This window comes from Acomys russatus, chromosome 27, assembly GCF_903995435.1.
Source record: "Acomys russatus chromosome 27, mAcoRus1.1, whole genome shotgun sequence".
Classification (NCBI taxonomy): Eukaryota; Metazoa; Chordata; class Mammalia; order Rodentia; family Muridae; genus Acomys; species Acomys russatus.
Window position 1 is genome coordinate 56,334,026 of NC_067163.1, and position 246,318 is coordinate 56,580,343.

The following is a 246,318-nucleotide window of genomic DNA, read 5'->3' on the forward strand; positions in this document are numbered from 1 at the left end:
CTGCTCAGCCTGGGCCTGTGCGGAATGGTGCAGAGACTCCAGGCTGAGGGTGGATGGGAGTCCTACACAGCGACTTTCCTTGTAAGCGAGGCAGAAGTGACTGAGACAGGGACTTGGTGGAAGAGCAGAGGGAGGGCAGGTAGGCTCACAGGTTCAGCAGGATCCAGTGGAAGTATGTGAGGGCACTGGGAAAGAGGCCTTCCACGTGGTGGTTCCAATTCTTTTATTTCCTTATTGGACACGGTCTCATTCAGTAGCCTAGCTGCTTTCGCCTCAGCCTCCTTCACCCTAAGATTCCTTTAGCTTACCCCACCCACCCACCCACCCAGCTTACCCTCACCCCCACCCCAAGGTTGGAGATTGAAGAACAACTTTCTGCATGCTAGGCAAGCACTCTACCCCTGTCTCACAGCTTTTACTTATTTATATATTTCTTTTGTTTGAGCCAGGGTTTTACTGAGTTCTGAGGCTGGCCTTAGAATCACCATCCTCCTGTCATCACCTGCCTCAGCCTCTTGAGTACCTGGGATTACAGACGTGAGCCACCAGGCCCAGTTTCAAAATTGCTCAGGATACCCTTGAGCTGTCTGTGAATCTCAGACTGGCCAGAAACTTAGCACATTGCAGCCAGCTGGAGTAGCAGGGAGGACAGGCGGTGTCACCAAATCAGCTGGTAACTGCACTTCACCCCTGTTAAGATGTAAGGTCCAAAGTAAGGTCAGAGTCACAGTGAGGTTCAGGGGCACTGACTCCTCAGAAAAATCTGGCTGTTGGCATGCGGCCTTGCCCTGTACTTTTTTTTTTTAATAGATGGTTGTGAGCCACCATGTGGTTGCTGGGAACTGAACTCAGGACCTTTGGAAGAGCAGTCAGTGCTCTTAACCTCTGAGCCAACTCTCCAGCCCTGTTTTTTTTTTTTTTTAAATTTTAAAATTCATATTTATTTGTGTGTGTAGGTGGGAGCAGCACCTGTGCCCCTGTTGCACAACTTGTTGGCTCAGATTCTCCTTCCACTATTTGCACACCAGGATTGAACTCTGGTCAGCATGCTTAGCCCCTTTATCCACTGAACCATTTTGCTGCTCGACCCTGCTTTTTGTTTGTTTGTTTGTTTGCTTGCTTGCTTGTTGCCTCGAACGCAGAGATCTGCCTGCCTCTGCCTCCCTGAGTGCCTGAGTGCTGGGATCACAGGCATGTACCACCAAGCCCAGCTTCCCCCTACCCTTTTGATTTTTGGTAGTGGTAGTGATGGTTTGTTTGGTTGGTTGTCTTTTGGTTGTCTTTTTCCAGACACAATTTCTCTATGTAGCCCTGTATATCCTGGATCTTGCTTTGTAGACCGGGCTGGCTTCAGCAATCAACCAGCCTGTGGGATTAAAGGTGTGTGTCACCACACCTAGCTCTGCTTTGTTTGTTTTGTGAGTAGGGGTCTCAGCCAGTCCTCCTGCCTCAGCCTCCCAAGTGTGCCCCCTCCAAGCTCTGCTTCTCCTATTTTTGGATCCCAGCATCATCTGTCTTTGGACCAAATGCAGAGAGAGCCTGGGAGCCAGGACACCCCCCAAGTATACGCCCCTATGCAAATGAGCTTCACTTCCACCCAATCAGATCTCGGGGGCGGGGCTGCGCGGGCAGGCACCTGCGGCTAGGCCTGAGCCGAGCTCAGTGCAGTCGCAGCTTGAAGGAGCCTGGACACGCAGTGCACAGCAGGTGCGGCCGGCAGGACTCCGGAGGAGGTGAGGGGGTGGGTGGGGTGCAGAGGGCGGTGTGTCTGCAGTGTCTGAGGGGTACGGGACCTGCGTTTCAGGAGTACTTGTTGAGTCTCGGTCCAACTCAAGCTAGTCTGGAAGTTACTATACAGCTCAGTCCAGCCACAGTCTCCAGAATGCTAGGATCACAAGCCTATGGCCACACTCAACTAACTGTTGGAGGTTTCTTCTTCCTCTTGAGAGGAGGGCGTCTGAGACAGGCTTCACTATGTAGTTCAAGCCAGCCTCAAACTCCGAGAAACCCTCCTCCCTCAGCCTTCCATGTGCTGGGATCTCAAGTGTGTGACCACATTCCACTGTTTGACATTTCTTTTGGGAATTTGAGAGAAGGTCTTACTCTATAGCCCAGGTTAGCCTAGCAGTCTATATAGCCATGCTTGGTGCTGCATGCATTTAATCCCAGTCAGGCAGATCTTAACAGGCCAACCTGGTCTACATAGTGAGCCCTAAACCAGCCAGGGCTATATCCTGAGACCTTGTCAAAACAAAAAGCTCTACAGCTCAGGCTAGCCTAGAACTCATGGTAGTCCATCTTTGGTCTCCCAAGTGCCAAGATCACAGATGTATATCCACTGGTAGCTCTGTTTGTGGTTTCCTTGGGGGGGGGGGTGTTAGTGGGGGACCAAGAGGTTGAGATAGGGTCTCTGTGTGTAATTCAAACTGGCATTGAGCTTTCATCAATCCTGCCTCAGTTTCCAAAATGTGGGATCACAGATATGTCCCTACTTGAGGCCTGTGTTTGGAGTTTTGGTGAGGGTTGGGTCTGAGATGTATGTCTCTGAATTGAGCACCCCCCCCCCTTTAGGGTGCACACTACTTGACATACACTGCCCATGTTTTTCTTCATGGGCACAGAACACAGGATGGAGGGACCACCCTTTGCCCCAGAACAACTCACAGACCCCTGAGGCAGTACCCCTTTCATAGTCTTGACCTGCCCTCCCGCCTCAGTCTCCAGAGTGGTGGATGTAGTGACACCCCGCGCCCCCATCCCTGCCTGGCTCCAGCCCTAGATGTAGACAGAGGTCACACACAGCTCAGGCCTCCACCTACTTGCCTGGAGCTCCTTACTGGGCAAAGTTAAGGACAGTGGTCCTGTGGGACCCAGGACAGGAATTTTGATTGTGTGAACAAACCTGAGTTCAGAGGTGCCGTCAGTGGTGGGGGCTTTGACTAGAATCCACCAGAAAGAATCTGGGGAGAGCACTCAGGAACGTTTGCAAGTTCCCACATCCCATCCCAAGCACTGGAGCTAAGGGCGGGGGCACCTACTTCAATTTAGAAGGATCAGTGTTTGGTTGCTAAGGTTGCAGGGGCCTCTGAAGAGGTGGGCTGCTCCCTCCAGATGGACCTGTCCCTCCCTGCCTGAAGAACAGAGAAAAACTTGTCCTGAAGGGGACAGAATATTGGGCCACTTAAGGCCTGAGGGCCATCTGAAAGCTGATTTGGAATTTTCTCTACTTAGTTATTTATCTCTATTTATTTATATATTTGTTGAGACAGGTTGCCTTGCCTGTTTTGGACTTGCTATGTAGACCAGGCTAGCCTCGAACTTACAGATCTGCCTGCCTCTGTCTCCCCCAGTCCTGGGATTACAGGCATGTGCCACCGCACCTGACTTTATTTTTGGTTTTTCAAGACAGGGCTTCTCTGTGTAGCCCTGGCTGTCCTAGAACTTGTTCTGTAGACCAGGCTGGCCCCAAACTCATGAAGATCTATCTGCCTCTGCCTCCAGAGTGGCGGCTCTTTTTATTTTTTATTATTTTTAATTATGTATGGGTCAGGGAAAGATACCTATGAACAGTTGGATTGGATTCCCTGGAGCTGAAGTTTTGAGCTGCTCGCTGTGAGTCCTAGGAACTAAACTCTGCAAGAGTAGCGAGCACACTTGACCACTAAGCCATCTCTCCAGCCCAAGAATTTTGTCTTTTTGAGCCAGGGCGTCAAGTTGGCCAGGCTGGCCATGAACTCCTGGTCCTCACCTAGGACGATAGATGTGAACCAGCAGGCCCAGCTTACAATGCTGGATTTTAGAGGAGACTATACTAAGGATGGGTGGGGACACCCAGCCCCGCCCCCTTGTAGAAGGGGCTGAAGGCCATTTCCAGGCCCCCGAGAGAACAGACACTATGCTATGGCTGAAGGACAGAGCCTCTGCCACCTGCCTTCTCTTTCTCTGAGTGAGCTGTCTGCCTTTGTGACCATAGCCAGATAGCCAGGCAGTGAGCCTAACCTTGGCTTCCTTGGTTTTTTGTTGTTGGTTTGAGACGGTCTTGTGTATCTCAGGCTGTCCTCAGGGTTGCTATGCAGCTGACGATGACCTTGAACTATTGGACCCTCTGCTTCTCAGAGCAGGGATGACAGACATGTGTCACCATACCCGTATGTTTGCCAGTGATGTGTGTGTGTGTGTGTGTGTGTGTGTGTCTGTCTGTCTGTCTGTCTGTCTGTCTGTCTTCACATATCTGGATTGCAATCCCACGATGACACTATCAGGCCCAGCTGGCCACCAGCAATACGTTTGGAGTGTGTAGCTGGGCCTGGTGATGCACACCTTTAATCCCAGCACTCGGGAGACAGAGGCAGGCGGATTGCTGCGAGTTCGAGGCCAGCTTGGTCTATATAGTGAGTCCAGGACAGCCAAGGCTACACAGAGAAACCTTGTCTAAAAAAAAAAAAAGTTTGGAGTGTGGCAGGCTGATGCTGGGTCCCATGCCTGCTCCTAACTGGGAACCTAGGAGACTTGCCACCTGGCCCTAGGGCAAAGCCCACTCCCTCTGGATACGAGGACCCCTGTCTCTTGGTAGCAGGGCTGTTTCTGTGAGGCAGGTCGTGTGTTGATGGTGTGGGTAAACAGTAGGTGCTCAGTTGAAGCAGATACAGTGAGCAGTTTCCAGGCAGAGGGGCTGGGGAGGCCCCTCTTGTCCCTGACTCACTCTTTCCTTCCTTAGGTATTAGTTTCCCCCAGGTCAAGACGAGGCCTAAGAAGGGAGCAGTAATGGTGGCTAAGACACGGCGTCCCCACAGCCGTGGACTCAAGCTTCTCTCACTTTCTTTCCCAACCTGCAACCCTGGTAGTCCAGGCCACAGCTCCTCCTAATGTGTGCTATCCTGGCTTCCCTGTCCCCAGAGCCTCTCTGCCCACCACAACCACTAAATCCAAGAAACCTGAATCAACACAACCCTTCCCATAGTGCCTTGCTCCTGCTCTCCACTATCTGCTGCCCTCACTCACCCTGTCCAACCTCGCTGAGGGAGTGTGCGTTCCCCCAGGGCAGATGGTAAGACAGCTGCGCTTCAGCGTCAGGGTCAGCATCGGCCTCGCTCCTCAGGACCTTTGCATTCGCTCTACTGTCCACCAGGCAGGCTTGCCCTTCGTCCCTACCTGGACGCCGTCCTCCTCTCCACAAGACCCTTCCTCAGGCAGATTTGCCTGGACCATGGGCTCTCTGCCAAAGCCACTCACACTTTCTTGCCTTAATCCTCCCATGTTTTTCTTTTCTCTGTTTCTCAGCCCCCCTCAAACCCGTTATGCAGCCGAGGCTGGCCTTCTGCGGCTCCACCGTCCAGCTGGCTGGATGGCAGGCATGAGCCACCAGACCAAGCTGCCATTTCTGTTGCTTCCACAGACCTTCCCCAGACACAGTGACATGTCTGCCATTGACCAGAGGGGTGACCGTTGTCCACCCCCTTGTCTGAGCATCCCTGACATTTCTGGGCATACGTAGAGGACACAGGATGTCCCATACTTCACCTCTGGTTTCCATCTTGTATGTCTTGGGGCTTTTGAGGCCATGGGTAGAGTCCCTTCCGCCCAGTGCTGACAGATGTGTTAATTTCCCGAGCAGGGAGGCCTGAGCCTCTAAGGACCAGCTCCCCACGGGTAGATCTTTCTGTGGAACAAAGAGGGAAATCTTGGGCTGTCCCTGCAGCCACTGCGGATGCTCACGGGGCATGGCTTAAGGGCCTTGAGTGCCTGTCCCCCATATGAGGCAGCAGGATCAGGCTCAGAGCATGAGTCTGTCCCTGCTCCTGGGGCAGTGGTCTTGACCAGACGGGCTCACACACACTCCTCCTTATCTTTTGAGACAGTCTCTCACTGAACCTGGAGTTGGCCATTTTTGCAAGAGTGGCTGACCATCAAGTCCTCGTGATCAGCCTGGCTTGTATGTGGGTTCTAGGGATCAAAGTGAGGTCCACACCCAATGACCCTTCTCCTCAGCTACCCCCCATCTCATCTTTCTCTCTCTCTCTCTCTCTCTCTCTCTCTCTCTCTCTCTCTCTCTCTCTGTGTTAAAATTGAATTTTATTTTAGGTGTAGGGGTTTTTGTTTTGTTTTTTCATTTTTGTTGTTGCTGTTGTTTTGAGTCAGGGTCTTACTATGTGTCCTTCGCTGGCCTGGAACTCACTATGCAGACCAAGTGCTAGGATTAAGGGCGTGCACCATGCCTGTTTTCATGGGGCAGTGTGGATGGAACCCGTCTTCATGTGTGCCAGGCAAACATTGCTAACTGGGTGAAAGCATCTTACAGAGCAGGGTCCCACGCTGTTGCCCACAGGCCATCTGTGGCCTTAGGTTTGTGTTATATGTCATGAGGTCCTTTAAAGGAGACCTGGAACTCTGCAGCCCAGGGCTCGCCTAACACACACGAGGCCTTGCCTGTCAACATATCTTCAGCCCAGAAAGAAAAAAAGCAAATAGGAACAGCGCTATGGGCCCTCGACCCAGCTCTGGACAGTCAGCCAATGGCCACCATAGCTCCTGACACAGTGTCTGTCCCACTGAATTCAACATCTGTCCCCATCTTCAGCAGACCAGGGGGAATATCAGAGGGTTCTCAACTGAGCCTGTTTCCTCAGCGATACCAAAGGAACCTATGTACACAGGGGCCCTGGGGGCCTCCCTAAAATTCTGGAAATGAGCTTTGCCTCACCCCCTCAGATCTCTCAGCACCTCATGCTAAATGCTGCATACTCACCTCCATAGAGAAAGTGGAGCCCCACAGGGACAAGACCCCCGGTATCTGGGAGTGTATGCGTGTCAGGGGACCAGCCCAGATCTGGAGGTCTGCATGTGTCTCGGGAGGCGAGAGCTGCCAAGGGAGACCCATGTACCTTTGAAGAATACAAAAGAGTTTGGGGTCACCTTATCTGTGTTAGGGGACTGACTCGGTGTTTGACAGTCTGTGTGATGGACGAGTGATTGTCACTCATTGGAGATTCTGTAGTGGGCCTCATGTTGGGGCTAGTGTTTGGAGAACAGTGTGGATTACGGACATGTCTGTGTTTTTGTTTTGTGAGATGGGATTTCACTGTAGCCCAGGCTATCCTGGAACTCACTACTTAGCCAAGTTGGCTTCAAACTAAAAGCAATCCTCCTGCACTCCAGGATGACAGGTGTCACGTGAGGCCAAATCCTTTGAAGACTTTTGTAGGCAGGGATCCAGAATGTTTGATGATCCGTAATGTTATATGCCAGTGGACGGAGGTATCCCCCAAGTATGGGTGCAGTCTTCCCCGATTCTGTCCACATTCTCTCTGTTTCCCCAGCTCCCCAAGCAGCCCAGCGAGCACTCAGCATGGGACTGTCCAGGCTGAGGAGAGGTGACACCCCCCCCCCCCCCAAGCCATGGCTGAAAGCACTAGGCACCCAGGCAAGCTTGGATGCCCCAGATTGACCGGGTTTTAATGATGTAGCTAGCTTCATCACTAAGGGGAGTGGGCAGGGGGAGGTGTGGGGAGAGCTGGGCACCAGCACCTGCTCAGCCGGCCCCGCCCACTGCCACCAGGTCCCGCCTAGCACGGAGGGGCGTGTCGCCGGCTGTGGGGAGACCGGCAGCTGGGGTCGCTCTTGGTGGCTCAGGGCCCCCAGGAGAGGGCGGGGAGGGGTCCCGGCTTTCCAGGGGGCGCTTCCTGTCGTCGTAATGAGGAGTCCTGGGAACAGGTGATGAAACCGCAGCCCGGGTTGCGTGAGGCCGCGTGTCCCGCGGGCCTGGCTCCCCACCTGCCTCTCACTTCTGCTTTCTCCGCTTGGGCTGGGCTGTGGGTCCCTGTGCAGCCCGATGGCCCATTGCGGGGGAACGAGTCAAAAGCTGGACATGGCCTGGCAGTCAGCGCCCTGATGTCCAAAGTTGGCTTCTGGGAAGGAAAGACAAATTCAGAGCCCTCGGCGTCGCAGGCAGGTGGATGAGGGAGACAGCATTTGTAACCAGCTTCCATTTGCAGGTGGGGTGACCTGGGCCTCATTGGGGTAAGAGGTCAAAGGTCACCCTCATTACTATCACCTGGGGTGTAGGGGGCCTCACCAAGGAAAGGAGGTGATTTGTAAGACCTTCAGGGAAGTTTGTTGGTTGACTTACTAACCATAAATCCCACCTGACAGAAGAGTGTGTGTGTGTGTGTGTGTGTGTGTGTGTGAGAGAGAGAGAGAGAGAGAGAGAGAGAGAGAGAGAGAGAGAGAGAGAGAGAGAGAGAGAGAGAGAGAGAGAGAAACAGACAGACAGACAGACAAAGAGGGAGAGGCCTTTTTTTGGTTTGTTTGTTTTCTTTTTCGAGACAGGGTTTTTCTGTGTAGCCTTGCCTGTCCTGGACTCACTTTGTAGACCAGGCTGGCCTGGAACTCACAGACAGGCCACGTTTTATTTTATTTTAATTAAAAAAAAAAATTACATTCACAGCCTAGTGTGGTGGTGTATGCCTTTAGTCCCAGCACTTGGGGGACAGAGGCAGACCGATTGCTGTGAGTTTGAGGCCAGCCTGGCTTACAAAGCGAGTCCAGGACAGCCAAGGCTACACAGAGAAACCCTGTCTAGAAAAAACAACAACAAATCATTTACATTCACATTCAGGGTGGTGGCATACCCCTTTAATCCCAGGAAGCAGAGGCAGGTAGATCTCTGGGTTTAGGCCAGCCTGGTCTACATAATGAGACCCAAGAGCTACACAGGGAGACCCTGCCTTTAAAATGAAAATTTAATAGTCAGTGATTTAACCTGTGCCCTTCCCTTGCGTGGGTCATCAGGTCTGCAGTGAGCTCTTATCTGATGAACTATGTTGTGGGCAACAAAGTCCTCTAACCTGCAAGTGGGGTCCTCCTGGCTCCTCTGGGACAGCAGATGGACTTACTGCTCCTTGCCCTATCTTTCCTAGACAATCTGTGGTTTCCCCAGCACCTCACCCTGCGAATGCTCGGGTCTGCGACTCTCGGCCCCCTGTTGACCCCATGTTTTCCTCTGTACCACCGTGGACCCTCCTCTTACCTCCAGGACCCGGCCCCACCTCTCCGTCACATCTCTGACCTGGATGGACACAGTCACTGTGGCAGCCATGAGCCAGTAGAGACATATTAGACTTTTTTGTTTGTTTGTTTCTCGTGACAGGGTTTCTCTTTCTCTGTGTTAGTCTTGGCTGTCCTGGACTCACTTTATAGACCAAGCTGGCCTCGAACTCACAGCGATCTGCCTGCCTCTGCCCTCCAAGTGCTGGGATTAAAGGCATGCACCACCATGCCCAGTTTAAATTTCACTTCTTTTTTAAAAGAATTTTTTTTTTTAATTTCATTTCTTTTTTTAATTAATTATTTTCAAGACAGAGTTTCTTTGTGTAGCCTTGGCTATCATGGACTTTTTTTTTTTTTTTTTTAATTTAAGTGCATTTGGTGTGAGGGTGTCAGATCTTGGAGTTACAGACAGTTGTGAGCTGCCATGTGGGTGGTGGGAATTGAACCCCGGGACCTTTGGAAGAGCAGACAGTGCTCTTAACCACTGAGCCAACTCTCCAGCCCATGGACTTGTTTTGTAGACCAGACTGGCCTTGAACTCACAGAGCTCTGCCTGCCTCTGCTTCCCCTAGTGCTGGGATTATGGGTGTGCATCACCAAGTCTGGCTTATTTATTTATTTATTTGTTTATTTTTTTTTTTTTTGAGCCAGGGTTTCTCTGTGTAGACTTGGTTGTCCTGGTCCCGCTTTGTGGACCAGGCTGGCCTGAAACTCAAAACAATCTGCCTGCCTCTGCCTCCCAAGTGCTTGGCTTTATTTTTGAGGCAGGGTCTCCTGTAGCCCAGGCTAGCTCCCAACTGCCTACATAGCCTTGGCTGCCCTTGACCTCCTGATAATCCACCCTGCACCTCACCAATATTGGATGACTGGCGCCTGTCACTGTGCTCAGCTGGGCACTCCCTTCCTGCCTGGACAGCACTGGGGGGCACGTGGGTGTGGAAGGCTTCCTCCTTATGTCTGACCCAGTCATAACACGCTGCCCCCTCCTCCCCACATTCCGATCACGACATCTGGAGCCGAGGCACTGGGGTCCAGTCTGCGGCCGGGTGATTTGCATCCAAGTACAAATAGGTCGAGGCAGGCCCGGCGGCCGCCTCCGCAACCCTCTCAACCCTTCGCACCTGGGCCACACAGGTCTCCAGCCCGTGCTTAGTGAGCGGAGATTTGCATTCTCTCGTGTATTTCTGGGCAGGGTGTCTGCTGGGGAAGCCTAAGAGGAAGTGTGCAGGGAAGTTGGGGGGATGATGGGGGGGCGGGTGTCAGAGCCTCGGCTTTCTTTCATGTGTGTTGTGTGGAGGTCAGAGGTCACCATGGGGTGTCTCTACATACTTAGTTTTTTTTAGGCAGGCTCTCACTAGGCAGCCCTGTCCAGTCTGGGACTCACAGAGATCCTTCTGCCTCTGCCTCCCAAGGGCTAGAATTAAAGGTCTAACTCTACTGAATCTGCAGTGCCGCGATTCAGCCACGATTCAGCCTGCGTGGCTGGCTGGTAAGCTCCACCACCGCCTCCCCAGGGAAGATGGGGTGCACGCTCAGCCCTTTACGTGGGTCCTCATGCTTGGTCAGCCACTCAGAAGGACTGAGCCCTGCCCTCCTGCCCACCTCCCTAGTCACTTACCCCCGACCCCAACCTCCTGCTCCACATGAAAGTTTGAGTGGGGCCGGGCGTGGTGGCGCACGCCTTTAATCCCAGCACTCGGGAGGCAGAGGCAGGTGGATCACTGTGAGTTCGAGGCCAGCCTGGTCTACAAAGTGAGTCCAGGATGGCCAAGGCTACACAGAGAAACCCTGTCTCAAAAAACAAAAAAAAAAAAAAAAAAAGAAAGTTTGAGTGTCACCCAGCACTATGGAGCCTGAGGCAGGAGGATCCGGAGTTCAAGCCAACCTAGACTATATTAAACCCTTTATAAATAAATAAATAAATAAATAAATGTCAGGAGCGGTGATCATGCCCTTAGTCCCAGCACTGGGGAGACAGAGGCAGGCTGATCTCTTGGAGTTGGAGGCCAGCCAAGGCTACCTAATGAGATCCTGACCCAAAACTAAATGAATTAATTAATGTTGGGGCTGGTGAGATAATTCAGTGGGTAAAAATGTTCATCATCATCCTGAAGACCTGAGTTCAAACCCTGGGACCCACATGGTAGAAAGAGAGCCGACTCCTGCGGGTTGACCTCTGACCTCAACATCGCTCCACAAAATAAGTAAGATTCTAAACGTTAGGGGCTGGAGAGAGAGAACACGGAGATTAAGAACCCTGGCTGGTTTGTTTGTTTGTTTGTTTGTTTTTGGTTTTTTGAGACAGGGTTTCTCTGTGTTGTAGATTAGGCTGGCCTCGAACTCACAGTGTTCTGCCTGCCTCTGCCTCCTGAGTGCTGGGATTAAAGGCATGCCCCACCACACCCGGCAGAACCCTGGCTGTTCTAATGGAGGCTCTAGACTTCGTTCGTGGCACCCACTTGGCAGCCCACAACCATCTGTAACAGCTGTTCAAAGGAATCTGACTTCCATTTCTAGCCCTGAGAGCACCGCCACACATGTGCTTCTAGTACAGCCACGAAGGCAAACGCACTCTTGCACACCCTAGGCTTGGTGGCGCACAGCTCTTCTTTTTTATTACAATTTACTCACATTACATCAGGATTGTAATCCCCCCCCCTCTTACCTTCCTGTTCCATCCTCCCTCCCTCTCCCACCCTGTTCGCCTCCCCTAGACCTCTGATAGGTGGAGTCCTCCTCCCCCACCATCTGACCTGGATAGCTTGCATCCCTTCCTCTGTGTTCCCACAGGGCTTCTCCACCAAGGAAGAGGCAGTGATCAAGTCGCAGGCACCAGAGTTTGTGTCAGAGGCAGTCCCCTGATCTCCCCTGCTCCCCCACTTCCACAGGTGGAGAATGAGCTGTCCATCGGTTACATCTGAACAGGGGGCCTCGGGGGCTTAGGTTCTCTGCTTGTGATGTCTTTGGTTTTTGTTTTGTTTTGTTTGTTTGTTTTTGATGGGGTTTCTCTGTGTAGCCTTGACTGTCCTGGACTCTGTAGACCAGGCTAAGCCTCAAACTCCCAGAGATCCCTCTGCCTCAGCCTCCTTGAGTGCTGAGATTAAAGGCATGAGCCACCACCCCTAGCTGGCGGCACACATTTTTAATTCCAGCACTGGGGAGACAGAGGCAGGCAGATGTCTTTGAGTTCAAAGACAGCCTGGTCTACATAGTGTTACCCTGTTAACCATAAAACAAAACAAACCCCCAAACCACTCATACACACGAATTTTTTTTTTTTTTTTTTTTGTTTTTCGAGACAGGGTTTCTCTATGTAGCCTTGGCTGTCCTGGACTCGCTTTGTAGTCCAGGCTGGCCTCGAACTCACAGCGATCCGCCTGCCTCTGCCTCCCGAGTGCTGGGATTAAAGACGTGTGCCACCACACCCACCTACGAAAATTTTAAATATGAAGTTGAAGAGATTTCTCAGGGTTAAGAGCACTGGCTGCTTTTCCAAAGGACTTGGGTTCAATTCCCAGCACCCATGTGGCCGCACGTAACTGTGTATAACATCTGGCCTCCTTGGACACCAGGCAGGCAGGCACATGTTGCACAGACATTCATGCAGATGAAACACACGCCGTAAACTAATACGTTAATTTTTAAAAGTATTTAGTTGTCTGGGTGTTCTATTTGCATGTATAACAGAAGAGGGAATCATCCCATTTACAGATGGTTGTGAGGCACCATGTGGTTGCTGGGGATTGAACTCAGGACCTCTGGAAGAGCAGCCAGTGCTCTTAACCGCTGAGCCATTTCTCCAGGCCCTAATAAGTTAATTTTTATCAAAGAGAAAACAAGTAAATAAATCCAGCCAGGTGTAGTTGGGTTGGGGCTAACGCTCCATTGGTAGCGCACCTGCTGGCCCACATGAAGATCTGGGCTCCATGCGTGGTACCCCACAAAACACTCGGGAAGTAGAGACAGGAAGATGAGTCCAAGGGTACCCTCAGCTGTGTAAGACCAGCGTGGGCCGCATGAGACACTGTCTCAAACTAAAATAAGAAACAAAACTAATTCCTAAAAAAAAGTCTATGTTTCTGGGTGCGGTGACGTATGTCTTCATTTCCAGCGCTCAGGAGGCAGAGGTAGGAGCAGTCTGTGAGTTTGGGGCCCGCCTGTCTATATAGCGAGCTCCAGGACAGCTAGGGCTGTGACAGACCTTTTCTCAGAAAACAAAAATAAGAAGCCACTCTTTTTCCACAACTTTCTCTCTGCCCTCAATGGCAGACCCAAGTTACCTCATCTGCTTGAAGCAGGGCCGGCCTCCTGCCGGACTCCAGCCGCCCTCCCGTGTCAGGGCCCTGGCGGCTGATGATATTCCTTGTCCTAGGAATGTACTACCTGTCTCTGCCTCTCAGCTCTGGGTTTAGAGAGCCCCACATCCTTTCTCTCTGCACCCCACCCTTCAAGATCTTCTAGGACCCAGTGACTCAGGTCCAAGCCTGGCCTGGCTCTCACGGGATCCGAAGTGGGAGGCATTGCCAGAGTCATCTTGGCTGGGGAACCTCCGGTCCAGTGCCCCTGTTCAGCCTCCAGGGACCTGCCTGGGTTCTGACAACTCACCCCAGCCCTGGGAAAGGCCTGCTTCCTGCTAAGGGTTAAAATTAGCGAGCAGGTTAAATTTAGTAAGAGAAGTTGGAGCTGGGGCCCTGATAGCCCTGACTCAGAGACCCCCATTTCAGAGAGGGTGGAGGCTAGCCCACAGCATCTCACCGATGCCAGCTGAAATATCCCACACTGCTGGGTTCCTAGTTGCGGGGAGCCACAGCCAGGCCACTTGGGTTTGGGACTAGGAAGCAACTATGGCCCAGCTCAGTGGATCTGGTTTCCTGCTTTTATGTATGCGGAGGGCAACAGGGTCTCATGTAGTCCAAGCTAGCTTCACTGTTTAGCTGAGGCTGGCCCTGAATTCCTATTCCTCTGCCTCTATTTCCCTAGTGCTGCGTGTGTTACAATATCTGCCTTTTTTTTTTTTTTGTGAGACAGAGCCCCACTTGTACATCTGGCTGGCCAGGAGCTGCAGAGCTCAAGGAAGCCCCCTGTCGTAGCCTCCAGAGTGCTAGTGTCACTGGTGTGAGCCACTGCCTGAGGCCTCCAGTTCTCACATTCTTAGGGGCTTATTACTGGCCAAGGGTGGCACTGGGGCACTTCCCTGTATACCTGGGCATGTTACCCACCCAGTGCTCCAGACAGCGGGCGATGGCTGAGGAAGAGGCATCTCCTACAGAGATGGCTGCAGACAGGCCCATGTGGCCCTGAGGGGGCCACTGACTGGAAGCCTCGGCCAGTTGTGAGGCAAGAGAGGTTGTGTGGCTCCAGAGACTGGGGGAACTGTCCCCAAGAAGGCTAGGGCTTCAGTATCCAGCTCTTACTCTTTGTGTTATGAAAGGCCCCTGGAGCTATTCTATCCCCAACACAGGGGCTAGCTTCTGCTACACAGTGAGTTTGAGGCGAGCCTGGGCTACAGGAGAGCCTGTCTCTTATAAAGTTTAAAGAGAGAAAAGAGTGCCAGGCATGGTGGCGCATGCCTTTAATCCCAGCACTAGGGAGGCAGAGGCAGGTGGATCACTGTGAGTTTAAGGTCAGCCTGGTCTACAAAGTGAGTTCAGGACAGCCAAGGCTACACAGAGAAACCCTGTCTCAAAAAAACAAAAACAAACAAAAAACGAGAGACAGACAGACAGAAAGATCATCTAAAAATGGCCAGTTAATTCTCTATCTCTAAACTGTGTCCTAGGCCCAGCCGTAGCCTCTCTGGCCTGGGTCCCCATGAGCCCAGGCAGCGCCCTTGGCGGTTGGGTGCCCCTACCGTCTCTTTTTCTGTGTGTGGGCGTCTGGACACCAGAGGTTGGTATAGGCTGTCATTGTCCATTGCTGTCTGTGCTATTTGTGTATCTGCATGTGTGAGTGTGTGTGTGTGTGTGAGAGAGAGAGACCATGCATGTTTGTATGTGTGTGAGTGTGTCTGTGTGAGTGAATGTTTGTATGTGTGTATGTGTGTTATTGTGAGTGGGTGTGTATGTGTATTATTGTGTGAGTGTATCTGTGTAAGTGAGTGTATGTTTGTATGTATGTGTGTTATTGTTATGTGTATGAGTGTGTCTGCGTGAGTATATGTTTGTGTGTGTGTATGTGTGTTATTGTGTGAGTGTGTATGTTGGTATTGTTGTGTGTGTGTCAGTGAGTATGACTGTGAGTGTGTGCCTGTGCGCATGTGCAGAGGACACTGGGTAGCCTGCTCTATCATGCTCCACCTTACTCCTTGTCAGACAGGATCTCTCACTGAACCTGGATCTAGGCTGATGGCCACCAAGCCCCAGAGCTCCTCCTGTGTGCCCTACTCTTACTCAGGCGTTAGACAGAAGCACCCAGATTTTCACATGGGTCATGGGATTCAAACTCAGGTGCTCATTCTTGTGAAGGCAGCCCTCTTACCCCTGGAACCGTGTCCCTAGACCCCACTTTGTGGTTGTGAGGCTTTCACTCAGCCTGGAGCTTGGTCCTCTGGCCACGCTGGCTGGCCTGGAGCTCAGGCATCTGCCTGACTCTGCCCCCCAGTGCAGAGACCGCAGCAGGCCTGTTCTCTCGGCGGTCCTCACAGTTGCTTAACAACTGAGCCATCTCCCTAGCCTCCCTGTTCCTGAGACAATCCTACAATGTAGCCCAGGCTAGCCTAGAGCTCCTAGACTCCAGTCTCAGGCCCCCAAGTACTGACACTATGGTGTGTCACCCATGTGCACCTCAGAAACTTTATCTTGTTTTGTTTGTTTGACATGAGTTCTCACGATAGCCCAGGCTAACCTAAAAGTTCTTAAAACCCCACCAGGGAGACCCGAGACCAGGGAGGCCACGTGGACCCTTTGGTGGAGACCCTCAGTCCCCCAGCCTGAACCAAGCAGGGGTGAGTTTTCTGTTATCCACACACCAGCCCTTTCCCTCAAGCCCACACAGAACTACAGCAGAGCGTTTTCCTGAGGGGATGTGGAGTCCACACCTGATATGCTGGCACTCTCGAGGCTGAGACGGGGCAATTTTGAGTTCTGGGTCAGCCTAGACTACTTAGCAAAACCATGTCTCAGAACACTGTCCATCCAGGTCCCATAAGGAACATGTGGGGGAGTCCCCAGGCCCACATGGTGTGTGACCCCATGTGTGGAAATGTCTAGAACAGGGAACCCCACAGAACCAGGAAACAGAAGGAAAGGGGAAGGGGGGAGGGGGAGGGGGAGAGGGGGAGGGAGCAGGAGCAACAGCTGCCTTGAAGACCAGGGAGTGTCTTGGAGTTAGACTCAGGTAATGAGGACACCGGAAAGAAAACCACACCAAATGCCATATAACTGTGCACTTTAACATAGTGATGTTTATGCAAAATTCACTAAATTAGAAAAAGAAAAGATCCAGGCGTGGTGGTGCATGACTCCAGTGTTCTGCAGGCGGAGGTGGGGGGGAACCACTGTGAGTCTGGGGCCAGCCTGGACTATATAGCAAGTTCTAGGACAGCCACGGCTACATAGAGAGATCCTATCTTATGTTGTTTTTCAAGACAGGGTTTCTCTGTGTACCCTTTGCTGTCCTGGACTCACTCTGTAGACCAGGCTAGCCTCGAACTCACAGCGATCCACCTGCCTCTGCCTCCCGAGTGCTGGGATTAAAGGCGTGAGCCACCACACCCGGATGAGAGATCCTATCTTAACAAAACAAACAAACAAACAAAAGAGGATGAATGAGCCGGGCGCGGTGGCGCACGCCTTTAATCCCAGCACTCGGGAGGCAGAGGCAGGCGGATCGCTGTGAGTTCGAGGCCAGCCTGGTCTACAAAGTGAGTCCAGGATGGCCAAGGCTACACAGAGAAACCCTATCTCGAAAAACCAAAAAAAAAAAAAAAAAAAAAAAAAAAAAAAGAGGATGAATGAGATGGCTAGCCTGAGTGTGTAAGTTCCCTCTGCACAGTCAGTGTGGGGACAGAGGGCACCTGAGGGCTGTCCTGTGCCTCCACTCACGCTCTCGGCCGTGCCCGTGCACACATGCACGCACACTGTAGTGAGCGAAAAGCCTCCATATCTGTCCACTGCCCAGAGCACACCCCGATGGTCCTTTCCATTTGACTTAAGTGCTGTACATCTGTCCTCCACCTTCCCTGTGGAGCTGAGGCTGGCCTGGGTCCCAGCCTCCTCCTGCCCTGGCCTCCTGAGTGCAGGGATGTGCAGGTGCGTGGACCTCCACGTTGCACTGCATTTATTGAGCATGTAGTACACCCGGCTGGTCCCCAGTGTGGGCTGCCTCCCTTCTCCCTGTCATCTGAGTGGGCAGGACAGAAGCTGGGTACTGTCCGCCTTGTTCCTTTTACTCCCTCCCTCGGCCCTCTCTTACAGAACAGCCACTCTGCCCAGCCGTGCACAATGGGGAGGAAAAAAATCCAGATCTCGCGAATTCTAGACCAAAGGAATAGGCAGGTGAGTTCCCAGGTGGCCTCATCGCCATTAGGGGGAGTGGTACTCTGGCTAGGGGCACACAGGTCAAAGTCAATCGATCTTACAGAGAAGTCTGAGTTCTGAGGCACCTTGGGGAGTCTGAGTGTGACAGAGAGCGTGGGTTCTGTTTCTGGGGCCCAGTCTTCTCCTTAGAAGGGAACTGGGCACGCAGAGAAGTTTCCGAGGTTCAGATGAAAACTGAGGCAGAGAAACTCATTTGCGGTCCCTCCTTTAACATCCCGCCTCACCCTAACTCCGGGGCTGTGGCGCAGGTGACCTTCACCAAGCGCAAGTTCGGGCTGATGAAGAAGGCTTACGAGCTGAGCGTGCTTTGCGACTGCGACATCGCGCTCATCATCTTCAACAGCGCGCAGCGGCTCTTCCAGTACGCGAGCAGCGACATGGACCGGGTCCTGCTCAAATACACTGAGTACAGCGAGCCGCACGAGAGTCGCACGAACGCGGATATTCTGCAGGTACTTGAGGTCGCCCGCAGACCCCGGGAGCTGCTCTAAGGCGGTGGGAAACTCGCTGTGGTGTTAGTCCCCGGGGTCCAGCTGGAGCAGGCCACGCCCATCCGCATCCCTCAGGGCAGACTGGCTAGGGAAGGTCTCCTCTCCAGGGACCCAGAGAACCAAGTTCCAGAAGTTGGGTTCCAGGAGTCGGGTAAGACGGGAGCCCCCGCCCTGTCATCTGCTGTTCCCGCAGACACTGAAGAGGAGGGGCGTGGGCCTCGATGGGCCTGAGCTGGAAGTGGAGGAAGGGCCTGAGGGTCCGGGAGAGAAGCTGCTGAGGACGCTGGGAGGCGACAGGAGCTCGGCCTCGCCCCTGCCTCGGATCTATGTAAGAGGACTTGCCGGTTCCTTCTTCGAATTCCCCCACCCCCAGACAGACTTCCAATCCAGAGTTTGAGGCTGAGTTTCTGGGAGGAGTGATAAAGGGCCAGACAGGGAAGCCACCTGTGTGCAAGCTAGTCTTGTCCCGGGTAGGTGAGGCACCAGTCCCTGAGGAATGCCCTTTATGACCTGGGCTTCGAAGGGGGTGACAGCTCAACAGCCACAACCAATGATCTGCAGAGAGACGCTATTTTGCAGAGGCCGGACCCACCCGGCAACTCCAGCCCAAGTCTAGGCCTGAGTGGAGAGGGACCCTCAGAGACTGACTGCCCCGTCTCTCTGCCCACAGCCAGTGGCCCCTGCGATGTCGGTCTCAGAGCTGTCATACCGGGTCCCACCCGCCACTCCAGGCTGTGACCCTGGCGGGCTAGGGGAGTCGTCTGCACACAGCCGCCAGCCTCACTTTCGACCCCCGGGTGAGCTTTAGGGGCAGCCAGGATTGGGTGGGCAGAAGGGCACAAGGAGCCCGGACTCTGGTCTCGCTGGGTGACACGACCACCTCTCTCTCCCTGGGTCTCTCCCCCCAGGTCTGGGACACCCCATCTTCTCTCCGAGCCACCTCGCGGGCAAGACGCCCCCACCCCTGTACCTAGCGACTGACGGGCGGAGGCCAGACCTGCCCCCGGGCCTGGTTGGGGCCCGAGGGGGACTGGGCACCTCGGTGAGGGGGAGGGGAGGGAGTTGAGGGAGGATGGAGGAGGAAGAGGAGAAGGAGGGAGGAAAGAATAGGGAGGAAGGGAGGAGGCAGGTGGTCACACCCAGGCCTCAGTTTCCTTCCTTGCTGTCCCCGCAGAGGAGCCTGTACAGCGGTCTGCAGAGCCCCGGCACTACTCCGGGCCCCGCTCTGGGTAGCTTTGCCTTCCTGCCAACAGGCTCCGCAGGTGCGCGCACCCCGTCTGCCTTGTCTGCCCTTGGGGTCCAGGCGTGGGAGGGCTAGGGTACTGACAGGAGACCCGCCGGCTCAGCAAACCTCTGCCGGCAGATTGCAGCCCCGGAGACGCCGCTCAGCTTCCGTTGCAGCCTTCTCCCTGGCCACCAACGAGGGACGCGGTGGATCCTGTCCGGCCAGCGTGAGTTGGGCGCCCCCTGGCGGCCAGGAGTGAGCCTCGCCTGGACCGGGCTGTGGGTGGGGCCATGAGATTTAGGGGTGGGGGTGGGGTGTCCCAGAACCCCAAGACCCGCAAGCTTACTTACCTATCTTGTGGATCTCTTCCCTCCCTGCCTTCCTTACCCCGTCTCTCCAGCAGTGCCCGCAGTCTATGTGAGGAGGGTCCGCCCAGCAGAGTGGCGTCCCCTCCGACGCCTCCGATGAGCATCAAGTCGGAGCGTCTGTCTCCAGCCACTGGGGCCTCGGGCGACTTCTCCAGGTCGTTTCCCTACCCACTGCTCCTTGCCAGGCCCCTGGCAGAGCCACTGCGGCCCGCGGCCTCCCTGCGCCGCTTGACCCCTGACGGCTGGTCGCGGTAGCGCTCCAGGAGGCTCCTCCACAGAGACACCCCCCCCCCCCCGTTTCGGGTTCTTTGCACAGCCAGGAGGGCGAGGACAGACGATGTGCACCACCTGTGAGGCCCTGTCCCTTCCTGGGGGGGCCGCTGCATCAATAAAGCCCAAGGGATCTGGAAGGGCGCTGGGCAGCCCACCCCGAGAGCCCGGGATAGTCACACCTAGTCTCCCCAAAGGCCTCCTTTATGCCTACACTGGATTGGGGGTACACGCCGAAGAAACGGATTCCGAGAGGAAGGGTAGTTCTAGGCCAGTCTGACACAGAAATGACACAGCTTCATAAAAGTAAACATGACTCCGCCCAAGATGGCCCAGGGGGTAAAGGCACTCGCTGCCATCCTTGTCCATCCGAGTTCTATTGGTGGAAGGAAAGAACCAGCCGCCTGTCTGCAAGTCGTCTGTCTGCAAGTCGTCCATTGACTTCCGCGTGGAGGCACCCCCCCCACACACACACACACAGACACACTCTCAAAATGAATGAATAAACATATAAATGGGGAGCGGGCGGGAGAAGGGTCAACGGCAGGCAAGCTTGCTGCACAAGCAGTAAGATCTGGGTTCAAATCTCCAACACCCCCATATAAGAAGCTGGATGTGGTCTGGGTGCTGTAACCTAGTGCCACGGAGTGAGGTGGAGACAGGATCACTGGGGCTTAGTGGCCCAGCTCTGGGTTTTTAGTAACAGCCCCTGTCTGAAGAGAGTAAGATACCTGCCCCCCACCCCCCCACCCCCGGCTGTGTTGGCACTGTCCCACAAGTAGACAGACATAAAGCATGTAAAAACAAAGAGGAAAGCGGGGCTCTTTCAAGGACACCCTCCTTCAAGCGTGTCTTGGGCTGAAGAGGGCAAGATGATGATTACACGATCATGTGACTAGAGTTCATCCCCCACCCCTCCCCCCAACACCCTGGTAGAGCTGGGGGCGTCCTGTATGCACATGCTGATAACCCGAGCTCAAGTGGAGGTTTGCTGGCTGTTAGGCTGGCCTAGAAAACTCAACCTCGGGTTCAGGCAGAGTCCCTGGCTCAAAGGGGACACTCTTATGGCTTCTGGGAGGGGACAGGCAAGTATCCCTGGGACCTTACACACACTTACCTAAATTATTATACCCAAACACTTTTTAGTTTTTAAAGGGCCAAAGTCCCCTAGGGCAGGCGAGAGGACTCCGCTAGTGGGAAAAGGCTCTTGCCACTCTGCGTTCAGTCCGAGGAGGAAACTCACACTGAAGAAGGAGAACATTGACCCCACGAGTTGTCCTCCATGTTGTCTCCTTCCCCAAGCACATAAGTCAGTGGTTCTCAACCTAGGGGTTGCCTGAGGTCATTGAAAAACACAGATATTTACATTACTCTTTTTTTTTTTTTTTTTTTTTTTTTTTTTTTTTTTTTTTTTGGTTTTTTCGAGGCAGGGTTTCTCTGTGTAGCCTTGGCTGTCCTGGACTCACTTTGTAGACCAGGCTGGCCTCGAACTCACAGCGATCCGCCTGCCTCTGCCTCCCGAGTGCTGGGATTAAAGGCGTGCGCCACCACGCCCGGCTTTACATTACTCTTTATAACAGTAAAATTACAGTTACGAGGTGGCAAGGGAAATAATTTTATGGTTAGGGGGGGGTCACCACAACATGAGGAACTGTATTCAAGGGTCGCAGAATAAAAAACATTGAGAACAGCCGGGCATGGCGGCACACGCCTTTAATCCCAGCACTCGGGAGGCAGAGGCAGGGAGATCACTGTGAGTTCGAGGCCAGCCTGGTCTACAAAGTGAGTCCAGGACAGCCAGGGCTACACAGAGAAACCCTGTCTTGGGAGGGGGCGGGAAAGCAGACAACCATGTAATCCACTACACCTGCCTGGCTAGTGGCTACTTTTCAGAAAAGTCAGCCACACACAGATGTCCGGGCTAAGTTCTGGATGGGGTGCTGGTGGTGGTCGGGGGGTACAGTGAGCTGGGGAGGATGCTCACACAGTACAGGACTTGTGTGTGCACATCTGGGTTCCACCGCCAGCAACGAGAACGCCCACCAGACATAGTGACAGCTGTCGCTTGAGCATTTTAGAGGTGGAGGCTGGGGGGATCAGAACTTCAAGGCCACTAAAAGCAAACAGAGCCAGAAAGCCTGTTCAGCGGGTTGAGGCCTTTCCTGTGGGACCTGAATTTGATCCCCTGGGGACACATGATAGAAGGAAGAACTGACAAAACATCCTCTGTCCTCCACACACTCACAAATAAATAAATGTAGCAAGAAGCCCCCAGCCCCAAGCAAAAACAAAACAGGGCAGAAAGTTAGGTGGTTGGTTAGGAGTAAATACTGCTGTCGCAGAGGCCCAGGTTCAGTCCCAGCACTCTCCTCAGTTTGAGAGCAACCACATGTACCTTCAGGTTCAAAGGATCAGGCTCTCCACTGGACCGCCGCCCCCCCCCCCCCCCAGCACACACCCACACAAATACAGGCCCATACTAGCTGTGGTGCTCCTAGCACTAGGGAGGCAGAGGCAGTCAGATCTCTGAGTTCAAGGCCAGCTTGGTCTACAGAGTAAGTTCCAGGACACTCAGGAATGCACAAAACCAAGGCTGGGTGTGGTACCATATGCCTTTAATCTCAGCACTCAGGAGGCAGAGGCAGGTGCATCTTTGTGAGTTCGAGGCCAGCCCGGTCTACAGAGAGTCTAGGACAGCACAGCCAAGGCTACACAGAGAGACCCTATCTCAAAAAAAAAAAAAAAAAAAAAAGAAAAGAAAAAGAAAAAAAGAAAAGAAAAACAAAGGCAAATAAACAAACAAAACAACAAAAGAACCCCTCTGCCACCCCCTCCTCTTTCTCACTTTTCTTTGTGTAGCATTCACTGTCTCTGAACTCCTTTTGTAGACAAGGCTGGCCTCGAACTCACAGAGGTCCACCTCCTGTCCCAGCTATGGAAAGAAGCTTGTTTGTTTGTTTGTTTGTTTTTCGAGACAGGATTTCTCTGTGTAGCCTTGGCTGTCCTGGACTCACTTTGTAGACCATGCTGGCCTTGAACTCACAGCAATCTGCTGGAAGTAAGTGTCTGTCTGTTTGTTTGTTTGTTTGTTTATAGGTCCCATGTGGTAGCGTGCGCCTTAAATTTCTGCACTAGGGGAGCAGAGGATGTAGACTCCCATGAGTTTAGGCCAGCCTAGTCTTCATAGGGAGTTCCAGGACAGCCCAGATGAGATTACATAGGGACTCAGCCACACACCGACACCCACACACCACACCCACACCCGCAAGGCGGAGGGAGCGGGGGTGGGGGGTGGGGGGGGGAGGAAGGAAGAAGAGAAGAGAGGCAGCGGTCAGAAAAGCTCCCGCTCCCGCGAAGAACTACAGTTCCCGGCACGCATTGCGCACACCCACCGCTCTTATCCCGACGACTGGCTTCTCAGGATGCTCGTCAATAGGATCCGGACTCTAACTGGCCGAGATCTCCCGGTCTTTCCCGCCTCCAGCCTGGTGCGTGGGTGAGCCCCAAGCGCGGACATGGTGAGCAGGCCCTGTGGGGCCCCTCGTGGGAGACGTGCGGGGTCGGGCCGGGCAGAGGGAGGCACAGGGACTGCGGGGGTCGAGGAGGGCCTGGCAGAGCTGAAAGGGACCCCCGAAGGCTTGGAGGGCGACTGCAAGTGGGGTGCAGTCGGTGGTGCGGGACGCGGTGGCGGGTGAAGCCCGGGCTCTCTGGTCAGGAATGAGGGAGCCCGGCTTGCAGCAGGTTTTGCTTTCTGACAGGGTATCATATAGCGCAGGTTGTCCCAAAACGTCTCCGTAGCCTGGGGTGACCTCGAGCTTCTGAATCTTCTGCCTCTGGAGCGCTGGGGTGACAAGTGTGTACCACTATACACGGCTTTCTATTTTCTTTTTTCTTGGTTTTTTGAGACAGGGTCTCTCTGTGTAGCCCTGGCTGTCCTGGACTCACTCTGTAGACCAGGCTGGCCTCGAACTCACAGCGATCCGTCTGCCTCTGCCTCCCAAGTGCTGGGATTAAAGGCGTGCGCCACCACGCCCGGCTCTATTTTCTTTTTAAGTATTTTATTTATTCCTTTACTATATTTATTAAGTGTGAATGTTTTGTAAGTCCGTCTGGGCACCACGTATGTGTCGGCTGTTCTTAGAAGCCAGAGAAGACATGTAGCCTCTCAGGGACTGGAGTTAGGGTTATGAGCTGCCAAATCGGTGCCGGGAATGGAACGTGTGGCCTGCACTCTTAACCACTGAGCCGTCTCCCCAATATCCCTCTCCTTTTATTTTTGTTTTTGCCAGTTAAAAAATATAAATTGTTATTTACAAAGGGCCTTACGGGTGGAGCTGGGCATGATGTCCCCACATTAATCTCAGCACTCAGGAGGTAGAGGCAGGTACGTCTCTTGAGTTCCAGGACATCCCAGGGCTACACACTGAAACACTGTCTCTAAAAATCAAAACTAAAGTGTACTCCAGCACACCTGGCTTACAGAATATTTTTAATGACCAGTTGGTTTTAATATTAATCTGCATTTCATGTTAATTGGTTATAACGCCAGAACACTAGCAGACAGCTCTCATGGCACATAGTTTGTGTAATTAGATAATTACAGAAATTAGTGCTGTGTCAAGCAGGGAGCCTGGCTCAGCTGCCGACTGAAAAACCTTGTGAAGCTGTCCTCGGAATTCTTACTTAGGGTAGAATGGAGAGCTGGGCAGCAGTTCAAGGTGCATACTGAGTTCCTGACCACCCTGGGCTTTAGGACCCCCCCCCCCCCCGTCTTGTTGTTTATTTGTTTGTTGACACAGGGTTTCTCTGTGTAGCCTGGGTGTCCTGAAACTCGCTCTAGTCCAGACTGGCCTCCGACTCAGAGGTCTGCCTGCCTCTGCCTCCTGAGTGCTGGGGTTAAAGGTACCGTCATGCCTGGCAGGAAACATCCTTTAAACAAATAGTTAGCACCGAGAGATGGCTCAGAGTTTAAGAGCACTGGCTGCTCTTCCAGAGGTCCTGAGTTCAATTCCCAGCAACCACATGGTGGCTCACAACCATCTATAATGTGATTTGATGCTCTCTTGTGGCCTGCAGGCGTACAAGCAGGCAGAGCACTGTATACATAATAAATAAATAAATAAATAAATAAATAAATAAATAAATCTTTTAAAAAATTAGTTTGATGTGGTGGGTCTGGCCTTTAATCCCAACACTGGGGAGCCAGAGGCAGGCAGATTTCTGCAGGTTCAAGGTCAGCTTGGTTTACATAGGGCAACCAGTGCCACACACATACACACACAAAAAAAAGTGCGCAGGGAAAGGGTTTGGAAACTCTAATAAAGGTCAGTACTGGAGTTACTTCAGGGAGCTTGAGAGTTTCTGACTAGAGCTGCTCCCTCAGGCGGTCCTCGGAGTGCAACTGGTGGTGACGCTGTTCGCAGCCACCCTCATGCACAGGCTGGCCCCACACTGCTCCTTCGCCCGCTGGCTGCTCTGCAACGGAAGGTACGGCGCTGTCCCCCGCTGAGGTCCTGATTCTGTGTGGGTGTGTGTCTCCACATGTGGGTTTGTGCATGTGAGTGGTGAGTGCAGGCCCCTGGGGAGGCCAGAGGCATCAGGGTTGGACTTACAGGCAGTTGTGAGCTGCCTGATGTGGGGCTGAGAATGCAGCCCGGGTCCTCTGGTGGAGCCCCAAGTGCACTTACCTGCTAGTTTTGTTGTTTTTAGACAACAGTCTCACACTACCTCAGGCTACCTGTGAAAGGGTGGCAGTCCCTCTACCTCAGCCTCCCATCCGCATTTTATTTTATTTTATTATCTGGTTTTTCTTTCTTTCTTTCTTTCTTTTTTTTTGGTTTTTCGAGACAAGGTTTCTCTGTGTAGCCTTGGCTGTCCTAGACTTGCTTTGTAGACCAGGCCGGCCTCGAACTCACAGAGATCTGCCTGCTTCTGCCTCCCGAGCGCTGGGATTAAAGGCGTGCGCCACCGTGCCCGGCTATTATCTGGTTTTTCAAGACAGGGTTTCTCTGTGCTAGCCCTGGCTATCCTAGACTCACTTTGTGTCCTCAAACTCACAGCAGGATTACCTGCCTCTGCCTCCCAAGTGCTGGGATTACAGACGTGCACCACCATGCCTGGCTTTTATTTTTTAAAGATTTATTTATTTATTATTTATACAGTATTCTGTCCAGCCTGGAAGCCAGAAGAGGGTACCAGATCTTATTGTAGATGGCTGTGAGCTACCATGTGGTTGCTGGGAATTGAACTCAGGACCTCTGGAAGGGCAGTCAGTGTTCCTAACTTCTGAGCCATCTCTCCAGAACCTCCCACTCACATTTTAAAGACAGATTTCTTTTCAATTGTGTGTGTCCCTGTATGTCTGCGTGTGGTTTGTGCCTTTCTTTTTTTTTTAATTATTTATTGTGTATACAGTGCTCTGCCTGCATGTACACCTGCAGGACAGAAGAGGGCATCAGATTGGGTTGTAGATGGTTGTGAGCCACCATGTGGTTGCTGGGAATTGAACTCAGGACCTCTGGAAGAGGAGTCAGTGCTCTTAACCTCTGAGCCATCTCTCCAGCCTGATTTGTGCCTTTCCTAAGTGAGAACTGTCAGTTATAGATGGGTGTGGGCCACACAGCTTTGTGCTGGGAGCAATCATGGGTCGTCTGGGAGGAGCAAGAGCTTTTTTTTTTTAAAAAACAAAGTCTTGTTTTTATTGGTTATAACAAATTACCATAATCAGGAACTCAAGCTTTTTAAAAAATATTTTATTTAATTTTAATTTATGTGCATTGGTGTGAGGGTATCAGATCTTGGAGTTACCATGTGAGCTGCCATATGGGTGCTGGGAATTGAACCTGGGTCCTTTGAAAGAGCAGGCAGTGCTCTTAGCCACTGAGCCATCTCTCCAGCCCTGAGTAAGAGCTTTTTAACTAAGCACTGGGCCACCTTCCAGCCACCAACTTTATTCTTCTTATTTTGTGTAATGTTTAGTGCTGCCCTGGCCCTCATGTGAGCCAGGCTGTAAAGTTGGTTGTTTCCACTTTAAGTTGGCTTCGGTGGAAAGTGCCTTTACCTGCTGTGTGCTGTGCCGTCTCCTTGCTCCTTTGAAGTCTTTGTTTGTTTATTATTCGTTAGGGCATGGTATCTCTACATAGTCGTGGCTGCCTTGGAACTCACTCTCTATACCAGGCTGACCTTGAACTCACAGAGATCCACCTGCCTCCACACTCCTGCACATGCCGCTGCCACCACCACCACCGCTGCCGCCGGCCTTTGGTGTCTTTAAAGTACACTTCAGATCTGTCTTGACAAAAGAGCCTCCCCCACCCCCACTCCTCTTCTCCTGGCCTTTTATAATCTGGGTTATTACTGTTCTTCCTGTTTTGGTGTCTGGCCTGGTCTGAGAATACCTCGGGAGTGATTTCTCCCCCACCACCCGCCCCCAAATAATACATGGGCCCCAGATAGTCAGCTTACAGATTTAAGGGTGTCCTAGATTCCTGGGCTCCTTGTGGCTGGATCAGTGCCCCCATCCCATCTTCCCAGAATTTCCCTAGCTATGGCCACACCCAGGCACCATGGTTCACCTTCCCACAGGGCTGTCCCTGCCCCAGCTCAGACAATGCCCAGTGTTCGGGTCTCAAGACCAGAATCAAGTTCTTTGCCTGGGGACCCCAGGCCAAGCTTTCCTGACTTTCTTTTACCCTCAGTCTGTTCCGGTACATACACCCCTCAGAGGAGGAACTGCGTGCGCTTGCAGGGAAACCGAGGCCCAGGGGCAGGAAGGATCGGTGAGTGGCCCCATGGAGCCCAGGCAGGGCTATGCCCTCTCGTCCGGTGACAGGCCTCACCTCTGCCGGAAGACATGGCAGCTCTGGGGGGGGCATGGCCTGCCCTCCAACTTATGGTGCTGCTGGGCACAGTGGCTGCAGTTAGCATCTTGTATTCCTTGCTGTTTGCTGTGGGCTGGCCCTGAGTCTCATACCTAAAGTGGCTGAGGTGTTTCCAGGCCAGCACCATCCAAGCTTTCTAGGAGGCCCGGGGGAGATCGCTGTCCCTCACCTCTCACTGTCCCCATGTGCTCAGGTGGACAAATGGCCCTCTCGATGAGAAGCCACTGTCAGTGCCTCGAGACGCCCATTTCCAGCTGGAGACCAGACCTCTCACGGCTGTGGATGCCCTAGGTAACACCCAGCTCGGTCCCCACTCCCCTTCCCTATGCTGGGGTTAGCCTGCCCAGGAGGGCTGTGGGGTCCCCCAAGCCTGGAGCAGGCTGCTGAGCTCCTGTCCCCGCAGTCCTGCGCTTCTTTCTGGAATACCAGTGGTTCGTGGACTTCGCTGTGTACTCCGTTGGTGTGTACCTCTTCACGGAGGCCTACTATTTTGTGCTGGGCCCGGTCCAGGAGACCAACATCGCTGTGTTCTGGTGCCTGCTCACGCTGGCCTTCTCTTTGTATCCTTCCCTGGGGCTCAGCCCATGGGTCTCAGGCCCCCAGTGTCCCTGACTCTCCAGCTTGCTGTCTGTGAGTCAGCCACTGTGCCATAAACCTGCCTCAGAGTCAGGGGTATGCAGGGCATCCTGGTCTCACCCTCCATCACCAGGCGACAGGTGCATCACTGCACTGGTCACACAGTCTGGTTCTCTTGGATTGGCCCCAATTGGGTGAGTTCCTTCCCCTCCATGCCCCTGGGTTCACACATAGAGGCTGGGGTTCTATCCCACGCATTGTTTTTGGGTTTCTTGTTGTTTGATTTTGTTCTTGTTTTGAGACAGGGCTTCTCTCTTTAGCCTTAGCTGTCCTAGACTCACTTTGTAGCCCAGGCTGGCCTCGAACTCACAGCGATCTGCCTGGCCTCTGCCTCCCAAGTGCTAGATTAAAAGCGCCACCACGCCCATCTCATCCCAAGCATTGTCCCTCTAAAAAAAAAATGGCTTCTGACTTTTCAAATGCTACCTCTGCATGCCCATCCCTCCCTAGGTGCAGCCACCATGGTTTCTGATTGGCCACAGGCCCTTAGGCCACCTCCAACCACACACCAGCACAGCCAACTCCCCTGATCCCACACCCCAAGTTTAAACTCCAGGTCAATTCCTCTAGTGTTGTCTGTGCCCTTGAGATGGGGGTCAAGGAAGGGCCCGAGATTGTCCCTGGCTTTCTTAACCCCATCCCCAGCAAGGTGTTCCTCATGATGACCCGGCTGTACTTCAGCGCCAAGGAGGATGGCGAGCGCTCGGTGTGTCTAGCCTTCGGCTTCCTCTTTCTCCTCCTGGCCATGCTGGTTCAGGTGGTGCGGGAGGAGACGCTGGAGCTGGGCCTGGAGCCAGGTATGGGTGCCCCTGGCTGGCCTCGAACTCACAGAGATCCTCCTGCCTCTGTCACAGAGTGCTGGCTTTAAGATGTAGCTGTTATTACTATAAAGATTTATTTTTATTCAATGCGTGTGGATGTTTTGCCATGATGTGTCTGTGTGCCAGGTTGTGCAGTACCAGCAACGGCCAGAAGAGGGCACTGGAGTTCCAGAGGCTTGCAGGCCGTAGTGTGGGTGCTGGGATATGAATGTGGGCTTTGTGAAAGAGCGGCAAGAGCTCTTAATTGCTGAGCCATCTCTCTAGCCTCTGTTTTGTTTGTCTGGTTTTGTTTATTATTTAATTATTTATTTTATGTATGCGAGCGCTATGTTTCCATGCACACTAGAAGAGGGCATCAGATCCCACGACAGATGGCTGTGAGCCACCATGTGGATGCTGGGGATTGAACTCGGGACCTCAGTGTTTTTAGTTGTTGAGCCATCTCTCCAGCCCTTCATGGTATTTTTGGTTTTGTTTTGTTTTTAAGATTTATTTAAAATTGCCGTTCTGTGTATGTGTGTGTTTGTGTGTGTGCTCGAGCGTGCAGGTGCTATTCCAGCCTAAAAGAGGGTAAACTAAACGACTTAAAAGTTGGATACCCCAGAGCAACAGTTACAGACGGTTGTGAACCACCCTACATGGGTCTTGGGAACCAAACTGGCGTCCTCTTGGCCAGTGCCTTCTCTGAGCACTCTCCCCAGCCCTGGGTTCTGTTTTGGAAGAGTCTGATCCCAGCAGGGCTCCATGCAGCTCAGGGGCAGGGCACTTGCACCATGGGATGCAAATAGAGGGTACAAATAAAAGTTGCTGTCTGTCCTGGGGTCGGGCCTGCGGAGCTCTGCGAGCAGGGCAGCCTGAGTTTGCACCCACGTAAAGGGTAGAAATTGGCTGCCCACACCTGTAAAGTCCAGCACTGGGTGGCAGCACTGGGAGGCAGAGGCAGGCGGATCTGCAAGCAGGAAGGCAAGACAGCCTACCTTTTCAGAAACCAAAGCAGTCGATACCACTTGATTCTCTCCTTCCCTCAGGCCTGGCCAGCATGACCCAGAACCTGGAGCCTGTTCTGAAGAAGCAGGATTGGGACTGGGCGTGAGTCCTGGGGTGGGCGCAGGTAGGGGAGCATCCATAGCCCGCTCTGCCTGCGGGCTGAATTCTGACCAGCAGTGAGTTTTTCTGACACCATCTCTTCTTCCCAGACTCCCTGTGGTCAAGCTGACCATCCGCCTTGGCCTGGCAGTGCTAGGCTCTTTGCTGGGCGCCTTCCTCATTTTCCCGGGCCTGAGGCTGGCCCAGACCCACCAGGACGCGCTGACCCTGTCTGAGGACCGGCCGCTGCTGCAGTTAGGCGGGTCTCCCCCCCGGGGTGGGATAGAGGTTGTGGTAGAAGCTGGTGTCAGGAGCCTGGTCCCACCGCGCTGCTCGCCCTCAGGCTGCTCCTGCACACCAGCTTCCTGTCGCCCCTGTGCACCTTGTGGCTCTGGACAAAGCCAGTCGCCCGGGACTTCTTGTATCAGGCTCCCATGAAGAACGTGACCTTCTCTCTGTGCGTGTTGGGGGACCCTGAGAGACCTGGGGTGCCTGAGGCCATGAGCTGGGAAGATGGTGGCCTGGGGAAAGAGGGCTCACCCAGCTTCCCCATCTGGTTGGCTCTTGTTGCAGGCCGTCAGAAGGGGCCTTCGACTCCCTGCGCCTCTGGGTGCTGGTGGTGCTGTGTCTGCTGCGGCTGGCGGTGACCCGGCCCCACCTGCAGGCCTACCTGTGCCTGGTCAAGACTCGGGTGGAGCAGCTGCGCAAGGAGGCGGGCCGCATCGAGGCCCGCGAAATCCAGCAGCGGGTTTGCACCCCTGGTGGCCTGGTCGTGGGGGGTCCCTTCCCTGGGAAGACCACCCCTCTGCAGCCTCCATTGTCTCCCCCGTCAGGTGATCCGGGTCTACTGCTACGTCACGGTGGTGAGCCTGCAGTACCTGACGCCGCTCATCCTCACTCTGCACTGCACACTGCTGCTCAAGACCCTGGGTGCGGGGCTGGGGGGAGGGGAGGGGAGAGGGGCGAGGCGGGGGTGGGGCCAGCAAATAGAGGGTGGGGACAGGTCTGGTAAGGGTGGGACCTTCCAATAAAAGGTGAGGGTGGGGTCTCTGAGCGAGGGCAAGGCAGGCTGTTAGAGGTGGGGGCGTGGCCTGTTGAGGGTGGGGCCGGCAGATGGAAGTGTGGGCAGGGTTTGGGCAAGGCTACAGGCAAGACCTCTAGACGGAAGGTTGGAGGTGGGGTCAGCAGGTAGTGTGGGCGGGGCCAGCAGACTAACCTCGGATGTGAAAGCCTCCTGACTCCCACCGGTCTGTCTCCACTCACACTTCCCTTCTTCACTCTTGCAGGTGGCTATTCTTGGACACTGGGCCCAGCTCCTCCCCCATTGGCCTCATCCCAGCCGTCAGACACTTTGATCTCTGTAGACACGGCAGGAGACGAGGCCCAGCAGACTGCGGCCCAGGTCGCAAAGGTCCTGGGTGGCCTGCTCACACCCCCTTTCCTCCGTGGCGTGCTGGCCTATCTCATCTGGTGGACTGCTGCCTGCCAGCTGCTCTCCAGCCTCTTCGGCCTCTATTTCCACCGGCACCTGGCAGCCTCGTAGCATGACACTTTCTGGGGTGCTGGCATCTGATCCGTGCCCACTAGGACTGGGACTGCCCCCTGTGTGATGACCCTGGGTAGGGGTTGGAACTCCCCACCGTCTCTCTCACCTCAGTGCCTAGATCATGGACTCCTGGAATCAGTCTCCCCTGGGCCTGGAGGCCATGGGCCCAATGTGTGTGCATGCATGCGCGCAGGTGCAGGATTTCAGCCGGGGGCGGGGGGACTGCTCTCAATAAAAGGGAGGGGACACTTTTTACAGAAATATCCCAGAGGCCGGAGAAATAAGCAGGGGACACCTGGATGGTAAGAGTGGCCGGGGAGAGCGGTACTAGGGAGCAGTAGGAAGCTGGAGGTCAGAGGAGGAGGAGAGAGCTAGAGGTGGGGCTCCGTCCCAGTATCCACACAGCCCTCACCAGGAGGGGGGCTGAGGCAGGAGGATTAGCCTAGCCTAGTAACAAGACCATGACTCTTGAGTGTGACTGCCTATGTGCCTGCAAAGCTGTGAGGATGGTTGCTGTCATGTATTTCAACGCTTTGGTACCTGAGGGTCACCAACTCCAGGATTGTCCTGTTGCTGTGACTCAGTGTGTGTGTGCATGCGTGTGTTTAGGAGACATGCATGAGCTGTGTGACCCTCCCACATATGCAAAATGTGTACTGAGAATAAATGAAAAAATGTAGGGCTCCAGTAATGCCTCGCCACGCTGTCTGTGGGGACCTGTGTGACCTGCCCCAGCTGTCTGGAGAACAGCCAATAGCCTTGAGCCTTCAGGTTTCATCCTGGGGAGAAGGCACCTGGTCTCCATCCACGGAGTGTGACTGCCTATGTGCATGTGAGCACGGGTGCACAGGGCAGCATCAGAAGACACTCAGGTCCTAGCCTTCTGCCTTGAGACAGGGCCTCTTGTTCACCCCAAGTTGCTCAGGTTAGCTGTCCAACAGCTTCAGGGAGTCTGTGGCCCCAACCTGCCATAGGAGTGCTGGGATTAGACTTTATGTGGGCTCTGGAGACTTGAACTCAGGTCTTTGTTACTACAAGTATGGCTGATGTGTGTGTGGCATGAATCCACACGATTTCCTTGAAGGTCTTTCTGTAGTTTCTCTGCATCCCAAACTGACTCTGACAGGGGGCTGTAGGAGCTTATGGACGGTCCACGGCAATCAGGGATGGGCAAGAAAAGCGTGATGCCCCACAGGGGCACAGAAGAGCAGACAGTGCCAGGAAACAAAGGCCTGCTCTGTAGGGCACACACCTCAGAGGGCCCACCCCAGACACCCCACTGAGGGCCGCCTCGGGCCTGGGCTGTTTCTAAGCAGAGGTTCCTAGGTTTGCAGCCGATGCTTCTGGTTGCTGAGCATGGTGGGGCACAGTTAATGACTCCAGAGGCAGGCCAGCGTGTGGCAAGAATTAGAAGCCAACCTGGATCATATGTCTCAGATATGTAAAAAGAAAATCTACAAGACATGTTGTTATTGGCAGATTTAGCTGCATGGTTACTCTATTCCTGGGTCTTTGTCTTTTGGGGCCTTTTGTGTGATACGTAAGTGCTCTGCCCCTGGGCCATGCCCCAGCCCTCATGGGGGGGAGTGTTTCTACATGCTCTACTGTCCAGGCTGACTCTCCATCTTTGGCTATCAGTTTCATTCCTGGTAGCCTGGGTCACACTGACATCTATGAATAGAAAGATGCACACAGTGCTTGGACAAGGATAACCAAAGGGCTGGAGACATGGCTCCGCGGTGAAGAGTACTGGCTGGTCTGGCAGAGAACTCAGGCTCAGTTCTGAGCACCCACATGGTGCCTCATGAGCACCTGTGCCTCCAGCCTCAGAGGATCTGTTGTCATCTTCTGGCCTCCTCAGGGGACAGGCATTCACAGGCACGCATTCATGCAGGCAGGCAAAGCCCCACACACAAAATCCTCCCCCCCCCCTTCTTTGAGACATGGCTTCTCCATGTAGCCTTGGCTGTCCTGGACTCACTTTGTAGACCAGGCTGGCCTCAAACTCAAGAGATCCTCCCGCCTCTGCCTCCCAAGTGCTAGGATTAAAGGAGTGTGCCACTATGCTGGGCTCCCACCAATATTTTTTAAAGTGCCAAACAGTGACCAGGCAGTGGTGGTGCACACTTGTAATCCCAGCACTCAAGAGAAACCCTGCCTCAAAAAACAAACAACAAAAGTACTTAATAGTTTCAAGCCAGTAGTTACAGCTTGCGGGGAGGAGCCAATGTTGAAGAAGTGAGAAGCAGACCTTATTTAAATTTTTATTAAATATACTCTCTTGGCACAAATCTTTAAAATATATAAACATTATATATAAACAAAGTGTCTTCATGGCATGAAAATAGAACTCCAGACTGGACAGTGACCATGGAAGAGAGCAACCACAGGCCGAGAGGCTCCCAGGCCAAAGCTGCCGGGGAGCACGTGGGAAAGCAAGGTCAGGGACCCACGACACCCTCACCACTGCTGCCTGGCCAGTTGCCTGAAGCAGAGCTCGGCCCAGCCATCTACATGGCACATCCTGCTGGGGTGGCCCAGGAGCCTCTGTCCCCTCCAGCCTCCTGGTGTGGGGTGGACAGCCTCTCCATCCCAGGAGGGGGTCCAGGCAAGGAACTGAGTGGGCAGTACCTCCCCTCTCAGCCACCACAGGACGCAGGGATGTCTGGGGACATGGTGGGGATGGCTCGTCACCATCTGCAAAGGAGGCAGGGAGATGGCCAAGCATCACAGGCACAAGGAGCAAGGACTGCAGTGAGGGCTGAGAACAGCTGGCGGGTCAAGCCACCCTGCTTAGGTCCTTCGTGTGAGATGGCTGCCATCCAGCTGTGCAAACCGACACTTAGCTCACCTGAGCAAGAACCGAATTGCACAGGGTAGGGGTTTTGTGTGTGCAGACCTTGGGCAGGATAAGTTGAAAACTAGAAACTAGAGGCAGGAGGACTGCTGCAAGTTAGAGGCTAGCCCAGATAACACCGAGGAGCAGGCTAGCCAGGGATTCTGACTAGGACTGTCTCAAAGACCCTATATCAAGAACTCCATACATCAGGAAAGGCATTAGGTCCCTGGGACACCTAGGGCGGCACAGGGGCTTCTCCTTGAGGTCAGTTGGCTGCTGGTTGCGCCCAGTGCCCTGGCCTTTCCTTACTTCCCAGGCCACAGACACCTCTGCACTCACTCACACAGGAAAAGCTGCCCATCTTAGGCCTATGGCAGCCTCGGTGCAGACCAGGGCTCACAGCAGGCCCAAAACCTGGCTGGGCAGTTTCAGGAGCTTGAGCTCTGTCTCCATGGGTGTCGTGCACACGAGAACCTTTGGGAAGCACCCCAGGTAAGTGACACCTACATGGGCATTTCCAGTGGGGTCTGTACCTGACGCCCCTGCCTGGTGGCCACAGGGCCTCCTGGAAAGGTTACAGGCCAGGTGGTTGGCAAAGGGCAGGTGCAGCCCTCAGGAATGAGATGGTCACAGTGCTCTGGGAGACAGCTGTGTGGGCAAGAGAGGCCATCTGTCACCTAGGGGGGATGGGCAGGCATGGTGGAGGGCTGAGGGGCACAGGCATAGCCACCACTGAGCAAGCTGTGACCCTCCAGAGTGTGGCTTTAAAGGAAAGGCCACCACATCTGCAGGCCAGGCATGGCCATAGCAAGAAGGGATGGGCTCTGAGCCCCGTGTGCCGATGGGCACTAGAATCAGCAGCAGGTCAGAGGACACAGGGCAGGAAGTGCAGTCAGACCCCTTAGGGGCCTTTGGGTAACGACCTAGGAGACTCACCAGCCACTAGCAAGGAGCTGAAGGGAGGAGCACAGCCAAGATCCACCTTCACAAGGTCACACCCTGAGTGCCAGCACTTTGCTATGGGCCCTGCAGCCCCAAGCCAGGTCCCGCCCTCCTGCCTATCCTCAAGGCACCACCAGGGCTGCCAGCCTGCGGCTGCATGTCCTTGATCCACCAGCTCACCGTCCACTGTTGAGGGGGCCTAGCTCTGCAGCCGGCGCAGCAGGATCTGCATGAGGTCAAAAGTGGTGAAGCTGATTCCCACGGCGATCGGGCCCTTCAGCCAGTTCATACTCAGGCCCTTGTAGAGGCCGCGTATCGCGCCCTCCTCACGCACGATGGAGCGCAGTGTGCTCAGGATGGAACCGTGCTGGTGGCCTGTGACACCTGCTGTCTGCATACGCCTCCGCACCACGTCCAGAGGGTAGGAGGCGGACTGCCCGATAAGGCCAGCACAGGCCCCGAAGACCATGCGCTCAAAGGGGTAGGGCTGCGGGCGGCCACTGTACTCTGCAGGGCAGAGGGCACATGAGTGCCACACTTGTATGACCTAGGGCCCCACTTCCTGGCCACCCTTTCTTAGTTTTGCTTCTTGGATTGGGACCCAGGGGCTCATGCATGCCAGGTCAGTGCTCTGAGCACTGAGCCACACCCCAGTCTAACGTAAGACACATTTTGCAAGTGAGACTTGCAAGGTCACCCAAGCCACATGTGTAGTAGTTCCCCCTCATCTATGGGGGTGCAGGTCCCACTCCTGCAGCTTCAGTGCCCCATCATATGGATGGTGAGTGCCAAGATTCTGCATGGATGGCTGGACCTGTAGAGTACAGGGCTCTACAGTTTCCTCCTCGTGCCCTGCCTGACTTCAGGGAGCTAATGAGGACTGAGGTGGTGGATGTGTAGGGACAGCTGTGTGAATGTAGTCTCTAGCCTAGTGCCCTGCAGGGAGGGGGCTGTGGGGCATTGACCACGCCATCAAAATCCAGTGCCTAGCACAGCCTGCAGCACAGGAAAAGGACAAAAGGACAGACAAGCATGCTGCTGTGGGTTCTCAGATCATGGCGGCCAGGGGTCACAACCACAGTAACCGCTGGTGGACAGGTTCTATTGTCAGTTGGTGCTCTGTGACAGAGTCTCACTGGATAGCTCAGGCTGGCCTCCACCTCGTGCCCATCCTGCCTCGGCCTCTGGCATGCGGCCCCACCCCCAGCTAGACTGAAAGGGTTCAACGTGGAGCATTTGTGCTGGTTGCCAGCCGAACAGTGTGGCAGCTGTGTGCACAGCATCTCGGCACCAGGCGGGCTGCTCTGCTGCCAAGGGTGAGCTATGGGAGGGTGCAGACTACTGTACTGCTGCCCAGGAGGGACGCAGGCACAAGGACTCGGGTCCTGGAGGGTCCGAGGACCATCCCCACAGATAGGCCAACAGACTGAGGTTTTGACACAGGGTCTTGTGATACAGCACAAGGCGGGCCTTGAGCCTGCAGCAATGCTCCTGCCTTACTCTCCTGAACAGTCAGATCGCAGGTGCACCCACCACTCCTGGATTCTGAAGCCATTTCTAGAGGGGAGACCACAGTCCCAGTGAGAGGCCTCAACTTCCCCAGATGTTTACTATTTAACAAAACAGTGGCGGGGGCGGTCCTGGGCAGCTGCCTGTTTGCAAGGTGCTTCCCTCTGGTGCCCTGGGCATTATCCCCACCGCCTCAGAGTGTGAGGAGGCAGGCCGGAGACACCAGTGCCGAGGAGTGGAGGAAGGAGGAGGAGGCAAACCTGAGGCCAGCCTGTGTTACCTAGTGAGAGCCTTTCTGAATAACTGAATAAAAACGAATGGACACGTTATCAGCCCCACTCCTGGCTCCGGGTCCCTGCCTGATGCCCTGTGTGCTCTGGATGTTATGGGGTCCACAGGGACAGCTCCCTGATCCGTCTCCTCCCCATCTCTCCTTACCTCGGTGCAGGCTCTTCAGGGTCTCGTAAGTAAAGAAGCTGAGCCCCGCGTAGGGAATGACGCCCAGCACAGTGGGTGTGAAGCCGAAGTAGAGGGTCTTCAGCCCTTCCTCTCTTGAGATGCGGATGAAGACGTGAAAGATGTTGCTGTACCTGCCGGGACCCGTAACAGGGCTCAGGGCCTGCACCCATCACTGCTTCTGTCTAGCACAGAGGCGGGCTCCATGGAGACTGCACTGCCTGCACTGCCTCCCACACTGCAGTCACTGGCTGGACCAGGGCCTTATGCACGTGCCAGGCAGGTGTCCTATCCTGAGCTGCCAAGTGCACCAGGCTGGCCTTTAACTCATAGAGACCCATCCTTTGCCTTTGATTAAAGGTGTGGGCCACCACACCTGGCTACACATAGGTATTTTTTAGAACAAATGGTGCTTTCTGGAATCTTGCAGAATCGCACCCGGTGAGCACCGCCACCCACAGTAGCACTAACATGGACCCTGGGCAGGACTCACATCTCCTTGGGTGTCACAGCCATCCTTGCTCTCACCAGGTCCAGGGGGTATGTGAGGGAAGCTGCGGTGGTTCCTGCCAGGGCGCCAGCCAGAAGGCGGGGCCACGGGGGCAGAGCTCTGTGGACAGGCAGAATAAGCTGAGACCTGGGTAGGGGCAGCTGAAGCCCACCCCTCAGCCTGGGGACGTGGAGGAATGCAAGACCCAGGAAGGCTCCAAGTGGCTGAGCTTGTGGGCTGCTCAGGCCAGCATCAATGCAACATCTTGTCTCCTCCCATCTGCATGAGTGACATGAGTTCCCCAGGGCCGGGGCCACATGGTGCCCTGTACCCTTGGGCCTCGGATCTGGGCCTCGGGATAAGCGAATGAGAGTTGAGAAGATGGCACAGGGCAGTGACAGAGGGGGAGGAATGGAGCTGAGGGATGGCGGGGCTCCTGCAGTCCCTCCAGAAGGAGGGGGTAGAGCCTAGGTGAAGAAGTTAATGCAACAGGAGCCTTAAAGGGGGTGGAGGGTGGGCGGGGCAGAGCGCGGAGGGGCGGGGCAGGGGTGGCAGGGGACCAGCGGGCCTCACTCTCCACGGAAGCCATAGTAGTGGCCCAGGATGCGCTTGTATTCCTCATGCGCGCTGAACTGGATGGCAGCGTAAGGAATCACTCGCACCATGGTGGCTGAGTTCCCACGCCATAGGCTGAGGAAGCCCTCATTGAGGTAGGTGAAGTAGAGGAGCCGGAAAGCCTCCTGAGGGAGACAAGGGAGTCAGCAGCACCTTTTTGCCACCACCGGCCCTGAGCACACTATGAAGGCAGTGCCTTCAAACGCAGAGGGCGGGTGGTGGCACCCCGCACTGGGCCTGCTGCTCTGTAGCAACCTAAGCTGCACCCTTTCTTCAGTCCCCTTCAAATGGCGGTGACTGACAGAAATAAGGGTTGCAAACACCCCCCAACCCCCACCCCGCATATCCTGCATGGCTTTTGGTCTGACGATGTCCCTTTCAAAAGCATTCTAGTGGCATGGGCTGTTCAAAGGTAAAGCACGCAGAAAGACAGGCTTTGACGCCCCACCCCAGAGGTGTGTTAAGGTGGCACGACAGTGGCTGAGACTGTCCTTTGGGGACCTGTGCACGACAGTCGGTCTCCTTGGAAACCTGTTCTCCCAGACTACCCCACCTACTGAGTCCCCACAGCAGCTCACCTTGGCAGAAAACCTTTTTGAAGACACTGGAAGAGACAAAAGCACAAGAGGCCATGAGATGTGGCTGTCAGGCTCCTGGGCCTGCACCCCCACACCCGGGGCCGGGGCTGGACCGTCCCTTGGGGATGCCGTGGGCGGTGGACAGAAATGTACTGGCTGGGGCTCCTGCCTAGGTGCTCACTGGCCCTCATGCCAGCCCTGACCCTGGGCCACCTCAGAACACATCCCACGGCTGCCTGGCTCCCCACTCTACTCTGCATGCCCCGTGCCAGCAGAGGGACAGGAGCTTCATGGCCATGGCACACAGATCTGCCTCGCTCCACACTGCCTGCGGTCTTCAGTCACATGTGGGGCAGGGGGCTGAGCTATGTGGGCCAGAAGGACTTGGGATGAGGAGAGGCTCTGGTGTGGCCAGTGGACACCCCCACCCCAGTGCCTGTGTGAAATCTGAGCACATCTCCATCCCTCAGCAGGAAACAACCACCTAGGGCCTGGTGCCACACCTGTGCAGAGGGCAGGTGACAGGGAAACAGAGGGCTTGCCCCATTCTCTGCCCATCCCAGCCATCTACTGACCAGGCAGGGGACAGAGTATCAGCACCCCCATTTTAAAGCACACCGAAGTGCAACAGTGGTGGACAGCCCCCTCTCCCAACAGCTGAAGGATGCTGCCACCATTTGACCATCAGCAGGAGGCTCAGCCTTGCGCAGGCCTGGCTGGCCCTGACACAATTTAGCACCAGGGAGGGACATGGGCTCTGGGTCGTGTCCCCCAAAATTACATCCCTACCCTCAGCCAGGTCTCTGGAAGGTGACTAGGTTTAAAAACCAAGTCTCTGAGTGCCATACAGGCAGGTGACCCTAGAACAGTGACTGGTGCCTCTAAGAACACAGGGCTGGGTGTGCTAGCCCATGCAAGTGACCCCAGCACCTAGAAGGCTGAGGCAGGAGGATTGTTGCAGTTCAAGGCCAACCTGGACTACAAACTGAATCTGAAGCCAGCCTGAGCTATAGTATGAGACTGTCTGGGGCTGTGGGAGGAAGGGGAGGCAGTGCTCCGCAGCCTCCACACTGTGCAAGGGCAGGCCCACGGCTTGTTACCTTGGAAGATGATCTTGGTCCTGTCCAGGGGGGCTACTGCTGTCTTGGCGAGCGCACCAGCCAGGGCTCCGGACAGCAGGGAGCTAAGCACTTGCCTGTGGTCTCTCTGCAAAAGAACACCAGGTCAAGGCCACAAGAGGCTGGGGGGTGGGGGGTGGGGCGCTCACCAGAGGACCAAGTCCCAGAGGAGCACTGAGAGCCTTTAACGTCTGTGTTCCCACATGTAGCCGTGTGCACCAGGCGTTCCCCTCTATCAGGATTGTCCGTTTCTCGGTGAACCTGGAGCATGCTGCTTCAGAGGGACCGCAGGGCCCACAGGCTCCGGGATCCTGACTCCATGCCTCCCTGCCCTGGCAGGGGCTCACAGCCATGTGCCCTCACGGTTCCTTGTGGGTCCTGGGGTCTGAACCCAGGTCCTCATGCTTGACAAACACTCTTTTTACTGACTGAACATTTCCCTGGCCCTTCTTCTTCCTCCTCCTCCTCTTTCTTCTTTTTTGTTTATTTTTGAGGCAGGGTCCCTCTGTGTAATCATGGCTGGCCTGGAGCCTACTTATGCAGACCAGCTGGCTGGATCTGGCCATGTAACCACCATTTCCCCCCTTGAGAGACATAGTTCAGACTATCCTCAATCTTGCAATCCTCCTGCCTCAACCACCCAAGTGCTAAGACATGTGTGCTCTTACCAGCCTCAGTGTTGTTGGTAACCTGCTTGGCTTTGTGCACTTAGCCTCTTGCAGGGAGGGTGACAATTATCCCTGCAACTTGTCCTGAGCCTTTCTTCCAATTTCCTGGTTTTCATGATCTCTGAGTGCAATTCTTAGTTCCCCATCCCCACCCTTTTTTTTTTATATAACTGCAGTGTAGCACTTTGGAGCCAAATTTCTTTTTCTTTTTCTTTTCTTTTTTTGGGGGGTGGGTGGGTGGGCGGGGAGTTCTCTGTGTAACCCTGGCTGTCTTAGAACTCACTATGAGACCAGATTGGTCTTGAACTCATAAAGATGCACCTGCTTCTGCCTCCCAAGTGCTGGGATTAAAGGTGTGCGCAACCACTGCCAGCTGAGATTTTGGAGCTGAGATCACAGGTGTGCACAGTGTCCCCTCCATGGGGCCACCATAGGGCAGAGCATCAGACCAGCAATGGTCAGCAGACAGTGCTGGGGATCCAGTGGCCAGCAGGGGTGTGTGTGTGTGTGTGTGGGTAAGGATAAAGGTACGGGGCTGGGGGACCCAGTGGCAGGGGGTAGTGGTGACTGAGGGGGAGTTCACTGGTAGTGGTGCCTTCAGTGGGTCCCTGGGGGCAGGCTCTGTCCCGGGGACCTCTGGAATGCAGATGGCTGTGTACAAATCCTTTAAACTCTGTCAGGCCCCTAAAGGACTATGCCTAAGAACACCATTAATGACCTCCAGCTGGCCCCAGTGAGGGCATCCTCTTGCCCCCCTGGCCATCCCAGGTGCCTCCCGTAACGCAGGGAAAGGTCAAGAGGACCACAGGGTGCTGCCAGCTCAGCCACCGACACCATGGACTTTGAGACTGTGGTGAGGCACCTGGGGAGGCCTGTGGCTGCACCAGCCTATTTTGGGTCCAGCAGGACATCCATTGGTGGCAGATGTCCACGGGGAACAAGGGTGGGCCTAGCCTAGTTGATTGTCCTGCTGTTGTTAAAGTTTGGAGATAGGTCTTGTTTACAGTGCAGCAGGCTGGCTTGGAACTTGCAACCTCTGACCTCAGACTCCTGAGTGCTGGGGGCCAGATGTACTCCTCTCACTTTTTGAGGGATTATCTCCTTCAAAGGCAGCAAGGGCCTGAGGGATGGGCCTGCCACCCCGCTTTGTATTTATGAGCTCTCTAAGTGCCTTCCCCAACTACAGGTGAGGACTTGGCCTTTTGCCAAATTCTGGGCCTGGGTAGGCTTTGGATGACACCTTAGGCAGCAATGCTGCCTCATGGTCCTTGCTCGCAGTGACAGGAGTGGGTGGCTGCCATGAGCAGGGACTTGGTCTATATTATGCTGACCCAGTGGGGACCCAGCAATCATCTACAGCCGCGGCTCTCAACATGGAGGTTGTGAACCCCGGGGCGGGGGTGTCAAATGATACTTTCATGGGATCACATATCAGACATCCTGAAAATTAGATATTTACGGGGTTGGAGAGATGGCTCAGAGGTTAAGAGCACGGACTGCTCTTCCAGAGGTCCTGAGTTCAATTCCCAGCATCCACACGGTGGCTCACAGCCATCTATGATGTGATCTCATGCCTTCTTCTGACCTGCAGAGCTATAAGAAGGCAGATCGCTGCATACATAAATAAATAAATATTTTTTAAAAATTAGATATTTACATTGCAATTCACAACAGTAGTAAAAGTACAGCTATGAAGTAGCAATGAAGCAATGTTATGGTGGGGTCACCACAAAGAGAAGCTGTGTTAAAGGGTCACAGCGATAGGAAGGCTGAGAACCACTGTCCCCGGAAAGTGCACTACTTGCCTGTGAGGAGACTGCCCCGGACAGAACTGCTTCGGCATCCTCGCGCAGGCGCACCGAGCCTTCCTGCACACCATTACCCATCCCAGGCGTGCTGGACAGCGGGAGGCTCAGTCCTGAGGAACAAGAAGGGCTGGTGAGACGAGCTGGACAGTGAGACGGTGACCGTCCAGCTCGGAGGCTCATCTCGGCCTCCTCTGATGACCTTTACCTTACTTGACTCTCGGCTCATGTCATCATGAGCTTAGTCAGATGCTGAGGTGACTGTGCCCTGGCTTGATGGCTCTATCATAACAAACATCTTTCTTTCTGTCACTTGCACATGACCATCACAAACAGATCAGAGAGGGCAAGAGGCTGGCTGAGGCCACACAGCAGGGAGAAGAAAGACAGGACACGCTTCTATCACAGCAATGGCAGCATGGCAGGGAATGCAGGTCAGGGGACCCAGAGCTCAGAGCCACCGAGTGCCAGCCCCACCACCAGTCCCATGGTGACATTGAGAATGTGATTATTTTTCTCCTATGCCAGCCGCCTGTTCTCTGTAGAAAGAAGTCACGTTAAGCCTTGCTCCCTCCCTTCTCCCTGATGATGGAGCCCAGGGCAGCCATCTGTGCTCAGGCCCCACCTTCTCGGGCCATAGGACCTCAGGGGAGCATGGACAAAGGGATAGGAAATGCCACTGTGCACCACTGTTCTCTGAGGCCTCCGTTTTCATGGTTTTGCATGATCCCATCAGCGGACTTGGTGGTGCAGGCCTGTCACCTGCCAATGTGGGAGGCTGAGGCTGAGGACCTGAGTCCCAGGCCAGTGAGCTTAAGGTCAGCCTGGGTGACCATGAAAAGTAAAAGAAGGCTGTGGCTGGCTCAGGTGGAGGGCACTGGCCTAGGACCCATCAGTGAGGGGCTGCAGTTCTGCCTAGATCGCTCAGTGGGCCATCACTGGCCTAGCATCCTAGAGCTCAATGTTTAATCTCCATTGTGGAAAAAAACAAAACATCCAGTGAAACAGGATGGGGGTGTGGCTCAGTGACAGAGCTTGTGAGTGCCTGGCAAACAGGAGGTCTGGGGTGCCATCTCAAGACCAACAAATAAAGTACAAATGAATGAAATAATGTGACAAATCAATACACAGTACAGTGTGATGAGCAGTAGCTGCTGAGCAGACCTCAGCAGTAAGGACAGCAGCACTGCCTGTTAAGCGGCACGCTCCCTACTCAGCCCTCCGTATGGGACTTAGCCTGAGTCCAGCACAAACAGAGAGCTCAGCCCACTGCCGGAAGCCATCCCTGGGCAGAAAGCATGTAGGCTCAATTTTCTTTCTTTCTTTCTTTTTTTTTTTTTTTTAAGATTTATTAATTTATTTATACAGTGTTCAGCCTGCATGTGAGCAGAGGGCACCAGATCTCATTACCGATGATTATGATCCACCATGTGGTTGCTGGGAATCGAACTCAGGACCTTTGGAAGAGCAGCCAGTATTCTTAACCTCTGAGCCATCTCTCTAGCCCAGGCTCAATTTTCTTAACGAATATATTTCATTATGAACTTATTAACCAAGAGTACCTCACTTATAACCTGACTAACTTAAACAATAGGAAAAGAAGATTAAAGAATACAATAATGAAACTGTAAGGATATCAGTTCCATGGAACGATTCTCCTGGCGTATTCAGCAGGATTTCTTCTGCTGGAACCTGGAGCAACCAAACCCAGAACCTCAGCAGAGCCTGAAGCCCCGAAGCCTTCCCTCAAGCAATTCTCTCTAGGAGCGTCTCGAAGTGGAGCAATGAACAGCCAGAACTATCCCAAGTCTCCAAAGGCCCCACCTCCTGTTTTTGGCTCACATTTATACCTCCTCTCAGAATTTGTTCAAGGATGTTTTTCAGCTGGTTAACAACCAATCTCCCCCACATGGTGGTTCGAGTTCTCAGGGGATAAACATCACCTGCTCTCTCACAAGTCTTTTTCTTATCCCCCACTTGTGATCTAAACAAAAAACATGTTTATCTCTCCTTCAAAAGCAGGCTGAACCGAGCATAGTGGTGCACACCCTGAGTTCTAGCATTCAGGAGGTAGAGGAAAGTGTCTCTGTGAATTTGAGAGCAGTGTGGTCTACAAAGTGAGTTCCAGGACAGCCTGAGCTTCATAGTGACATCCTGTCTTGAGCAAACCAAAAAAAGACAAGACAGACAGACAGACAGACAGATAAGTATGTAAATAAATAAATAGATAAAAGAAAGAAAAAAGAAAGCAGACTGGGCTGCAGAGATGGCTCAGCTGTTAAGAGCACTGGCTGCTCATGCAAAGGCCCTGAGTTCAATTCCCAGCAGCCACATGGTGGCTCATGACCATCTATAATGTGATATGATGCCCTCTTCTGTCTGATGCTCTCTTCTGTCATGCAGGCATGCATTCAATATTAGAAAGAAAGAAAGAAAGAGGCCTGAGGATGGGACAGGAAACATGAACGTGAGTTCTCAAGCAGTACCCTGAGGTGTTCAAGGAGGGACCACAGGACCAGAAACAGGGCGACAGCTGGAAAGTGGCATAAGGATGTCCTGAGTGATGACCTAGCGTGTGTGTCTCCAGGACCCACACCGATGTGAGCAGATGGTGAGCAGGACGGTGGGGAGGAGAGAGGCCTCTCCTGGCAGAGCCCTGAGAATGCATGCAGCTCCTTGGATCACCAGTTGTCCTCTGACCTTCACGTGCGCATTGTGATAACTCTGCGGCAGAGCCTTTCGTGTGTAAGGCCCCATCCCCAGGAATGATAGATTGATGGACAATACATTACATAGATGATAGATGACTGATTTATAGGTAATAGATAGATGATAACAGTAGATGGGTGATAGATGGATAGGAAATAGGGTCAGGCGGCAGGCATAGATCAGACGCTGTCTTTGCAACCCCGAGGAGAGCTCTGCTCAGAGCCAGGCCCCTGAGTCCAGATGAGCCCACTACAGGGTGTTACTTGGCACAGCTGATAGGTTAGAAAGTTATGCCACTTATAAAGCCAGAAGGGTCCTGAGAACCCACCTGGGTCTCACCGACACTACCAGCCCAATGTGGCGGTGACATCACCCACCCTGCAGCCTGGGCACTTATCTGTCTGCACATCCTGGGGCCCAAACCCCTCAGGACGCCAGCATTCCCTGTCAGGGCCCAGTATCTGGCCTCAGCCCATGGGCGTCCCAGGAGGAGTGACAGCGGCCCAAGAGTTACTTCTGATGCACTCTAGAGGATGAGGCAGGGGGATAACACGTTCCAGGCAAGCCTGCGCTGCATGGTGAGACTGTCTCAAAAGCAGAAAAAAACAAGCGAAAGGCTGTTTCTGTAAATATTTACCCCGGGAATGGCCAGGCCCAAGCCCAGCACAGCGCAGTGACCTGGGCTCATTCCAGAACAGTTGCCCTCTAAGCTCAACTGTTTGTTCCTGGAGTCACTACAGAGCTGAGCTACCTCCTAGGGAGCCCCGCTTTGTACAGGAAGCCATGCTTGTGAACCACCATGCGAAGAGGGCTGTGTGCGGAGCCGTGGTGGGGCTGAGATGGGGTCCCACGAGGATGGGGAGCTGTACCAAGGGGCTGGAGAGATAGCTCAGAGGCGAGAGTACTGCCTGCTCCTGCAGAAGACCCAGGTTTGATTTCCAGGCAGTCACATGTTGGCTCACAAACATTTCTAACTGCAATTCTAGGGGACTGGACACTGATTTCTGTCCTCAGCAGACACTACACACATGTGATGCATAGACACCAATGCAGGCAAAACACCCACATGCGTAAAAATAAAAACAACATTACTGTAAGTAAGCAGCATAGAGTGATGTAAAGAGACTAAAATGAAAATGAATGGGTGAAATCAAGGCTAAAAAAGCCATGCTAAAAGATGAAACACCATGGCCGAGTCAGGTCTGTGGTACTGAGCGCCTGGCCTAGTGACCTGGCTCCTCTTGTAGCATACTGCCAGGCCTGCCTTTGGGACAGTATGAGCAGACCAGGTATATACAGAGGGAGGCACCCTTCTGCAGGGCTTCGTGCTGGCTGGTTTCCTAGGAGACCTTCTTGGCAAGGCGCACACTTACTTTTACCATCCCCTCTCGTCAACCTGGGGTTGTGAGGCCTTTGGTGAAAGGTTGCCCATGGCCTCCATGTTGAGGGTGAGGACAGGGGTCAAGACATATATCAGAGACAGGACGTAAGAGCTGTCTGCCAAATGCCAGGCCCGCCCTCACCTCATCTGCCTTAGCTGAAGGCATCCAGGTCTATTTTACAGATGGGGAGTTGGGGATAAAACTCTGATAGAGCATGCGCCTATCAGGGCTGGGGTCGTGGCTCACGGGTGGAGCCTCTGCCTAGAATTCTCCAGTGAAGGGCAGGGGTATGGGGTGGGGTGGGGTAACATCCAAGGCGCCCCCACCCTACTGCCAGCACCCTAAAATCTACAAAAAAAGGTCTGAACATGGGGAGGCTTTGGCCTGTTAGGGGGAGGACGACAGGTTCAGTGACTCCAGGTGGTTACTGGGGTACATGGTTGCTCACTTGCCTGCTACTGAGGCACCCCCCCTTACTTTTCAGAGCTCAGCCAAGCCTAGTACAGGACTTCAAAGCTGCAGGAGATCTCTTGCCTAGGGAGCCCAGCCCTGCCCTAGAAAATCGTGTGTTCCTTAATTAAGCCTTCGCTTATGCCAGACGAACAGCCATGGAGTGGAGGGGGGCGTGGGTAGACTTCAATTCTCACACAGTCAGACAGAACACAACCTGTCCCAGGCAGTGCCTTACGCAGCTCAGCGCCCTGATGCTGGCTCCAGCACTTGGACAAGAGCCCAGCTCATGTCCAGGGATGAGGACAGAAGTTAATGTCTGGACCACCAGGCGGAGGACCAGTTAACGCGCCCTTGCTGTGGGCTGATGCCACAGGCTGTAGAGGAAAAGGGGAACCAACACTTGAGGGACTGCAGCCAGGGTCTCTACCCCTGGTATGAGGCTACCCCAGCCTGTTGGCTTTCACAAGCCTGGCAAAAGCCAGAGGAAACCATGTCTGAGGGAGGATGAGAAACTAAGCTTGTGTGATTTTGAAAATCTTGGGGCAGGCAGTGGCACTTAGTGGAGAGGCAATTCCTGGCCTATGCCACGTGCTGGCCTCTATGTCCTGCGCTGCCAAACAGCCTGATGCCCTGAACTGGGTCAAGTTCAAGGCTTGGGCTTTACATAGTAATAATGACCACTCTGGCTGCAATGAGGCACAGACCCTGCATGCAAGGAGGAGGAGTAGATGAGCCATGGGGCGCTCTGGAGCTCCTGTCCTCAGAAAAAGCTGGGTGGAGTTTGGCTGGAGATGCCAGGTCCCTGCACCCACAGTAGGCTCTGAGGGGTCTGTAGAATGAGCCTTGTCGTCTGTGAGGCTCTGCTCCCCCGCAGCAGTTAGGTCATGTGGACAGTGACCCGTGGTGACTTGAAAAGCAAATACGGCAACTGTCTGCAAGAGCAAAGGGTGCAGGCAGCTTGCTGAGCAGGCACAGGCCAAATGCAAAGACATCGGCGTGGAGCATGCTCACGGCTTCCTAAACAATATAGTGGGCCAGCTCTTTGCTTAGTATTTGCACCTTATCCTGTATTGTGTCAGCTAGGTAGGACACACTCTGGAGCTCGGTAAACAAGGCACCACTGCACAGAAGTGACCCGGGTTGAGGGCTGGATGACTCGGGGTGGGAAGAAGAGCCGATGACAATGCTAGAGCCAAGCGTCACATGCAACAGCAGATGGCAGTGCAGTCAGCTGTCACTATAGCCGTAGATGGCAGGCTCTGTGGGCATCTACTGGTTATTCCTTCCTATCCTGCCCCAGCGCTAAGCAGTTAGCAGTTGCACACTGGCCCTAACTGCTGCCATCCTGTTTTCTGGAGCTGTGTTGCCTCCAGCCTCTTCTCCTTGGCCTCTGTTGCTTAAGACCTGATGGCATGGGGGACACTGGCTGTGTCCTGTAGCCCTGCCCTTCTCCCAGTGCTAGACAGGTCAGCTGTGCTGTCACAGTGAAGCTGGGAGGACACAGTACAGGGTTTCTCTTGGTGCTCCCGGCTAAGGTAAGGTCAGCTAAGCATCTTCTGGTCAAGCAGCCATTTTGCGGCCACCTCTGGGATCTGCTGTTTAGGGTGAGGGACAGGGTGAGCACAGATGAAGTGCCAGCTATGGAGTGGAGAAAACACTGACTTACACATGACGAGATGTGTTTATAGGGATAGACAGATCTGTCTATCCTGGCTTTTTGCTTTATTTGGTTTGTTTTTTGAGACAAGGTTTCACTCTGTAGACCAGGCTGGCCTCAGACTCAAGAGATCTACCTACCTCTGCCTCGTGAGTGCTAGGATTAAAGGCGTGCGACATCACTGGCTGGTGTTTTGTTTTTGAGACAGAGTTTCAAGTAGCTTGGGATGTCCTCCTGCCTCAGCCTCCTAAATGCTGGATTTATAGATGTGCTGCACCATGCCTGGCTCAAAGCCAATTCTGTTCGTCAGTCCTGAGAGGTGAACCCAGCTTCCTGGGTACAGGGAATCTGCTGAATCACTGACGTGTACACACAGCCCTCCTCTGCTCATTTTTTTCTCTCTCTCTCTTTCAAACAGGGTCTTGTGCAATTCCTTGAGGTTGGCCAGAAACATGCTGGGTAACCTCCTGAGTGCAGGGGTCACAGGGATGCACCACCATACCTGGCTCAAACTAACTTCTCTTCAGTACTAGGGATGGAACCCAGGCCCCCACGGATGCAGCAAGCTCTCCAGCTCTTAGCTGCCTCACTCTTTGCCACCCTTTTACTCTGGCCATCCAGCCATTGCTTAAATAAGCAAGGCGGTGAGGAGTGCTGCAGCACCAACTCACAAGACCAGGGCTGGGGCTGCACCAGTAAGGAGCACACACTTAGCCCATGGCAGGCCCTGGGTTCCATCCTCAGCACCCTGAGACCCTGGCTACCCAGAGAGGCCAGCATCCTGCGTCACTGCTTGAGAGCTGCAGCCACTCCCACCCTGTCCATGGAGGGGCACCTTCTCAGTGACAGGGCTTCCAAGTGTAAAGTGGGTCCTATAGTGACGGCCATCAGAAGCCAATTACCACCTGTCTGCCAATGATAATGATAAGGGCCGTTTTCTTTTCTAGAACATAGAGTTTGGTACATCTGGTATGGTGGCTGTTGCCTGCTAACCCTGACAGCCTGTCTACCTCAAAGACATACAGAGCTCCTCACTCTCTGCTCTGGGGGCTGTGACTGTCACCCTGGCTGGGAACTCTACACATACCTCACAGTCACTCAGGTCTCGAAATGCTCAGACAGCACTGGCCACAGCATACCGCCAACACAGCGCTTGGGATCTAAGGTACAAACTTCAGGCCAGCCTGGACACACAGCAAGTTCCAGGCCAGCCTGGGAGGGACACACAGCAAGTTCCAGGCCAGCCTGGGAGGGACACACAACAAGGTCCAGGCCAGCCTGGACAACCTAGCAAGACTCTGCTCAAAGATGAGAAAGCACATAGACAAGTGGGGATACATGTCGCTTGGTGCGCCGCTGCCTGTCTCACATTGCTTGTCTCTGGGCCCATCTCTAGCACTGAGAAGAAAAAAAGAAAAAGTCAAAGAAAGGCCAGCGTGAGCCTTGCTGGATAATCAGGTCGCTCTCTGGAATGCTCTTGGTAAGCTGAGAGAACGGACTCCTGTCAGTTGGCCTCTGACCTCCACACACACGCTGTAGCACACACATCCTCCCCCACAATAAATAAACACTTGCACAAAAGCTCACTGTCCTCTGCTCTTGCCCACTCCAGCACCAGTGGCCTTTGGGTCAGCTATGGTACCGCCCGATACTGGGCCCCTTCGCTGTTGCTCCTCACCTCCAAGAGCCCAGGCCTTACCACGTTGGGAGCAGTACAGTGCTATGCACCTGCTCACTCAACAGCTATCTACCACGAGGTAGGCAAATTCCTAGACATTTTGAATTCCACATTTTTTTCCCAAGACTGGGTTTCTCTGTTCAGACTCACTTTGTAGACCAGGCTGGCCTCGAACTCACAGCGATCCGCCTGCCTCTGCCTCCCGAGTGCTGGGATTAAAGGCGTGCGCCACCACACCCAGCTGAACTCCACATTTTTATGCTCTGAAACTTATCCTGAAAATCCCATTCCCAGTGTTCCTGGCATTACCTGTGCCCTGAGTATTTACGAAGTGGCTCCCCTACCCCTTCCACTTGATTCCACTTAGGTTTCTTGGAAGGCCAGGGCTCAGCAAGGACCCAGATGTGCAACACCTGCATGTGTGTTAGCCTTTCCATCCCTGTTCCTGCCCTTGTGCAGGTCTCCATTGCTGCCGATGCAGCACTTTGTCACGCTGAGCCTTCCCAGATGGGGCAGATGACACTGTATCTATACCTGTGTCCCATCTGTCACTATATATCTGGATGAGTGATGTGTGCTGGTAAGTGTGCTTCCTGAGGAAGCAGCAGCACTGACAGACCCTTTACAGCCAGTAGACCACGTGGGCCATTGGTCCTATCAACTTCCTGTTTGTGAGATGGGTCATATGTGTAGCCCTGGCTTGCCTTGAACTCGGGGATTCTCCCGCCTCTGCCTCCCCATCAGTGGGACTAAGGGAGTGCGCCACTAAGCCTGACCTCTGTATTTGAGAAAGAGCCTTGAACTTGACTATGTAACAGAGGATGGCCTTGAACTCCTCATCCTCCTGCCTCCACATCCTGAGTCCTGGGAGGTAGCAGATAGTCTTCCCACCATGCTAGGAGCTGGGCACCAGGACTGTTCCCCCCAGGATGGTACTAGGGGACCCTACACCGCAGAAGATGATACAGTGGCTGAGGGCCGGGGCCTCTGTGGTCCACCCCTGCGCTGTGCTGCTGAGGGGCTGCAGTGGCTGAGGGCCGGGGCCTCTGTGGTCCACTCCTCCACTGTGCTGCTGAGAGGCTGCAGTGGCTGAGGGTTGGGGCCTCTGTGGTCCACCCCTGCACTGCACTACTGAGCATTTCCCAGGCCAGGGGCCACAGGATCTAGGGACCCTCTGTGCAGGTTTCCTAATACAAGTCTAGACTTGCTACTGAGAACTGCACCCACCCACTCTGCAGAAAAGAGAGCCACACCTGAGCAAACATGAGTGGCAGTCTATGCTGTTTTTCTTGTCCTAGGTCCCTAAACAATACTGTGTTAAGACTGTGTGCACAGCACTTACACTGGTTTGGCTTCTAAATGACCTAAGATGACCTGTGCTCTGGTCCTAGTGAGACGGGGCCTGATATAGCAGCTACTCAGATGACTTCGGCAGGAGGGCTGAATACAAGGCCAGGGGCTGGAGAGACAGCGCTGATGTTGAGAGCACTGATTGTCTTTGCAGTCAGGGGTTTGGCTTGCAGCACCCACGTGGCACCTAACAGCCACCTGTACCTGCGGTTCCAGGAGATCTAATGCCATGTTCTGACCTCTGCTGGCAGCAGGCATGGGGGCTGGGGGTCACACAAACATGCATGTAAGCAGAACATCCATATTAAAAAAATGGAGTTCCAGGGCTGCCTGGGCTACAGCGTGAGACCCTGTATCAAAAGAAAAGATAAAAAAAATGGCTTGGGGTCTAGTTCATAGCTCAGTGGGGGAACACTTGCCTAACATGCTCTGGGTCCCTCCCCCAGAACCACGGAAACAAACGGAAGATGTCTGTGGAGAAGAGAGGCATGGCAGCACACACCCGTGATCCCAGTACTGGGAAGGCTGAGGCAGGAGGATAACAAATTCAAGGCTAACCTGGTCTATCTACATGGCGGAATCCTTGTCAGAAAGGAACAAAGGGAGAGAAGGGGAAGGAGGGAGAGAGACAGAGAGCTGCGGGCGTAGGGACGGCGTGGGATTCTGGAACCCTCCACCATGACACCACTAGCTCACTCTCTCTGTGCGTTTGTTTGTTCTGAGACAGGATCTCAAGTAGCCCAGGCTGGCCTCCAGCCAAGTCCATAGGATGACGACAGTAAACCCTAGCGTGGAGAAGCTGAGTGCCGGAGCCTTGTGCCCAGCTGTTTTTGATAGTTTTTAGATGGGGTCTCGCCACGTGGGACAAGCTGACCTGGAATCTCTGGCCTCCTCCTGCCTTCCCCTCCGCAGTGCTGGAGTCATGGGTGTTTGTCCCCCCTTGTGTGTCCCCCCAGTGCTTCGGACGGCTTGTGAGAAGAGCTGCTACCACACCTCTGCAACAAGCACCAGGCGGCCCTGTCCACACAACTCCTGTATTCGCTCCCTGTAGCTGCCATCAGGAACCACCATGACGCTGGTGGCTGCCAACAGCCCGGGAGGGTTTTGGCGTGCAGCCCCAGCACTCCCAGAGCTTCCCTCACAGGCCGTCTCTCCTCCTGAGGATGCCAGGTGTGAGGCTCTGGCCATGCCCGGATATAGACTGCGACCCTGCCGGTGATGCGGATCCACAGCACTTGCAACAGTAGACTTTTCCTTTGTGTCTTTAGACACAAGGTCTCCATATATAGCCCAGGCTGGACTTGAACTCAGGGATCCGCTAGCTCAGCCTCCTGAGTGCTGGCTTGTGGCACAGCACTGGCTCATAGAAAGCTTAACGAAAGCCGATAATGAAAGAACAAAACAGTGGACTAGAGTAAAAGCTGTGTGTCCTTTCCAGCTCCTTCCACAGAACAAAAGCCCCTGGGACGTGGGTGCACTACAAGATGGTCACAGCAAAAGGTGCCTCAGCGAGAAAACAGATGTCCAACAGACACGTTTAAACATAGCATAATGACCAGGAGATCAACAGGGGATAACGTTCTACTTCTCCACCCTGTTGCTTGCTTTTTGTTGTTATTTTGTTTGTTTGTTTTGTTTTTTCGAGACAGGGTTTCTCTGTGTAGCCTTGGCCATCCTGGACTCACTTTGTAGACCAGGCGGGCCTCGAACTCACAGTGATCCGCCTGCCGCTGCCTCCCAAGTGCTGGGATTAAAGGCGCGTGCCACCACGCCTGGCTCTGTTCTTCCTTTTTATTTTATCTATCTATCTTCTATCTATTTTTGAGAAAAGACCTATTTATTTATTTATTTATTTATTTATTTGAGACAAGATTTCTCTGTGTAGCCCTGACTGTCCTGAAACTTACTCAGTATACCAGGCTGGCCTCAAACTATAGAGAACCTCCTGCCTCCGCCTCCAGAGTGCTGGGATTAAAGGTGTGAGTCACTACACCCGGTCTTTGTTTTTGTGAGACAGGATCTTCCTGTGTCTCTCAGGCTGGCCTGGAATGCGCTAGCCTCCTGCCACAGCATTCTGGAATTGCAGGCAAGCACCACCACCACCAGAGACTCTTACCTCACAGGCATTTAACACTTGAAGTTAAATATGCATTTGGGGGGTCTGGAGAGCTGACTCAGCAGTTAAGAGCACTGGCTGCTCTTTTAGAGGGCACAGGTTCCATTCCCAGCACTCACACGGCAATTCTAAACCATCTGTAACTCCAGTTACAAGGAAGCTGAGACCTTCTTCTGGTCTCTTCTAGCACCGGGCACACATGTGGTGTATAGACACGTGCAGGCAAAAAAATTATTGACATAAAATAAAAATAATAAAAAACTGTTGACTGCATTTCTGAGTCCGGGGAGATGGTTCAGTGGGTACCGTGCTTGTTGGAAAAGCAAAATGACCGGAGTTCTAGGTAAATAGAGAGCTCAGATGGTAAGGGGGAGGGGTTGCTGCCAATTCTGATTCCCTGAGTTCCACCTCCAGGGCCCACATGGTGGAAAGAACCAATCCCCACAAGTCCTCTGATCTTCATCAACACCTGCTCCATGCTGCATGCACCCACTCCCACATCCACCCCATCCTCCCATAAATAAATAAATGAATGTAATTTAAGACTTTTCAAAGAAGACCTGAGTTCAAATCCCAAGCACCCACAAGAAAATCTAGGCATGACCCTGTATGTATGTAACTCCAATGTCAGGTCGCAAAGACGGGAATAGCCCAGGAGCCTGCTGGCCACCTAGCTAGCCTAGTCAAAATGCACACTTCAGGTTCAGTGAGAGACCCTGTCTCAAGGGAACAGGGTGGAACATGACGGGAGAAGAGGCCTAGCATCCTGCACCATGGACCACGCGCAGGTGCATGCACGCCCATGTGTACATCCACCACCACCACCCCACTCTACAAACATAAATGCATTTCTGGGGTGGGAGAGCTGGCTCAGTGGAGGAAGTGTTAGCCATGCAAGCCTGACAACCTGAGCTTCCGCACTGAGGACCCACAGGAAGCCAGGTAGAACGATAGGTGCGCATCTGTGACCCCAGACGTGAGATGGGAGGTTCTGGAAGTCAAGCGACAGTTACCCTGGCCTGCCCAGCTGAGAGTGAGGGACCCTGTCTCAAAGTAGGTGGGAGCCGAGGAGGAACAGCCAGGCTGTCCTCTGACCTCCAGACATACACCGTGACCTGCGCATACACACTCACATACAGAAACAATAAAGAAAAATAAGTAAATAAAATGCATGTTTTCATGTGACACTAAGAATGAACTATGGCTTCATAGGGGTAGGCAGTCACCCTACACCTGTGCCATGCCCCAAGCCAAAAGAATATGGTTATTTTTCATCAGGTGGTGGTAGTGCAAGCCTTTAATCCCAGCACTTGGGAGGCAGAGGCAGGCAGATCTCTGAGTTGGAGGCCAGGAACTCACAGAGAGCTGCCTGCCTCTGGCTCTGCCTCCCAAGTGCTGGGATTACAAGTGTGTGCTACCTCACCCAGCTGCTGCCAGGTCTCTTAACTACTGAGCCGGCTCTCTAGCCCTCTGCAAATGGATTGTTTTAAAATGCCATTTATATAATAATTGAGATGTAATATGAATGATTTTATTTTTCAATAAAAATATTTTTAAAAATAAATAAATAAAATGCCATTTATTTAGGGAGGAAACATGTGAAGGTCAGAGGGCACTTGTGGCACCATGTGGGTCCTGAGGATGGAACCGAGGTTATCAGGATGGCTGCAGGTGCCTCCACCACTAAGTCACTTCACCAGCTTTCAAATAAATACATATTTTAGCCGGGCGTGGTGGCGCATGCCTTTAATCCCAGCACTCGGGAGGCAGAGGCAGGCGGATCGCTGTGAGTTCGAGGCTAGCCTGGTCTACAAAGTGAGTCCAAGATGGCCAAGGCTACACAGAGAAACCCTGTCTCGAAAAACCAAAAAAAAAAAAAAAAAAAAAAAAAATTTTATAGCCAGGCAGTGGTGGCACACACCTTTCATCCCAGCACTTGGGAGGCAGAAGCAGGCGGGTCTCCCTGAATTCTAGGGTAGACTGGTGAGTGAGTTCCAGCCAAGGCTATGTAGAAAGGCCCTCTCTCTCTCTCTCTTTTTTTTTTCTTTTTTGGTTTTTCGAGACAGGGTTTCTCTGTGTTGCCTTGGCCATCCTGGACTCACTCTGTAGACCAGGCTGGCCTCGAACTCACAGCGATCCGCCTGCCTCTGCCTCCCGAGTGCTGGGATTAAAGACGTGCACCACCACGCCCAGCTTGAAAGGCCCTGTCTCACAAACACATAACAAATGGGTATGGGAGCATAGCTCCCTGATAAAACATCAGTCCCTGGCCTTCATCCCAACACCAAAACAACAGACAAACTGTGTGTGTGTGTGTGTGTGTGTGTGTGTGTGTGTGTGTGTGTACATGCTTGTGTGGTGTGTCTGGGTGCATACATGCATTCATTTACATATGTGTGTCCGTACAGGTGCCTCCGTCCGTCACTCTCCATCTTACTTACTGTGTGTGTGTGCATGCCACACAGTGTGCGTAGGATCGGAGGACAGCTTGCAGTTTCCTACCACGTGGGAATTTGCAGGATTGAACTCAGGTCTCCAGGCTTGCCAGCCAGCACCCGTACCTGCTAAGACATCTTGCTGACCCCCATCACTCTTTCTGTATGTAGTTTTAAAAATGATTTTGTTGTTTTATGTGTATGGGTGCACTGCATGCACGTATGTTTGTGTAATCACCTGTATGTGGTACCTGAGGCGGCCAGAAGACAGCTCCAGATAGCCACAGAACTGGAGTTACAGAGAGTTGTGAGCCACCATTTGGGTGCTAGGGATTGAATCTGAGTCCTCCGGGAGAGCAACGGGCACTCTTAACAGCTCAGCTATCTATCTAATCCAGCGGTTCCCTACCAGTGGGAGGTGACCACTCTGTGTGTGGGGGTCACGTATCAGACATCCTGCATATCAGGTATTTTTTGCATATCAGAAATTTACATTATGATTCATAACAGTAGCAATTTTATAGTTATAAAATAACAATGATACAATTTTATGGTTGGGGATCACCACAACATGAGGAACTGTGTTAAAGGGTCACAGTGCTAAGACTGAAAACCACTGCTCTAGCGTTATTTCTTGAGCCTTATTTCTCTCACTGGCGTGGGGCTCCGCATGTCAAGCTAGGCTGGCACGCCAACAAGCCCCAGGGATTCCCTGGTCCTCACCTCCCCACCCTGGAGTTCCAGACTTTTCTCTTAGATAGGTACAATGGGTTATCCTCCCAGCCACGCTACGGTTTTTCTTGGGGTACTCTATCCTTAAGTATCAAGAGCCCAGTTGGGGTGCTGCTCAGGATCAGAGCACTTAGCAAACACATCCTCTGTGTTAAAGGGGAACTCAACCCCAGCAGGCCTTCCCCAGGACCACAGGTCACACCTTGTCTCCATTCCAACATTGTTCTTGGCACACTGCGGAGAGGGACTATGAGGTACCCTGACCTTTCACCTCACTGTGTTGTGGCGCCTGCTTCCTGAGCCAGAGCGTTGAAGGGGACAGATCAAAGGCTCTCTAGCACGGCTGTTAACCTGCACAGGGGCAGGCCTGAGCCCTTGATCCTGTCCCAGATGGCCACTGGCCACTGGAGGAAGCAAGCCTTCCACCGCCAGCTAGTGCCCTGAGTCTGGTGCTGGCGTTGCACCTTAACATGAAGACAGGGGTCGCTCTGAGAGTCTGCCCAGGGCCTCACCCACCTGTGCTCCTTCCCACTGGCCCCCTCCACCAGTGAGGGAGAGACCTGCTACTCGCCTGGACCCTGTAAAGCAAGGGTAGATCCTGCAGTCAGCTATATTCTTGCTATTTTGATATCTGGTTTTTTGCTTTGCTTGACACAGGGTCTCAAGTAATCCAAATAAACCTTGAATTTGGCAGCTAAAGATGACCTGAACTGATACTACCTTATAAATGCTGGGATGAGCTGGGCGTGGTGGCAGGCTCCTTCAGCCCCAGCACTCGGGAGACAGAGGCAGGTGGATCTCCATGAGTTCAAGGCCAGCCTGGAGTCCAGGACAGTCAAGGCTACACAGAGCAAGCCTGTCTTGAAAACCCAAAATAAATAAATAAATAAATGCTGAGATGGTGGTTATGGTTATACTTTTTTTGTTTTGTTGAAAGAAGCTCACCTCAGTATTTTCTCAACTTCCCTCATGCTGGAACTACAAACCTTCACCATTATACTCAGGTGGTTATAATTAATTTTTTTCTTTTTCTTTTTTTTTATAATTAATTTTTATGTTGCTGGCCTTGAACTCATTACTCTCCAGCCTCAGTCTCCCTGGTACTAGGATACAGGCATGCACAGCATGCCTGACAATCCTGGTTTATTGAAAATGGCCTCACTATGTTGCCTTGGCTATTCTAAAACTCACCAAGGAAACCAGGCTGGCCTGAAACTCACAAAAATCCGTCTGCCTCTGCCTTCCAGAAGCTAGCACGTACTGAATTTTTTTAAACTACATATATCACCAAAATTTGATTTTATTTACATATGCTATATATGTATGTACAAAAGAACGTGTACAAGGGACTGAGCAGCTGGTTCCACAGGTAAGAACTACTAAAGACAAGCGTGAAGACCCAAGTTCAAATCCCCAGCCCCCATATAGTAAGCTAGGCATGGTGCAATGCTAGCTATCCTCCCCCGATCTCTGTGTGTTTTTGTGCAAACATCTCATATATACCACACTCATATACAAAAAGAACATTTGAACACAGACACGCACACAACTCATATAAACATAACCACATATACAAGCACATACACCACACACACTTTATATATACATATTTTTTTTCAAGGCTGGGGTGAAACCCAAGGCCTTGAAAATACTAAGGAAGTATTCTACTACTGAGCTGTACCCCATGACCTTGCCTGAAGTCAAATGGAAAGTCCCAAAGGCTACAGTTTCCACAGGAGAAGCTGAAGGTGATACGACCAGGAGGAACATTCTGGCACTGTCCTCAGTGAAGGGAGAGGCCACTGAGAGGGACAGCCTCACAGGAAATAAGACCTTTATCGATTTTCCACAACAAAACACCGTCCTCCTTCTAGGCTGCAGACGTGTAAATTGGACTCAGAGGAACTAAAAAAATTCCAGAAAAACCTTTCTTCCCCAATCCAGGCCCCCACCTTCTCGCATTGAAGCTTTAAGCGGTTGAAACATTAGCCCTCCCAACTCCGAAAACTATTTCCTTACTGTTGAACAGCGGCGGGGCGCTTGGGCAGGTCACGGAGAGGACCCTGTCTGACCGCAACCAACAGAGCCCCAGATGTTCAACAGCCCCACCCGACTCCCGCCCCCGCACGCACGCTTCCACACCGGCCGGAGAGCTCTGGCAGGCACCTAGGGGCTGTCCCTTCCAGCTAAGCATTTCCGGATCCAATCAGTCACGACTTGGGAGAAATGCCTGGGAACTGGGTGGAGTATGGTGGGGTTCCCCCACCCCCTCCTCCAGCTCCAGAGAGATAAACACAATCACCCAGCCACTGACTGGAGGGGGCTCCCAGACAGGGCTCCAAGGGACGGGCAGAGCCACAGCAGCAGCTGAGGCTTCAGACTCGCGGCTGGTAAAGCGGAGACCACTCTGAGCATCAGACTGATGGGATTATTCTAATGCCAGAAATGACTCGAAAGCTGTCAAGTCCTGCATTTTGTTTGTTTGTTTGTTGTTGGTCTTTTGCGACAAGGTCTCCGTGTAGACCAGGCTGGACATGAACTCCCGACTTCACTGCCAAGTGCTGAGATGACAAATGTGTACCCCTATACCTGGTTTCTGTGGTGCTAGGGATGGAACCCTGGGCTTCAATCACCCCACCAACTCAGCTCGAGACTATGCACTGTTTGCTCATTTCTCTCCATCTTTCTTTCTTTCTTTTTTGAAACAAGGTCTCAAAGAGTCTAAGCTGGCTTAGATTCACTGTGTGTATAGTCACGGTAGCTCTGAACTGATCCTCCTACCTTTACCTGTCCAATGCTGGGATGAAATAAATACCATCATGCTGTGCCAAACAGTCTTTTTTTTAAAAAGTGTATTATATTAATTGTGTGTGTGTGTGCGCGCGCGCGCGCACACACACACCACAGAGCTCATGTACAGGTCTGAGGGCAGCTTTTGCGAGGTAGTTCCCCAAAACAGTTTGCCGAGCCCTCTCACCTGTCCTCAAGCACGCTTCATAAGACTTCAAGGACAGCCTGGGCTATCAATGGAGACCTTGACTCCAAATGTAACCAACACATAAATACAATAGAAGGAAAAAGTGGAAATAAATAAAAAAGCACCATTAGAGCAATAACGGAGCCAGGTGCGGTAGTGTGCACCTTTAATCCTAGCGCTGGCTAGGCAGAGGCAGGGCGCTCTCCAGGCCAGCTGGCTCTACACAGTGAAACCCTGTCATCAAAAATAAAACCCCCACACAACTACACAGGGGTAGAAAAGAAAAAAAAAATTTTTTTTTAACCCATAAGGGAAAAGTTGGACGGGCTTGGGGAGGGAAGCGAAGGCTGCGAGATGGGGACGGGAAGCGGCACGCAGGTGCACGTGTGCAGCAGAGGGCAGCCGCAGCCGGGTGGCACCCGAAGCTTGCACCCAAAGCTTCCACCCGGGTTCCGAAGGAGGGACACGCAGCGGGGCTGAGGAAGATCGGCGAGGGGATGGGTCACCGAGACACGGGTGTGGGGTGCGTAAGTCCGCCTCAGAGGGGTTGTCACCCTCAAGGCAGCTCGGTGTGGGATCAGGGTTCGGCCTGGCCGTGGGGACCCCCAGGACGCGCGACGCAGTGAGTGAGGGGATCTGTCACCTCTCCCAGCTCGCGGCACTGCTGTCACAACGCAACGGCCCCGTGCCGCGCTTCCTCCCGGATCGGGCCGCGAGAACCCCGCCACCCCGCGTCGCCCCGTGGTGCCTGCGCTCCTCGGGTCGCGCTCACCTGCCCGGACACGCCGCCACCGCCGCCACAGCCGCCTGAGCCGCCGCAGCCCCGCCTCGCGCTGCCCGAAGCTCAAGGCCCGGGGCGGGGCCCAGGCCGGGCCGCCATTGGTCACGCCCTGACCAATCAGCGCCCGAGACGGCGAGAGTCGGCGTGCATGCCGCGGACGGACGTTGTTGCTGACCAATCGCTGATGGAGGGGGCGTGGCTACGCGGAGGGGCGGCTCTGGTTCTCGGGAGCGTTCCACACCGGGTGCGAGGCGGGAAGCCCGGCGGGGAAGCGTGCGAGAATTGGAACCCGCAGGAAACGGGCAGAGCTCTTGACCAATTGCCAAGGGGCATAGGCGGAGCTACGTGGAGAGGCGGCTCTTGTTCTCCGAAGAGTTTGCCGCACAGGGAGACGGAAGCGAGGATTGGAGTCTGCAGAAAACGGGCAACGCTTTTGACCAATAGTTGGAGGAAGAGGCGGGGCCTGGAGGCGCGCGAGGACTGAAGCCTGGCATCAAACGGGCAGTGTTCTCGGCCAATCTATGAAGAGCGAGGTCGGGACTCTGAATAAGCTGGCGCGCCGGGCGAGGGCGAGGCTCGAGGAACGGTGGGTGTAGCCCGGAGGGCGACGATGATTGGCTGCAACACTAAAGATGTGCACGTGCGGTAACCAATCGCAGCCGCCGCGGGGATGGGGAGCGCCAGGTGCAGATATTAGCCATCTGCTCTGCCGGGGTTGGTCTGGAAGGCTCAGCACAGGCTTCTCAGGTTCCCGCAGAGAGCAGAAGCCTTACTTCTTCCTGAACTTGGACCTTGACAGTTGAAGGACTTCTGGTTAATTCTCAGTCCCTCCCACCCTTACTGCTCCCATGCATCTGCACAAAGGGCAGAAACTCCAGATCACTCACCCTCCTCCCTCCGCAACTGGAGCTCGTTTGCAAACGTGGAAATCAAAAGTGGAATCCTGCTGACGCGACCTATCTGGCTTTTCTGAAAACGACTTCTCGGGAGCCCAAGCTTTATTCTTCACAAGCTCTTATGACATCCCTGTGGGACCTGTTCTGCTAACCGTTTGGTGAATTAACTGGACGGTAAATACAATCACAGGTCAAAGGGAACACAGAAACTACCACAGAGAGGTCAGGCTGTTCAATCTGCATGTGAAGTTCTGAGTTCCTCGGGAAGGATAGTAAGGCAGCGGAAAACGGGGTGACCTGAGTTACTCAGCCTGCTCAAGCCTTGAGCAGAGCAGTCCCAAGGCCCTGTTCCCCCGCTCCCTCCCCCCGCCCCCCGCCCAACCCCCTTATGGAAACAGAACAAAGGAACCAGCAAGATGTCTGGGTGGTTAATAAATGTTAATGTTAATCCCACGGAGTTGAGGAGAAAGACCACCGACCCAAATCATAGCCAAATTAATTAAAGCAAGCAATTTAGTTAAATCAAGGTGTATGTATGTGTGTGTGTGTGTACACATGGGCCGTCTCTCTCTTTAAAGGCGGGGTTTAAGAGATCAGTATTGGACATGGGGAAGATAAGGTTTTTTATTTTGTTATTTTGCTTTGGGGAGGTTGTTTTGTTTTTTCAAGACAGGGTCTCACTGGCTGTCCTGGAACTCAATATGTGGACCAGGATGGCCTCGAACACACAGAGATCTACCTGCCTCTGCCTCGGCCTCACACCCAGCTAAAAGACAAGGTTTTTATAGCTCAGTGATAGAGGGTTTCCAGATGGGGAATTTGACAGGCAAATAGTCAGGGTTATGGAAGGTGAACATAAAGTAACAAGTTGGTCATAACACCCTCCTGGAACAAAGTCAAAGTTGCAAGGTGGTCACAACAACCTTTTCAAATAAAGACATGGGTGTCTTTTCCTGAAACAGGCGGTACAAAACAAAGCATTTGTAGTTAAAGTTACAGGTGGGACAGAGCCCAATCCTTGAGAAATAGAGATTTAATCATAAACAGGAATGAGCCTAGTTGGTCCAGGCCTAAGATGGCTTTCAAGTCCAAGATGGAGCAGACTGGTTCTTCATAAAGGCTCTGGCCTGGCCACCAGGTCCAACACTTCAATTTAGTTTCCTGACCCACATGGTGGAAAGAACAGATTCCCAAAAGCTGTCTTTTGATCTCCACACCTGTGCCACGGCACATACATGCTCAGGGTCCTGCCTCTCTGTGAAGCGGAGGACCACAAGCAGGTGCCCACAGCTGAGGGACATATGCCATCCTATGCTCCCTGTCCCCAGAAGCATCTGCAAGCCTGCTCTGTCCTCTGACTTCCCAATAGCATTTCTTTTTAAAAAATATTTATTTTCAGTTTGTGTGCATTGGTGTTTTTGCCTATATGCATGCGTGTAAATGAGGATGTCAGATCTTGGAGTTTCAGACAGTTGTGAGCTGCCAAGTGGGTGTTGGGAATTGAACATGGGTCCCCTGGAAGAGCAGTCGGTGCTCTTAACCACTGAGCCATCTCTTCAGCACCCCCACTGCACCCCAATAGCATTTCTTTAATGGTCCAGACATGGAGAAGACAGAAATAAACTCTTATTTCTCACATGTTCGGGCAGGGCTGGTAGAGATAGAGTTCAGCACCAGAGGATTTTGGGAGGAAGCCAGTCTAAGCTTAGTATTAAGGACTCAGGTTTCAGGGCTGTGTAAAGCCCCAAATTCTTCATCCCCAAAGTTCAAATGGGCAGGATCACGGTGTGGAAGCCACTGTCTGCAGGCCGCTGTGGGACTCCCCAGCCATGGGACTCCCCAGAGTCACTCACCGTTCCCTTCCTGGCAGGAATGAAGATATTTTAAAGAGCCCCTCGTGGGGCTGGAGGGATGACTCAGAGGTTAAGAGCACTACACTCCTGCAGAGGACCTGGGTTCAGTTACCAGCACCCAGGTAACGCCAATTCCAGGGGATCTGGTGCCCTCTTCTGGACTTCACAGGCACCTGCACACACAAGGTGCACATAAATTCATGTGGGCATGCATGCTCACATAAGGGAGGCACTTGTGCCCCTCCCTCGCCTATCAGAATATTTAAACAAGGGACCCCAAGATGTTAGAATCTCCCCAGGAGCCCCATGCTGCAAGAAGGCTGAAGCCTGGTGCAGCCAAAGCGGGAACTTAATTACCTCTGGCAAAGACTCCACACAGTTCTGCATCCCATCAGACTACCTTGCAAGAGAGACTAGAGCTGAAACAGCTACAGGTCAATGACAGGCAAAGGACTATTGCCTGACCCGGGCCACTCAGCTATGCACACCTCCTGCCTTCTATTTAATCATGAGCCTTGATCTTGTGAGAAGATAGCTCAGCCACTAAAGGGGCTTGCCTCAAAGACAGGCAACGTGAGTTCAATTTGGGGCCCCACACGGTGGGAGGAGAGAACTGATTCCCGGAAGTTGTCCTCTCATCTCCACATATGAACTATGACATTTGAGGTGTATACTCATAATAAATTGTAATAAAAATTAATCCTAAACCTTGTATTAGGACTCTAACACTAGACTTGGGGACCCCCCGGACCTCTTCTCTTGCTTCTTCATAGTGTGGCCATTCACTACTGCCTGTCTGTGAACCAGTGCACCCCTGTGTAGAGGCCAGAGATGACTGGTGTCCTGCTGTTCAGCTCCCCACCTCCCTCCGAGTCTGCATATCATGGCTGGGCTGACAGCCTGCGAGCCCCAGACATCCTCCTATTTCTACTCACCCAGACCAAGCCTTGTGGTGCCAACCATGTGCAGCCATGCCCAGCTTTTTCATGTTTTGTTTTTTTCAAGACAGGGTTTCTTTCTGTAGCCCTGGTTGTCTTAGAACTAGCTCTGTTGACTAGGCTGACCTTGAACTCACATCCACCCACCTTTGCCTCCCAAGCACTGGGATTAAAAGCCCTATGATTTTGCCAGGCATGGTGGTACACGCCTTTAATCTCAGTACTCAGAGAGGCAAAGGCAGAAGGATCTCTGTGAGTTCAAGGCCAGCCTGGTTTATAAAGGGAGTCCACAACAGCCAGGACTACACAGAGAAACCCTGCCTTGAAAAACCAAAACAAACAAACAAACCAAACAAAAAAACTAAGCCTTAAGATTTCACAGCAGACAGGTGGTAGTGACACATGCCTTTAATCCTAGCACTCAGGATGCAGAGGCAGGTGGATCTTTGTGAGTTCGAGGCCAGCCTGGTCTACAAAGAGAGACCAGGACAGTCAAGGCTACACAGAGAAACCCTCTCTTGAAAAACAAAAACAAACAAACAAACAAAAAGATTGCACAGCAAAGTAAACTGTCCTTAGCTGACAAACCATCTTTCTCAGCTCACACAGTCTTTGATGGGTCAGGGTGTCACTAAGTAGCCCTGGCTGGCCTAGAGCTCACCATGGAAACCAGGTTTGTCAGAAATTCACAGAGATTCACCTGCCTCTGCCTCCCCAGTGCTGAGCTATAAAGGCCTGTGCCGCCATGCTATGCTTTCTATGTTTAATCTTTGATGCAGGGTCTCATGTAGCCTATACTAGATTCAAACTTGCTTTGTAGCTAAGGATGACCTTGAATTCCTGATTCTCCTGCCTCTGCCTCCTGGGTGCTGGGATGACAAGTCTATGCCACCATGCCTGGTTTATATGGTGCTGGGGATGCATCCAGGACCTCATGCACACTAGGTGGGCACTGTTCCAACAGAGCCCCAGCCCGAGACTGCTTGTACTTTAATTGGACCACCGGGGTGAGTGGCTCAGCCTGGCTTGTTAGGGCTCCCAGAGCCCAGGCTCCAACTAACAGCTCCAGCAACAGTAAGGTCAGATGGCCAAGCAAAGAGGACAGTGTCCCTATCCAGAGAAGGAGAGCCTCACTGTGGTCCTGCCAGGCTTTGGGACGGGAGGGAGGAGGGAAGGAAAGAAAGAAAGCCAGCTCCCGGAAGGCCTCATGGCTCCCCACCAACAGTGCCAACTGAGGCAAGGGTCAGGCAGTGGTCCAGCACTAAGCTGTCTCTGCCTGTGCCTGGGCTTGGCAGCAGCAGTAGCTGACACTCCATTGTAGCCCCACGTTGGAGAGCACTTGGCAGGGATCACAGCCTCTCTGCACGCCTGGCCCCAGGCAAGACAGTGTCTCTCCTTTGCCTGTTTCCTCACCCTCTGAGAATCCCAGGGGGCATGTCTTCAGTCCACTCTTGGCCTGGGCCCAAGAGCAACTAAAGCCAAAGTGTCACCTGTCCAAGATTAGGGAAGGCAAGCTTGGCAAAAGAAGAGGGTGGGCCAGGTGGGGGTCCCAGAGCCTCGGCGCAGTGTGGTCTTCGGAATGAGTGCGAGTCTGTCTCCTCTAGAAAACGGGGTTCACGGTTCTGGTGTAAATAGCAGAGTGTGGTGGGGAGGCAGAGGCAGGAGATCAGCAGCTCAGGGCCATTCTCTGATATATGGCAGACCTTGTCTCAAAATAAATAAATAAATAAATAAATAAATAAATAAATAAATAAAGTGTGGCGCGCACCTTTAATCCCAGCACTTAGGAGGCAGAGGCAGGTGGATCTGTGGATTTGGGCTATCTTGGTCTACATAGTAAGTTCCAGGCTAGCCAGGGCTACATGGTGTAGACAGAAGGTTATTGTGCAGTTTAAATTCTGATTTGTTTCAATGTTATGTAAACACTGTTCCCCAATTGTTCCCTGGTTTGCCAATCGCTGAGCAGGGGAGAGGATAGGGCTGGACTTTCTGCAAGGGAGGGGGAGGTGGGGGGGGCAGAGGAAGGAGGGGAGGTGGGGGGGGCTAGAGGAAGGAGGGGATTCAGCCATGGGGAGAGGTGCAGGGAAGATCCGGAGGAAAAGCCAGGCAGTTGTGGGAACACTTGGGAGGCAGAGGCAGGCGGATCTCTGTGAATTTGAGACCAGCTTGGTCTACAGAGAGAAAGTTCCAGGGCAGCCAAGGCTACACAGAGAAACCCCGTCGAGGAAAGCTACAAAGTGCAAGTGCTGCTGGGATGTTTGCTGGGAGTCAGACAAATAACATAGAAGGTTAAGATGAGAGGGAAACCACTCAAGATTGTGTTGTAAAGCTTTTTTCAAAATATATATGTATACACACACACACACACACGCACACGCGCACACACACGCACACACACACGCACACACATACGCTCACACATCCACTCACACACATGCACGCACACACGCACGCTCACACGCACGCACACACGCACGCACGCACACACGCACGCACGCACACGTGCACACACACACGCACACACGCGCACGCACGCACACACACGCGCGCACACATACGCTCACACACACGCATACACACGCGCACACGCACACACGCACACACACACGCACACACATACGCTCACACACACACACACGCACACACGATTCTCAATTATTTGTGTGATAGCCAAGTTAAGAAATAAGCTAAGAGAAACAAATACAATTTTATAAATATAACTTCAACAACATGGTTAGACTCTGACTCAATATACAAAGAAATATAAAATAAAACTACACACACTTGTCAGTGCTATTCTATTCCTAGGACTCTAGGTGGATCTCTGGCTGCAGGTACCCTGAACACAGCCAGGGTGTCTCTGAATCCAGACTATGAGAGGTGATGCCATTCATCCTTTGAGACTCAGAGAAGTCAGTCCAATTCTCCAAGAACACACAGTGGAACCAGGCCAGACACTTGGGCACATAGGCTCTTGTGGTAGATTCCCCGTCAGCTCATCTCTCCAAGTTATTAAGAAGGACGCCAAAGAGTTAAGGAGCAGAAGGGACCTTCCTCAGAGGAGGAGACACCTTGTGAAGGACATCCTCAGTTAGGAGTCATTGGGGGCTGAGGCTGTGACACATCTAACAGAGACTGCGGAGGTGACAGGCCTGAGGTGGCCTGGTGCAGATGGCCCAGCCTGTTCCCCGCTCTACAGAGCAGCAGGCAGGGTGCCCTGTGGAGCTGGCCCAGCGGAGGCTGCTGGAGTTAAGCATGGACTCCTGGCCTCTGCTCTGCTGTGTGAGGCCTGGTTTATTCAGGTGACATTCAGTGGAGGCGGAGGCTGGGGCTCCTTGGGGGACAATATTGTGGGAGAGACCAATGTGTAAGGTTGCAGGCAGGGTGACCTCTGCTTCTTAGAGCTAACTTATTGTCTGTTTCTCCAGCTCAGGAGATTAAATGCCCTCTTCTGGCCTCTATGCCCCCCAACACACATCCTCATAAACAAATAGAGAACACAAAACAGCAACAACTGAACACCACGGTGGCTGGAGAAGCAGCAAGACGCTGTGAGGGTAATGGTGTGGTCTGTGGAGTGTAAAGTACAATTTGGTTAGGAATGGAGGGTGAGGGGAAGGCAGGTGCAGACTGGGAGAGTGGTGGGGTGAGAACCTCAGGGCCAGACCCTTGGGTGCCTGCAAGTGTCCCAGGAGCACTCCCCCCGTGACTGTGACTGAGAAGTAGGGTTGAAGCCTGCCCATGGTCACACATGGCACTGACCCAGACACCAGGTCATCCAGTCTGGGTAGTATGGGACCAGGAGACCCTTCACCTATATCCTGGGGCGCCCATCCCCTGAGTGTGGAGAAGGGTGGGGTGATCCAGTCCAAGGTCCATGTCTGTCCTTGAGCTGGCAGGGCCTCTCCCTGTCCAGTGGGAGAGGCTCAGACATCTGAGTGTGTGTGTGTGTGTGTGTGTGTGTGTGTGTGTGTGTGTGTGGTCACAGCAGCAATGGCTGGTTTCCCTGGCAACCAAGAGCCTTCTGGGAAAGGCACAGCAGGTCGGAGCTATGAGAGGGGGAAGGGAATATGAGATATTGGCAGGAGGCTCTGAGGCCACCCCAATGGGCCACACAGGACCAGGGGCAGCTTGGTGACCCTGCTGTGGCCTCCACTTGTGACTTCAGCTACTTAGGGACCTGCAGAATGTTGTGGAGGTGGTGTGGGCACTTGAGGTGGTGACAATGATGTGCATTCATATATGGGGAAACTGAGGCTCAGAGAGAAGTGGGATGCCTGAGCCACTCAGTGAGGGATGACAGGGCGAGACTGGTGGGAAGCAGCCTTCCTGACCTCAGGTGCTGGAGCCAGTGCTGCCTGATCCTCTACCTGCCCCCCTACACCCCAATGTTTCGGGAACAGATCTCTGCTGCAGCTGTGCTCCCTCTGTTCCCTCAGCACAGAGTGACCTTGACCCCGGCCTCAGTGGCCTATATAGCCCAGGCCATGCCCTAAACAGCACTGGTGCCTGCAGCAACCTTGGGTTCCCGGTGCCCTGCTCGGAGGCTGTGCTCACAGTCCCCACAGAACTATGAAGAGACCCCTTTAGCTGGCATCAGCAGGCTGCAGTATCAGTAGCAGGGGACCTGGGGGAGACTCCGACACATGAGTCTGAAATCCCTGCCTCTGCCATCAGTGCCAAGGATTCTGGAACCATTTTACAGGTAAGAAAAACGAGGAATGGAGCTTTGAAATGATTTATTATGTAGTATGCATGTGTGTGTGCACCGCAGCATGCACATGGAGTTCACAGGACACTTGCAGGACTCACTTCCCTCCTCCCCGCAGTGCGTCTTAGGGAGTCAGTTTGGCCAAAGCACCTCTACCTGCGGTGCCTGCCCAAGCAGCAGGTTATGAACAGCTTGGTTGGTGCCCACACTAGCTCACAGAGGCCCCAAATTCCAGACAGAAGTTCCATGTGCCCTTTGCCCCCAAACTGCTGAGAAAGGCTGTGGGCGGGAAGGGCACTAGAAAGGGTGGGCCAGAGGTCACCACTGCTGCCTCTTGGGACACCGGCCCCAAGGGCTGCTTATGCCCTGCCCCCACCACCGACCTGCTGAACACCCCTGTTCTGGGTGGCATGGGTGGAGACAGTGGCAGGGCCCATAGCCACCCACATTTTGGAGTCAAGAGCTCACGGAGGTAGGGTCACAGCGCCAGGTCACCTTTTTTTCCTGTCCACAGTTCACGAAGCTCCACACGGCAGCCCAGGTCCCGCAATGCGGCCTTGGCCACATCCTCACAGTCCGGGTGGGCAGCTCGGGCTTGTGAAATAAGCTCCTCTGCCCCCAGGTCCAGGATGGGCTTGGAGAAGACCTGGCTGCGGGACACCAGGTTTCGGATCAGCATGCAAGCCTGTTTCTAAAAGAGAGACAAGCTGTGAACAGGGCAAGGGCCTAGGCTGGGGGCTGCTCTGAGCCGTGTACTCCTTAGACCATGACGAGACACACATTCAGGAGGCAGCTACACTAGACCCATGTTCCCATGTGCCCTTCTCAGCCCTCTGTCTCACAGTATCTGGGACCCGGACTATGATTTTGGGACTGAGAGCTACCCACAGTCCCCCGAGGCAGGCCTTGGAGATGGTACAGTGAAGCCAAAGTTCATTTCCCAACGAGTCACCCATCTGGGTTGGTTCCAGGACCCGTCATCAATTTTTTTGTTTGCTTGTTTTTTTGAGACAGGGTTTCTCTGTGTAGTCCTGGCTTTCCTGAAAACTCACTCTGTAGACCAAGCTGGCCTGGAAGGCACAGAGATCCACCTGCCTCTGGCTCCCACATGTTGGGATTAAAGACGTGCACCCCCACGCCCAGGCCACTCTTCGTGGCCTTTAAAATCCCTGATGCACAGGTACCATGTGCCACAGCTGGGTCTGCCTAGAACCAGTTTACATGGCCCAGACTGTCCTCGTGGCTCGGTGGCTCAGTGATGCCCTGTGCATGGTGACCATGTTTAGTAGTGACAGCTGGATGTGGTGGCATAGACTGATGATCCAGTGCTCAGGAGACTGGGGACATAGGACCCTGACCTCCAGGCCTGTGGGAGCAACAGAGCTAAAGCCTGTTTCAAAGGAAAAGCAGGTGGGAGTCAGGGTCAGAGGTTAACTGGTAGGGTGCTTGCCTAGCATGTAGAAGGCCCTCGGGTCTGTCCCCATCATGTCACAGGCCTGTCACAGACCTCCGGAATTTGTGGTAACTTTCCTGCATCTTGAAGACTGGGCTTAGAGCCACCACACGTAGCTCAATGCTTAGCTAATGAGAAGGAGAGATGCCCTGTAGGCTCAGGCTGGGGTGGGCACACCCACTTACTCACCTGGACACCTGCCTCCTGTGGGTGCGCCTTCATAGCCTGCAGGGCGGCCAATGCCCCGCCGCCCTCAACGATGACCCGGCTGTTCTCTGGTTTTGCGGAGAGCCAGAACGCAGAGTGCTGCGCAGCTTTGCTCACAAACCTGTGAGTGTGGAACAGGCAACTGAGACTGCTGAGCAGACAGGCTCCCCCTCCCTGTGTCAGTATGATAAGGCACCCCACCCTGGACATTCTCCATCTCCCTTCAGTGGGCCTCTGTTAGCTTGTATGTCATAGCAGTGGCGGTCTGGTTACTCAGGGGTGGTGAGGGCCCTGACCCCGTGACAACCTGAGGGAGTGTAGCCTAACAGGGGGTACCGCAGCCATTGTCCTTTACCTAGCCTTGCTGACACTAAGGAGGCAGATATGGCCACTGTCCCGCCCACGTGTCTGAGGTGGGTACCTGGGGGCTGGCCAGGTGCCGGGTCATGGCAGCCACAATGGAGTCAGTACCGCCTGCCCGAACAATGGCATCCTTCACGTCATCGTTGCCTGCGATAGCTCTCAGAGCACTGAGCACTTGCTTCACGAGGTCCTGTGTGGAGGGCAAAGTGAGGTCAGCCTGGCTTGTCTGCCAGCTGCAAGGCTTCTGCTTGCTTGGGGTTGGGAGGGGGTGCTGATAAAAGCTCCATAGCTGTTTCTCAGTTTGAGCACAGGTAGTCATCCCAGGGTCGAAGGCCAGCCTGGGACAACAGGATCATGACCCAGCCTACAGAGGAAGGGCAGATTGGGTCTTTGGGGATCGGCCTAGCCCACTTCACATGGGTTGGGCATGAGGTGAGGCCCAGGGAAAGCACCGAGCAGCCCGAGCTGAGATGTCATTTCCATTTCCTCACGTCTGCTCCCCATAGAGAGTGTACAAGTGGGAAGCGGGCAGTGGCTCAGCTGGTAGTGTGGTCGCCTTGCATGCATAAGGCCCCAAGTTCTAGTACCCACAGCAACCCACAGTGAGGCCGGACAAGGCAACATACATGGGTCAAACTGTAGGCCAGCTGGGAGTATGTGAGACGTGGGACTCTATAACCCTGTCTGTCTGTCTGTCTGCCTCGCACATGCACACACACAGCGTGGTAACTCATGCCTGTTATCCCACTACTTGGAATGCTGAAGCAGGAGGATTCCAATATTGAGAGCAGCCTGGGCTGCACAGACTAAAACAGGCCACAGTGTGACTTGGCGGCAGAGGGCTTGCATGCAGGAGGCTCTAAGTTTCACCAATATAGGGAAACAAGAAGAAAAAAAAGAGGCAGAATGGAAGCAGAGGCCTGAAAGCGTGGGCGGGCCTTCTGCCCAGCCCTTCTTCACCCTTGTCCTCCCTCCATGGGGTCAGTCCAGCCAGCTGAGGCCTCAGGGGCCAGGAGGCCTGGGGAAAGACGATGACTTTGGGCTCCACCTGGTGGTCACTGCAGTCAGCCAGCAGGGTCACAAGGATGCCAAGGCCTCCTAGGTCGATAACCTCCTGGCAGAACTCATTCCGCACAGCCAAGCGGGACAGGGTGCTGCACAGTTCGCTCAGGACTCCCGGGTTGTCAGGGAACGCTGTGCAGAGGCAGGAAGCGAGAGTTGGGGTTGGGAGGGTCCAGGGACAAACGTGTGGAGAGGAATCTGTTACTATTGGGAGAACTCCTCACTTCCCAGGCTGGCTGGGGTCACCCCACAGGCCCAGGGAAGAATTAGCCCCTGGCTAGGCCTGCCATGCCCCATGCCAGCAGCTGCAGAAACAGCTCCAGCACAGCAGGCTAATAACTGCCAGACCTGCTCCTGGCATCCACAGAGCTGGGTATGGTGCACACCTTAATCCCCTGCACTCTGGAGGCAGAGGCAGGGGGATTGTCTTATGTTCCAGGATAGCCTGGTCTACATAGCAAGTTCCAGCGCGTCACAGAGATCTCAGAGGAAGGAAGGAAGGGAGGGAAGGAAGAAGGAAGGGAGGGAGGGAGGGAGGGAAGGAGGGAGGGAGAGAGGGAAACAGCCAGCCAGAGCAAGGCTTCTGACATGACTGTGAGGATGCTAGCTGGTTAGGAACATGTGCAGATGTGCCTGAAGGTGATGACCCACAGTTGCCATCTGTAGGCATCTCTGAGGCACTTGCTGCCGCTGCCCACCTGACACCCTGCTGCCCACACAGGCTGATCTGAATGGGCTATGGATGAGTTTTAGTGGTGCTGTGGGTGGGCTATCCAATCAGGTAAAGGCTTTGGTAAGTAGGAAACTGAGGTTTCTCAGTAGAGAAAGACTGCCTGGGGGCTGCCAGGGTCTCCAGTCTGCCCTGGGGCCTTCGGACCACCAGAACGTGAGCAGTTCTCTAACTAGTGCAGCTTCAGGTGGGGCCTGGGCTTGCACCGAGTAGTTTGTGCCTGACAGGAAGCATGGCAATTGCTTCACAGTTCTACCACAGCATTGCAGAGCGAAAGCAACACTGCCAGGGCCCTGCACCGCCACACCTTGCTCTGGCTCCCGGGACCCTAATCCCAGTGGCCACAAACAAGCACGGAAGGTGCAAACAAGACTTCAAGAAGCTGACTAGCTTTGTAGCCACTCAGGCCCCATTTCTCAGCCTCCCTGGAGAGAGAACAGGACTGAGATGGACCTATCTCTCAGATGGAGTGGAAATCCCATGCACAGGCCTGGCCATGGTGCTAGAGCCATGGGACAGGCAGGGAACTCGTCCTTCTAGTACTTTCTGTGCTCCAGATCTCAGTAAGGTAGCTCTTGCTGTTTTGAGATGAGATCTTGCTATGTAGCTTTGGCTGACCTGGAACTTGCTGTGTAGACCAGGATGGCCTCAGACTCACCTGTCTCTGTCTCCCAAGTGCTGGGATTAAAGATGTGTGTGACCATGGGACCAGTACAGCCAGTTTCTTCAAATATTTCAAATGGGTCAAAGGGGCAGATTGGAAGATGGTAGATTTAGGGTATGAATAACAGTATCTCGACCACCCCAGCTGGCTCATAGCAGCCACCTTGAGCTAGATACATATATGTGCCAAAAAACTCGTACCCGAGGAGAGACAAAAGTGTAGAGCTGCTTTGTTAGTTTTACAATGCTGAGGATGAACCCAGGACAACCTGCATCAAGGCAGCTCTCTGAGCCACACCCCCAGCCCCTCACTGGGGGATTCTAGGCAAGGGCTCCACCCCTGAGCCATGCCCCACCTCCTCACTGGGGGATTCTAGGCAGGAGCTCCACCCCTTGGCCACGCTCTCACCTCCTGGTTGGGGGGGGGGGTAGGGAATTCAAGGCAGGGGCTTTCAGGCTGGGCCAGTCTCTCAGCATGCCCACCCAACTCTTACCAGTGCTGCTCCTACCTCTGGCAGCCTCAATGAGCACCTTCAGGCCTCTGTTCTCCTGAACAATCATCTTGGCATGTTCATGGGCATGGCCAAAGGGCACACGGATGTCATCGTCGAAGGTCATGACCCGCAAGGCCCAGCAGGCCTCTTTGACCACATCTGCGTGCTGGCCGTGCTGTGTAATAGCAGCGGTGAGCAGGGGCAGCACCCCGGCTTTCACCAGGCCCTGCCGATTGTGCTCGTGTTTCAGGCAGGCATGGCGCACACAGCGGAGCCCACAGCAGGTGAGTTCAGTGTTGGCGGCATTCTGTGCTAGCGTGGTCACAAGAAGCTGCAGGCCCTGGGCATCCAGGAGGTCAGGCTGGCCGTCAGTCAGCACTGCCAGGGCACTGAGAGCCTGGAGCAGAAGGTCCTGGTCACTCGTGGCAGCCAGCTGCCAAGCAGCCAGGAGGACTGGGTAGGCTCCCTTCTGGGCTGCCAGGTAGCGGCTGGCCTTCTGCTGCCTGCACTGGTCACAGAAGCGGGCCAGGTGGGCCGATACCTCCTGGAGCCGAGAGCCAGTCAAGGACTCCTGCAGATCACTGAGAGCCTGAGAAGAATGTCACAGTGTTAGCTACTGCTGACAGACTCCACACGACATGGAGTCTCACCCCAGAACCTGGGCCCAGGCAGGAAGACAGGGCCACATCCATCTGGAAATGTCTATACCTAACTGTTGTTTTCAGGATCTTTGCTGGGTGTGGTGGCGCATGCCTGTAATCCTAGCACTCAGGGAGGCAGAGGCTAGCAGATCACTGGGAGTTCAGGGTCAGCTTGGTTTATACAGGGAGTACAGGACAGCCAGGGCTACACAGAGAAACCCTGTCTTGAAAAACTGAAGGGGGAAAAAAAAAAGACTGAGATTTTATAAAAGTGTGCGTACACATATGACTGCAATACTGCCTGAGGCCGGAGGAGGAGGTAGGGTATGCCTTGGCGCTGGGTTACAGGCTGCTGTGAGGCACCATGTAGGTGCTGGGAATTGAACCTGGGTCCTCTGTAAGAGCGACCTATGCTCTTAGCTGCTGAGCCGGCTCTGCAGCCTCCTCTGCCCACTTTTGTAAGTGCTGTGGATTGAACCTGGGCTCCTTGCACCACAGGAAGTGCTCTCCACTGAGTTACGTGCATCCCAGCCCTTGTTTTTATTTTCATTTAAATATCTTTATTTATATCACATGCACACACACACACCACGCACGCACAAAGAGAGCAAAGGACACTCATGGGAATCAGGTGTCTCCTTCCAGCCATGGAAGTGCTCGTGGTCGAACTCAGATCAGCGGACTTGGTAGCAAATTCCCTTTCCCGCTGAGCCCTCTCAACAGCTCAGCCCTCTTTCAATAGAAGTAAGGATAGAACGCAGGGCCCGCACACGGGATATGTGTTCTACCGCTGCCCCACGCACGTCTGTAGTTTTAGAAGCCCTGCTCACCAGAGGCCACTAGCTACAGTGCTGGGTTTACACTGACATGAGCTTTTTTTCTTTCAACGTTCAGTATCTGCTCAATCAAAAATCAGAAAGTGAGCTCTTCACATAGAGAAGCGCCAGCCAGCCGTCTCGGTGGCCCTGCTAAGCACCTGTGAGTAAGGACGTAACTCTAATTGCACCAAGAAGGCCCAGGCAAGAGCAGCAGGTGAGTGGCCTGGCTGAACCCTGCTATCAGAGCCATTGCAAACACTGCAGTGGCTGCAGTGGGTGTTACACAGGGTAAGTGGTCCACAGAGAGCTTCTGGAAGGAGAAGGCCTCTTCCTCAAGCCTGCCCATTTGGACAGCTCCCTCTGAGCCAGTCTCCAGACATTCCCTCTACCCAGTGAGGCCGCTTTAGGCTCTGACTTCCCAGGGCAACTCCAAGCTGTTGGAGGAATTAGGAGAAAAATACCAAAAGCAGAGCCAGCCAATCTAGGTGGCAACTGGCATGACTTTAGGATGTCCCCCCAGTGTGAACCAAAGTTCAAGTCAATGTGCCCAATGCTCCTGAGGTTGCTGACAACCTGCCCATGAAAGGGACAGTCAGGAGAGACCAGCAGCTCAAAGGGGGTTGGTTTGAATTTAGCTATCAAGATAGGCAGACACCTGCTGGCCAGCCCTGCCCACGCCACCTTAGGAACCTTGCAGAGCATATTACAATGGAACTGAACTTTAAGAAAGTAGGGGGGAGGGTGTGGTGGCGCACACCTTTAATCCCAGCACTTGGGAGGAAGAAGTAGGCGGATCGCTATGAGTTCGAGGCCAGCCTGGTCTACAAAGCGAGTCTAGGACAGCCAAGGCTACACAGAGAAACCCTGTCTCAGAAAACCAAAAACAAACAAACAAAACAAAACAAAAAAGCAAGAAAGCAGGGAGTCGGGTGGGCATAGAGCTAGCTCAGCGGTGAAGTGCTTCCTAAGCAAGCCTAACGCCCTGGTTCAAGCCCCAGAGCCCACAAAGCGGAAGGACACAACACACTGCTGAAAGCTGTTCTCTGACCTCTGTGTATGCACCTCAGCATTTGTGTTCCCCAATAAAAATGTTGCTGTTGTTGAAACAGGGTGATATTATGTTTTCCGGCTAGCCCAGGCTCACTATGCCCCCTGAAGGGGAGGGAGATACTAAAGGCCTGTGTCACCACACCTGCCCAAAACACCGTCTATAAAAGTCAAGGACTGCCAGGCAGCTGGGGTGGGGAGCTGAGCTCCTGCTGAGCAAGCACAAGGACCTGGGTTCAAGATCCCCAGAACCCTGATATCCACGCGCCCTTGACCCCAGCACTCAGGCAGTGAGACCACGCATGCACTGTGTGTCTCCAACATGTGCTCCAAGTGGCTCAGCTGTCCCCCAGAGGCTGGGCTGCCCGCACATGGACTTGGGACTCATGGCTGTAGACCTCCACTGGTCACAAGATGGACAGCCCACTGACATTCAGACCCTGACTTCTGCCCTATGGGCACGGCGACCCTGCAGGCCGCACGACAGTGACGAGGGAGGCAGCGGCTCCTACCTGCAGGATATCATGGGTGGGCTCCTGGAGGCCATCTGAGGATGCTTTTGGTGCTGTCTTCACGATGTTGCTCAGATCAACTCCTGCAGAGGGGAAGACATGGGGGCAGTGGGGGAGTGGGGAAGACACATGACAACTGTCCCTCTGCAAGCCCCTCAGGTCAGCCTCCTTTCCACAGCAGGCCAGCCACAGAATGTGAGCAAGGCCATGGCACACATGCTGTCTCTGGGCAGTGAGGTGGCAGCTCCTACCTGGCAAGACAGATGGGGAGGGAACCCCACAGTGCTCCCCACTGGTGTTCTTTGCATCCAGCCTCCTGAGGCTCAAAGGCACCCCCTCTGTGGCAGACACTTCTTGCTTATGTGTGTGTAGGGGCAGGGTTAGAAGTTTTTTGTTTTTGTTCGTTTTTGAGACAGAGTCTATGTAGACCAGGCTGGCCTTGAACCCACTATGTGGCCCAGGCTAGCTTCAAACTCAGAGACCCGCCTCCTTACACCTCCCAAATGCTGGGATTAAGGCTGTGTCACCACATCACCTAGGGGACAATGTGGGGCCATAATGGCCCAGGACCAATGGGGGAAGGGTTGAAGAGAGTTTCAACTCTGGGGAACCTCATCTGAGGATGGCAGACGGTGGATTCCCCCTAACCTCTCTCCCAACCTGGCACCAGAAAGCCAGCTGGCCCACCATCAACCATGGAAAGAACTTACTGCCCTGACAGCTATCAGGCCTCACTCCTTGTCTGACCTTATTCGGTTCTTTCGCCTCAGACCCGCCAGCCCCTGAGTACGCAGATGAAGTGTCTTCCAACCCCCCTGTTCTGGCCAGTTGTACATGGCCACAAAAACCTTGCCGCAGAGACCCTGCCTACCTCCCCAGGGGCATAAACAGCCCCCCACTCCCCTGCCAAATAAATTGACCCAGTTCTCTGAAGCTGTTCCTGGGTGTGTGTCTTCTATGCATGCCCATGCACTCACTGCCCACCAAGGCCCCACACTGCAGCCACTGGCCCCGCTAAGCTTTCCACCCTGGTGCAGCCTGGTACACAGCAGGGAGTGGCAGGGTAAAGCTAACTCCCTGCCAAAACAGGGTTTCTCTGTGTAACAGCCCTGGCCGTCCTGGACTCACTCTTTAGACCAGGCTGGCCTCGAACTCAGACATCCACCTGCCTCTGCCTCCCAAGTGCTGGGATTAAAGGCGTGTGCCACCAAACTCATCAGGGTAAGGCTTTTTTGAGGTAGTATCTTTTTATGTTATCCAGGCCGACACTAAATTCACAATAATCCTCCTGCCTCAGCTTCCCAAGTTCTGGGATCAGCAGGCAGTGCTGATGAATACTTATTATCCCAACACTGGGAAATGGAGGCAAGAGGACCATTGTTCAAGCTAGCCTTAGCTACATAATGAGTAAGAGGCTAGCCTAGGCTATATGAACCAGTTTGAAAAACGAACAGACAGCACCAGAAATAAAACTTGCGTGCACGCGTGTATGCATGCGTTGGTGTGTGGGGATGGCCATGTGGGCAGGTGTTCATGTGTAGGGTGATGGAGGCCTAGGGTCAAACCCAGGCATGGTTCCTCAGGAGCTGTAGTCTTTTCTGAGACAGGGTCTCAGTGGGACCTGAAGCTCACCAATTACGCTAGACCAGCTGGCCAGCCAGCCCTAGTGCTGGGATCACAAACACACCCCACTGCTGCTGTACTGGCCGGTGTGTGTCACTCTGACACAAGCCAGAAGCATCTGAGAGGAAGGAGCATCAGGTAAGGAGTCTCTCTGAGATCCAGCTATGGGCGGGGCCATGCCTAGGCTGGTGGTCCTCGGGGAGGGCCCAGCTCACCGTGGGCAGGCCATGCCTGGGCTGGTGGTCCTGGGGGAGGGCCCAGCTCACCGTGGGCAGGCCATACATGGGCTGGTGGTCCTGGGGGAGGGCCCAGCTCACCATGTGTGGGGCCGTGCCTGGGCTGGTGGTCCTGGGGGAGGGCTCAGCTCACCATGGGCGGTGCCATGCCTGGGCTGGTGGTCCTGGGTTCCATAAGAAAGCCAAGGAAAAAGCCAGCTCCTGCCTCCAGGCTCCTGCCCTGCCTGACTCCCTTCAGGGATGAGCACCTTGGGGAAGCATAAGCCAGATAAACCCTTTCCTCCCCGTGTTGCTTTTTGGTCACAGCAATAGAAACCCTAACTAAGACACTGGGCGGTAGTGGCGCATGCCTTCGATCCTAGCACTCAGGAGGCAGAGGCAGGAGGATCTCTAGGAGTTCCAGGACAACCTGGTCTCCGGAGCAAGTTCCAAGACAGCCAAGTCCAAGACAGGGCTGTCTTGAACGCCACCCCCCAAAGGCCCAAACACACCCAATCATGGTCAGCTTTCCACATGGGTCTGGGGCAAACTCAGCAAGTGCTGTAGTGAGTGAGCTGCCTCTCCAGTCCTGCCCCCAGTGTTTCCTTGACCGCCCACTAGGGCACCCTAGATCTGCACCATGACCACCAAGGCTGGACCCACTTCTCTCTTCCCTTCTCGCTGACTTCACTACTTCAATGAGAACGAGACTTGAGACTAGAGCTAGGAGGGGATGGGGTGCATTCATACCTAGCACCCTGCCTCTCCCATGGCCTGTCACACATGTGGTCACCCTCATTTTGAGCCTCTGCTCCCTGCTCTGTGTATGGATTAGGGTCTCCAAACCTACCAGCACCACCACCAGCACACAGTAACCTTACCCCTCTGTCCTCCATGACTCATGACTGACTCTCTGACATGGTATCTGCCATGTAGCTCTGCGGCTGGTGACTGCCACCCAGTGTGTATTTTGAGGTGAAGTGGGGTGCTGGTGACGCATGGAGATGGGATGGGGTCAGCAGCACCTCACTGCTATGTCAGGTGGAGGACTGACATACTCTTGCCTCTAAGAGCCAGTCCTGAACCCACCGCCCTACCTTGTGATTCAAACTGCTCCACGGCCTCTCGAATGGCCTCCTCAGCACCCATCTCAAACTCCTCAATGTTCTCCCGCACTGCGGCATCAAAGGTTTCCTGGGTGATGCGCTTGGAAGCCATCGCTGCCTACAGAGTGCAAAGAAACATCTGGTCAGGGGATAGCAGGCAACTGGGGGTCTGGCTACTCGAATAATGCCAGCACTAGAAAGGCAGAGACAGGCTAGGCCTGGTGGCACACGCCTTTAATCCCAGCCCTTGAGAGGCAGAGGCAGGTGGATCTCTGTGAGTTCGAGACCAGCCTGGTCTACAGAGTGAGTCTCAGACAGCCAAGGCTATATAGAGAAACCCTGTCTGAAAAAAGAAAAAAAAAAAAAGAAAGAAAGAAAGAAAGGCAGAGACAGAAGGGTTCTGGCCAGTAGGAAGCCAGTCTGGACTACATAATGAGTCATTATCTCAAAAAGCCAAAAAGAAAAAAGCGAACTAGCTCCACGGGGAAAGGGCCCTGCTACCAAGTCTCATCCTGAGGACGGACATGGGAGAGGATGGACTCCCAGAAGTTGACCTCTGACTTTTGTATGAGGCATGGCATTTGTGTGTCATAAAATAAACATGAAGGAAAAAAGAAAGGAAGAAGAAAAGGCCACTTAGTGGACTGTCTACAAGGGCCACAGTGACAACTCTGAGAATGCTTGTCTCACCTAGATCCCATTGATCTAGCCTTGACCCTCCTAAAAGTGTAGAAGAGCTCAGCCCTGTCATCCCCGAACTTGGCATCCACATACAGAGTTCCAGGCCAGCCAGGACTACACAGTGAAACCTTAACTCAAAAAAACAAAAAAACAAACAAAAAACAAACAAACAAACAAGACAAAAGCAAACGAACACAAAGGAAAATGTTGCTTGTGTGTGTGTGTGTATGTCTTTTTAAAATATTTATTTATTATGTATACAGTGCACATTAGATCACACTATAAATGGTTGTGAGCCACCATGTGGTTGCTGGGAATTGAACTCAGGCCCTCTGGAATAACAGTCGGTGCTCTTAACCTCTGAGCCATCTCTCCAGCCCCGTGTGTATGTCTTTTTTTTTTAATAACATCATGCATAACACATGGCACAGGCATGGGAGTTGGAGGACAGCATTCAGGTGTCAATTCTGTCCCTCCACCGTGTGTCCTGGGGCTTGAACTCAGATATTCAGCCTTGGGAGGAAGCACCTTTACCTCCCACGCCATCTCACTGGCCCCTCGTAGTTAAATATAATGGTCTATGTAACTGTGTACAAAGACATCATTATATACAACAGTTCAATGCTGGGGACCACCAGTATTCCAGGGAAGGAGGTGGCAAACACCGGAGATCCTAGCATTTAGGAGGCTGAAGCAGGAGGATCTAGAGTTCAAGACCAGCCTGGGCTACACAGTGAGCGCCAGGCTAACCTAGGCTTCATGAAGCCCAGTCTCAACAAACAATCTACCCAAGATGAATGAAATAAGCATTGGATTACATAGCAAGGCATAAACAGAACACAACAGATGACAATGCTACTTTGCAGTGCAGGAGGTGGTACCTGGGGTCTTGTGTGTGCTAACACGTTCCCCCACCAAGCCTGACTCTGTTCTACAATGATGGTTTATTTTAACTTTTAAAATAAACTTTGGTTTTATTTTTATATTATAAAATTTATTTTAAATTTAAAATAAAAGTTTCATTTTAGCCCTGTGCAAGTGTTGGCTAACGTCTGTTCTGTGTACATGTGGAGGTCGGAGAACAGTGTGTAGTTCTCTTCAACATGGAGGTCTTGGGGATTGAACCCACGGCATCAGTTTTGGCACTAAGCACCTTTACCCAATGAGCCACCTCACTGGCCTGAATACTATTTCAAATACTCGGTCCATAATCAGCTTTATCAAGCTTTCCTGATACAGTCCTTTAGGACAATTCATATTTGCCACCTGTCCTCGAATCATGAATAACTCCAGGGTGGTGGCACACAGCTGTCATCTCAGCACTAGAAAAGCTGTGGCACGAGGGTCAGGAATTCAAGGTCAGCCTAGATATAAGAGACTGTCTCAGAAAACAAAAACAGAAAGTCCATCCCTGAAACCCACATAGCAAAAGAAGAGAACTCTGACTCCCAGTCCTCTGATCGCTCTTCGTGTGGGCCATGTGTGTAACTAACACACACACACACACACACACACACTCTGGTTAGCTAAGATTCGTGGTACAAGCCTACCATCTCCAGTCCCAGCACAGTGGGACCCTGTGTAGAAGAAGAATGTGGCTTTTACTGTGCTGGGGAGAAGGCCCCACGGGTAAGAGAGTGTGCTGTTCTGTCATTAGGTCTGAGCTCAGCTTCCAGCACACACCCTGCAGTTCACAAACACCTGTGACACCTGCTCAAGAGACCTGACACCCTCTTCTGGCCTCCCTGGGCACTTGTGCACACAAGAGAACCTTCTTCTTCTTCTTCTTCTTCTTCTTCTTCTTCTTCTTCTTCTTCTTCTTCTTCTTCTTCTTCTTCTTCTTCTTCTCCTCTTCTTCTTCTTCTTCTTCTTCTTCTTCTTCTTCTTCTTCTTCTTCCTCATCATCATCATCATGACCACAATGGCCCTCCTGGACACTTGCACACATGTGTGAACACACACAACAACAATAACAATAGTAATTATTATCAAAGGATGAATGAAGCAGAAGCACGCTAATTTCTGAGTTCAAGACCAGCCTGGTCTACAGAGGAAGTTCCAGGACAACCAGGGCTACAAAGAGAAACCCTGTCTAGAAAAACAACAGGCCAGGTGTAGGGGCGCATGCCTTTAACCCCAGCCCTTGGGAGGCAGAGGCAGGTGGATCACTGTGAGTTCCTGGCCACCCTGATCTACACAGTGAGACTCTGCTCCCCCCCCCAAAGTAAACAAAACCACCTTGGTTCAAGTAGCCCTACTCTCCCATCATCCCCGTTTTTGTTTTTTATAAGAGGGAAGGCCTCGTGTAGAGCCGACTGTCCATGAACTCCTAGTCCTGCAGTTCTGGTTTATCAGTTGTTTTTGAGGCAGAGTCTGGCTATGCAGCCCAGTCTGGAATGGAACTCGCAGCAATCTTCCTGCCTCCGTTTCTCGAGTGCACCACAACGCCTGTTCTTGTCGCTTTGTTTGGTTGTTTTCATTCTGAAAAATGGTCTGGCTAGGTAGCCGAGGCCGGTCTCGAACTCACAGCAGTCCTCCTGCCTTTGCCTCCCTAGGGCAGGAATGACAGGTGCAGCCACCACGCCCGATCCACCACCATTATAGTCACAGCAAGACCTGAACCCAGAGCCACGGACTCGAACCTCCTGTTCTCCTTCCTCCATTGCCTAGAAAGCGGCCGAACACGCAGCAGGTGCCCAGCACACAGCTGCAGCACTAACGAAGAAAATGAATGGAAAGAACGTGCACCCCACAGGGTCGAAGCATTTGTTCCCCCAAGTATCCTACGTACGATTCTCTCCCCCCCCCCACCGAGTCCCCGAGGGTCGCGCACAAACCACCAGCCGGACTCCGCGACGACCACTCCCCCACTGCCACCAACGCAGAAAAAGCGGCCGGCGATCCTCACCAGGTCTAGGCAGCCACGTGGGGAAAAAGGGTGGGGCACACAGCTGTCACCCGAGGCTTCGCCTTTGGCTCCTTCCGGCCACCGTACGCGCGCAAGCGCAGAAGCGCTGACTCGGTTCGGCGTCCCTCCCAAAGCCGAGAAGCTCCCTCCCGGGGCAACAAGGACGACCGCGAGCACAGGTAAAGCGAAGGGGAGCACAGGGCACGCGTCGGCCCGGAGCCCTCGCCGTCTTTCCCGCGCTGCTGCTAACTGTCGCTTTCCCCTCGAAAGAGAGAGTTTTCACTTAAGTAAAATCCGCCCTGGGAAGCGAGTAGCGCGCCTGCGCGAGAGAGCCAAGATGGCTGCGGTCGACGCCTGCGCACGAGGGCCTAGGCGGTGGCAGCCGGCGCCTGCGCACTAGGGCGAGGCAGCGGCTTGCGCCTGCGCGACTCGGCGCTGCGGAAACCGTTGGCTTATTTGCATCTCCCCGCCTCGCAAGGCGGTGGATAAGGAGCCTGAGGAGGCGGCGGCGGGGGCGGCACCGCGCGTGGCGGGCTCGGGGTGAGGCCAGGGCCCTGGCGACCTGGGAGGGCGCGCCCGGGGGCGGGGAGGAGGTTGGGTGGTGGCCCTGGGGCGAGCGTGCTCCTCGGGCCGGGCTCGCGGGTCCATTGATGCTGCTCGAGCCCGCAGCCGGCCGGGCGAGCTGGGCGTAACGGCGAGCGGGCTTCGCTTCGGGCCTCCAGCTGTTGGGAACCGCTGCAGCCTCCGTAGCTGCCCGTCCCACAGATCGGGAAATGGAGCTGCTGACAGATTAGGTACCTTGATTAGATCTCAGGACCAGCTGGCGCGGAGGAGACTCTGCTCATAAACTGACGGGGAACAAGCGCCTCCCCCCCCCCCCCCCCGTCGCCTCACCTGGGCGTGGGGAATGAGATGAATGAGGTGATGGCTATAGAGATGGCAGGTTTGCCTCTTGAAGTTGGAAGTGTCGTGAGGCGGCTGTCACTGATAAATGCGGCTTAGTTTTTTCCCATTTACAGAAAGTGCCCTCACAGTGAATCCCCTGTTCAAGACCAGGGTGACTGCTCTTGGTTGGTTCACTTGTCCAAGTCTGCTTTTCCTCCTCTGTGTCAAGAGTCTTTTCTTTTCGTTCTTTTTTTTTTTTTTTTTTTTTTTAAAGGCAGGGTTTCAAACTGAATATGATGGCTCACACCTGTAATGTCAGAGCTCAGGAGGCATAGGTGGGAGGAGCCTTGCACTCTTGGTGCCAGCCTGGTTTATGTACTAAGTTTGAGGCCAGCCAGAGATATGTAGGTAGATCATATCTGGAATACCTCCTTATCTACCCTCACCCCCTCAAAAAAAAAAAAGAAAGAAAGACAAAAGAAAGTAAAAATAAGCCAGGCGGTGGCGTATGCCTTTAATAGCAGAGGCAGGCAGATCGCTGTGAGTTCGAGGCCAGTCTCGTCTAAAAAGCAAGTCCAGCGTAGTCAAGGCTACACAGAGAAACCCTGTCTCGGAGAGAAAAAAAAAATTGAAAAATAAATTAAAAATTGACAGGGTCGGGGCTGGAGAGATGGCTCAAAGGTTGAGAGCCCTGGCTGCCCTTCCAGAGGTCCTGAGTTCAATTCCCAGCAACCACAGGGTGGCTCACAACCATCTATAATGAGATCTGATGCCCTCTTCTGGCCTGCAGGCATACATGCAGGTAGAAGACTGTATACATAATAAATAAAATTAAAAAAAAATTTTTTTTGACAGGGTCTCCAGAGCCTGACAGTGCACACTGGTAATCCAGTACTTGGAAGGCAGGAGTAGGAGGCTCAGAAGATTAGTGCCAGTACCAGCATATGGATTTTATTACGTACCCTACGCTGGCCTAGAACTCGCTAGGTAGTCCACACAGGCTTTAAACTTAGAGTCCCGTTGCTCAGCCCCTAAATAGCTGGAATTACATGTGTATATCAGTAGGTCCTGGGTTGGGGAGGGGTGAGTGTGTGTGTAGGGCAGAAATTGATGTCTGGTCACTGACTGGCTAGTCTGGCTGGCCACCAAACTCCAGGGATCCTCCATGCTGCTCCTCCTCCTCCTCAGCACTGAGATTACAGCCACATGTGTCCTTGTGCCCAGCTTTCTTTTTAACATCATGTATTTGTGGGTACATGTGTGCCACAGCATGTGGGTGGAAGTCAGAAGACAACTTGCTGTGCTTGAACTCAGGCCCTCTGACTTGGCCCCATTACTGAGCCACCTCAACCTGACCTCCTTTTAAGATTTTGTTTATGGGACTCGGTAGGGGCAGGTGGGTACAGGTACCAGGTCCCCTAGAACTGGAGCTGTAGGTAGTGGTTAGCTCTCCATTGTGGGTACTGGGGACGGCACTGGAACCTCGTGAGTGCTGGGATCACTGCCTTGCAGCACCGCACTGCTCCTGCTGCACTGTACTGACCAGGTCTGTGCTGGGAGCACTCAGCTCTGGGATGGCTTGTTGAAAGAAACAAAAGAGATCTTGCAACAAGACTAGCCCAGAGCGTCCAGTTGCTAGCTTCTTGTCCTCTTGTGAGACTGCCACTCAATCACCCAGAGAGTCGACAGAGTTGAAGTGAGCTTTAGGAAGCCTTTCCCCAAACTGTGAAGTCAGGGTGTGACACCTTCCCCAAATATTTTTTCCTAGGATTGTCTTCCAGTTCTATTACCCCGCTTTTGGTGGTGATTTTGGCCCCGGGAAAGCTATCCTGATTAGTGTGGCTTCTCACTGTAGGAGAGAGAAATATGGCGGCAAGGCGGATGGCACAGGAATCTTTGGACACTGTATTACAGGAAAAATCTAAACGGTATGGGGAGTCTGAGGCTGTTGGTGAAGCTATCCAGCTTAAAGCACAAGGTAAGTTAAGATGATTGGCTCTGTAGACTCTGGGTGCAAGCCCAGCTACTGTGATCCTTGCTGGATTTGTCTAAAAGAAATCACATTTGCTTGTGGCCTGCCTGCAAGCTAAATCAGTGTGCAAAAGGTGCTATTGTCAGTAAGTAGAGCATGTCCGCTGCACACCCTCCCCAATAAAGAGGAACTTGATCATGTTTTGGTGGGTACTCAGGCCTTACTCATGCGAAAGCACATACTCCGCCACCCACCACACCCCGTTCTGCAGGAGGGTCCCTCTGTGTGCATGCACACTAGAACAAAGAGCTCAGGCAGCTTGCAGAAATTGATTCTCTCCTTCCACCATGTGGCCCCCAGGGACTAACTCAGCTGTTTGCAAGCTTGTGGCAAGTACCTTTATTCACCGAGCCATCGTAACAGCTGTCCCCCTTTAAGACACACTGCCTTAGCCTGCAGCAAACTGGCTGTACCGAAGTCTTAGGTCTAGCAGGCACATCTGAACCACAACTTGATTAGTTCTCCAGTGTACACTTTTAGATTATAACCTAACGTCGCAATGTCAGAAAGTTGAGCATGCCACAGCACTCAAGCACTACACGTCACATCTGTGTGTGTGTGTGTGTGTGTGTGTGTGTAGAGGGTGTGGAGGCTGGGGGACATCGGGGACTTCTCCTTAGTCACTCTCCACTATTATGCTTTGCTTGTTGTTGCTATTTTGTGGGGTTGTTTGGGTTTTGTTTGGTTAGTTTTTGGAGGCAGGGTCTCGCTTTTTGTTCTTGTTTTGTTTGTTTTTTGTTTTTTGTATCCTTGGCTGTCCTAGACTCCCTTTGTAGACCAGGTTGGCCTCAAACTCACAGAGATCAAGAGATCCACCTGCCTCCACCTCCCCAGTGCTGGGATTAAAGGCGTGTGTCAGCAGCACGCCTGGCTGTAGTCTTTCTATGTCAGTGTTCCTCAACTTTCTTAATGCTGCAATCCTTTAATACAGTTCCTCATGTTGTGGTCCTTAACCATAAAATTATTTTCATTGCTACTTCATAACTAACTCTCTCTCTCTCTCTCTCTCTCTCTCTCTCTCTCTCTCTCTCTCGCACTCTCGCACTCTCTCACTCTCTCTCTCTCTTTTGGGGGGGTTTCGAGACAGGGTTTTTCTGCCTCCGCCTTGCAGTGCTGGGGTTGCAGCCATGTCTGGCTTTTTTGTGGGTGGTAGGAATTTGAACTTAGGTCCTCTTACTTGCACAGCAAGCGTTCTTACCCTCTGAGCTGTATCCACACATCACATCTTAATGTCCTCAAGAAGACTAATGGAGCATTGTGTTGTGGCAATAGTGAGGAGCCTGAGGCAGGAGGATCCGTGTGAGTTTGAAGCCATCTCGGGCTATCTAGTGAGACCCTGCCTTAAAAAGAAACAGAAAAAAGATTGATTGTCAGAAAACCTGTAAGCCTTATAGAGGCTGCGTGACTCTGTATAGTCAGAGCTGTATCACCTGTATCTCTGTCAATCAGAGCTGTATCACCTGTCAGTCAGAGCTGTATCACCTGTATCTCTGTCAGTCAGAGCTGTATCACCTGTATCTCTGTCAGTCAGAGCTGTATCACCTGTCAGTCAGAGCTGTATCACCTGTATCTCTGTCAGTCAGAGCTGTATCACCTGTCAGTCAGAGCTGTATCACCTGTATCTCTGTCAGTCAGAGCTGTATCACCTGTATCTCTGTCAGTCAGAGCTGTATCACCTGTCAGTCAGAGCTGTATCACCTGTATCTCTGTCAGTCAGAGCTGTATCACCTGTCAGTCAGAGCTGTATCACCTGTATCTCTGTCAGTCAGAGCTGTATCACCTGTATCTCTGTCAGTCAGAGCTGTATCACCTGTATCTCTGTCAGTCAGAGCTGTATCACCTGTATCTCTGTCAATCAGAGCTGTATCACCTGTATCTCTGTCAATCAGAGCTGTATCACCTGTCAGTCAGAGCTGTATCACCTGTATCTCTGTCAGTCAGAGCTGTATCACCTGTATCTCTGTCAGTCAGAGCTGTATCACCTGTCAGTCAGAGCTGTATCACCTGTATCTCTGTCAGTCAGAGCTGTATCACCTGTATCTCTGTCAGTCAGAGCTGTATCACCTGTCAGTCAGAGCTGTATCACCTGTATCTCTGTCAGTCAGAGCTGTATCACCTGTCAGTCAGAGCTGTATCACCTGTATCTCTGTCAGTCAGAGCTGTATCACCTGTATCTCTGTCAGTCAGAGCTGTATCACCTGTATCTCTGTCAGTCAGAGCTGTATCACCTGTATCTCTGTCAGTCAGAGCTGTATCACCTGTATCTCTGTCAGTCAGAGCTGTATCACCTGTCAGTCAGAGCTGTATCACCTGTATCTCTGTCAGTCAGAGCTGTATCACCTGTATCTCTGTCAGTCAGAGCTGTATCACCTGTCAGTCAGAGCTGTATCACCTGTATCTCTGTCAGTCAGAGCTGTATCACCTGTATCTCGGTCAGTCAGAGCTGTATCACTTGTTTCTCTGTCAGTCATCCTTTCTTAGGCTTCTGCTCTATCCTGGACATTTCTCTTTTTCTGTAAAGCAGGCACAAGAAATGTATTGTGCAGCCACTGTTCCTGCCCTTTTTTCTTTAAGACAAGGTTTCTCTGTGTAGTCCTGGCTGTCTTGAACTCACTCTGTAGACCTAGAACTCTGAGATCCACCTGCCTCTGCCTCCTGAGTGCTGGGATTAAGTCTCTGCTCCTGCCTTTTAGCTCTGCCACCTTAACTGCACCAAGACCACAGTCAGGGCCCAGATGGTTTCAGTTTTGTTTCTTGCTGGTGGAACTTCATGTCTGCCTCACCCCCTTAACAGCAGCCACTTCACACGTGATGGGAGTGTCTGAGGAGAGCATTTTCGCTGTATTCCTGCCCACTGGGTTGCCTTTCTCAGCACCCACCTTCCCCCAGTGTGGTTATGTGCATGTGAGGGAATTGGAGGTGCACAGGCATGCATGTGTGTGGTGACCAAAGGTTGACATCTTGTGTTTTCCTCAATCACTCTCCACTATTTTACTTTTCTTTTTTCTTTCTTTCTTTCTTTTTTTTTTTTTTTCTGAGACAGGGTTTCTCTGTAGCCTTCGCTGTCCTGGACTCACTTGGTACACCAGGCTGGCCTCAAACTCACAGCGATCCTCCTCCTCTGCCACCCAAGTGCTGGGATTAAAGGTGTGCGCCACCACTCCCGGTTACTTTTAAAAGATTTATTTTATTTTTAGATTAGGTGTTTGTGCCTGTATGGAGGTGCCTGTGGTTGCCAGAATAGGTGAAGGAGAGATAAACATGTTTTTTGTTTAGATCACAGGTGGGGCATGAGAAAAAGACTAGTGAGAGAGCAGGTAATGCTTATCCCCTTAGAAGTTGAACCCCCATGTGGGGGAGATTGGTTATTAACTAGCTGAAAAACATGCTTGAACAAATTCTGGGAGGAGATATAAATATGAGCCAAAAACAGGAGGCGGGGCCTTTGGAGACTTGGGATAGTTTTGGCTGTTCATTGCTCCTAGAGAGAACCGCTCGAGGGAAGGCTTCGGGGCTCTGGGCTCCGGCTGAGGTTCCGGGTTCGGTTGCTCCAGGTTCCAGCAGAAGAAATCCTGCTGATTACGCCAGGAGAATCGTTCCTCAGAACTGATATCCTCACAGTTTCATTATTGTATTCTTTAATCTTCTTTTCCTATTGTTTAGGTTAGTCAGGTTAGAAGTGAAGTACTCTCGGTTAATAAGTGTATAATAAAATACATTTGTTAAGAAAATTGAGCCTACAATTAGGGTATCCTCTCTCATGAGCTGGAGTTGCAGGTAGTTGTGAGCTATGTGATTTGGGTCCTGGAAGCTGAACCCAGGTCCTCTGGAAAGGCAGCAAGTACTCTTAGAGCACTGAGCCATGTCTCCAGCCCCACCTTGCTTTTCAGGACACTGGGCGCTTGCTGGTGTGGTGGATTGGCTGGCCAGTGCGCCTGAGGCTGTCCTGCTTACGGGCCTGTGCTGATGATATGTCAGTGTGGCCAGGTGCAGCACAGGTCTTGTTTGTACAAGCATTCTCCTCACATCTCCCCAGCTCCTCCCGCCAGAGTCTCATTCTGTGACCCAGATGAGCCTCAGACTCACTGTGCAGCCCAGGCTGGCCTTGAACGTTCAGTCCTCTTTCCCCTCACCTCCTGAATGTTGGCATTCTGGGTCTTGCTACCAACCCCTTGTCTTTTTTTTTTAACTTCATTATAGATTTTGTTTAAAGATGCCACTGTGAGAAAGCTGCCCAAGGCCTGTGACTGCCATGGATGACCTCTGTGGGCTGCTCTTGAAGTGTTTCTGTGCAGTGACATCTGTGCATCCGCTCCCGTCCCAGATGACACTTCACTCTCCACCACAGCCTCGCTTAGTGTGGCTTCTTCTGCTTCTGCTACCTCTGTCTGTTTCAGCCCCAGAGGGAGGAGGCGAGGCCAGGGGCTGGGCCTTTCTACCACTTAGGGGTCAGGTGTTAGGCTATCACCTGCTGAACTATGGTAGGTGTGACATGGGCCACAGCTGCTGCCTCTCAGTGGCAGTGTGGGACAGGAAGTCCTCCAGGAGGCAGTGAAATTGGCAACCTCTATAAGACTTCCAGGGACAGAAGTGAAGGCCCTGCGGTGAGATCCAGCTGCATAGAAAGCAGGCCCATGTCTAAAGGGTGGGTGGAGTGACGATGGGGTGGCAGCTGATGGAGAGCCCGTGGGTGACCCGCTGCCTGGCCTTGGCTGATGGCCACAAGGGAGAGCACAGCCTAGTTGTTACAGCGTGTCTTCCTACATGGATCGTTCCTCAGTGCCCACAGGACATGGCTCTCCAGCCCCAAATAGTAAACGCTTAGAAGATGCTTCCCCTTGGTATGGAGTGGCGTGGTGTGTCTGCCCAGCATGGAGGTGTGCTCATCTTCCCTGTGTTTTGAATCCTTCCAAACACAGTGACAACTGTGGGCAGCAGTGTTCCATGCTGTTGTATAGGGAGAATGCGGGAAAGGCCACACAGGGAGTGCAGGAGCAGGTTTCTCAGATACTTTTACTCTGGCTTGGTGGAGTGGGTGACTGCAGTTCTCAGTGGGTCAGTGCAGATTGGCCAACATAGACATTTTCTTTGTTGTTACTGTGTGTGTGCAATGCCTGCATATATCGGTGTGTTCACCTGTGTGCTCAGTGTGTGCATTAGTGTTCCCAGGTCACTCTCTGGTTATTGAAGCTGGAGCTCTTGCTGAATGAGCAGTCACCAATTTCAGCCGCCGTAGCCAGTGAGCTTGTCTTGGGGCTCCGTGTCTCCACCTCCTGAGCATGGGGTTGCAGGCAGCCACAGCTGCTGGTTTTGCTGTGGGTTCTGGGCATCTGATGCCGCCCTTCACGTGCACACGGCAAGCACTGTTCACTAAGCCATCCCGGCCCCGCTCTCGCCTCACCATTGGCTAGTGTGCGCCATTCCCCTGCAGCCCATGCTTTAAAGTGCTGTCTGTCTGTCCGTCTGTTGCAGATCTCCTAAGGACAGGCTCACGGACCAGAGCAGATGTCTATGAGGACATTCGCGGTGACAGCAGGTACTCTGCCAGTGGGTCTGGAGTGTACTCACTCGACTTGGGGAGAGAAGGCCTGAGAGGAGACATGTTTGTGGGGCCCTCCTTCAGATCTGGCAGCCAGTCTGTCGGTGAGGACAGCTATCTTCGCAAAGAATGTGGCCGGGATCTGGAACCGGCCCATACTGACTCCCGGGACCAGAGTTTTGGCCACCGGAAACTGGGACATTTTCCTTCTCAGGATTGGAAGCTTGCACTCCGTGGCTCTTGGGAACAAGACTTGGGCCACCCAGTTTCTCAAGAAGCCTCCTGGTCACAAGAATATGGTTTTGGGCCCTCAGTGTTGGGGGACTTGACCACCTCCAGGCGGATGGAGAAGGAGAGCCGGGATTATGACCTGGACCGTCCTGGGGAGGTGGACTCTATGCCCAGAGGCAGTGGGCAAGTCCTGGCCAGAGGCCGTTCTCTAAACATGACTGACCAGGAAGGCAGTCTCCTAGGAAAAGGGGACACTCAGGGCCTGCTTGGAGCAAAGGGTGTCGGGAAGCTTATCACACTGAAAAGCATGGCCACGAAGAAAATACCTGTTGTCAGTCGTGTTACTCCCAAACCTCAGGGCACTAACCAAATCCAGAAGGCCACCCCAAGTCCTGATGTGCCCCTTGGGGCAAACCCAGGGCTGGATGAAATCCAGTTGGCTGCTCTGAAGATTCCCCTGGGGCTGGACCTGAGGACCCTTGGCTTCCCCAGAAGGAAGCTGGGCTTTGATGCCATGGACAAAGCAGATGTGTTCTCCAGGTTTGGCATGGAGATCATCAGGTGGGCAGGGTTCCACACCATCAAGGATGACCTCAAGTTCTCCCAGCTCTTCCAGACGCTCTTCGAACTGGAAACTGAGACCTGCGCCAAGATGCTGGCCTCCTTCAAATGCTCCTTGAAACCGGAGCACAGAGATTTCTGCTTTTTTACTATCAAGTTTTTAAAGCACTCCGCTCTGAAAACACCCCGAGTTGATAATGAGTTTTTAAACATGCTTTTAGACAAAGGTGCTGTGAAGACCAAAAACTGCTTTTTTGAGATCATTAAGCCCTTCGACAAGTACATCATGCGGCTCCAGGACCGCCTGCTGAAGGGTGTCACCCCCCTGCTTATGGCCTGTAATGCCTACGAGCTGAGTGTGAAGATGAAGACCCTCACTAGCCCACTGGACCTGGCTGTGGCCCTGGAGACCACCAACTCCCTGTGCAGGAAGTCCCTGGCCCTCTTAGGCCAGACCTTCTCCTTGGCCTCTTCCTTCCGGCAGGAGAAGATCCTAGAGGCTGTGGGCCTCCAGGATATCGCCCCATCGCCAGCTTTCTTCCCAAATTTTGAGGACTCCACTTTGTTTGGAAGGGAGTACATAGACCACTTGAAGGCCTGGCTCTTGGCCAGCGGCTATCCCCTCCAGGTCAAGAGAGCTGGGCCTCCAGACCCCCGAGAGCAGAAAACCACAACTCAGACCTGGGCTGCCAGCACTCTGAGCCAGGGTAAGGGTTTCTTTCTTTCTTTCTTTTCTTTTCTTTTTTTTTTTTTTTAACAATACCATTGCTACCCATATAAAGGTATTTTTATTTGGTGCATGTGTGTGTATGTATGTGGGTGGATGGGTATACAAGTGCCAAAGCACATGGTTAGAGGTCCTCAGAGGACAACTTGAGGGAATCAGTTCTTTCCTTCTACCACAGGGGCCCAGAGATCGCACTCCAGTCACCAGGCTGTAAACACTTTGACCCACTGAGCCGTCTCGCTGTCCTGAGGTTTTGAAATCCGTGTGCAGGTGCATGTGTATGTATGAAGGCTAGAAGACAGCCTCAAGTGTTGCTCTCCAGGAAGGCTGTCCACCACCTTTGAAACATGTCCTCTCACTGAACCCGAAGCTCACTAATTAGGCTAGACAGGCTGGCCAACAAGGCCCAGAGGGCCTCCTCTCTCCTCCTCCCTGGCATGTGCATGCATCACCACACCTGGCATCTTATGTAAGACCCGAGATCAAACACAGGTCCTCATGGTTGCAAGGTAAGTGCTTTGCTAACAGACATTGCCCTAGAGCCTCTCTTTGAGGTTTAAAAAATATTTAAATTTGTTTATATGTGTGCATAATAAATGTTTTGGTATTTGTTTATCTACATATATGTGCCTGAGTATGTACACTACATACATGTAGGAACTGATAGAGCTCAGAAGAAGGTGCCAGATTCCTTGGAGCTGGAGTTACAGGCACGTGTGTGCTGCACAACATGGGTGCTGGGAACAGAACTTGGGTTCTTTGCCAGAGCAGCATTTGCTCTTACCTGTTGAGCCTTCTGAGATTTGTATACACTTTCATAAATGCTGAGACTAGAGCTCAAGGACCCAATTCTTTTTCCGTTTGTTTTGAGGCAGGGACTCATGTAGGCCAGGCTGGCGCTGCCCTTCTGATCCTTCTGTCTCCGCTTTTGGGTGCTGAGATGACAGGTGTGTGTCGCCTCCCCTTCCCTGCTTTCTGAGGCCCTGGGGATGGAGCCCAGGGCTTTGTGCATGCTGCGTAAGAGCTGTGCCTACTGAGCCCAGTTCCCCAGCTTCAAGAGTCTTTGGGAAGGGACCCATCTAGGAATCAGATGGAAAACGAGCTGGCCCTCACTAGGGACAACGCACAACCACCCCCCCCCCCTTTAGCCAGGATTGAGGTTAGGATGCTGTGATCTAGCACCTTGTTCCTGGGTCTCTCTGAAGGCAGAGGAAACAGGACACCAAAACTTAGTAGATCTTGTGCCGGGAGTGGGAGAGGGGGATACTGGGGAGGCTGTGGTTGGGGTGCTGAGGGGTGTCAAGGACCAGCTGAGTCATTCCAGGTGGCGCTGGTACCTTTCACCTCATTCCTTCTAGGCTGCAGTCAATGGCAGCTCTGCTGTGGCCAGGAAGTAGGGATGAAACAGCTGCTTGGTTCCCTCTCCCCTCCTCCGGTGGCCCCAGCATGCTGTCAGAACCCGCCTTCCCAGACATCAGAGGACACGGTACCCATCTTTTCTCTCCTCTGACATGACCTCCATCCCAGCAGATGACACTTTTGCCCCTGCCCTCCCCTTCATGGATCCCTGATTGCACCAGACGTCGAAGTACAGATGAGTGCCACACCTACTTTTAAAGTAGGATTCTTCCAGAAGCATTTCCCTTCCCATCCTCCTGTGCTGAAGAGGAAGTGAGTGCAGCAAGCAGCAGGTGCTGTGGGTAGAGGAGCAGAGCCATGAACTCCCCTGTCCAGGCAGGGAGCCAGGCAGTGCAGCTGCCTGATCTCTCTTTACAGCCTGATTTCTGATGATGATGATGATGATGATGATGATGATTCTTCTTCTTCTTCTTCTTCTTCTTCTTCTTCTTCTTCTTCTTCTTCTTCTTCTTCTTCTTCTTCTTCTTCTTCCTCTTCTTCCTCTTCTTTCCTTTTATATAGTAGCCCAACTGACCCGGAACTCCCTGTGTGACCAGGCTGGTCTCAAATTAGAAAGATCCACTGGCCTCTACCCCTGTGCTGTGTTTAAAGGTGTGTGCCACCTCATCTGGAAAGATCAGTTTTTTTGTGTGTGTGTATGTGTCCATCTGTCTGTAAGTATATGAGAACAGAAGCCCAAAGAACTGATGGTACAGTGAGGAGATCAGCTTGTTGCTTGAGGGCTGGGATCTGAACTCTAGGCCTCATGAGTACCAGCCAGCACTGCTAACTACTGTAGTCACTCATGTGTGGTTTTGTTTTGTTTTGTTTTTAAGATGGGGTCTTGATATGTAGCCTAGGCTGGCTAGCCTCCAGCTTTTAATCCCCTGCCTCAGTTTCCTCATTTGCTGGGAGGAGTGAGGTCTCAGCTTATCTGAGATTTTGCAGCTACATGATGACACTAACCATGTGTAAATAGTTTTCCTGCAAGGGCTTTCACTGCCTTGTAGTTGAGGCTTCTGAAGCAGAGCTGGTCATGCCCTTGGCAGCCCTAGACCATGGCCCATCGGCTGCTTTAGCTAGTATCGCCTGTCACCTGTCATTGAACTTGGTATAGTGGTGCAGGCTTGTTATCCTAGCCTGGGCGACCAAGAGAGATAAAACTGTTACAAGCTTGAGACTAGCCTGTCTGTGCACTGCATAGCAAGACCTTGACTCAGAAGCAAGGGATGCTGAAGAGATGGTTCAGCAGTTAAAACACTGGCTGCTCTTATTTTATGGTTGGTAGGTTGGTTGGTTTTTCAAGACAGGGTTTCTCTGTGTAGCCTTGGCTGTCTTGAACTCACTTGTAGACCAGGCTGGCCTCAGACTCACAGAGATCCGTCTGCCGCTGCCTCCCAGGTGCTGGGATCACAGGTGTGTGCACCACGCTGAGCTGCACTGGCTGCTCTTCCAAAGGACCCAGGTAGCTCAGAACTGCCTGCAACTCCAGTTCAGGGTGTCCAATGCCTTGACTTCTGTGGGTATCAGGCATGTAAGTAATACACAGACATGTAAACAAAGCACCCATACACTTTTATAAAATAAAATTTTAAAAAAGGATCCAGCAAGATGCGTCTTCGAGTACAGGCACTTGCCACCTGAATAACAACCTAAATTCAATCCCCATGACCCGCACGGTACAGGGAGACAGCTGACTCCCACAAGCTGTCTCCTGCTGCCACCTGCAGGCCATGATCGTGATATGCACACGTGCTTTCACACATTAATCAGCTATTAGAGAGAGAGACAGAGAGAGAGAGAGAGAGGGAGGGAGAGGGAGAGAGAGAGAGAGAGGGAGGGAGAGGGAGAGCGCGCGCGCGGGGCTGGAGAAATGTCTCAGTGGTAAGCAATCCCAGCGGCCATGTAAAACTATGGACATGCCCATAACTCCAGTTCTGTGGGGCCAGAGACAGGCTTGTCATCCACTGGGCCTTGCTGGCTGCCAGCCCACCTCCAGGCTCAATGAGAGATCCCACTTCAAGAAATAAGGAAAAGAGTGACAGGACACCCAGCCTCCTCTGACGGCCACATTTGGACACATAGCGCATATACCACATATCCTCGCGTGTGCATAGATGGCGCTGTGCTGCTGTTAAATTACCAGTAAGAGCTAATAATGTTTGTTTATTAGGCCTATAATCATTATCACGGTAGTATTTTCTTTCTTTCTTCTTTCTTTCTTTCTTTCTTCTTTCTTTCTTTCTTTCTTTCTTTCTTTCTTTCTTTCTTTCTTTCTTTCTTTCTTTCGTATTTAGTACTCTGCCTGCATGTATGCCTGCAGGCCAGAAGAGGATATGAGATCATATTATAGATGGTCATGAGCCACTATGTGGTTGCTGGGAATTGAACTCGGGACCTGTGGAAGAGCAGTCAGTGCTCTTAACTTCTGAGCCATCTCTCCAGCCCATGGTAGTATTTTCTAACCCGCCAGCAATCAGTCAAGACACAGACACCTGTTACATTTTAAACTAGCCTTAGTGAACCTGGGGCAGGGCAGACATTAATCCCCTAAACTACTTCCCATAGTGGGGCAGGTATGGGATGCCTCCTTCTTGCCTCTCCTCCCATCTTCCCAAGATTCTCTCTGTCCCTACAAGCTTGGGAACCTAGCCATGCCTGTCCCCTTTGCCCTGCTCAGGTGTGATGGCCTTTTATTGGTCAAACAGGTTAGGCTCTTAGGCAAGGTGGGTGGAGGAGACAGCAAGCAGTTATTATCATCAAAATACATCAGACCAACCTCTAACAGTGCTGGGTGACAGGCTTACCTGTGGGTGCTGGGATCTGAACTTGGCTTGTGCAGTAAGTGCTCTCAACTACTAAGCCATCTCTTCAGCCCCGTCAATGGTGGTTTGTTTTTTCTTTTTTAATTCTTTGTTTTTTGGGTATTTTGTTGATTTTGTTTGGGTTTGGGTTTTTGTGTGTGTGAATGTAAAAGCTCTATCACTCTCCATTTTATTCCCTTGAAACGGGGTCTCTCATTGAATCTAGAATTAGGCTGGTGGCTAGCAAACTGTAGTTGCCACCTCTGCAGCAGAGGGATTACAGGCACTCACTGTCACACCCAGCTTTTTTTTTTTTTTTTGGTGCAGTGAATTTCATTGATGGTACTCAGAAGAGTAGGGCTTCCTGGGCCCCTCCCATTATTGTGGGGTCTAGGATGGGAACTGTGCGGGGAGATGCTCAGTGTCAGGGGCTGAGTTGGAACAGGGACTCCTCAGCAGCCGAGGGCCTCTCTCTTGCTCTTGTGCCCTTGTTGGGGTGCGTGGTCCAGGACTTCTTAACTCCTTGAAGGCCATGTAGGCCATGAGGTCCTCAACCTTGTTGCTGTAGCCATGTTCATTGTCATACCAGGAAATGAGCTTTACAAAGGTGTCATTGAGGGCAATGCCAGCCCCAGCATCAAAGATGGAAGAGTGGGAATCACTGTTAAAGTCGCAGGAGACAACCTGGTCCTCAGTGTAGCCCTGGATGCCCTCAGTGGCCCTCAGATGCCTACTTTACCACCTTTTTGATGTCACCATACTTGGTAGGTTTCTCCAGTCTGCATGTCAGATCTATGACGGACATGTTGGGGGTAGGAACACAGACGGGCATATCAATCAGCTTCCCGTTCAGCTCTGGGGCGACGGCCTTGCCTACAGCCTTGGCAGCACCAGTGGATGCAGGGATGATGTTCTGGGCAGCCCCACGGCCATCATGGCACAGCTTTCCAGAGGGGCCATCCACAGTCATGAGTCCTTCCACAGTGCTAAAGTTGTCATGGATGATGGCCAGGGGCGCTAAGCAGTTGGTGGTGCAGGAAGCATTGCTGAGCTGACAATTTTGAGTGAGTTGTCACACTTCTCATGGTTCACACCCATCACACACATGGAGGCATTGGCAGAAGGGGCGGAGATGGTGACCCTTTTGGCCCCACCCTTCAAGTGGGCCCCGGCCTTCTCCATGGTGGTGAAGACACCAGCACCAGCCCATTGGATGTTAGCGGGATCTCGCTCCTGGAAGAGGGTGATGGACTTCCCGTTCTCAGCCTTGACTGTACCCTTGAACCTGCGTTGGGTAGAGTCATAGTGGAACATGTAGACCATGTAGTGAAGGTCAGTGAAGGGGTCATTGATGGCAACTGTCTCCACTTCACCAGATAAGAAGCAAGCCCTGGTAACCAGTGGCCCAATGCTGCCAAATCCGTTTACTCCGACCTTCACTATCCTGTCGAGGGAGGAGGCTGGCACTGCCTGAGAAGATGTGGCTGTCTCTGGAACAGAGAGGAGCAGAGGCCACAGCCAACTTTTTAATTTGAGTTTAGGCCCTTATGCATACTCAACCATTGAGCCAGTTCATCATCTTGTTGTAGTCCTGGCTGTCCTGGAACTCACCCTAGACCAGGCTGGCCTGGAACTCTCTGCCTGCCTCTGCCTCCCAAGCGCTGGGATTAAAGCTGTGTGCCTTCACATCCCTGCTGTTTTTTGAAACAGAATGTTACTATGTTGCCCAGGCTGTTTGGAAAGTCTTGGGGTCAGAAGGTCCTGCTTGACCTCCTGAGAAGCTGTGCCACAGGCCAACAGGGCACCTCTGCCTGCAGCCGCAGCTCACAGGCACCTGTTTTCTGGGTTAATACTGAAGCAGTCAGGCTTTAGGCAGGCTGTGTGCAGCAGTTGTGGGCCTTTGCTTACCAGCTGCTCTCTGTGCAGCTGAGTGCCTCTCTCGGCTCATGGCTGAGGTGGGACATCTTTCTATCTCAACCAGACTTCTTCTTTTCCACCGCAGTATCCCATGATTGAAGGATCCGGTTGCTGATGGCCTTAGCGTTTTATGCTGCACTGTCTGGCATTCATGGCCCACTGTTTTTCACAACATCCATTCTGTGTGTTGCAGCAGTCCCCCAACGGGCGGATCACAGGGTGGTGGACACCATTGACCAGCTTGTCATGCGTGTCATCCAAGGAAGGCTGACTCCCAGAGAGAGAACACTTCTCCTGCAGGACCCTGCTTATTGGTAAGCATGTTTATTTTGTCTTTTTAAAAATTACTTAATTTTAAGGATATGTTCTTATTTAAAAGATAAGTATATTAGGCCAGGTGTGGTGGCACCCGCCTTTAATCCCAGCACTCAGGAGGCAGAGGCAGGTGGATCTCTGAGGCTTGCCTGGTCTACAAGGGGAGTCCATAACAGCCAAGGTTACACAGAGAAACCCTGTCTCAAAAATAAAAAAATAAGTATAATATGTGTATGAGTGTTTTGCTGCATATGTGTCTGTGTACCGTGTTCATGCAGTGTCTGAGGAGGCCAGAGGGGGCGTCAGATCACCTGGAACTGGAGTTAGAGATAGTTCTGTGCTGCCGTTAGGTGCCAATTAGGAATTGAACTTGGGTCCTCTGGACGAGCAGCAAGTATTCTTAAGTAGATAAGCTATTTCTCCAGCCCCTTTTTATTTTTTTCAAGAGCAGTTGAACACCACTCACCTTCCCTGCTGGACTATGCTGGGGTGAAAAGAGACAGGTGCCCAAAGGGCACATGGTAACGAAGGGAGTCTCACAGCCTTGGGGCCAGGAAGGTCGAAACTAGCAGCTAGGCTAGATTACAGATGAGGACTCTGTAAAAACGAAATCAGAGGCTAAAGAGTATTTTGCATATGTGTGTGTGTGTGTGTGTGTGACATGTGTGTCTATGTGCCACATATCTGGTGCCTAGAAAGGTCAGAAGGAAGCATTGGATCCCCTGGAATTGGAGTCATAAATGGCTCTAGTATAAGAACAAGACGTGCTCTTCACCACTGAGCCGTCTCTCCAGCCCCTTTGATTTTGTTTAGTTTTTAATTATAGGAGATGGAGTTGGTTGTTTTTGTTTTGTGTGTGTGTGTGTGTGTGTGTGTGTGTGTGTGTGTGTGTGTGTGTGTTTAATTTACCTTCATTTTATGTGCATTGGTATTTTGTCTGCATGTTTCTGAGAGTGTCAGATCTTGGAGGTATAGACAGTTGTGAGCTGTCATATGGGTGCTGGGATTTGAACCCAGGACCTCTGGAAGAGCAGTCTATGCCCTTACCGCTGAGCCATCTCTCCAGCCTCAGAGATGGGGTCTTATGTTGTGGCCCAAGCTGTACCCAGACATCTGGGCTGAAGGAATCCTCCTGCCCTGGCCCCAGTTGCTGTCTGCATGCTCAGTGGTATTCTGAGCATACTGTTGGCCCCACACTGCTGCTGTGAGTTGGTCTGTGGAAGCATTGTGCTTGCAGGATGCACAGCTGACATGAGCTGCAACAGAGAAAAATGCAAAGCCTCCAGCTTCAGCCAGTACCAATCAGGGGAAGGGGCCGGATAGCCTTAAGAGTGGTAAGGGGAGCTGAGACCACGTGGTCACAGGCATCCAGGGATGGGGATACTGAGCATAGCCTAGCAGCTGATGGTCACCACTCAAGTTGGCAGATAGAAGCCATAGTTGGTGGTGTGTGTGATGGAGGGCTGGGTCAGATGGAAGATCAAACATAGGCACTGAGTGAGGAAGCTAAGATTTGAGGGGAGCCACTGTGAAGGAGTGGTGCCCATCTTGACAAGCAGGATAATGAGAGAGGAGATTTAATGTAGAAATGTGCGCTCACGATTGCTGTTCTCAAGTGCAGAATGCACCAGAACCATGAGACTGAAGCAAAGTAGAATGACAACCAGCTGGGCAGACTCCAAACCCTGCGTCTCCATGTCTGATTTCAAAATGCTCTTCAGACTTCCAACTCTTTTCAGCGTTGTTGACTGCAGCATACTTGTCTCCCTTGAGCTGCTTCCACACGCACTCTGCTGTTTTCCTTGGCAGTTATCCTGTGACTCTGGGATGTCTAACATCTTGGTGTCTCCAACACAATCCAGGCTTCATCTTCCTGGCTTCAGGCAGTGGTCTCTGGGCCTCCATGCAAGGCCACCCTGACTCACACACGTAGCCTCAGCAGCTCTCCCTAGCCACGGAGGGATATGACACAACCCCTTTCTTACGGCCTTTTCTCTACAGCCAGAACCATGTTGCTGAAGCTGCCATGTTCTTCTGCTTGCCGGGGCTGGGACATGGCCGTCTCCCTCAGATACACGTGTGTCAGCTTTCTGGTTTGGTGGTTTCCTCCCTGCTTAAGCTCCTCTTTAACTCCCTTTCACAGGGTGCTTTCCCGCGTTGCCTAAGGTTGGCTGTCCTGGAACTTGATCTGTAGACCAGGCTGACCTCAGACTCAGCAGTCCACCTGCCTCTGCCTCCCCAGTGCTGGGATTACAGGTGTACAGTATCACACCAGGCCCTAAGCTTTTCCCTAATTCCTTTTCACAAGTTGGAAACTTAGCTGTGTGGGGTCTTTCCCTGAGGTCCCCACTCCCTTTAAACATTTTATCCTCTTGAGCAGAGGACTTAGCTCCATTATACTTCCTGCCGCTCCCTTTCTCCTCAGACTGTACAGTGTGTGTGTTGCCCTGCTCAGCCTGCTCCTTTTCATTACAGACCTGCCAAAGAGTGACCTCTGACAACCACACGACACAGTCAGCATGAGGCTGGCTTGAAATATCCTCTCCCAAAGCCATTAAACTCTTTATTTTAGCCTCAAGCAGATATTTTAAACAAGGACAGAAAGCACCATGTTTTTCACCACAATATCACAGGAACAGTCTCTAGGCCACACACTAACTGTCTTCTTCCCTGAGACCTCCTGAGCCAGGCCACCATGATCTAAGTGTTCTCAGACACTGTCTGTGCTTCTGCTAGTGCGGCCCACTAATTCCACTTAAAGTGTCAACTGCTTCCCTAATCCAGAGTCTGTATTCAGCCAATAAGCAGCCCACTCATGGTGCCAGCTCTGTCTTAGTCACTGTTCTGTTGCTGTGGAGAGAGACACATAACCGGGCCAACTCTTACAAAAGAAAGTGTTTTATTGGGGCTGCCTTACTTTCAGGGGTTTAATCCACTATTATCATGGCAGGAACCATGGTGGCTTGAATGTAAATACAGTGCTGAAAAAGGAACCGAGAGTTCTGCATGCTGATCTGCAGCACAAGGAGAGACACTGAGCCTGTCTTAGACTTTGGACTTCAGAGCCCAGCCCTAGGGACTCTTCCTCCACACCGACACCTTCTTAAGCAGTGCCTCCCCTCTTCACTAAGCTTTCAAATATATATATATATATATATATATATATATATATATATATATATATATATATATATATATATATAAAAATAAAAGTCCAGGGGCTTTTTTTGGTGTTTTTGTTTTGTTTTTTGCTTGGTTTGGTTTGGTTTTCTGAGACAGGGTTTCTCTGTGTAGCCTTGGCTGTCCTGGACTCCCTTTGTAGACCAGGCTGGCCTCGAACTCACAGCGATCCACCTGCCTCTGCCTCCCGAGTGCTGAGATTAAAGGCATGCGCCACCACTGCCCGTCCCAGGGCCCATTTCTATTCAAGCCACCACAACTGCATATGACAGTGGCCCTATCTTCTTTCTGTAGTGCAATGCTGGGGTAGAACCCATGGTGGCCTCACATACTGATCTGCCCCTGAGCCACACTCAATTGTGTGTGTAGATAAATATGACATATTTTTTCTGGAGTCTTACTGTACCTCAGGTTAGATCAGACCTAACAGTGTAGATAGAGCTGGCCTTGAACCCTAGCAGACCTGCTTTATTTAGCCTCTCTAGTGCTCGGTGGCAGGTGAGAGAAGTGCACACAGCTGTGTGGCTGTGCTTCTCTTTCTTGCTGGCTTTCTCATCATTTGTCATTTGTAAGGGAAGTAGGCTTTGCCAACTTTTCCCTTGGCCTTTGGGGTACTCTCAATCACTGTTCCAGGGGCTCTTTGATTGTTACCTCCACTATCAGCACAGGGCTGGGTCCAAGACCCCTGGGTATTAAAGCCTGGTGTTCAGTCCCCATGTAGAACAGTGAAACACTGCCTCCAGCTTTGAAGTTTGAGAGTCTCTGTATAGTCTGGGCTGAGCTGGAACTTGAGATCTCCTGCCTCAGCCTTCCCAGTGCTGAGGGTTTTTGGTTTTTGGAGACGGGTTTCTCTGTGTAGCCTTGGCTGTCCTAGAACTCTTCTTTGTAAACCTGGCTGGCCTCAAACTCACAAAGATCTGCCTGCCTCTGCCTCCTGGCTGCTAGGATTAAAGGTGTGCATCACCATACCTGGCTGCTTGCACACTTTTAAAACCACTCTTTTTAAGCACACTGGAAGCAGAGGCTCGTGGATCTCTGTGAGTTTGAGGACAGCCTGATCTACATTGTGAGTTCTAGGCTAGCCAGGGCTACATAATAAGGCCCTGTCTCAGAACAAAAAACAAATAAGATGATGGCTCACCAGGCAGTGGTGGTGCACACCTTTAATTCCAGCATTCAGGATGCAGGGGCAGGAGGATCTCTGAGTTCAAGGCCAGTCTGGTGTACAGATTGAGTTCCAGGACAGCCAGGGCTACATAGAGAAACAGACACACACACATTTTGTACCGCTGGCCTTGAGTTCTCTGCCGTCCTCCTCCTTCAGTGTCCCCAGTGTTGGACTTAAGGATAAGCCTCCGTGCCCGACTAGATCAAAGCTTCTGACTTTGTTTGGCTTGGTTTTTTTGAGACAGGGTTTCTCTGTGTAGCCCTGACTGTCCTGGAACTCACTTTGTACACCAAACTGGCCTCGAACTCACAGAGATCCACCTGCCTCTGCCTCCCTGAGTGCTGGGATCATAGGTGTCGTCACCATGCCCTGCTGCTTCTGACGTCGTTAGGGCAGCTGAGCCTTGCTGAGCACGGTGCTGCTCTCACAGTGCCCTGCCTGTGTCTGCTCGCCAGGTTTCTGTCTGACGAGCGCAGCCTGGAGTATAAGTACTACAAGCTCAAGTTGGCAGAGTCCCAGCGGCTGAGCCACAGCTGGCCCATCGCAGAGCGGAGGCCAACCCCAGCACAGTGCGCGGTGCGTGCCATGCTCTACGCACAAGCCGTGCGAAGCCTTAAGCGCAGACTTCTCCCGTGGCAGCGCAGGCGGCTGCTTCGCTCCCAGGGTCCTCGAGGCCTAAAGGCTAAGAAAGCCACCCCTGCCCAGCAGACACCCCTGTCCTCGGGCACACGGCAGGGACACCATGGCCGCCAGGGCTCAGGATTCTTGTGTGTAAAGCCACCACCACAGGACTCAAGTGATGCTGCCCAGGACTGCCTGCCAGAGCCTGCCAAAGCCTGTCCTCAGCCCTCCAGTGCTGGCGCCTTGGGCCAGGCTCCTCAGCCAACAGCAGAGGACGACTCAGAAGCCCTGCCGGCCTCTCTTCCCTGTGCCCCTGCTAATGGTAGGTGCTCACCCCCCTCCTGTCCCATGCTCATTTGGGTCCCTTCGGGTGATAAGAGACGAGGTGGCAGAGGCTAAGCAGTCTGGGCCGGATGGTAGGCTAAAGCAGCTAAAAGAACCAGGACAGGGTAGACCATGGCCACACTGTCCTCTATGTTCCTCCTGAGCCCCAACTCCTGATAATCTGGCCGACAAAGTGCTACCCAAGTCCTTGCCGGGTGCTCAGGCCTGAGCCTCTATCAAAGCACTGTCACCCTCACATGTACCAGAGTCCACCGAGGTAAGTCTTGTCGAAGAAGACACAGTTTTCAGAGAGCCTGCACACACACACGCCCTCTTACTGCTTGCTCATTTCTGGTTGTGTTTGTAGAGCTGTGAGACAAGACCTCCCCATGCAGTTCTGGAACTCACTAGGTAAAGCAGACTGGCTCTGCTTTGAATCTTGAGATTAAAGGTGTGCACCACCATGGCCTGCAAGAGCTTACTTTGTTTGAGGTAGTGCCTCACTCTGTGGCCCTGGTTGGCTGGCATGCACTGGAACTGGAACTGACCAGCCACTGGCCTGCTACATCCTTGTCCTCATGCCTGGCCTCCATTACATTTTCATCTTGTCTGGGTTTCTTACAGCATCTTTCTTTTTTTTTTTTTTTTGGCTTTTCAAGACAGGGTTTCTCTGTGTATCCTTGGCTGTCTTGGACTCACTTTATAGACCAGGCTGGCCTCGAACTCACAGAGATCCATCCACCTGCCTCTGCCTCCCGAGTGCTGGGATTACAGGCGTGCGCCACCACGCCCGGCTACCTGCTTACAGCATCTTAACAGCATCCATGCTACACAAAGCTGGCTGTTGTGGGACATACCTGTCATCCCAGCTCTTGGAAGGTAGAGTCAGGAAGGCCCAGACTTCATAGTCAGCCTCACCTATGTGAGGCCTTGTCTCTCATGATGGTGATGGTCATCATCATCATCCCTGAGCTGCTGCAGGGGCTCCTGACCTGAGCGTTGAGAGTCTGAGCAGCAGGCTGGCGGCTGTAAGCTGAGGTGAGGAGGGTGACAGCCATGTGCCTGTTCCCGTACAGCTAGTCCAGGTGTCCATGGGGCGGCTTCTGCTTCTGCCACAGTCTGCCTATTTGCTAATTGCAACAGAGAGGACTCCAGAGTCACATGGAGCGGGGAGGGGCCAAGGGCATGCAGCTGCATCAGTCTGAAGAGCCACAACCACTGCTTTTTGTTTTGTAGTGGATGCAAAGACCATGGAGACTGCTGAGAAGCTGGCCAGATTTGTGGCTCAGGTGGGCCCCGAGATTGAGCAGTTCAGCATAGAGAACAGCATGGACAACCCTGACCTGTGGTACGTGCCTTGGACTTTACCACACACCACAGCCACGCACTGTGAGCGGGCAGAATGGGTTCCACCGTCAGCTGAGCCTGGCCCAGAGCTGCCATCTGTTGGAGTGAGCCATCACCGAGATTGTAGGGAAAGCCTCACCCTCTTTTCCACCCTCCCTCATACAAAGACAGGGCTGGGCACTCCAGCAGCATTTGTGCATGTGTCTCACAAGTTGTATGAGAAAAATCTAGAAACGGGCCCTGAACAGCCCCAGCTGCTGAAGGAACTCTAGCCTGTGGTGGAAGGCCTCTATGATGGAGATGCTCCTGGGCTCCCCTAGAGGCCATGTGAGACCTCCCAGCCTCCACCCTACCCACGTGTTCCAGGACTAAGCCTGGCACTGTTGTATTTCTTCCCACTTGAAGGAGAGCTGTGTGACTGAAAATGCAATTGAATGTTTGCTAGGTGCAGGAGGCCTGTCCCTGGTGCAGCAATGGAGTGTGGTTGGAAACTTAGAGGTTTGAGCCAGGGCTAGAACCCCATTGGTAGACTTCTGGCCTGGCGTGCACAGAGCCCTGGTGTCTGTCCCCAGGACTGCATAAGCCACATGGTATAGCACACCCGTCTTGTTAGCACTTGGAGAGTGAAGGCAGGAAAGCCAGTAGTTCGAGGCCATCCTTTGCATCCTTGCTACGGAAGGGGAGGTCCTCCTTCCCAAAGCACAGAGGGGAGGATGGGAGGCAGGCAGGGCGGGCAGAAGGCAGACAGGCTGGCTTACATGTCTCAAAGAACTTACAGGTCCGATGCAGAGCATGCTGTTGTGGCTGCCTGAGCCATGTGTGTGTACGCTGTGTCCTGCACTTCTCAGCCCTGGCCCTTGACTGTCCTGCCTAGGCCTCCCAGGAGAGCCAGTGTGCCATTCTGAGCCCACATGTCAGGGCTGCTGTCGGGTACATCTCCTGGGCCTGAGCTAGCAGATGCTTCATATCAGGCATTACTTGGGCCTTTTTTCTAATTCAGCGAAGATGACGGTTTGAAAAGAAACCTTGCTGTTCTGGCACTTGGGCTCCTGCATAGCAAACCCTCATACCCACTGAGTCATGGCCCCCAGCCCCAGTTAAATTTGTTTATTTTTACAAAATGTGTTTACTTTGTGGTGGTTATGTGCATGCCACAGTGCAGCTGTGAAGGTCAGAGGATGGCTTGCAGGGGTTGTTCTCTCTTCCACTGTGGGGGTCAGGGGTCAAAGTCAGGTTGTCAGGCTTGGAGACAGGCAATGCCTTTGTCTACTGAGCCCCTTGCTGGCCTCTATATTTGAATTTTTCCTGGGGTAGGGTGTTAGAGAGGAGAAGTTGGAGTTTTGTTTTGAGATAAGGTTGTACAGTATAGCCCTGGAACTCATTATTAGACCAGGCTGGCCTCTGCTTCCTGAATGTTGGGATTAAAGGCAAGCACCACCACTCCTAGCTGGCATTTTTTTTTTTAATTAAAAAAATTATTATTTATTATATATGAGTGCTTTCTCTGCAGGAGAGGGCATCAGATCACATTATAGATGGTTGTGAGCCACCGTGTGGTTGCTGGGTATTGAACTCAGGACCTCTGGAAGAGCAGGCAATGTCCTTAACCATTGAACCATCTCTCCAGCCCCCAGCTGGCATTTTTAATCCATGTTGTCTTTAAGTAAAAATCACCTGAAGATTTTTCAGGTAAGAGGCTTTCCCACTTATCTTCCCAGCAGCAGGGAGCCATCTTGTATGTGCATCTTTCATTTTTCCTTTGCACAGCCCAGTGCCAAGCACTTGTCCAGTTGCTCTGGCTTCGCAGTGCGCAGATGTTTCCAGGCCCCTTTCCTTTCCCTGCCTGTGCATCTACCTCCTGACCGGTTCCTCATCCCCTGCCAGATTCTCCTCCAACAGTGCTCCACAGTGGCCTGTGCTCACGAAGGGAGCCTCAGGACCCTGAACAACGTAACGGAGGGATGGTTGATTTGGACTTGTGGCTTCTGAGGTCTCAATTTGTGGTCAGTCTGGCAAGACAGAGAGGCACAGCAGGCCTCTGGAGCCAGGAAGTAAACAGAGGCGTGTGTGTGCTACCAGAGGGCTGGCGGCCTTCGCCTCTCCGCTCCGCCTGAGTCCTCTATTGGATGGTGCTGCACACACTTGCAAGATGCTTTCCATTGCCAGCTGCTGCCCCATAGCCATTCAGCTCGGCCCCCCAAACTCCCGTGTACCAGCCAAGCTGACCACCACCCTGTGTGTCTTTCCCACCTTCTCTTTGCCAGCGCTCACCTCCCAGGTAGTGCTCATCGCTGTCACTGGCAGTTTGCACTTGCCAGAACTTCTGTGTCTGTGCTGTGCCTGGTGTGGCAGTATACGTGTATGCCTATGACTGTCGGTACACTTGTCTGTGTGGACACACAAGGAAGCCAGAAGTTGGTGCTGGGATGTCCTTCCCCAGTTGCCTTCATTCATTTGACATTTGAAGATTTATCTTTTTTTTTTTTTTTTTTAATGTAGCTAGGCAAGGTGGCACATAGCTGTAATCCCAGCACTAGGGAGGCAGAGGCAGGTGGATCTCTGTGAGTTTGAGGCCAGCCTGGTCTACAAAGCGAGTCCAGGACAGCCAGGGCTACACAGAGAAACCATGTTTCGCAAAACAATAACAAAAAGTGTGTGCATGTGTGCATCTGTGTGAACTACATGTGTACAGGTGCCCATGGAGGCCAGCAGAGACCACTGGGTCTGCTGACATTGGAGTTGCAGGCTGGTGTGAGGTGCCTGATGGAGATGCCGAGCCTGGCCTCAAGGCCCCTGCAAGAGGAATACATGGTCTTAATTACTGAGCCAGCTCTGCCGTTTTTAAGACAGGACTCTCAGTGAACCTGAAGCTTACTAATCTGGCTGGGCTATTTGGCCAGTGATCCCCAAGCGTCCTCCTGTCTCCAGCCTCCAGGACTGTAGTTGTGGGCACAGGCACTATGCCTGGCTTACATGCAGGTTCTGGGGATTTGAACCTGGGTCCTTATACTTGTGCAGCAATTTGGGCATCCCCAGCCCAACTTCCTGCATGTTCGTGTCAGGGCACTTGTGTAGGTGCACGCTTCTGTGTGGCTTCTCCCTCTGTGTGTTGCTCACACCCAGCCATGCGTTGCCTGTGCTGTCCCGGCAGCAGCTGCACCTCCTCCTCCTTATTGATGTGGAACATTTGCAGAGTGGCTGCTGTGAGCATCTTCACAGGGGCTGGGGGATGAGGAGGTGCCAGCCCTGTGCTCCAGCATCATTAAAGGAGGACAGGCCTCGTGTGGATACTTCTTGGCGTCTTGGGGGACAGATCCTGAGGTCAGGACAAGCTGGTTCTTAGCATGCTTGCAGGTCCCGTGGTTACACCCCTGTGCTTCTGAGCCCTCTAGTCTATGTGTAAGCTGCTGCTGCTCCTCAGTTCTCTGCTCACAGCCTTCATCCATTTATTTACTCTGTGTGTTACACGTGTGCATGTGTGTGTGGTTGCAGTCTGTTGGCATTTTTGGAGGTCAGAGGAAACAGTGAGTAGGCTGTTGGTTCTGGGGACTGAGCTCAGTTCTCAGTTCTCAGCTGTGTGTGTATAGCAAGTGTTTTTACTGGCTGAGCAGACTTTTTCTTTTTCTTTTTTTCTTTTTTCTTTTCTTTCCTTTTTAAATTTTTTTATTTTTGTTGTTGTTGTTGGTAGGCATAGAATGGGGCATGTCCTGCATGTTGCACAAGCATCCTGTCTTGATGAACTTCAGGGTCATCTTGTCCCATCAGGGAAGATTATTAGATTCAGCCAGTTGTGAACATTCTGTCTCACATTAGCTGCTCTGTGAAACCATAGCAGGGTCATGGGAGGTGTGGCCACTGTCCTGGGCCAGGCCAGAGCTTTGTATCCTGCCGTTCAGCAGTGCATTTCACCCTCAGGTTCCTGCACGACCAGAACAGCTCAGCTTTCAAGTTCTACCGCGAGAAGGTGCTGGAACTGTGCCCGTCCATCTCCTTCCAGTCCACCGGTGAGGCAGGGGACTCAGTGCAGAGCCCCACAGCCTGCAAGGAGGGTAAGAGTGAGCCAGAAGAGGGACACCCTGAGCACGAGGCTGCCCTCGCGGGCCCTGAGGTGCTGCCTGGAGAAGAAGAGGAAGATGAGGAGGAGAGCGAGGAGGACGAGGGCGAGGAGACCCGCACCCTCAGGCCACAGGCAGGAGCTGCCAAGTGTCCAGGCTCTGAGGGCAGTTCCCCCACTGATAGCGTTGCTGGAGAGGGGTCCAGGGAAGAGCAGGCCAGCACGCCTGGCCTGTCACAGGCCTCCTCTGGCAGCTGCTTCCCCCGGAAGAGAATCAGCAGCAAGTCCCTGAAGGTTGGCGTGATCCCTGCCCCGAAGAGGGCGTGTCTCATCCAGGAGTCAAAGGGTGAGCATCCATAGCTGTGTGGTAGAAATGTCCAGTGACCATTCCGGGTGTGTTAGCCACAGCCAGTCACCCTGCCTCCTGCTAGCACCTGCTGGCCTTCCATGTGTGCAGATGGCCCCAAGTGCCTGGCACAGTCCTCTTCTCTCAGGACTTAGGATTTGAATGGCTTTTTGGGTTTTGTGGTGGTTTTCTTTGAGACAGAATATATGTGTTTAGCCCATGCTGCCTCATACAGTAATTGTCCTGCCAGCTCCCACAGGGGGAAATTGGAGGTGTGCCACCACAACCAGATTCTCCTTGGTGTACAATGTTGGCAGGGGCGTCCAGCCAGGCCAGTTCCACATGTCCAGAAAGTGTAGCTGCCCTCCATAAAAGGAGCCTCTTCTCACCTGCTGGGCTCTGTCACTAATAGCCTGTGATAGAAGCTCATCCCACCACTTCCCACCTTGACTTTGAGGCACACCCAGGTTCTGAGTCCTCAGAGGATATACCTATAGATATGCCTACAGCAGAGGTGGGAAGGCAGCAAGCACTGGGCCCTGCAGGCTCTGTGTGACATGTCTGTCACCTCAGAGGCAGAGATGTCCGCTTGGCACAGTCCTTGGGTATGTGTCCTTAGCACTGTAGTGGACGGTCAGTGACCTCACTTTGACCCTTGTGTCCTGTATCTTGGTAGCTGAGCCATACTTCTGTCTTACCTCAGATGCCTTGGTGCCTTGGGCATCAGTGAGACAAGACAGCCCTGCCACTGTCTTCAGCGACTTCCATGATGAGAGCTTGGTGCTCTCTTGACCTCTGGGTTCTCAATTGGACAGTTAGGGTGCTCAGAACTGTCCTTCTGGTGTCCTCTTGGGAGAAACGGGGCCCAATGCTGCTGTGGCTTGTCTGCAACCAGGAGAGTGTTCTGTCGCCATGGGAAACCGTGAGGGCCAGTGCTCTTAGGTTGGGTGACGCCCTGGACCCTGGCAGTGCTGATGGCTCCGTCACAGCCATTCACAGCCCAGCTCAGCAGACATAGAATATTTGAGAGTGGGAGAGACAGGAGGGGAGCCAGTAGCTGCCCTGGACGGCAGACACAGGTGGGGACTGTCTCTAAGAATACGGGGCAAACGTTCGATGTGGCCACATCTCTCCCTTTTGTCTTCCAGTCCATGAACCAGTTCGAATCGCCTATGACAGGCCTCGGGGGCGTCCCATAGCCAAAAAGAAGGTGTGTGTGACTGCATTGCGACACCTCCCCGGCCCTGCAGGTGCAGCATGGGAATGGCTGACCTGCTGCTTGTCATGAAGCTTCGGGCACTTGGCAGGGCTGGGTGTGGGTCGTGCACCTGTGTTCCAGGTCTTCAGAGCCTGAGGCAGGAGAGTTCCTTACAGGCAGGAGTCTAGGCTGACCCTGGCATCACTGCAAGCCCCATCCCCAAGACAGCAGACAGGCACAGCCATTCCTCTCATCCCTGCTGCAGGAGGCTGGGCAGCAAGATCTCAGGGTTGAGGCCAGCCTGGGCAGGAGAGTGAGATTCCATTCAGCCCCGACAATATAAACTAAGCAGCGCACAGGAGAGCAATCATTGGTTCACTCACAGAAGAGGCCAGCCGTCAGGGAGCCACTCGTCCTTACAGGTCTCCTGTCCAGTCGTTCCTGCTCTGGCTTGGGCCCCACCTTCCTCACAGGGTTTCCCTCACAGGCTCAGGACAGGCCAGCAGCATGCCACCCCACAGCCGTTGCCAGTTCTGACCCTGGGGTAAGGGACCTGGCCTCAAGAAGTCCTACCTCCAGCGTTGTTAGAGGGAAGTTGAGAGTGAGCAGAACTCACCATTCCAGGCGTCTGGGGTCAGGACAGCATTGGGGATGCAGTCCACCCACCACCTCTCTCTCCTCAGAGACCCAAGGACCTGGAGTTTACCCAGCAGAAACTGACAGACAAGAACGTGGGCTTCCAGATGCTGCAGAAGATGGGCTGGAAGGAAGGCCACGGCTTGGGCTCCCTTGGGAAAGGCATCCGAGAGCCTGTCAGCGTGTACGGCATGGCTGGGGAACCTCGGGTGCCTTGAGTTGGGGCTAGACCAGAGTATACGTCCAGGTCCTGTTTTTTATTAGCTGCTCACTCAGGTGTGGCACACTCCTTCCTGTGTAGACCTCTGAACAACTTCTTTGCCCTGAAACTAAGCAGCAGTCCTAGGTAGTTACGCATAGGTGTCTCTGGAAGCCATTACAGATGCTCCGCCCCTCAGTCCCAGCACACCCTGCATGCGGTGCCCTGATGTGCTCAGCTCCAGACCCACAGGTGGCTGCAGTCAGCCTGGAGCTCACCTGTGATCCTGGGAGAAGGAGGCAGGGAAGCTAGGAGTTCCAGCCCAGCTTGGGCTACATAAAAGAATGTCTCAAGCACAGGGCTGTGCTCCTGTGAGCTAGTCGCCTTAGCTCTCTGTTGTGCTAGGGAGAGCCCTAGGCCTCACCATGCCCCAGCCCTGGGCTCTTGTTTCCTCTCTGGATAGCTGCCCCATGTGTCCGTGCACCCTGGTTGACCTTTGATCCTGGTTCTGACTGTCACCTCTGTTCTGCAGGGGGACTCTCTCAGAAGGGGAGGGCCTTGGAGCTGACGGGCCTGAGCAGAAAGAAGACACGTTTGACGTCTTCCGCCAGCGCATGATGCAGATGTACAGACACAAGCGGGCCAGCAAATAGGTGCGTGCCAGGACCCAGACCAGCACCTGGTGCCACCAGAGAGAAAACATGAGCGGGGCAGAAGGGCCCTTCCTGCCGTGTGCCCCTCTTCCTGTCCAGGCATGCAGAGGAGGACGCTGCCTCACAAAGGGGCAGCCTGGTGGCCCCAGCCTCCCTCCATGTCCCCTCCATGCTATCATAGGAGCAGGCCACCTTCCAGGTTTCTCTCAGAGATGGCAGTCCCTATTGGGGTTAGACAGCCAGGACTCACTTGATGTTTGGTGGCCTTGCTCAGCCCACGTAGTCCTTTCTGAGTACCTCCAGTGCTGTTCTTAGGTTTACAGGCCTCATCTCCCAACTCTTGTTTTTTTGTTGTTTTTAACTCTCACCGTGTGATGTGTAAGCAGGTGTGTTGAGGTGCCTGTGTGAGAGGCAGAGGACAGCTTGTGAGTCAGTTCTCCATCCACCGTGTGGGACTCTGAGGTTGAACCCAGGTCCTCAGGCTTAGCAAGGACCTTTACTCACCGAGCCCTCTCCAGCCCTCAGTCCTGGTTCTTGGCCCTCTCTCCCACCATGCTCCATGCTCAGTTCTGAACAGCCATTCTCTTCCTGACTAGATCAGAGCACTGGCGACAGAGATAAGCCTCGAAGCAGCCTTGCCCTTCCCGTCACCCTGCCCCGGACGCCTGCAGCCTGAGCCTCGGTGTGTACTCGGCCAGCTCCGCATCCCTGGGTCAGGTTCCACCAGGCCTTGGCACTCTGTGCAGTGCAGCGGCCACTCTCAGGCACCCTTGCCTCTCCTGCCTCTGACCCTGTCCTTCATCTTGCTCCTCTTGGCAGCGTGGCTCCTCAGCCTGAGTGCCGGGGCCTGGCTCACCTGCAAGCTCTCCGCACAGCCCTGCCTCCCCAATCCCTGGCCCCTTGTGTCTCCCGAGCTTATCTGGGGACACAGACGGGCTCCAGTGGAGAGGGAGCACTGTGGGTTCCTGCATCTCAGCTCCTACAGAGTCTCTGAGCTCTGCAGGCTGAGGCAGGGGTACCTAGGGCAAGCCTGGCTGTGTAGCAGGGCCCTGTCTTGAGAGACTTTTCAAAATCTTAGCACAATTTAATACAACCGAGGCTTATGTGCCTGTCTCTGTCTCTGGGGAGTGTATTCTGAGGAAACCCCAGTCTGTGCACCTCCAACGTCCACGGTGTGTGGCTCCCACGGGCCAGCACTGTGATACTGCAGCGCTTTTTCCATGTACCGTGTCTTTCTGAACCTCTGGAAGGACGGGGCACTGCTTGGCTGCAGTGGATGGCTGTCTTAAAGCCACTCGTGCCCAGCTCTGATTATGCCTGCCATCCCTAGTCTGTACAGATTCTCTGCTGGGGTCCCAGCCTCCCCATCACAGAGGCTAGCATTGGAAATGCCTGCAGGTGTCTGGAGTGGCTGACGTCAGGGCTGGGGACATGGTGGTCAGGGGTCGGCCATAAGCACAGCTGGAGGATCTTGCTGTTGTAATGCTCAGCTCTCACGGGCGTGTGCTTGGCACTGCCTTCTGTTCCCCACTGTGCCCGTCTTCACAGCTGCTGCAGCCCAGGCCTACCCTATTCTCTTCTGTTGTCTTGGCAACCCACAGGTCTTTGTAGCCATGGAGATGTTACACTGCCAGTGAGTCACAATCCACCCGTTGAACATGCAGTCTACAGGGTGGGAGATGGCAGGTCAGGGACCTCAGGCTGCATCTTCCTCTTCAGATCTTTTCTTTCATTTTCTAGCAGCTTCCGTGTTGGCTGTGGGTTGGAACGGGACCCCAGTCCATGGTGGGCTTGTGAGTTCCCATCTGTTAGTGGAGCACACATCCAGGCATGCTTCTAGCACCATCTCCAGCCTCTCTCCAGGCATTTGCATTTGTGCTGGTCCATTGGGTCTTCAAGATGACTGAAGAATTGTGCGCAGATGGCCCTGGTGTCAAGCCTCCTGTCACTCCGGGAGCCGAGACTCTTAGGGGATGCCTCCCAAGCTGGGAAGGACATTCTTGGGTGCTCTTCTGGGGACAGGATGGGTGGTGGGGAGAGGGAACACATACCTCATACCAGTCAGTGTGAGCTGCTGTGACCCTCCTCACACACACACCCTGACATCCTCGTCCTCCTGAGGCCACCTTGCTCTCTAGCCAAGCTGTTCTGTGGGCAGGGCTGTGGAGGATACCTGATGCATTTTCATGTATGGCCTTGTCCCCGTCACAGTGTTTGTCCTGTCATTCTAGTTCCAGGGTCACACCCACACGGGCCATGGATTCCAAAAGTTTGTGCTGGCCTGCCCTGGCTCCGGCACGCTCCTGTTCCTGGATGTACGTCGTGAAAGTTGATTCTGGTACCTGGTAAAACCTAGAAGATACTTGTGATGTCACCACTTGGACATTGTGTTTGTGAGGATCTAAGAAGTCATGGTGTTGTCGGTGTTGAGTGCTTGCAATAAATGCAGAGCAGACCCTCGGCCTGGCTCCCATGCTGCAGTCACTGAGGCATCCATGGGGGCGGAGGGTTAGGAGTTGGAGGCCAGCCTGAGTTAATGTCATACTCTGTATTGAGGAACAGAAAATAAATGGCATATAGTGGCTCATGCCTGTAATTTGAGCACTAGGGAGATTGAGGCAGGCGGATTACTATCACTTCCAGGGTGTATTGAGCCACAGAGTGAAACTGAGTCAGTCCAGTGAGGAGGGCGTGAAAAGTGGCAGTACAGACCTAGGGCTGACAGGTGTCTAAAGATTCAGAAGTGGGTACCTGAGCCCTGATGACCCGTATCCCCAGGTCTAACAGTGTGTCCCCAGGCCTGACAAGACAACAGAATATCAACCCAATGGCAAGGGTCCCTAGACATCTCCAGCTCTCAAGAGTGTCCCCAGACCTGATGATGGTGTCACCAGTCCCCAAAATAGGTGTCTTTCAGGACCAGTGACACTGTCCCCTGGACTTTGACAGATCTCTCAGGCCTAACAACAGGCTGTTTGCTGTCCATGATGTGAGGTCCCCCAGGCTCTCCAAGCTCCATAGGTGCGTTCTGTGACCCAGGCTGGCCTTGAACTGAAAAGCTCCTGCCTCCTTTTCTGGAGTCCTGTCAGCACACAGCTTCTGAGAGAATGCCGGGCCATGTCCCACCTGCTGGGTCAGCAGCTGCCTTGGCCTCCCCATGGCACAGTGACCTGGACATCACTGTGCTCCCTGTGGAACCTTGCCTCTGGGTCTTCCACCAGCTTCTCCCTGTCCCTAAGCAGCAGGGTCGTGAAGGAGGGACAGGAAGAGCCCTGGGAGCAGCCTAGAGACCAGCAGGCAGAACAGGGCCCTTCAGGAGTGTCACCTTCCCTGTTGCGTCCTAGAGGACCTCTGACCATGACAGTGGCCAGCCAAGCCCCACATTCTGGCACCCCATCTCCTGTTTGCATCTGCCTGATTGTCCTCACCACAGCCATTGTGGGGGGGTGTGGGTGGACACAGGGCTGGGCTCCCCATTCAGAGGCTTTTACCTCAGTCCTCAGTTTCCCTTGACAGATTGGAAAGAGCCCTCAGAAGGTACAATATCCCATGTCTTAGTCAGGGTTTCTATTGCTGCTAGAAGCACCATGAGCAAAAAGCAAGGCAGGGAGGAAAGGGTTACTTGGCTTACAGCTGTTGATCCCAGTTCATCATGGGGCAGTCAGGGCAGGAGCCTGGGGGCGCTGCTCACTGCCTTGCTCCCCATGGCTTATGCAGCCTGCTTTCTTACAGAGCCCTGGACCGCCAGCCCAGGCATGGCCCCACCCAGCACTGGTTGGGCATTTCCTCATCAATCATGAATTTTAAAAATGCACTACAGGCATGCTTACAGCCCGATCTCACCGAGTCATTCCCTCCTCTCAGGAGGACCCTAGCTTGTGTCAAGTCCATAAAACTATCCAGCACACCCTGTGACTTTGACTTTAGGGCCATTTGGTAGCATTGTGTCTCCTACAGGAGAGTGCTCCTCTCGCTCAGCTTCCATGGTCCAGGGAGGCAACCGAATGAGCCAGGCCCAGCACTGGAGCCAGAGTCAGATGGGTCTCTGAGTTTGAGGCCAGCCTAGCCTGCAAATCGAGTCCAGGACAGCCAGGGAAACACAGAAAGACCCTGTCTTGAAAAACCAAAAATAGGCAGGGCGGAGGTGGCGCATGCCTTTAATTCCAGCACTTGGGAGGCAGAGGCAGACGGATCGCTGTGAGTTTGAGGCTAGCCTGGTCTACAGAGTGAGTCCAGGATAGCCAGGGTTACACAGAAAGACCTGTCTCAAGAAACCAAAAAAGAAAAAAGAAAAACCAAAAACAATAAGCAACAGACTGAAACCTGGTAAACAAAACCCAGATAGCAAGCTGTGTCAGCCACACATATGGTCATGTCTGCTTGGGACACTAAAGCAGGAGGGTCACCACATGGGAGTTCTAGACCGTACATAGAGACCCTAACTCAGCACACACCAGGTGCACACAGAATAGAGCGTAAGGGCCCCCTCTTCCCACAGAGGAAGGGTAAAATGACAGGCACAGGTGAGCCCCAGCTCATGAAACAGCCGTGCTTGGCCAGTGAGGAGCGGAACAGACCTGTCCCCTTCCAGGATGCTCTGCATTCACCGCTGTGTGGGAAACAGGTTTCAGACAGTTGGATTTGAAAGTACAATTCAGACTTTCACTCCCATCTTGTCTATTTTTAAAAATTACATTGCTTAGGGCTAAAAAGAGATGGCTCGGTGGCTAAGAGCACTGGGTCTTCCAGGGCCCAGGCGCCGCAAGGCAACCCTGTAACTCCAGTTCCAGGGGTCCTGCTGCCCTCTTCTGGACTCAGTAGGCACTGCTGGGTCACACATGCAGACAAGACACCCACACATATAATTTGGGGAGAGTTGGTTTTCTTGTCAAGATAGGGTTGGCTGTTCTGTTCTCACTCTGTAGACCAGGCTGACCTCAAACTCAGAGATCCACCTGCCTTTGCCTCCCAGAGTGCTGGGATTACAGGTGTATGCACCGTGCCTGGCTTTTTAAAAAAAAAAAAAAAAAGTTAAAATGGGTATGGGTGTGTGTGGTGAGTGAATGTGGCTGCATTTGCCAGCACACCTGTGTGGAGGATGAATAGTCCTTTTCTTTACCTTGTGGGGCCAGGGGTTAAACCCAGGTCACTCAAGCTTAGCAACACAGCAACACGCACCTTTCCCCACTGAGCCTACTGGCTGGCTAGTGCTACAGAGTAGCCCAGCATTGGGCTCCTGGTCACTGCTGCTGCGCTCTTCCACCCTGGAGGCCCAGACTCAGAAGCTACAGTCACTGCCCTGCAAGCTGCCCACCACATCTCACAGGCAGGGAAACCGAGGCCTGGGAAGAAGACCTGGGTTGTCAATCCTTTAGAGCACCTTTTTCCTGCCTGGTCATGACAGCAGGTAGCCATGCCTCCAGCTCAGTGTGGGTTTATATCCTGCTCCAGATGTGAAGTGTGGACAGGGAAGGTCCCTGCACCCCAGCCACCTTGCCTTGGTTTACTCTCCAGCCAGCCTCCCTGCAAACCCAGCTCCTGTCTGCCCTCTGGAAACCAGCCTGGCCTGGAATCTGATCTTTCTGCCTCAGTTTCCCAATGCTGGGATGACATGAGTGTACCCCCCCATGTTAGCATTGTTTTTTATAAAAGTGGGGGTTTCAGCACCAGATTTATAAACCGAGGATATAACCACCCTAAGATGTGGCTGAGGGGAAGGAAGCTTTTTATTTTAGACATGAGGCCAAGTACAGCCAGCGGCATCTGGAGAAAGTAAGTGGAACATAGCCAGCAGACTGAACTAGGCAGGAGGAGACCCGGGGGCGGGGGGAGCAGGGTGGGAGGCAGTTGCCAAGAGAGCACATGGCTGAAATGACAGGGTTATGTAGGAACGAGAAGCTGGGGTTACAGGTTGGGGAGAGAAGAGCTGAGGGGAGCCGGAGTGAGCCTAGAGGCCAGCAGACACTTCAGTATGCTACTGGGCACCACAGTTAGGCACTTGTGCGAGTTCCTTTCCGACCTGACAGCACTACACTGTAGAAACAAGCAGGCTGAGTCAAGACCATCGCGAGTCCAGAAATTCAGGCCTAACTCTGGTGACAACCCAGCTCTGGAAGTGGGGGTGCACACCTTCACTCAGTGTCTGAGTCCAACCTGGGCTGCATCCTGAGATCCTATCCAAGGTGTGGGGGCAGGTAGCAGAGGAGAGAGTCCCACACAAATTCCTCTCAGGTGCTTGGTGCTCACAGGCTACTGAGCCCGCCTCCGATGATCTGTGGGATTTGCTGCTTTGCTCCTTGCCTAGTATGGCTTGATCCTGGTGAAAGCTAAGCAGGGTTTTAGGCAAACAAGGATGAAATATTTGGTCTTGGGATAGTTTTGACAAAGGACCTCTCACCACGTGAATCCCAGGAGCAATTAATGCCCCCATGCCCTGGGACTGACCCTCTGACGTGGTCCAGGATGCTGAGAGTAGTGCCACACTAGGCAAGCGCTATTGACATCTGCTTTAGAGGTTTCTGCACGTACAACCTTGAGCCCCAACCCTGCCTCCTCTGGGATGGCGGGCATGCACCACCACACCCAGCTTCCCGGAGAGGCTTTTAATAACTGCGAGCTGCTGAACAAGATCCTCGTGTGGAAGAAAGGGTGCCGTCCACGCCCCAGCCTGGACCACATCGTTGGATGGAGAGTGCCTGCGCAGCTCCAAGAGGAGCCAAGGAAGAAGACAAACAGGAAGTGAAGATGACAGGCTAGCATACACTGAGGGAGCTGCAACCACTAGCTTTTGTTTGGGAAACAGCTGTGGTCTACTGAGAGAAAAGCCTCAGATTTAAATCAAAACGCTGTCTTCCTGTACCAATGAATGAAAGACCCACTTCCGCTGGGCCATTGTGCAGGCAGTCTGCTCACGACGTGTTTTATGAAGCACACTGGTTCCCACCCTGGTTATGAGACCACAATGAAGTTAGAAGCTTCAGGGTTTGTTTAAATGAAGCCTCCGATGTACAAGAAGAAAGGAAAAGAAAAACAAGATACTGCGGCTTGGAAGGAGGGCCCGAGCATGGCAGGTGAAGGATCAGCTCATGCCAAGGTCCTGTGGTGGAAATAGTTGTGGCTGTCAGGCGGTCCCACTGCTGTGACAACAGCCTGAGAGAGCTTTAAATATATTTGTGTCGGCGGGGGGGGGGGGGGGGGGCACAGAATTGAGCACAGTGCCCAAGGAAGCCAGAAGAGGGCGTGAAATGCGTGGAGCTGGAGTTGCAGGTGCACCATGTGGTCCTCTGCCACAGCAGGCTGAAACTAAAAAGGTTTGACTGTGTGTTGTCCCCCACGGTCTTGTAGGTTGACACTTGTTCCTGAGTGGATGGTGGTCTCAGAAAGGTCTTGAAACACAAGTGGGGCTATCTGAATGGGAGCATGCTGGGCCTCCGGGGATAAAAGTAGAGGAATAGCTTTGGGTTTTGCTTTTTTTTTTTTGGGGGGGGGGGGCGGCCACAGAAGGACACACACCTGTGAATAATATAGAAACCCAACCGGAGTCAGGCCTTTCCAAGTGTCTGTTGGGGGTGGGGGGGCCCATAGAGGCTGCCCCATAAGAAGGGGTCACATCCCCTAGAGTTGAGTTATAAGTGGCTTCAGGAACTGGAAACCTAGCTCTGGTCCTCTGCAAGAGCAGCAAGTACTCTGAACCTTTGGACATTTCCAGCCCCCGAGTCGTACTTTTTGTATATGTAGTAAGATTCAGAAGATTCAGCCGGGCGGTGGTGGTGCACGCCTTTAATCCCAGCACTCAGGAGGCAGAAGCGGGTGGATCGCTGTGAGTTCGAGGCCAGCCTGGTCTACAACAGCCAGGGCTACACAGAAAAAAACTTGTCTTAAGAAGAAAAAAAAAATTCAAAAGATGTGAAATCTTTCTCCCTTTTTCAGTCCTGGCCTCCTCCACCTCAGCTTCTTGTCTGTCGGTCAGGCCCACTGTCCATGGCTACCCACCTACAAGAGCGGGACCAGACAAGCCAGGCAGGTTGTGAGGAGTTGGAGCCTGGACAGCTGCTCTTGTGTTTGGGTCTGAACAGCCCCTGAGGAGTTGGCCACCTTTTCTCCCAAGCCAGAGGAGACTGTTCACATAGTCTTCGCCATGGACTAAACATCTTCAGGCAAAAATTGACCTCATGAGCCCCATGCCACTCAGACTGGCCCCACGTATCCAAACGGAAGCAGCCTGTTCATTTTGAAAAGTACTTGAGGGGCTCAGAGGTTAAGAGCACCGCCTACTCTCTCAAAGCTCCTAAATTCAATTCCCAACAATCACATGGTGGCTCACAGCCATCTATAGTGAGATCTGGCGCCCTCTTCTGGCCTGCGGGCGTACATGCACCTGCAAAGCACCTTACACTTAATACAAACAAGTGAACAGGTGGTTGAATCAGCGGCGGACAGACTGAGCAGTGACTGGAAGAGTGAACTAGTGAGTGAATGAGGAGATGAATAAAGGAAATGGTGAATGAAGCATGCACGAGTAAGTGAATGGGTGTGCAAACTAGAGAGCTAGTGAGTGAGAGATTTTGTAAGTGAACAAATGACAGAGTGAATGAATGTGTCTCACAGTGTCATTGCTGTGGAGAGACACCATGACCAGGGCAACTCTCATAGAGGAAACCATTACCTGGGGCGGCATGCAGGCAGACACGGTGCTGGAGAGGAAACTGAGACGTCTACATCCTCTTCTGCAGGCAGCGGGAAGAAAGCCTGAGCCACTAGCCACACTTCCTCCCACAGGACCACACCCACTCCGAAACCGCACCTCCTCTAGCGCCGCTCCCCGTGGGCCTGTGGGGGCCATCTTTATTCAAACCACTGCAATGAGCAAATGGGGTAGATGAGTGAAGGAGTCTCTTACTCAGGGTTTCTATTGAATGCAATGAAATCCCACTTCCAAAAAGCAGGTTGGGGAGGAGAGGGTTTGGTTTGGTTTGGCTTTTGCTTTGTTTTTTTCCAAGACAGGGTTTTTCTGTATAGCCCTGGCTATCCTGGACCTTGCTTTGTAGACCAGGCTGGCCTCAAACTCACAGAATTCTGCCTGTTTCTGTCCCCCAAGTGCTGGGATTAAAGGCGTGCATCACAAGCCCAGCTAAGGAAAGGGTTTATTTGGCTTACACTTCCACACAAAACCAGCCACTACAGTGAGTGACGGATGAGTGAGTTTTCTAGAAAACTCCAGCTCCTTTGAGAACCCACAGCTCCGGAGGCCTGCCTTGCTGGAACCAGAGCCAAACACAGGCAGCCCAGGCCTGTGGATGCAGAAGCCATAGGGGTTAATTACACTGGGTGTTGGAGGGTGAACAGGAGTTGGTTGGGTGCTGAGAGCAGAAACTGAAGCCAGATGGGCAATGAAGCAGTCAGGGCAACACAGAGACCCCCTCGGGGTCAGATCCACCTCAGCCCCAGGCCAGTGCCACAGGTGGAGCACACACTGGGGACCGGTGTTCAGAGTGGGGCTGCGGCTTCAGCTGGTAGGAGGCAGCTGCCATCTTCACCCAGGGCTTACAGGCCAGAGTCCAGCTGGCTTCGTTCGGTTTTCCAGAGTGGACGGAGCCAAAGCAGGCCTTCCCAGAACAGGATCCTGGGAGGTGGCTCATGCATGGTGGAATAGACTTGCCACCCAGCACTAGGAAGCCATGGTCATTCTTAGTGTCTTAGTGTTTCACTACTGTGAAGAGGCACCATGCCACTGCACCTCACGACAGACAGCATTTAACTGGGAGCTTGATTACAGTTTCAGAGGTTTAGTCTATTATTATCATGGCGGGAGCATGGTGTGCACGACACTGGAGCATGCAGAGAGAGAAAGAGAGCGATACAGGGACAGAGACAGAGACAGGGACAGAGAGAGAGAGAGACAGACAGACAGACACAGGGACAGAGAGAGAGAGAGCGGGACAGAGATAGGGGGCAGAGAGAGACAGGGACAGACAGAGAGAGAGAGAGAGAGGGACAGAGAGAGAGAGAGAGAGAGAGAGAGAGAGAGAGAGAGAGAGAGAGAGAGAGACTGACTGACCTACCATTGGGCTTGGCATGGGCTTTTGAAACTCCAAACCCACCTCCAATGACACACCTGCTCCAACAAGGCCACACCTCCTAATCCTTCTAATCCTTTCCAATAGTGTGTGAACCCATGCTGGCCTATTTTGGTCAAAGTGCCGTACTTGGGTACCATAGTGAGTTGGATGCCAGCCCGAGCTACATGAAATCCTGACCAAAGAAGGAAAGGGTGGAACACCGACACTCCAGCTGTGTCAGGGATGGACCCGGGTAGACCACCATCCTTTCTGCGACTTGGCACACCTCCATACCCATTTTCTTTTCAGTGTTTGATATGAAACACAAGAATAGAAGTAGAGGGCCTGGGGCCCAGTTGGCAGAACGCTGCGCTAGCACACTAGGATCTGGGTTCATCTCCCCATAAAACAAGCCTCCTGGGGGTTGGAGAGATGGCTCGGCGGTTAAGGGCACTGGCTGCTCTTCCAGAGGAACCGGGTTCAATTCCCAGCACCCACATGGCAGTTCACAACTGTCTGTAATTCCAAGATCTGTCACCCTCACACAGATACATGCAGGGAAAGCATCAATGCACATTAAAAAATAAAAAATAAAGCCTCCTACCATCCCCCTTTTTTTTCCTTTTCTTTTTTGGTTTTTCAAGACAGGGTTTCTCTGTGTAGCCCTGGCTGTCCTGGAACTCACTCTGTAGACCAGGCTGGCCTCGAACTCACAGCAATCCTCCTGCCTCTGCTCCTCCTCCCCTTCTTCTGCCTCCGCCCTGTGACTTGGGGACCACTTCCTAGAGACAGACATCTCAGTGGGTTTGTGCACGTGTACAGGGGAAGGTGAGGGCCCAGTCGAGGGTTGATGGGTCAGGTGATACCCAGTTGATCCAGAGCATGGTCCTTGCACCGCCGGCACTGCCCCCCCCCCATCCCAAATGAGTCAGAAACAGGCAGGATTTGCTAACACAAAAGTTCAACTGTCACCTCAAAGAGGATAAGAGGTAGTTTGTTCTGGAGCCAAATGTGTGACCAAGGTCCAGGAACACAGATTCAGGTTACCCCAAACAGCATGCTCCCACGTGGCAACAGCATCCAAGTATTTATAGTAACAGGACAAAGAAAATCATTAATCAAGACACTTTTTGGATGCATGGGTGTGTCACAGTCATGTGGGTCACACAGGGTGGGAACCTTGGCTCAGGCCTGATGCTTTCTAATCGTAGCAGCCTTTGTGGGTGGCCCTTGGTGGCCTGCTAGCTTAATTCATTCTGAAGGCCTCACCTGATAGCTAATGAAGACATTAGGCCAGACACAGAGGTGGCCAAGGAATGGTTCCTAAGGGGCTAAACATAGCCAAGGTAAACCTCGGTTAGGCTCTGGGGCTGCAGGCCTGGGGGTCTCCACAGCTGCTGCCAGTTCCTGTCAGCCTCGCAGCAGGCTCACTGTAAGTAAGGTGCATCCTCTTTCCAGAACCTTCCTTTACAGATTCCAGCCCACTGTCCTCCAGACTTGGCCCATGTCACCATGACTCTGCAGGTCCCCACCCCTCCTGAGTCTCATCCTCACCGCTGACTGAGGGAGCTTTGCTTAGTCAGCAAAACTGAGCAAGGCTGAGAGGAAGTGGGTGTGGTGGCCAGCCCTCCCTCTGGCAGCTCTGACCCAGCCTTCCAGGGACAAGGCCATGCTGGTGTTGTGGGCACAGGATGCAAGCACCTTGCCCAGCTGGAACGTTCTTGAGAGCAGGAGTCAGCTGGACTGTGGAGTGCAGCCAAGTTCCCAGGCCCCAAACCTCCCAGATCAGCTATCAGAAAATCCTGTTCTCCCTAAACTCTTCCCTCAGCCTCTAGAAACCTTCTTCCACTTGACCAACTTTCCATGCATGCCCCGGAGCGAGCCATCTCTCTTCCCATACACTGCCCCAGCTCGTTCTTGACATCCCTGATGACACCGACTACCAGTACCCTTCTTCCTGTGGCATCTTTGGAGGAACATTCTAGAACTTCTAAACCCATTGCGAGGGGTTGGGGATTTTCTTTTTTTCTTTCTTTCTTTTTTTTTTTTTAAGATTTATTTAATTATTATTTATACATATTTATACACATTCTGCCCGCATGTGTGCCTGCATGCCAGAGGAGGACACCAGATCTCACTGTAGATGGTTGTGAGCCACCATGTTGTTGCTGGGAACTGAACTCAGGACCTTTGGAAGAACAGACAGTGCTCTTAATCTCTGAGCCATCTCTCCAGCCCCTCATCCAATTTTCCTGTGGGCAGGTTGGAGGCAGGGGTTTGGGAGACTGGGCCTGGCCTGGGCTTTTGAAACTGCAAAGCCCACCACAGTGACTCATCTCCTCCAACATGACCACGCCTCCTAACCCTTTCCAAACAGTTCCACCAACTGGAGAGCAAGCACCCAAATATAAGTGCTGGTTGGGGCCCACACCTCACTCCAAGCCTCAGTTTCCCCAACTGTAAGAGACTGGGCAGAAGGGCCACCCGATGGCAGGTTTCTGAGCTCATTCTTAGTTTTTAGTATTTGGATGGTGATGTGCTCAATATGTGTACGTTTTTTTCTCTGTTGGGACAGAAGAGGCTCACACACCCTCAGCAAGCGCTTCCTTGAGCCACACCTCAGGTCAGTGCTTACTCATTCCCTTATTGAGACAGAGTCTGACTGTGTGGCCCCGGATGGCCAGAAGCTCCCTAGAACCTTGGACTAGCACAGGTCCGCCCTCCCCAGTTTCCCAAGGGCTGCGATTGAAGGTCTCATTTATTCAATTTTATTTAGAGACAAGGCTTCACATACTCCAAGCTGATCTCAAACTTGCTAAGTACCCAAGGTTGGTCCTTGAACTCCAGACCCTCTTGCCCCAAGTCTCCTGGGTGCTGGGATGGTAGCTGTGTGCCACTGCACCCAGCGCCCTGTCTCTACCTGCCACCAAACCCAAGGCCCGGTGTGGAGCCCCCAGCTGGGAAGCTCTCAGGCTGGGAGAACATACCTTAGCAATCCCTAAGCACATCCCAGACAAAGACTCAAACCCAGGCCTCTTTTGCGAACAGGGGGAACCTAACACGAGGCTCAGTAACCCCTTTCCTCAGTGACCCCTTGCTACAGGGCAAGGACCGACACCCTTGGGCTGGGGTGTCCCTTCTACTCCCGGAAACAGGTGTTTTTCCTGCTACTGTGGCTGGGACTCAGTGATAAGACCCATGGGCAGCTTAGAGAGAGGAAGGGAGCAGGCAGGAAGAGGGCTCCGCTCCAGGGATGGGCTTCCTGCCAGGATGGGAGGGAAACCCCAGAGCGCATCCCTGAAGAACAAAGCACAGAGGTTTAGTCCTCAAGTCCTCCGCCACAGGCCCTGGGTTGCTCTGTCCCCAGCTGGGTGCAGTGGCCCTGTCACTCCAGGAAGGGATGGCAGAGATGGTGATCAGTTCAGAGCTGAGCTACCTGAGTTCAAGGCCAGCCCGGTCTACATAGTGAGTTATGGCCAGCTTGGGCTGCACACAACCACCAAAGGCGTGTGAAGCCACATCATCCTCAGGTGTGCACCGCCAGGCAGCTGCCCAAGGATGCTATGTGAGCAGGGGAAGAGAAGATGGTGGCCTCTTCAGCTCAGGCACCTTCAATGGCTCCTCCGGGGCTGCCCAATCCTCACAGTCCCTAGTATTCACTCTGCTAAGGACACAGTGTGCTCTCACTCCTGCGCTAGAGCACTTCGCACCTCAGGACACACACACATGCAGGAACACACACTCTTCCTCTCACACACAGACACACACATGCACGAACACACATTCTCCCTCTCTCACACACAGACACACACATGCATGAACACATACATTCCCTCTCTCTCTCACACACACACACATACACGAACACACACTCACTCTCTCACACACACACACATGCACGAACACACTCTCTCTCACACACACACCGCCACACACATGCACACTCTCTCCCTCAACACACACATGCACAAAAACACACACTTCCTCCCCCCGCAAAGACACACACATGTATGAACACACACTCTCTTCCTTCATACACACATGCATAAACACACACTCCCTCTCACACACACAAACCACACTCACACACACACACACACTCTCTCTCTCTCTCTTTTTCCTCCCCCACTTCCTTCTTCCTTTTTCTCCTCTCCCTTTTCCCTCCTCCTTCTGCTTTCGAAGGCCACTTCCTCCATGCCTGGTAGCACAGGCTGTCATCCCGACACTTTGGAGGCTGAGTGAAGAGGATCCTTGTCCCAGGCAGCCTGAGACTGTTTCACAAACACCCTCCGTGGGGCGGGGGAGGGGGCGGTGTCCAGCAGGTAAAGAGGCTTGAGTTTGAATTCTCCGCCAGGAGGACGCCAGGAGGTTGGAAGCAAAGCACGGACTCTGGCCGGCTGCTGTCTTCTGCACACCCCACCCTCGTGTTAAATAAATGTTTTAAATCTTTTTAAAAAAGCAAACAACAAAAAACGAACCACAACAGCAAAGGTCACGAGAGGTGGTGGAGTGGGGCTCTGGGGGACACTTCAAGGAGAGGCGGGGCTTAGGGCCTTCTGGACCTACTTGGACCACAGTCAAATAGCTTGGTCACTCTCTGAGGCCCCGGGCAGCCGCAGAACTAGGACAGGGGTCCCCGTGGAGGGACTGGTCTGGGGAAGCCCCCGCAGGCCCAGGGTCACCGCCCAGTTTGGGGGCAGTATGAGCCCGGGCTGGCCTCCCTCTGCAGACTGCGGCAGGAGGCTGCCAGGCTGAGTCATCAGGCTGCCAGGAGAACATTCGGCGCCCAGAGGCCCCGCGTGGGCTGTCGTGCAGCGGGAACGCGGCCCCCGGAGCCCCTCCAAGCCGCCTTCCCCGCTCGCTGTTCCCACAGCTGCTCCGCAGAAGGATCGTGGGAGGTGGGGGGGGGGGGCAGGCGAGAACCGAGGCAAGGCCAGGAGCACCAGGCTTCCAGCAAGGTGCAGCCTCTGCGTATCTGTGGGACTCTGGCCAGAATGGGTAAACTGAGGCTCTGGTAAAGGAGGGGTCTGCCCTTATTTTCTGCATGCAGAGTTGAAACCCTGCCTCACTTGGAGCATATATCTGGTCATGTCCCCTCCCTCTCGCCTCTAATGTCTCCCGTGGCTCCGCGTGGTACCCTCAGAACAACACACACACCTCCCCGTGGCTGGTCCCACAAGGCCCTGCTCAGCCCCTGCATCAGGACTCACCCCCACCTCATGGGTCTCCGGCTTATTCCCCTCTGACCATGTTGTTCTCCCAGTCTGTCCCTACCTTTTGCACGCGCTGTGTTCCCCTCTCTTCCTACTCTATGTCTCAATAAAGTGACGATTTTAGAAAACAAGGGTGGTCAGGAAGAAAGCCACCTGGGAGTCAAGATATGATCCCGTGCCTATCTGACACTCTGTCCTTTCCAAAGTGCTCTGCACGACAGTGTCAAGGTATGAGCTTAATAGTTGTTTGGTTGTTTATTTAGAGACAGGGTCTCTATGTAGGTAATTGTTATTTGTTTATTTATTTAGGGACAGGGTCTATGTAGCTAATTTCATTTATTTATCTATTTATTTAGACACAGGGTCTCTATGTAGCTCAGGCTAGCCCTGAGCTCACAGTAATCCCCCTCGTCCTCCTGAGTGCCAGGATCAGGGGCACGAACAAAGTCACCTTTGAAGCGCTCTTTTAGGTCCACTGTTCAATGAAGCTGGCTGACCCCCTGTCTGTGAGGTCCCCCTGCCTGGGTGCCAAAGACCCTTGGTGCCCCCTCCTCCAATTCCTGCTCCGATAGCTTCCCAGAGTCCCTCCCAATGTGGCCGCAATTCCTCCGGCCCACTTTCTGCCCTTCATAGGCCTGTTTGTCGGAGCCTACAAGGACAAGGACGTATTAGCCAAAAATAATCCTGCGACCTAGTCCTGAAAATGGGCCGGCCCCACCCGGCCACCTGGCTCCCAGGAGGCAATTAGCGCACGTGGCAAATGAGGGTAATTAGATCTGTGGGAATGAAGTGCCACCCAGCACCTAGTGCTGCCTCCCCTGCTCCTGCACAGCATGTGGCCCCCTCTGCGCCCTCACGCCAATTCCTGCGTGAGCCTGAGAGAGTTGGGTCTTCTCACTGAACCACACTTTTTCCGGGAGAGAAGTCCAAGTTTGCAAAATCACCAATATGCTCCACTTCCCCCAAGTGCTGGGGAGAAAGGCCTGTGCTACCACTGCCTAGCTGAGAAATAATTTTTATTTAGAAATTTAATTATGGCTGGGTAGAGGCTGCTGGATCTCTGAATTCAAAGCCAGCCTGGTCTACATAGCCATGCCAAGTCAGGAAACCTGTTTTCTGGAAAGGGATTTGTGCCAGGCTGGCTTCTTGTAGATGCTGGGACAAAGTCTCATAAGAGGGGAACAGTGACCAAGCCACATATTAAATGGTCACCTGGGCCTGTGCTGAATGCTGGACAGGAGCTCAGGGACAGGAGAGTGACCAGAAAGAGAAAGTTTTGTTCTGATCCAAGAGAGACCCTCCTGGGGCTGGAGAGATGGCTCAGTGGTTAAGGGTGCAACCTGCTCTTCCAGAGGTCCTGAGTTCAATTCCCAGCAACCACATGGTGGCTCACAATCATCTGTAATATGATCTGATGCCCTCTTCTGTACATAAAGCACTCATATACAATAAATAATAATAATTTGAGAGAGAGAGAGAGAGAGGCCCTGACTTTTGCTCACACGTAGCCTCTTTGGTGTTAAGTGTGTTGACCTGGCTCCCGCTTGATTCCTCCTGTGCACAAGAGGCCCTGTTCTTCACGAGTCCCCGGGAGCCACACCAGTCAAGTAAGGACATCTTTCCTTGGGACCCAGGGGTAGCTCCCCACAGCCACCTGCCTGTCACTCAGGGGATGGAAGGGCTGTGGGTGCTGCCTGGGTCCTCCAGCCCCTCACCTTGTCTCAGTCCATGGCCCAGGTGAAGGAAATGCCTGCCACATGGAGGAAGTCACGCCCACCCTTGGCTTGCTCCAGGCTGAGCCACCAATGTAAGGATAGGGTGAGGACCCCCCCCCTTTTGTTTTTGAGACAGGGGCTCTTTGCAGCCCTGGAACTTGCTATGTAGGCCAGGGTGGCCTGGAACAGACAGAGATCTTCTTCTACCTCCCGAGGGCCCCAGCTCTGCTGTTTGTTTCTCAGTAGTATCTCTTGTAGACCAGGCTGGCCTTGAAGCCATTTTGTAACTGAGGATGCCCTTGAACTCCATCTCCACCTCCCTAGCCCTGGGAAGACAGGCGCCTGCCAAGTCTTGTTTCCAGAGAACTCTCAACTCTCACATTCTTTCTTGTGCCCACACATAGCACTAAGCCTGCCTGGGCCCTTAGCCACTCCCCACCCCCACACCCCCTGCCCAAAAACCACATGTCTGGGCTCTGCAGGCTGCCCAGTGCCTGACAGATCAGGAACGACTTCCGTGAGCTCAGATACTTTAAAAAAAAAATTGTTAATAAGGAGAAAGTCACTCTGAACACAGCAGACGGTATTTTCTTTGTTCCCAGTGTTCGTGCGTTCTGTGGCTCCAGGCCTGAAAACCAAAGCCAAATACTTTGCGGGTACATATGCCTCTCAAGGTTAAGAGGTTAGAGAGGACCTTCTTTCCCCAGGCGTGAGTACATGTTCTGTCGAGGAGTTTGGGGGTTCAGGGGCCCCTACACCTGCCTGTGACTGAGAAATAAGCAGAAATATACCCACATATAATAATATGGCCAGAGCATCAGTGGAAGGCCAGAGAGAGACTAGAAGGCCCAGGAGGTCCTGGTTTGGGCAGTCAGAGGCAGGAAACAGCACCGCACAGCCTGGAAGGGTGAGAGAGTTAGTCACCCGCTCAGACACCCAGCTCCCACTGGAGGGAGCAGTGTAGAAGGGGTTTGAGCCCACATAGGAAAATCAAAGCCGGGTGCTGCAGAGAATCACAGGCTGTGCATTTGTTCCCACAACACTGAAGCCCTTGCAGAGCCTTCTAGAAAGGGGCAGTAAGGGGACTTGCAAGGGGTACCCACAGAGGTTGGGGATCCTCAGGCAGATAGGGAATTCCCTAAAGCATCCTTGGCTGACCATTGTGGCCAGCCAAACCCGCCCCCCCCCCCCCCCCCCCCCGCCACCGCCCAACCCAGTGGCTGCAGAAGCTTGCCCATTCAGTGGGAAAAGGATACTGTCTCCAACACTTGGATCCTGAGACTCTGTAACAATTAATAACCTAGTTACTCCCAACATTTTGTTTTTCAAGACAGGGTTTCTCTGTGTAGCCTTGGCTGTCCTAGAGCTCACCCTGTAGAACAGGCAGCGATCTTCCTGCCTCTGCCTCCCGATGGCTGGGATTACAGGCATGTGCCACCACAGCCTGGCATTCCCAGCATTCATTTTTAAAGTCAGTGTCTCACTATGTAGCCCTGGATGGCTCAGTACTCGTTATATAGAGCAGGCTGGCCTAGAATTCACAGAGATCTGCCTGCCTCTTCCTTCCAATTGGGGGTTAAAGGTGTGCACCACTAGGACCAAACCGTCTGGTGCCCAGATGGAGGCATGGGCTCCGTGGGTGCTTGGCGAGGGCGTCACTCACTGAGTTACGGCCTTACCCTGACCCGCTCAAGCTGTGTTTATGCCTCAGTTGCTGAGGGTCCAAGGACTTTTTATTTCTTTCCGAAGAAGCCACTGAAGGCTCAAGGCCACCCCTGGCAGGAGGCAGGAAGGTGAGGGGGTCATTGTCCATCCATTTCCTGTGTCTCTCGTTATCTCAGGGTCACTGGATCATACAGGATGTCCGCTTCTGTCCCTAAACCCAGGCCTGCTACCACCCACCCAACACCGCCCTTCTCAGCCTTCAGCCCAGAGCTCTGCCCCACTGCCAGTCCCGACAGCACTCCTGTACTCCGCCTCCTCCACCCCTTTCTTCATCCCGCAGCCACCTTCTGCTTCTTCCCCTGCCCTCCTGGGTCCCTCCGGTCGGTCCCAGACGCTCGGCCCCTACCCCTAAACCCTCTGCTTGCACGCTCTGACTTCATGGGCCCCTCCCTCTCCTTCAAAGGCCCCGCCCTTTCATCTTTCTGTTCCCTTCCACTGGGTCCCCACTCCCGGAGTCCCTCCTCTTGACCTCCTGGTGCCCTCCCCTTCCTCGGCCCCTTCACTCCGCCCCATTCCCCATCTTTCCACTCAGTTCCATTCCCAAGTGGGTTGCCCCCCTTCCCCAACCCCCTCCGCTGACTCCCTTTGGAGCCCCTCCCCCTCCCCGTCCGCCCTCCTCTTCTTCCCTCTTTGGGCACCCTCCCTCCTCCCCGCCTGCAGTCTCTGGCCAGCAGGGGGCGCTGGGCAGAGGCGGGGCGGCGCGGGGACTGGCCGCGATGGGACCGGAGGCGGCGCAGACAAAGGCGCGGGCGGCGCGGGGCGCGCGGAGGGCGCGGGCCGGAGGCAGCGGCAGCGGCGACTCGGGGTGAGCCCGGTGGAGGGGGGCCCCAGCTTCCGAGGCGCGATCGAAGAGCGGGGGGCACAGGGAGCTCAGACGTTTCCAAAGTTGCGGGTTGTGAGGCGGGGCCGGGGTGCTGCGGGGTGCAGGCTGAGGGGTTGGGGGTCCTGGAGCACGGGGTAGAGTGCTGGCTGGAGCTCTGGGGCGCAGAACGCGGCTGCAACGGGTCCCCCAGGCCAGGTCCGGATTTGGGGGCGCCGCGTCGCGAGGGTCCGCTGCTGGGAAAGTTGCGTGTCAGCGGCTCCCGGAGTTGGGGCTCATGGGTGCCACGAGTGGGGACCGGTCCCAAGTGGGTGTCTGGTGCCGGGCTTCTGGCAAGGGGTCCCGCCTCGCGCGATCGCTGTCCCCCGCCCCGCGCCGCTGCTCCGAGGCGCGTGACTACTCAGTGAGTAACTTTTCCCGGTCGCGACAAGTCCAGGCACGAGCAGTCCGACCGGAAGGGCCTGGGTTCGGGGACCCCTGTCCCAATCGCGTCCACGACTCGAGCCGAGCCGCCCCTCCCCCTCGTGGGGGCTCCAGTTTCAGACCCCGTGACCGCGACAGCAGCTGCCCAGGACAGCATTGGGGGGGGGTGCCCTGGCCGCAGGTGCCGGGCCATGACCTCCCGCACCCGCAGGCCCCTCTTATAATCCCCTCTGGTGCAGATCTGGGGGTTCAGGAGGGTATCCGAAACCGTCGGGTGATAGGTTCAGGCACTCATCGGAGGCTGGGGAGCCCTTTTCCCAGTCTTGTTCTCTGCTCACATGGTGGGAACTGGGATGAAGATCTTACCTACAGTCTGTCTGTCTGGTCGGTCGGTCGGTCGGTCGGTCGGTCGGTCTGTCTGTCTGTCTGTCTGTCTGTCTGTCTGTCTGTCTGTCTGTCTGTCTGTCTCTCTCTCTCTCTCTCTCTCTCTCTCGGTCGGTCTGTCTGTCTGTCTGTCTGTCTCTCTCTCTCTCTCTCTCTTTCTCTCTCTCTCTCTCTCTGTGTGTGTGTGTGTGTGTGTGTGTGTTGAGATAAGGTCCCACTCCCAGCCCCGCTTGGCTTCAAAGTCTCCACAATCCTCTTGCCTCGTCCTCCCCGGTGGTAGGATGACGTGCCACCACGCCAGGCTTTCGTTTTGTCATTTTAAATAGGCTCCCTGGAACCTCTGAGTCTGAGGTCCTGCCTTGCCCTTGGGGTGTGTACTAAATGGTCCTTTTGTGGGAGCAGAGAGGCCCTGATTTCCCTGTTAGGTCCTTGGAAACACTCTGCCTTTATCCTTGGAGATGGGGAATCTGTCGGTGATGGCCAGGGTGGCCTTGAACGCGCGATGCATGGTCCAACCACCTCAGCCTCCTGAGGAGATAGGACCACAGGCTCTCATCACCATTCCAGCTTTGTCCTACTTTTTGATGCAGGGCGCTGAGGGAACCAGTTGCATGAAAGGGGGTGAAAAAGATGTCCTATTCACTTATCTTGACCTCATGCCCAGTTCTTTTGGGAGAACACTTTCCCGGGGGGCTGGTGACCTGGACAGTGAGTGGAGCATTGGCATGAAGGACCACTTGGCTGTTGTGGGAGCAGCCTCATATCCTGGCAGTTTGATGCTGCGACACCAGAGAGACCCCCCTCAGCCCACTTGTGGGGGCTTCGCCTCAAACGGAGCCTTTGGGCTGCACCTACTGCTTAAGTGGTAGGGGGCTCGCCCAGCACACAGGAAGCCCTGGGCTCCATCCTCGGCGCCACACAAACGGGGTGTGGTGGCACAAGCCGGCCATCCCCACACTTGGGGAGGTGGAGGCCAGAGGATCAGGAATTCAAGGTCATTCTTGGCTGCATAGCAGTTTCGAGGCCAGTCTGGGCTGAGACGGAGAAGGCGGGTGTCAGGCGTGCCACTGCTCTGTTTGCTGGTTTTGTAAAGTCACCTGGAGGACCAGCTTGGCCTGAGCATCTCTGGGGCCTTGCTCACAAGTTCCTTTTCTTCCCAGGGGACAAACAAGTGACTCCTGTCACCCCTCTGGGTGCCCCTTAGAGGCCATCCAGCCCAGCCTGACCAATGTCCACAGCCAGGTGAGTGCCCACTAACTCTGGTCCAGCCAGGGCCCCTGGGTGGAGTCAGAGCCCTAGAGCTTCTGTCGCACCCCCTGCAGGGAACAGCCGATCTTCAGCACCCGGGCGCACGTGTTCCAGATCGACCCCACTACCAAGCGGAACTGGATCCCGGCCGGCAAGCACGCACTTACCGTGTCCTATTTCTATGACGCAACTCGAAATGTGTACCGTATCATCAGCATCGGGGGCGCCAAGGTCTGAGCAGGACCTGGGGGCAGGCGTGCAGCTGTCTGCCAGGCTGGATTACTTGGGCATCAAGGAGCCTTGCCAGGACCTAGCTTCTTCTGGAAATACCTCGGTGTTGGCTTCTCAGACAGGGGCATTCAGACTTTCAGTTAGGCAAAGATGGAGGTACTAGACCTCAGTGGGCCAAGAATTCTACTGCAGCCCCTTACCGTGGGTCCTAAGCAGGGGCTCCACCCATAAGCCTGCCTCTAGCCCTCACTGGGGGATTCTGGGTAGGAATCTACTACTGAGGCCGACACCTAGAACTATTTGTTTTTTGGTTCTAAGCCTAGCCTTTAACGGCTAAGCTATCTCTCCAGCTCGAAGTATTATTATTATTATTATTATTATTATTATTATTATTATTATTATTATTATCATCATTATTATTATTATTACTATAAATATGTATTGGCTGAGCGGTGGTGGTCCATGCCTTTAATCCCAGCGCTCGGGAGGCAGAGGCTGGTGGATTGCTGTGAATTCGAGGCCAGCCTGGTCTACAAAGTGAGTCCAGGACAGCCAAGACTACACAGAGAAACCCTGTCTCAGAAAAAAAAATTATTGACTATTTATACAGTATTCTGTCCTCCTGTGTGCCTGCAGGCCAGAAGAGGGCACCAGGTCTCATTGCAAATGGCTGTGAGCCACCATGTGGTTGCTGGGAATTGAACTCTGGACCCTTAGAAGAGCAGCCAGTGCTCTTAACCACTGAGCCATCTCTCTCTAGCCCCCAATTATTATTTTTTTTAAAAAATTTAACTTTTTAAACCAGTGTGTCATCCAAGGCTGTCCTTAAACTCGAGTACTCCTCGCCCTGAGTCGTTGTCACTCACGCTGATCTTGATCCTGTTTCTCCACCCCCAGGCCATCATCAACAGCACAGTCACCCCCAACATGACCTTCACCAAAACCTCTCAGAAGTTCGGGCAGTGGGCAGACAGTCGAGCCAACACTGTCTATGGCCTAGGCTTTGCCTCTGAACAGCAGCTGACCCAGGTGGGCAGGGATGCGGGTGGTGGTGATGGCATCTGTGCTCCTCGGGGTGGGGTCACATAGAACAAGACCGCTTGAGTGCCCTGGGTACTGTGGTCGTTGGCCACCTGGCTCCGAGTTTGCACACTGGAAGCCCAGACTGGGCACATCTCTCCAGCTTCTTTTTTTGTTTTTTAATTTAATTTTATTTTTTTGTTTTGTTTTGTTTTGTTTTTCGAGACAGGGTTTCTCTGTGTAGCCTTGGCCATCCTGGACTCACTTTGTAGACCAGGCTGGCCTCGAACTCACAGCAATCCGCCTGCCTCTGCCTCCCGAGTGCTGGGATTAAAGGCATGCGCCACCACGCCCGGCTCATCTCTCCAGCTTCTACCATCACCACTTAGTATTGAGTCCATTTTTTTTTTCAGATACGTTTTATGTGTTTGTGTGCATTTGTGTGTGCGTGTGCCATGTGTGCGCTGTGCCCGCAGAGGCCAGAAGTTGGCATTAGGTGCCCTGGAGCTGGAGGTACAGGCCATTGTTAAGGGGAACTGAACTCTGAATTCGTGTCTTTGGGAATCACTTTTTTTTCCCCCTTCGAGACAGGGTTTCTCTGTATAGCCTTGGCTATCACAGACTCACTTTGTAGACCAGGATGGCCTCAAACTCAGAGAGATCTGCCTGCCTCTGCCTCCTGAGTGCTGGAATTAAAGGCTTGCGCCACCATGCTCAACTGGCTTTTTTTGTTTTTGTTTTTTCGAGACTGGGTTTCTCTGTGTAACCTTGGCTATCCTGGACTCGTTTTGTAGACCAGGCTAGTCTCACCTTCCAAATGTTGGGACTAAGATTGTGTGACACCATGCTCTTTTTTTTTTTTTTTTTTGGTTGTTGTTTAATAATTTGATTTTATATGTATTAACTGTTTTGCTTGCATGTATCTATGTGTACTTGCGTGTGTCCTCTCCGTGCTTACAGAGGCCAATAGAGGGCGCCAGATCCCCTGGAACTGGAGTTACAGATAGTTATGAGCTGCCATGTGAATTCTGGGATCAGAACCCTGGGCCTGGGTCCACTGCAAGAGCAGCCAGTGCTCTTAACCACTAAGACATCTCTCCAGCCTCACAACCTTGTTTGTTTATTTGCTTATTTGGTGTTTCCAAACAGGGGTTCTCTGTGTTTCTCTGGCTGTCCTGGAATTTTCTTTGTAGACCAGGCTGGCCTCAAACTCAGAGATCCACCTGCTTCTGCCTCCTGAGTGCTGAGATTGAAGGTATATGCCACCACTGGCTGCCCCCCAACTCCCCCCAAGTTTTAAGGCAACTCTCTAAACTCTCAGACTCTGTCTGCCACTAGAGTGCTGTGACCACAGCTGTGTGTCACCACACCAGGCTTATTTGTTTATTTAGAATCTCCTGGCCTCAAGGAATCCTACCTCAGCCTTCTTTCTTTCTTGGATTAGTCCTTGCCTGCTTAAAAGAAGTTCTGGGCTTGTAGAGCTGGCTCTGTGGTTAAAAACTCTGGTTGCTCTTGCAGAGGGCCAGGTTCAATTCCCAGCACCCACATGGTGACTCATGGTCACCAGTTCTAAGAGATCAGATACCTCTGGCATCCAGGGCCACCAGACAGGCATGTGGTGCCCAGATATTCATACAGGAAAACACCAATATATGGAAAATAAAATACGTTTTTAAACTTTTTTTTTCTTTTTTGTGGGAAGTGTGTGTGTGTGTGTGTGGAGGGGGGGGTCTCACCATGTAGCCCTGGCTGGTCTGGAACTTGCTGTGTAGACAATGCTGGCCTCAAACTCATGTTTTCACTGATGAATTCCTTGAATTCCTACTCTGCCTGCCTGAGCTGCTCAAATGCCCAGCCAGTGGGGCGTGGCTGAAACGCTGCGGGTGGGAGGAGCCTCAGTGGTTAAGAGCAGGTGCTGCCCACATGGTGGTCACAGCTACCTGTAGCTCTAAGGAGAGGAGCCTTTGATGGCCCTGGTCTCTGGTGGCGGGGCACTTACACATGTGTATACACACACAATTAAAAGTAATAAAAATAAATTCAAAAGCAAGTTTCCTTTTAAAAGTTTTTATTACACTTCTTTATTCCTTCTGTGTTGTGTGTCTATGTGGGTGCTTGTGTGCTGTGACAATCAAGACAGCCTGTGGGAGTCACCCTCCCCCTCCATACAGATCCCAGGGACCAAACTCAGGCCATCAGTCTCAAGTGAAAGCTTGCCAAGCCAGGTCACCAGCCTTATTTATTTATTTATTTATTTATTTATTTATGGCTTGTTTGTTTTGTTTTCCAGACAGGGTTTCTCTGTGTAGCCCTGGGTATCCAGGAACTCGCTGTAGACCAGGCTGGCCTTGAACTCAGATATCTGCCTGCCTCTGCCTCCTGAGTGCTGGAATTAAAGATGTGTGCCACTACCCAGCTTTTTTCTTTTTAATTTTATGTATATGTGTGTTCATGCCTCTGCGTGCACGTGTGTGTGCGTGCACGCGTGTGTGTGTGTGTGTGCGTGTGCACGTGTGTGTGTGTGGTGTACAGCCCAAGAGGCCAGCAGAGGGCACTGGATCCCGGGAGCTGGAGTTACGGGCAGCTGTGAGTTAGTTGCACCAGGTGGGGTGTGACCTGATAGAGCTTTTCGTCAATGGCCGCCCGCTGCCCCACCCGCCACCAATGAGCCACTGCTCTACTCTCCACATATTATTTTTAATAAACAAAAGCTGTTTTGAAATGAAAAGAAAATGCACCATCGCAATCATTCTAACGAGCACAAGTTGTCACTTAGAAGGGACCCCATAGGCTGGCACTCTCTCTGGCTGTGGATGCCTTCCCTGCGTTATGACTGGCAGGTGTGAAGGACAGATGGCCAACCAGCCTCAGGCTGTCCACTCTAAGCCAGGCTGACAGGAACAGGGAGTCCCTGTCCATGTGGCTCAGAACCTTTAATGTCACCTCTGTGATGTGCTAAACCCCTCGAGTGTCACCCTGATGCCTGAGATGCTCACGGGGCTGACCTTTTCCATCGTCCCCCAAAGGCTCTGGGGTGACAGGGCAGGCAAGGGGATGGGGGCGCTGTGATGAGAGGTGGGGGCAATGCTTTCTGACCATCCCCCTGCCTCACTCCCAGTTTGCAGAGAAGTTTCAGGAAGTGAGAGAAGCTGCCAGGCTCGCTCGGGAGAAATCTCAAGATGGTGGAGAATTCACTAGCCCTGCCCTGGCCCTTGCGTCCCACCAGGTAGGTGTTCCTGCCCCCCCCCCCCCCCCGTCTGCCACACTCCCTGCCTGCCACACCCCTGAGACCCCTCTGACATCAGGGACCATGGCACTGTGCTAGTGTCTAAGGCTGGCTGGTGGTCTTACTACATTTATTTCTGTGCACACACATGTATATGTGCCTGGGTGCACACGTAGAGGTCCAAGGACAACTTGTGGGAGTCGGTTCTCTCCTTTCAGCAGGGCATCAGGCTTGGTACCTGCCCATGCCTTTTTTATTGTCTTTGTTTTTTGTTTTTCCTGAGACAGGGTTTCTCTGTGTAGCCGAGGCCTAGGCTGGCCTCGAACTCACAGAGATCAGCCTGCCTCTGCCTCCTGAGTGCTGGGATTAAAGGCGTGCGCCACCATGTCCGGCTTCCTTGCCTCAATTTTAAATGAGATGTTTGAAGTTTCTGTGCCCAAGGAGAGCAGTTCCAAGTGTTCAGACCCCTGTTTCTGTAGGTTGTTCCGATTTGGTCGTGCGGGGTTAGTGAAGACCCAGGCAGGTGGAGCACGGGGTTTCCCATTCAGGGGCCCGGAGGAGCTATGGAGGGTGAGGAGGGAAGAGACACACTGGGCTTCACTGGTCAGTTCGGAAGCCCTGATCTCAATACCCCCGTGACCCCAGTCCTCACCTCAATCAACCTTACCTCCTACCGAGTCCTTGCCTGAAGCAAGCGCTCACCGTGATGCGATCGTGGCTCCCATGCACAGGTTCCCCCGAGTCCCTTGGTCAGCACCAACGGTCCGGGAGAGGAGAAGCTGTTCCGCAGCCAGAGCGCAGATGCCCCTGGCCCCACCGAGCGGGAGCGGTTGAAGAAGATGCTGTCGGAAGGGTGAGGGGTGTGGCTTGCAGAGCAGGTGTGGTAGGAGGAGCCTGCTTGAAGCCAGGATGGTGCCTAAGGGGTGTATTGTGACCATGACTGTTCTTTAGGGTTGCGGGTGTGTTGTTTCTGCAGTCAGGGTCTTGGCTGGTACTAAGGGGGCATGGCTGGCACCAGGGGTGTGCTAGGGTGAGACATCTCCAGGACTGACCTTTAGAATGCATGGGATGCGGTGTTGCTGGGATTAGGGGCGTGGCGGGGATTAAGGGGCGTGGGTAGTGGGATGGGGCCTTGGTCATCTCGAGATTGTGTGTGTGTGTGTGTGTGTGTTGGGGGTGCAGACTGCTGTAGGTGCAGTTGGGTGGGGGTGTGGGGAGTAGAAATCTGGGCTGCAGATCTGGGAAAGGAGGCAGTCGCTTCCTGCCTCATCTGCTGGGCATGCTGTCCCTGCCACCCCCAATTCCATTGCTGTAATGGACTGTCATGTGGCAATGGATGAGTGTGGCACAGGGATAGGTTTCCAAAAATTTTGCTCATAGTAGTGTGTGGCCTAGAACTCATTGTATATAGCATTGAAATCACTAAGGGGCTATCCCTGTTTCAGCCTCTCATGAACCACAGTTCCCTGCTCCACATGCCTTGGTTTCGTGGTCCCCCGCGCCTTAGCTTAGTGTTGTTTTGGCTCTGCTCTTAGCCCAGGATGCCCTCTGCCACCTGCCCTGACTACGCACACCCCAGCCCGCTTTCTTCCCCACAGCTCCGTGGGCGAGGTCCAGTGGGAGGCTGAGTTTTTCGCGCTGCAGGACAGCAACCAGAGGCTGGCGGGGGCCCTTCGTGAGGCCAATGCGGCCGCAACGCAGTGGAGACAGCAGCTGGAGGCCCAGCGTGCAGAGGCCGAGCGCCTGAGGCAGCGGGTGAGGACCCCCCACCCCTTCTGTCCCAGGACAGTCCCCAGAGCTCTTGTAAAATGACTTGAAACAGAGCTTTACAGGGGTCATTAGGCCCTCTGTGTCCCCGAGGGCAGCGGCACCACTAAGCTGTTGTGTGTGCAGGTGGCGGAGTTGGAGGCCCAGGCAGCTGCAGAGCCAGTCTCTGCGGGAGAGAAGGAGGCAACCAGCCAGTCGGTGGAGCAATTGGAGGCCCAGGTGCAGACCAAGGACCAGGTGAGCCAGGGGCGAGCTCTGGGCTCCTACCCTCGCCTACCTCTCCTCGGGAATCCAGGGGCCTCTGAGCAGACCCGGACCCCTTCTGCTCTAGGAAATCCAGACTTTGAAGAATCAGAGCACAGGGACACGGGACGTTCCTGACACCACCGAGCGGGAGGAAACGCGGCAGAAGGTTCAGGTTGGCTGCAGGCCCTGTTTGTGGGAGTGGCCCCTGGGGTAGGACAGGCCCCATCTGGCACTGACTGGGATAGGGCCATCTACCCAAAGTTGCAAGGGAGCCTCACACTAGTCTCCCCACACTTGAGCAGTCTGAGGTCTTCCAGAGACCTCATCCAAGAGTTTCGTCCCCAAGAAATTCCTGGGGACAAAGTTGGGGAAATGACACGTGTATGTGTGTGCACACACACAAACTGTGCAGAGGCCCAGAAGCTAGGATGGCTGAATCGGTGGCCCTCCTGGGGGACAGTGAACCTATAGGAAGGTTTTGTGTGTACATGGAAGAGCTCCATGTGGGGGCAGGTGCACACGTGCAGCATGTGGAGGCCGGAGCTCCTGGTGTCTTAACTTGTACCTTCATCCTTTGAGATAATCTATGTCACTGAGCTCAGATTGGCTGGGCTGGGTGCTGAGCCAGTGACTAGCGGGGACCTGCTCCCCGACCCTTGGGGTTACAGCAGCTGCACCTGGGTAAGGACTGGGATTCAGGCTATGGCCAGCACTTTACCCTCTCTTTAGTTCCACCACTCCTTTCTACGTCTTGGTATTTACCCCGGGCTCATGCGGTTTTAGGGGAGTCAGCCCTTTCCTTCCACAGTGTGGCTCCTGGGATCACACCTTCGTCTCGGTTTTTTTCTTTTCTTTCTTTTTTCTTTTTGATACTCTCTTGCTAGAGCCGGTCTGGAACTCACAGATCCCCCTGCCTCAGCCTCCCAGGTGCTGGATTAAAGGTCTGCGCTACCACATCCGGTGCATCTTGTTTTAAGATTTAATTACGTGTGTGGCGGTTATACAGTAGTGCAGATTCCCTCAGGGGTCACAGGGATTTGACCCCTCGAGCTGGAGTCACATGGATGTGAGTCTCTCCACCTGGGCGCTTGGAAGTGGATCCACAAGCTTTAGCCACTGAACCATCTCTCCAGTCCTTCCTCTTGTTTTTAGAAACGGGGTTTCTTAATGGTCTGGGGACAGCTTAGGCCGGTCAGTGTACCCTAGGAATCCTGCCTATCACCGCAGCCCTGGGATCATAAACGTGCTCAGCTTTTTATGTGGGGCTGGGATTCGTACCTCACGCTTCATGGCACTTTTCCAACACCTTCGTCATGGCCCAGCCCACCACACCCAGCGGGTCTGGTGCTTCACAGGTTGCCCCACTCCACCCACTTCCTCCCACTGTAGGACCTGGAGACGCGCAACACGGAGCTGGAACAGCAGCTGAGGGCGATGGAGTGCAGCCTGGAGGAGGCGCGCGCTGAGCGGGAGCGCGCCCGGGCGGAGGTGGGCCGGGCCGCGCAGCTCCTGGACGTGCGGCTGTTCGAGCTGAGCGAACTGCGAGAGGGCCTGGCACGCCTGGCGGAGGCCGCACCTTAGTCAGCCTGGGAGGGCCTGCGGCCCCAAGGCGCCCTGGCAGGGACCGGGGACCCCGCCTGTCTCTGAGCTTTGCACTGTGTAGTTTTCTAGAATCCTTGGGCAGCTCTGATGCCCAGATTACATTTCTAAGTGGCTGTACAAGTGCGTGGCATTGCTGGCACCTGCTGTCGCTGGCTGCTGCTGCCCTGCATCCCAGGGATACTGTGAGGGAAGGCCACAGTGGTCATTCCAATGGGCAACAGGCTTTGGGGACCTGAGACCCGCAGGCCCGGTACCCACCCTTCCCATTCTCAAGTCGGACTGACAGGTTCAAAGAGTTTACTGAGGTCCTCTGTGGCCCATCAGGGGACCTGCGGTAGCAGGTTCTCCGCTCAGGCCTGGGCTTCACCCTGGGCCGGGGCTGGGGGCCGAGGTCTGGGAGGACGCGCCCCTCGGCCAGCGCTCCCTGCTTTCTTCCGTTGAAGCGTCTGCCCCACCTTCTCCTTGAAGCGCCGGTTCTGTTGCTTGATCTTAGCCAGCTCAGCCTTGCGCTTGGCCTCCAGGTCTGGGTCCTGAGGATGGGAGCACAGCCTAGAGGTGTGCGGCTTCCCAGGCACAGGCTCCGCCCACCACCACTGGCCACGCCCCGATCCCGGCCCTGCCAACCAATCCCTGCCCACCTTCCCCTCCAGGATCAGCTGCTTCCGCTTGTTGATCTCCTTCTTTTCATCGAAATGAGTCGCCTCAAGTTTCTAGGGGGAGGGGGAAGGAGGTCAGGCCAGGCTCGGAGCGCGGAGCCCCCCCCCCCCCCCCCCCCCCCGGCAGGCCGGCCACACTCACTATCTCACACTCCCTGCGCACCACGTTGACCTGCGTGAGGATCTGCAGGACCTCGGCCTCCTCCACTGCCAGCTCCTCTAGCCGCTTCTCTGCGGGCAGAAGGGCGGGACAGGCAATACTGAGTCAGTCGGGCTGTGAGTGCGCCGGGCCCTCTGCGCCCCCAGTTTGGATGTCCAGACATCCAGTCCAACCAAATGTGGACTGACAATATTCAAAACAGCAAAACTGTGCCAAAGCCTGCGATGCCCGTCATCACGGCACCGGGAGGCGGAGGCAGGGCTATCACTGTGCGTTCCTGAGCAAGAATCTGTCTCAAATAAACGAATGGATAAATAAATGAATGAGTGAGCAAGGTAAGAGCTATGCGCCTGTGATTCCAACTCCCTGGGAAGCTGAGGCAAGAAGATCCAGGCCACTGTGGCTTAACAGAGAAAGCTTAGGAAAGGAAAGTGGCTTGCTGCCCGGAGCTCCAAAATGGCTGTTTAAAGTGGGGCCTGGCTAGAAGCCACGCCTGAGAACTCAAGTCCGTCTCCTTACCACAGATGCCCCTCAGGGTTGATGGCCCGCGTGTGGCTCATCCACACGGGGTTGGATCAGCACCAGGGACAGAACTGCAGAGTGGCCGGGAAGGGAGGCTGTGTCCCGGGTCAGACAGGTCCCACCCATGGCTCCGCCCAGGAGCCTAGCTACTTACTGATCTGCTCCTCGATGGCATGCAACAGGTGGATGTCATACTGCGTCACCAGTGTGATGGCCTGTCCCTGCCTCCCTGTGGGGACACATGTGTTACAGGGCCTGGGCCCCATCAGAGGCTCACCCCTGCTGGACAGCTCCGGATCCTTCTCACAGGCCCAGCACTCAGTGGGGAGGAAGCAGCTCAGGACTGGGGCCTGTGTGTAGAAGCTGGGGGGAAAGGGGGGACAGTGGGGAGTAGCGCTGCCAAGCTGGCCTTCTCTGAGGGCTGGCAGCCGGGAGCTAGGGCGAGTCAAAGAAGAGCTTAGCCCTACTCTGCAGCCCTTCCTACAGTGCTGACCGAGCTGGGGGCGGCTGCAGGCCTGTGACCCACGGAGGCCTCAAATCAACTTCCCAAAGAGCACAGGGTCAGGAGGCAGGGCCAGTCCAGGGCTCTCTCCTGGCTGCAGGCATGAGGGATCATCAAAGCAGCTGGCCCCTGGCCCCTGGCCAGCAGCCCAGTGAGGTGCCAGGCTGGGGATGTCACTGGCAAGGTGTCCTTCATGAGCCTTTGCTTCCTTCTGAAGGGCTCTCTGGTCTCTCACTGCAGCTGGAAGCTCCTGTACCTGGCTCTGCTTACCTGCACGGGCTGTGCGACCAACTCGATGGATGTAGATCTTGGGGAGCCCAGGGGTGTTGTGATTGATAACCACCTGCACAGTAGGGATGTCCAGGCCCCTGGAGGTACACAAAGAGCACTCAGCTGGGGAGTCCATGTGGGGAAACCAAGGCTGACACTCAGCCTTCCCCCTGCCCAAGCCCAGCTTCCTGGTGTCTCTCTCTCTGTCTCTCTCTCTCTCTGTGTCTCTGTCTCCGTCTCTCTCTCTCTCACACACACAGACACACACACACTCAGGCTAGGGGAGGAGAAAGGCCAGCTGCACAGGCTTGCTCACCTTGAGGCCACATCAGTGGCGATAAGAATCCGATAGATGCTGGACTTGAACTTGGCCAGGGCTGCGAACCGCTCTTTCTGTGCCACAGGTGGGGAGAGGTTTGTGAGCAGACGGAGGGGCCTGAAGTCAGGGCAGAGGGCAAACTAGGGAAGAAGGTGGCCCCAAAGCCAAATGGGACAACAGGATGACACTGGGAGAGGGTGGGACATAGTGATGCCCTTTGCGCAGGTGCACGCGCGTGTTTAAGGCAGGGTAGTGCTGGGCATTTGGGAAGCAGAATCAGGAAGATCTCTGTGAGTTTGAGGAGACAGCCTAGTCTACATAGAGAGCGCCAAGACCCTGTCTCAAAGTACCAAAAAAAACTTCAAAAAACCAAAACAGAAAAAGGGTCTCCATTAGCCTAAGCTGCCTTTGAACTCCTGATCTTCCTGCCTCACGTCCTGAGTGCTGTGGTTCCAGGAGTGCGTGCACATGCGCACATGCATGTGTGTGTGTGTGTGTGTGTGTGTGTGTGTGTGTGTGTGGGAGGATGGGACCCAGGCTCTCCTCCGTGCTGGGCAAGCACTCTAGCCACTGACGTGAGCCCCACCTGCTTCATCATGGAGTGCAGCGCCACTGTGGGGAAGTTGAACTTTCGAAGCATCATACAAAGGATTTGGCAGGTCCTGGGGGGGAAGAGACAGGGGTGGGTGTGCTGCCCAAACTGACCAAGACATCACCAGAGCGACCCTGGGGGCTGCAGAGATGCCAGGTCAGCTGCCTATGAGCTTCTCAGAGCCAGAGCCAATGAGCAGCAGCCCTGGCTGTGGTGCTGGCTTCCAGGACAGCACTATCACGCTGCTGGGCGCTACTGGGCACAATGGCTGCTCTCAGCCCACACTGCCCCTCCTGTGGACAGGAGACCCCCTCTCTCTGCCCGTCTACACTGATCAAACTGAGACAGCCATCAGTGATTTTGCTATTTCTATTTTGAGGCAGGGTCTCACTGAGTAGACCAGGCTGGCCTCTGAGATCTGCCTGCCTCCCAGGCGCTGGAGTCACACATCAGTACCAGCAGGGCGGGCCTAGCCTAGCCTGGTGTCCACTTGGGTGCGACGGCAGCTGCCGACCACTCACTCACTTGCAGGTGTTGGTGAAGATGATGATGGAGCACTCCTCCAGCTCGTCCTGGAAGCTCTGGACCAGGTGGACCAGATAGGCGTCCTTCACCTTTTCCGGCACCAGCAGGTAGCGCTGGTCAAGCTGCTCCACCGTGCGGACCCTGGAGGTGAAGGGCAGAGCCGCTTACCCTCCGTGTCCTCGTGTGCCTGAGCTCTGGTGTGACCCTCACCCACAGCTCGGGAACTCACGGGGCCTGCGCCTCCCAGAAGAAGGGCTGATTGGTCGCCAGGCCCTGCAGCTCCTTGAGTGTGTCAGTCAGCGTGGCGCTGAACAGCAGTGTCTGCCTACGTGCTGGAACAGCCGCCAGGATGGTCTCTAGGTCTGCAGTGAAGTCAGTGCAACCCTGCTCCAGCAGCCGATCGGCCTCGTCCATCACCTGCATCGGAGGGGCGGGGAGGGAAGAAGCTGGGGCACGGCAGGAGCTGTGAGAGCCCCAAGTCCAGCCCGCCTGCCTTTCAGGGCCTTGTGAACACTGTCCCCAGCCTCAAGTCCAGGAGCCAGCTAACCAGGAATCTGATTTTCTTCATGTTGAAAGTGTTGGAGCTGCGCAGGTGGTCTGCCAGGCGCCCAGGGGTGGCGATAACCACGTGTGGCTTCCGAGAGAGATCCAGCGCCTGTGCCACCATGTCTGGAGCGGAGGGAGAAGTGAGGCTCAGTGGGTGGGACCAGCAGGGACCCACGGCTCACCCCAGCCTCTCAGCCCCCATACCCATGCCGCCGACAATAATGCAGTCCTTCAGGCCCAGGGGCTTCCCCAGCACCCGGAACTGCTCAGCGATCTGGTAGGCCAGCTCCCTGCAGGGAAGAAGAACCAACTGTGTCAGTGAGTACCTGTGTCCACCTCCCATGCCTTCGCCTCCCCTCAGGCTCCTCGTGGCCTCCTCAAAATCAATCCTAGGGTGACTGGCAATGCCTCAGCAGGTAAGGTATAAGCAATCCATCCCCAGGAACCACATGGTCCTTCAGGTGGTCCTCTGCCCTCTGCCCTCCACATGAGCACAATGGCACACACACACACACACACACACACGCACGCGCACACACGCACACAAGCAGTAGGTAAGCGTGAGGCCAGCTGCACACTGTTCAAACAAGAGGGCCAACTTCAGATGCTCAGCACCTCTGTAAAAGCTCAGTGTGCAGCCACACCTCTCTCCTCAGCGGGGTGAAGCAGGAGGATGGCTGGGGCTCACTGGCCAGCCAGGCCAGCCAATTAGTGAACCCTAATTTTGGTAAGAGGCAATGTCTCTAAAAATAAGACAGGGGTTGCCAGGATCGGTGGCGCACGCCTTTAATCCCAGCACTTGAGAGGCAGAGGTAGGCAGATCGCTGTGAGTTTGAGGCCACCCTGGTCTACAGAGTGAGTCCAGGACAGCCAAGGCTACACAGAGAAAACCTGTCTCGAAAATAAATAAATAGATAAATAGGTAAATAAATTAATGAGGTGAAGAGATGGCTCAGCAGTTAAGGAAGACCTCTTTCAGAGGTCCTGAGTTAAAAATTTCCAGCACTCATATGGTGGCTCACAATCGCCTGTAATAGGATTTAATACTCTCTTCTGACCCAAGACAGTTTTTCTCTGTAGCTTGCCTGTCCTGGGCTCATTTTGTAGACCAGGATGGCCTCATCACAAAGTAATCTGTGTGCCTCTGCCTCCCAAGTGCTGGGATTAAAGGCATACGCCGCCACGCCTGGTTAATAAATCTTTGAGTAGTGGTGCAACCTTTAATCCCAACACTTGGGAGTCAGAGGCAGCCGGGTCTATATGGTGAGTTCTAGGACAGCCAGGGATACACACTGAGACCCTGGGGGTTGGGGTGGAAGAGAGTTCAAAAGTATTCACAATAGGCAGCATGCAGTTCCAGGGGAGCTGACACCCTCTCCTGGCCCTTGTGGGCACTGCACTCATATGCATATACCCACAAAGAGACAAACACATTCAAATCATTAAAAATAATTCTTTTTTTTTTTTTTTTTTGAAAGAAAATAAAATTGCTGGGTGTGGTGGTGCACACCTTTAATCCCAGCAGTTGGGAGGCAGAGTCAGGCGGATCACTGTGAGTTCAAGGCCAGCCTGGTCTACAAAGTGAGTCTAGGATAGCCAGGGCTACACAGAGAAACCCTCTTTAGAAAAACCAAAAACACCAAAAACCAAAAAATAAAAATAAAATAAAATAAAATACAGTATAGGGCAATCGAGGACCATTTACACAACTTTTATCTGCATGTAAACACATGTACAATCTAACCTATATGATACTTGAGACCCACATTCAAGGCGCTCTAATAGTGTCCTTCCTGTTCCCTGGCCCGCTCAACCTGTGCACACAGGAAACTATGCACCTACATATATTTTCAAAATATTTATTTATTTATTTACTTAATTTATTCATTTTTTGGTTTTTCGAGACAGGGTTTGTCTGTGTAGCCTTGGCTGCCCTACACTCACTTTGTAGACCAGGCTGGCCTCGAACTTAGTGGTCTGCCTGCCTCTGCCTCTCAAGTGCTGGGAATAAAGGCGTGCATCACCAGGCCCAGCTTTAAAATATTTGTTACATTTATTTATTTGTGTGGGCATCCGTCATCCGTGTGCACACTGTGATGCTCTGTTGGAGGCCAGAGAGGCCAATCTACAGGAGTCAGTATTTTCCTTCCACCATGTGGGTGGGATCCCCCAGGGATTGAACTCAGGTCGCTGGGCTTGTAGATAAACACCTCTGCCTGCTAAGCAATCTTGCTGGCCCAAGAGCATCGTTTTGTTTCTCTAGCTGTTAAGACTGCCGTAGCTGTCTCCTGGCCAGCTCATCCCTGAGCCCGAAGAATGTTTGACATGCACTGTGCTTGATTCTGCATCCCTACACGGAAAGGGTGGTACTTATCCCATTCACCTCAGAAGAAAGTGCACTTGTGGGGGCTGGAGAGATGGCTCGGAGGTTAAGAGCAATGACTGATCTTCCAGAGGTCATGAGTTCAATTCCCAGCAACCACACGTTGGCTCACAGCCATCTATAACAAGATCTGTATCCATAATAAATAAATAAATCTTAAAAAAAAAGAGAGAAAGAAAAGAAAAGAAAGCGCACTTGCTTCAAGAAAGCCCAATCAGCTAGGCACAGTGGAACATGCCTTTAATCCCAGCACTCGGGAGGCAGAGGCAGGTGGATCTCTGTGAGTTCCAGGCCAGCCTGGTCTACAAAGCGAGTCTGGGACAGATAAAGCTACACAGAGAAACCCTGTTTGAAAAACCAAAACAACAAACAAGAAAACACTCGGGGCTGGAGAGATGGCTCAGTGGTTAAGAGCACTGGGTGTTGTTCCTCTAAAGGACTTGGGTTTAATTCCCAGCACCCACACGGCAGCTCACAATTGTCTGCAGCTCCAGTTCCAGGGGACCTGACACCTTCACACACACAAGCAGCCAGGAAAAAAAAAAAAATTAAAATACACGAAAGTACATAAAATTTAAAAATATACAGATCATTAAAAAAGAAAAGAAAATATGAATAAATTAATAAAATTTTTAAAAAGAAAAGAAAAGAAAATCCAACCAGATTAGGCACATGTGGGCGGTGTGCTGGAGGCTCACCTGGTGGGCGTCAGGACCAAGCAGAAGATGCCGTAAGGATCCTCAGAAAGCTTCTGCAGGATGGGCAGCACAAAGGCCGCTGTCTTGCCGCTTCCTGTTTTCGCACAGCCCAAGCAGTCCCGACCTGCGCAGATGTTAAAGCAGTATCAACATGAAAGGACCACCGTGATTGGTCCGTTTAGGAGGCGCTGGGCCCTCTTCTCCCCTAATTGGTGCTGGCGTCGGAATGTCTTAGAATTCTAATTGTTGGAGAGTGACAGGCGGTCTGCTATGTGACTGAGCCCACAATTAGAAACGGGGGTGGGGGCAGCGTCAAGCCCCAAACTATTCATTAAGTAAGACATGGGGCCCCAAAGCAATGGAAGGAACAAGCCCTGCAGGTCGATGGGAGAAAAGGTCAGGAATTCCCCATATATGGGGAAAAGTTTCAAAAACTTGGTTGAAATCAGCACGCCAGTCAGCTTTGCCTCCTCTAGTGCGGCACCCCTCTCTGCAGAACGGAGTACTAAAAACTTGCATTAGCGCTAGTTCCTCGAAAGTGTTACTGCCTCGTTTCCAACAATTACTGTAATATTGCTTGTTTGAAACAAGTTTTCAAGTAGCGCGGGCCGCTCTGGAACTTGCTACCTTGAACTCTTGATCCCCGCCTGTTTCCCCCTGTGCAGTATTGGAATGACTGAGAGTCCCCGTGCCCGCCCCCAGGGACCGAAGAGCACTGACGCAAACACGGAGCCCCGATAGTTACCTGGACTTTGACGGCTTCTGTTGCTGTTTGCCAAGTCAAAGCCAAAATCTACCCTATTTTTTCAGTGCCACGGATTAGCCATTCACCAAACTCTCCCTAACTCGGGTACCACACAAACTTTAGGGGTGCCATCGCCTGTGTGACAACGTAGACGAGTCAGTGCAGCCTAAATGCCAACGCTGCGCGTCCGGGTCCCCGAAAACATCCAACGTCGCCCCCGATTCGTGGGACCCAAGTGGGGCAGCACGAAAGGAACGGAGAGGACTCACCCTCCAGGATGGCCGGGATGCACCCGAGCTGCACCGGCGTGGGCTGCTTCAACCCCAGCTGCCGACACTGTTCCACAAGCCACGAAGACAGTCCTAGCTCAGCGAACCCCGCCATGCTCGGACCCACACTCTGAACTTAATGGTGAGCACTTCCGGCGCGTGAATTGTACGTCACGTTCATCGTGGAGCGGTCCCGCCTGGGAAAGCTGAGAAAGTACCTTGGCCTATGAATGTGACGTCACGGAGAACCAACCGCAGCCACCACATCCATATCCCTCAGCCAATCCCAACTTTTGGTCGCTTTTCTGATGTTTTTGGGCCTGAAGGTCTCGTGCTTGCTGACTGGATCCGAACTACAATTCCCAGGAGGCTTTGCATCACAAGGCTTCTGTTTCACCCTCTGATTGGGCTAGTGGAACTACGTTTCCCATAGTTCCCGGCGGCGGGCTCCTGCTTCCGGCCTACGTGTCTCCTAGGAAAAAGTCCGGTTAGAGGCGTGGTGACATGGCTCCTCCGGCTCCCGGCGCGGCCTCTGGAGGCTCCGGAGATGTAGACGAGCTGTTTGACGTGAAGAACGCTTTCTACATCGGCAGCTACCAGCAGTGCATCAACGAGGCGCAGCGAGTGAAGGTGAGCGGCGGGCGGAGCTGCTTCCGGCACGCTCTGCGGCTGGGGTTTGGCGGAGGCGGTTTCTTTTACAGCCAAGGCTGGTTTTGAACTAACTGTAGGCGAGACTGACCTTGAAGCCCTGCGCCTTCAGTCTCCACCTCTCCAGTGCTGGATGACAGCCTCGCACCCCTGTGCCTACCCCCGAAATCCTATTGGTTGATTGACAGGGCCTCACTTCGTAGTCCAGGTGACAGCTGTGAGCCACTGGTTCTACCTTAAAAACCTCTTATTATTTCTTTTTCTTTCCTTTCTTTTTTCTTTCTTTGCTTTTTTAAGTCTCTAAAGCCAGGCGTCGTGATGCACGCCTTCTATTCCAGCACTTGGGATGCAGAGGCAGGCTGATCTCTGTGAGTTCAGGACCAGCCTGGTCTACAAAGTGAGTCTGGGACAGCCAGGACTACACAGAGAAACCCTGTCTCAAAAAACAAAAAACCAAAACAAAAGAAAGAATAGGCCTAGGCCATAGGTGGTGGTTCATGCCTTTAATCACAGCACCCAGAGACAGAGGCAGGTGGATCTCTGAAGTTCCAGGCCAGCCAGGGCTACACAGAAAAACTCTATCTTGAATTCTACCCTCATTAAAAAGTACAGTTATAGCCAGGCAGTGATGGCGCAAGCCTTTAATCCCAGCACTTGGGATGCAGAGGCAGGCCGATCTCTGTGAGTTCAGGACCAGCCTGGTCTACAAAGTGAGTCCAGGACAGCCAGGGCTACACAGAGAAACCCTGTCTCGAAAAACCAAAAAAAGAAAGAAAGAAAGAAAGAATAGGCCTAGGCCATCGGTGGTGGTTCGTGCCTTTAATTGCAGCACTCAGAGACAGAGGCAGGTGGATTTCTGAAGTTCCAGGCCAGCCAGGGCTACACAGAAAAACCCTATCTTGAATTCTACCCTCATTAAAAAGTACAGTTATAGCCAGGCTGTGCTGGCACACGCCTTTAATCCCAGCACTCGGGAGGCAGAGGCAGGCGGATCTCTGTGAGTTCGAGGCCAGCCTGGTCTACAAAGCGACTCCAGGACAGTCAAGGCTACACAGAGAAACCCTGTCTTGGATAAAAAGACAAACACAAAAATCCCAATAAAAAGTACAGTTATAAAAGGAAGACAGGGAGGCCCCAAACTCCCCATATTGCTGAAGAACCTGAGTTCCCGCGTCCACTCTGGAGCGGTAGGGTCACAGGTGTGCAGAGCCACGCCCAATTTATGCTAGGCATGGAAAACAGCTTCTAGGCAAGTGCTGTCCCAACTAAATCCCAGCCCTGGTTTTGTTTGTTTGTTTTTTTAAGACTTATTTATCATGTATACAGTGTTCTGCCTACATGAACCCTTGCACGCAAGAAGAGGACACCAGATCTCATTATAGATGGTCATAAGCCACCATGCGGTTGCTGAGATTTCAACTCAGGACCTTTGGAAGAGCAGCCAGTGCTCTTAACCTCTGAGCCATCTCTCCAGCCTGATTTTGTTTTATTTTAAACAATCTCACATAGCCCAGGCTGGCCTTCTATTCAGTAGTCTTGCCTCTGCCTCCCTGATGCAGCATGGCAGGCGTGTACCGCAATGCCGCCCTTGCCTTTAGTTCATAAAGGATGGGAACGGTGTTTGCTTTTGGTTTTTGTTGTTGTTGCTTTCGATTTTGGTTTTTCAAGACAGGGTTCTCTGTGTAGCTTGGCTGGCTGTCCTGGACTCACTTTGTAGACCAGACTGGCCTCGAACTCACAGTGATCCACCTGCCTCTGCCTCCCAAGTGCTGGGATTAAAGGTGTGCGCCGCCACCACCTGGCTGAGAACATCAGCCTGCTCTTGACAAGGTCAGGCAGTCACTCACTCCTCAGCTCGAATGCATGTGGAAAATACAACAGCACTCCTGCTGGGCACAGTGAGAGAAGGCTTGATGGAACACCAAGCTCCCCAGGTGCGTCAGCCTTGGCAACAGAGACAGAGCAGGCAGTCCAAAAATGGTGGCAGAATGGGTTGTGGACAGTGGTGGTCCTAGGCAGGGCGCTGATGGGCTCAGGTAGAATGCTTCAGCATTGTCACCAGGCTAACACGTAGGAGCTGGAGGGCCCTGGTTTGTTTGGGTTCTGTTTAGTTCCACCGCCTAGCATTTCCAGTGGGTGTGTATTGGCTGCTGACTTCCTGAGCTCCTAGAAGGCTCTCTCTAGTCCCAGGCTCTCCTGTCTCGGAACAGGCAGGTGTGGGGTCCCATCATACTCAGAACCCCTTATGTCTCCCTCTGGTTGCTTTCTTCTGTATCTCGATTTTAAGGCCTTGTGTGGTTAGGTATAAATTGCTGATTCTGGACTCTGAATGCTAGAAATTCCGGACAATGAATGATTAGTATGTTTAGTCGCCAGGCATTGGCCCAGCAAGCCACCTTGGTGACCCAGGCACCTTCCTTCGTTTCCTTATAGTTTTTTGTTGTTGGTGGTGGTGGTTTTGTTTTGTTTTGGTTTGGTTTTTTGAGACAGAGTTTCTCTGTGTAACAGCTCTGGCTGTCCGTAGTCCGGGCTGGCCTTGAACTCATGGAGATCCACCTGCCTCTGCCTCCCAAGTGCAGGGATTAAAGGCTCCTTATAGTTTTTGTTTGTTTCTTTCTTTTGTTCTGTTTTGTTTGGATGACACCGGGGCGCTCATGTACCTGTCGGATGCTCTCTAGCTCTAGCCCTGCCCTGTGTCCTTGCCTAGTGTTGACGTAAGCTTGTGTTAGCTCTCTCGTCTGTCCCTTTTGCACCCACCACAGGCCCCCTCCACATCCATGCCTCAGACACCATCCGCGCCAGCCCATGTGTGGGGATCTCAGGCAAGCTTCAGCTGACTTCCAAGGACACCTTTAGCCGCCCTTCTGGAACCTTCAGACCGCATGGGACCTGGTCATGTATCTGATTTTTCCTAGCAGGGAGGGCATTAGGATTGTGGGTGGCTTGAGACAGGGCCTCTTCCTGCCTCAACATCCTGCCCCATGAAAGATGCTAGTTGCTAGACTGTGGTGATCAGGAACCCCTTAGGGTGTGTAGTCCTGAGTGCTGGGGACTGAACACACCTGACAAGGGCTCTGCCACCTCAGGGCTCCTCAGCCCACACCTCTGCGCTTCAGTGGAACATACAGGCCTTTAGCTGCAGAAAAGCTAGCAGCTCTCAATTGCCTCACTCCTTCCAAAGTGGTCGGTTGAGGGATGTGCTCGGTGTCCTTCACACTCAGCTGTACCGGCTTTGAGGGATGCTGGGAAGGCCTATGCTCAGTGTCCTTCATGCTCAGCTGTACTGGCTTTGAGGGATGCTGGGAAGGCCTACGCTCTTTATCCCCAGCATAGACCCAGGCTGTCCTGGGTCTCAGCCTCCTGGGTGGTGCTGGGGTCACAGTCTGGCACCTGCAGCTCCCACCAACCAGGTCTGCAGGTCAATCCTGTTCTCATTTCCTGCTGCACAGTCTTAGGGGCCTTGGCCCTGCAGGGTGTGAAACTACCTCTTCTGTACACTGGGCAGCCGAGGCTGGAGGGCGGCCATGTTTGATGGTGCCCCTCTCTGAGTGTCCTGAGAGTCACTTACTCCCAGCATGAAGGCGGCAGAGGCAGGAAGACCCAACTTGTTCTCAGCTAAGTAGTGAGTTTTGAGGCCAGCCTTGTCTACAATGAAACCCTATTGGAGAGTGTTGTGTGCACTATGTAGTCAGATGCTGATTTCTGTGCCCTTTCTTCCTCTCTCTCTCTCTCTCTCTCTTTTCCTTTGGAGAGGGGATGGGTTTCAAGACAGGGTTTCTCTGTGTGACCTTGACTGTCCTGGACTTGCTTTGTAGACCTTGAGCTCACAGTGATCCACCTGCCTCTGCCTGCCTGAGTGCTGGGATTACAGGTGCGCATCCCATGCGTTGTCATTTCTATGAAGCAGCTCCTGTCTCAGTGTTGTGTGAAACGTCTGCTTCATCGCTTCTTTCTTTTACTTCTTTATTAAGTATACAGTGCCTGCACATACACCTGCAGGCCAGAAGAGGGCACCAGATCTCACTATAGATGGTTATGAGCCACCATGTGGTCACTGGGAATTGAGCTCAGGACCTTTGGAAGAGCAGCCAGTGCTCTCAACCTCTGAGCCATCGCTCCAGCCCCCTTCATCACTTCTGATTGGTTAATAAAGAGCTGAACAGCCAATGGCTCAGCAGGAGAATTAAGGTGGGACTTCTGCTCTCAAGGAGAGGAGGGTCCTAGGTGGAGAGCTGAGAGAGGGAGAGAGAAAGTTGAGAAGGAGGAGTCACCATGAGGAGAGTCACCATGGAGAGAGACAAAATCGGAGCAGGAGCAGCCAGAGTGAGACTAAGATGGCAGGTAACAGGCCGCACATGTGGCAGGAAGTGGCCAGTGTCAGGATAGGTCAGGTTAATTTAGATTGAGTTAACTGAGAATCTGCCCAGCTATCGTCCTAAAGCTATTATTGATAAATGTAATGGTCTTTGTGTCATCATTTAGGGCTAAAGCTGACATAGACAGCCCTGACTTACATTTGGTGGCCAATATGGGGCACCAATTATTGTAAGGTGGTGGCGCACACCATTAATCCCAGCACTCGGGAGGCAGAGGCAGGCGGATCGCTCACTACAAAGTCAGTCCAGGACAATCAAAGCTACACAGAGAGACCCCATCTTGAAAAAAAAATACGCTGAGACCTCTTAATATTTTAAAGCTTAGGCCTTAGCTGGGCAGACACTCAGCTAGTTCATTTACGTTAACCTGACCACCTGGCCCCGTCCTGCCCCCTGGCTAGCTATACCTTCCAGCCCTGTAGTCACTTGGGTGTCCTCTTCTGTCTCCTGATGAAAAGTTCCTCCTAATAAGACCCTCCTCTTTCTTCTTCCCAGAGTCCCCTTCTCCCTACCAGGAAGTCCTGTCTTCTACTTCCTGCCCCGCTAGTGGCCATCAGCTTTTTATTAAGGCCAGTCAGAGAATGCCTTAGGTGGGTGAGGGAGGACAGAGACACACCCACTACAGTGTGAGTGAATATCATCTCTACAAAACCCCAAAACTCCCTCAATAGGAAAATTAGCTTGTCAGCACCCAGCAGGGCTCGCATGCAGGCGGCTGGTGTGCCCAGAATGGCACTATACTTTGGGACACCTGGGATGCTGGTGGAGCCTCAGGCTCACATTGGTTGAGATACGCTTAGGGTTTTCCACACCGTGCGCCTTCTGTGGAGGCTCCCCTGTGGCGTTTGGGTCTCCTGGGTTCCAGCTGAAGCCCAGAGCTATCAGCCTGGGTACCACAGGAAGCTGATGAGCAGGCGCCTCTGCCTCACTCTGCCCATCTCCCAACAGCTTTCCAGTCCTGAGAGAGAAGTGGAGAGGGACGTCTTCCTGTACAGAGCGTACCTCGCACAGGTGAGTGTGGGCAACCTAGGGTGGGGCACAGGGTACTCTACAGGAAAGCTGTGGATAGCCAGGCCAAGGCCACGTCAGGATTCCTCACGTGTGCTCAGAGGACAGCTTGTTGGACTCTGTTCTCCTGAGAATTTAACTTGGCAGCCATCTCACGTAGCCCAGGCTGGCCTTGATTCACTGTGGAGCCCAAGATGACCTTGTTCCCCCTGCTTCCCCTCCCCCTTACCACAGTGCCTGGCCTCTTCATCACCACATAAGACACTGAGGTGTTTCCACCTGTTCTAAAAACAACCCCACCAGGCATAGTGGTGCACACCTTAATCCCAGCACTCGGGAGGCAGAGGCAGGTGGATCACTGAGTTCAAGGTCTACAAAGCGAGTCCAGGACAGCCAAGGCTAACACGGAGAGACTCTGTCTGGAAAAAAACTAAAAACAACCCCAAGCTGTGTAGGATGGAACAGGCCTGTCACCACAGTGCTTGGACGGCTGAGGCAGGAGGAGCTCAGGCTTGAGGGTAGCCTGGGCTACACAGCAAGATTCTGCTGAAAAAATACATTTTTCTGCCAGGTGGTGGTGGCGCACGCCTTTAATCCCAGCACTCGGGAGGCAGAGGCAGATGGATCTCTGAGTTCAAGGCCAGCCTGGTAGTCCTGTAGCCTGAGACAGCCAAGGCTACACGGAGAAACCCTGTCTTGAAAAACAAAAAACAAAACAAAATATATTTCTAGTAACCTCTTAAAAGGCTTCCTGACTCTGGCCCAGGGCAGGCTGAGGTGCTGCAGGAGCCTGGTAAGCGGCCCCAGAGTGGAGTGTGTGTCACCAGTCACATCCTAGGTCCTACGCTCCTCCACGTGGGTCAGGGGAAAGCTGGCTGTGGCTTCCCAAGACGGTGTGGTGATACATACATAGTCCCCAGCACCTGGAAGGCTGAGGCAGGGGGATTACTGCAGATCTGAGAGCAGCCTAGGAAAGAGAGAGTAGAGCAAGAGATGGGGTGGCTCCAGAAGTATCCATGAGTGTCAGGAAGGGGCCTGCCAGGTGGGGCACAGCAGTCACTCTGTCCCCACACCGCTGACACCGTGTACCCAGCCACGGCAGCAGGACATTGTTGGGTGACTGGTGAAGGCAAAGCTGGCCATCTTGCTGCCTGCTGCTGGCCCATATGACACTGTGCTGGCTTGGGCAGTGTGGGTGATGGTAGCTGCCAGTTGGGAGCACAGATCCTTCAGGGAGGAAGGACTGATGTGCACCTGTGACCGACCACAGAGGAAGTACGGTGTGGCCCTGGACGAGATCAAGCCCTCCTCGGCCCCAGAGCTCCAGGCTGTGCGCATGTTTGCAGAGTACCTGGCCAGTGAAAGCCGGAGGTAAGGCTTGGCTGGGGGAAGCAGCCCAGCGTCTGCTCCAACCTGCAGAGGGAGGGCAAGGTTTCCTGCTTCCCACCTTCCCTTGCTGGTGTCTCCACTTCCCTCACCTGCTTGGCAGAGCTGGTGATAGACCCCCTCGGGTAGCGCTGTGCCGGGTGGGGCATGGCTGTATGTTGAGTGTGCGCAGCAGGCATGCAGTCTTGGCTTCCATTCCTAGCACAGAAAAGGGCATGGGGTCTCTGGGGACAGTTCACCAAGCCCAGTTCCAGAGCCTCAGACCCAACATGAGGGGACCTGAGAGCACTGTCCCTCCTAGCAGCCGACTGGCCACACCCAGGGTAAGAGTGTCCCGCCTGCTTCTGCAGAACCCAGGCCTGCACACAAGGCCTGGCACAGAGGCCTGTAGGAGTTCCCCCCCAACCCCCAACCCCCAGGTTGGCATGTTCAGGTGCAGTTTCTCAGCCGCCATGTGCAGCCCTCACAGCTGGCCTGGCACACCTGCGCCCACCTCTCTAGCCTGCTTTGCTGTCTGCCTGAGAATGAACGGCTCGAGGCCTCATGGGCCGGGCACTGCCGTGGCCTGCTGGGTGGCCTGCTGCTCATTGTTGTGCACCCCTGGGCTGACACACCTCCTCGGGCTCTGCCTTAGCATTGCTCTGAGCAGCCCCGTCTCGCAGGGATGCCATTGTGGTGGAGCTGGACCGCGAGATGAGCAGGAGTGTGGATGTAACCAATACCACCTTCCTGCTCATGGCCGCCTCCATCTACTTCCATGACCAGAACCCGGACGCAGCCCTGCGCACCCTGCATCAGGGCGACAGCCTGGAGTGGTGAGTAGCCTAGAGCCTGTGTCCTTGTACCTTTCCTGAGACAGGGTCTCACTGGGGCCCATTCTGTCCCTACCTGACACAAGTTGTCCTCTGAGCTCGACATGTGTGCTTGGGCACATGCGTGTGTAAACACACACACACACATATGCATGCACGCTCGCAAGTCATATACAAAGAAAAAAAAACTAAGCTAGGCGTGGTGGCGCACGCCTTTAATCCCAGCACTCAGGAGGCAGAGGCAGGCGGATCGCTGTGAGTTCAAGAACCTGGTCTACAAAACAAGTTGAGGACAGCCAGAGCTACACAGAGAAATCCTGTCTTAAAAAACAAAAGAAAACTAGGAAGGTCCGAGCTGAAGGATCCTGGGGGGAAGGATGACGGTAAAAGACAAGAAATGGGGTGAGCAGCCCAGGCATAGCCAAATCCCGGCTCTTAGAAAGTTGAGCTTTATCTATGTAGGTTTTCTTTGGGGACAGGTGACATGTAGCACAGTGCGTGTGTGTGCTGCAGACTAGAGCACCATTTGTGGGAGTCGGTTCTGCCCGCCATGTGGACCCTGGAGACCACGACAGCAGGCTTCGCAGCAAGACCCTGACCCTGACCCGTCTCTCGGGTGCCTTGGGGTTTGAAGCTAGCCTGGGCAACATAGTGAGAGAACTTGTTTCAAGCTGAAGGTGGGGACAGGCAAGGGCATTTTCCTGTCATCCCAAAAAGTTGGAGGTAGGCAGAGGAGGGTCTGGAATTCAAGGTCACCCCAGCTAATGTAAACTTGAGTCTAGATCAGGCGACATGGAGCTCAGTCTGAAAGAGAGCAAGGCCCCAGGCTCCAGGCTGAAACTGGAGGGACGTGAGTGGAGAGCACAGGTGGCATCGGCGCTGCCGGCCCAGCCTGCTTCGTGTCTTCCTGGGAGCTGAGGTGGAGGCTGCTGAGGTGCTGCAGGCCAGGGCCTCAGCAGTGCTGTGTTCACCCCACACAGAGGCAGGGGCGGGCCTGGGCCCTCTGCTCAGCCTGGGGGTGCACACAGCAGGGTCCACCTGCACATCTGACCCCACAGAGCCCAGGGGAGATTCCAGATCCCTGTAAGCTCATTGGCAAATTGGGGGTGTTTCTCTTGAGTACTGACCACTGCTCTGCCCTGTCCACAGCACGGCCATGACGGTTCAGATCCTTCTCAAGCTGGACAGGCTGGACCTAGCCCGGTGAGCCACAGCCGAGACCACAGTGCCTAGATGGCAGCCTCACGCCCCTGAGGCTTCTCCTTGTTCCTTCTGCTCCATACAAGTGACATGCCACCTTTTACCTACCCCCCCCCCCCGCCCCGCCACGTCCCATGCGCAGACAAGAATGTGGGTGCTCTGCCTGTGGCCCTTTGTAGCGCTGTGGGTGGAGACTGTCCTGCAGGATGACGTGTGGCTCTGCACACGACATTTGGGAGGCCAGGTCTTATCACAGTCCTTGGTGGTGTTTGTGGGTGAGGGAGAAGGGATTTGTTGCTGGGGCCTGAGTAGCAGCTCCCGGGCCTGTGAGAAGCCTGGAGCTTACCCTGGGACCCCACAGTGCACACCTGAGCTCTGTCCCTAAGGAGCATCTCTCTGGGTCCCCACCGTGCAGGGCAGCAGGTGGGCCAGCATGTCTTCTCCACGTCAGCTGGACACAGTGTGCCAGGGTTGGTTCCCACGTGTGAGTCCCCCAGCTCACTCAGCGCCTGGTTTCCTGTGTCCTAGGAAGGAGCTGAAAAAGATGCAGGACCAAGATGAGGACGCCACCCTCACCCAGCTGGCCACTGCCTGGGTCAACCTGGCTGTGGTAAGGCCCTCAGGCATCGGGGGCTGGGGACTGAGAGGTGTCAGTCCTGTGACTGCACCCCCCTGCTCAGCCATGCCTCACCCGCAGCCCTGCAGACACTGGAGGGAGCGCCTGGCCAGCGGCCCAGGCCTCCGAGGTTTGAGGTCTTTGCTCTGCTCTTGGGGCTCCTCTAAGTGACTTGGTGACGGCTCGCTGTCCTTAGCTCCCACTGCCCGCCTCCTGGCGGCTACCATGTTCTGGTCCTGGGCTTGGCCTCCTTTCCCGAGCTCTTTTGTCCTTAAGCCTGTACAAGAGAGCCCAGGTCTCTGGCCTCACACGTGGCCCTCCTCACATGTGGCCCTCCTCACACGTGGCCCTCCTCACATGTGGCCATCCTCACATGTGGTCTCCTCACAAGTGGTCCTCCTCACATGTGGCCCTCACACGTGGCCCTCCTCACATGTGGCCCTCCTTACACGTGGCCCTTCTCACACGTGGTCCTCCTCTTGGGTGGGAATTACCCCAAGCTTCCTGGAGGTTTACTCTTTATTTTCAGTTTAGGGTCTTTTTCTTTTTTTATGGGGCTGGCATGGAACCCAGAGTCTGACTCATGCCTGGCAAGTGCTGTACACTGGGCTACCCCTCAGCCATATTTTAGTTATTTTCATATAAATTTAGCTTTGAGGGATTTTGTTTTGTTTTGTCTAAGGACAAATCTCACACAACCCAGGCTATCATCAGGTTGCCCGTGTAGTAGAGGCTAGTTTAGGATTTCCCATCTTCTTACACCCCACACCCCCACCTGCTGCTGAGATACAGGCTCACACCCCACACCCCCACCTGGTCCATCCCCCACCCTTTTAAGAGCCAATTTGTCCTTAGTTATGTGTGTGTGCACGCGTATGTGTGCGGTGCCCAAGAGGCCAGAAGGTGTGAGAGGCTCACAGGTGGAATTACAGGTGGCTGTTTGCTGTTTGGAATGTGTTCTTTTAAAGAGTAGCAAGTGCTGGCGGCTACTCACCCACCTTCAGCCCTGTGACCTATTCAAAATTAATTTTTAATTTTTGAGCCATGTGGTGGTGGCACACTTCTTTAATCCCAGCACTCAGAAGGCAGAGGTAGGCAGATCTCTGTGAGATCGAGGCCAGCCTGGGCTACACAGAGAAACCCTGTCTTGGAAAGCCAAAAAGAAAATTAATTTTTGTTTTGAGACAGAGCTTCATAAGGTTGCTTATGGTTTGAAGTCACTGTGGGCAGGCCAGCCTTGGGCTGTGTGTGCGTGTTTCCTGGGGGAGGCGGGATGCATGTGCAGAGGGAGATGGAGCTCTGCTCTACAGGCCTGGCAAGCAGCAAGCACCTTCACTTGCCCAAGGCTGGAACTTCTGTCCCCCTGCCTCAGCTGGAGGACAGACCAGCTCTGACAGGCCTCAGTGCTTTTTACTGTTGAGACTCAGTGTCTCAGTGTCCCAGGTTGCCTTTGAGCCCTCGGGTTCAGGTGACCTCACTTCAGTGTTCTGTGGTCCCAGCACATAACACACCACACCCCTGGAATCTGTTTCCACACACAGCATCCAGCAGTGGCTGGAGCTCGGCAGTATGGCGGGGACGGACTCCTGGCCCATGCATGTCTCACACCCCTCAACACAGGGTTCTCTGCAGGAAGGGAGGGACCTGGGTTGTGTTGTCTGGCCAGCAGGTGACTTAGGTGTCCCCACAGGGTGGTGAGAAGCTGCAAGAAGCCTACTACATATTCCAGGAGCTGGCCGACAAGTGCTCACCCACGTTGCTGCTGCTCAATGGCCAGGCAGCCTGCCACTCAGCACAGGGCCGCTGGGAGACCGCAGAAGGTGTGCTGCAGGAGGCGCTGGACAAGGTGGGTCATGCCAGGGCTAGCACGGGCATCTTGGCACCCCGTTACCCACTATACCTCAAGCAAGTGAAAATCCCAGTCCTAGATGGAGCCCTTGGGTAGCCTAATGAGTGGACACACGTGATCTCCAGACCCACTACCCCCTCAACTGCCTGCTGTGTGGTTCTCCAAGGAGACCCCTCACCCTTCAGTCCTTGTTCTCGGTGTCCAGAGGGCCGGAGTGATGGGCCTGAATTGACGTTAAGAGGCATAGCTGGGCATGGTGGCTCACTCTAATCCTTACACTTGGGGGACAGAGGCAGGTTGATCTCTGAATTTGAGGCCATTTTGTTTTTGTTTTTTTTTTAATATGGAACGCTTCATGAATTTGCGTGTCATCCTTGTGCAGGGGCCATGCTAATCTTCTCTGTATTGTTCCAATTTTAGTATATGTGCTGCCGAAGCGAGCACTACAGAGCTTTTTTTTTTTTTTTTTTTTTTTTTTTTTGGTTTTTCAAGATAAGGTCTCTCTGTGTAGCCTTGGCCATCCTGGACTCACTTTGTAGACCAGGCTGGCCTCGAACTCACAGCGATCCGCCTGCCTCTGCCTCCCAAGTGCTGGGATTAAAGGCGTGCGCCACCACGCCCGGCCTCAGAGCTGTTTTTTAAAAATGGAAAGGTCGGGGCTGGAGAGATGGCTCAGTGGTTAAGAGTGCCGCCTGCTCTTCCAGAGGTCCTGAGTTCAATTCCCAGCAACCACATGGTGGCTCACAACCATCTATAATGTGATCTGATACCCTCTTCTGCAGATAAAGCACTCATATACAATAAATAAAATAAATAAATCTTTAAAAATGGAAATGTTGCAGGGCGTTGGTGGTGCACAGTTTAATCCCAGCACTCGGGAGGCAGAGAGAGGTGGATCACTGTGAGTTTGAGGCCAGCCTGGTCTACAAAGCAAGTCCAGGACAGCCAGGGCTACACAGAGAAACCATCTCAAAAAACAAACCAAAAAAAAAAAAAAGGGTGTGTGTGCTAGGGCTCTACCATGCCAAACATGAAACAGATTTTTGCAGTTCACAATGGGATCAATTTTCCTGCAACACAGAACGAGTTCCAGGACAGCCAGAGCTGCACAGAGATACCCTGTCCAGGAAAACAAAAACAGTTGAAGAGATGCCCCGTCCCACCCCGAATGACGCTGGGGCCCAGGCTTTGGGCTGTTGTTGCTTAGAGATAGAGCCCTTACCTCATATGCACAAGGCTCTGAAATGGCTTCAGGAAGGACTGAGGTTAGGGCCTGTCACCTCAGCATTCAGGAATCTACAACAGGAGGATAATGAATTTGAAGCCACAAATCAAGAAAGTCATGTATGGAGTGAGCACCCCACAGGGGAAGTCTGCCCAGTCACTGCTGGGGTACCACCAGGCTTGTGTACCAAGTACCTGCTACCGACTGTGCCAGACCCAGGTCAAGGTGGTGGGTTCCTGCATTACCTGGGAGAAGCAGGAGCCTTTGTGGGCACAGGCTTTGGGGAGTTTTAGACATGGGTGCAGTGTGTGGCTAGTTGGTTCCTATCTGCTCCCCAACCCTCACATAGAGCTGGCCTGCCCTGATGGAGAAGGGCTGCTGCTGTAACTGTTGAGGGTGGGGTGGTGCCAGCAAAGCTGGGAGGCTGGACCCAGGCCAGGCTGAGCAGGAGGACCCCCCTGCCTTGCAGAGTGCATGGGGAAGGGCTCTGGGACTGCCTGGGCCCACCCGCCTTCCCTGTGGTGGCTTAGGCTGCCTGCTTTCTGGCCCCAGACAGATACTGGTCTGTGTGTTCATGACTTGGGTTTGCTGATGCCTGTTCCCCGTCTGTTTCCAGGACAGCGGCCACCCCGAGACCCTCATCAACCTCATTGTACTGTCTCAGCACCTGGGCAAGCCCCCTGAGGTAGGCTAAGCCTCTTCATGGAGGTGGGGACCAGGGAGGCAGAGTCCAGTGGGAGCTGGGGGGAGAGGAAGCTGGCACAGGTTTCTGCACAGGTAAGCAGGATGCAGCCCTGAGCCAACTGTCCCAACAACACTGCTGTCCCAGTCAGGGACAGACAGGCATCCTGGGTGCAGTGTGGAGTGTCGGCACAACCACCCTGGTTCTAGGTCCTAGAGCAGTGGTTCTCAACCTGGGCTCACACATCAGATCTCCTGCTCGTCAGATCTATCTACACTATACCCACAGCAGCAGCAAAATTACAACTATGAAGTAGTAACAATGATTTTTGGTTGGGGTCAGCACGTGAGGAAGTGTATTCAAGGGCTGCAGCATTAGGAGGATGGGGAGACACTGTCCTGGAGTTTAGGACATGTCAGCTCACAAAGCCTCATCAGCCTGTCTCCCCATGTGTCCCACCCCATCCTGGCCACTCTCTAGGGACCTCCGCTCCACACTGAAGGCTAGCCTGGTGCCCAGCCTAGCTGCCTGGGATCCTACAGGAGAGCCTGGTGCCCAGCCTAGCTGCCTGGGATCCCACAGGAGAGCCTGGTGCCCAGCCTAGATGCCTGGGATCCCACAGGAGAGCCTGGTGCCCAGCCTAGCTGCCTGGGATCCCACAGGAGAGCCTGGTGCCCAGCCTAGATGCCTGGGATCCCACAGGAGAGCCTGGTGCCCAGCCTAGCTGCCTGGGATCCTACAGGAGAGCCTGGTGCCCAGCCTAGCTGCCTGGGATCCTACAGGAGAGCCTGGTGCCCAGCCTAGCTGCCTGGGATCCCACAGGAGGGCCTGGTGCCCAGCCTAGCTGCCAGGGATCCTACAGGAGAGCCTGGTGCCCAGCCTAGCTGCCTGGGATCCTACAGGAGAGCCTGGTGCCCAGCCTAGCTGCCTGGGATCCCACAGGAGGGCCTGGTGCCCAGCCTAGCTGCCTGGGATCCTACAGGAGAGCCTGGTGCCCAGCCTAGCTGCCTGGGATCCCACAGGAGAGCCTGGTGCCCAGCCTAGCTGCCTGGGATCCTACAGGAGGGCCTGGTGCCCAGCCTAGCTGCCTGGGATCCCACAGGAGAGCCTGGTGCCCAGCCTAGCTGCCTGGGATCCCACAGGAGAGCCTGGTGCCCAGCCTAGCTGCCTGGGATCCTACAGGAGAGCCTGGTGCCCAGCCTAGCTGCCTGGGATCCCACAGGAGAGCCTGGTGCCCAGCCTAGCTGCCTGGGATCCTACAGGAGGGCCTGGTGCCCAGCCTAGCTGCCTGGGATCCCACAGGAGAGCCTGGTGCCCAGCCTAGCTGCCTGGGATCCCACAGGAGAGCCTGGTGCCCAGCCTAGCTGCCTGGGATCCCACAGGAGGGCCTGGTGCCCAGCCTAGGTGCCTGGGATCCTACAGGAGGGCCTGGTGCCCAGCCTAGGTGCCTGGGATCCCACAGGAGAGCCTGGTGCCCAGCCTAGGTGCCTGGGATCCTACAGGAGGGCCTGGTGCCCAGCCTAGGTGCCTGGGATCCTACAGGAGGGCCTGGTGCCCAGCCTAGCTGCCTGGGATCCTACAGGAGAGCCTGGTGCCCAGCCTAGCTGCCTGGGATCCTACAGGAGGGCCTGGTGCCCAGCCTAGCTGCCTGGGATCCTACAGGAGGGCCTGGTGCCCAGCCTAGGTGCCTGGGATCCTACAGGAGAGCCTGGTGCCCAGCCTAGCTGCCTGGGATCCCACAGGAGGGCCTGGTGCCCAGCCTAGCTGCCTGGGATCCTACAGGAGAGCCTGGTGCCCAGCCTAGGTGCCTGGGACCCTACAGGAGGGCCTGGTGCCCAGCCTAGGTGCCTGGGATCCTACAGGAGGGCCTGGTGCCCAGCCTAGCTGCCTGGGATCCTACAGGAGAGCCTGGTGCCCAGCCTAGCTGCCTGGGATCCTACAGGAGAGCCTGGTGCCCAGCCTAGCTGCCTGGGATCCTACAGGAGGGCCTGGTGCCCAGCCTAGATGCCTGGGATCCCACAGGAGGGCCTGGTGCCCAGCCTAGATGCCTGGGATCCCACAGGAGAGCCTGGTGCCCAGCCTAGCTGCCTGGGATCCTACAGGAGAGCCTGGTGCCCAGCCTAGCTGCCTGGGATCCTACAGGAGAGCCTGGTGCCCAGCCTAGCTGCCTGGGATCCTACAGGAGAGCCTGGTGCCCAGCCTAGCTGCCTGGGATCCTACAGGAGGGCCTGGTGCCCAGCCTAGCTGCCTGGGATCCTACAGGAGGGCCTGGTGCCCAGCCTAGCTGCCTGGGATCCTACAGGAGAGCCTGGTGCCCAGCCTAGATGCCTGGGATCCCACAGGAGAGCCTGGTGCCCAGCCTAGATGCCTGGGATCCCACAGGAGAGCCTGGTGCCCAGCCTAGCTGCCTGGGATCCCACAGGAGAGCCTGGTGCCCAGCCTAGCTGCCTGGGATCCCACAGGAGAGCCTGGTGCCCAGCCTAGCTGCCTGGGATCCTACAGGAGAGCCTGGTGCCCAGCCTAGCTGCCTGGGATCCTACAGGAGGGCCTGGTGCCCAGCCTAGCTGCCTGGGATCCTACAGGAGGGCCTAGCTCTGGGCTGGGGTGGCGAGGACCAGAGTCTTCTCCCTCAATGCCACCTTTCTCTGCAGGGCAGAGTGGCTTTTGGGGGTTCTGTGTTCTGCTTCCTCTGTGCCTGTTTTTCCCAGTCAACCAGCCTATGTGCCCCACAGCTTTTGAAATCCCCATATCTGACTCACCCCCCAACAGGTGACAAACCGATACCTGTCACAGCTGAAGGATGCGCACAGGGCCCACCCCTTCATCAAGGAGTACCAGGCCAAGGTGAGCAGGGCAACTGCTGCTGGGGATGGGGATGTGGTCCTGGTGGGGCAGCCTGTGCCGTCTCATGCACGTGTCCTCCCACTGCAGGAGAACGATTTTGATCGCCTGGCACTGCAGTATGCACCTAGCGCCTGAGGGGGAGATGCCCTGCTGACCACACTGTGTGCTGGGTGTTGTCCTCACTTCCTGGTCTGCCAATAAAGTATCTATTGTCTGTCTGCCTGATCGCCATCTGGGGCTTACTCTCACTCTGACAGAAGTGTGTGGGGCAGGACTTGGAGAAAAGAGTCCCACGGTCCCACCTAACGGTACACCACCACTCCCACACTCCAGGCTGCAGAGTACCCACCATAGTCCCATAGCCTTCCCTGTCCTTCAATCCCCAGTCTGTCCCTACAAACACCCCTAGGTAGCTTCAGCTTGCAGGGAAACTGAGGCACAGGCCCACCAGGCATCCATCACAGGACATTGTGACTCAGACCTAGGACCCTAGGCCTTATTGTCAGGGCTGCCACTCTGCATAGCACGATGGCCATAAAGGGTGACTGCCAGGGCAGGGCCAACCGTGCTGCGCCCTGCATACTAGACTGGCCTGTAGTGAGGAGCCCTGAACACAGACGGGATGAAGGCTAATCAGTGCTGTGCTGGAGCCAGGCCTCTTCTGGGCTCTAGAGGACAAGCATTCTGGTTACAGACCACAGGGCAAAGGCCCCTGAGCTGGCCTGTGACCTCCCGTTAACTGCTGGGGTGGCCACCTGACACCACCTCAAGTGCCACTACAGAGTGTCCACTCACACCTGGCCCTGTGGCAGGAGGGGACAGGGCATCAGTGTTGGCCCAGCATGGGCTCTGTTAGGGTCCAGCAGCATTAGCACTGAGCCTTGGTGGCTGCTCAAGCCACGGTGCCCAGGACTCTTGTCCCAGGCCTGCACCAGAAGTCACACACCTCACGGGCAGGCGTTCCAGATCCACTGCCAGGAAGCAGGTCAGGCTGAGCAGGCTTCTTCCCTTACAGGTGGGCACCAGGTTGCCAACAGACCGGAAGGGCTCTTGTCCCTACCTTGCCATCCGACAGCTCAGGAGCCAGTGCAGGAACCCCACACCGGTGAGGGTCTGTAGTCAAGAACATTCGTGGTGAGCCACATCTCTCATTGGGCATTCTTAAGTGAGAGGATCAGGAGTTCAAGGCCAGCCTTAGCTACATCATGAGACCCTGCTGAAGAGGAGATAACCTGTTAGGATCCCACATAACACTTGTTATGATCCCAAGTGTGGAATGGGGGACAGACTTGTGAGAGAACAGGTGATGTTTATCCACTTAGAAGTGGAACCACTGCTGGGTGTGGTAGCAGGTGGATCGCTGTGAGTTTGAGGCCAGCCTGGTCTACAAAGCAAGTCTAGAACAGCCAAGGCTACACAGAGAAACCCTGTCTCGAAAAACCAAAAAGAAAAAACAAAACAAAAAGGAAAGGCAAGCCAGTTGGTGGGGGAGCTTGATTGTTGCCAGCCAAAAACATCCTAGTGGAGGCTGGAGAGATGGCTCAGAGGTTAAGAGCACTGGCTGCTCTTCCAGAGGTTCTGAGTTCAATTTCCAGCAACCACATGGTGCCTCACAACTGTAACTCCTGTTCCAGATGATCTGACACCCTCTCACAGACATATATGCAAGCAAAACACCAGTGCAAATAAATTATTTTTAAAAAGAAAAAACATCCTAGTATAGACTCAGGGAGGATATGCATATGTGTGTGTGTGTGTGTGTGTGTGTGTGTGTGTGTGTGTGTGTGTACACACACATACATACATACATACATACATACATACATGAGCCCAAAACAGGAGGCGGGTTTTTTGGGTCTTGGTATTGTTTGGCTGTTCATCGCTCCACTTCGAGACACTCCTAGAGAGAACTGCTCGGGGAAGGCTTCGAGGCTCTGGGTTCCAGCTGCTGTTCCAGGTTCCAGCAGCAGCTTTCCATTGACTTGCTGGCCTGCTGAAATCCTGCTGACTGCCAGGAGAATCGTTCCTAGGAACTGCTACACAGAAGGTTTCATTCCTGTTTTCCTTAATCTCCTTTTCCTCTTGTTTAGGTTAGTCAGGTTTACTGAGTTCATAAAGTGTAATTGTTAAGGAAATTGAGCCTACACCCTGCCTCAACACAAAGGGCCTGTGAGATGGCTCAGTAGTGTGCCTTTCTAAAAAGCATGGGAGTTTGAGTTTGGATCCCTAGTACCCAAGGGTATAGGTGGCTTGTGTCTGTGCTGGGGGTGGGGGGGGGGGTGGGAGGCTCCCAAGGGCTCTATGCCCTGAGTGAGAGACCCTACCTCAAAAAACAAACAAACAAAAAAAACAGAGCAGGGCTGGAGAGGTGGGTCAGTGGTTAAGGAGGACTGGAGTTGTGATCCCAGCAGCAGTGTCCACCCAGCCAGCTGCAGCCTTTTGCTCCATCTCCAGGGGGCCACCTTCCAGCCCCTGTGGGCTCTTAGACATGTGGCATATTCACACATAGGCGCGTACACGTCATAGTTCTTAAATACTGATGGAGAAAGACAGTGGACCTCCATTCTCAAGCACTTGGCATGTGTGAGTGCACACACTGCATGAGTGCACATGCATGAAACTGGGGGTGCGGCTACATGGGGCAAACCAGGCCTGACGGTACATAACTGCCTTCCAAGCACTCAGAAAGCAGAAACAGGAGAACCAGGAGTTCAAGGCCAACTTCAGCTACAGCGAGGCCGTGCCTCAAAAAAAAAACAAAAAACAAAAACGGCCTGAGGCAGTACTCCGAAGGTCAGCACAAGAGGCCAAGCACGGGAGGAGTCAGCAGAGGAAACAGACCAGGCTAATCTTGGTGGCTTTGGCTAGAAGAGACTGGCCTTTGGACTGTTCCCAGCCGCGCTCCAGGTAACTCCTCCTACCATCTGTCAGCTCCACCCTCGCTGTCTACCAGTGAGCGGCTGGGACACTCAGGCTCCAGAGCTGGCTGCAACCGTAGACCCAGGCACCTGCTCTACATTCAGGAGCCCGATGGGCAGAGGGTGGGTGCGGACCCAAGCATGGGCCGAGTCCCTTTTTAATTGTCTCATTGGGTTGGTTTATTTGTGCGAGTGGAGGTCAGTGAAAATCATCTGTCCTCGCCTTCAGGACGTTAATTTGGTGGCAAGGAGCCTCTCTCGCCGAGCCATCTTGATCGCAGAAGCGCCCCGGGATGGTCGCAGACTGAGCAGTGGACCACCCAGGGCTCGAGAACTACTCCATCTCACAGCAGCGCCGCGGGAGGGCAGGAGGAGGGGCGCCCCGCACCCCGAGGGGCGGGGCCTGAGCCGACCCCGCCCCCTCTTGCTCTGGTGGGGGCCCGCGCGCCCCCGGCCTGGCTGCGGCGCGTGACGCGGAGGCGCGCCGCAGTCGGGACGCGTGCAGGCAGTGGCGGGGACGGTGGGCGAGCGGTGGCATGGCGGCTGCGGTGACGACCACCGGGCTGGAGGCGCCCGAGCCCATGCCAAGCTACGCACAGATGCTGCAGCGAAGCTGGGCCTCGGCGCTGGCGGCGGCGCGGGGCTGCGGGGACTGCGGCTGGGGACTGGCGCGCCGCGGCCTGGCGGAGCACGCGCACCTGGCTGCCCCCGAGCTGCTGCTGGCCGCGCTCTGCGCTCTGGGCTGGACAGCGCTGCGTTCGGCGGCCACCGCACGCCTCTTTCGGGTCAGTGCGACCTGGGGGGAGGGGGCCCTGAGAACTGCATGCGGGAGAGTGAGTGGGGCCGCTGCTCACGTAAGCCTGTGCCCGTGGATGTCACTGGAAAGTGGGGGGCTCGGGACTGGGGATGCCCAGGATGTTGGGGCCTCAGAGGCTATCGCGAGACCCTCTGCAGCAGGGCGGGGTGGGTGCGGGGGTGTGTCTGAACCCCGTGACGCTGTGACAGATTGGGGGTCCTATATAGCGTGGGGTATTCTGGGTTCAGGAAAGCCAGATCCACACCCTGTCCTGGGCAGTTAAAATAAAAATCTAGGGCGATCCGCTTGGAGACAGCCTCAGGGCTGTTGCAGACTTAGGACCGACCTGGGGACCCATCTAGGGATCGACTTGGGGAACAAGGACCCTAGATCCTAGCCGGGCGTGGTGGCACACATGCTGTTAATCCCAGCACTCGGGAGGCAGAGGCAGGTGGATCGCAGTGAGTTCGAGGCCAGCCTGGTCTACAAAGTGAGTCCAGGACAACCAAGGCTACATAGAGAAACCCTGTCTCGGGAAAAAAGCAAAAAACCTAGATCCTGGACCTGGAGGCTTTGAGGTGCACAGAGGTCACCTGTGTCCTGCGTCACGGGGAGCTGCTTCTGTGTCTACACTCTGTGCAGTCGAGGCCCCGCCCTTGTCTTTGGTTTCCATCACTCCCGAACCAGGGATGGCACAGACCTGCTTGTCATGGGCCATGCAGAGGGGCTCAACCTTGGAAATGACCCTGTCAGTGCCTTCAGGGTCGCATTCTGCCACTCTCATGGGGGCAGTGATCTGTTTTTGGCTACTGAGGAGGCCACCGCCCAGGTCTGGTAGTGATGACATTGGCACCTGACCCTTCACATCTCCTGGGGAGGAGGGGGTTCTCTGTGGCATTTGTGCCAGTACCATGTTGGATACTCCCCAGGGGCCTAGCTGGGACATCCCGCCCCCATCTTACTGGAAGTGGCCCGGGGCGGAGGCGTGGTGGTGGTGGTGGTGGGGGACAACGACAGAGGTTATTGTGCCAACAAAGGAGCCTTTCTCTGCTAGCGGGAAGAAGCTGTTCCTTGTGAGATCAAGACAGGGTGTGGACCTGCTCCATGGCCCACACTGCCTGGTGTCACCCCTGGAATGAGCAACCTCAGGCCCCAGCTGCTGAGTGAGGAGGGCCCACTCCAGGGCGGCTCTGGTCCCCATCTCCCTTGGCACCCAGCTGGGATGCTGAAGGCCTTGAGGCAGCCTGGTGCCACCTCAGTACCACCCTCCTCACCCTTCCCAAGAAATGGGCGGAAGGAGGGGCTGCCCCATTCTCCAAGCTCAACTTGGCAGCAGCCTGGTTGCTAGGGGTTACGGGAGCTGGGCTCTGGCTGTCTCCATGACAACCGCTGGGTGCTCTGGGCTCCTCTGGCCCCCTCAGCCTTGAAAGAAAAGGGGCTGGGTTTGGCTCGCCGCTCCGGCACTCCGCCCCCAGTCTGGAGCCTCTCCCCCCCCCACCCTCCCCCGCTGCTCCCCAGACAGGGTTTCTCTGTGTAGCCTTGGTTGTCCTGGACTCGCTTAGTAGACCAGGCTGGCCTTGAACTCACAGAAATCCACCTGCCTCTGCCTCTCGGAGCACTGGGGATACAGGCGTGCCTGGCTCTTTCCTTGACTCTAGTCAGCCCATCCCAACCGTTTCTCTGTAGCTTTTGAGACTCACTCTGAAGTCCAGGCTGGTCAGACTCATGGCAATCCTCCTGCCTCAGCTTCCCAAGTTTTGGGATGATAGGCATGAACCTTCTAATTGAGGGCACACTATCCTGTCCCCAAAGTCAGCTTGACTCTCCCATCACATGCCTCCCTTTTACTTTTGTCGTAACCCCCTTTCTCCCACTAACACCATCCCCCTTCTCTTAGTAGTCCCCAACCTCACAGTCCTCTGTCCCCCAGCTTCGCCTCCCAGGCACCCTCTTATCCTGGATTTTTCCCTTCCATCTTCCTTCCGATGGTGGGCGGGTAGGTGGTTACAAGTTTCCCTGTCCCCCAAGGGATTTTCCTTTAATGGTCATTTCCGTTTTTGTCCCTCCCTGTACACCCTCATTCCCTGCCAGGACCTGAGCCCCCCAGGCGCCATGGACACCACTGCATTAGGCCTCAGTGTGTGGTGCACCCCCACCCCCACTCCCCTCTCTTTCCTCCCAGGCCACACAGGACAGCTGGGTTCTAAGTTTAGCCCTTCACGGCCACACACACACACACACACACACACACACACACACACACAGGGGCTCTGGTTACCCCAGATGATAAGGGCACAGAGGCCCAGCCTTCTCAATGCCACTGAGCCTGGCAGGGCCCTGGGCCTTGCTTTTCCCCACTGGAGGAGCAGCAAGCTCCCCAGTGGTAACCATCACCATGTCCCCACAGCCCCTGGCCAAGCGGTGTCGTCTGCAGCCTAGAGATGCCGCCAGGTTGCCTGAGAGCGCCTGGAAGTTTCTGTTCTACCTGGGCTGCTGGAGCTACTGCGCCTACCTGCTCTTGGGCACCAGCTACCCTTTCTTCCATGACCCGCCCTCTGTATTCTACGGTAGGAATCCTGTGGGACCAGTGCGAAGGTTTCTGTGAGGGTTGGCGAGATGGCACGTGGGGTAAAGGTGCTTGCAGCCAAGCCGGACAATTCAAGTTCTAGCCTTGGGCCCCACATGGCGGTGACCTCCATAGGTACAATATGGTGCATGTGCGTGCATACACACACACACACACACACACACACACACACAGACACGCAAGCCCGCGTGCACACACACCACACACACATCTGGGATGGGCCTAATGAGATACCAGAATGAAAATCCTGATGTCAAGCCAGCCCCTGGGAAAGCCCCCAGGAAGTGGGATGGTCAACAGAGGGCGCTACTGAGGCGGTGCTGCAGCATCACAGGTGGGGATTTGTGAGTGTAAAAATGTGCAGCGCGAGGCTGGAGAGAGATGGTTGAGCACTGGCTCCTCTTCCAGAGATCCTGAGTTCAATCCCCAGTAACCACATAGTGGCTCACAGCCATCTACAATGGAATCTGATGCCCTCTTCTGGCCTGCAGGTGTACATGGCATATTCATATACATAAAATAAATAAATAAATCTTAAAAAAAAAAAAAAAAAGGTGCAGTGCAGTGTGGGAGGGGCTCAATGCTGCGGACCACCAGTGATCTAGGAGGTATGGAGATGAGCTTCTTGAGTGGGGCAGGGAGGGGTAGGCTAGGGGATGCTGTGTAACCCCGCCTGTCCTGGAACTCACTATGTAGACCAGGCTAGACATAAAGTCACAGAGATCTGCCTCTCTGTACAGGGATTAAAGGTGCGCCTCGTCCTGCCCAGCTAACAAACTCATGGATAGATCTGTGGTGGGGACTGGAGCTGTGTGTTTCATGAGCACACACAGGCTTTTGTGTGTGACCCAGAGACTACTGCACACTGGACAGCGTGAAACAAGTGATCATGCACTCACCCCTCACTGGGGGGAGTCTAGGCTGTCCCCACACTCTTTACTCCAGAGCCACGCCACAGCCACGCCCACAACCACTGATTGGGCAATTCCAGGCAGGGGGTTCTATCTCTGAGCCACTGGCCCAGGCTGGAGCATGGTGTACCAGGTTGGCTTGTACCAGACACCGCCAGGAGGAGGAGGAGGCCCCCAAACCCTCCAGGGGACAGTCAGTCTGTTCACAGCAAGAAGTAGGAAGAGAAAACATGGAGAGGGGGGCCCAGTTGGGGTGTGTTAACAGGGACAGGGATCCGACTGAAGGTGACTGGCTGAAACGTGCCAACCTGTGAGAGTGCAGGTAGAGACGCTGTTAGGGGCTTGCTGAAGGATGAGGAGAGATGTGAGTGCGAGGGCGTTCATTTCTCTTTTTAAACGTATTCATTATATCAGCGTGGGAGGGGACAGGTGTGTGGCACCATTTGCACATGTTCCTGAAAGTTAGAGAACAACTTTTGGGAGTTGGCCTTCTCCTTCCCTCATGTGGGGGCCTGGAATCGAACTCGGGCCGTCCAGATTGGTGGCAAGCCCCTTTGCCCTCAGCCTTCCTAAGCCCAACTTTTTGGAGTTTTGTACAGGGTCTCATGTAGCCTAGGGTGGTCTCAAACTTACCATCCTCCTGCCTCAGCCTCTGAAGTGCCGGGTGGGGGTCAGAGGACAGCTCTGGAAAGTGACTTCTCTCCTCTTACCCCTATGTGGGTCCTAGGGTTGGTACGCGAGGTGTGCATCTTTGCCCACAGAGCCATCTGGCCCCATGCGTCCATTGGTGCCTCTATTGCTTGGCTGCCTGAGCTGGAGCTGTGAATACAGCTGGGGACACAGGTGTCACAAAGGTCCAGATAGATTCAGAGGACCATGGCAGAGGAGTGGAGGAGGCACAAGTGGGGAGCACTGTGTAGTGGGGGACTCACCTGGGAGGAGAGATAGTTGCCTGAGTGTGGACAGATGCCTGGAGGCATGGGGAGGATGGAGGCCACGGGCACAGTCCTCTGTGGGGCACAGTCCTCTGTGTGAGGTGTCCCGGGCGAGGCGTTGCTATAGGAACCCTCTCTATCTCCTGGCTGGGCCTGGAAAACTTTAGCCAGGCTTGAGGGTACATACTTCTCATTTCAGCACTGAGGAGGCTGAGGCAGGAGCATTGCTATGATTTCTCAGGCCATGCTGGGTTACATAAGACACTCTCCTGTAGGCTCAATTTTCTTAACAAATATATTTTATTACGAACTTATTAACCGAGAGTACCTCACTTATAACCCAACTAACCTAAACAATAGGAAAAGAAGATTAAAGAATCTTCCCTTTGTAATCAACTCAGAAATTTTTTCAATATTCGTCTTCAACTTCTTACTTTGTTTATTGGCTAGAAAACCCCATTCCATGATCCTGTCTTCCCTTTGCATAAGGAGCCCAGTAGGCGAATGTTTTGAAGGCAAAATAACCAGAATGCAACCAAGTTTCAGATCAATTCTATTCACATATACCTTTTGCAGTTTTTGCTCTACCAAAATTAACTCCTTTTCTGCTCCAGCAGTTAGACACCTTGGACTGTTTAAATCTGAATCCCCTTGTAATGTTGGAAATAAGTTACTTAACTCATAGGTAGCTAGTTCAATTGTAGGCCTTAACCAGTTAATGTCTCCCATTAAGTTTTGAAAATCATTTAGTGTTTGCAATTGATCTCTACGGATCTGTACCTTTTGGGGTCTTTTTTTTTTTTTTTTTTTTTTCAGTTATCTTATAGCCTAAGTAGGTAATTGAATCTCCTCTTTGTATTTTTTCTACAGCAATTTGTAATCCCCAGCATGGCAGAATGCTTTGTACTTCTTTAAACATTTTTTCTAAAGTCTCTGAATCAGAATCAGCCAACAGAATATCATCCATGTAATGGTAAATGATAGATTGAGGAAACTGTTTATGAAGTATTTCTAATGGTCTTTGAAGGGAATTTTGGCATAAAGTGGGGCTATTCAATCTTCCCTGTGGGAGCACCTTCCAATGGTGTCTCTTCATTGGACCACTGCTCTTCAGTGTAAGTCATGAGAAAGCAAACCTTTCCCTATCCTCATGCAAAGGTATCATAAAAACAATCTTTTAAACTGATTACTATTATAGGCCAAGACTTGGGTATCAGGGAAGGTAAAGGAATTCCAGGCTGTAAATGACCCACTGGTTGGATTACCTTATTCACTGCTCTCAAATCTGTTACCATCCGCTATTTTCCTGACTCCCTTCTCACCACACACAGGGGAATTCCAGGGGCTGGTAGACTCTTCTGTATCCTGAGCCTCCAGCTGCTCTTGTACTAAATGGTGAAGCGCCTGCAATCTTTCCTTTGTTAAGGGCCCCTGCTCTTGCCACACAGGGCTGTTTGAAATCCATTTTAGGGGCAAGGCTGTTGGTACATCAGCAGTGGCCCCTCTTAAAAATTTGGACACTCAGTACCTGTCTGAGTTCGGACAATGGGCACAGCTTGCGGTTGCTCCTGATTATTCATTTTAATACATTCCCCAGAAGCATGTGCCGTTTCACCCCTAGCTTCATTGTTGCTTACCTCTGTAATTGCAGGAATATTAATCTGAGTACACCAATTGTTATAAGAGATCCCTTCCCCATACTCTCCAAAACAAACAAAACAGGCCTGGGGCTGAGGTGGTAGGCAGCTTGCCTGGCATGGGAGAAGCCCCTGGTCCCATCTATTTCAACCATGTGTGCCACCCCCAAAGACCCAGCATCCCAGCACTCAGGAAGTGGAGGCAGGAGGATTTAAGTTCAAAGTCACCCTTGGCTACATAGATTTTTGAGGTGCGCCTGGCCTACATGAGACCCTGACACAAAAAACAAGAAAAGTCTGGCGAGATGACTCACCAGGTAACGGTGCATGCTGCCAAGCGTTGATGACCTGAGTTGATCCTTGAGACCCCTAGATGTCCCGAGTTGATCCTTGAGACCCCTAGAATGGAAGGAGAGAGGACTGGCTGCCTAAAATGGTCCTCTCACCTCCACAGGGACCCATGTCCTGCAGGTGCCCACACACTCACAATAGATAATCTTATAGAAGAAATGGGGACTTCCGGCCGGCAGGCATTTGAAGGACGTGCGCTATGTGAGGTTGGGTTGGGGGGCGGGGCTCTGGGGGGCCACAAGGAGGCCCCCCAAACATGACCGCAAACCTGGCTCTTCCCAGACTGGAGGTCGGGCATGGCGGTCCCCTGGGACATAGCCGCCGCCTACCTGCTTCAGGGGAGCTTCTACGGCCATGCCATCTACGCCACCGTGTACATGGACACCTGGCGCAAGGACTCTGTAGTCATGCTGGCGCACCACGTGATCACCCTGCTCCTCATTGCCTCGTCCTACGCCTTCCGGTGAGTCCGTCCAGAGAGGGGGCCCCAGAGGCCCTGTCCTCACCCCCTCCTCGATCCCAGGGGCCTGAGCCTGTGTGTCAGTCCTCTCAAAACTCCCTTTCATGTGAATTTATTTGGGAGGGTGGTGTGGGTGCTGCCGCTCCCGTGGGGGTGTGAGTCCTGGGAATCGAACTCGGGTTATCAGATTTGGTGGCAAGTGCAGTTACCCGCCGAGCCATCTCACCAACCCCTGGGTAACACCCTTGACCCAAACACACAGCATGGGTTTACTCGAAGAGGGTCCGGGAGCAGGAGAGATGGCTCAGAGGTTAAGAGGTTAAGGCTGTTCTTCCAAAGGTCCTGAGTTCAATTCCCAGAAACCACATGGTGGCTCATAGGCATCTATAATGTGATCTGGTGCCCTCTTCTGGGCATGTAGGCATGTACAAATAATAAATAAATCTTTATTTATTTATTTTTTGTTTTTCGAGACAAGGTCTCTCTGTGTAGCCCTGGCTGTCCGGACTCGCTTTGTAGACCAGGCTGGCCTCGAACTCACAGCGATCCGCCTGCCTCTGCCTCCTGAGTGCTGGGATTAAAGGCGTGCGCCACCATGCCCGGCTCTTTTTTTTTTTTTTTTTTTTTTTTTAAATACATCTTTAAAAAAAATAAAAAAGATCCAGAAACAGAGTAGATCCTTCCTGAAGCTCCAGAGCCGGTGAGCTTACCCACCTTCTCGGGGCTGGCACAGGAGGAGCGCTGGAGCCTGAGTTCCAGGCCTGAGCTAGGGCAGGGCCCTGACTCTAACTACAGAGTAAGCTGGGCGTGGGCCGAGACAGGGGAGCAGCGAAGTGGCTCACCAGCTAGGAGCACTGGTGGCTCGCCTGTGACTCCCCTTCAGGGCACCGATGTCACCGTCCTCCACAGGCACTGGAGCCACGGCTCGGGGCTAGCAGCGTGTAAACTGCTCTTTCGCTTTTCACTTTTCTCTGTGGATGGGTGTTTTGTCTGCATGGAGTGGGGTCCCCTCTAACTGGAGTTACAGGTGGCTGTGAGCCGCCATGTGGGTCTTCTGCAAGAGCAGCTAGTGCCCTTAACTGTGGAGCCATCTTTCCAGGCTCCGTTCCTAGAGCCCAGTCAGATTGCTCACTCCGGGGGATCCGACACCCTTTGCTGGGCTCTGCAGGCACTGCACACGGATACACACACACACGCACACGCACACACACACACACACACACACACACACACACGGAGAGAGTTAGTTAAGTAGTAACAACCCACCCTGAGGCCCTGGCTCTGCAGTCTTGGCGTGATTGCCCCTACCCCCATCCCCCGCCCCAGGTACCACAACGTAGGCCTCCTCGTGTTCTTCCTGCATGACGTTAGCGACGTGCAGCTGGAGTTCACCAAGCTCAACATCTACTTCAAGGCCAGGGGCGGCGCCTACCACCGCTTGCATGGCCTGGTGGCCAACCTGGGCTGCCTCAGCTTCTGCTTCTGCTGGTGAGATGGGTGTGTCTCGGCGGGTGGGTGGAGCCAGATGTGGAGGGGTGTGTCTCAGTGGGTGGGTGGAGCCAGATGGGGAGGGGGTGTGGCTCAGTGCATGGGTGGGGCCAGACAGGGAAAGGTGTGGCTCAGTGGGTGGAGCTAGATGATGAGAGGTGTGTCTCAGTGGGTGGGTGGGGCCAGATGGGGAGGGGTGTGGCTCGGTAAGTGGGTGGGGCGAGACTGGGGAGGAGTGTGGCTCAGTGCATGGGTGGTGCCAGACAGGGGAGGTGTGGCTCAGTGAGTGGGTGGGGCCAGATGGGGTGTGTGTCTCAGTGGGTGGTTGGGGCCAGATGGGGAGGGGGTGTGGCTCGGTAAGTGGGTGGGGCCAGATAGGGCAGGGTGTGGTTCAGTGGGTGGGTGGGGCCAGCTGGGGAGGGTGTGGTTCAGTGGGTGGGTGGGGCCAGCTGGGGAGGGTATGGTTCAGTGGGTGGGGCCAGACAGGGCAAGGGTGTGGTTCAGTGGGTGGGTGGGACCAGCTGGGGAGAGGTGTGGCTCGGTGGGTGGGTGGGGCCAGATGGGGAGAGGTGTGGCTCGGTGGGTGGGGCCAGACAGTGGAGGGTGTGGCTCGGTGGGTGGAGCCAGTGGGGAGGGGTGTGTCTCAGTGGGTGGGTGGTGCCAGATAGAGGTATGGCTCAGTGCGTGGGTGGGGCCAGACAGGGGATGGTGTGGCTCAGTGTGTGGGTGGGGCCAGACAGGGGTGTGACTCAGTGAGTGGGTGGGGCCAGACAGGGAGGGGTGTGGCTTACTGGGGTAGAGATATTCATGGATGGGGCTGCGTTAGAAGGGCAAGAGATAGAGCCATAGAAAAATCCACCTAAACAGGCGTGGTGGTGCACGCCTTTAACCCCAACCTCCTAAAGGCTGGAAGATCTCTATGAGTTCGAGGCCAACCTGGTCTGCAAAGCGAGTCCAGGACAGCCAAGGCTACGCAGGGAAACACTGTCTCAAAAAACAAACAAAAGAATAGTCCCCCTAGCCCAGGGCGAAGCCAGATGGCATGATGCTTGGTGAGGTGGGCAGGGACAAGCAGAGGAAGGTTGTGGCCAGGCCTGGGAAGGGAGAACAGAAGGGTGCTAGGCAGGGAGGGGGCAGGGGCTGGCAACACGGCTGTTGGTAATGGATGGGGCTTCTGACCAAGAGTCAGGAAGGGAGGAAGGGGTGGGCAGAGTCAGGGGAGGGGAGTTGAAGACGGAAGGGGGTGAGGGGGGCGGGGGGGGGGCGGGCTACTCTTCCTTACCCTGGTCTCCCTGGCGGCCCCTGCCTCCAGGTTCTGGTTCCGCCTTTACTGGTTCCCGCTCAAGGTTCTGTACGCCACCTGCCACTCCAGCCTGCAGTCCGTGCCTGACATTCCTTACTATTTCTTCTTCAACACGCTGCTGTTGCTCCTCACCATCATGAACATCTATTGGTCCCTGGTGAGGCGGCCCTACGGGGTCCCCCTCTGGCCTGCGAGGGGGCTGGGTGCGGGTGTAAAGGGCCCGTGGGAACCACACGGCCTCAGTGGTGCCGTTCTCTCCCCCCGCCCCTCCCCCACAGTACATCCTGGCTTTCGCAGCCAAGGTGCTGACTGGTCAGATGCGTGAACTGGAAGACTTGAGGGAATTCGACACTCTGGAAGCGCAGACCGCCAAGCCCTGCAAAGCCGAGTGAGTGAGGCTGGGCCTCGGCCCCCCAGCTCCTTCCTTTCAGAACAGATGTTGGTGTGGACCCCTGGGAATGCTGGGAGCCCACAGTGAAACCCCCTGAGGCACACAGGCTTAGATGTACAGCCAGAAACGCAACATCTGGAGCCGGGCTTGGTGGCACATGCCTCTAATCCGCACTCGGGAGGCAGAGGCAGGGGGATCTCTGGGAGTTCGAGGCCACCCTGGTCCACAGAGTGAGTCCAGGACAGCCAAGCACAGAGACACAGAGAAACCTTGTCTCGAAAACAAAGAAGGAAAAAAAGGAAAGAAAGAAAGAAAGAAATGCAACGTGTGGGGATGAGACAGTGGGAGGGCTGTCAGGGCTGGGAGCTGCTTACTAGGCAGGAAGGCAATGAGAGGGTCATTGAGCAGAAGCCAAGGTGGGGGCTGTTGAAGGTTCCAGAAGGTGCACACCAGCCAGGCCCTGGCATATGCCGGATGCATCAGGCAGACCCCAGGAGGCAGGAGGTGAGGAAGGAGAAAGAATGATTTAATGATTTTTGTTTCTAACAGAATGGAAGAAGAGGACATTAAAAAATATATATATATATTATGGTGGGCTTGGGATATGTGCCACAGAGGGTGTGGGGGGGGTGTCAAAGGTTAGCCTTCTGAAGTCAAGTCTCTTTCCACATGTGGGTCCCAGGGACGGACCTCAGGTCAGGTCATCAGATTTGGCTACGAGCACTCTTTCCTGCTGAGCCATCTTGGTCCTATGTTCTTCTGTTTTAATTTTTTTAATTCTTATTTTTTATTTTATTGTTTGTGTTTTGCCCGCATGTGTGTGTGGGCATCATGTATGTGTGCAGTGCCCAGGAAGGCCAGAGAGGGCATTGGAGCCCCTGACAAGAGCCAAAGGTGGACAGAGGCCTCCATGTGGGTGTGGGGAACGGAACCCAGGCCCTTCGAAAGAGCAGTCAGCCGGGCATGGCGGCACAGCAATTAGGAGGTGTTTCTCTGTGAGTTCAAGGCTGGCCTGGTCTACAGAGCTAATTCCAGGGCAGCCAGGGCTACACAGAGAAACCCTGTGAGGAGGAAGAGGTGGAGGAGGGGGAGGAGGAGGAAGCAGTGAGAGCAATTGGTGCTCTTAACCACTGAGTCATCCTCCTGCAGTGGTTCTCAGCCTTCCTAACGCTGCTGAGACCCTTTAATACAGTTCCTCGAGTTGTGGTGACCCCAGCCATAAGTTATGTAATTGCTACCTCATAACCGTGATTCTGCCACTGTTATGAATTGTGATGTAAGCGTCTGACATGCAGGATGTCTGGGATCTGCCCTAGACCCTGCCTGTAAGTTCTTCATATAAAAATTATTTGTGCATTTTTTAAAGAAGACTTATTTATTATTTATATAGTACTCATGCCAGAAGAGGGCCCAGATTACATTATAGATGGTGGTTGTGAGCCACCATGTGGCTGCTGGGAATTGAACTCAGGACGTCTGGAAGAACAGACAGTGCTCTTAACCGCTGAGCCGTCTCTCCAGCCCCTATTTGTGCGTTTATTTTGTGTGTGTGGATGCTTCTCTGCCTGTGTGTCTCCGCACCACCCGCGTGCCTGACTCACATGGAGGTCTGAAGAAGCATCTAATCCCCTGGAACTGGAGTTACAGACAGTTGTGAGCCACTGTGCGGTGCTGGGCCATGAGCCTGGGTCCTCTGCAGGGGCAGCCAGTGCTCTTAGCCAGTGCATGCCTCTTAATTCCCGAGAAGGGAAGGGAGTTGGGCCTGATGGTCCTGGCACTCAGGAGGCAGAGGCAGCAGGAACCCCTGCAGTTCCCCGTGGTCGGCTTCAGCTACAGAGAGACTGGTTTTCAAGAAAAGACCTTCACAAATAAATAGCCGCATCTTAGTCCCTGCTAAGTCTGGGGCTGCCGAGGAAGCGTATGAGGCCGGAGCTAGCAGCAGGGCAGAGTGAGTGTCCTAGTTTGCTGTGAAGAAACACACTGACCAAAAGCTGCGGGGGAGGGGGGAGGGTTTGGCTTTCACACCCCAATGGGCTGCACAGAGAGGAGTCAGAGCAGGAAATTGAAGTAGAGACCTGCTGGCTTGCTCCCCATTGCACGCTCACTCTTTCTTTCCCTTCAGTTTTTCCAGACAGGGTTTCTCTGTGTTGCCTTGGCTGTCCTGGAATTAGCTTTGTAGAGCAGGCTGGCCTGGAATTCACAGAGATCCATTTTCCTTTGCCTTCTGAGTGCTGGGATTAAAGGCGTGTGCCACCACTTCCAGGCAGCCTGCATTCTTACAGTACACAGGACCACCTGCCCACAGTGAGACCACCTGCCCACAGTGGGACCACCTGCCCATAGTGGGACCACCTGCCCACAGTGGGACCACCTGCCCACAGTGAGACCACCTGCCCACAGTGGGACCACCTGCCCATAGTGGGACCACCTGCCCACAGTGAGACCACCTGCCCACAGTGGGACCACCTGCCCACAGTGGGACCGCCTGCCCATAGTGGGACCGCCTGCCCATAGTGGGACCACCCACAGTGGACTGAGATCTCTCACAGTGATCAACTAATCAACAAAATGCCCCCACAGACTTGCGCACCGGTCAGTCTGACAGAGGCCTGTGCTCTCCCAGTGACCTCAGTTTGTTTTAATGCTACAAAAGTACAATTGAGCCTTTGTCAATTTGACACACAAACACATAAGTGTCAAATTGTAAGTTTTCCTTTTTTATTCTCCCCAGTATCTCGTGTTAATGTTAGGGTTATATAAAACACAGTCTAACTTTTACAAGCCCCAAGTCTTGAAACATTTTATCACTTGCTAGGCATGATTGCCTTTTTTTTTTTTTTTTTTTTTAAAGATTTGTTTATTTATTATGCATACAATGTTCTGCCTACATGTATACCTGCAGGCCAGAAGAGGGCACCAGATCTCATTATAGATGGTTATGAGTTGCTGGGAATTGAACTCAGGACCTCTGAAAGAGCAACCAGTACTCTTAACCACTGAACCATCTCTCCAACCCGGTGGCACAGCTTTTAATCCTTGCACTTAGGAGCCAGTGGCAGGCGGAACTTTGTGAGTTCACAACCAGCTTGGTTCACACACACTAAGCTCCAGGCCTGCTAAGGCTACACAGTGAGACCTTGTGGTGCACACGGATTACTGTAAATTCAAGGTCAGCATGGTCCAAGACAGCCAAGGCTACACAGTGAAACCTTGTCTCAAAAAACAAAAACAAAATAAACTGGGCAGTGGTGTGTCTTTAATCTCAGCACTCAGGGAGGCAGAGGCAGGAGAATTGATGTGAGTTTGAGGCCATCCTGGTGTACAGAGCTAATTCCAGGACAGTCAGAACTACACAGAGAAACCTTGTGAAAAAAAAAAGTTCAACCACCCTTTAAATGTATTCAGAGTCTCTTAACCGTGGGCTTCTGTAAAATCCAAAATAAAGCACTTTTTACTCCAAAATGGAAGAACCGAGACATGTGATCAAATAGAACAAACCCGAATTCCAACCAACAGTGTAAATGAAATCTGTACTTCAATGTTGAAAGGCTGGGGTTCCACTCAACATCTTCGGGGCTCAAAAGGCCATGGGCTTTGCTGAACACAACTCAAAAAGCTCGTCTCAGCGCCTGTCGACTCCACTCCACTGCTGCCAGCACCATCCTGTGGCCCTGGCATCTGCCTCATACTGGCCTCTCCATCTTCACCAATGGCCTCTCGTGGCGCCACGCCTCAGCCCCTCAGTGACCCCCTCATGCCTTCAAAACCAGTACCACACAGAAGACTTACACCTTACAAAGAAGACGACCTCTCTGGACCACAGCTCATGCACCCTGACCTGAGGAGACACTCCTAGGAAGACGTCACCAATGACGCTGGTCTCAGCCACAGCTGATTCTTAGCTCCGGTGGACCAGAAACTATTAATCCCACTGGGCAAGAATAAGACCACTACCACTCTTTTTTTAAAGCCAGATTTCAAACACAATGGACACCAGCCAGGTCCAGATTCAGGATTCCCAGAGACTAGTGCCGAACTACATGACTTGGGTTCTGAAGAGGCAAAGCCTGTGAGGCTGCGCACTTCCTGCCTTCGTTCAGCGGCGGCCAGCATACATCCCGACAGTTTTCCTGCATATATATCTCCCTCCTATGTGTGATCAACACATCTTGTGCAGTTGGAGCAACCAACCTTGCTTTCTGAAGGGAAAACAGCTGTGCTGGGGTTTACAGCTTAGACATTTTTGACTTAACAGCTCTCATAAGCTAAATGATTTAAACCTAAAACATAACTTTAGTCTTCACAAAGCCACCTGGTTCCAAAGATGACTTTTACAGCCCTGATGGACTTGTCATCGTTGTCCTTAGTGGCTGTCATGGTGGTATGAGCGCCACGTGGGGCCTCACTTCCCCAGCGAGCACTCAGCAAAAAGAACAAACCTCAAGCCTGGTGAGGCCTCGAGCCCTGAAAGCTGCCTCCCAGGACACACCTCCTCATGGGAAGCTGCAGCTACAAATCCTCCCCACGTCGCGCCACCAGCTACAGACCACAGAAACCCAGAGGCCAGGAGTGGGTGTGCGAAGCTGCTCACAGCACAGTGCAGCGGAGTCCAGCCGGAGGATGAGGTCTGACTGAGCCCGCAGGAGGCACGCCCAGTCTGTCTGCTTAGACTCTGATGTAGGCGAACCGTGCAATTAGACAGCACACTTGGGAGAGAGCTTTGGATGGACGCAGCAGCCAGCTCCAGGCTTATGGCTGACTGCTGTTTGTCTAGATGGGGTTCAAAGCCTATGGGCAAGTCTCATTCAGGGGTCTGTTGACTTGAAGTGGCACCTTTTGTTTTTGTTTTTGATGACAGGGTTTCTCTGTGTAGCCCAGCTGTCCTGAAACTCACTCTGTAGACCAGGTTGGCCTCAAGCTCAGAGATCTGCCTGCCTCCGCCTCCTGAGTCCCGGGATTAAATGTGGGTACCACTACCACTACCTAGCCCTTGAATTGGAATGTGTAAAGGGAGGAGACAGTGAGGACATATTGAGGAAGCTTCTAGAACATTCCAGAGGCTTCCACAAGGCTTCAGACAACAGGGTGGGGGAGGCACTGAGTCAGGACAGCACACCCTGTTCTCAGGCTTGACCTCTGACCTCCACCCCTAGAGCCATCTGCTCTGCACAGAGACACCCCTTGCCAGGCAGCGGGAGCTCCCCTGTACCCGTCCCTTAGGAGGTGACTTGGCTGAAGGTTCTTCCCTTCTCAAAGGAACTTCAGTTTGGCCAATAACTCCTGCAGGACTTGCTTGGCCATCAGGCTGCCGTTTTCTGGTGTCAGGGAAAATGAAATTTCCTGTACTGTTTATAGAGACTCTAGTACCTGGCATGGTGTGGGCACGCCTTTGATCCCAGCAGAGGCAGGTGGATCTCTGTGAAGCTAAGTTTCAGGCCAGCCACGGTCACACAGAGGGACCTCTATCTCAAAACAAACAAACAAACAACAAAACCCATAACTTCTTAATCCCAGTACTTGGAAGGCAGAGGCAGGCAGATCGCTGAGTTTGAGTTCAGGACAGCTAAGATAACACAGAGGAACCCTGTCTCAAAAAACCAAAAACCAAAACAAACAAAACCAAACTTCCCTTGACTGGGTCTGGGTGGGGTTGGGGATGGTGCCTACTGTAGCTGAGGTCCCCAGCACTGATGGACCCTACAAAGTTTGCCAGAGCTTCTGAGTATTCTGAAAGGGCAGTTTATGGGCAGGGCAAGCGCACAAGGCTACCTACGGCAGGGATGGTCTGGGTGGGAGCCAGGGGGTCAGCGCAACCTGGTCCATTCTACCACCTTCCTGAGAGCGAAGAGGGTCCCTGTGGAGCTGGAAGCAGTGGAAGGGAGCGGGAAGGATGGGGGAGGGGTCCCAGACTAATCTGTCTCGACTTCTGGCCCCCAGGAAGCCGCTGAAGAATGGCCTGGTGAAGGACAAGCTCTTCTGAGTCCCTTGTCCTCAACTCCCGCCTTCCAGGACACAGTCCCATCCTACCTGGGAGACGGCCCCCCTCCCCTGGAGACTCGACCTGGTCCCTGGAGGCCTGGCCCCGCCTTTGGCGGCATGGCCTCGCCCCCAGGATGCCGGCCCCGCCCTAAGATGCAGGATGCGACCCTTTTCCACCACCAACGCCCGCTGCCAGCAGCTCCGCCCTTCAGGTCAGCTCTTGACCACCCACCTTGGGACTGTCGCCCAGTCCTGCCCTCCCGCTCAGTGGGGTCCGGACACGCCCCCTCCAGGACCTCAGAGACCCTCGGATCTACGGCCACTAGCCCAGTGGTCCTGGACTCAGTGGCCCCGCTGACTCTCTGGGACATCGCCTTGGAGGAAAATGCTCCCTGTCTGCCGCCACTCCGGTGGCCACCTCCTCTTTTTGCTTCTCCTGCTGCCCTCGACGCCCCTGGCCCGTGGGCCAGCATCCTCGGGCCCCGCCGCCGCCCTGCTCCGGGCTCTCGGGCTGCAGGAAGCGCCTGGGGTCGTCCCTACGCTCCGACCTGTCCCTCCTGTCATGTGGCGCCTGTTCCGCCGCCGCGACCCCCAGGAAGCCAGAGTGGGGCACCCTCTGCGACCATGCCACGTGGAGGAACTGGGGGTCGCCGGAAACATAGTGCGCCACATCTCGGATAGCGGTGAGTGGGGGTTTGTGGTGGGACAAGGGCCCATGAGGCTGAGGGGCCCCCGCGCACCGCGTTCAGCCTGCTAGCAAGCTGGGATCTTGTTCTTTTAAGTCCCCTGAATGCAAAGTTAATGCTAGGACTTCCCAGGCCCCACTCTAAGCCCTGCCCCCACCCCACCCCCTCACATCCTTTGATGCCTTCCTCCAGGTCACTTTCCTGGGCCCCCAGGTGCTGACTGGCCCGTCCCCTTCTGCCCACGGTCTACAGATGTGGGCTTGGCGCCCTGCAGGGTCCCTTCCTTGAAGCGGGCGCCCTGCCCCCACCCCATCCATCAGTCAGCGATGCTCCTGGCGCTCTCAGCCCAGGCCGTTTGCTGGGACATCGCGCCATGTCTGCTTTCTCCTCGCACCTCCAGGTCTGTTCTCCAGGTCCCCAGAGCCCGCCAGGACCTCAGGGCTGTGCCCCGAGTGGACTGTCGCCTTCGACCTGTCCAGCGTGGAGCCCGCTGAGCAGCCTACACGCTTGCGCCTGGAGTTGCGGCTGGAGGCTGAGCGCGAGGACACGCGAGGGTGGGAGCTAAGTGTGGCGCTGTGGGCCGAGGACGAGCGTGCCGGGCCCGAGCTGCTGCGCGTGCCGGCGCCACCCGGGCTGCCACTGCGTGTCGACCTACTGGGGACTGTAGTGGCGGCCAACGCGTCGGTGCCGCGTACCCTGCGCCTGGCACTGTCACTGCACCCGAGGGCCGCCGCCTGCGCGCACCTGGCTGAGGCCTCACTCCTACTGGTGACGCTGGACCCGCGTCGGTGTCCCCTGCCGCGACTGCGGCGCCACACGGAGCCAGGGGCGGGAGGTGGTCCTGGGGGCGCGTGTCGCACCCGACGGTTGCATGTGAGCTTCCGTGAGGTGGGCTGGCACCGCTGGGTGATAGCACCGCGTGGCTTCCTGGCCAACTTCTGCCAGGGCACGTGCGCACTGCCTGACGCACTGCGGGGACCCGGCGGGCCGCCTGCACTCAACCACGCTGTGCTGCGCGCGCTCATGCACGCAGCTGCTCCCACCCCGGGCGCAGGTCTGCCCTGCTGCGTGCCCGCGCGCCTATCGCCCATCTCCGTGCTCTTCTTCGACAACAGTGACAACGTGGTGCTGCGCCACTACGAGGACATGGTGGTGGATGGGTGTGGCTGCCGCTGACCGCCCAGGACACCCTTACAGGGACAGCCCCACGCGAAAGCAAGGACCGTTTGTTCATGTTTTATTGGTGACAAAAAGCTTAAAACAAATTTGACCAAAAATTAAGTTCCATTGCGTTGGCGCAGGTGTGCCTGGGTAGGGGTTGGGTGGCTGCCGCGGGGGTTGGGGGACCGGGGCAGGGCGCCCAGCAATGAGGCCTCCACCCACGATGGGGAAGAACCCGCGGGCCGTCACGCATTGGTCACGCTCACGAGTTCGCCTGCTGCGGCCTCTGAAGCTCAAACTCAAAAACAAATCCTCCGGCTGCGGTGCAGGCGGTGATCCCAGGCTGCGGGGCTCGGGCTTCTCAGCGCTGCCTCTCTGGAAGCTTCTCGCATCTCCCAGATCCACCACTCAGGTCTTAGAGACAAACTCATCCAAGTACTTCCCATACTCCTTTTAAAGAATCTTTGAAAAACAAAACAAAACAAAAAAACAGAAAAACCCCAAACACCGTATTTCTTTAAATGAAACCCCTTAGCGCTGGGACCGCGTGCGCTGACGCTCCTGGCCGCCCGCTTGGGCACAGAAACGCGAAGTTCGTCCTGCTAAAACGTAGCCCCTCAATCACGAGAAACAAAGAAAAAGAACAGCGGGCCGGTCCTGGCGAGGCCTCTCCCTCTGGTGGGCGCGGCGCCGGGCCGGCCTCGCAGCGGTGCGGGCCTCTCTCCTCTCGCCGCCCGCAGGGGGCGCCCGCTCCTCGGCGCTCCGATCCGTCGTCCTCCCTGGCCGCTCTCCGCTCGCTCTCGCTCCTCTCCTCTCCTCGGCTGCTCACACAGTGGTGCTTCAGTTTTAGCAGTGGAAAACAGGTATCCATTTATTTTTATTTTTTATTACCCAGAATAAGATGCTGATAGACTAAGCCACATAGCTTAGCTCTTCCGCCGCCACCTGTAATCGGGGACAGGGCAAGCGGTGTCAGGGCCAGCTAAGGAGGAACCTGGCCGTACCCCACATCTACTCACCCAGTGTGGCTAGAAAGGCCCTGTCTGCACTGGTGTGAGCTACTAGGGCACTTGCCTTCTAGTACTGGGACAGCCCGGTGACCCCGCCGTGCTGGTACGCCCGCTCTCCCTGGTACGTGGAGTCTTGTGAGAGTGCCACGTCAATCTGTGATTTAAACTCATCACCGAGGTAGCTGTCCTGAAAGACAAAGCCAGAGTGAGCGAGGCCAAGAAACCCAGCAGCCCAGTCCTCAGAGCCCAGACTATGGGAAGACACGCCATACTGTATATAGCTTTAGTGGCAGGGTGACCGGCCCAGTCCAGCCAGGGTCACTCACCCTTCAGGAGGGCAGCATAATGTGTGCCCCCCCCCCCTTTCTCTGCAGTATGCTGAGGAGGGCGCACCTGAGACAGTTCTGGCTGGGAGAGCCCGGGCTGGCTCATCTGGGAGGGCTGGCTCATGGACACATAGCCCTGCGTGAGGGCGCCCTGAGAAAAGGGCTGTGAGGCAACGTCCTGGCTGGCCTGGCTGTTGGGAAGGGTGGCCTGGCTGGGCCCAGGAAGCCCAAAGCGGTTCTTCTGGCGGCCCCCACGGCCAGTCTTGCTTTTTGGGGTGCCCCGGCCTGAAAGACAGTGGAGAAGGATGGCAATCTCTATGTAAGCTGGCAGTTCCGACGAGGAGCCAGGGTGTGACAGCAAAGCCACTTACCAGCAGCCGGCCCATTGGCCTGTCCGAAGTACCCAGGTGGTGGCATGGGAGGCATGACCAAGTTGAAGGGGATGGGGATGTTCATGGCCGCCACGTGGCTGGGGCCTGCGCTGATCATGCCAATCTGGTCGTGAGTCTGGAAGTACATGTTCGAGGGCCGGCCTGCAAAAAACCTGCAGTCAGAAACAGGGCCCCAGTGGACAATGGCTGCTGGGCCAGCCGGACAAACAAGCAAGCAGAGGGAAGTGAGGGTGTTTGCCACGCAGGGTGCTAGGAGAAGTCAGGAACTGACAGAGGGGCGAGACTCTGCCCATGATGGAGCTCTCTAAGCAACTCGGAAGCTTCCAGAAAGCAGAGGCCAGACTGGCTGCAGTGGTCATGGGTTTGCCTCAGGATACAAGACAACAACACTGGGCAGCCTATGTATGCAGACAGGTGGACACAGTAGTATCCGACGGACTATGGTACAAACCATTAGCAGAGGCCAGAGCAGCCCTGGGGGGCCTGGTTGGAGAAGCCAGAGACCCACTGGGCAAGCTGCAGACGGAGGCCCAGGACTGAGCCTCGGAGGCCACCCATCAGGTGACAGGTCCAGGGACCTGGGACATGGGAAGGTAAACACATGGTGTTTGCCAAGAAGGCTCACCCTGGCTGCTGCGGTCGTAGACAGATCCGGGGATGATGGCCTCACGAGCATCATACATGGCTGTAGTCATGAAGCGGGCCCCCTGCAGGGTGGCAAAAGAGCAAGGAATGTGTCAGTCAACAGCAGCAGAGGCTGGGAGCTCCCAGCTTCCCCAGGTCCCAGGCCCACCGGGTTGACGGTGTTGACGAGCTTCCGGGGCTTGCTGAACTGCATGAGGCTCTCACGCAGGTTGTTGAGCGGCCCTTCCACCAGCGCCTTCTGCTCCTTGTAGTAGCTCAGCAGGTGGTTCCACAGAGGCTGCTTTGACAGCGCCTTTGGGTTACCCACAATGATGACGCCGTATCTGTGGGACAGCCAACATGCTGAGAGCCCATGGCCACACCTACTTGACCTCAGAGTCTAGGGTTGGTGCCAAGGAGCAAACACTGGCCAACACACGAGGTGGCACCTTCAAAAGGAACCGAAACCAGCCATGACCCAAGCAGAGAAGGAAGCAGTGGCGCCCCAGGTGTGATTTGCAGCTCTGCAGCAAATGGCTGCAGTGGCCTCAGTCTGCGACCTACAGGGTCAGTAGCTGACATCAGGGCAGTGAGGAGGCCAAAATGCCGGAGCACAGTCACAAGACAGACCTGGGGAGAATGGCGGGTGGGGGGGGGGTGTTCTTTTTTTAGGGGGTGGGTTTTGAGACAGGGTTTCTCTGTGTAACAGCTCTGGCTGTCCTGGAACTTCCTCTATAGACCAGGCTAAACTAGAACTCAAGAGATCGCCTGCTTCTTTGCCTCCCAACTGCTGGAATCAATGGTGAGCCCACCACCACCCAGCCGAGGGGCTGTTTGGTGGTTAGCAGCCATGGGCAGTGCCTACCTCGCTCTGGTGAGAGCCACATTGAGACGCCGGGGGTCATTGAGGAAGCCGATACCCTGGTGCTCGTTGGCACGCACGCAGGACAGGATGATGAAGTCCTTCTCCCGGCCCTGGAAGGCGTCCACACTGGCGATCTCCACTTCCTGAAGGAGACAGTGTCCTGTCAGGTCCACCCCCACCCCTTGCTCTCCTGTCTCTTCAGCCGCACAGGCAGGAGCTGCATCATAGAGTACAGGACAGCCAGATGCTGCAAGTCCCCAGGGACGGATCCCAAGGGCCCATCCCGGAAAAACACAAGAGGGCGCTGCATGGTATAACCCCAATGCAAAACCAGCCAAACTCTGCATCTGTCACATGCCCAGGACAATGTGCTAAGTTTCCTTGAGACTGTAAGTACCATGTCCCCCAGGTGTCCCCAGCTGCCCTGCCCTCACTTTAACTCTGGACTGCTCTTCCTGTGACAAAGTCTTACTGCATAGCCCTGGCCGTCTTGAATCTCACAGGCAAGGCTGACCTAACACTCCGAGATCCACCTGACTGTGCCACCAGAGTGCTGACATTCAAGGCACGCCACCACACTTTCTACAGCATGTTCTGGAAGACGTTCTGTGGCACTTGGCTGAAGGCGCTGACCTGTGTGCAGGCAGCCTAGCTTGTGATGCTGGCAGTGGGTGGCCATGTGCTCGCTCCTAACTGCTCACACACTGCAGGGTGCATTTTAAATGTATTGATGTATTTGCTGTGTGCCTCTGCATATAGCCCACAGCGTGCAGGTCAGTCAGTTTGTCTTCTTCCACTATGTGGGTCCCAGGTCACGGTCATGAGGAAGACTGCACCCAGCCTTGGCTCTCAGGGCACTCTGACAGGCACTCCTCAGTGCACCTTCTGAAAGGGCAAGAAGCCAGGCCTGAGGGTACCTGGTAGAGCTTGGTGTGCAGGGAGCCACTGAACTGCATGTACTGCACCAGGTAGGAGCGCTGACCCTCGTAGGGCGTGATGATGCCAATCTGGTCGGGCTTCGCACCTGCCTTCAGCAGCTTCGTAGTTATCTTCTCCACGTTGGCTGCCTCCGTCCTAGGAACATTTGGCTGTCAGGGACCGGCTCCTCACAGGTCCCCAGCCTGATAGATCCTGATAGCAGTCAATGGGTCTCTGGAGGCCACACAACAGTCGCCCACCATACCCTCTACTGAGGCCCCTGGAGAAACAACAGCCTGCGCCTGGCCCCTCACGTGCTGTAACAAGCAGAAGGACCCAGGGGATAAGGTCTGTGTTCTTGGGTCTGAGAGCAAGGGTGAGAAAGTGGCTCCATGCCAGGCACACGCCGCTGCATACCTGTTGAGGTAGGACGTCCCAGAGCTGGCAATCTCCTCCTGGCCCTGTGTCACGTAGAAGAACATGGGCTTGTCAGGCTGTGGCCACTGGAAGTCAAAGCCCTTCTTGACACGATCAGCTGTGTCAGGGAAAGACAGAGGCGTGAGTGCTGAGAAGCCCAGGGGCTCCAAGTGCGCCCACACTCAGGGCCTCAAGGCCCTGTGCTACGGGAACCTCAGCCACACGGGCCTATGAAGGAACAGGGCAGCAAGAGAGGCGGGTCAGCACTATCCCAGACACCACTGCCTACTTGGGGACACAAGGACGACTGAGCAGAGAGCAACAACGCCAGGGAACAGGAAATGCCCAGGAGCCCTCAGAGCCCAGCAGCCACACAAGGCAGAGCAGACTCAGCTAGGACCTGGCTGGCAGAGCAGCGGTGTCCCCACTTATGGTGGCCAGGATCCACATTCCAGGCTGGAGGCACAGCTCTGAGCAGGCCCTTTCCCTGTCACAGTTTATCAAACGCAGACATTCAAATCCACACAGATGGGGGCTCAGAGGTTACACTGTCTGTTCTTCCAGAGGTCCTAAGTTCAATTCCCAGCAACCACATGGTGACTCACAACCATCTATAATGTGATCTAATGCCCTCTTCTGGCCTGCAGGTGTACATGTAGGCAGAACACTGTAAAATAAATAAATAAATCTTTAAAAAAAAAAAAAAAAAATCCACACAGACTCACTGAGAAATAAGGCCGCTGGGCTGAAGCTGTGCTTGCTTGTTTGAGCTGCACAGCCTTGGCTGGCCCTGACCTCACAGACACCCTGCCCCTCTGCTTCCTGAGGGCTGGGATTAAAGTTCGGAGCCATCAGGTCCAGCTGTTACATTTTTATGAAAAAACTTTTTTTTTGGGGGGGGGGGGGGTTTCCAGATAGGGTTTCTCTGTGTAGCCTTGGTTGTCCTAGACTCACTTTGTAGACCAGGCTGGCCTCGAACTCACAGCGATCTGCCTGCCTCTGCCTCCCGAGTGCTGGGATTAAAGGCGTGCGCCACCACGCCCGGCTGAAAAATAACTTTATGCTGCAGAACTAGTTACCCTGCATCCTCTTTTTCCCTGTGGCCAAATCGCACCACTTCACTCTCAGGCTCCATGGAGCACAGGTGGTCTAGTTGGTTTCTGCATCTGCCTCCTGTGACAGGTTTGAGCCATGAGGAGAGTACATTCCAGGGAGCAAGGGCTTGGAAGGGGTGTGTAACAGTTCCAGGCCTTTCTGGAAAACTATGCTATTTGACACCACAGCAAGCTGCAGGCAGTGGCCTCCACACGCTGCTCTGTCTGCTCCCTAGGCACCCTAGGTCCTTCCAATGGACACTGTGCAAAGACCCTGAAGGGGTCACCATCACAGTCTCAGAAGGCCAGAACCACACGCAGAGGTGACCTTGTGCTCTAAGCCTCCCTGTTCAGAGCCGTCCCCCCCTGCTGACCTCAGGAGACAGGCTCGCACAACCCATCTGCCTGGGACTGTCCAGGGTCTCTGTGAGGCACTTAGCTCAGCACCCGCCACAATGCAACGGCCAAGGGGGTGGAGCCAGTGCGTGTCCTGGCCATGGTGAAAGGCACAGCTACCTTGGAATTCCCAGGAGGATGACCACTTACAGACCAGCTCTGTGCAGCCACGAGGCGCCACCACACACTCCAGAGCACGTGGCCTCGGCAGCACTGTGCTGTAGGGAGGGTCTAATGGTTACCTGCAGTGACACCGTTCTGCAAGGAGCCCTCGTAGAAGATGTTGGAGGGGAAGGCGCTGAGAGCCGGGTGCATGCGGTACTGCACCTGCAGGCGGATGGGCCGGATGCCCAGCACCACCAAGCGCTCGAAGAGCGACTGTGACAGCCCAGCCTTGGCTGCCTTCTTGCACATCACCACTGGACCCAGCTGGCAATGGTCACCCACGAGGATCAGCTGTAGCAAGAAATCCCTCAAGTCAACACCTCAGGCCCCAGGCAGCCTAAGTGTCTCCCAAGAGGGACAGGGGGTTCACCGCCACCACCCAAAAGCAAGCCTGCATTGGGCACGGAGACAGCTGCTCCATGTACACAGTGCCCACACACCAGGAGGCAGAGGCAGTGACAGTGGACCTGTTGCAGCAAGTCTTGTGTCACCCAGCACCAGTGCAAGAAGGGTCACCAGGGGCCACGTAGGTACCCACCTGCTTGGCCCCGAGGACCACAGGCACCATGCACTCAGGCTCAGTGGCCTGGGTGCTCTCGTCAATGAGGATGGAACGAAATTGCATCTTGGCCAGCCTCGGGTCACCAGCGCCCACACACGTGCAGCAGATGACATCTGCATTCTAGGGAAGGCACAGGCATCAGGGAACATGTGCAGTCTACCTTGGCACGGCTCGGAAACACTGCTCTAGGCCTGCCCAGCAATTTTATGCGTGTGAAGCCATACCCGCGTGCACATGTACAAGTTGTTGTGACAGGCCTCGCCATGTTGTACATGCAGTTCCCCAGCTAGTGTATATAAGCCAGTCCTCCCCCAGCCCAAGCATGAACATCACAGGCCACCATAAGCATCAATGCTCAAGGCGGGCGGGCCTGCTGGAGCCCACTCCCCAGCAGACACAGCTCTGTGTCTTGTGTCTGCCAACAGTCCCCAGGCAGTGCTAAGCTGCTGGTACCCCAAGGCTGAGACTCCAGTTTGGTGGACTGGTTTGTTAAAAGCCTGGAAGCTGACAGCGAGTGGCAGCTGTGTCCCTGACTATGGGCACAGATCAGGGGCCTCCAAGTTCTCAAATGCAAAGGCACAGACACTTTCAAGATGCTACCAGGCTTCTGACTTAGACAAATCTCTCAGGCCCTGCGCTGGCCCCGAGCTCACCATGAGCAGTTCTCTCTCAGCAGTGCGCTTGAGCGCCCGGTACCGCTTCTCGTCTGCAGATGACAGTTCGCCCGTCTCGTCCTTCAGCTGCTGCAGCTTCTGCAGCTCGGGCATGCTGCAGAACACACAGTGGGCGTTAGTGCCAGCAGCAGGCGCAGCTTGTATGGAGCCCTAAGCTGGAGACACTCACCTGTCCATGTTCCTGATCTGGTTGTGCAGGGCCAGGAAGGACACTGGGGAGTCAATGGCCTCGCGGCTCTTGGCGCAGAGGCGTACCACCTTCAGCCCTGTCTGGTGAATCTTCTCTGTGAGCTGGTCGACGGCGATGTTACTTGGGGCACAGACAAGCACAGGCCTACAGAGAGTGGAATGGGTGTCAGTATCACCCAGGGCTCAGCAATGGCCCATGGGAAAGCTGCACAGCTGTGACTGGCAGGTGCAGACATGCCCAAGTAGAACAAGCAAAACTTCCGGCCACCCAGCTGCTATCAGTTGAATGCCGTCCCCACCCTCTCAATTAATGTGTGGGTTGTGGGACATACAAGGTGCCTGTACTGTGACACTGCATGCGTTTTCCATGTGGCTCTGGCAGAGCTGAAACGGACCACAGAGGACACTGCCGCCCCCCACCCACAAGGCTGTTGCTGTTGAGCACCTACCCATTGCCCTGCCGAGCAAGGTGGTACACAATAGTGGCTGACGTGACAGTCTTGCCCGTGCCTGGAGGGCCCTGGATGAGGCTGAGTGGTCGCTGCAGCACGGTCTTCACAGCATACACCTGCAAGGACAGAGCATTAGCAGGGCTGTGACGGCGACAGTGCTCTACAGGCCTTGCCTCTAGGGGCGCAGTGGCACCTGAGAGTGGTTGAGGTCAGGGAGCCCCTGAGCCGTGAAGCGCTTTGGCAGCTGGCACTTGATGACCACATCCTCCACCTCGTGGCCCAGCAGCTTGTGGTAGATGTACCCTGACACAGAGGTCTCGTCCACAGCAAAGGTCTTCAGCGCACTCTGCATCCTGCAAACAGAGCCAGCATAGAAGCCACGTGGGCCACAGGCACTAGAGGTGAGGTGGCCCCCAAGGGCATGGCCCTGGCACCCTGGCCACCGGCAGGCAGACAAACCTATCAAAGGAGGTCGACTTCCACACAAAGTCCACCTGGAAGTTGTGGGTCACTTCCACGGGGGCCCCCACACTGCTGCGGAGCTCGATGGCAATCTCATCGCCATAATCTGGCCACTGAGTTAAGTTGGCTTCCTGTATAAGTCACCTTCTACAGGGTCCCTGGCTTCAATCACTAGACCAGCTAGATCCTCTTGGTTATCAGCCAAGGGAACTGCTGTAATCAAACCATGGGCACGAGTGCCCACACGTGCGCGTGTACGTGTACACACACACACACACACACACACACACACACACACACACACACACACACACACACACACACACACACACACACCCATGAGTAAGTGGGGCAGCCACTAGCCAATTTGTACATGGTGCCTCCTTGTCTGTGCCACACACAGAGGGAAGACAGAGGAAGGAGCCATTCATGTTACAGCCCTGCAGACAGCCCAGCGCCCATCCCCGGAACACACGTGGCAAAGGATACTGTCGGGGACCTTGATGACGTGGCCAATGCCCTTCCAGAGGGGGGCCAGGTCCCCTTTGTACCGCAGACAGATCTCATCCCCCTGCATGAGCCGCATATCTTGCAGGAAAAAGCAACAAAGTTAGTGCTTTCAAGGGGGCCGCGGCCTCCACCATGCAGAGTTCACAGAAGGACATGATACAGGGGACTAGGAATTTTATGCTACTTATGGTCACAAATATTTTAAAACTTAAAATCACCTCTTAACCAAATTATGACTAAATCCTCATTACCAGAGTCAGTCTTGGGCAAAGTGAAGAAGGCGATTCTCTTCTTGTTAAGGCCCAGGTCCCACCTGACCGTGATGTTATCTTGAGTCTGAACACATGAGAAACAGGGGCCCAGTTAGCCCGCCACCCACTGGAGGGCCAGGCTCCCCACAGGCCAGAGCCTCTACAAAGGCCATGCCTGTGCTGTGCTTCCTTTGGGGTGCAGGGCACAGCACCCACAGCCAGGAACTCCAACGCCTGGGAGAGAAGCAATCAGGAGCCCCAACACCCGCTGCCAAGCCAGTCCCAGCAGCAAGCTTTGCAGAGAGCCTCAGGAGATCCCTCATGGACAAGCTCTGTGGGGAGAGAAGGCACTTGGGGGATCAGTGGCACAGGCCCCACCTCCCAGAAACATTCTTGGGAGCTGCCGACAGAGCTGTGAACCTGGCCTGATGTCACCTGCATGCCTGGTTCCATACAGGCTCAAGCCCTCGAAGAGACCTTGACACGTGAGACACGTTGCTAGAGGCCCGGCCTGACTTGTGCCACGTCACCTGTGACTCCTTCAGCTTCTTGTCATAGTCAGCCTCCAGCTTGACCAGCGGCCCAAAGATGTTCTGGTACTGGTAAGCATCCTCATAGCGCAGGAGCACGTGCTGCGGCTCCTCGTCCACTCCTGGCTTCTCTAGGTCCTCGAGGGTGGCTGAAGGGTTTTCCTACGAGAACAGCAATGAGCTTCACATGCTTAGCCCCACAGCCAGGGATCAAGAGCTCAGAAGAGCACAAACCCGCGCTGGTGGAAGGTGGCCACTGTTCCGTGGGCTACTGTCCTGATGGCCATGTCCAACAGCATCTGACCCCAAGAAAGCAAGCCAACAGTACCCCCGGGGCACAGCACAACACTCAGGTTCACAACCAAGAACCCCAGACTCAGCCACCAGAGTCCCAGTATGCCAGATCCATCTCCTGTACCCTGCACCAACGTGCCTCCCCTGGACCCACTGCCTTCAGCCAGCCTCACTATGGCAGGCAGGACAGAACCTGGGCACACTGAGGTAACTGGAACCTGACCATCCAAGTGCAAAGAGACTAAGCTGGAAAGGCTTAGAACGTTTTGCCGCATGCTACTTGCTCAGCGGAACTGGCTTGCCTAGCCAGACTCGGAGAACAAGGTCAGAGCCTGAAGCTAACCCCACCTGACTTGGAGCCCTGACTTATCCTTTAGGACAGGACAGGAGCTCTCAGGAGCAGGGGTCTCATCACAGCCTAACCCAGCTTCTCAGGCCACCCCTGGGCCCCTCAGCAAGCAAATGAAGATCCACCAGCCGCTGAAGAGGCCCGGGGCCATGTCCTTCCCCCCAGCTCCCAGAGGCCGCACTGTCACGCCGGCTGTGCACCCCGTGTCTAGGTGCCCACCTTCCACAGCTCCTCCAGCTTGTTGATCTGCTGTGCCGTGATCTGCCGTGCTCGCAGCTGCTCCTGCTCAGACGGAATCTTGACCAGCCATGACAGGAAGCACCGGTCCTGGATGAGGGGCTGCCACTGTGAGCTGTCCCAGTTGATGTCCTTCAGGCTGCTCTGGCTGGCACAGGGCTGCCTGTGCAGGTGTGGGCAAGAGAGGGTGTTGGGACCCGGCCTAGGTGGCCTCTAACTGGCCAGCAGCCAGCACCCTCCACACGCTTCAGCTCTGGCCTCAGCTGACAGCACACTTCCTTCCTTCTCTCCGTTTTTGGAGACAGGGTCTCCAGGCTGACCTTGAACTCAAGAGATCCTTCTGCCTCTGCCTCTCCAGTGCTGGGGTTAAAAGTGTGCATCACCACACCATGCCAGACTTCATTTTCCAATTTGGCCAGAATACACAAAGAACCTATTGGGTCCCAGCAGTCCCTGCCCGGTTGCAGGCAGCTCTCACCTGCACAGCAGCACCACCACCGAGTCAGCCTTCGCAGGGATGAAGCCCAGGAGGAAGACGTTGCGGCACCCACAGTTGTAGCACTCCAGCACGGTCTCGCCCAGTGGCCCGTCCTTGTGCAGTGTCACTTCCTTGCATTTTGCCCTCACGAGGTGATTCACAATGTGGCTGAGACCAGGAAACCATCAGTAGTTAACACTCAAGCCTGGATTTTCAGCACTTCCAGTTCTGAAACCTCCTGTGATGCTCCAGTACTGTTCTAGTGATGCTCTAGCGGCCCGTTAGCAAAGGTGTGTCGGTCACACCCCACGCCCCTGCCCCACTCCATCTGCCTGCAGGAAACTGCTTGCTGGCTCACAAGCCCTGAGCCACTTTCTTTAGCCCCAGCTCACGGTGCTAACCCTCTGACAGCTGACCCAGGACAGCTCCATCTCCCATGCCTACCACAGAAGCACGTCACCCCCTGGTCTCTGCAGCCAACGGCTGCCCTGAGGACAACAGCTCGCATCCCGTCCCCGCTGCCTACCTCAATGGTGGCCCACAACAAGCTGCCACCTTATCCTGAAGGGCCCATGGGCTCTGCCAGCTCTTGACTGTCACAGGGGACAACTGTCTTCTTATATAATCCTATGACAACCTTCACCAGAGCCCCCTGGCAGCCACCCAGCCACTCTTGGCTTTGCCGGCCTGACTCCCCCTAAACAGTGGCTACTGGATACCTTGCTCCAATGGCCAACTTTCTCCCAACCCAATTTAGGACAGGCTGACAGGCTTTTCTCCTGACTACTGAGCTGATGCCAAAAAAGTAACACTACACTTAAATTACCCAGAACCTTCTGAGAATGGGATGTCTTCGTCTGTGTGGTACAAGCTCACCCTGGCCCCTCACAGGCACAGAAAGTTGGGACCTTTTTAGGTTTTTTGTTGTTGTTGTTTTGTTTTTTGAAACAGGGTTTCTCTGTGTAACAACCTTGGCTGTCCTGGACTTACTATGTACTCCAGGCTGGTCCCAAATTCAGAGATCAGCCTGCCTCCACCTCTGGAGTGCTGGGATTAAAGGCGGCGTGCGCCACCACGCTAACCCCCGCTTCACTGTATATCTGGCACCTACAGGTTTTTGTGGCATTCTTTCTGCAAAATGTCCCCAGAAACAGAGCATACCCTGCTGGCAGTGGGGCGCAGGCACAGCAGGCTCAGCTATTTCTCTCCAGCAGTGGGAGGACCCGAAAACCAACATGAAGCTGGGACTCAGCAGGAGTACCCAGATAGTGATAATTCTAGTTCTTTCTAGTGACTTGGGATCTGGACCTATTTACCCCAGAGATGATCAAGTGAGCTGACCCTGTGCATGCCTTCGGCCTCCCAGGAGCGAGGACATGCAGGCCATGCCAGCCTCACCTCATGAGAGACAGGCGCAGAAGCAGACTGAGAACGGAACTAAGCCAAACTCCTCGCATAATGAGGGAGCCAGAGAATCAATCAAGGGTAAACATGCCGAGGCGTTCACACGCCACCATCTGTTTCAAGTTACACTAGTCAGAGGGGAGCCCAGGTTCACCAGCGCCACTTCATTCCAGCTTCGCTCCAAAGCCCGAACTCCCAGCAGCCCGAGCGTCACTGATTAAACACACGCATGGCTGTTAGCTACCTGCCAGAAGTATTTCCTCGGCCGTTGCAGAACCACTTCTTGCTGGTATTGCAGTAAACCACGCAGGCAGGATCATGGATTCCACAGTAACTGGAAAAGTTCACACACCGAGTCATCAGCACTGGCCTGCAGCCTCTGGGCTGGGCTGAGCAGTGCCAAGTCCCTTCCTGTTACGGAGCCTCTAGTTCCCAGTAAACACAAACTCAATCCCAGCAAGTCACCTCCTCGACTAACATCACCAGGAGGGTGAGGGCCACGCAGATGCCAAGGCAACAGAGGCCCAAGGCAATCCTGGCCCCTCCCCTCCAGCCTGCAGGTCAGGGAGCACCTGACTCCAGAAGACACAGTGAAGCTAAAGACGCCTCAGCACCTAAATCATGGGTCCTTCACAGCTCTGCTGTGCACTAGGCAGGCTGGGGCAGGAAGCATCAAACCAGAACATGCTCTTGCTGGGTTTCCTCGTCTACCCTGCCAGCAAGGACTAGGGCCTCCCAGTTCAGCCTGAGGCTCTGGAAAGCTGTTTTACCCCCAAAAGCAGTTGTCAGTCAGGAGAGAGCCATGCTAATGGAAGGTGACAGGTTGGCGGGAGGAGAGGGCAGCAGGCAGCTGCAGAGGCCTCAGTGAAGGCACCAACCCTGGTCTCAGCATGGGGGCAAAGCTAGCTGATCTGGGAGTCCACAGCAAGTACATCCTAGCTCTTTTCTTTCTTTTTTTGGTTTTTCTAGACAGGGTTTCTCTATGTAGCCTTGGCTGTCCTGGGCTCACTCTGTAGACCAGGCTGGCCTCAATCTCACAGAAATTTGCCTGCTCTGCCTCCCGAGTGCTGGGATTAAAGGTGTGCATCACCATGCCTGGCTGACATTCCAGCTCTTTAACCCTCATCCCTAATGAGTCGGGATGCAAACCCCACCTTTCAGTAGGGCTCTTCAGAGTCCCTTGGAGTGTGAGCGGCTATGGCTGCTCTAGTTCCTAACAACTAAGGAGCTGGGCTGGTGCAAAATCCACAGAGTTGCATGAACTTGGGGTGTTAGGTACTGCGCCCAGGGTCCTGAAAAAGCAGCAGGGACTCTGGAGCCAGCCACCTCTTGGCCCCGGTGTCCTGCAGCCTACCTGCAGGCATGCACTGGGAGGTCCTTGGTGTAGTATGTGTCCTCTTCATCTTCCTCGAAGTTCAGCTCAGCCAGCAGCTGGCTGGTCTTGGCCACGCTGTCATCCACAGCCCCATTTTGCAAGATGCCCTCTGGTCCAACCTACAGAAGAGCAGTGTCACCAGAGCAGTCTACTACAGGTGCCCAGAAGAGCAGTGTCACCAGGGCAGGCTACTGCAGGCGCCCAGTAGCCCCACTCCTGAGTTTTATGCCTCTGAGCCTCGTGCTCCTCCACTGAGCCAGGAGTCGAAGGTCAGAGTTGGCATCGTGGGGTCCCACTCAATCTGCCCATGGAGCTCTCAGCCAAGCAAAACTGTCCCCACAGTCAGTGTGCACTGTTCCAAACACACCCTAGGGACAGCCATGTGACAGAAGCATGAGGCCCACTGCCATGGAGGCTCTGAGGCTAAGGCCAAAGCTGGGCAGCTACGGCCTACACTGTACCTTACGGCTAGGCAGGGCTCAGAGTCATAGCACAGAATGTCTACACCAAAGTCCCACCACCCAGACTATGATGCCTTGGCTGGCCTGAGGGGGCTCAGCTCCAGCAGCACCCAGGAACCTCACTCTAGAGCACTAGCTCAGCTTCCCCCAGCACTTAGTCACTAATGCCCAGAAGTAGCAAAGACCCTATGCACTAAGCACCAGGACTCACTGAGACAAGAGAGAGCAGCCACCTCCCACCAACTACGGTGAGCTCAGCACCCAGGCCCCGCGTTCTGCCACCTTGCAGCTTATACTTGGGGATCTGAGCCTTGCAAGCTATATGCAGGCATTTCCCACTTAGAAATGGGGTACCCGTGAGAGGCAGGACCCTTGGGGCCATTCCAAGGTGCACCCTATGACTGGGGTGCCTGTCAGTGTGTGCTCAGCCAGGCTGCACTCACTCCGTGTCTTCACTGATTCTGGAGGCAGGTGAGTGGTACTATGCTCCGCTGTCTAAAACCTTTGTCAGACAAGGAAGTAACTTGGGCCAGAGCCAGGGCACCTCACATGTACCAGGCGGGAGCTCTACCAGTGCTCTCTCTAGCCCTGGCCCCAAATTCTGGACCACAGCATTGTGTCATTACAAAGGATCCCTTTAAAACTGTGACAAAAGGCACAGAGCCAAGCCAGGTAGTGGAGGCAGGAGGATTACCACAAGGTCCATGCTGGGCTGAATCGAGCTGGGTTTTTTTGTTTTGTTTTGTTTTTTTAAATTCCAAGAGAGGGCTTCTCTGTGTAGCCTTGGCTGTCCTGGACTTGAACTCACAGTGACCCACCTGTCTCTGCCTCCCAAGTGCTAGGATTATAGACATGCTTTTTTTTTTTTTTTTAAGATTTATTTTATCTATCTATTTATCAATCATCAATCATGTCTGAGTGCTTTGCCTGCATGTACACCTGCACACTAGAAGAGGACATCAGATCACATTATAGATGGTTGTGAGCCACCATGTTGTTGCTGGGAATTGAACTCAAGACCTCTGGAAGAGCAGAACCACTGAGTCATCTCTCCAGTCCCCTAGTTGCTTTTAAGTGAGCATGTCAATGGCCTTACTTCTCACCTTGTGACATTCCTGTCCCACAATGGCCACTCAACACTCCTTTCTGACCAGGGGCACAACTATTCTGGACTTTCTGTGTATAGTGATACTTGGGAGCACCTGTAGGTGGACACCACAGAGTTTGATGGGCCCGCCTCCCTGAGAGGTCACTAGCTAAGAATCCTCACTTTACTTAAAACCTAGCCTTGCTGGATGCAACCTCATAAAGCTCACTGTCACCTGCCTCGGAGGTCCCTGCATTAGCAACGCTGCTTAAGGGCACAGTGAGCCGGCGCCACACTAGGCTCCAGGAGGCCTGCTGCTCATGCTGAGGCACAGGCAGGCTCCCACTCTTCAGCAGGAACGCCCACCTTAGCACTTTGTGGGGTATATGGGATGACACACAGAAGAGGCCAGCGAGAGTGCAGAGCCTGCCTGGAACCTGAACTCTAACGGGGCAGGCCCCGGCGGGTGGTCCTTAACAGGAGTGGAGCTAGGAGGCTGTCAATATCAGCTCTGCTGCCCACACACATCACTTCTCAGGCCACATTATTTTCCATTCCCCGACAGGCACAAGAGCTCCAATTTCTGCCTGTCTCTGCCATGAACGGGCATCCTCTAGACGTGCAAATGGGGCTGAGGTGGAGTCCTAGGGTGGTCCCGAGCCACCATCCCAGGGACTGACTGTGCAGCTGATGCCTGCTCATGTGCTGTCAGCCACACTGTCCCCTTTCCCATGTGTCTGTGAGCCTCCCCCCACCCCCGCTCCCCACATGGTGCCTGGGATTTTGAGGGATGGTCACTACTGTGAACAGAGCAGGACCAAGAAGGAGGATGGCGTCTCAGCGGTGGCCCTGACTCAGTCCTGTCAGGATGCTGTCTATGGACTTCTGGAAGGCTGTCACCAGGGCTGGGAGGCAGTTCTTACTGTCCCAGCGGCGCTGGATGGAGCCCTAAGAAGTCTGGTGGGCACACCCGCTGAACTACACACCAGCCACAGACTCACGTCATGAAATAACCTTTCTGGGCCAATCATAGTCGGGTAGGAGGCAGAGAAAAGTAGATCTCTTAAGAGTCCAAGCCCAGACTGGTTACACAGATTCCCTGGCCAGCTTCATCTACCTGAGCTACACAGGTTAGCCAGGAAATCCTATCTCACAAATAAAAAGGAGGGAGCTCTCCTCTGTGTGGGAGCCGCTGAGCTGTGAGGCTGGTACAGCACCACCAGGGCAGCGAGGTCCTAACAGCAGTGCTCCTCATGCATGTTCCTGAGGGACAGGAGGCCTGGTGACCCTGAGAGACAAGGCAAGGTAAACACAAGATAAATACAAGGAGGGCTCTCCAGTGCCCCACAGAGGCGGACAGACTGCAAAGAAGATCCCAGGCCGTGCTGCACAGCATGACAACGGATTGGCCATGTCACCAACTGCAGCTGGGCTACCTCTACCATATGGTGACTGTTAAGGACAAGCACCTCACACTCTCAGGGGCACATCTGGTCCCAGGTGGGTAACAAGATGAGCTAAGATCAAGGGACAGCACCTGGCACACAACAGGGCCAGAGCCCACAGCAGATGACACAGTAAGGTTGCATCGACACCACTGTCATGGCCAGCACAGGGATGCAAGCCCTTGCGCCCTAGGGAGGTCCAGGCCAGTTCCCATCTCACCAGACTGAAAATCATGCTGTCAGGCCACAGTCCCAGCCAACTCTCAGGCCCCACTCAGGAGGGAGCCTGCTCTAATCGGGTAACATTAGACCTACCCTGAAGCTGTCAAGTGAAATCAAGGCCTACAAGGGTCACTTGCCTGGAGATGGATCCCTACAAGACACAAGAACTCAGAACCTGTGACAGTCTTAGTCTCCACTGTGTGCTGCTGTGACCTCAGACCAGAGGTATACTCCAGGGCTCACAGACACCACACCGCTTGGTCTGCTGGCTGGTACCCCAGGATCTTGGTTGACGTATACTGCCCTCTTCCTCAGCTAGGCTGGCTAAATGCCACTCGAGGTGCACAGTACCTGCCAGGGCCGCCTTGGATCCGTTCTGGCCCCAGGGGCCATTGTTTGGCCTGCTCCTTGTAGGAGCTGCACCCCTGAAAAGTCTGCAACTCAGAAGGCCCCAAGAGTCTTAGCCAAATCTATGTCTGCCCTCCAAAACACAAACACTGGGATGCACAGTGAATCATCTTTTGTTCTCCCAGCCCCTAAGCAAGAAATGAGTGGGAGCTGCGTAGCCTGGGGTAGTCGGCTACAAAGAAATGGGGTTATCCCCTGCCCCAAAACAAAGAACAGCCACAGCCCTTCAGCTGGCCTTTCCACCTGCAGGGGAGCAGGGCTCAGTACATGTCTGGGTCAAGGCCCAGCTGAGCTACTCCTGACTTCCTTAGCTTTAGTTTAAACCCAAGCTGAGCCGTAACCATTTTGACCCACAAAGAAGTGACATCACTGGGTCCAGCTCATCACGAAGCCCTCCTCTCTCCATCCTGTGGCCTTTGACCTTTGCTCTGTGTGATACATGCTCTCCCTGGCCCCTCACAGACACAGAAAGTTGGGAGACCAAACAGGTAGCAGAAAGTGTCAAGTGCAGATGACCTGAGTGTGCATGGCCAGGCCCACCAAAGCCAGAAGGGACACTTTTGGGGAGTCACATCTCCACAGTGCAACACCCTAGAGTCCCAAGGAAGCAGCAGTGTGGCAGGCACGCTCCCCACCCAGGTCAAGGTTGTGCGGAGCTGGAGCAGATAGACTGCCCCAGCCATAAAACATCCCACCTCAGTGACCACCAAACTGTTGAAGTTGTGGGCCACCAATCGACACCCGTGGCTCCAGAAGCCTCTTCCCTCAGTAGACCAGAGGGGCGGGCAGGGTAGGGGCTGAAGGCCTGGCTGCTCAGCAACCACTGAAGTGAGAGGGCTGACTCACAGGCAGCTCACACATGTCCAGAGGCACATGGACAGCACCGCCATGGGAGCCGCTGCCTCGCCTATGGCTCCACCACAGCCACACAGCGCCACCCTCCGCTAGTTCTCCTCTTAGCCCTGCCTAAGGCCCTTCCGCCCAGGGCAGCTCCTGCCACCTCCAGGCTATGCTCTCACCCACCCAACTAAGAGGTCAGTGCCCCTAAAGGCCATTCTGATTGCCACCTTCCAAGAGTGGTCACCAGGAGCAGCTGGCCAGGCCTTCCTCTACCAGTCCTGCATGCAGGAGGAAAAAAGGTGCTGTTGGGCTGAGGGTAGAAGCCAGGCCACAGGCTGCCAAGAGGTCACATGGAAAACAGAGGCACACCTGAGGGTGCAGAGGTAGATGCCAGTCCTAGCCAGGGGCATAATGAGGGTCTCAAGGATCCCATGTGCCTCATGTGTGACCACTGGGCAGTGGGCATCATGGTGCAGGTACTTCCCAGAGAACCACACCACAGGAGAGCCACAGTGGTTGCTGGACTCTGTAAAAGTTTACAACTGCTGCTGTGATATACAGCAGTGAGGAGGCCTCTCAGAGGCACGAGAGGCTATCTTGGATTGCTCACTTCTCCCCTAGCAGAGAGAGCTGGGTAAAGAGGCTAAGTATTATAAGCTTCAAAGCCATGTACCCTGCAGAGCTGCACTCAGAGCCACACAGCATTTTAACTGAGGACAGGTCTCCACATAACCCCAATGGGACAGTGTAGGTGGCCAAACAGTCTTCAGCTCTGACAGGAGCAGGTGTGGTATGGCTTATCAGGCTAAGGAGCCACCGTGGCTCCCCGAGAGAGGACAGACAAGCAAGGGAAGCTTGTGACTAGGGCTGCAGGAGGTGCACGGGTCCCTAGAGTCTGAGCAGAACTGTCCCCAGACACTGGTGTCCCTCCCAGAACAAATCCTATTTGAGGACACCTGAGGATGATGAGCCAGTGGTCTGTAGGCCACTTTTCTCTGCACGTTATCACCCTCCCTCTAGCCCTGTGAGGACAAGACATTTACTTCATGCTGGATCACCACAGCAGCACATCACAGAGTCCCAGGTGGTACCCAAAGCCATTAAAATCCCCCCAGTCACCATTGTGGGCAAACAGCAGCACCTGTCTCCTAGGGTTTTCAGTGGTGCTGGAAGGCTAAAGGCTCCTCACATCACAACAAGGACAAGCCAGGCCCACTTGCCCTCCCTTATCCTGATGGGGCCCACAGCCCTGGCCCTGCACTGCTCCGTCTCCACTAGTAGGTCCTGTTTCCACCGATTTCACTGTTAGAAAGGTGATAGCAGCGCTCAGGAGCTGAGCAGACCACGGGTTTCTCCCACAAGCCAGCAAGCAAATGACACCTGAAGTTACCTTTCAGTCCTCAGAGAAAATAAGGACCTGGAAGGGCGACAAACCAGAAAAAAGAAGCCTGTCCTATCTCAGGGACTCTGCAGGACAGTGACAACACTCCCCACCTGGACTTGCGGGAGTCTGATGAACACCAGGGCTTCCACACAGAAAACGGTAGCTCTCTGACACTGACCAACAGCCCTCTACTTCTAGACCTCAGGGTCAAATCCCCGCTGAGTCAGCATCCAGAGCCTCACACTGGGCAACAGCCCTGCAGTCCCCCAACCCGTGGGGCTCCAGGACAAGCCCTTCCCCTAGGAACATCTCCCACAAGCACTGACCCACAGCAGAGTCAGCAGGTCGGCTCAGTACAGCACAGTTGTCACTCAGTCACAAAAATGGCACTGCAACACGTGCCTGCACAGGATGCACTGAGGCCATGACAGCAGGTGAGGAGCCAGGCACAGAGCTGGTGAATAACCAGCTGCTGAGTGTCTGCACTCCAAAGGAAAGACCCCAAACATGACGGACAAAGGACAAGCACACATGCCACCTATCCCACCCAGGCGGGGCCTGGGACAGCCACATCCGAGGCCACAGGACCAGCGGAGGCCAAAGAAGCCGGAGTGCAGAGACTTAGGATGCTAAGACAGTCAGCCACTTGGTGTTAGTGATGGTGGCCCAACACTAAAAGCCACCGTGCTGCCAGCTTCCCAGGGCTAAGTGCAGGCCCCATGGCCCTGTTTCAATAAAGCTGGGTGAGGTCCAGCCCTCTAGTAGCCCCTCACCAAGGGCTACGTGTGACACATCCATTTCGAAAGGGTAAAGAAAATCCATGTTTCTGATGGCTGAGGTCCCTGGCTGCAAGGAGGGACGTTCCCCACTTTCTAATTCTGTTCCCTTCCTGCCCACAGATGCAGGTCCTCCTAGCACTGGATGGAAGGCCCTCCCTCCCTTTCCAGACACCAAAGTGATGAGAGGCCACAGGTGGGTGGCAGCTCACGGCTCAATCTATTATTTCAAGTGGCTGAGCGGGGCACACCCATGTGAGCACACACAAGTCATCTGCTTTGCACATCAGCTAGAGCTAAAGACCTGGAGATGAGGCAGTGCCTTTCCACTTCTGTCTCCCAGCTGTGCTGTCCCAGCCTGCTGCACAGTGGACAGTCTGCAGGTGGACAGGCCAAAAGGAAGGAAGGTCCACTCAGTGGAGAAACTAACCTCACTCCTCCAGGCAGCCTGCCCTCTCCCCACCTCCTTACACCAAAGGTAAACAGCCAGAAACAACGCAAGGCACACCTGTGCCTGTTCTGCACGCAGCAGGGCTGAGTCAGCCCTCTCCTTCTATTAGGGCTGAAAAGCAGCCCAAGTGGGTGGTCTACCCACAGGCATGACTCAACCAGCCAGCTAGAAGGCTCTCCCCAACAAGGTCTGAGATCACTGGTGAGGACTGGTGCTGGTTCCCAAGCCCTGAGCACACCACTGCACTGCAAGGACACCTGTGGCTCCAGCCCACATCTCCTCCCTGAGAACACAGGAAAACAAAGCCGAGAAGTGCCCAACACCAAGCCAGCCACAGAGAGTGAGAACCATCTGACGCAGAGGTAGTGACCAGTCCCCAGCCCAAGCTGAAATGCCTATGCCGCCTGTAATTCAACAAAATCCTCTCCCCGGGGCACAGTCACCCCTGCAATGCCCACGGTCTCATTGCCTCTAAGAAACAAAACTCAAACCCAACTTTTCCAAGCAGAGCTTAGGAGTTACATAATACCAGTTTCAACAACGGGCAACCCAGAAGGAAACAACCCAGAAGGAAAAACAAACCGGCAGCAGCCTCTCCAGCGGCCAGAATCAGCCACCAAGTGTGCTGCTTCCACCGGAGGCGCCAAGATCCTGGCTCTGTTCTAGGGACCCCCCCACCCCACCCTAAAGCTGCCTGGAAGGGTGGTGGATGGGAAAGGCAAGAGGGTGGGATGGGGTGGCTGGACTGGCTAACAAGGTGACTCCCGGAAGGCGCTTTGGGTCCAGAGGATAGCAACAGTGGACAGGTCACCTTAGACACACCCAGAAGGGGAGTGAGGGCAGCTCTGACTTGAGCCTTGAGCTGGAGCAGATCCTGTGACACGGGAGAAAGGACACTTCTGCAGGTCACTGCCCAGCCTGGCTGGGTGGAGGAAACAGGGCAGGTGGCAGAGACTAGGTGCAGGGGGCAAGAGGAGATGGTAGGTAGCTGGACCGGAGAAGCAACGACCTGGGGTAGGGGACTGTGACTGTGGCAGGTACACCTGGGACAGGTAGCTCAGGAGTGGAAACAGAGATCAAGTAAACAAGTAAACAGGCACCAGGAGAGGGTAGCTGAGATCTAGGGCAGGTAACAGAGACCCAAGGCAGGGGGATGAGTATCTGGGCAGTTAAACAGGAAGCCACGGTGGGCATCTGGGGCTGCTCAACAGAGGAGCCAGGGTAGGTAGCAGGACCCCCTAAGTGGACCTAGGGCACCCAGCAGGAACCAGCGCTGTCTAACTAGGACCTGGCGCAGGTTCACAGGGACCCAGGGGCTGTTTAACCGGGACCTGGCGCCGCAGCTCCCGCGCCCGCCCGCCCGCCCGGCTTCCGGCGCCGCCATGCGCCGCTCAGCTCACTTGCGCGTCGAGCTGGCCGACCGCGCCGCCTGCGACCGCTCCGCTAGGGCCTCCCGCGCCGCCGGGGCCGCCGGGGGGTGTCTGCGTCTGGCTGGGGAGGGTGAAGTCGGTGAACTCGAACTCCGAGCCCTGGGTGTCAGCGCCGAGCAGCTCGGCCTCCTCAGTGTCCAAGAAGGTGAGCGTCTGCGAGCTGGGGCCGTACGCCTCCACGCTCATCCTGCCGCCCGGGCCGCGCCTTCCGCCCGCGCCTCGCCGCACTCGAGCCCGAGGCTTCGCCTAGGCCTAGGCCGTAACCCGGAGCAGCCGCTGCCGCTGCCGCCCCGCGAGCCGGGCGGGCTCCGAACCGGCCTCCGAAAGCAGAGCGGGGCCGCCGGCTCCGAGCGCTGAGTAGCTGCCGCCGCCGCCGCGCCCCTCCGCGCAGCCGCTCGCCTCAAAGCCGACCGCCGCTCTCAGCCCCCTGGACAGGAACCGCCGCCGCCGCCGCCGCTGCGGTGCGCGTGCGCGAGCCCGACGCCGGCACAGGTGCGCGTGCGCGAGCTCGACGCCGGCGCAGGCGCGCGCGCTCCTCCCGGAAAGCAGCCAACCGCGCCCGGGCAGAAGGAGCGGAGCGGGAGGGCGGAACTTGCCGTGCGCCTGCGCGGATGGGCGGGTCTTCAACCGCCTTAAGGCGGGGGGGGGGGCGCTCGCGAACTTGGCCCCGCCCAACCTGTGCCTGGAGGTGCGCGTGCGCGGACGCGACTTCCTCACCGCCAGGCCTCAGGGCTAGATGTTCCTTAGGTGCTGTCGGACGCTCTCTCCGGACGGTGTGCGGGGTGGAGGCTGGGCCCCGGAAACCGTACACCTGCACTCTGAGCCCCAGTCACCTACCGTACCCTGTCTGTCACTTGGCTCCTGGCCATCCTCAGCGCTCATGAGTGGGGAATGGGAACCCTGCCAAAGGGCCGTCACTGCTGATCCCGGCGTTCCTGAAGCCCGTGAGGACAGCTGCTGCTTGCTTTCGTCTTGAGACCGTGTCCCACAAGTCCGGGCTAGCCTGGGAATCACTGAGGATGGGTCAGATCCCCTAGGACTAGATCCAGATGGCCGCGAGCACCCCGTGTGGACACTGGGAGCTCAACAGTGTGCACTCTTATCCTGTGAGCCCTCTCCAGCCTGTTAGAAGGTCTTATACTGTAACCCGGGCTGGATCGGAACTCTGGGCAATGAATCCTCCTGCCCCAAAGGCCCTGGTGCTGGGATGGCAGGAGTACAGCACCCTGGGTATTGCATGCAGGGTTGGCCACAGAGCCCAGGGCTTCGAGCTTGCTAGGCAAAGGCTGGCGACTTGATGAGCATCCACAGCCAGCATCGCACTCCCAGTGGAGGAAGTGCAGGTGTTGCAGTTCTCAGGGAAAGGCTCCCCCTACAGAGGCGGTACAGCTCGCAGGGGTTTGCCCAGGGAAAGTATTACAGCTCTGATGGAAAGGGATCTACCGCGCCCCCGCAATTGGGAGCCAAAGAATACCAAAATGTCACACCGCACAACAAACCTCGCAGAAGAGATTTATTGGGAGAGGAAAAAAAACCCAGTAGGGTGGCTGCCTTGGGTGAGAAGCAACAAGGAACCTAGCAGAAGGCAGGTCTTCTACAGGGTTTCTTTGGGGGGGGAGGGGGGAGGGGGCAGGGAGGCGGAGCTTTCCAGGGTGGCCTGGGGTTGGAGGGATTATGTATCCTAATTTGAAGTTATAGGATTGGTGGGATCCTGTTTCTTGGCCCTGGTGTTGGGCTTGGAGTCAAGTCAGGGTCAGGGTGTTTTTCCGTTGCCCTACAGTGAAGGAGAGAAACCTGTTCTTTAGGATCCCAAGTGTGGGATCGAACGGTCTAGTAAGAGAGCAGGTGATGTTAATTCACTAGCAGGGCAACCACCTCGTGCAGGAGCCTAATTGCTACCAGATGAAAAAGATCCTGTGAACAGCCTCTGAGAGAAGATACATACATGAGCCCAGAACTGGTGACTGTGTGGATTGAAGACTTGGGATAGATTTGGCTGTTCATCGCTGCCCTTCAAGACGCTCCTAGAGAAAACCACTCGAGGGAAGGCTTCAGAGCCCTGGCTCCTGCTGAGGCTCTGGGGTCTGGTAACCCCAGGTTCCAGTGGAAGAAATCCTGCGGCTCCCAATTGGAGAATCTTCCTTGGGACTGATATCCTTAAGGTTTTGTTTTGTGTCAATCTTCATTTCCTACTGTTTTGGTTAATCTGGTTATAATTGACGTAGGCTCAGTCACTAAGTTGTTAATAAAATATTTTGGTTAAGAAAACTGTGACTACACTACAGGAACCCCTGTGCTCAGAAAGGCGAGTCAATGGCACAGGACACAGGGTGGATCTCCCAGTAAGTACAGGCCAGAGTGTGGTGGCACACTCCTTACAATCCCAGCACTCAAGAGGCAGAGGCAGGAGGATCTCGGTAATGACAAGGCCAGCCCGGTCTACATAGTGAGCCATCCAGTAATACACAGTCTCAGCCAACAGACAGACGCTGAGTGTGTTGGCAAAGGCCCTGCTATCCCAGAACTTAGACCAAGTTTGAGGCCGCCAAGGGCTACATAAGAACTTGGCTTAAAAACAAACAAACAAACAAACAAACAAGCTGGGCATGGTGGCGCACGCCTTTAATCCCAGCACTCCGGAGGCAGAGACAGGCAGCTCTCTGTGAGTTCAAGGCCAGCCTGGTCTACAAAGTGAGTCCAGGCTGCATAGAGAAACCCTGTCTTGAAAAACAAAACAAAACAAAACAAAAAAAAAAAACCCAGGCAAATTAGTAAATGTTCCGTCCAGCCAAGGGTTAGCCCTGTTTACCGCAGCCTTCCACAGAAGGACAGCATGCTGTTTGTATCTGCTAATCAATAAAAGGTTCTCTGGTCTGGAGCGACAGCTCAGAGGTTAAGAGTACCTGCCTGAGTTAGTTCAATTCCCAGCAGCCACATAGTGGCTCACAACCATCTATACTGGGATCTGGTGCCCTCTTCTGGGGAGTAGGTATACACGCAGGCAGAACACTATATATAATAAATATTAAATAAAAGCCAGACATGGTGGCGCACGCCTGTAATCCCAGCACTCGGGAGGCACAGGCAGATCACTGTGATTTTGAGGCCAGCCTGGTCTACAAAGCGAGTCCAGGACAGCCAAGGCTACACAGAGAAATCCTGTCTTGAAAAACCAAAAATAAAAGGTTCTCTGATGGTTTATTCAGTTCCAATTACATTTGTGTGCATGGGAAAGGGCACACTTGCACATGCACAGCACGTGTGTGGGGTCAGAGGACAACCTGCAGGCGTTGGTTCTCCTGGTTTACCTACGGAGTCATCTCACCGACTCCACAGCCGTTTACACCCAGGGTCAGTCAACAGGATATGAGATTAAACCAACAGACCTTAGTTTTCTTTTTGGGAAAGTTACTTGGTGGGTCCCCTCACCCCCCTTCAGGCACCACGAGTCCGAGAGTCTCTATGGATTTGAACTCAGCCAAAAGAGTCCTTGATACAAAGCTGAGGAATTCAGAACGTGGCTGCTCTGGCAAGAGATCTCATCCAAAGACCGTCTAAGTGTGTGGGATGCAGCTGGAATACAGACACGCCTTTAATCTGGGAGACAGAGGCAAGCAGATCTGAGTTCAAGGCCAGCCTAGTACAGAGCAAGTTTCAGGTAAAGATAAACTGAGGTCCAGGTGTGGTGGTGCATGCCTTTAATCCCAGCACTGCAGAGACAGGCGTGCCAGTCTCCGAGTTCTGTTTAGGCAGTTAGGTTGAGTCAGGAAGTTGAGAGGCAGCAGTGGAACCGAGAACCCGGCACTTCAGTTCGTGGAGTTCAGAGGCGGTTTGTATCTGGGAGAGTTTTGCAGAGAGAGAGGTTGAAGAGAAAGCAAACTAGACACAGGTGAAGACAGAAGGAGCCAGAGATTACGACAGACTGCTAGAGTCAGTTTGAGGCTAGGAAGACCTAGTCAGTGAGAGACTGAGAGAAGCCAATTTGAATCAGTCAGCTTGGAGAGGAAGTTGAGCCAGAAGAACTGAGTTGAGCCAGCCAGCCAGAGTTCAGAAAGAACTAGAAAGGGTGAGCTTAGTCAGCAGTATAACGTTCTAGGCCTCGATTATATTGCAAGGAGGCTAGAAGCTTCCAGAACGAGGCCCAGGAGCTGATGGGGTCAGTAAGCCTCCAAGACAACCATTACACTCCTGAACTCAGCGTTTTCTCTGGGTTTTTCAATTTCCCTACTTATTTTAATAAAAAAAGAGCCCTGCTTAGGTATTTTAAGAGTTTCATTTTGAGCCTGGCATGGTGATGCACGCCTTTAATCCTAGCACTAGGGAGGCAAAGGCAGGTGGATCTCTGTGAGTTTGAGGCCAGCCTGGTCTGCAAAGCGAGTCTATAACAGCCAGAGCTACACAGAGAAACCCTACCTCCCCCCCCAAAAAATTCATAACAGTAGGAAAAGTACAGTTATGAAGTAGCAGCAAAAATAGTTTTATGGTTGTGGGTCACCACACCGTGAGGAACTCTATTAAGGGGTCGCAGCGTTAGGAAGGTGGGGAGCCACCAAATTAAAGGCTGGAGAGGTGGCTTAGTAGCTAAGAGTTCCGTCCAGGTACATCCCAGCATCCTAAACTGATAGCACAGGCTTTTAATTCCAGCACTCGGGAGGCAGAAGGAGGCTGATCTCTGTGAGTTCCAGGCCAGCCTGGTCTGCAAAGTGAGACCCAGGACAGCCAAAGCTGTTACACAGAGAAACATTGTCTCAAAATGAATTCATTGAATCTTAAAAAAAAAAAAAAAAAAAAAAAAAAAAAAACTTCCACTGGGCGTCATGGCACACGCCTTTCATCCCAGCACTCTGGAGGCAGAGGCAGGAGGATCACTGTGAGTTAAAGTGAGTCTAGGACAGCCAGGGCTACACAGAGAAACCGTGTCTCGAAAAACAAAACAAAAACCCAAGACAAGGAATTAGCTTGCGGCCTCTGTTCAGGCAGGCGTCCTGCACTGCAGAATGGTGGAACTGTTACTCCAGCTGCAGTGGGTGCTGGAAAGGAATTAAAGATCCACCTGGTAACGCAGATCTGGTTGGTTGGTTTGTTCCGTGGGGGAGCAGGTTGTACTACACCACCCCAGAAGTGTGGAAATCAGAGGACACCTTGGGGGAACTCTTTCCCTCCTTTTACCTCAGGCCTGAGGCGTGAACATGGGTCCTCAGCTGTGGCAGCAAGCACCTTTACCCATAGAGCTGCCTGGCCAGGCCCCAGCGCTTTTGATTACACACAGTGGGCACGTAGAAGCCAGAAGTGGGTGTCAGGTGTCCTCCTCAGTCACTCACCACCTTGTTTTTGGAGAGAGCCTCTGTGGAGGCCGGAGCTTGCTGATTCGTGTCAGCTGCCTAGCCAGCTGCCTTCGGAACCCTCTCATCTCAGGCTTCCAGGGCCTGGGTTGCAGATGCCCCGGAGTTTGCCTTGATATGGGTTTCATCTGGACCCAGCAGCGCCACATCAAAGGAAACTCCTTTTCTATAGGTGCATTTGTGACGTGGCCTGTGGCGTTGGTATACTAGAATATATTTAATGCAAAAGGCAGGGGCTGGGGTGAGCGCTTAGTAGTGAAGAGTGCTGGCGGATCTTCCAGAAGACCTGGTTTCAGGTCCCAGCACCCGTACGGCAGCTCACAATTGTCTGTAACTCCAGTTCCAGGGGATCTGGCACCTCGTCTGACCCCCCACAGGCACTCATGTGTACATACCCACACATAGGCAGACATATATTAATTTATTTTATGTGTACCATGTTCGCGTACATGTATATCTATGCACAATGTGTGGGCAGTGCCAGAAGAGGGCGCCAGATCCCCAAGAACTGGAGATAGTTGTGTACTGCTCTGTAGGTGCTGCAAATTGAACCCGGATCCTTTGCAAGAGCAGACAATGCTCTTAACCACTGAGCCATCTCTCCAGGCTCAAAAAAATTTTTTTTGGTTTTTCGAGACAGGGTCTCTCTGTGTAGCCTTGGCCATCCTTGACTCACTTTGTAGACCAGGCTGGCCTCGAACTCACAGCGATCCCCTGCCTCTGCCTCCCAAGTGCTGGGATTAAAGGCATGCGCTACCACGCCGCCCAGCTCCAAAATATTTTTAAATTTTTTTTAAATTGTGTATACAGTGCTCTGTCTGTATCAGATCTCATTATAGATGGTTGTGAGCCACCATGTGGTTGTGGGAATTGAACTCAGGACCTCTGGAAGAGCAGCCAGTGCTCTTAACCTCTGAGCCATCTCTCCAGCCCTCAAATTACTTTTTAAAGGCCAAAAACAAACAAAGAGGTGGTGGACATGGCTCAGTAGACCTGAGCTCAGATCCCCAGACCCTGGGTAAAGTTGGGCATGGGAACACATACCTGCAATCCTAGCTGTCCTCTGGAGAGATGGGAGGCAGAGACAGGAGGGTTCCCAGAAGCTTGGGGGCAGCTAGCCTGTGGCATACAACCAAACAAAAGAGCCTGCCTCACACAAGGCAGAAGAGGAGCCACACCTGCGTCTGATGTCACAGGTGCCCGTGGTAAGTGCCCTGTGCTTGCTCCCATACCACACATGTCTGAGCCTTCTCAGTGGTGTCCCAGTGTCCCAGCAATGCATGCTGAGCTAGGAGCCTGAGGTCACGGAGGAGGAGGTGTGGGGCCACATCAACACCTTTTCCTTTTCCTTTTGTTTTGTTTTTTTTTTAAGTAAGGGACTTTGTTTGGAAGCAGAAATGGCAGACCTGTAATTACATACTGACTCGTAACTATGACCCCAGGCCTCTTTTTACACGGAGGATCAGCACTGGGGAAGATGAACCCACTTGAATGGGTCTCAGACCTCCTCAAGACAAAAAAGATACATGACAAAGTGACCCAGAGGCTGGGACTGGGACTCAGCCTGTAGCCGGGTTGGTAGAGTACTTGTAGCTCGGTTGTCATGGAGCTCAGTGCCTGTAGCCGAGTAGGAGGCATGCGTATCTAAACTCCCAGGACCCTGTATTCTCGCTGGACACCACAGGAGCTATGTGTGGAGGCACACACCTGACCCCCAGCACTCAGAAGACAGAGAAGCAAGATCAAGACTTCAGGGTCATCTCAGCGAAGCAAGTCTGAGGCCATCCAGTGCTACATAATGAGAGGCTGCCTAATCAAAATAGGGGGCCGGAGAGGGGGCCCAAGGTCATACACACACAGGCTGCCCTCCCAGAGGATCTGGATTGGGTCCCCAGCATCCACAGTGCGGCTGTAACTCCAGTCCCAAGAGATCCAACAGCTTCTGATTTCCACGGGCAGCAGGCATGCTACACAGATGCACATGCTTTCTTACAGAACCCAGGACCACCAGCTCCGGAGAGGGAACCACCCACAGTGGGCTGGGCTCTCCCCTATGACCACTAATTGAGAAAATGTCTCACAGCTGGATCTCGTGGCGGCTCCTTCCTCTCTGATGACTCTAGCTTATGTCAAGTTGACACAAGCAACCAGTACAGATGGCTCAGTGATTGGGAGAGCTTGTCACTTTGGCAGAAGGACACAAGTTCTGTTCCCTGTACCTACAGCCAGCAACTCAACTTCCTGAGACTCCAGATCCACGGCATCTAATGGCCTCTTCTGATCTCCAGTGCTACCTGCATCCGTGTATACACACACACACAATCACACACACACTCACACACAATCACACACACACACACACAATCACACACTCGCATTCACACTCTTACACATATACACACTCACGCACTCGAGAATTTACACTCCCACACATACTCACATTCACAAAGAGACACATACTCACAGACGCTTGTAAATTAAAAATCTAAAATAGGTTTATCCAGGCATGATGGCAAGAGAAAGAGTTCAGAGGCATCTTAAATTATATATTGAGTCTGAGCTCAGCCTGAGCCACATAAGACCAAGCCTCAAAGAAAGATGGCTCGGTCCAGGCTTGGTGGTCCATGCCTTTGGTCTCAGTAATGGAGAGATTGAGGCAGGAGGATTATGAGTTCAAGGCCAGCCTGAACTACGCAGCAAGATCTCGTTTCTAAAATAAATTAACAGCTGGGCAGTGGTGGTGCACACCTTTAAGCCCAGCACTCAGGAGGCAGAGCCTGGCAGATTTCTGAGTTCAAGGCCAGACCGGTGTATATAGAGTGAGTTTCAGGACAGCCAAGGTTACACAGAGAAACCCTGTGTCTGTCTGTCTGTCTGTCTATCTATCTATCATGTATGCAGTGCTCTGGCTGTACGTACACCTGCAGGCCAGAAGAGGGCATCAAATCACATTTAGGTGGTTATGAGCCACCATGTGGTTGCTGGGAATTGAACTCAGGACCTCTGGAAGAGCAGCCAGTGCTCTTGCTCTTAACCTCTGAGCCATCTCTCCAGCCCTGAAACCTTGTCTCTAAAAACCAAAATACAGCCTGGTCTACAAAGTGAGTCCATGACAGCCAAGGCTACACAGAGAAACCCTGTCTCAAAAAACCAAAAACAAAACCAAGCCGGGCGTGGTGGCACACGCCTTTAATCCCAGCACTCGGGAGGCAGAGGGAGGCGGATCGCTGTGAGTTCGAGGCCAGCCTGGTCTACAAAGTGAGTCCAGGACAGCCAAGGCTACACAGAGAAACCCTGTCTCGAAAAACCAAAAAAACGAACAAACAAACAAACAAAACAAAACAAAAAACAAAAACAAAAACAACAACAACAAAAAAGAAACCAAAATAAAATAAAATAAATCAATAAAGCCAAGGTTGGTGGCACACTTGGGAGACAGAGGCAGGGGATCTCTGTGAGTCTGGGACCAGCCTGATCTACACAGCAAGCTCCAAGCCAGCTAGGGCGGCCTGTCTCAAAAACATAAAAGGAAGAAAAATGAATCGAAATGCCCACAGCCCTCAATGCTGCTATTCTGCCTCAGCCATCACAGGCAGCTCAGATGGTCCTACGGGAGGAGACAGGAACTTGGCCTGTTTTCTAGATGGTTCTGCACCATATGTAGCCCCCCCCCCTTACCTCACAGCAGCCAGCTGTGGAACTGAAACTCTGCTCTGGGACATCCCCGGAGGACACCTTTGAAGGCTGATCCTCCCGGCTGGCTGGAACCGCTGCCGGCACACCTGGCGCTCACTTAGGAGGGAGCCGGAGCCAGGTCCGTAATCCCACACGGAGGAGTCACGGGCCATGCCTGTGGCTTTGGATGGGGGATCAGGAAACTGGAAGGAACAGGATTGGAGGGTTGGTGAAAGGAAATCGTGTGGACGGGTCTCCAGGGAGTGCTCCCACGTGGAGGTACACCGGTGGGTGCCCTCAGGACAAGGCACAGTTTACAAATGACGCTTGGTTTTGTTATTGGAATGAGGAGCCCTTGCCACAGTGCACATGTCAGGCTTGGTGGCAAGCCCCTTTACCTGCTGAGCCATCTCAGCCGGCCCAGCACAGGAGAAGAATCCAGCGGAGACCACGCCCCATGGCCAGGAAGTCAGCCTCCTCCTTGGCCATCATTGCTCAAGGTGCCCAAGAGTGAGGTGGCCACGGCGGCAGGGATGGAGGCCACGCGTGAGCTCAGCAACCTGGATGTCCACTCACGAGGATGGCCTGCCTGGGCTGTGACCGTGGCTGAGTGCCAGGGCAGCCTGCAGGGGATGGGTGGAGGGTGCCTGCTCCGCTGCTCTCCCCCTTTGCCCTCCCCCTGAGGGGATTTCTCACTGAGCTGAGCCAGAGCTCCAGGGGTTCCTCCCGCCCCTGCTTCCTGAAGCATTGAGGTTGCAGGTGAGTGTGACCGTGCAGCTTTTAACTTTATTAATTTAGATACAAGGTCTTGGCCAGGCAGTGGTGGCGCACGCCTTTAATCTCAGCACTGGGGAGGCAGAAGCAGGCAGATCTCTGTGAGTTCGAGGCCAGCCTGGTTCATAAAGTGAGTTCAGGACAGCCAAGTCTACACAGAGAAACCCTGTCTCAAAAAAGAAAAGAAAAGAAAGAAAGAAAGAAAGAAAAAAACCAATAATCAAAACCAGGTTCTCATTGTAGCTGGAATTTACTGTGTAGACCAGGCTGGCCTCACACCTCAAACTCACAGCAATCCACTTGCCTCTGCCTCCCAAGTGCTAGGATTAAATGTGTGTACCAGTATACCAAACAAGCTTTTTTATTTATTTGTCTGTTTTAACGTGTGTGCTAGAGGACATTTAAAGACATCAGACTAGGTGGCCTGGGCATTGGAGACAAGCTTCTCAGAGCACTGTGTTTAGTTACTTTAATGTGTATTGGGTGCTTAAGTGTGGGTGTGTGCGTGCATGTGCGTGCATGTGTATAAATGTGTGTGCAGGTGTCTGTGTGAGTGCATGAGTGTGCATATGGAGGCCAGGGCTCACCTTCAGGAGTCACTCCTGCTCCTTTTAAAGGTTTTCTTTTTACGTATGTGTGTGGTTTGTGCACCTGAGTGCAGTGCCCTCAGAGTCCAGAAGAGGGTGTCAGATCCCAGGAGCTGCCCTGCCCTTCATGGGTGCTGGGAAGTGCTCTGAGCCATCTTATTGGCCCCATATTAGTGGTCTTGTTTGTTTGTTTGTTCTGTCCTGGCCTCTCCTTCTGTCTCTGATGGGGGGGGGGGCGGGGCGGGGGAAGGAGAAGGCAGCAGGCCAGCTTCCCTTCTGGATGGGGAGCTTTCCTGACCAGGCAAGTGTAGCTCCCTCTGCTGGCGGTGTGACCTGAAATGGCTCGGTGTCTCCGTGCCTTGCTAGTGAATAGGGTTCAAGTGCCCCAACACCCCACAGTAGTGAAGTGTGCTGACCACTTGCTGCACAGAGCAGGGGCCCGTGGTGAACACTTGGGCATGTCCGGTAGTGTCCATTTTAACAGTTCGCAGTTCACTCACTATCCAAATAGAAGAAGGAATGCATTACTGACCACACTGAGGCCTCCGTCCCCTGGCTTGGAGTCTGTCTCTCTCAATTTCTTCCCCCCCCCTTTTTTTTTTTCCGAGACAGGGCTTTTCTGTGTAGCTTTAGCTGTCTTGGACTCACTCTGTAGACCAGGCTGGCCTCGAACTCACAGCGATCCACCTGCCTCTGCTTCCCAAGTGCTGGGATTAAAGACGTGCGCCACCACGCCTGGCAACTTCTTCCTTTTTCATTTCTTTCTTTCTTTTTTTTTCTTTTTTCTTTTTGGTTTTTCAAGACAGGGTTTCTCTGTGTGTAGCCTTTATCGTTACTTTTAAAATTTTTTTTATTTTATTAATTTATTCATATTACATCTCAATGGTTATCCCATCCCCTGTATCCTCCCATTCCTCCCTCCCTCCCATTTCCCCTTACCCCCCTCCCCTATGACTGTGACTGAGGGGGACCTCCTCCCCCTGTATATGCTCATAGGGTGTCAAGTCTCTTCTTGGTGCTTTTTCATTACTTTTAAAGATTTATTTAAAGCCAGGCAAAGTGAATCCAGGACAGTCAGGGCTACACAGAGAAACTCTGTCTCAATAAACAAATAATGATGGTGATGATGATGATGATGATGGTGATGATGATGATGATGGTGGTGATGATGATGATGATGATGGTGATGATGATGATGATGGTGATGATGGTGGTGATGATGATGATGATGATGATGGTGATGATGATGATGATGATGATGATGATGGTGGTGGTGGTGGTGATGATGGTGATGATGATGATGATGATGGTGATGATGATGATGATGATGATGATGGTGGTGGTGGTGATGGTGATGATGATGATGGTGATGATGATGATGATGATGGTGATGATGATGGTGGTGATGATGATGATGATGATGAGATGATGATGATGAAGATATGATGTATGATAAAGTGTACAGTCGTTTTGTCTGCACATATATCTACGCACCATGTGTGTGCAGTTCCAGTAGAGGCCAGAAGAGGGCGCCATATTGCCAGGAACTGGAGTTACCGATGGCTGTGAGCGGCCATGCGGGTGCTGGGACTGGAACCGGAGTCCTCTGCAAGGAGCAGCTAGTGCTATTAACCCCAGAGCCATCTCTCCAGCCCCCCTTTTGGCTTTGTTTCTGGTCCTGCCTCTTTGTCTGTCTCTGTCTGTCTTTTCTCTCTCATCCCTGCTGTATTCCAGGTAGACTGAGGCCCTGTCTGCTCCGTCTGCTGGCTAACCCGTTTTATATGCCCTGTCCTTCCTGGCTGTCCTGGAACTTATAGGTATCCTCCCGCCCCCTTCTCCTGCTCTGGAAAAACAGCACTTTTCTCCTGCACCAAGAGAGGTCCCTCAAGCACAGAAGCAACCCAGGCCACCAGCGCCTTGGTGGCTTTCTCCCAGGAATCCCTGCAGCTCAGCAGAGGCGTCCTTGCTGACTTGCAGCCAGGATGGACCCTGGAGACCTTCCTAGGAATAGCAGCCGGCTGTGGGTCCCCTTGCTCAAAGCAGCCTGCTGTTGGCAGCGGCCACACCCCGCTGCCTGGGATGCTGCGGTTAGAACCGTCCTCGCCTCTCTTTGAGAGGGCCCTTTGAACATGAAGGTGGGCTCAGCAGCCAGGGGGCCTCCTGGACTTACAAGCCACAGTGGCGTGATGGGGGGGGGCGTGTTGAGGTGGCAGGAGCTGGCTTTCAGCCTGGCCTCAAAGCCCCACTTCCCACAGAGGCTCAAGGCTGCTGTTCAGAGTGGCCCGAGGCGTTGCTCCCTGGGGCCCCTGCCAGGATATATCTTTAGATGGACTTTCACTGTACTGTTTTAGAAGGTGAGAGGGAAGGAAATTAAATACCATGTCCCCATCCCAGACACACTCTGAGGTGGCCATCGCCACTGCCAGTTTAAGTAGAGATGGCTGGCTTGTGGGCTTTATGCCTGTTTCTTTTCAGGCGGGGTCCCATGTAGCCTAGGCTGGCCCTGTATTTACTAAGTAGCTGGAATGACTTGAGCTCCTCTTGCCTCCATGTCCCAAGTGCTGGGATGGACGGGGAGGAGAGCCATGACTCCTACTCAGAACCCCCGCCGGCAACACGGGTACCTCAGCAACAGAACGGGGGCCAGTGTTTGTCCAGTTAAACAATTTAAGATGCATCAGCCTGCACGTCTGTTTCTCTCGCTGCCGCCTCCCAGTTGGGGTGGGGCGGGAACTGGGAGTGGACTGGATGGGACTGAGAGCCAGGCTCAGAGGGTGGGTCAGGGCCAGCGGTTGGCAGGACCGTCTGCCGTGTGACCAGGCCTTTCCACTCTCTGGTCTGACTCCCGGCCCCTGACAGCCGTAAAATCACCCTGCTTAGACTGGCAACACTTTCCTTTAATATGTTCCTGAACCCTCTGGAGGAAAATTCCAGAGTAACAAGGAGAGAGCTCTTTCAGATCCTTAGGGGCCAGTGAGGGGCAGGGCTCAGGGCCACCAAAGCCCCCAGCGGGGAGGGCTGTCTGCCCATTGTCTGATCAGAATGGCTCCATAGGAATTCATATAAAACTGCCCCAAGGTGTGTCCACCAAGCACGCTCTAGAGCCTGCAACATGTGTGCACACACTTCCACGGCTCCCTACCACCCTGGAAGGACGCACACCCTCTCTGTCCCTGCTCTGGCCAAGTCCAGACACCCTGCTTTCTCTCTCCCCTCCATGTCTTCCCACAGAGGATGGGACACAGCACTCTGGGTGGCCTTATCTTGTCTCTCCTCCAATCACAGAACAGAGGATCTTCCTCAAGGCCTTCCCCCTGCCCCCCAGAGCTGCCTGTGCACCTGCGTGACAACTCGAACCCGGCTGCATTGGCTAAGCGTGAAGTCCTTGGTTATGTACGACCCTGGAGTGTCGTCGGGAGAAATGGAAAGAGGTAGATGCTTTCCAAGATGCAGCCGGGGGTCTGGCAAGTCACTTGCTCCCAGGGAGAGGACACCACCTTCCTCCCTGTGTGGGAGCTACGCTGGCACTACATAAAACACGTTTTAAGTCAGAAGGAGCCATGGAGTGGGGAGGAAGAGCTTTCAGACAAACAGGGAGCTTGTGCAAAGGCCCTGAGGTCTGGAGCGCGGAGGGAGCAAAGGGAGTCACAGAGCTTATGCGAGCGGGAGGACAATTGACTGATGCCCCTGCCTTTGCCTCCTCTGTTCTGGGGTTACAGTGGGAGGGAGGTCAGTCCCTGTTCCAGCTGGGACCAGGATGTGGCAGCAGGGAGACCCAAGAGGAACTTGTCTTTATCACTTCCTAGGTCTTGGGGCCAGCGCTGAGCATGCTGGGTTCTTGATTGAAAAAGACAACTTCAGGGCCTGGTGATGGTGGTGGCACATGCCTTTAATCCCAGCACTTGGGAGGCAGAGGCAGGCGTATTGCTGTGAGTTCGAGGCTAGCCTGGTCTACAGAGTGAGTCCAGGACAGCCAAGAAACCCTGTTTCGAAAAACCAAAAACCAACCAAACAAAAAAGACAATTTCAGGGAGGGAATGCTGAGGGGCTCTAATCCAGGTCCCCCCCCCACCCCACACCTCCCTCACTCCACCCCCAGCCCAGCCACATGCGTGTCTGAGTGGGGGCTGCAGGGCTGGGCTGACCTTGCCTGGGATGCCCCTTGGGCCTCATGGATGAGGAACGGCTGCCGGTGACTGGGCCTGGACAGTGTCCATTGTGGTGAGGTTGGCAGAGGCTTGAGCCAAACTGACCTTTGACCTCAGTGCCGAAGGGAAGAGGCCCATGTTTTCCTCATCTGGATCTGTGTGCCGGGGCTGGACGCCAGGGCCAAGTCCAAGTCCAAAATCCAGATGTGGTACTGGCCGAAGCCCTGGAGCCCTGTGGTACGGAGGGCGGGAAGGTCGGGCCTCTGTGTGGTGCTGGCAGCGGACAGCAAAGGTTAGAAACATAACATTACTAGGCCGAGCTGTCGCCTACCAACAGAGAAAAGCAGACCCGCCCCGAGTGAGTTTAACCACAGATGAGCCCTTCCTAGACTCTGTGGTGTGTGTGTGTGTGTGTGTGTGTGTGTGTGTGTGTGTGCACGCGCGTGCGCACGCGCACACGCTTCGGGCACAATACCTCAGGGCTCTGGACCTTTATCTTACCAGTTGTTTGCTCATGATCTCATCACATAGGCTCATGTAGGCTGGAACTTGCCATCCTCCTGCCTCTGTCTCCTGAGTGCCGAGATTACAGGCATGAGCCACCATGCTGCCTAATGTAGTGCTGGGGATGGAAGCCAGACCTTTGTGCATGCTCTGGCAAGCACTCTAGCCACTGAGCCACAAGCACTCTACCCACTGAGCCACAAACAAGTACTCACTGAGCCACAAGCACTCTACTAACTGAGCTGTAAGCACTCTACCCACTGAGCCACAAGCACTCTACCCACTGAGCCACAAGTACTCTACTCAGTGATCCACAAGCACTCTACCCACTGAGCCCAAGCCTCAGCACACCACAGTAAATTTTAAGTTGAATGTTTTCACCATCAGGCACTATAATTTTTTAAATGGGCGGGGGGGGGGGCAGGAGAAAGAAAGACAGTGGACCTCATGAACTTGCCTTGCTGGCTGCAGCGCCCTGGGTAGACATCCTGCCCTCTCTGGCTTCTGTTTGCTGCCATCCTGGGCCCTGGCCCTTGTGATTGGCACAATCTTGCTACTTCCTGTCATCTGCTGGGTTTTCAGGTATCCATTTCAGCCTTCGGGAGCTCAGGGAAAGGAGCTGAGCATCACCGGAATACCACTGGGAGCTGTCAGACGTTTGGAAAGAACAGAGTGAGGCCACTCCAAGCAGCAGGTCAGGAGGGAGCGACCCAGGCCAGACCTGGAGCCGTGCCCAGTGGCAGCCCAGTGGCCGCCACGGTCACCCTTCTACATGGCAAGTGTAGCCAGAGCAGCCGGCCACGTGCAGGTGAAGGCAGCTAGCCCAGTTTGGTATGTGCCAGGATCGCTAGCTAAAACAGCTGGGTCCCCAAAGGCCAAGTCACAGGAAAACACCACACCCTGATTCCAAACCCAACACTTTGGCGTGTTCCACCCAGTCATCTGCTCCCTGACCCACCCCCCCCCCCACTTACCCACCCATCCATCTACCCACCCGTGTCTCATACACAGATGTGGCCCTCCTGTCCTCCGTCCCTTCATCTGGTCCCCACATCTCCATGACGCTGGTGATGAGGCAGTTACTCTGCTGTCAGCCCCATCCGGGTAGAACCAGGCCAGGCCTCACTTGGGGTGCAATGGAGGCCACCAGATGACAGCTGCATCGAGAACAAGCCGTTTGAAGGTGACCATGCCCCCACAGTCACAGTCAGATGATGCCAGAATGCAGGCTGGGAAGGCCTGGCCCCCGCCACACCCATACCCTCCCCTGACCGGTCATTCCTCTGTAAATGGGTGACAACTCACCTGCTTCAGACGCCCAGGCCAGGCCAGCCACCGGGCCTTTGCACGTGCGGTGCCCTGGCTTCCAGTTCTCAGGGACAGACAGTAGGTCACCTGTGAGGCTTTGGGCCTTCTTGTCCTGCAGTGTCCTCAGGCCCCTTCGTGTCCACAGCACACTGCCCCTCCTCCGCGCGATGGCCTCCACAGGCTGACACACATTTGGCACCTCACTGCTGAGCCCCGTGGCTGCTTCTCTTCCCGGGCCTGGGCCACTGCCAGGCGGGTAAACACGCTGCTCTCTGCTCTATTCATCACCGGGCGAACAAGGGCCCCTCTGTGCAGGCACTGAGGTGGCTGTGAGATACAGCGGTGGACTGAGGCCCTGGGTCCCCCCTCTTCTGAGTCCACACCCTCTGTCTCCAGCCAACTGTAAAAACCTGGGGTAGACTTTCCCCTGTGGCCCGCGTCTTTGCGTGAGGCAGGGCAGCTTCTGAGCATCCGTAGCACAGGAAGGCGGCCGTCTTTGAAACGGGCTGCAACTCCTGACCCTCCCTTCTTCCCTGCCAATGGCCGGCATGAAAAGTGGATATGTTCCCAGCTGCTGCCACCCAGGTGACCTGTGATGTGGTGCCATCCTCTGCCTCCACCTCCTCAGTTCTGGAACAGCTGGCATGCTCTACCATGCCTGGTTTGTGTGGGGCTGGGGACAGAGCCCAGGGCTTCATACAGGCTGAGAAAGCACTCTACCCACTGAGCTATAAGCACTCTACCTACTGAGCAACAAGCACTCTACCCACTGAGCCATAAGCACTCTACCCACTGAGCTATAAGCACTCTACCTACTGAGCAACAAGCACTCTACCAACTGAGCCACAAGCACTCTACCCACTGAGCCACAAGTACTCTACCAACTGAGCCACAAGCACTCTACCCACTGAGCCACAAGTACTCTACCAACTGAGCCACAAGCACTCTACCAACTGAGCCACAAGCACTAACAACTGAGCCATATCTTCACCCACTAGAGTTATATTTTAATTTTAATTTTATTTTAATGTGTTGTAGTGTTTTAGATCAGAGCTCCTGTAGCCCAGGCTGGTCTCACAACTCTCTACACATCTGAGGATGGTCTTGAACTCCCGATTCTCCCTGCACTTCCTGAGGGCTGGAGTAACAGTCATGAACTGCCATGCCCGGTGTCTCAGTTTGGTTTTCTGAGGTGGGGTAGCCTGGGTTGGTCTGGAACTATGTCCTCCTGCCTCGGCGTCCCCTGTACTCGGGGGTGTGGGTGTGGTGCTGAGACGTGCCACCATTCTGGGCCATACGACTTCTCTAACATTTTATCTGTGAAGTTCGTGTGAGTGTGAAACACAGAGAACTGCCTGCACGAGTGTGCTTGATTCTTGCATTGACCCTAAAAAGCGGGGCTCTGTTTGGCACAGAGTGTATGCATTTGTGTGTATATATGCATGTGTGTGAGCATACGCCCCTGTGCACGTGTTTGTGTGTGTATACATGAGTGTGAGTGTGTCTATATGTGTGAGAATGTGTGTATATGTGCCTTGTGAGTGTGCATATATTGTGTGTGAGCATGTGCACCTATGTCTGGGAGTGTGTGTATGTGTGTGTGAGTGTGTAAATGTGTGTGAGCATGTGCACCTATGTCTGTGAGTATGTGTATGTGTGTGTGAGTGTGTAAATGTGTGTGAGCGTGTGCACCTATGTCTGTGAGTATGTGTATATGTGTGTGAGTGTAAATGTGTGTGAGCATGTGCACCTATGTCTGGGAGTGTGTGTGTGTGTGTGTGAGAGTGTGTAAATGTGTGTGAGCATGTGCACCTATGTATGGGAGTGTATGTATGTGTGAGTGTGTAAATGTGTGTGAGTATGTGCATTTATGCTTGTGTGTGTGAGCATATGCACCTATGTCTGTGAGTGTGTGTATGTATGTGTGTGGTGTGTGAGTGTGTATGTGTGAGCATGTGCACCTATGCCTGTGTGTGTGGTGTGTGAGTGTGTGTATGTGTGAGCATGTGCACCTATGCCTGTGTGTGTGGTGTGTGAGTGTGTGTGTGTGTGAGCATGTGCACCTATGCCTGTGTGTGTGGTGTGTGAGTGTGTGTATGTGTGAGCATGTGCACCTATGCCTGTGTGTGTGGTGTGTGAGTGTGTGTATGTGTGAGCATGTGCACCTATGCCTGTGTGTGTGGTGTGTGAGTGTGTGTATGTGTGAGCATGTGCACCTATGCCTGTGTGTGTGGTGTGTGAGTGTGTATATGTGTGAGCATGTGCACCTATGCCTGTGTGTGTGGTGTGTGAGTGTGTGTATGTGTGAGCATGTGCACCTATGCCTGTGTGTGTGGTGTGTATATGTGTGTGTGAACATGTGCACCTATGCTTTTCCCTTCTGACCCCCTTGCCCAAACACACACATATGCACACACTCACACAGGCATAGGTGCACATGCCAGTCTGATCTACACAACAATTTCCAGACTAGTGAAAGTTACATAGAAACAGCTTGTCTGAAAAAAACAAAATCAGGGGCTGGAGAGATGGTTCAGCGGTTAAGAGCACTGGCTGCTCTTCCGGAGGACCTGAGTTCAATTCCCAGCAACCACATGGCAGCTCACAACTGTCTGTAACTCCAGTTCCAGGGGACCCAACATGCTCACACAGACAAACATGTAGGCAAAACACCAGTGCAAATAAAATGAATAAATTATTTTTAAAAAATCAAAATCAAGGTGAGGGCCAGGGTAGCGAGCATAGTAAAAACTAAGCCTTTTAGACATGTAGAACTACGTCAGTCAGGATCCCCACTGCACCCAAGGCTGCACCCTATAACCAGGACCCGGCGACATCACTCACTCAAGATAACCAGACACAGTCCTAGCACCCGCGACCCCGCTGGACAGTGTATAAGCAGAGTCCAAGAGCCGTGCTCTGTTCTGCACGTCTGCAGAGACGCCACCTTGCCCTGCCCTGCAGCTGGAGGGTGTCCCCAGCGGCCTGACCCTCAATCAGAGGCTTCTGTTAGAGTCTGAGCCTGACCTTCAGCTGGGACACGTCACCCTTGTGAGCAGCCGTAGGGAGACAGGCTTTAGAGTGTGAACCTTGTGGGATAAAACATAACCGTTGTGACTGACTTTCACATGAACTCTTGTGCCCCCTTTTTGGCCATGTCCCCTTGATGGGGAGGCCTGATGGCACTCGGAGGGAGGATAGCAGGCTACCAAGAAGAGACTTGATACCCTAGCATCATATTCAAGGGGAGGAGGTGCCCCTCAGTCACAGTCATAGGGAAGGGGAATGGGGTGAGAGTGGGAGGGAGGGAGGAATGGGAGGATGCACGGGATGGGATAGCAATTAAGATGTAATATGAATGATTTTATTTTTCAATTAAAAAAAACATAACCAAAAAACAAAAAAAAAAAAAAAAAAAAAACAAAGCCCATGACCATTGTTAGATGAGCTGCACGCGGACGCCTCTTGCTTGTGACAGTCGGCACGGTGGCTCAGAAGGTGACGTGCTTGCTGAGAAGCCTGAGACATCACCCTGTTCCCGTCAGTTGTCTTTTGACCTCTACATCCACAATATGGTGCACACAAGATAATGTAATAATTTTAAAAATTTAAAGCCTCTATATATGCTATCTATCTGTCTGTCTATGTATTTATCTATCTATCCATCCATCTTTCTTTCTGTCTGTCTGTCTATCTATCTATCTATCTATCTATCTATCTATCTATCTATCTATCTATCGTAGATGGTGCCCGAGCCTCGTGGCAAATTTCTGGGTGTTTGACAATCTCTCAATAAGGCTGTACCCTGTATGGTTAGTGTTGTCTTTAATCTGGGGGAGTCTGGGTGAAGAGGCCTAGGCTGAGGAAGGTGGGGACGGAGGTGGGGCCTGCTGAGGGCCTCAGACACCCTCTCTCTGACCCTGGATGTGAGCCTTATGTGTGGATGGTCCGTCTGGCCCGGGCTGTGGAAATGGCCAAGTGACCCTCCCCCACGTTGTCCTGATGGATTCTCCAGAGCCATCCCGTGGTCCAGGCAGCCCATGCCCAACATATTTCCTCCTTGGGCGGTGGCAGGCAGCCGGGGCGCCGCACACACGTCTCCTGGCCCAGCAGGCGTCAATCAGAAAAGGCCCCTGGGGCTCCGGCAGCAGCCGCGCCTGGACCAGCTCCTGGAACCGCTCAGCGTGGCTGTCGGGAAGGAACACTGGCCCGGACACACGAGTTCCAGAATATAACAGCTATTGCCTGGCTGGGGCCAGAATTAAGTCTGGATTCATGTGGGAAGGGCTGTGTGTGTGTGGGGGGGGCGGTGTCTAGCTCCCCAGCTCTGGGTGTTGGGCTGGCTCATCTCTCCTGAAAGGAAAATATGGATATAAGCAGTCTCTGGCGGGGTAGGGCCTGCAGGCTATCCTAACACTCAGGAGCTGGAAGGAGGAGGATCAGTAGTTCAAGGTCATCCTTGGACGCACAGTAAGTTGGAGGCTAGCCTGGGCTACAGGAGACCCTGTCAGGAGAATACAAAACTAACCAAACTAATCAAATCACTCAAAGCAAAAATTCATTTGGAGCATTGTCTGTGTGAATTCCAGGTTCAGGATGGTTCTGGAGCTAGCCCACTAAGGACTCTCGCAGGCTGCTGAGCTCTCACACGCTGTGCCTCAGGAAGAGCCATGCTTGGACAATACTGGAGGCCTGAGGGTTGGATGCTGCCTTAAGCAGAGGGCAGAGGAGGGGCACACCGGCAGAGCAAAGCCAGGGTGGAAGCCAGTAGGCGGGATGAGCCCAGGCTACCCTCCCTTAAGGGCTTGGCAGTGGCTATGGCTGAGGCCACGTGGTCCTGAGCCCCAGCCCCGTGCCTGGCTTGTGGCAGACGCCCATTAGGCGGCCATGTGCTCCTACCTCAGCTGCAGGAGGCACAGGTCTACCAGGCAGTGGTGGTTTTCTGGAGAATTCCAGCGCTGGTCAGCAAGAACAACCCTAGGTATGCTTGGAGCCAAAGAAAACAGGAGGTAGCCCAGCCAGGCAGGGAGGATGCCACGGGATCTGGCTTCTCTGAACATGGCCACCTCCAGCCTCCCTCTGCGGGGCAGTTCCTCCCTCTGTCATCCTCTCTGTGTCCCTGTTGCATTCCAGAGACACCTGGAGCCTCGCGGCATTGGCACTACCCTTTGCCAGCCTCACCCCATGACTCTCTTTAAGCCCCAAGATCACACCACCGTGGGGGCCCTTCTATCCAGCAGCCCAGGCACAGTACTTTTGAGGACTTTTGCTGAGCAGTTTCCCACTACAGCCCTGCCGCCTCTGGGGTGATGGTGTAGCAGTTTCCACATCCGCCTTAGCTGCCTCTGACACAGGCTGAGGGACACCTTTCTTCCTGGATCCCTGGGAAGTATCTAGCAGGGAACACGGGTGCCACCCCCGACAGGCACATTTGTGTAAAACATTTGTGTAAGGTGAAACTAGAACGGCCCCCTCCAATGGCCCCCTCACTGGAGCCACCTTACCCCGCCCCCCACTGATCTAACCCTCTTTTTATTCTCTTTGTCTCCTGGACTGTCTGTCTCCTCCAGTCAGCCCTCCATGACTTCTTGGAACATCAAATCTTCCTGGGAGCCCAACTTGGCTTGCAGTGGCCCCAGGTTGGCCAGTCCCACTCCCCTGAGCCCCAACTTGTCTGTCCAGGGAGCCAGGTGGATAGGGTTAAGGTTCCTGGATGCTGAGGTGTTTTACAGCTCAGAGTGTGGCTTGCCCAGGAAAAGAGAATTTTCAGTTCCCAGACGTTTTTATTTTTATGACAGGCTGTCTCCCCAGTGGCTGGGGAGCAAAGTTGTGCGCAGCCCAGCGAGAAGCTGAGGTTCCCTCCCCCAACCCATCCCCAGCACCCCCACTGTTTCCTCAACAGTGCAAAGGGGGAAACTGAGGCACAGACATTCTTTGTTGGGGATTCTGTTGTCTGGAGATTGGGGAGGGGGCTGGAATCCAGGGCTTGACATCCTTGTAACCTCATGCTGACCTGGACTGAGCCACACCCACAGCCCCCCTTGGCAGGGTGTGAAATGGGAGTGTTGGCGCCAGAGTGGGTGAGTTCGAACCTCTCAATCACTTATGACTTTGTTTCCCCAACATGTTACTCAAGGTGGGGCAGATAGAGATTGCCTTGCATACAGCAGGCACTCAATGGTGAACGGGAGTGCGAGTGGAGAGCCCCACTTGACTCCATAAGGCTCACCCCTTTCTCTCCTCAGATCCCACTATGTCTAGATGAGACGCGGGTCATCCCGCGGGGCCGTGGGGCGCGGCCCAGAACGCAGAGCCCGGCCTGTTTACCTTGTGGCGGGCTCTGGGCAGGGCCCCGGGGGCTGTCCCGAGCCGGCGCGGGGATAAATAGGCCGTGGGCTTAAGAGCGCAGACTGCAGCTGCAGCTCCGTCGCCATGGACCCCTCCGCCTGCATTCTAGTGCTCGTCCTGGCTGCCATGCGGGCGACCGGCCAGGGCCAGATGCCGCTGGGTAAAGCCGCTTAGTGGGGGACATAGGTGGACAGGAGCCCCTTGGTGCCCTCTAGGCTCGCGCGATTCCTGCTCCTTAGAGCTTGGGGTCCGCTCTCTAGCCATGTCCGAAGCTGAGAAATGAGGCAGCGGGAGCTTGGTGGTCCCCCCCCCCCCCACCGACCGTAGTGGCGAGGAGGGGTGATGGAGTGGTTGGGTCGCTCATCAGTGGTCCCTGTGGACGCAGGTGGAGACCTGGCCCCACAGATGCTGCGAGAACTTCAGGAGACCAACGCAGCTCTGCAGGACGTGAGGGAGCTGTTGCGACAGCAGGTAAGGGCACAGAGAAGGGACAGAGAAGAAAAGAGGGGAGAGACAGCGCAGGAACAGAGCGGGGAAGAGAGACTAGGACAGTATGGATGGAACGAGCTAGGGACAGGGCGCGAGGGCCAGGCGCACAGGGTCAGAGACAGGGAGACAGGGGCTCTGGCAGGGGCTTGTGCAAACGAAGGCGTAAAGTGGGTGACTGGGAGCAGCGGGCTTCCCAGTGAGGGGGTCGTGGGAGGAGGAGGGGGACCGAGACGAGGTGTCCCGCTGACCTCCTGTCCCGCAGGTCAAGGAGATCACGTTCCTGAAAAATACGGTGATGGAGTGTGACGCGTGCGGTGAGCACAGCTGGGAACATAGGGCTGGAGGAGGGGTGGAGGCACAGAGCGAAAAGGGGGAGGGAAGGGGTCCGGGGAGAGAGAGTGGACGGCGACGGAGCGGACCGGACGCCGGAGAGGAGGCAGAGGAGATGCGACAAGACACGGGACAGCTCGAAGCCAGAGGACCGCACAGCCTCAGGGCGCACGCGCGCGAGCACGCCCGGGCCCCAGCCTGGGCTAAGAAGGAGCCTTCTGAGGGGCGTGGTCCGGAACGGCTCCACCCTGGGCGGGTCAAGCTCTCCTGTGGGCGCGGCCGAACAGGCTCCTCCTCTGGGCGTGGCCGAAATGGCCCCTCCCCCAGTCGTGGTCTAACAACTCCTCCTTGCCAGGGATGCACGCCGCCCGCACCCCCGGCCTGAGCGTGCGTCCCGTGCCGCTCTGCGGACCCGGCTCCTGCTTTCCCGGCGTGGTCTGCACGGAGACGGCGACCGGCACGCGCTGCGGCCCCTGCCCTCCCGGCTACACTGGCAACGGCTCGCACTGCACCGACGTTAATGAGGTGCGCGGGCTCCCCACACCCCCGCCGTCCTGACGCTACCCGGGCCGATTTCACCACAAACTCCCTCCACCCCAACTACCTCCTCATTCACTGAGGGTGCCCCCCCGGACCACCTCCTCGCAGCCCGGGTCGCCAATCCAGAAGATCTCACTTCTACAGGGGGAGCCCCACCCACGACAACGCCATCACTGTCCCAGACGCACGCCCTGACTACGCCTTCTGCCCCTACAGACCCCCACCCCGGCGATCCCTTGGACGCTGGAAGTGGCTCTCCTCAATCCTCCTCACCACTGGGGCTTGCTCGCCCCAGCCACCCTACTGCTTTGGAGAGTCGCCCTCGACGGGGCGACCGCCGCCGCCGTGCCTGCACGCCCCGGCGGCCACTTCCTCCCTCCGCTGGGGATGCCCGGCCCCCAAGTTCATTTTCTCACCCCTAAGGGGTCACAACCCCATGTCCATCAAGGCAAAGTCGCCTGCGACCCCGGGGATCTACATCCCGTGTGGCCCCCTACTCCAAGAACTGGCTAATGACCCTTAAGCGCCCGGGAAGGCAGAGGCAGGCAGACCTCTCTGAGTTCGAGGCCAGCCTGTTGTATATGGTGTGTTCCAGAGCAGCCAGGGCTATGCAGTGAGACATTGTCTCCAGCAAAACAAACTCCTTTCCAAATCCGGGAAGCCCCGAGGTGGGGCTCTCGCGGTCCAGCTTGGGGCCCATATTTCTGTGTGTTCATTTATTACAGTGCAATGCTAACCCCTGTTTCCCACGCGTGCGGTGCGTCAATACGAGCCCTGGCTTTCGCTGCGAAATGTGTCCCCCTGGGTACAGCGGCCCCACCCACGAGGGCGTGGGGCTAGCCTTCGCCAACACCAACAAACAGGTAAAGGGAGCAAGGGACCTGACTTTTATGGCAGAAGGGAATGGAAGGCATTTTGTCCAGAAAACTCGGTCCACATCCTCCTTCGGGCGAGGAAGTTCCTGCAGTCAAGGTGGAAAGGCTGGTTGCAAAGAGGCGTGGCCCGGGTGAAACCTGTGTGGTCTGTCCGTGTTCTCTGCCTCCCAGGTTTGCACAGATATTAACGAGTGCGAGACCGGGCAGCACAACTGCGTCCCCAACTCCGTTTGTGTCAACACCCGGGTAAGGAAGGCAGGGATGGTGAGGATGGCGCCCGCAAGGCGCTGGTGGGTGACCCGCTGACAGACCGCGCCTGCGCACAGGGCTCCTTCCAGTGCGGCCCCTGCCAGCCGGGCTTCGTAGGCGACCAGACGTCAGGCTGCCAGCGGCGTGGGCAGCGCTTCTGCCCTGACGGGTCGCCCAGTCCGTGCCATGAGAAAGCAGACTGCGTCCTGGAGAGAGACGGCTCGAGGTCGTGCGTGGTGAGTGCAGACACACAGGTCACGGAAGAGGGGTCCCGGGGCTCGGGTGTCTGTGGACATTTCCACCGACTCCCCTGTGCAGTGTGCTGTCGGCTGGGCCGGCAACGGACTCCTGTGCGGCCGTGACACGGACCTGGACGGTTTTCCGGATGAGAAACTTCGCTGCTCAGAACGCCAGTGCCGCAAGGTGAGCAGGACCTGGAGGGCGTGACCTGGAGGGTGTGGTGATCCAGATAGACAGCCCCTCACCCCCCGCATGCCTGCTCCCCAGGACAACTGCGTGACAGTGCCCAACTCGGGGCAGGAGGACGTGGACCGAGATGGCATCGGAGACGCTTGTGACCCAGATGCAGACGGGGATGGAGTCCCCAACGAGCAGGTAAGGCGATGGGAGGGCCTCTGGGTTCGGTCCTCCTTGGAGATGAGATGGGCAAGTCTGGAAAGTGATCTCTAAATTTTATTACATTTATTTATTTGTGTGTGTGCGCGCGCACCTGAAAGTGTGACGCGGTGTGTGTGGGTCGAAAGGCTACTTGGAGTCTCTCTCCTTACACCGCATAGGCTCCAGCGGGAAGCGAGACTAAGGCTTTTCTATTCCTCTGCCAGGCAACCGGGACATGATCCCGGACTCTCCATGCTGACCCCGATTCACTTGCCCCGCCCTCTAGGACAACTGCCCGCTGGTTCGAAACCCAGACCAGCGCAACTCGGACGGCGATAAGTGGGGAGATGCGTGCGACAACTGCCGGACTCAGAAGAACGACGACCAGAAAGACGCAGACAGGGATGGGCGGGGCGACGCCTGTGATGACGACATTGATGGCGACCGTGAGCGTGCTGGGAAGTGAGGGGTGGGACCTGTCTTCCCAAGTGGAAGTGCCTGCGAGGCTTGAAAGGTGGCCTGGTGTGGCCAAAGTCAAGCAGCGGGGGAAACATGAAGCCAGGTCTGGGCGAAGAGGGCTGAGACACGAGGGAGGGGAATGTCATCCGTCTACCGTCCAGGGAGATGCCCTTGAGTTCTCAGACGCTCAGTGTAGCGCCCTGGGCTGGCTTCCACGTGACATAGCAGGTGATGGCCTGGAGCCTCTGTTCCCCCTGTGGTCCGCGGCTGAGTACTGGGGATGACGGTGTGCACACACACATCCTGCTTGTCCATACTTTTTAAATTTTACACTTTTGTTATTGTTGTTGTTTTGAGACAAGGTCTCTCTCTACATGACCCTGGCTGTCCTGGAATTCACTATGTGGACAGGCTGGCCTCAGACTCACAAGAGATACACCTGCCTCTGCCTCCTGAGTGATGGGATTAAAGGCGTGCAGCACACAGCTTCTTTTTTTTTTTTTTTTTTTGGTTTTTTGAGACAGGGTTTCTCTGTGTAGCGTTGGCTTTCCTGGACTCACTTTGTAGGCCAGGCTGGCCTTGAACTCACAGCGATCCACCTGGCTCTGCCTCCCGAGTGCTGGGATTAAAGGCGTGCGCCACCACGCCCGGCCTACAGCTTCTTTTTTTTTTTTTTTTTCTTTTTTTTTTTCTTTTTGGTTTTTCGAGACAGAGTTTCTCTGTGTAGCCTTCGCTGTCCTGGACTCGCTTTGTAGACCAGGCTGGCCTCGGATTCACAGCAATCCGCCTGCCTCTGCCTCCTGAGTGCTGGGATTAAAGGCGTGCGCCACCACGCCCGGCACACAGCTTCAAGTTTTTTTTTAAAAAGTTATTTATTTACTTTTGTCAAGACAGGGTCTATGTAGCTGAAGCTGTCCTAGAACTCACTATATAGACTAGGCTGGTCTTGAACTCACAGTGATCTGCCTGCCTCTACCTTTAGAGTGTCAACACACCCAGCGTTTTTTTTTTACATTTTAATTTTCTATTCTGTGTACATGCACCTGTGTGTGCCGTGACAAGCATGTGGAGGTCAGAGGGCAACCTGCACTGTAGGAGTGGGTTCTTTGGGCACATAGGTTCCAGAGGTTGAATTTGGGCCAGCCTCTTGGCTGTCGGCTCTTTAAGACCCCATGGAGCTGTGATGACACCATCCTGGCCTGGCCCTATTCTTAAGACCCTGCCTTAGCTCCCTGATTTGTCTCAGGAATACGAAATGGAGCTGACAACTGCCCCCAGGTGCCCAACTTTGACCAGAGCGACAGCGACGGTGATGGTGTCGGGGATGCCTGCGACAACTGTCCCCAAAAAGACAACCCGGACCAGGTGGGCCACTTTCTATGTGAGCTTAGTTGGGGGCCACGATGGGTCCTGCTAAGGGCAAGCTGGGGGTGGGAAGACCTCGCTGTGGTGTTGGGGGTGCTGATGGCTTCTGAGTCCTCAGCCCCGACTGTGACCCCTCACCCCATTCCAGAGGGACGTGGACCACGACTTTGTGGGGGATGCCTGTGACAGTGACCAAGACAAGTAAGGAGCCCTTAGGGAGGTGGCAGCCGAGTGGCATGTGACCACCCCCTCCCAGAGTCTCATGGTCCCCATCTCCACACTCTAGGGACGGGGACGGACATCAGGACTCCCGAGACAACTGCCCCACGGTGCCCAACAGCGCCCAGCAAGACTCAGACCACGATGGCAGGGGCGACGCCTGTGATGACGACGACGACAACGACGGAGTCCCCGACAGCCGGGACAACTGCCGCTTGGTGCCCAACCCAGGCCAGGAGGACAATGACCGTAAGGGGGTGTGGGCGTGGCGGGCAGCCAGTGTGTGGAGGGGGCGGTGTCTGGCGTGGGCGTGGCCAGCAGCTAGCACAAGCTGTTGGAAGGGGCTTGAGCTCAGTCCACAGTGGCGGCTGGTGTGCCACCCCCTTTCAGGGGATGGCGTGGGTGACGCGTGTCAGGGCGACTTCGACGCCGACAAGGTCATAGACAAGATCGATGTGTGTCCCGAGAACGCCGAGGTTACCCTCACCGACTTCAGGGCTTTCCAGACGGTTGTGCTGGACCCTGAGGGTGATGCGCAGATCGATCCCAACTGGGTAGTGCTCAATCAGGTGCGGCCAGGGCCGGGGTGGCGGTTTAAGGGAGCCCACGTGTCCCCTCAAGCAAGAACGGCACCACTGGGCGCCTTCTTGAGGCTCCTGTTCTTCCAACCTCACCAGGGAATGGAGATCGTGCAGACCATGAACAGCGACCCCGGCCTGGCTGTGGGTGAGGAGGGGCGGGGCGAGGGTGGAGGCGTGGCCACGGAGGGCGTGGCCACAGAGCAGCACCTGTCAGCCTAATGTGGCCTTGGAGGGACAGGCACTTAATGGTTTGGACCTGGGAAGGGTGAGGCCTTGGGAGCACGGCAGGGGGCGGGATCCCTGAGAGCCAGGGCATGGAAGCCGATGGTATGGTATGTTGGGGGTGTGGCCTTGTTTGGGGGAGCCTGGTTGGGAGGGGCGGGGCCTGGCTCTGAGATGTCCAGAATAAGAGTACTTCTGACTTCTGACGGTGGCCTCCATTTCTGTCCTCCCATCCGCAGGTTACACGGCCTTCAACGGCGTGGACTTCGAGGGCACGTTCCACGTGAACACGGCCACTGACGATGACTATGCTGGCTTCATCTTTGGCTACCAAGACAGCTCGAGTTTCTACGTGGTCATGTGGAAACAGATGGAACAGACGTACTGGCAGGCGAACCCCTTCCGGGCAGTGGCTGAACCAGGGATCCAGCTCAAGGTGCTGGCTGGACTGTGCCCTCCTGGTCCCTGTGGCCTGCACACACTGCCCCCTCCCACCGTCGCACCTACTGTCACTACCACGGGCTTCAAGCTCCCCACAAGCCCCCAGACACCCTTCCAGGAGGGATGGGGAAGATGCCTCCTCAGCTAAGGTGCTTGCACTGGAGTTTGGAGCCCCCAGAACCCACATGAATGCTAGGTCTGCATGGTGGCCCACCTGCCATTCCAGCCTTGAAAGGTAGATACAGGATCCCCAGAGCAAGATGGCTAGTGAGACTAGCCACAACCAGGAGCCCCAGGCTTCATCGAGAGACCCTGCCTGATTAGAATAAGGTAGAAAAGCTATTGATGAATCTGACAACATCCACCCTTCATCTGCAGGTGCATGCACCCACACACACACACAGAAACACGCATACATGGAGTAAAAAAAAAAAAAATCAAAGATAGACCCTGTCTTCTCCCCCCAAAAAAGAATAGGAAAAAATTCCCTTAAGGCCACCGCATGTCCCTTTGGGCTCCCAAGCCTGTCACAGAGCTCTAAATTTCCCTAGACACCCTATATCCTCCCACAGGCAGCCACAATAGGTCCCCAAGGTCTCTAGATCCCAGCTTATCCAAGCACCCTACAAGCCACCAGTCCCTGTGCACCGCTAAGGCAATCTACACACTTCCAGCATGCCCACTTGCCTCCTCCCGGGAGCCCTCACTTGCTCTCCCCTGCCCCAAGCGCCTTCTTTGTAGTCCACTTCGGCCTGCTCCACTAGACACGGCTCTGATCGCTTCCCTCCCATGGCTGTGGCAGGCTGTCAAGTCCTCCACGGGTCCCGGGGAGCAGCTCCGAAACGCACTGTGGCACACGGGTGACACGGCATCCCAGGTACGGCTGCTATGGAAGGATCCTCGTAACGTGGGCTGGAAGGACAAGACATCCTACCGCTGGTTCCTGCAGCACCGGCCTCAAGTCGGCTACATCAGGTGGGGACCACCCTGCAGCTGCTGAGCTGTGCTGGGGATGCGCCACTTTGGGGCAGCTCTAGGAGAAATGGGCTGCGTTCACAGTACAGCACGGGCCTCTGGGCACGTGGTCCTCAGCACCTCCTGTGTACAGGGCGCCTGGCATGCATTCTCTTCTTTTCTTTTCTGTGTAGCCTTGGCTGTCCTGGACTCGCTTTGTAGACCTTGAACTCACAGAGATCTGCCTGCCTCTGCCTCCTGAGTGCTGGGATTAAAGGCGTGCGCCACCCCACCCAGCTTTGGCACATTCTCAGAGGGAAACTGAAGGAGCATCCCTTCCCAGCCTGTATCTCGAGTGAACCAGAGGGGGGCCGAGTGTGGCAATCTCATTTCACTGGTCCCATTCACAGGGTGCGCTTCTACGAGGGTCCTGAGCTGGTAGCTGACAGCAACGTGGTGTTGGACACGGCCATGCGTGGTGGCCGCCTGGGCGTCTTCTGCTTCTCCCAAGAGAACATCATCTGGGCTAACCTGCGCTACCGCTGCAATGGTGAGCTAGGGGCCAGTGGGCAGGGTTCGGGTGGCTCCAAAGAGCCTTGCTCACCTGTCGCATTTCAACCTGCAGATACAATCCCTGAGGACTATGAGAGTAACCGGCTGAGGAGGGCCTAGGGACCCTAAGTGGGGCCCTGCTGCCTGATGGACTGTGGTGGCCTGTGTTTGGGGGGGGTCTGGCATCCCTCTGGAGGGGTGTCTGGCCAGGGGAGGAGAGGCTAATAAAGTGTGTCCGCGGGGGACTGGCTGGCTCTGGTCTCTGTTGGTGAGGGGTTAGGCCTGTGCTGTGCTCCTTAAGATGGCCTGGGGCATTTGACTCACTAAAGAAGCTGGTATCCCCAGAATATTCCAAGGTATGCTCAGGTTTGAGGAACCCTAAAGTCACTGAATGGCTCAGTGAGAGGTGTGCAAGGGGCTCAGGCCTGTGTGTGGCACAGCTATAGCAGGATGAGGTGGGGGGAGAGAGGAAAAAGAGGAAGAGGCCCAGACGAAAACATTGGGTTTTTATTACATTTCATTACAAAGGGCGCAAAAAATACAAAGAAGCGTCTGCGCCAGAAGGTGGGGCGGGCGGCCGTGCGTGCCCTGAGCAACCTGACCCCCAACTGCGGTGCCCATGCACACAGTCCACAGAGTGCGCATGCTGGGGGCAGAGCCAGCCTGGGCACGGGGCGCGGGTGGGGGTGAGGAAGGGGAATGTGGGACCAGCCATTTGCATATATCAGAGGGGCTGCCCAGCCCATGGTGGTGGTTCCTACTGAGGGTGAGATGGGGCCTGGGGCCTGAAGGACCAAAGATGGCCTCTGGATTTAAGGCCACAGCTCTGTCCTCTTGTCCCCCTGTGATCAGAACTGTTTGGCCAGCTGGGTTAGATTAGGTTGGGCCAGGGTCACCCTGACAAATGTCCAGCCCCGGGGAACGGCTGAGTGCAGCAGGTGTAGCTGGTTACAGTCATAGGCCCTGCTGCTGTCCCTGCCCTGCCCAGGAGGTTGAGAAAGCAACCTAATCCAAGCAGGGTTGAGAAAGAGGGAAACCGGGGTTCAGGGCACTCCACGGACTTGGGCGCACCCCATCACTCAGGCTCAAGAGGCTACAGGTCCCTCCCATCTCCCACCCCGATGGGGAGACGTGGGTCTGACCAGTGGGTGGTGGGCATCTGTGGCACACTGAAGGCCATGCCCAGGACAAGAATGGCCAGGGTCTCCAAATCACTCACCAGGCCCCTGAAGAAAGTGGGGACCCCAGGAGCCAAGAAAAAGAGGGGTTAAAAGACCAGGTACCACCACACAAGGCAGACCTTGGGGTCTCCCTCCAGAAGTTGAGGCCACAAGGGGTAGACTGCACCATGGTGCCCTGACCTGGACACCTCTTGAGGGGCAACATCCAGGCCTAGGGCATGACTACAGCACTGACCTGACCCCACGCCTGTGCTCACGGCTCCGTCAGGACCCTGGTGCCAGTAGCCCTCAGCCTGTGGCTGGACTGGGCGCCTGGGGCGGAATCTTCTTTGGGAAAACCAGACAGAATACAGAGAACGGACTCTAGGCCCACTGTGACAAGAACAGTGGCCGCCGGCATTGGCACAGGGTGTCCGCCCCCACACCTGCTCTTGTCCTGAGTGCCAGGGCTGTGACTTTTGACATCAGGCCCAATGTGCCAGCTGCCAGCCAGCTTTACTTATGAGCTGTGCAGTGACATGTGGGTTCCACTAGGGGGCTCCCCTGGATAAGAGTCTTCCAGAGAGCTGACCATTACACTAAGAACCCTAGGACCTCAGCACCCTCCCAGCACAAAAGAGCCACTGGACAGTGTAGCAGAAAAGGGACATGGCAGGGCCTATGGGTGGGGGACCAAGCCATTTCTTAGGGGCTGGGTCCAGCTGCATCATCAGAGTGGGGGCCTTTGGGTGGGTACCCCAGAGGCTTTAAAAGGGTCAGGTAAACTGAGGCAGCTGGGCATAGTGCTCTTGAGATGATACAGTCTTGTTTCTGAAGTGGGTTGGACAGCCACGTGCCTGAGGGGTTTGGCTGAAGCTGGTGACACATGGGTGAGGTTGAAGGAGAAACGCCAGGCCTGTTTCACGCATCTGACCTCTCAAGGGCTCAGCGAGTAAGCCTGTCCAGAGAAAGCACGGACATGGACAGAGGGTCTATGTGCATGCTGCGGGGACTCCAGTCTGGTTGGGTCACAGTATACGCATGCCACCAGCTGAGGGCTCCCACAGCCTTGAGCTGACAGACAACCCTGGAGCCCCCATGCCACAGCCTCCAGGCCCAGGGGAGGGAAGGGTGAACCCTTCCAGAGCATGCGGCCCCTGGTTGGACTGCAGGGCTCCTAACACCTGCCTGAGAGGCTGAGGCAGGGGCCCATCACCTCATCACAGAACTTGGCAATGAATTGAGTCACGTTAAAACGCTACATGCACTCTTGCTGTAGGGCTTGGGATGGTCACATCCCCTCCTGCCTTGGCTCACTGAGACCTTGGAAGCCCAATGGCTGGTTACTAGGAAGCAGGACCTTGCCTGAGAACTGCACCAGGCTCCTCACCTTGTCAAGGCCACTGATCAGGCTTCTACAACTCAGACCCCAAGCATGTGGACTTTTCTGTTTTGGTTTTTTGAGACAGGGTCTCATGCAGCCCAGGTTGGCCTTGATCTGCTAATCCTCCTGTTTCTGAGCTCTCCTGCGCTGGGGTCACAGGTGTATGTGCCACCATGCATACTTAACGACAATAGGAAGTGTCCCTGCTGTTCCCTTCAAGCCTGCACCACGGTGATGGAAAGGCCTGAGACCTGCGCAGGTGAACTAGACAGACCAGGACTTTGTCCCCAAGTCCGGAGGGCGGCAGCGTTCTCATGCCACCTAGTGGCTTGGAGGGAACACACAGCTTCC

At 54.1% G+C, this 246,318-nt stretch overlaps 12 protein-coding genes, 1 long non-coding RNA gene and 1 other non-coding gene across 17 annotated transcripts; 8 read left to right on the forward strand and 6 right to left on the reverse strand.

The window, feature by feature from the left end:
- The first annotated feature begins 15,940 nt into the window (after nucleotides 1-15,940).
- On the forward strand, nucleotides 15,941-19,942 carry Mef2b (myocyte enhancer factor 2B). Its single transcript, XM_051169763.1, has 9 exons — nucleotides 15,941-15,988; nucleotides 17,460-17,540; nucleotides 17,831-18,034; nucleotides 18,267-18,401; nucleotides 18,744-18,870; nucleotides 18,982-19,115; nucleotides 19,248-19,335; nucleotides 19,437-19,524; nucleotides 19,702-19,942. Exons 2-9 carry the CDS (start codon nucleotides 17,487-17,489, stop codon nucleotides 19,919-19,921), a joined length of 1,050 nt encoding a protein of 349 aa, XP_051025720.1. The 5' UTR covers nucleotides 15,941-15,988; nucleotides 17,460-17,486; the 3' UTR covers nucleotides 19,922-19,942.
- A 3,371-nt stretch (nucleotides 19,943-23,313) lies between these two features.
- Tmem161a (transmembrane protein 161A) lies at nucleotides 23,314-32,082 on the forward strand. Of its 2 annotated transcripts, none has more exons than XM_051169856.1 (12): nucleotides 23,314-23,454; nucleotides 25,320-25,423; nucleotides 27,634-27,714; nucleotides 28,010-28,107; nucleotides 28,220-28,376; nucleotides 29,098-29,249; nucleotides 30,302-30,362; nucleotides 30,470-30,613; nucleotides 30,703-30,816; nucleotides 30,933-31,107; nucleotides 31,193-31,289; nucleotides 31,646-32,082. In XM_051169856.1, the coding sequence occupies exons 1-12, from the start codon at nucleotides 23,452-23,454 to the stop codon at nucleotides 31,900-31,902; spliced, it is 1,443 nt and encodes a 480-aa protein (XP_051025813.1). In that variant the 5' UTR covers nucleotides 23,314-23,451; the 3' UTR covers nucleotides 31,903-32,082. The 2 variants fall into 2 exon arrangements, with proteins under 2 accessions (XP_051025813.1, XP_051025814.1); XM_051169857.1 differs by lacking the exon at nucleotides 23,314-23,454 and adding an exon at nucleotides 23,765-23,789.
- Nucleotides 32,083-34,680: 2,598 nt separating this feature from the next.
- On the reverse strand, nucleotides 34,681-43,037 carry Slc25a42 (solute carrier family 25 member 42). Its single transcript, XM_051169610.1, has 7 exons — nucleotides 42,926-43,037; nucleotides 40,435-40,540; nucleotides 39,335-39,360; nucleotides 38,715-38,881; nucleotides 38,145-38,261; nucleotides 37,634-37,785; nucleotides 34,681-36,193 (listed from the first exon to the last, which is right to left on the reverse strand). The coding sequence occupies exons 1-7, from the start codon at nucleotides 43,004-43,006 to the stop codon at nucleotides 35,886-35,888; spliced, it is 957 nt and encodes a 318-aa protein (XP_051025567.1). The 5' UTR covers nucleotides 43,007-43,037; the 3' UTR covers nucleotides 34,681-35,885.
- Nucleotides 43,038-69,941: 26,904 nt separating this feature from the next.
- Nucleotides 69,942-84,222, reverse strand: Armc6 (armadillo repeat containing 6). Its single transcript, XM_051169790.1, is given in 9 exon segments — nucleotides 69,942-70,284; nucleotides 71,236-71,328; nucleotides 71,330-71,374; nucleotides 71,675-71,806; nucleotides 72,665-72,810; nucleotides 74,581-75,154; nucleotides 77,584-77,666; nucleotides 80,519-80,645; nucleotides 84,117-84,222. Coding segments are annotated over 8 exon segments (1,407 nt in total). The 5' UTR covers nucleotides 80,640-80,645; nucleotides 84,117-84,222; the 3' UTR covers nucleotides 69,942-70,071.
- A 2,569-nt stretch (nucleotides 84,223-86,791) lies between these two features.
- On the forward strand, nucleotides 86,792-116,858 carry Sugp2 (SURP and G-patch domain containing 2). Its single transcript, XM_051169486.1, has 11 exons — nucleotides 86,792-86,979; nucleotides 92,506-94,071; nucleotides 100,404-100,524; nucleotides 105,329-105,816; nucleotides 107,055-107,166; nucleotides 111,081-111,565; nucleotides 112,714-112,775; nucleotides 113,447-113,583; nucleotides 114,131-114,251; nucleotides 114,848-114,933; nucleotides 116,483-116,858. The coding sequence occupies exons 1-9, from the start codon at nucleotides 86,868-86,870 to the stop codon at nucleotides 114,249-114,251; spliced, it is 3,204 nt and encodes a 1,067-aa protein (XP_051025443.1). The 5' UTR covers nucleotides 86,792-86,867; the 3' UTR covers nucleotides 114,848-114,933; nucleotides 116,483-116,858.
- LOC127209854 (uncharacterized) lies at nucleotides 88,497-89,530 on the reverse strand. Of its 3 annotated transcripts, none has more exons than XR_007833249.1 (4): nucleotides 89,404-89,530; nucleotides 89,150-89,299; nucleotides 88,762-88,881; nucleotides 88,497-88,553 (listed from the first exon to the last, which is right to left on the reverse strand). It is a non-coding gene; the product is annotated as an uncharacterized LOC127209854 (long non-coding RNA). The 3 variants fall into 3 exon arrangements; XR_007833250.1 differs by lacking the exon at nucleotides 88,497-88,553 and adding an exon at nucleotides 88,631-88,687; XR_007833251.1 differs by lacking the exon at nucleotides 88,497-88,553 and adding an exon at nucleotides 88,631-88,687 and having other exon boundaries at nucleotides 89,150-89,269; nucleotides 89,322-89,406.
- A 16,806-nt stretch (nucleotides 116,859-133,664) lies between the features above and the next one.
- Nucleotides 133,665-144,198, forward strand: Homer3 (homer scaffold protein 3). The gene is made up of 10 exons (XM_051169524.1): nucleotides 133,665-133,767; nucleotides 135,750-135,831; nucleotides 135,912-136,068; nucleotides 136,966-137,097; nucleotides 140,207-140,314; nucleotides 141,046-141,167; nucleotides 141,913-142,069; nucleotides 142,208-142,318; nucleotides 142,413-142,499; nucleotides 143,717-144,198. Exons 2-10 carry the CDS (start codon nucleotides 135,818-135,820, stop codon nucleotides 143,906-143,908), a joined length of 1,080 nt encoding a protein of 359 aa, XP_051025481.1. The 5' UTR covers nucleotides 133,665-133,767; nucleotides 135,750-135,817; the 3' UTR covers nucleotides 143,909-144,198.
- Nucleotides 144,199-144,223: 25 nt separating this feature from the next.
- Ddx49 (DEAD-box helicase 49) lies at nucleotides 144,224-152,283 on the reverse strand. The gene is made up of 13 exons (XM_051169523.1): nucleotides 152,117-152,283; nucleotides 151,103-151,226; nucleotides 148,226-148,311; nucleotides 148,023-148,144; nucleotides 147,705-147,892; nucleotides 147,476-147,616; nucleotides 146,945-147,020; nucleotides 146,356-146,432; nucleotides 146,040-146,137; nucleotides 145,422-145,496; nucleotides 144,728-144,816; nucleotides 144,568-144,639; nucleotides 144,224-144,459 (listed from the first exon to the last, which is right to left on the reverse strand). Exons 1-13 carry the CDS (start codon nucleotides 152,229-152,231, stop codon nucleotides 144,280-144,282), a joined length of 1,443 nt encoding a protein of 480 aa, XP_051025480.1. The 5' UTR covers nucleotides 152,232-152,283; the 3' UTR covers nucleotides 144,224-144,279.
- Nucleotides 152,284-152,560: 277 nt separating this feature from the next.
- Cope (COPI coat complex subunit epsilon) lies at nucleotides 152,561-168,976 on the forward strand. The gene is made up of 10 exons (XM_051169525.1): nucleotides 152,561-152,746; nucleotides 158,089-158,151; nucleotides 159,419-159,519; nucleotides 160,197-160,349; nucleotides 161,496-161,549; nucleotides 162,075-162,156; nucleotides 163,853-164,008; nucleotides 165,853-165,921; nucleotides 168,688-168,762; nucleotides 168,850-168,976. Exons 1-10 carry the CDS (start codon nucleotides 152,621-152,623, stop codon nucleotides 168,895-168,897), a joined length of 927 nt encoding a protein of 308 aa, XP_051025482.1. The 5' UTR covers nucleotides 152,561-152,620; the 3' UTR covers nucleotides 168,898-168,976.
- LOC127210378 (U6 spliceosomal RNA) lies at nucleotides 164,349-164,455 on the reverse strand. Its single transcript, XR_007833288.1, has one exon. It is a non-coding gene; the product is annotated as a U6 spliceosomal RNA (small nuclear RNA).
- A 3,210-nt stretch (nucleotides 168,977-172,186) lies between the features above and the next one.
- On the forward strand, nucleotides 172,187-188,887 carry Cers1 (ceramide synthase 1). Its single transcript, XM_051170004.1, has 7 exons — nucleotides 172,187-172,465; nucleotides 174,884-175,043; nucleotides 179,180-179,360; nucleotides 180,684-180,845; nucleotides 182,158-182,305; nucleotides 182,427-182,536; nucleotides 188,477-188,887. The coding sequence occupies exons 1-7, from the start codon at nucleotides 172,217-172,219 to the stop codon at nucleotides 188,517-188,519; spliced, it is 1,053 nt and encodes a 350-aa protein (XP_051025961.1). The 5' UTR covers nucleotides 172,187-172,216; the 3' UTR covers nucleotides 188,520-188,887.
- A 2-nt stretch (nucleotides 188,888-188,889) lies between these two features.
- On the forward strand, nucleotides 188,890-190,380 carry Gdf1 (growth differentiation factor 1). Its single transcript, XM_051170003.1, has 2 exons — nucleotides 188,890-189,201; nucleotides 189,605-190,380. Exons 1-2 carry the CDS (start codon nucleotides 188,904-188,906, stop codon nucleotides 190,378-190,380), a joined length of 1,074 nt encoding a protein of 357 aa, XP_051025960.1. The 5' UTR covers nucleotides 188,890-188,903.
- A 788-nt stretch (nucleotides 190,381-191,168) lies between these two features.
- On the reverse strand, nucleotides 191,169-213,127 carry Upf1 (UPF1 RNA helicase and ATPase). Its single transcript, XM_051170005.1, has 24 exons — nucleotides 212,814-213,127; nucleotides 204,319-204,458; nucleotides 203,209-203,298; nucleotides 201,561-201,728; nucleotides 201,065-201,245; nucleotides 200,203-200,364; nucleotides 199,673-199,757; nucleotides 199,401-199,499; nucleotides 198,909-199,017; nucleotides 198,643-198,802; nucleotides 198,447-198,565; nucleotides 197,978-198,142; nucleotides 197,788-197,902; nucleotides 197,111-197,254; nucleotides 196,650-196,863; nucleotides 194,918-195,035; nucleotides 194,500-194,656; nucleotides 193,583-193,725; nucleotides 192,887-193,061; nucleotides 192,719-192,800; nucleotides 192,073-192,234; nucleotides 191,769-191,986; nucleotides 191,440-191,562; nucleotides 191,169-191,310 (listed from the first exon to the last, which is right to left on the reverse strand). Exons 1-23 carry the CDS (start codon nucleotides 213,027-213,029, stop codon nucleotides 191,443-191,445), a joined length of 3,342 nt encoding a protein of 1,113 aa, XP_051025962.1. The 5' UTR covers nucleotides 213,030-213,127; the 3' UTR covers nucleotides 191,169-191,310; nucleotides 191,440-191,442.
- A 22,438-nt stretch (nucleotides 213,128-235,565) lies between these two features.
- Comp (cartilage oligomeric matrix protein) lies at nucleotides 235,566-243,660 on the forward strand. Its single transcript, XM_051169552.1, has 19 exons — nucleotides 235,566-235,689; nucleotides 235,915-236,000; nucleotides 236,281-236,332; nucleotides 236,704-236,873; nucleotides 237,614-237,751; nucleotides 237,935-238,009; nucleotides 238,090-238,248; nucleotides 238,331-238,435; nucleotides 238,520-238,627; nucleotides 238,917-239,076; nucleotides 240,336-240,454; nucleotides 240,603-240,655; nucleotides 240,741-240,922; nucleotides 241,064-241,242; nucleotides 241,351-241,399; nucleotides 241,716-241,912; nucleotides 242,720-242,892; nucleotides 243,282-243,421; nucleotides 243,497-243,660. Exons 1-19 carry the CDS (start codon nucleotides 235,614-235,616, stop codon nucleotides 243,541-243,543), a joined length of 2,268 nt encoding a protein of 755 aa, XP_051025509.1. The 5' UTR covers nucleotides 235,566-235,613; the 3' UTR covers nucleotides 243,544-243,660.
- The last annotated feature ends 2,658 nt before the right edge of the window (nucleotides 243,661-246,318 follow it).

Excerpts from the sequence above, each read along its gene's own strand:
- Mef2b (XM_051169763.1), top strand. The coding sequence starts at position 17,487 with ATGGGGAGGAAAAAAATCCAGATCTCGCGAATTCTAGACCAAAGGAAT. Across the intron at positions 18,402-18,743 it reads CGCCCCTGCCTCGGATCTAT|CCAGTGGCCCCTGCGATGTC; the intron begins GTAAGAGGACTT and ends CTCTGCCCACAG. Across the intron at positions 19,336-19,436 it reads CCTGCCAACAGGCTCCGCAG|ATTGCAGCCCCGGAGACGCC; the intron begins GTGCGCGCACCC and ends CTCTGCCGGCAG.
- Comp (XM_051169552.1), top strand. The coding sequence starts at position 235,614 with ATGGACCCCTCCGCCTGCATTCTAGTGCTCGTCCTGGCTGCCATGCGG. Across the intron at positions 241,243-241,350 it reads ACTGGGTAGTGCTCAATCAG|GGAATGGAGATCGTGCAGAC; the intron begins GTGCGGCCAGGG and ends CAACCTCACCAG. Across the intron at positions 241,400-241,715 it reads CGACCCCGGCCTGGCTGTGG|GTTACACGGCCTTCAACGGC; the intron begins GTGAGGAGGGGC and ends TCCCATCCGCAG.
- Tmem161a (XM_051169856.1), top strand. Across the intron at positions 25,424-27,633 it reads TGGCTGCTCTGCAACGGAAG|TCTGTTCCGGTACATACACC; the intron begins GTACGGCGCTGT and ends TTTTACCCTCAG. Across the intron at positions 30,614-30,702 it reads GAGGACCGGCCGCTGCTGCA|GCTGCTCCTGCACACCAGCT; the intron begins GTTAGGCGGGTC and ends GCTCGCCCTCAG.
- Cope (XM_051169525.1), top strand. The coding sequence starts at position 152,621 with ATGGCTCCTCCGGCTCCCGGCGCGGCCTCTGGAGGCTCCGGAGATGTA. Across the intron at positions 165,922-168,687 it reads ACCTGGGCAAGCCCCCTGAG|GTGACAAACCGATACCTGTC; the intron begins GTAGGCTAAGCC and ends ACCCCCCAACAG. Across the intron at positions 168,763-168,849 it reads TCAAGGAGTACCAGGCCAAG|GAGAACGATTTTGATCGCCT; the intron begins GTGAGCAGGGCA and ends CTCCCACTGCAG.
- Upf1 (XM_051170005.1), bottom strand. The coding sequence starts at position 213,029 with ATGAGCGTGGAGGCGTACGGCCCCAGCTCGCAGACGCTCACCTTCTTG. Across the intron at positions 201,246-201,560 it reads GTGGTGGTGCTGCTGTGCAG|GCAGCCCTGTGCCAGCCAGA; the intron begins GTGAGAGCTGCC and ends ACACCTGCACAG. Across the intron at positions 192,235-192,718 it reads CTACGACCGCAGCAGCCAGG|GCCGGCCCTCGAACATGTAC; the intron begins GTGAGCCTTCTT and ends GGTTTTTTGCAG.
- Gdf1 (XM_051170003.1), top strand. The coding sequence starts at position 188,904 with ATGCTCCCTGTCTGCCGCCACTCCGGTGGCCACCTCCTCTTTTTGCTT. Across the intron at positions 189,202-189,604 it reads GCGCCACATCTCGGATAGCG|GTCTGTTCTCCAGGTCCCCA; the intron begins GTGAGTGGGGGT and ends TCGCACCTCCAG.
- Cers1 (XM_051170004.1), top strand. The coding sequence starts at position 172,217 with ATGGCGGCTGCGGTGACGACCACCGGGCTGGAGGCGCCCGAGCCCATG. Across the intron at positions 172,466-174,883 it reads CCACCGCACGCCTCTTTCGG|CCCCTGGCCAAGCGGTGTCG; the intron begins GTCAGTGCGACC and ends ATGTCCCCACAG. Across the intron at positions 175,044-179,179 it reads CCCGCCCTCTGTATTCTACG|ACTGGAGGTCGGGCATGGCG; the intron begins GTAGGAATCCTG and ends GGCTCTTCCCAG.
- Slc25a42 (XM_051169610.1), bottom strand. The coding sequence starts at position 43,006 with ATGGGTAATGGTGTGCAGGAAGGCTCGGTGCGCCTGCGCGAGGATGCC. Across the intron at positions 39,361-40,434 it reads GACCAAGATCATCTTCCAAG|TGTCTTCAAAAAGGTTTTCT; the intron begins GTAACAAGCCGT and ends TGTCTCTTCCAG. Across the intron at positions 37,786-38,144 it reads GCTGTGACACCCAAGGAGAT|GTACAGCAACATCTTTCACG; the intron begins GTGAGTCCTGCC and ends GGGTCCCGGCAG.
- Sugp2 (XM_051169486.1), top strand. The coding sequence starts at position 86,868 with ATGGCGGCAAGGCGGATGGCACAGGAATCTTTGGACACTGTATTACAG. Across the intron at positions 100,525-105,328 it reads CTGCAGGACCCTGCTTATTG|GTTTCTGTCTGACGAGCGCA; the intron begins GTAAGCATGTTT and ends TCTGCTCGCCAG. Across the intron at positions 105,817-107,054 it reads TCCCTGTGCCCCTGCTAATG|TGGATGCAAAGACCATGGAG; the intron begins GTAGGTGCTCAC and ends TTTGTTTTGTAG.
- Ddx49 (XM_051169523.1), bottom strand. The coding sequence starts at position 152,231 with ATGGCGGGGTTCGCTGAGCTAGGACTGTCTTCGTGGCTTGTGGAACAG. Across the intron at positions 146,433-146,944 it reads TGCACTCCATGATGAAGCAG|AAAGAGCGGTTCGCAGCCCT; the intron begins GTGGGGCTCACG and ends CCTGTGGCACAG. Across the intron at positions 145,497-146,039 it reads TGGTCGCACAGCCCGTGCAG|GGAGGCAGGGACAGGCCATC; the intron begins GTAAGCAGAGCC and ends GTGTCCCCACAG.
- Homer3 (XM_051169524.1), top strand. Across the intron at positions 140,315-141,045 it reads TGGCCCTTGCGTCCCACCAG|GTTCCCCCGAGTCCCTTGGT; the intron begins GTAGGTGTTCCT and ends TCCCATGCACAG. Across the intron at positions 142,070-142,207 it reads CCGAGCGCCTGAGGCAGCGG|GTGGCGGAGTTGGAGGCCCA; the intron begins GTGAGGACCCCC and ends TTGTGTGTGCAG.